The following is a 288,358-nucleotide window of genomic DNA, read 5'->3' as shown; positions in this document are numbered from 1 at the left end:
GGTACCTACTTATAAGTACCTAAATGTACCATAAACCCAAAAGCTCTTCTCAGATCTACCCTACATCTAATCACTCACAATTATTATTTTTCTCTAACTTTTTTCATTAATTTTCATCAAACTACGCTCCCCGGAGCGCTACCCGGATCGCGAACCGGAAGCTAACCGCGCGAAATTTCTTTAAAAAAAAAATTTTCCCCGCACATATGGGCCTCCTCAGCCACCCTCAGAAAACCTAGGGGGTCAAGATACGTCTACCGTGCCCCCTTCTACACATTCTGAACATTATTTGCCCTCCATCTTGTATCTTAATTCGACTGAAACACAAAATGGTGGACTCCCGTAACGCTGCTGGTTCGCGTACTGGGGCGCTTTCCGGAAAGCGCTCCATTAAAAAAGGTGGAAAAGTAATTTACAAAAAAACGACTAGAAACACTTTCACCAAATATAGATTAGCTCATACTACATACCAATCCCTACCATTTTCATAAATTTATTTGGAAATCCATTTAGCCATTTAGCCTGTGGACCTCTGTAAATACCCTGAGGTAAATTACTTCACAAAACACATCTGAAGTGTTGGAATTGACAACCAATGAAAATGTTACTTTCATTTTCATTTTTATTTTTACCTGACATTTGATTGGTTATGTACCTGAATATATATAAAGGAAGAGAAGGAAACACAGCCATTTTGACTACTACTTCCTGGTGTACATTTCAATAGGATTTTCACTAATAACTTCAACTTCTTTTTAAAGGTAAGATGTTATTTTATAAATTTGAAAGGAGAAGTATGTTATGCACTTTAAATTAATATGGAAAAACATTTTCAGATAGTTATATACTGTCCCTCTGTAACAGTTAAACATTGAGAAAGGCTTGTATAATTATGAATTTACTTAGGCTTCTTCACAGGCTCTTTTTAATAGTACTACTTCACGCCTGAAACCATACACTGCCCAAAGATAACTTCTCTGTTATAAACTCACAAGTACCTCTCTGAACTTAAACCCAACAGTGCCCTATCTCTACTGATATAATTATTTTTTATGCAATTTACAGCAAGAAAATGGAAGCCCAACCAAAGGAAAATAATATTTCATTTGAAATAAATATGGATAACAATCCTAAGGAAGAAAAAGATGAAATAGACTTTTTGGTTGACACTGTAGACCAAGAATTAATTAAATGTGTTGATGAAATTGAAGAATGGAATGAAAAGGACGACATACCAGATGAAATAATGTTGCAAATACTTTTAGGTTTTGAGAAATCGGAGCAATAAATTTAAATTTTATAAGTTAAAATTGTTTCAGACATTATTCTTTTTTATTTGAAAATGCTGAAAAAGTACCCAAAAGATATTATATAAAATGAGACTTAAAATATACTGTGCAACTTTTTTGTGTTACAAAGTAAATAAAAAAAATCAACAAAACAAACAATCAATTAACATACAATATTTGAAAAGTCTATCATTCTTTTTTCCTCATAGAACGCTCCCCAGGCCGCTTCCCGGTTCGCGAACCGGGAGCTTCCCACGCAAAAAAAAAAAAAAAAAAATGTTTTGCCCCGCGGGGCCCTTTGTAAAACCTCTACATCAAACCTAGGGGGTCAGGGAGGATCTACTATGCCCCCTTATGGTCATTTCCCCCTTTGTTTTGGCCTCCTCTTGTCTCTCGATCCTACCAAGAGACAAGATGGCGGCCGCTCCGACTGTTTAGAATATTGACAGACACCGGAGAGCCAATCAGCTTCGCTTCGCAAAGCTCCGTTACGCGAAAAGTACGCAAACCGGAGCACTGCCCGGAGCGCTGTTACAGATATATAAATTTTTTAAAATGTTAATTTCTCAAAATCCACAGGAGCACAAATCTTGAGACCTAGCAAAGGCACATCGGGCTAACAGTCCCTACAATTTTGCCAAGTTTCGTGCAAATCCATTCAGCCGTTCGGACTAAAAGTGAGGCCAACCGCCCTATGGAAATGAACATGGGAAAAACACGTTTTGGCACCCCCCTTTTTTCTCAGCGCCCCCTTGACGAACCCCCCCCAAAATTTCAGGAGTTGCTCAGAAACAAAATGTGCCATTTTCATGAAAATTCCAGCCAATACCGTCCACAAACGCCAAAGTTATTAGACATCGAATTTTCAAAAATCCCATAGGGAAAAAATCCTAACTATATATCACTTTCAGCAGGGCTAGGTCACTCAGTGACATGCTGGTCTCGAGTCATCTAGACAAACCAACACCTAAAACTAATTCCTTGAAGCGAATGGCGGGCTTCTTTCCTTGCGGCCACTGCAAGGCTTGTAGTGGTAGCAGACGAGTGCTATCATATGATATACCAGACACCGGTAACAAAGTGCCGATCAAGCACTTTATCACATGCAGCTCCCAGTTTGTAGTTTATTGCTTAGTCTGCCCGTGTGGCTCACGCTAGATAGGCAGTACTATCAAGGAACTCAAACTGAGGATCCTGGAGCACCAACGGGCAATCGAGAAAGTAGACATCTCATATCCGGTTGCCCGGCACTTTGCAGAGGAACATAACAAAGACTGCACAAAATTCCGATTTTTTGGATTGGACATTGTTCCACCAAATATAAGAGGAGGTGACAGGTTAAAGAGACTCCGCAGACTCGAGTCCAGATATATTGTAGATCTTTCCACCAAATATCCGGGAGGACTAAATAGCGGCGAGGAACTAGCATGTCATCTGGGTAAATAAGGCTATAGGATTTAGGAACTCTCTTAGGAGGCCCTGTACAATAACTGCCAGTCCAGCAATAATGTGTACATTTTGTCTATAGTGCTTAAACCGTATTCCTGTAATACTGAATGTCCCAAGTCTTGATTTTGATTTTTATTTTGATTTAGATCTTAATGTTGGAATGAACCATACAATGTAACTGCGTTGATGAACACTTTTTTCATTCTCTCTATCTTTTTCTTGGTTTTGCTGACCATCTCCTCTTCTTCTTTTCTCATCTCTCTCTTTGTTTATTTCTTCCTTATTTCTTTCTTCTCTTTCTTTTCTTTTTCTTTTACCCCTTTGTCCATTCTGACAGGCTACCGGAGGAATGTAAATATGTAGATATGTATATAATAATATGTGTACATACAGAAACAGAATTGGACAACATGGAAGCATGACCTGATACGAAAGGTCTCCTGGGATCTGAATTCCTTATTGTGGGTCTTTAAGCATCACAATGAAATGTACCTCATAGAAGCTGAATTATGATTTATGATGTACTTATTAGCTTCTAGAATCAAATGAAGTCTAAAGTCCTTGGAGTTCCTTTTGGCCAACCTGGCTATACCGTTAATGCATGTCATACCCCGGATGACGCCTTTTTTTTCCTCCCTTTGAATGCTTATTGTTTTGATAGAGTAATCTTCTGTTAGACACTTGAAGGAAATGAATCTTCTCTTTATATTTTGATGAATTTCAATGATGAATTTTGGATTAATTTCATACGAAGCATGATATTACTCTTTCTCTGTGTCTAGTGGTTTGCCTCATGAATTGCACTGTTTGTTTATTTGTAAATATGACATTGTACATTGTATCATAGGACATTAGCTGATCCACGGCTTTATTTCAACGTGAGAATACACGAATGAATTAGATAAGACCCCTGTATGGATAGAACACCTTTCCAATATGGCGCCTACAGAGGCAAAAGGGGTAAAGTCCTATGTTTATGTGAATGTTCATTAACTTTTATACTTAATGGGACGTCTGAAATTGACGAGTGACACACTGATGAAGGCTCACGCCGAAACGCGTCTGTGCTTTTTTGTTCCCCATAATTAAATCGCTGGTTAACTTTGGATTACGAGTGCTGCCTCTTTCGTGTGAGACTGAGAAGAGTCCTGAGCAAAAAAAAAAATGTATATATATGTATATTAACATACTGGCGGTCGCCAGTAGGTATATATAGTTAGGATTTTTTCCCTATGGGATTTTTGAAAATTCGATGTCTAATAACTTTGGCGTTTGTGGACGGAATTGGCTGGAATTTTCATGAAAATGGCACATTTTGTTTCTGAGCAAAATTGTAGGGACTGTTAGCCCGATGTGCCTTTGCTAGGTCTCAAGATTTGTGCTCCTGTGGATTTTGAGAAATTAACATTTTAAAAAATTTATATATCTGTAACAGCGCTCCGGGCAGTGCTCCGGTTTGCGTACTTTTCGCGTAACGGAGCTTTGCGAAGCGAAGCTGATTGGCTCTCCGGTGTCTGTCAATATTCTAAACAGTCGGAGCGGCCGCCATCTTGTCTCTCGGTAGGATCGAGAGACAAGAGGAACCCAAAACAAAGGGGGAAATTACCATAAGGGGGCATAGTAGATCCTCCCTGACCCCCTAGGTTTGATGTAGAGGTTTTACAAAGGGCCCCGCGGAGCAAAACATTTTTTTTTTTTTTTTTTTTTTGCGTGGGAAGCTCCCGGTTCGCGAACCGGGAAGCGGCCTGGGGAGCGTTCTATGAGGAGCGTTCTATGAGGAAAAAAGAATGATAGACTTTTCAAATATTGTATGTTAATTGATTGTTTGTTTTGTTGATTTTTTTTTATTTACTATGTAACACAAAAAAGTTGCACAGTATATTTTAAGTCTCATTTTATATAATATCTTTTGGGTACTTTTTCAGCATTTTCAAATAAAAAAGAATAATGTCTGAAACAATTTTAACTTATAAAATTTAAATTTATTGCTCCGATTTCTCAAAACCTAAAAGTATTTGCAACATTATTTCATCTGGTATGTCGTCCTTTTCATTCCATTCTTCAATTTCATCAACACATTTAATTAATTCTTGGTCTACAGTGTCATCCAAAAAGTCTATTTCATCTTTTTCTTCCTTAGGATTGTTATCCATATTTATTTCAAATGAAATATTATTTTCCTTTGGTTGGGCTTCCATTTTCTTGCTGTAAATTGCATAAAAAATAATTATATCAGTAGAGATAGGGCACTGTTGGGTTTAAGTTCAGAGAGGTACTTGTGAGTTTATAACAGAGAAGTTATCTTTGGGCAGTGTATGGTTTCAGGCGTGAAGTAGTACTATTAAAAAGAGCCTGTGAAGAAGCCTAAGTAAATTCATAATTATACAAGCCTTTCTCAATGTTTAACTGTTACAGAGGGACAGTATATAACTATCTGAAAATGTTTTTCCATATTAATTTAAAGTGCATAACATACTTCTCCTTTCAAATTTATAAAATAACATCTTACCTTTAAAAAGAAGTTGAAGTTATTAGTGAAAATCCTATTGAAATGTACACCAGGAAGTAGTAGTCAAAATGGCTGTGTTTCCTTCTCTTCCTTTATATATATTCAGGTACATAACCAATCAAATGTCAGGTAAAAATAAAAATGAAAATGAAAGTAACATTTTCATTGGTTGTCAATTCCAACACTTCAGATGTGTTTTGTGAAGTAATTTACCTCAGGGTATTTACAGAGGTCCACAGGCTAAATGGCTAAATGGATTTCCAAATAAATTTATGAAAATGGTAGGGATTGGTATGTAGTATGAGCTAATCTATATTTGGTGAAAGTGTTTCTAGTCGTTTTTTTGTAAATTACTTTCCCACCTTTTTTAATGGAGCGCTTTCCGGAAAGCGCCCCAGTACGCGAACCAGCAGCGTTACGGGAGTCCACCATTTTGTGTTTCAGTCGAATTAAGATGCAAGATGGAGGGCAAATAATGTTCAGAATGGGTAGAAGGGGGCACGGTAGACGTATCTTGACCCCCTAGGTTTTCTGAGGGTGGCTGAGGAGGCCCATATGTGCGGGGGAAAAAAAATTTTAAAGAAATTTCGCGCGGTTAGCTTCCGGTTCGCGATCCGGGTAGCGCTCCGGGGAGCGTAGTTTGATGAAAATTAATGAAAAAAGTTAGAGAAAAATAATAATTGTGAGTGATTAGATGTAGGGTAGATCTGAGAAGAGCTTTTGGGTTCATGGTACATTTAGGTACTTATAAGTAGGTACCAATGCACAGTCTTAAATTCAAAATGAAAATTCTGTTGCCCTCATCTGAGAAGTGAACTCCATCTCCTCTGTAGATATCTTGCATGCAAAAACGCAAGTTATTGTTGTACATGGAGCCCATTCCATGGTCTCTCATGTAAGCTGAAACAGATTTGTTTACATGCTTCCTCGACTTCTCAATTTGTGGACAAAATTGGTTCGACCACCTCCATTTCTGTCTTTGGCATATATTTGAATATACCAAGGCAGTTTGAGGAAAAAGTGCCATTAATTGCTCAAAGATGTCCTTTAAAAGCATTTCTAGACCTACCCCAGTCAAAGTGCCCAAATCATTACCTCCACAGTGCACAATTAACAGGTCAGGTTTTGGCAAATGCATAAAGGTTTTCACCAATGGTATCAATTGGTGACATTTTAATCCTCTGTGGCCAAACCACTTAATTTCCACATCTTGTAAATTGAGGTTAGGTAAATTTCTGTTCTCAGCATACCTTTGAGCCCAGTAGATGTAACTATGTCCAACAATCTAGACAGTAAACATGGTGAGAGAAGTTTCTGCTGCAGTCAGATGAAGTGTGGTAATGAAATGGCAGATGAAACAGTAGGAGTTTGTAAAGAAAAAAAAACTGTGGAGTTTCAGTGCTAATGATTCACTAGCAGTGATTGGTGGATTTCCATTTCTGAAAACAGAAAGTTAGGGTGCATGGATGTGTTCTTTGAAAGATGTAATTTGAATGGTCAAGGAAAAAACATTTAATGAAAGATTGCACTGGATACGCAGGTGCACTGAGAGTTCAGAGTTCAATTGAAACATTGTTGTGTGAACTTGCAAACATCAGAGGTCTTTCAGGAGGTGGTTGCTATGCAAAAAAGGCAGTGAGGGCAGAGGGGGGAAGGGTTTTGATTTGAAAAAAGTGAGGGAAGAGTTTTGATTGGCTAACATGAGCGATATGTGTAATGAATATCAGCATTTCTGTGCTTTCTATAGCTGCAGCCTCTGGAGTGCATACTCTTTGTTCTGCTGAAGACAATTTGGTGTATTTCTGAGACTGTTTTGAAACTCATAAAGAATTTGCTAAGTTGAGAAAAGATTTATTTAATTTAGATAGACTATATTATGCTTTAAGGACAAAATTATGAAGAAAGCTGTGTTTTTAAAATGTTGCTTTGTCTAAAGAGTTTTACAAATAGATGTTGTTTCTATGAGAAATTGTAATTGAAAATAATGTGAAGTATTAGCACTGTCAGGGTGTTTTTGTACATAGGAGCTGTGCAGTGTTTTCAAATTATTACTTGAAAATCGTTTTTGAGGAAAAGGAATGCTTTTAAAATTTATCACAAGGAAAAAATGGTGTCTGTTTCTTTATAAGGCATTTGAGTATCTCTGATGTTATTTTTCCCATTTTAAATTAAGAGCTTTCGCCGTGGGGCTTGTTCCTTGTAAATATGCTCCCACCTGTGCTTGGCAAATTTAGATTTTGATTCTCTGAGTTACATAGCCATGTTAAAAGTGTCCCAAAAAATGGTGCAAGGGCAATCAAAAACCCCTTTCATGTGTCTTAAGGACATTTTAAGTCATTTCCTCTTGAATGTAGGTATACAATTGATTCATATGTTGTGTTTAAAAACGTTTTTTTTTTAAATCAATTACATTTCTGGATATGTACTGCTAGAGCTTCATAGGTTGTTTGGAGCATATTTATAAGGCATTTAAGTGTCTCTGATGTTATTTTTCCCATTTTAATTTAAGACCTTTCCCCGTGGTGCACGTTCCTTGTAAATATGCTTCCATCTGTGCTTGGCAAATTTAGATTTTGATTATTTGACTTACATAGCCATGTTAAAAGTGATCCAAAAATGGTGCAAAGGCTTTAAAAAACACTTTCATGAGTCTTAGGGCATTTTAAGTCACTGAGGAAACACAGGTGATGTGATTGTGCAATGAGGAAAAGAAACTCCCATATATATATATATATATATGGGAAGGAATAGAAAACCCAACAAGGAAAACGGGAAATTTAGACTCATTACTCCGTATTACTCCTTCGTCAGTGTGTCACTCGTCAATTTCAGACGTCCCATTAAGTATAAAAGTTAATGAACATATATGAATAATGAATTACCTACTGGCTGTCGCCAGTAGGTATATATAGTTAGGATTTTTTCCCTATGGGATTTTTGAAAATTCTATGTCTAATAACTTTGGCGTTTGTGGATGGAATCGGCTGAAATTTTCAGGAAAATGGCACATTTTATTTGTGAGCAGCCCTTGAAAATTTGGGGGGGTTTCGTCAAGGGGGGGCCGAGAAAAAAGGGGGGTCCCAAAACGCGTTTTTCCCATGTTAATTTCCATAGGGCGGTTGGCCTCACTTTTAGCTCGAACGGCTGAATGGATTTGCACGAAACTTGGCAAAATTGTAGGGACTGTTAGCCTGATGTGCCTTTGCTAGGTCTCAATATATGTGCTTCAGTGGATTTTGAGAAATTAACGTTCAAAAAAAGATATATATCTGTAACAGCGCTCCGGGCTGCGCTCCGGTTCGCGTACTTTTCGCGAAACGGAACTTTGCGATGCGAAGCTGATTGGCTTTCCGGTGTCTGTCAACATTCTAAACAGTCCGGAGTGGCCGCCATCTTATCTCTCGGTAGGATCGAGAGAGAAGAAGAGGTGACAAACGAAGGGGGAATTTAATGAAAGGGGGCAAGGTAGACCCCTCTTGACCCCCTAGGAATGATGTTGGGGTTATTAAAGGGTCCCGTGGGGAAAATAAAAAAAAATTGATTTTTCACGGTAGAAGCGCTTCCCGGGCCGCAAACTGGGCCGCAAACTGGTAGCGAAACAGGAATTTGCCATTTTGTGTTTCGTTTTAATTAAATTACTAGGTATAGGGGGTGCGGGAGACGTATCCTGATCCCTTATGTTTTCTGAGGATGGCTGAGGAGGCTCATATATGTTGATACATGTCTTCCAGCGGCTGTGCGTGAGCGTTTTTTTTTTTTTGCTGCGTGACGTCTGTTAACGTTCGATTCGATGGAAATCAGGAAGTGTTGACCGCCAATTTGTCACTGCGATAAAATATTTTGTTATAAATGAATCCTTATTGATAAACATTGTCTGCGCCATCTTGCCTTTTTTCCAATGCCACAATTTTGTCGTGCACGGCAGCCATTTTAGATGCCTTGACCAGACCCACTCTCTGCACGCCGTCGATTCTCAGCACGGCTCCCCACCCTCGCAATCATCTCCCCCACGCAATGGTCACCCCCGCTCTCTCTCTCATGCATGGGCCATAAACTTCCCCCATCTGCGCTGCTCTTCCCTGAGAATCACACCCTGTTCCCGCCCGACACCTCCCTTTCACTCTATTCACTACCGCACCCTCTGACACTCCTCTTCCTCTGTGTCCGATTGTCCAGGCCGGTCCCAGGCTATCACCTAGCCCTGCGGATGTAGTTTATGGCCCCAGCTGTAGAGAATCCAGACATGCCAACCCTCCCGATTCAGGCGTGAGACTACCGATTTCAGTGCTAGTCTCCCGCCTCCCGATTCCTGCAAGCAAAAACCCGATTCCTCGGGGGATTCAGCTGACAGGGCTTGGTATTGTGTTATGTGCTAATTCTTCCAGGAAACGTCAGAGGGCCGATGCAGGGGCTCTAGAAGGGGTGATAAACCATTTAAGCCTCATTAACAAGCGCATGGTCTTTTAAAGATCTGTGAAGTACTCGGGGCGGCGGTGTGTGTGTGCCCTCTTTCAGGAGCGGGCGGGGGGGGGCACTGCCAGCAACTTTCCAGGCCAGGCAGTGTTCAACACTTGCATCACCCTTTCTCTGCCTGCTATTGCGCTCCATGCTTTGGAAAGGTAAGAAAAAGAACGTGCATTTGAGTTTGAAATGTCCGATCCTGTAGCAGCACACTTCCAAAGCCCACACATGACAATAACCCGATTCAAGGCCCCATTCACCTGATTTTTTAAAAATATATAGCACTCCAAGAAAGTAGTAGGATTATAAAACTTTATTAACTTATAAATATATAGAACGCAACAAAAACTGTAAATACATTTAAACATTTTTTGGAAAAAAGAAGCAACAATGGTCAGTAGCTGTCTTTTGTGCGAATAGTCCCAAGGCAGCACAACGTGCTGAGTTCTGGACGGCACCCAGGTGATGTTACCTGGGTGCCGCACTGGTTTTTGGTTTCCTACAATGCAGCTCAGAAAAACAGCGTGGGGCGCCCCGGGGGGTGCGCGGGGAGGCCTCGTCAGTAGCGGTCTGCTGTGCGAATAGTCCCAAGGCAGCAGAACGCGCTGAGATGTGGATGGCACCCAGGTGATGTCCAGTAACTTGCCGCACTGGTTTTGGTATCCTACAATGCTGCTCCGAAAAAACGGCATGGGGCGCCCCGGGGGGGGGGGGGGGGGGCGTGGGAGAGGCGGCGTGAACGGGCCTCCCCAGGTGGAGGCTCGTCTGCTGTACTGGGGCGCCCCTTTACCGTTTCAGTAGCCATTCCGCCCACTTTTGCTACACTGTGCCTCATCCTCCATTCAGCTGTTTATCGCCCGCTCTTGCGGCTACAGCGTCTCGCTCACCATGTAGTTGAGTTGCGCCCACTCTTGCGGTGCAGCGATAGGCGGCTGCCATAGGACTCTTAAAATGGCGGACGGCTCTTCGGATTTGGGCCTGGTCCACTAAAATGGCCCTGGGACACCTTGGAACTCTGACGCTTGCCTGCTAGGGCTTGGGCTCCATTCTCGAAAGCGTCCCCTCAGCCGTGAAGATTCTACAAAAGTCTTGGGGGCCCTCGACTCCTGCAGGCTTCCGGTGGGGAGCGGCTGCCATGATTGCTCGCGGAATGACCACGACGGAGCCACGAGATGGTGGTGCTTTCATGCTGACGCCAGCTTCAGTCTGAAACATCCAGAAACAAGGTGGGGCTTTCATCGTTTGGGAAAAAAAAATGTTCTAAACCAATGAAAAGTGTTATTTTTAGGTCATATGACCAAGCCTTCCATCATTAGGAAACCAAAAGTAAAATGAACCAATGAAAAGTTTTATAAACAAGTCACATGACCTGTTATGCGGCATAGGGCTACAAAAAGCGTAGAAAATCCGTTGGCACGTGAGGCGGCGTCAGTAGCGGACCGATGTGCGAATAGGCCGAAGGCAGCACAACGCGCCGAGATCCGGATGGCACCAAGTTGGTGTCCAGCAAGTTGCTGCACTGGTGTGGCTATCCTACAATGCTGCGCCGAAAGTCGACGTGGGGCGCCCCGTTGGCCTGTGAGGTCGCGTCAGTCAGTGGGGGCTGTGCGTCTCCCCCAAGATGGAGGCTCCTCGGCTGCAGTGGGGCGCCCCTTAGCGTTTCACTCGCCGTCCAACTGAGTTGCGTCCGCACTTGCGGCTACAGTAGGCCGAAGGCAGCACAGCGCGCCGAGATCTGGATGGCACCGAGGTGGTGTCCAGCAAGTTGCTGCACTGGTGTGGCCATCCTACAATGCTGCGCCGAAAGACGGCGTGTTCAGCTGAGTTCCGGTCACTCTTGCGGTACAGTGACTCGAACGCGCCGAGATCCGGATGGCACCGAGGTGGTGTCCAGCAAGTTGACGCACTGGTGTGGCCATCCTACAATGTTGCGCCAAAAGACGGCGTGTCCAGCTGAGTTCCGGTCACTCTTGCGGTACAGTGACTCGAACGCGCCGAGATCCGGATGGCACCGAGGTGGTGTCCAGCAAGTTGCTGCACTGGTGTGGCCATCCTACAATGCTGCGCCGAAAGTCGGCGTGGGGTGCCCCGTTGGCTTATGAGGTGATGTCAGTAGTGGACCGATGTGTGAATAGGTCGGAACCAGCACAAGGCGCTAAGATCCGGATGGCAAGTCCTGGATGTTGAGTGCCATAGTTGAGAATTCTGAGCAGTGTTTGTAACACTGTCTGAAGCTTATTTGCACCTGCTGCAGCTTCACTATTGCCCTGGTGTGGCCAAAGATCGCCCATGACATAGGCGGCCGGCTCCCGAGGTCCGGCGGAACTTTTTTCCTTTTCCTTTCTGCATCTTGTCTCACAATCCGTTTGACCTGAAGACACGACCAGGTCCCTGAATGTGTGCAGGGGGACGTTATTGATTGAATCAAAATGGCGGCTTCACACAAAGCTGACTCAAGTGTTGCTGTTGATGCTATACAGACAAAAATTGGTTTTCAGTTTGTACATTCTTCAGGATTTTTTTTCCATCCAAGGCTGATTGAGAGTTTGTAGAACAATGGCTTCAGATTTTCAACATACTACTCTTCAACATTCTTCCTAAATGTAACAATGTGAGACTCACTAGGAGAACGGCTGTTTATCTTTCCTTTCAAAATGCTGCCAACAATATTTTCTGAATTGAAGACACCATCTTGTAGCATAAAGGGCCGAAAGGGGTTGTGGTCTGGCAGATGGTTGGTGGAGACATTTTGATTATATTAAGGGTGAAAAAGGTGCCAAAATGCCTCTTTCAGCACCGTGAGTTATAAAAAACGTGAACCCTGTGCTGACTGTGGTTCGCCTAGCCAGGCAAACACCTGACAGTCAGTTTGGTGTGATTGTGAAAATAAAATTGTGAAGTGAGAACGTTCCTGTGAGGGAGTCGGGAAGAGTAAATTATTTTACTGCCGATAGTGATGGGATGCTCTCAAGTGTGAGCTCGCACACGTGTTGGCCAAAAGGGGTTCTGAGGTTGACGTTAACTTTGGCCTTAGGTCTAAGCTTGGATGTGAAGCTTCCAACTATCTACCCTACACCAGAAAGAGCACTCTCTGGGTGGGGTTGTGAGAAGGATAATGCAAACACAGAAGCTGGGAGAGGGGGATTCGGGATTCAGGCAAACAATGGACAAAGGGGCTGGTGGAAGATTGAGGAACAGGTGCAGTGTTAAGGCAGATCTTCCGGCTTAACATAAGGTTCTCAGCCAATATGCACGTATAGTTCCTCATACTCGTTTAAACCAAAAGGGTTTCTTGAATCCAGACGGATGATGTACCGGGATTCCAGGACACGTAGTTGTGTGAGACGGTTACCCCCTCTGGGATTCACTGGAACTCTATCAATGCCAAAACATATACTAACACATATTTACTCTCTTATACAATCCCTGATACATGTTCACAATGATCCATACAGCCACTCACACATTCACTGGCTCTTATGCACAGTTATTTATATATGTCAACTCTCACATGTACTGTGTTTTACATATGTACTTACTTTGACATGTAGCACTGAGATATCCATTCACTCACCAATACACTCATGCACAGTCAACCGCCCATACAGCTGTTTCCACATGCACTTTTGAACCCATACATATAGTGAATCAACTACTCACACATCTATGTACAGGGTCACACACCTCCCAGCCACCCATACACACACACTCAGTTTCCCATACAAATACTTGGACAACCAATGAATAACCCATACAGTTACTCATATAGCTACTGATCAACACATGCAGCAGTTTGTAGAACAACAGATATAATGATGCACAAATTAAGACAGTTTAGTCACTAACCCATGCACTCAGTAAGACACATTTAATCATTCTCTCATACAGTCAGTCATGCACCTACTAAATCCTTCTTCCAGACACTTATACATCCACTCATTCTTCAATATGTAAGACATATTTTAACTTTACAGAAACATACAGTCACTGGATGTTGTCATCAGTGATGTCATCAGTGATGTCATTTGAGATGTCATCAGTGATGTCATCAGTGATGTCACTAACCATGTCATGAATGATGTAATATGTGACATCATCAGCAGTGGATTGCGGGTGCGCGATATATAGTTAGTGCAACTAACTATATATGAAATTTCAATGGTTTTGTGTGAGTAAACTAAGGTTCTGAAAAAGCTAATCCCTAACTATATATGTTCTATAACCAATGGTTTTTTCAGTGATATATATATATATATATATATATATATATATATATATATATATATATATATAAGCAAATGTCCCAATGGTGAGAGGAGCTCCGTAGCTGGTGCCGGCGGCGAGGTTCGGGACACCCTCGCAGGATACCTCTCAGCAAAACCGTTTCAGTAAAGAATATATATATATATATATATATATATATATATATATATATATATATATATCTCTCAGCAAAACCGTTTCAGTAAAGAAACACGCCGCACACTACTCCATAGGTTAATTAATTGGGTTTATTTTCTGTAGGATCCCCACCTACGCGTTTTGTCCGAAACGCGTAGGTGGGGATCCTACAGAAAATAAACCCAATTAATTAACCTATGGAGTAGTGTGCGGCGTGTTTCTTTACTGAAACGGTTTTGCTGAGATATATATATATATATATATATATATATATATATATATATATATATATATATATATATATATATATATATATATATATATATATATATATATATATATATGAGTGAAAGGGCTCCCAAATTGAGTTTTTTCTCCCAGGAACCACAAAAATGACTCGCACACCAGGGTCCGTGTTGGAATTGCGTTTATTGGCAACGCGTTTCGACCAGGCGGTCTTTTTTGATAGCCAGCCACATATGAACACAATCACCATTTTATACATAAAGTAGTGCTCAAGGGTAGTGGTGAAAACTGAGGTAGGACAACAAAATTACCAATGACTACAATTCATGAAAACTACAAATAGGGTAGAAGACAGACTTAGTAGTACGCGGTCTCATATTTAATACATTGCTGGAATCATGATTTTTTAAGTAAATCAATAATTAAATTAAATACATGAACACAATTCACGTGCATTTTAATTTATCATATTTTTGTTTAAGCAGGTCATATTGATTTTTCATTTTTTCAAGGTAACAAAATTAGAATGATACCAGTGATGTTAATGATACACACAATGACCATAATGGTGAAGGCCAAGTGGCCTATGATTCCCAGAATCCTCTCAGAGACCATATGTTACTACCAGATTATGTCCATCCTGTTCTGGTTGACCCCTAAAGTTGGATGGTCAGGGGTGAGATGGGAGGTGAGTTTCGAGTCTCGGCCAAGTGGCCAATTTATCCATCTATTGATTATAAGTAGCTCAATAGTAGTCTAAAGAGAAACTACATGTCCCCTAAACGGGGGGTCCTCCACAGTTTAAATATCGGACTGCTCCCGTGTTTGGAAGAGCCCCTCCAAAGAGATAGTCAAAATAATAGAAATTAAGGGTGAAAAAGGTGCCAAAATGCCTCTTTCAGCACCGTGAGTTATAAAAAACGTGAACCCTGTGCTGACTGTGGTTCGCCTAGCCAGGCAAACACCTGACAGTCAGTTTGGTGTGATTGTGAAAATAAAATTGTGAAGTGAGGACGTTCCTGTGAGGGAGTCGGGAAGAGTAAATTATTTTACTGCCGATAGTGATGGGATGCTCTCAAGTGTGAGCTCGCACACGTGTTGGCCAAAAGGGGTTCTGAGGTTGACGTTAACGTTGGCCTTAGGTCTAAGCTTGGATGTGAAGCTTCCAACTATCTACCCTACACCAGAAAGAGCACTCTCTGGGTGGGGTTGTGAGAAGGATAATGCAAACACAGAAGCTGGGAGAGGGGGATTCAGGATTCAGGCAAACAATGGACAAAGGGGCTGGTGGAAGATTGAGGAACAGGTGCAGTGTTAAGGCAGATCTTCCGGCTTAACATAAGGTTCTCAGCCAATATGCACGTATAGTTCCTCATACTCGTTTAAACCAAAAGGGTTTCTTGAATCCAGACGGATGATGTACCGGGATTCCAGGACACGTAGTTGTTTGAGACGGTTACCCCCTCTGGGATTCACTGGAACTCTATCAATGCCAAAAAAGGAAAATTGGTTAACATCACTGTTGTGGAAACGTAACCAGTGGTGTGCAGTAGCATAAGACATATCAACATTCTTGATTGCCCTCATGTGTTCCAAAATTCGCTTCTTTATTGGGAAGATGGTACTCCCAATATAGAACTTGGCACACGGACAGGCAATCACATATACACAATGGTCAGTGTTACAATTCATGAATTTCCCAATGGGGAGGGGATAGGATTTCACATTCTTACTAGTAGCACAGGCCTTACATTTGCCACACTTGTAAAAACCTTTCTGTTCTTTTAGCCAATTCTTCTTCTTGACTGGACCCTCAAAGTAGCTCTTCACTAGCATGTCTTTTAAAGAGCGTGCTTTTCTGTAGGTAACCTGGGGTTGCCTGTTGATCAATTTTCCTATCGTAGGGTCACTCTTAACAATATGCCAATGTTTTTTTAGGATTCCTCGTACCTTGCCTGCCTCCACACTATACATTGTTATCATCCTGACATTGTTGGATCCTAGGTTATTGGGGTGATTAACTATTTTCTTGCTCAAAAGTGTCTCCCTTTTCCTGGCTTTAGCTTTTTCTTTGGCTACCATCAGTACCTGGTCCGAGTATCCCCTGGCTTTAAACCTCTGGGTCACCGTGGTCTGTTCTTTTTCATAACTGTCATTGGACCTACAGTTGCGTTTGGCTCTCAAAAATTCTCCATATGGAATACTATCCTTAAGGCTGTTAGGGTGGTGACTTTTGGCATGTAAAATTCTGTTCCCGGAGGTGGGTTTCCTATACAAGTTTGTCTGAATAGTCCCTTCTATTATTTAAAACTGTGACATCTAAGAAATCCATTTCTGAGCAATCTACCTTGTTAGTGAATTCAGATTCACATCATTCTTATTGATGTTCAGAAGGAATTTGTTCAGATCAGATCCTGTGCCATCCAAGATCAGAAAGATATCGTCGATGTATCTGGTATAAAATACAATGTGGAGAGTGACATCAACATTATCCTCTGACCATAGGGTTTGCTCTTCCCACCAACCCATCAGCATGCTGGCAAAACTGGGAGCAAAGCAACTCCCCATAGCAGTGCCCACCTCTTGCTTGAACGAGTTTTTCTCAAACAAAAAGAAATTATTCATAAGGCAGAATTCCAGCATTTCAAGTAGCATTTCCGTTTGTTTTAGGTAGAAGATAGACCGGTCTCTCAGAAAATGTCTGCATGCTTTTAAACCATCAACGTGTTTAATACACGTGTACAATGAGACCACGTCTATCGTAACCATGCAGAAACTGTCCTCCCATCTGATGCCCTCAATCTTAGTGATGAAATCTGTGCTGTCTCTACAGTATGATGGAAGGTTTAGTACATACAGGAAAAGAAAAGTGTCCAGAAAAATAGAGGTGCTTTCTAGGAGACTGTCATTTGCCGATACAATGGGCCTCCCAGGTGGATTAGTCTCGTCCTTGTGGACTTTGGGCAACATGTAGAAACATGGGGAGACCGGATGCTGTACACATAAGAATCTAAACTCTGATTCAGCTAGTAGGTTCTTACCTCTCCAGTTTCTAAGTTTGTCATGATAAGTAGAAATACTGGTCAATTACTCCTCCCTGTTAGATCTTCTATAGTTGCCTGATAGTTCCAACTGTTTCCTCGCTTCCTGTCTATACAGATTGATATATTACAACAAAGGGAGAGGTAGGGAGAATCAAGGACACTCTCTCAGTCCCCGGTTAAATGTACTTCAACAAAAACAGAGAGGTCAGGTCAGTCTTAGGACTGCCACAAAACTGGAGCAAAGTTTAGAAGAGTAACACACTCACTCAAGTTGAGTAGGAAGGCCCTCACACACCGACCTAGTCAGTGTCATGCTTCATCACTGGGCCCCACCAAAGCTGAATTTAACCAATCCTAAAACCTTGGCATGTAAATTCAGACACATAAATACTACTCACCTGTGTCTTAGGGATCACTCATTAAAATAATTTTTTTCGATACCCGCATAGGCACTTTTTTTTTTAGTTACTCTCACATCACGCCCTTCTCACACAACCAGCTCCGCAGTCTTTCTGGCGTCGCAGCACACCAAAGAGGCATTCGGACTCTTTGGTGGGGCCCAGTGATGAAGCATGACACTGACTAGGTCGGTGTGTGAGGGCCTTCCTACTCAACTTGAGTGAGTGTGTTACTCTTCTAAACTTTGCTCCAGTTTTGTGGCAGTCCTAAGACTGACCTGACCTCTCTGTGTATACAGATTGATATCCCACAAAACAACATTGCCACCCTTGTCTGAGGGTTTAATTATGCAGCCTGGGTCAGCATTTAGAGTGCTTAGAGCTTTCCTTTGTTCAAATGTGAGGTTGTGAGCGTGTTTGTTCTTGCTCTTCTCCCATAAAGAGAGAAGGTCCCTACTGACAACATCAGGAAATGTCTCTAGGTTATCATGGGGAGTAATGGGATTAAAAGTAGATTTGGGCCTATGACCTGTTGCACTACGTCCTCCTAGTGTCAATCCCATTCTGTCCAATACCTCCAAATCATACAAGCCACTCACATCTTCTCCACACAATTCAAATGCACTTGCTAGGCTGTCAACATCCTGAATCTGCAAAACATTAGACACCTGTGTATTCCAAACTGTATCATTACTCCCTTGCTCAAGCGTACGCTTTTCCTTAAGTAGAAACATTTTCATTAATTTCAATTTCCGGACAAAAAGGAAAACATCAATTCTGGTTTGGCTGTAATCGAAATTGGCTGTAGGGCAGAAAGTCAAGCCCAACTCCAAAACCGATTTCTCAGCCATAGTCAAGGTGTGGGAGGAAATGTTACCTATAGTCAAATTGGGCTCACCCATCATTGTTGCTTGTTCTGTCGTGGTGTCTTCCCATGCGACATTCTCCTCTTGTGTTTCCTCCCCCGCGCCTTGTGGTTTTCCTCTTGTGTTTCCGCCTCTTCCTCTTCCGTATGTACAGTTTGGTGGTCTTGCTCTTAGTGTCATTGTCGACTGTAAAAAATCATATTCTTCCAAAGGTTTGAAAGATAGTGCACTCCTTCCACTTGTATCCAATATCTCTTCAAGATCTGAGTAGGTTTCCGAGCCTGATTCAGAAACAGTGACATTGCGTTGTTGCCCTGCAAGTTGTTTAAACTGTTTGATTGCCACATCATGTTTCTTTCCAAAGGTAAGAATCTGCCCACTGGCATAATCCTGTTTGTCTCTTAGGAACTTGCTCTTCTTCTTTTGCTTGATTTCATCCTCGTATTTATCAAGCCTTTTTTCCATTTGCTCAATGGCTTTAGCTATTTCATCCTTGGCATCATGTTTATCCAGCTCTGCTTTAAGTTTCGCAATGTCTGTGATGACCTGTTCCAATTCCATGCCTGCATACTTTGACAACAGGCCAAGCATGTTCTTACAGGTCCCTGCCATTAATTCAGACCAATCTGAAATCAGTTTTGGATGGGGTTCTGGTATGTGGGGGTGATCATGATTCGAAGACCCCTTGGTACCCACCCAACCTCTATATAGTTATTCAAAGAAGTTACCTCCCACCATCTATTGATTTCTTTCTTCAAGAGTTTCTCATACTGGAACAGCATCTGTTTTAATGTTTTATCTGGCGGTGTCATTGGCATTTCGTTGGTAATCTCTGAGCCTGGGTTTGCAGTTTCAGTCTCACAGAATAACAATCGTGCCTCATCCACTCTGCCTGCACGGTGACTCTTTATTGTTGCACTTGCCATAGTACTGTTGTTTGCACTCGTACTTGTAGTTGTATCATTCCCCGTGATGGTCTTGGGGGTTGTTGATGTAGATGCGGCCGCTGCCGCTTTTTGTGCGCCTCTCGTCATTATGTTATGAGATGACGTCCCGTTTCCTTGTAGGCACCAATGCTTGTTTGGTAGCACGGAAAAATACCCTGCCGCACCGCCCTCCGAGAATGGTGCGGTACCTCTGCCTTGATTCCACTCCTTGAACTCCTTCGGTATCGCGTGTGCCACAACGGTCCACAACCAGGAAGCGTTCGACGCGGTAACCAGCCACTCCCGTAGCTCGTCTCCGCAGCCGCACTCCCCAGTCACGATCTCTGGCAGCAACACAAAATTACCTCAGTTCGGTTTGGTCAGGCGGTCGAAGCAAGTTTATGGCCAAAGGCCGGTTTGTAGGAAAGGTTTCCCGACTTCTCTTGCTCTCGTCCTCTCGAGGTTGGTGCAAGTCCCGGGTGTCGGAAACCCGGAAGTATGAGTGAAAGGGCTCCCAAATTGAGTTTATTCTCCCAGGAACCACAAAAATGACTCGCACACCAGGGTCCGTGTTGGAATTGCGTTTATTGGCGACGCGTTTCGACCAGACGGTCTTTTTCGATAGCCAGCCACATATAAACACAATCACCATTTTATACATAAAGCAGTGCTCAAGGGTAGTGGTAAAAACTGAGGTAGGACCACAAAATTACCAATGACTACAATTCATGAAAACTACAAATAGGGTAGAAGACAGACGTAGTAGTACGCGGTCTCATACTTAATACATTGCTGGAATCATGAATTTTTAAGTAAATCAATAATTAAATTAAATACATGAACACAATTCACGTGCATTTTAATTTATCATATTTTTGTTTAAGCAGGTCATATTGATTTTTCATTTGTTCAATATATATATATTACCTACTGGCGGTCTCCAGTAGGTATATATAGTTATACCTAGTTAGGACCTATATATAGTTAGGACCTAGTTACCATAGGAAATTCCGAACATTCTATTGGGAATAACTTTGGCGCCAATTGAGGGATCTGCCTGTAATTGTCCCTAAATTTGCCTCGTCGCGCTCCGCTCCTTCCCTGAAAGTTTCGGGGGGATTCGTCAAGCGGGGGAAGAGAAAAAAGGGGGTCCCAAAACGTGTTTTTCCCATGTTAATTTCCATAGGGACATTCTGGCTACAGCTCGAACGGCTGAACGGAATAATACCAGATTTGGCAAAATGGTAGGGACTGGTATGCAGCAGTGCCTTTTGTATGTTTGGTGTAAATCCCTCCAGTAGTTCTTGAGAAAATCGAATTTGAAATTTTTCAAATGGCATTTTCTATGGGACCTTAAGACATGGCTACCGCCCGAATGGCTGAACCGAATAACAACAAACTTGGCAAAATGGTAGGGACAGGTATGCAGTAGTGCCTTTTCTATATTTGGTGAAAATCCCTCCAGTAGTTGTTGAAAAAATGAATTTGAGCAAATGATATATCTATATGCGCTCAACATTCTATTGGGAATAACTTTGGCGCCGATTGAGGAATCTGTGTGTAATTTTCCAGAATTGTGTCCAGCTCCGCTCCGCTCCTTCCCTGAAAGTTTCGGGGGGGTTCGTCAAGCGGGGGCCAAAAGGGGGGTCCCAAAACGTGTTTTCCCCATGTTAATTTCCATAGCGACCTTTAGACATGGCTAAAGCCCGAACAGCTGAATGGATTTACACCAAACTTGGCAAAATGGTAGGGCCTGGTATGCAGATGTGCCTTTGCCTTTGCTATGTTTGGTGAAAATCCCTCCAGTAGTTCTTGAGAAAATTTAATTTGAAATTTTTCAAATGGCATTTTCTATGGAACCGTTAGACACGGCTACAGCCCAACCGGCTGAACGGAATTACACCAAACTTGGCAAAATGGTAGGGACAGGTATTGCAGTAGTGCCTTTTCTATATTTGGTGAAAATCCCTGCAGTAGTTGTTGAAAAAATTGAATTTGATCAAATGATATATCTATATGCGCTCACCGTACGCGCACCGTACGTGTCCCTTACGCGTACCGTACGCATATGTGCGCGTACCCTTACGTGCGGGAGCGAGTTTCTGATTGGCTGGCAGTCGACTGTCAACATTCCAAACTGTCCAAACCAGGAAGTGTTGGCCACCATTATGTTTTTCAGGAGGACTGAGGCACAAGAGAGCCCAAAACAAGAGTAGAAAACACAAAAAGGGGGCAGGGTAGAGACCCCCCAACCCTCTAGCCCTTCTCGGGTGGTCCCAAAAGGACCCCCAAGGGCAAACAACAAAAAAAACAAAAAAAAGAATCGCGGGGTACGCGCAACGTACGCCTAGGGTACGCGTCCTGTGCGCGTACCCCACTATTTAAAAAAGAAAATGTTTGCACTTGGTGGTCCTTCTGGGACCCCCTGAGAAGGGCTAGGGGGTCAGGGGGTCTCAACCCTGCCCCCTTTTCACATTTTCCAGTCTTGTTTTGTGCTCTCTTGTGCCTCACTTCTCCTGAGAAACAAGATGGCTGCTCAAGTGGTCCCAGAAGGATAATAACATATATAAACGTTATCCGCTAATGGAATTAGCATTTACAAAACCTTGAAATTTATTGAAAAAAAATATAGGTTTCACGCCTGATATAGTTAGGAATTAACATTTAAAAAAGCTTACAAATTCACTGAAAAAAGCATAGGTTTCAGGCCTTATATAGTTAGGAATTAGCATTTAAAAAACCTTGCAAATTCACTTAAAAAAACATAGGTTTCAGGACTTATATTGTTAGGAATTAGCATTAAAAAAAAACGTGCAAATTTACTTAAAAAACCATAGGTTTCAGGACTTATATAGTTAGGAATTAGAATTTAAAAAACCTTGCACATTCAGTTAAAAACCATAGGTTTCAGGCCTTATATAGTTAGGAATTAGCTTTTCAAAAACCTTGCAAATTCACTTAAAAAAACATAGGCTTCAGGCCTTATATAGTTAGGAATTAGCATTTAAAAAACCATTGAAATTGGTCCTATATAGTTAGTGGTACTAACTATATTTTGCGCACCCGCAATCCACTGCTGATGATGTCACATATTACATCATTCATGACATGGTCAGTGACATCACTGATGACATCTCAAATGACATCCCTGATGACATCACTGATGACATCTCATTTGACATCACTGATCACATCACTGATGATATCATTCATGTGATAATACGATGCACCTCCTCACACTCTAATATAACCTTTGATACACCCAGTGTTAAATACAGACTACCATTCTTGAAACCATTGACACACCAATACCAGTTACAACATGCGCACTCACTGATTCCTAGGTCTACACACACATTCACTTATTCACCCATAGAATCACTCATACATACAGTCACTCATCAATACAACACTATCATATGCACTCATACACCTATACAGACACTCAAACACTGCCACTCATCCATGGAGTTACTCACACACCTAGTCAGTCATGCAAACAATCAATAACACTTCCATTTCCTCAACTATACAGTTATACACTAAACACCTTACTTATTCAAACATATACTAACACATACTTACTCTCTTATACAATCACTGATACAAGTACACAATGATCCATATAGCCACTCGCACATTCACTGGCTCACATGTATAGTCATTTATATATGCCACCTCTCACATGCACTGTGTTTTACATATGTACTTACTTGCACATGTAGCACTGAAATATCCATTCACTCACCAACACACCCATGCACACAGTCAACCGCCCATATAGCTGTTTCCACATGCACTCTTTCAACTGCTCACACATCTATTCACAGAGTAACACTCCTCCCAGCCACCCACACACACACTCAGTCTCCCATTCAAATACTTGGGCAACCAATCAATAACCCATATAGCCACTCATATAGCTACTGATCAACACATGCAGCAGCTTACACAACAACAGACATACTGATGCACACATTCAGACAGTTTAGTCACTAACCCATGCATTTAGTAAGACACATTTAATCACTCACTCATACAGTCAGTCACGCACCTACTAAATCCTTCATCCAGACACTTATACATCCACTCATTCTTCAATATGTAAAACATATTTAAACTTTACAGAAACACACAGTCACTGGATGATGTCATCAGTGATGTCAAATGAGATGTCATCAGTGATGTCATCAGTGATGTCATTTGAGATGTCATCAGTGATGTCCTCAGTGATGTCACTGACCATGTCATGAATGATGTAATATGTGACATCATCAGCAGTGGATTGCGGGTACGCGAAATATAGTTAGTACAACTAACTATATAGGAGCAATTTCAATGGTTTCTTAAATGCTAATTCCTAACTATATAAGGCCTGAAACCTATGGTTTTTTAAGTGAATATATATATATATATACAACAGGTGAGCCTTATTGCTAGGGGGAGGAGCGGATCGCGCCAGCATTTCATCGGAGGCAGCAGGATTGAAACGAAACAGATGAGGGCTCCCGGTGTTGGGTACTGAGGAAGCCACAACGGCGAAATGCATCTACCGCCACTGGGACTGCCTATATACTAAATAAAGCCCGTCTTTCTTGTCCCCCCTGGGCTCCAGCTTCTTTCTTTTTTTTGTAGGAAGGTTTCGTTCATATTGTTTGTGCTTGCCAGTTGCACAATACAGGAGCACTGCCACGTTTTTGGATCCGAACAGCTGCTGGCTTTCGCCTGACGGCGTCCATAGTTTCCTGGGAAGGATAGTCCGGTTCCCGCTTCGCCTGCAGAGGACACAGAGCAGTGAGGCATTTTGCCTCATTTTGGACTTTGTGCACTTCACACTTTTGATCCCTGCATATGTGACTTTCTGCTCGCTGGGCTGTGGCGTAATACGGGGACTTGAGGACTGGCTTGTTAGCTCCATGACAGTGGTCATCGTGTCCTGCTTTGGTGACCGCGGTGAAGATTACTATCACACCCTCCCCACTTCACCAACCCGGACTGCCGAGATCATATGGCCTTCTGGGAGTTGTAGTCCTCTAAGTGAAACGGACTATAACAGGTGAGCCTTATTGCTAGGGGGAGGAGCGGATCACGTCAGCATTTCATCAGAGGCAGCAGGATTGAAACGAAACAGATGAGGGCTCCCAGTGTTGGGTACTGAGGAAGCCACGATGGCGAAATGCATCTACCGCCACTGGGACTGCCTATTTACTAAATAAAGCCAGTCTTTCTTGTCCCCCCTGGGCTCCTGCTTCTTTCTTTTTTTTGGAGGAAGGTTCTGTTCATATTGTTTATGCTTGCCAGTTGCACAATACAGGAGCACCGCCTAGTTTTGGGATCCGAACAGCTGCTGGCTTTCGCCTGACGGCGTCCATAGTTTCCTGGGAAGGATAGTCCGGTTCCCGCTTCGCCTGCAGAGGACACGGAGCAGTGAGGCATCTTGCCTCGTTTTGGACTTTGTGCACTTCGCACTTTTGATCCCTGCATATGTGACTTTCTGCTCCCTGGGCTGTGGAGTCATAAGGGGACTTGAGGACTGGCTTGTTAGCTCCACGACAGTGGTCATTGTGTCCTGCTTTGGTGACCATGGTGAAGATTACTATCACACCCTCCCCACTTCACCAACCCGGACTGCCGAGATCATATGGCCTTCTGGGAGTTGTAGTCCTCTAAGTGAAACGGACTACAACAGGTGAGCCTTATTGCTAGGGGGAGGAGCGAATCGCGCCAGCATTTCATTGGAGGCAGCAGGATTGAAACGAAACAGATGAGGGCTCCCGGTGTTGGGTACTGAGGAAGCCACTATGGCGAAATGCATCTACCGCCACTGGGACTGCCTATTTGCTAAATAAAGCCAGTCTTTCTTGTCCCCCCTGGGCTCCTGCTTCTTTCTTTTTTTTGGAGGAAGGTTTCGTTCATATTGTTTGTGCTTGCCAGTTGCACAATACAGGAGCACCGCCATGTTTTGGGATCCGAACATCTGCTGGCTTTTGCCTGACGGCGTCCATAGTTTCCTGTGAAGGATAGTCCAGTTCCCGCTTCGCCTGCAGAGGACACGGAGCAGTGAGGCATTTTGCCTCGTTTTGGACTTTGTGCACTTCGCACTTTTGATCCCTGCATATGTGACTTTCTGCTCGCTGGGCTGTGGCATCATAAGGGGACTTGAGGACTGGCTTGTTAGCTCCATGACAGTGGTCATCGTGTCCTGCTTTGGTGACTGCGGTGAAGATTACTATCACACCCTCCCCACTTCACCAACCCGGACTGCCGAGATCATATGGCCTTCTGGGAGTTGTAGTCCTCTAAGTGAAACGAACTACAACAGGTGAGCCTTATTGCTAGGGGGAGGAGCGGATCACGCCAGCATTTCATCGGAGGCAGCAGTATTGAAACAAAACAGATGAGGGCTCCCGGTGTTGGGTACTGAGGAAGCCACGACGGCGAAATGCATCTACCACCACTGGGACTGCCTATTTGCTAAATAAAGCCCGTCTTTCTTGTCCCCCCTGGGCTCCAGCTTCTTTCTTTTTTTTGTAGGAAGGTTTCGTTCATATTGTTTGTGCTTGCCAGTTGCACAATACAGGAGCACCGCCATGTTTTGGGATCCGAACAGCTGCTGGCTTTCGCCTGACGGCGTCCATAGTTTCCTGGGAAGGATAGTCCGGTTCCCGCTTCGCCTGCAGAGGACACGGAGCAGTGAGGCATTTTGCCTCGTTTTGGACTTTGTGCACTTTGCACTTTTGATCCCTGCATATGTGACTTTCTGCTCGGTGGGCTGTGGCGTCATAAGGGGACTTGAGGACTGGCTTGGTAGCTCCATGACAGTGGTCATCGTGTCCTGCTTTGGTGACCGCGGTGGACTGGGTAAGAGTGGTCTGCTTAATTCAGACACTCTGTTCATCACCACCCCCTTTTCTGAATCGTTTTTGGCCACTATAGGTGTGGCAGGGTATACTCAGACATGAGTCCCTTTCTCACTGCACCATCAGGATTCAAGCAAGCCGGGCCGAAGACGGCTGAAATGCCAGAAACCGGTCCCCGGTAGCTTGTCTCCTTTCTGGTGAAGAATTGGCTTCGTAGTTTAGTCTGCCCTGTTCCCATGATGCACTGGGCCAGGGACAGACTGATTTGCATATAGCCAGGTTCTAAGCTGGGATGGTGCAGTGAGATAAATATTGGTGATGGATCAAGCCCTGATCTTTGGACTGGGTAAGAGTGGTCTGCTTAATTCAGACACTCTGTTCATCACCACCACCTTTTCTGAATCGTTTTTGGCCACTATAGGTGTGGCAGGGTATACTCAGACATGAGTCCCTTTTTCACTGCACCATCAGGATTCAAGCAATCCGGGCCGAAGACGGCTGAAATGCCAGAAACCGGTCCCCGGTAGCTTGTCTCCTTTCTGGTGAAGAATTGGCTTGGTAGTTTAGTCTGCCCTGTTCCCATGATGCACTGGGCCAGGGACAGACTGATTTGCATATAGCCAGGTTCTGAGCTGGGATGTGCAGTGAGATAAATAATGGTGATGGATCAAGCCCTGATCTTTGGACTGGGTAAGAGTGGTCTGCTTAATTCAGACACTCTGTTCATCACCACCCCCTTTTCTGAATAGCATTTCATCGGAGGCAGCAGGATTGAAACGAAACAGATGAGGGCTCCGGGTGTTGGGTACTGAGGAAGCCACGACGGTGAAATGCATCTACCGCCTCTAAGACTGCCTATTTGCTAAATAAAGCCCGTCTTTCTTGTCCCCCCTGGGCTCCTGCTTCTTTCTTTTTTTTGGAGGAAGGTTTCGTTTATATATATATATATATATATATATATATATATATATATATATATATATATATATATATATATATATATATATATATATATATATATAAATATATATATATATATACATATATATATATATATATATATATTACCTACTGGCGATAGCCAGTAGGTATATATAGTTAGGATTTTTTCTCTATGGAACTTTTGAAAATTCTATGCCTAATAACTTTATTATTTGACTTACATAGCCATGTTAAAAGTGATCCAAAAATGGTGCAAAGGCTTTAAAAAACACTTTCATGAGTCTTAGGGCATTTTAAGTCACTGAGGAAACACAGGTGATGTGATTGTGCAATGAGGAAAAGAAACTCCCATATATATATATATATATATGGGAAGGAATAGAAAACCCAACAAGGAAAACGGGAAATTTAGACTCATTACTCCGTATTACTCCTTCGTCAGTGTGTCACTCGTCAATTTCAGACGTCCCATTAAGTATAAAAGTTAATGAACATATATGAATAATGAATTACCTACTGGCTGTCGCCAGTAGGTATATATAGTTAGGATTTTTTCTCTATGGAACTTTTGAAAATTCTATGCCTAATAACTTTGGGGTTTGTGGACGGAATTGGCTGAAATTTTCAGGAAAATGGCACATTTTGTTTCTGAGCAGCTCCTGGAAATTTGGGGGGGGGTTCGTCAAGGGGGGGCCGAGAAAAAAGGGGGGTCCCAAAACGCGTTTTTCCCATGTTAATTTCCATAGGGCGATTGGCCTCACTTTTAGCCCGAACGGCTGAATGGATTTCCACGAAACTTGGCAAAATTGTAGGGACTGTTAGCCCGATGTGCCTTTGCTAGGTCTCAATATATGTGCTTCAGTGGATTTTGAGAAATTAACGTTTAAAACAAGATATATATCTGTAACAGCGCTCCGGGCTGCGCTCCGGTTCGCGTACTTTTCGCGTATCGGAACTTTGCGAAGCGAAGCTGATTGGCTCTCCGGTGTCTGTCAACATTCTAAACAGTCCGGAGCGGCCGCCATCTTGTCTCTCGGTAGGATCGAGAGACAAGAGGAGGCCAAAACGAAGGGGGAAATGAAGGAAAGGGGGCAAGGTAGACCCCTTCTGACCCCTAGGATTGATGAGGGGGATATTATAGAGCCACGCGGGGCCCCAAAAAAAAATCCGATTTTTTCGCCGTAGAGACGCGTCTTGGTACGCGAACCGGGCAGCTAACCGGGAAGCTAACCGGCAGTGTAACGGGAGTCTGAGGAGTAGCTGATTGGCTGTCAACATTGTAAACAGTCTGGAGCGGCCGCCATCTTGTCTCTCGGTAGGATCGAGAGACAAGAGGAGACCAAAACAAAGGGGGAAATGAAGGAAAGAGGGCGAGGTAGACCCCTTCTGACCCCATAGGATTGATGAGGGGGATATTATAAAGCCACGCGGGGCCCAAAAAAAAAAAAAAATCCGATTTTTTTCGCCGTAGAGACGCTTGGTACGCGAACCGGGCAGCTAACCGGGCAGCTAACCGGGAAGCTAACCGGCAGTGTAACGGGAGTCTGAGGAGTAGCTGATTGGCTGTCAACATTGTAAACAGTCCGGAGCTGCCGCCATCTTGTCTCTCGGTAGGATCGAGAGACAAGAGGTGGAAAAAAAAAAGGTGTAAATGAATGAAAGGGGTAAGGCAGACCCCTCCTGAACCCCTAGGATTGATGAGGGGGCTATTAAAGTTCCCTGAGGGGCATAAGAAAAAAAAATTGCGATTTTTCGCGGTAAAGGTGCTTCCTGGTACGTTAACCGGGCAGCTAACCGGCAGCGTAACGGGAGTCCGACATATTGTGTTTTTTGAACGTTTGTGATATGTGCACGTGTGGATTTTGTCTAATTAAGGTTAAAAAAAAATATATATATCTTTAAGCGTGTTCTGGCGCGCTTACGTTTTGGGTTTGGTTTGCACTGCAGAGACGATACGTCACGGTTATGCGATGCATCATGAGGCGTCTCACGGGCTACGTGATACGTCACTTAATAAAGAATATATTTTACAGCTATAGATATTAGCTTTTAAAAAACCAATGAAATTCACAGAAAAAACCATAGGTTATAGACCATATATAGTTAGGAATTTGCATTTACAAAACCTTGAAAATTCACTGAAAAAACCATAGGTTATAGACCATATATAGTTAGGGATTAGCATTTAAAAAACCTTATTTTATTTGCACAAAACCATTGAAATTCCATATATAGTTAGTTGCACTAACTATATATCGCGGACCCGCAATCCACTGCTAATGATGTCACATATTACATGATTCATGACATGGTCAGTGACATCACTGATGACATCACTGATGACATCTCAAATGACATCACTGATGACATCACTGATGACATCTCAAATGACATCACTGATGACATCACTGACATCTCATTTGACATTACTGATTACATCACTGATGATATCACTTATGTGATAATACATCTTCAGACTCTAATATAACCTTAGATACACTCAGTGTAAACAGGCACTCACAGACTGTCACACATCCATGGAGTTACTCACACACCTAGTCAGTCATGCAAAGAATCAATCACATCTCCATTTCCTCAACTATACAGTTATACACACCTTACTTATTCAAACATATAGTAACACATATTTACTCTCTTATACAATCCTTGATACAAGTTCACAATGATTCATACAGCCACTCACACATTCACTGGCTCTTATGTTCAGTTATTTATATATGTCAACTCTCACATGGAGTGTGTTTTACATATGTACTTACTTTGACATGTAGCACTGAGATATCCATTCACTCACCAATATACTCATGCACACAGTCAACCGCCCATACAGCTGTTTCTACATGCACTTTTGAACCCATACACCTAGGGAATCAACTGCTCACACATCTATGCACAGAGTTATACACCTCCCAGCCACCCACACACATACTCAGTCTCCCATACAAATACTTGGGCAACCATTCAATAACGCATATAGTTACTGATATAGCTACTGATTTAAACATGCAGCAGTTTACAGAACAACATAAATAATGGTTGCCAAATTAAGACACTTTAATCACTAACCCATACACTCAGTGAGACACATTTAATTATTCTCTCATACAGTCAGTCATGCACCTACTAAATCCTTCATCCAGACACTTATACATCCACTCATTCTTCAATATGTAAGACATATTTTAACTTTACAGAAACATACAGTCACTGGGTGTTGTCATCAATGATGTCATCAGTGATGTCATCAGTGATGTCATTTGAGATGTCATCAGTGATGTCATCAGTGATGTCACTGACCATGTCATGAATGATGTAATATGTGACATCATTAGCAATGGATTGCGGGTCCGCGATATATAGTTAGTGCAACTAACTATATATGGAATTTCAATGGTTTTGTGCAAATAAAATAAGGTTTTTTAAATGCTAATCCCTAACTATATATGGTCTATAACCTATGGTTTTTTCAGTGAATATATATATATATATATATATATATATATATATACATATATATATATATATATATATATATCACCAACACCTTCCCAGGAAAGGAAAGTAAGTAGCCGCACACCGCGATGGAGCCTGCATCAATTTATTCAAAGGCAGAACAGTCATCCTAACATGTTTCGCTCGTTCTTCGTGAGCTTTATCAAAGGGTTTAACACCGCTGCCATTCAAACCAGGTATGGCGAGGAACTACATCACTTCTTTTTTTGTTGATTGTTCAGTGGGCGTTTCACTCCCTCGCTCAGTATTGTGGTCAATATAGTGTCTGAAATTATTATTATTTTTTTTTCCCTCCAATGGGTTTGTGTCTCATACCTGATTTGATGCAAAGTCCATCGTGTCCCCGACAATCCATTTCCAAAATTATCCGGGAACCAATACCAGAGGCAGTCTCTGGCGGCACCCGCCTGACCTGTTGCTTGCGCATTCCAAAAAAAAAATATATATATATATATATATATATATATATATATATATATATATATATATATATATATATATATATATATATATATATATATATATATATATATATGTATATATATGTATATATATATATATATATATATTTATTTATGTATATATATATATATATAAAATGTATGTGAACTTTAGACACAGGTACAGCCCAAACTGTCGAATGGAATTACACCAAATTTGTCAGTAGCTGTTGGTACGGAAAGCGCTCTTTTTGTAAATTGGTGTAAATCTGTTAAGTAGTTTTGGAAATATTAACAATTTGTATATATATAGACTCAGATCCTCAGAGGATCCGACAGTCCTCGGTTCTCAAATTTGATTGCTTACCAACACTTCAAACCAGAAAGTGGTGGCAGCTATCTTGGGACTCGGCTTAAGCCAAGTCCAAAAACAAAAAGGTTTTTTTGAAAAAGGGGGCACAGTTTGAATACCCTGACCCCTAAGGCCTCTCGGGGTAGTCCCAGAGGGACCCCGCTAGGCCCCAAAACCTTTTCTTTTTAAAACAATTTTGGCAGGAGTTGCTCTAGAGCCGGTGCTCCCGCTGAAAATCTTTTTTTTATTATTTTTTATTTAAAACCTTTATTTGTCATTTAAAAAAAAAGTTGCGAGCTCCAGAAAATAACATCTCGCAGGGTGCGACAACATTCCCAAACACAGCCATCTGTGAAACAGTGGATAGTGAAATGGCAGCCGGTATGCCGCTCAGGTGATGGTTAGGTGGTACTATGCCAATGAAGTGGCCGCTCCACAGGGCTTGACCAGCAGCCAGGTCCGCAATGGTAGGAGCGGGCTGACGGCCCCAGCACACTGCCACCCTGCGTCTCGCCAGCATTAGGAGCATAGCGATGAGCTGATGTGAGGCGTCTGGACACGGCTTGACAAACGCGAGAAGACATAATAGGGGGTCTGGGCCTACAGCGGCGCCGGAGATCTCCGATATCGTAGTGCATGCCTCTATCCAAAACCCCTGCACCTTCGGACAGAGCCAGGCCAAGTGAGCAAAGTCAGCAGCTGGCGCCGAGCATCGCCTGCAGGAGTCCTCCAGGCTCAGTCTCAAGCGGTGAAGCAACACCGGAGTGCGATAGAACCTGTGCAAGAACTTGAAGTGAATCAAGCAGAGTCTGTAATTCGGGGAGAGCTTAGTGGTCTGATTGCAGCAGTACGACCAGTCAGCGTCAGGGATGTCCATGCCGAGGTCAGCGCTCCACGCATCCTTCACCAGGGTTGACGAAATAGGGGAGGCCTCCACCACAAAAGCATATAATCTGGTGACGAGCTTGCGCAGGTAGTCCGAAGTGTACTTGACGTCCGGTGCCGGGAATGTGGGCGGCGGGTTCGGGAAAGTCGGGTGCAGTTTCCGACAGGTGGCACGCAGTTTGTAGAAAAGAAGTGTATCCATCAAGGAGGGGGAACCAGGAAGGGTGCAAAAGGACTTGTGCGGATAAAGATCCGCAATGGTCTTTAGTCCACAAGATGCAGCATGACGAGACATGCTGGATGACTGCAAGGGCGGGAAAGCCGGATGATCGACGATAGGCACGGCGTTCGCGGATAGAAGAGTAAGACCTGATAGTCGGCAGAGTTGGAGCCATGCCCAGCGTAGTTTTTCGACTGTGTTTATTTTCACCCGAGAACGAACCACAGGAGCGAAGAGCGACGTGTCAAGAGGCCAGGGGGAGGCAACATCAAGTTCCACTGCCACACGAGACTGGTACGGGTTGGGATTAAGCATGGGCGGAAAATCCGTTACGCTCGTGGATTTTGCCGTTTTTCGGTAAATTCGCGATCCGCGAACGCTCGCGAATTTACAGAAAATCCGCAAATTCGCACGCAGCAAATTTTTTTTTCTTGGTGATACAATTTTGCGGCGTGCGGTGTAAGTTCGCAATTGCGAACATGTAGGTGCGGCGGGCAGCAACAATCTTGCACTCGCAAAATTACAAAATTTGCAATTCTGCACAAGAAATTCACTAGCAAGCAGCATAGACCTTCTGAAAATGATGATTTTTATCAGAATAACACCTCAGGTTGACATTTGCCTGCCCTTTTTTGGATTTGAGGCCTTTTGACTTTCTTTGGATCACTTTTGGATTAGAAATAAACTTCACAAGTAAGTTTGTTTGGGGCATTACATTTGCTGTTCTGCAGAAAAACGAGTTTTCTAAACTGAAAGCACTCAGCAGCAGGTGCAAAAGTTCAAATTCATCATTAGTAACCATTCCCTGTAGTGCTTCCTGACTGGGGCCCCTCCAGAGTTCAGTTGCTAGTTGCAACAATTGTATGACCCTGCACTGACCCTCACAGCCGGATCATAGAATAGCTACAAGTAGGCCACAAAGGTCCTGGAAAAAAAAATTGCACTGCAACAGAAAGCAAATTACAGATAAGGAAGCAGGTGCCAGACTGGAATTTTAAAACAGTGACACATTAATAAATCAACCCCAAATTAATGCATGTCAGTTGAAGCAGGGCAGGTGTGCTTGCTTTTTCCCCCCATAATCTACAGTGATGATGATGAACCAGAGGGTGGCATTGATGTACCAGAGGGTGGCATGGGTGAAACAAAGGGTGGCAGTGTTGAAACAGAAGGTGCTGTGAACCTGTGATGATGAACAAGACGTAGAAACAACATATTCACGACCGTTGCGTGCCGACAAGTAAGTTCGCAATCGCGAACTGGTATAAAATCCTCGCAAACTGGCAGAAACCCTTGCGAACACAAAAAAATTAAAATCCGCAAATTCGCGAGAATTCGCGGATTTTGCGGATTGCGAGTTCACAAATTCGCAAAATTTGCGAATGCCAGATTTGCAAAATTCGCCCAAGCTTAATTGGGATGCAGCCAGAAATGGAGGAAACTAGCCTGCGTGCAAAGAGCGTAAAGTTTGAAATCCAGAGCGCTCAGTCCGCCCGCCGACATGGGCAGTGTGAGAACTTCACAGGCAATCCTGGGTTGTCTCCCAGCCCAGATCAGTGACACAATTAGTGACCGAAGAAGGTGAAAGAAATAGGAAGTGAGGGGAATAGGTATGTTGGAAAAGAGGTAAAGAAATTTGGGGAGCACCACCATCTTAGATATAGCAACTCAGCCCACCAGGGAAAGTGGGAGCCGACTCCACTGGGGGACCTTAGTCTCTAGCCAGTACACCGCCGACCAAAATTGGAGCGCCAGAGCTCGTCCAGGTCCCTGCTCAGCCAGATTCCCAGATAACGGGTGGGGCCATCCGCCCATTCAAAAGGGTAGTCCGACGTGAAAGGGTGAGTGGCATCAGTCAGGGGAAAAAGCACCGACTTGTTCCAATTAATCTGGACTTCCGATAGGCCACCGAACCGGATCACCTCCCGCACCAAGGGACTCAGATTATCTTGAGGGTGCCGGACATAAAGAGTAACGTTTTCCGCATACATGGAGACCAGGAGGGATCGAGATGAAAAACGATACCCCTGTGCGTGTGGTGCTGTCGCAACCGGGCATCCAGGGGCTCCATTGCGATGGCAAAGAGCATGGGCGACAGCGGACACCCCTGCCTGGTACCGTGCGAGATGGTGATAGGGTCAGAAATCTGTCCATTTACCCGAAGGCGAGCCGTCGGAGCCGTATAAAGCAGACGGATGTTCTGCAGACAATGGGGACTGAATCCCATTCGGGGTAGGATGTAAAAAAGAAAGGGCCATTCCAGGGTGTTGACCGCTTTCATCGCGTCGAGCAGCACCGCCACAGCCGGAAGTTTTGAGGTTAATTTGGTGCAGTACAGAAAAGGTGGTGCGAAGTTTATGTGAGGTGGCCCTGTCCAGAATAAAGCCAGATTGGTCGGGCAGAGCGATGGTGGGCATCAGTAAAAGAAGACGGAAGACAATCAATTTAGCGAAAATCTTATTGTCAATGTTGATGAGGGAGAGGGGGCGGTAGGAGTTGCAGCGGTCGGCGGGTTTGTCGGGCTTGAGGAGAAGGGTCAACAAGGCTTCGCGCCGCGGAGAGAAGGCGGGAACACCCCAGTGTCAAAGGACTCATTCAACATTGCGGCGAGATGTGGGACCAAAAGAGCGGCGAACGTTTCATAAAAAGCAGCTGGCAGGCCATCTAGGCCGGTGCCTTGTCACTCGGGAGGCTGCTAATCGCTGCTACAATCTCCTCCCTCGAGAAGGGCTCATCGAGAAACTTCCGATGGTAATCCGCCAGCCAGACCAACGCTATAGATTCAAAGTATTGGTCCAAATCCGCGGATGAGGGGGAAGAGCCCGCAGAGTATAGGGTGGAATAAAACTTAGTGAACTGGGTTAAGATTTCCTCCGAGGACGTGGTTCGATCCGGGCCACCATCGCTGAGGGCGGTAATATACGAAGCCGCGCGGGGGGGTCGCAAAAGATTGGCGAGAGTGCGCCCCGGACAATCCCCCTCACCGAAGCGGCGGGCACGGCACTCTCTGCCTAGAAAGGACAGCTCACAACCGCCTCATCAGAGAATTCGGTGTGTTTCTGTCGCAGGTGCGCAAGCGTTTCAGGGCTGGGATTAAGCAGCAAAGCTGCGTCCAAGTCACGGTTCTCACCCTCCAGACGAGCAAGCGCAGAGCGGATGGACCTAAGAACGCCCGATTGCTTGGAAATGCATTCGCCTCGAATGAAGACTTTGAAGCTCTCCCAGAGGGTGGAGGCCAAGTCGACGGATCCCACCTTAAGCTCGAAAAAGGTAGTGATGGAAGACTGAACTTCGTCACAGAATACTGCGTCCTTGAGGGCAGTTGGAGAAAGGCGCCAGGAGAACGGCTGTCGCTGAGAACCAGGTGGCCTGAGGAGGAGCGGGACCGGCGTGTGATCGGACAGGGTACGGGCCATATGAGTGGCATCCACCGTCCAGGACAGTACGTCTGGCGAGGCGACCCAGAGGTCTATCCTCGACCAGCAGCCTCGCGCCCCCGTGATGCTAGTACCCTCCCTGGCGTCCGGGCGCAGATGACGCCAGACATCTGAGAGTGCATTATCGGAGAGGATAGAAGACAAAGCAGTATCAGCCCACGGACTAGCCCAAGAGGTGCCCAACCTGTCCAACGTCGCTGAGAGGGTGACATTGAAGTCCCCACCCCAAATAACAGCAGCCGGACCCAAGAGGAGATCAAGTGCCAGATGTGGGGGAAAAAATCAGGGTCGTCAGAGTTCGGGCCATAAACCGCGGTGATGGTGACCGGCTGCGCTAGCAGGAGGCCGTGGAGGATCACATATGTACCCCCAGGGTCGATGCAGGCTTTAGAGGTCTGCCAAGGAAGGCTGCGGCATAACAGAATGGAGACCCCTCTGGCGTAAGAGGAGTACGTTGAGGAGTGGGTTTCTCCCCAGTAGCGCGCCTGTAGCCTGGACACCAAGCTGGGAAGCAAATGGCTTTCCTGCAGTAGGCAAACATCCACGCAGTGGCGCTGTAAGTGAGCATGGGTCAGACGGGCCTTACGATAGTCGTTCAGGCCTCGGACATTCCACGTCCAGCATTTCAGATTAGCCATTAGGGGGTACAGAAAGGGAAGTGTCCCTAGGGGAGCGTAGCAGAGAGACTAACCAGGCCGCACAGCTGGGGAGCGCAGGATAGACCGGCGATCCACTGAAGGGAGCAAGACAGCTTGCAGCGCTATAGAAAACAAGCCACTCAGGGGGAGGCAAGGACTCACACCTATGAAGGAAAGCGCCTGTGCCGGAGCAGGAGTGCCGGTGTGATGTCGCAGGCAGGCGGAAGGGGTCAAACCATCTCCACGGCGACCGTGCGCCGGACCATATCAGGGAGCCACCTAAGCTCGACAGGAATGAGCAGAATTGCAAGCGCAGCATGGCACATATCAAGGAGCATACATAGCTAATCAAAGGCAACATAGAGACATTTAAACAGTTCGACCATGCCTCCAAGAAACAACACGACCCCCGCCCCCCCCCCCGGCAGCATTGCAATCCCCGCACAATAATGGGATAGCTAACCTTAAACTAGATGTAACAGGAGCATTGGCACATCTGGTAACACAGAGCATCATTAAAAAAACTGTGCAAAAAAGCCTTTTTGCTGCCAAGAAAACTAAACAACAAACCCACCATCCACCAGGCAGAAATAACCCCACATATGGCGTGTCAGGAATGATCAAGCATGCAGGAGCACAGAGCATCAGTAAAAAAACAACACAAGGAAGCCATAAAGGTGGGAAAAGAACGAGACCACCCACCCACCCTCCACAAGTCGCAGACCTAGGTCCGCAAAGAACAGCACAAGCGGAAACATCACCCAAGTCACCCCCCCACCACCCACTCCAACCCCCTAATCAGGTTGAGAAACCCCTCCATCCCACCCCAGGGACCCCAAACTTGGACGGCGTAGCAAAACCAATGAGTAGGGAATCATCCCTGGTAGGGCATGGCAGGGCTTGGCGTACACAGAAGTAAGGCAGGGTGGCCAAGCTAGAGAGGGACAGCAGCCTATTAACAGACAAAGAGCTAACAGTAAGTCCACACTGCCCAAGCGCTACAAACATACACAATGGTAAAAAACTACCTGTGGGAGAGAAGGTCCAGAGAAGAAAAAGGGTCACACACAGCAGCGACGCATTATCCAGGAGAACATCGCACACAATGCAAGATAAGGAGGGGGCGTGGCTTAGGCACCGATGGAGCAGGCGGCGTGAGCCGATAGCTCAGCGCCCGATCCCCTGATTAATCCTGAGAATCGGGGTCAAAGTTGGCCTGGGACCGTGGGATCAGTGTCGGACCGCCGGCGGCACAGCTGGAACCCGGCATCCTGGCTGGAGGAGATCAGACACCGGAGATCTCCTTGCTGCACCGGAGCTGGGGCAGTCCGAGTCGGAGCACCTAAAATGGCTGCGATCCCTTCCTGGTAACCGTGCGGGGAGCGGACCTGTTCTTGGGACCTGCGGCCCACTGAGCGGAGACGAGGCCGGAGAGGGTCGGCGGCTGCCCAGTGAAGAGATCTGCGCTCTACAGGATGCTGCTGCGGGGGGCAGCCGATGCCGCCTGGTGGCTAGCAAGATCGGACCTGCGCATAAAGATGGCGGACGCCGGGCTGGCACTTGGGGAGCAGCGTTGACCCCTAGATGAGGATCGGAGCCCGGCAGAGGCTCAGAGCAGGCCCTGGTTGGTAGTGGCAATTCTCGCGGACCGGCCAGAGCCCACCTGCACCGGCCGCTACTGCGGCGAAGAGCGGACCGTACCTGACCACCGTGGCCCAGGGGTGAGCACGACACATCGCAGGGGACCGGAGGCCCTCGTTGACCTGCAGCGACCCCCCTTGTGATCGCGTGTACCGCCCAGCTGCGCTGAGGAGGGCCGCCGAGTGAGAGGGGTGCCCCTGGTGCGACCGCGGCTTGCCCGGCGATTACCCGGGTTGGACAGGGCCGCCTCTGGAAGATTGAGCTCGCCTGGCGGAGCCCACTCGCGCTGGCGGGGACGGAGAGCCCCGGAGGAGCATTGAGAAACCATGCGGTGCCCACCCGCGTGGCTGAAAAGACCAACCGGCCAGAAGGTGGGCCGACATACGGGACGGCCCGGACGAGAGCTCTTCTGATAGCTGCTGACCTGGAGTGAGGCCCGGGGAGAGGAGTGCCGGCGGGACACCACCACGCCGCATAGAGCCTAGGAAGGACGCAGTGGCGTGTGGGGAACGTTAGCTCCTTCGCAGGCTGACCGACACCCGCATCCGAGCACAAGCGGTGCCCCGACCTTCCTTCACTGCACGGAGTGCATGAACGGTTGTTGCGTGGCCAAGTATTGGGACGGCACATCTAGCTGGTGATCTGTGGTGTGGAGAACCGAGAGGCCCCGGACGCGGGCGGTGCTGCCCAAGGAATTCCGGGACTACTGGATCGTGGAGAGGGCCGCGGGGCCACGGAAGGTGAGGCGATACTGGTGGGGTGCCCAGCCTGGTCGGGGAGATCCTGGGCGAAGAGCCGCCAGCTGGTGGTGGTGGGGGCTAATGGAGGGGTTCGAGGTGTGGGTCCTGGACTGGCTGAGGCGGAGGGGGCCTCTCTCTGGAGCCTTGATTCTCAGCTGGGGTGGAGAGTGGAGATTTTGGGGACCAGCCGGTGCAAGTGCTTGGGGACCTGGGGCAGACTGGCGGACCAAGAGCCGAGTGCGTGCAGGATACTGGTGACCGGTTTGGTGCCCATGCGTCTACCTGGCTCTCGGGGGGGCCTAGGACTATAGTGAAACAGCGGAGGCTGCTTGGATTGTTCTGGGTACAGTGGAGGTGACTGTGGAGGATCCAACTGCGCAACTGCCGGCGAGCACGACCGGAATATAGCGGAGCCCTGCAGGCATCTGAAGCGGAGAGTCACTCCCAAAGGCGCTGATCCACGGACCGGTGTGGTGTGAGGCCGGCGCGATGAAGCCTGGAACTGCAGCAGGAAGTGAGGCACCGCAGACTGTCGCCTCGACGGGTGAAGAGGCGATGTGGGGCTCAGAAGTGGAAATAAGACTGGGCAAGCGCCTAGACCAGATTACTGCAACCAAAGACTCCCTCCATAATGACATAGCACAGGTTGCGACGGGGTTGGGCCTCCTGAAGGCGGATCACTCGAAGCTGGTGGACAGGGTGAAGGACACTGAATCGACAGTGCAAGAACTGAAACCGGCGGTAGTAACTGTGGAGCGGAAGTTGGAAGGAGCTCTGCAACGACTGTCAGCTCTTGAGAAAAGGGCAGAGGATGCAGAAAGTAGGAACAGGCGCAATAATGTGCGTGTGGTCGGCCTGCCAGAAACAATTGAAGGGGCGGACATGATCACATATCCGGAGAACTGGCTAAAGACACAAGTGGCCCCGGAGGGCATCTCCCCCTTCTTCACGCTGGAAAGGGCACACAGAGTCCCGGCCAGGCTGCCGTCGTTGGGGGGCCCTCCTAGGCCGGTGGTGGCCCGCTTACTCCACTACAAGGACAGGGATCTGCTGATCCAGAATGCGCGAACGCTGGGTCCATTCAAAGTGGAGAACAGTTCGGTGACCATCTTCCCGGATTATACCCAGGAAATCCAGAGGGTTAGGGCTTCTTTTCTAGCGATCAAGAAGGAGCTCAGAACCAAAGGGATCCAATATTCTTTACTGTTCCAGGCTAAATTACGGATTATCCTGGATGGCTCGACTCAGTTTTTTACAATGCCTGACGAGGCCTGGACCTGGCTAGAGACCTACAGAGCGGGTACTGATCGCAGGCATAAATCGGAGAGTGACCGGCCTAAGCCGGCGAGGGTGCGACAATCTCAATGGCTCCGGAAAAGGCATAAGACCCGGCAGGCCCAGCTGCTTGCACAGTTGGCGGCGGACAGACAAGGGGCCCTGGAGGCGACGGCGACCATCACAGGATCGAGAAAGGAGATGCTCACAGAAGGTTCTGCATCTGAGGACGGCAAGAGACAGTCTGGGACTGAGATTTCAGATGTTGATAGTAATTTGGGGCCGGAGGTGACTCCCCGATCGGCGGACGATTTGTAACTTGCTCGACCCCCGGAGTGCAGTGCGGGGTACGACCGCCCATGGCAGGCGACGGACTTCATGGTATCCTTCTAGAGCACGGTAAACGGACCCAGGCCACTGGGGAGGGGATCATGGGGCGGAGGGAAGGGGCGAGGGCTGCCGCTTATCGGGCCGCGACCACCCTCCTACTGCCCTTAAGGCAGCCTGCAGTGGCTACTGCAGGGTAGATTTGTTCGTTTGGTGTGGGAGGTTTGGATGGGGCAAATGCGCAGGTGCTGGTTCCTGTCCTGGGGGAATGGGTGTTGGGGGTTTTGGGGGGTGTTTGGGGGGTGGGTACTGTTGTTGCTGGTGTGTGCTGGGGAGCTGAGGCTGAGTCACGGAGTCTGAAGGGTAGCAATGGGGATGATGCCTGAGCTGAAGTGCGTCACATGGAATGTACGGGGACTTCACACCATGTCCCGACGTCACAAAGTGCATGCATACCTGGTGCGCCGTGGAGTTCAGATTGCGATGCTCCAAGAGACTCATCTTACTAAGCTGGAATGTGCGGCGCTCCAGAGGCGATGGAGGGGGCAAGTGTTTGGCACAGCATACTCAGCCTTTGCGAGGGGGGTATTGATTTGGGTGCGGGCGGGGATTCCCTTCCAGGTGACGAGCCAGACAATTGACCCGGAAGGTAGATATGGGGGGTAGCAGGAAGACTCTATGGTAGGGAAGTGGCGCTCTGCTGTATCTACTCCCCGAACTCTGATCAACCCCGCTTTTTTGACTCCATTTCGGGCCTACTGGCTCAGTATCTGGCAGAGCAGGTCATCTTGGGAGGCGATTTTAATTCTGTCACTGATGTCACCCTAGACAGGTCCCACCCCCCACTGATTACATCCCCGGTGCGCAGAGTGGCGAAGCACAGGAGCGATTGGCAGGCTGAATGGGGGCTGATTGATGTGTGGCGGGGACATCACCCTGAGGACAGGGACTACTCCTTCTTCTCGGCTCTTCACGAGTTGCATGTCAGGATTGATACGATCCTCTGTGACCCCACCACTGCCTCTTTAGTAAAGCACACTGAGTACCTAGCTAGGACGATCTATGACCACAACCCCCAGCTGCTCTCCCTCCAATGGCAGAGGGTGAGGACAGCGATTCCCAATTGGCGACTTAACCTGGATGCCTTAGAAGTTCAGGTCTTCCAGTCTGTGGTCCGCGAGGGGGCGGAGTCATACTTTGCGACTAATAAGGGAATGGCCTCTACTAGGGGATTGGAATGGGATGCATTCAAGGTGGTCATGAGAGGCCTATGTATTGGGAAGCATACTGGAGAAAGGAAGGTGGTACTGGAAGAGGTCAGGAAAGCGGAGGATTCCTTAAGGGAGGTGGAGAGGCAGAGACCGGAACGGGGGGCATTGCAGGCACGACTCCTGGAGGCTAAAGAATTAGTGGCCTCGGTGACCGAGAGGCTGAGATGCTATGACTATAGGCAATACATGGCAAGGGTCCACGCAGAGGGCGACAAGGTGGGCACGCTGTTGGCGCGGCTAGCAAACCCAGAGCCACGGGGGTGTGCGATACTGAGTGTGCGGTTGGAGTCGGGGGATACTGTCTATTCACAGGAGGCGATCCTCTCTTGTTTTACTAAGTATTATGAGACCCTGTACCAGAGCCGCTTGGAGTTGGAGGGTACTGACCTCTCCGATTGCCTAGCGGAGGTCGCTTTTCCACAGCTTGATGAAGAGGAAGCTAAGACCCTGGGCGATGTGATCACACTGGCGGAGGTTAGGGGGGCTATTAAGCACATGGCGCGGAGGAAGACGCCGGGGGTAGATGGCCTTCCGGTTGAATTTTATGCCCAATTTGTGGACGTCCTGGCGCCACAGTTACTGGAAGTCTATAATGAGGCGTTGAAACTGGGTCCGCTACCTGGCTCGATGAGGGAAGCGCTGGTTGTGCCTCTGCTGAAACCGGGTAAGGATAGTACGGATGTGACCTCTTATAGGCCGCTATCTATGTTGACGGTAGATTATAAAATCTTGAGCCGTATCCTGGCCACCCGACTGCAGCCGCACATGACATCCTTGGTGCACGGCGACCAGGCTGGTTTTATCCCCACTCGGAACACCTCGGCTAATATCCGCCGGCTTGTGCGAGTACTGGGTGGTGAGATGAACCCGGGCGATTGGCCTGCAGTACTATCCGTTGATATAGAAAAAGCGTTTGATAGTCTGGAATGGAGCTACTTGGACGAGGTATTGGGGAGGTTTGACCTCGGGTCTGGGTTCCGGCGCTGGACGAGGGTGTTGTACTCCTCGGCCACTGCCAGGGTGAGACTGAGCTCGGTGATCTCCTCTGCGTACCCGGTCCAAAGAGGTACGCGACAGGGGTGCTCGCTGTCGCCCTTACTGTTTGCCCTAGCGATAGAACCATTAACGATTCGAGCGCGGTCGGGGCTGATACATGAAGGAGTCGTGTGTCGAGACGAGCGACATCATATCTCGCTTTACGCGGATGATCTCTTGTTGTTCTTGAAGGACGCGGAGGGGGCACTGAGGAGAGCAGTGGATGCGCTCACGGGGTTTGGAGCCCTATCGGGTCTCAAGGTGAATTGGCGTAAAACTTGCCTTTTCCCGGTGAGAGCGGGGACGCCACACCCACCGTACCGGCGGACGTGATTTGGGAAGACTCCTGTTTCACCTATCTGGGAGTTAGGATCTACCACACGGCTGAGGGGGTGCTGGAAGGGAACTTGGGTCGATGCATGAGAGCCCTGCGGGGCTCGATGGCGTTCTGGGCCACGCTTCCGCTGGCGGCGGTGGGGAGAGTGGCACTGCTCAAAATGGTGGCATTGCCTCGCCTCTTGTATTATTTCAGGACCTTGCCTATCTGGGTCCCACCTCGGTTCTTTAAGGACCTGCGGACCCTCACCACTGGATTCATCTGGGGGACTGGGAGAAGACGAGTAGCACTGGACACATTGCATAGACCGAAACTCGATGGAGGGATGGCGGTCCCTGATTTCGAACTTTATTATTTGGCGGCACAGCTACAGATCCTTACGCAACAAGTTGCGAGGGGATTTCGGGGTCCTGACCAACACAGAGGAAAGGGGGTCCCGAGACATGTCCTTTCTTATATTATAATGGACCAGCGGCTGGTTGTTCGGGATCTGACACTCGAGGAAAAAACGTTGCGGTTATGCTGGAACAGAAGCCGAAAACGAGCGGGGTGGTACACCCGTATGCCCCGGAGATACCCCTAGGCATGCTAACGGCACTACCGCATGGAGGGGATTGGACCCCCCTCTCGGAATGGGAAGAGTTGGGACTCCAGGTGACAGGCGACTTGTACGCTGAGGGGGAACTACTACCCTTTCAGGCGGTGCAGGACCAGTTTGGGGTGCCAGCAGGGAATTCTATCACCTAGCGCCATCCCAGGTCGAAGATTTTTGCCGCCCAGCCTCCGGGATGCGGGCTGAATGGCCGTGTGATGCAGGCGGAACGATCGGGGGTGGGTGCAGTGTGAAAACTGGCTGGGAAATGTGTAAGCTGTGTAACTTTGGTGCTGCAATAAAAATTGTTTTAAAAACCCATCAGTCATAGTCACTCAGCTGGTTGGCGGCCTCGCGTGAAGATCCGGCAGGTGAGTGTCTGGATTCCTTGTCCAGGCACTTAGCAAAGGCGAGTCCTTCCCTCGGGTCTGGGAAAGTCAACGTTTTTTGTGCCCTGACGAACCCTCAGTTTGGCCTGATAAGCCAAGGAGTAGGCCACCTCGTGCTTCTGGAGAATCTTCTTAGCTGGTAAGAACTCTCTTCTGGCAGCCTGCACCGACGCGGTGTAGTCAGGGTAGAAAGAAAGAGTGTTGCCCTGGTGGGTGATGGTGCCCCTGTCCCTGGCTGTCCGGAGGATGGCATCACGGTCGTGGAAGTTTAGTATTTTAGCCATGATTGGGCACGGGGGCATGCCAGGACGAGGGCGCGTCCCCAGCAAGCGGTGTGCCCATTCCACTACGAAGAAGGATGAAAGGACATCGCCGAACAGTTCTCTGAGGAGGTCCTCCATGTAGTCCTCCATCTTGGAGATACTTTTGAATTCCGGAAGACCCGTCAGGTTGCTCCGACGGGAGCGTGCTTCAAGGTCCTCGTTTTTCTCTCGAATGACAGCCAAGATTTTGTCCATCTGGAGCAGCTTCTGTCTGTCCTGGGTGGCAGCTACCTCAGCATCTGAGACCCTGGATTCGACGTGAAGAAGTCAATTGTTGTGCGAGTCCACCTTGGCTTTGACTGCGTCGAGATGAGCCGAGAGCTGCTCCAGTTGGGAAGCAATGCCGGTGACCGCTGACTTTCCCTCCAGCATGATTGCCTTGAGATCGTCGTCTCGGCCTGGGGGAACCTCCGAGGCGCCGCCAGAGTCCGCTGACTCGTGGGCCCGCGCCATCCTGGCGGGAGGACCTGAGCAGGTCAAAGGCAATTTTAGGCTGCTTGGGATCTGACTTTCCCATGATGCGGCAAAGCACTGTGGAGCCGGTGAACAGCAGGAGAGGCGTCGGGGCCCAAGCCGCGCCACAAGGAGCTGGAGTGCTCAGGATCACAGCCAGGGGGCCCCAGGGGGGAGTCGAGGCTATCAGGCACCAGCAACCACAGCACCACGAGTCCACGCCGTTGAAGGGGAGCAAAACACACCAGGAATTGCCGATACCACTAGGCCAGCCAACACCAGGGCTCCGGGGCATCTCAGGGGGCACGGGGTGGAAGCACAGAAGAATGCCAAGTTCTGGTCAGCGTCCTCTCCAATCAGCACTGGCACACCACCCGGGACGATAGCTACCAGACCAGGCATGGCACAGCAGGACTTAAGCACCAGGGACTGTCACCATAGCAGGCTGCAGATCCTCAACACTGGGGCCGGTACTGCACCCCACAGCACAGGGGGCCCACCGACCTGCAGACTGCGTGCAGATGTCAAGGAGGAGGCTCACAGGCAGAAGCGAAACCTGTAACAGTTGGATGCCAGAAGGCTGGGGCCCACACGTGGAACTGAGGTGCTGCCTCAATGGGCCCCGTTGTGAGAGCAGTCAGAGGGGTGAAGTGTCAGCCGGCGCCCCCCAGCGCCACTCCTCGCCACTGAGTGGATGCTCTCCGGAGGGTAGGATGGTAGGTCGGGGGGCCTCGACCAGGGAGCCCTGTAGCCGCCAGGACAGCCGCGTCGCCAGAGCCGGGAAGGCGCCAGAGGCCCCAACCACGCTCAAGCCGTGATGGCAGGACACCCAGTCCGGCCTGACTACAGCCCTCAGAGTCCAAAGGCCCGAGCCCCATGGAGGGAGGTGCCGGCCCGGCGGGACCCAGAACTACCGCCGCACCGCCCCCGCAGCTCAGCTAGCCCGGCGTCCAGGCCGGGACCAGGCCGCCAGGCAAGGCCGCAGCGGGCACTAGGCCCTAGCGCCCCAGCGCCCCAAGATCAGAATGGGCAGCAGCTGCCCACAGCCCGCCCCCGGCCTCCCCCCCGGGGAGTGCCACTCACCGGTGGGTGATAGATGTCCCGCCGCAGGCTCGGCACCGCAAGCAGGATGGGGAGACACACGAGGCCCGAAGGCAGCCCCGTTCCAGCAGCCCCGTCCTTAGTCCCAGCACCTCCGGGATCAGCAAGAATGGCAGCAGCCGGTTCCAGACGCCCACGCCAACAGGTATGCAGAGTGGGATAGCAGCAGAGATTGCTCAGGCTGCAGGATTATTGTCGGATGGAAAGATTGGCCGGCAGAGCCCACTCAAGGTGGAAAGCCCCAAAGACATTAGAAACTCACACATTTTTAGGTGCCTCAGAGCCTTTAATCAGTGGATGACATGGAGACATCTCAAATTGGATGCTTCCAAAACGGAAATTCTCCCATGTGGAGATTTGAAAAATTATGACCCACTCACTATCGGGCCTGATGATCTGGGGCCACCCCCTAATATATCTAAGGTAGTAAGAAACCTTGGAATTACCATTGACTAAAAGGCTATCAGTGAATGCTCAACTGGACACAATAGCAAGATCAAACGTCATTTCTATGAAAACTCAGGGGGAGGCAGAGACTCATACCTATGAAGGAGAGCGCTTGTGCCGGAGCAGGAGTGCCGGTGTGATGTCGCAGGCAGTCGGAAGGGGTCAAACCATCTCCACAGTGACTGTGCGCCCGACAATATCAGGGAGCCACTCAAGCTCGACAGGAATGAGCAGAATTGCAAGCGCTGCATGGCACATATCAAGGAGCCTTAGCACTGCGGCGCAGTGAAGGGGTTAAAGAATTAGTTTGGTCTTACTGCCCAACACCACATAGGATTACTGAAAAAAGTCCTTTTGAATTGATGCTTGGAAGGAAAGCTGCAACAGAATTGTATCCCTTTTGGATGGTCACATTTTTTTGCTCAAATGTTGATGCTTGTAAGGGTTGGAAGTCTGCTCAACACAGGTCTGATTTGAAAAACATTGGCAAAAGGAATGTTGGAAGCGAAAAAGTAAACAGGGTGAAAGTAGGAGATTGGGTGTGTGTCAAAAATCCTAATTTTGTGAGTAAATGTTTTTTGAAATTTAGAGAGCCTAGGCTAGTGTTTGAATTGAGGAAAAATTCATTTAAATCGACAGATGGGAATTGGCGGAGTACTGCTTGCATTGCTCTAGATCCCAGCTACCATAGAGATGGTGTTGCATTTAAAAATTTGGCTGGAGGAAGTCTTGGGGGAAACACAAATAGTAATGTAAGAAGAACTAATTGCTATAGGTGTGCTCCCAAGAAACTACAAGATTTTATCTGCAAGTAAACCATGCTAATATATAATGTTGAACTTTTTCCTTATTCTTCTTTTGCGCCATGCCTATGTATATAGTTTTCTTTTTTGACAAAGGACAAGGGTCTTCCAACCTTTTTAGAACATTGTCAGCCATCAATGTGTTGTTTACACTTTAGTTGTAGTAATTGCAATGCTTTAGAAAAGGGGGAGAAATGTGGTGATGTGTATTAAGGAATGTAGCTATGACATTGAATGCAGGTTGTCACCACAGCATTCTACTCAAAGTAGTTGGTATCTGGCCCCTATTGAGAGAGGCATGTCATTCTACTCCTTGAATAAACTTCTTCAACCCTTCACCGGTGTCTGCCTCTACCTCACATCCCATTGTGCCCGATCCAGGTCAATGAAAAATAGACATTTGGGAAATACCAGAACATTGACAAAGTAGTATAGTAGATGTGGAAGTATAACTATTTTTAAAAAGAGATCTCTCCCCGCCAGAGCTACTGGTAAACGCTGCCAAAGCTGCATCAGAGATTTGAGGCACACAGCAGCCTGTTGCAGGTTGCCCTCAAATAGGTCTCGCTGAGTATAATAAAGGCGGACCGCGAGCTATCTAACCTCTACTGGAGAGCAAGTTAGTGCTTCCCCACCTTATCTAACTACCTGTGGTGTAGCATCATAACTAAGTGGGAAAAAGCATGATATCCTCCATTTTCTGTAACCCCGCTCCTTGCTCAAACTCTCCGAATGCCACTGAGATGGTGGCCACATCACTTGTGGTATTACGGCGATAGAGCAGCACATCGTCTGCATATAGGGACACTATGTGACCTATTCATTCAGTGGGGTGCCACAGCTTTGTCGCCCTAATTGCAGTCCTTGCCCTAAAGGCTCCATCGCTAGAGGAATTTGGATAGGTGAAAGAGGGCACCCCTGCTGTGTCTTACGACATATAGAATATACGTTTGAGAATAGCTTCTCAACACACAGTTGTGAAGTAGGGTATGTATGCAATAGCTTTGTATAGGCTACACTACATAGAAAAATCATCTAATATTGTTTGATGTATTACCCCTGGGACAAGTCCATTCTGATCTGAATGGACCAGTATAGGCAGCAATTGCACATAATGCTCTACTAGTACCTTCCAGCTGATTTTAATATCTGCTCCCAATTTACCTACTGGCCTGTATGAAGTAAGTTGAGTGATATATTTATCTGGTTTTAGCAGGGGAACTAGAAGGGTCTCTTGAAGAGAAGTTGGAAGCGAGTCTGTGGTGAGAACCTCATTATACATTTTTACTAATTTGGGGGCTTGGAGGGTGGAAAACTGATCATAGTATTCTAACAGTAATCCATCCAAACCAGGGGTCTTATTTCTGGCCAAATGTTGTATTGCACTCTTCACTTCTTCCACAGTGATCAAGTCATGAGGCTCCTCTTGTACAATATGTCTATGTGGGGTTATTTAAAGAGCACGCTGTTACTCAAAAGAACTGGGAGCTGAAAGGGTAGCAGCAGGGAAGGTAATGTTATGGGCATGAGTAGAGCCAGGTTTTCAGTTTCTTCCGGAACAGAGGTGTTGATTCAACATTTCTTAGATGGAAGGGCATTTTGTTCCAGAGGGCAGGTCCAAGGAAGGAAAGAGCCTTCCCCCCCTGTCCTCAACTTTCTAACTCTGGGGTGTTAGCTAGCAGCTGGTTGGAGGCACGGAGAGTTCTTTGTAGGGCATAAAATGAGATATTGTGTTTTAAGGTACTCTGATCCTGTCCCATAAAGGGCTTTCTGGGTAATGAGCAGGGTCTTAAAGATTACACTTTTCCTTACTGGGAGCAAATGAAGACTCCTCAGATGGTGGGACACATGCACATTCCAGGGGAAGCAAAAAGATGGTACGGGCTGCTGCATTAGGGACAAGCTGAAGCCTGTCCAGCAATTAACTAGGCATGCCTAGATAGAGGCCATTCCTGTAATCCATCCGGGATATAAACAGGTTGTGATTCACCTGTTGTCTGGCAGCTCACGACAGAAAAAAAATACTATTTCCGCAAGAGGCGTAACAGGGTAAAGTAGGTGCCTACCACAGTGTTGACTTGGGCACAGAATAGCAACTGGTTGTCCACTATGAACCCCAGATTTGTCACTACTGTGTTGTTATTAAGTATGGGCGGAAATTCCGTTCCGCTCGCGGATTTTGAGGATTTTCGGTAAATTCGCAATCCGCGAGATTCGCGAATTTCCCGCAAAATCCGCAAATCCGCGAGCAGCGGATTTTATGGCTTGCTCGCACTGTTCGCGTGAGTTCGCGGCTTCCCAGTTCAACTTCGCGCCCCGCGAATAAGCGCTAAATTGCAGAAATACGATCTTAGCAAAACTGAAACTACTTACCAGGTTCAAAAGTTCCAGCTCATCATTAGTAGCCATTTCCTGTAGTGCTTCCTGAGGGGCCCCTCCAGAGTTCAGTTGCCTACTTGCAACTATTATGTGACCCTGCTCTGACCCTCAGAATAGTTACACATATGCCACAAAGGTCCTGAATTACAGCTAAGGGAGACAAGCAGGAGCCAGGCTGGAAGTTCAAATCCAGTGACACATTAATCAGCCCCTAATTCATTATTGTCAGTTGGGGCAGGGCAGGTGTTGTAACTAATTTTGCAACAATGAAAGCACTTAGCAAGTGCAAAAAATCACTAATCAGGAAGCACTAAGGAAGCAGGTGCCAGCTAAAAAAATATTCTGTGACACATTAATCAGCCCCAAATTAATTCAGGTCACTTGAGGCAGGGAAGGTGTGCTTTGCTTTGCCACAATAATGTACACTGGACAACCAGAGGGTGCTGTGATGAAACAGAGGGTGGCATGGGTGAGCCTGAGGGTGGCATGGGTGAACCAGAGAGTGGCAGTGGTGACAGAGGGTGGCAGTGATGAAGAAGAGTGTCCCAAACAGGCTGGACACGTAGAAACAACAAGTTCGCAAAACTTGCGACCCGACAGGTAAGTTCGCGTTTGCGAAATTGTACAAAAACCCTCGCGACCTGGCAGAAACCGGCGCGAACACAAAAAAAAACGCAAATTCGCGAGAATTTCCGGATTTTGCGGATTGCAAGTTCGCAAATCGGCAAAATTCGCGAACGCGAGATTCGCAAAATTCACCCATGCTTAGTTGTTATTAGACGTGGGGGCCGGCGCATCTGCTGGCCAGAAGACCTGCAGTGATGTCTCAGTGCCTTTGCAGAAGAAGAGTAACTATGTCCGTAAAGGGCGGTGAGCAGTGATTAAGCGTTTCCTGATCATTTCCCACCTCTAAGGCAGGGCCTGATGTAACACCTCCCAATAAGGTGGAGGGAGGTATTTTTTCAAGGAAGAATGAGGCGAGTATCTTACACCATTCCTCAGAGGGCAGTTTCTCATTGGAACCTACTTTGGTGCGGAGAAGGACTTTACAATTTTGAAAAATGTTCTCGAGTGATTGCCTTCCCTTAGGTTTGTGGCCTTCAAATAGGCTTCTTTTGCTAGCTTAATTCCTTTATAGTAGCTTCAGAGCACTAATTTATAGTCTGCTTTGGCTGCTGGACAGTAGTTTATCCTTCATCATCTCTCTTTACGTTTACATACTAATTTAGATTTTTTTAGGGACGAGGTGAACAACGGCCTAAGCACATTTGACCGCTTCTGTTTAGTACAACTTTCAGGAGCCAGAGCTAGGCAGGCAGACTCAATCCATCCCTTAACCAGGTCCAAATCCTCGTTAATCATGCCAGTTAGCAAGGGTCTAGTGGCATTGGGCTTGATGCTCATTGAGTCGGATTTGATTTTATTGAGGGCCATAATCGTGGGTGAAAGTTGCTCTCTTTGAAAGGAACGTTATTGAGTTTTGGCCATCTGAACCTAAGCATAAGATGGTCAGACCAGACCAAAGGAGTGGGCGGGTCGGCATCAAGGAGAATCAACATGAATATTTGGTCTAGTGTATGCCAGGCCAAATATGATGGGCCATAATGGTAGGCATAAGGCCCATATGCCTACCATTATGGCCCGTCATATTTGGCCTGGCATACACTAGACCAAATATTCATGTTGATTCTCCATGAGTGTATGGCTGTCCTTTAGCTGTTCACAGTCCATGTGTAAATTAAAATCATCCAACAGGATACAATCACGGTATCTAAGTGTCAGCAGGGATACCGCTTCACAAAGTGCGGATACAAATCCTGCAGACGTGCCGAGGGGTCTGTATAAAAGGCCCTGGAAAGTTATTCTTTAGGAAATAGAGAAAGGGTAAACCCCAGTATCTCTGCGGCCTCCATATTCACCTGGGGCACCAGAGCCAGGGAGTAGCAGTCTTTTTAAAAAAATAATGGAGGAGTCTATGGGCCAGGTCTCAGTTAAGAACAGAGCATCGAAGTCTTCCTCCCCTAGAAGGTCATATATATCAATTGCATGCTTTGGGAGGGAGCGTGCATTAATCAATGCCGCTTTGAATGGAGAGAGCTGCTCAAAGTAAAATCGGGGGCAAGTTTATTAACCTTAAAAGTAAAATTACAAGAGATACATGAGTCTCCAGAGGGACCTTGAGTGTCCAAGTTCAGCGATGTACAACTAGGTGTAATATTAAGAGCATGGAGTTGTGAGGTGCTATAAGGATAACAATGCTTACTGCATGTCCAGTTTAAATGCATGTACTAGTTCGGTAAGCTAGAGCGCAGACTGTCGAAAATGGCCGCTCTAGCAGTGCTGAGTGGAAAAATGGCAACCGTCTGCATGATCAGCTGGTCAGAGAGATTCTAACTGCTCCCCACTAGCAGCAGAGGCAATCACCTCCACAGGTCAAAATAACAGGTAAACGTATTTTTAAAAATTGCTGATTATTAAAACGTATTCAAATTCATGCATAGATCAGGACAGTCAAACAATGTGTAGAAATTGCTAAAAACTGGTAAGGGCAGCTCAGGAGGAAATGTAGTCAGTATATGAGGTAAAAAGGCAATTGCCAGGATTGGAGACCCCCATAGCGTAAAACACCCACCGCTAAACTTTCACAATAGCAGTGATGGATGGTAAGGATAAAGGTTCCAAGAACTGCGTATAGCCGCTGTGGGAGGCACAGGTAATGCCCGATGTAAATTATTGTAGGAGATGCAAAATGCACGCACTATACCTAACTGAGTGTGTTAGACTGGGCCCCTATCCGGTACAATCTCCATGACTGGTGTACTTTGCACCCCTTGGCAGACCAGCCAAGCAAGCAAGCGCCCAGGTTTATCATCTGCTGCATAAGTCTGAGCAGTGTATTCCATATAATTATAGCAGCAGTCACGTTCTAATACTACAGCATAATGTTCGTTTGCATCAGACAATACGTGGCAGGTTGTGTCATCTAAGGGATAGCAATTGTCCTTGTTTGTAACCTCCTCTTCTGCGGCTTTCAAGTCCTGATTCAACTCCTTGCAAACTCCATCTATATTCTGCATACAAAAACCCCTGGTTACCTCCTTGAAGGAGTCCCATTCTATGGCATGTTTGTTTCAGTAGATTGATTCTCTGCAAAGTAGTTGGTAATATGTAGGCACTTTGCATCTCGAACAGCTGCATCATCTAATCATCTATAATTATATGAAGAAGTGTGGCTCAATGGTTAGAGTGGCAGACCCTGATGCAGAGGTCTGGCCTGGGACCAGGGTTCAATTCCCGCCTCGGCGGGTCTTGGGCTCAATTTCCTCGGACCTGATAATTCTCGCCTTGGTGCCTATTCTAATCATGGGTCCCACTCTGCAACTCTGGGCATTAGCTTGCTTTATCTCCATAACGGCCCCAACAGCACTGGGATGCCTGGCTTGGGGGTGCCCAGGAGTGGACATTTCACAGGGAAAAGCTAGGAAGGGTTCCACAGCGGTATGCGTACAGCGCCAGGAAACCCCGGTTGGGTATAAGTGCGCTTTAAAAGTACAAATTCATTTCATCATTTCATGTACCTTGTGAGAGTCGCCAGGAAGAAAAAGGGGGATGTAGCGTGCCCCATCTAATGTCTACAAAGTGGACAGCGTGATCAGGGATCATCCACCCTAGAAATCAGAGTGCACAATCCAAGGATAAGTTCTGAAGAATAGAGGAAACAGTCTAGTCGAACATATAAGTCATGTGTGGCCAAGTAATTTGAACAGAGATACAAGTCTGAATTATGAGATCTCCATGCATCTAAAAGGGACCACTGCTGGGCCCATTGAGTGAACTGTTGTGAATACTGATGGACTGGGGCACAGTGATGGGGAGGGTGCGAGTGATCCAGGAAAAAATTTAAGACGTTATTAATGTCCACCCTCCGAATATCCACCCATTGCACAAGGACTCTGGACAACGTAGTCCAAAAGCCTCCTTGCTCTGAGTTTGGTGCGTCTATACATCCCAAAAGAGCTGATTGGCTATCTAGATGGCCATCTGCAAACACATATATACCTTCCCCGTCAAGCTCCATTCGGGGACACTGAAAGTGCGTTCTTGGATGGATTCATGTTAAGGCTCCCCATGTATAAGAGGAGTATACTGTACCATAACCCTGCCCCCCCCCCCCCCCTAGTGCTTACTGAGCCACTGAAGTTCAGGTCAATGAGATGACAACAAATATCCAATGGCTGCCATTTAATATATGGATATATGGAATATTGATGGTGTGCCGAGTGCATCCCGACACATTTAGGGTCAAAAGTCTAGTTCTATGCAGACGAGCATTGGTGCCATTACCTGTAGAGTAAACAACCCCCCTCTACACCCTCCGTCCCATAAACCCCCTTGTGTTTGTTCATGAGTGTGATTCTGTTTTGGATGTGTCTTATAGGGAACAACTGTGGGATTTATCCAACAGCAATCTAACACAAACCAGAGCCTGGAGATAATAGCTGCATGCCCAAACATGTGTACTAAAAGCCTGCTCTCAAAATTGATGAACTGACAATTCACTGTGTTCACTGTGTAGTGAAGAAACTCAGAGGGGGAGTGGTGACCTGCAGATCTTCAAAGTAAATCATATTACATGCGCATGTGTATGCATTAATACAGTATACCCAACAGGATATGTTATGTAGGCCCATGAAACTTAGGAAATAGAGTATTATAGCTAGTCTTCTGCCATTTACAGTGCAACAATTGGGCCGATCAGAAGCCCCAATGTTCCGTTCCTGCCGAAGTATGTAGTATCCCTGGGCTTATTGTGAGTACCATTTCCTTAGTCCCCACATCAACCACAATGCGGTGTTTGATTGCTAATCCTTGGCGGGCAGCAGCTCCCCCTGAAGGGAGCCTCCATTTAATCTTAAACTGACTCTGGATCCAAAGGAAGTGAATACATTGTATAAATATAATTCGCAAATTCGCCAGGAACCTTAAAGGAAACGTTTAGGTCTTGAAGAAGTCATTTCACTGGGACATAAGAAGAGCGCTGCTGCTGGGTTAACAGTGTATAATCAGGGAAAATAGAGACACAGCTGTTCTCATACTTGATGGGAGCAGCATGTCTAGCCACTTGTAATATTGCATCCCTGTCTTTATAGTAAAGCGTTTTTAAAAAAAAAAATGTTATTGAGAATTCATACGGTATCAAAGAAACAAATATTATACAAGATAATCAATTCATGATACAAGAGGTCTTAAAAATGCTAGCAAATCAGGTTATATAATAATACATTTTATTATAATTACATTCCAAGAGAAGAGAAAAATCCGTACAAGACATAAATGTATAAATAAGCAGCATGTAGGTATACCCATAAATATATATATAAATAACCAGCTAAGATAATTACCGGTGATCAATAAGTTATATCAGGGGGATTTACAGACATAGAAATCAAGTCCCCACGGGGAACATCCTTTAAAACGCGGATGTTACACCGCAGTTCCCTTATGACGCAACTTTTACAACGTAATTTGTAACAACGAATTGCGCTGGGGGCGCTCCAGGATAGTAAATAGTTTAATTTACTATCCAACTCCTTCCCTACTATCCACGGGGACTGGAGTTGGAATAGTAAATTAAACTATTCACTATCCAGCCCCCAACAACGCAAGTCGTGGTAATGACTTGCGTTGTAAAGCATGCGTCGTAAAGTACTGAGATGTAAAACATCACGTTGTAACGACATACATCCAGTCCCCACAGCCCAGCCCTGATTGATTGTTTATTTATAGCTGACCCTCCCTCCACTCTTTCAGGGGAGCCCATATTTTGCAGCCAAAGTCACGCAATTTCCTACCCTTGTGCAAATACAGTGTAGATTCGATGTTATGAATAGCGAGAAGCCTAGTCAGCCACATTTGAAAAGTTGGGGCGATTGAATCTTTCCAGGCAGCTGACAGCAAAATACGTAATACAGCAACAGCCAAGAAAATGAATGCCCCGATTTCTCTACTATTAAGACCCAACTTACTATCGCTTCCAAGAATCATCACTGTCGGGGATAGACTGATCTTAGAGCCTAGCAGCCCCTCCAGGAATTTCTCGATCTCAGTTTTGATCGCACTAAGCTTTTCACAGTAAAAGAACATATGTAGAAGATCCCCCGGGCCTTTCTGGCATCTGGCGCAATTACTATCCGTCCTCATACCCCAGTCAGGCAACTTAGATGGTGTGTAGTACAGATTGAAGAGAGTTTTAAAGTGCTGTACCTTCAAATTTGAGGACCGTAGTACCTGCCTATCCAGATATAAAGCTTTGTCGAGATCTGCATCTGAATCTTGCAATTTAGCTGCCCAGGCAGCCTCATGCTTCTCGAGATCATCGGGCACCATTTCGATTAGTTCCTGATATATAACCCGGATCCTGTTCACACCTTTCAATAGGTATTCCAGTGTGGGGCAACAAGCACCGGGGGCAGCGTCAGAGCTAGCAGCTTTAAGCGTTTGCGAGACCTGGAAATACTTAAAGCTTTGACCAGTCGGCAAACCATACTTCTGCTGTATGGCATTTAAAGTCATGATACTGAGGAGGAGCTACGCTAGCAAACAAGATGACAGCGTAAGCTCCCGGCTCCGCTGACCTCCGAATCCTGTCAGATGATCCTGTCATTTATCCTGATTTTGCGCCCTGCCTCCTTGTGTATGAACCGAACTACAACTTAATGGTGCAATCCCGAGATTTCTACCAGTTTGGTGGACAAAGTTACGTCGTGTGGCAGTTTGCGGCCTAGACCAGCTTGGAAGCCGGGGTCTCGAGTACTGGCCCAGCCGGGTCTCGGTTGAACAACATCGGCTGTGATAGTGAGACAGGGTCCGGTCTACTGAAGTGGAAGTTTTTTGGACCGAAGTTGACGGCGATTGGCTGAGTCGGTAACATCAAAGGAGGGGTGACGACGCACATCTGAAGCGGTGGGCGGGGGTCCCTGGCCCGGTGGCCCGGTCTCGTCCCGCCATTGCTCGCTGGGTTGAGATCTCCGCCTGCGGTAGCTGAGTCCAGATTGATATTGAACCGATCGATAAATCCCCCTCTGCCACTGTCCGTTCCACATTTATCTGTTCCCCCGGGGAGACCGGGCTCTCTGGGGCCGTGAACATGACTGAGACCGACCGAGAAGTGGTGGAGCGGACTGAGAGTGACCCGTCACTACGAACTGTGCTGGCAGCCATTGGGTCTCTTCATGATTATGTTGAAGCCCGCATTCACAAAATTATGGAGCGTTTGTCTGAAGTCGGGCGGAGTGGACCGGACCCTACTCCACTACAAACAATGAAACCACTCGGGACCCCCAAGATGGCCACATTGTTGGAAGAAGCAGACCCCGAACTGTGGGAGGTGTCGGAGCCTCAGACCAATGTTTTGGTTGATGCAAGCGTGCTCGATGCTGTGAATGGATTGTCTGGCCTTCGATCGTTGCCGTTTAAGGAAGGATTGCTAGGTGCTCCCTTTCCGGAGTCTTTTGATGGGAACTGTTGTTGGCTGGAAACCGCGTCTCTCCCCCATATATCGGCACCACTAAGATGGCGGACATAACGAAGCTGGGAGTACATAATGGCGAGGAGAGTTTCTGGACTTGATGGTGTTCTCAGCGCTTTCATCTCTCTGCTACGTCTCGATTTGAACTGTGATACATCTTTCTCACGTTCTGACTATCCTGTGGAGGTGGCAGTTTGTCCGGAAGGGGCTCGCACGTCTGATCGGACGGGTCAAGGATAAGATCGAGTGGCTGGGTTTTGCATCGAGTCCTGCTGGACAAGGGGTTTGCTATCATGATGTGTTTGGGAGGTTGGGCAGTGTTTAAAGTTTCCCATGTTGCGATACATATATGCGGCTTAATAGACTTCTTGACCTTAGTTTGGGGATTCTTGGTTTTGGCAGGGAGGAGGGGGGACCGGGGGCATGTATGAATATGCCCTCCTCCACTTTCTCTTTCTTCTTTTAGAACTTAGTTAGTTGGGGCGACATGCACACTGCTAGTTGGGGTTAGAATAGCCAAATGCAGGGATGCAGGGTGGGGGGATGGGTTTTTTATTTTGTCTCTGGTTCTTGTTTAATGGTTTCTTTTTCTTCACTTTCTCTTCACTTTTCTTTATAAGTATAGTTGGTGAAATATCCTGACTCCGATCGTTTTCTAATATCTGGTGATCATGCTTTAGTTACTATTCTGAATGTTCTGGGTAGATAAGCCCCGGGGACTGGCGCTTAACGTGGATCGTATATTGTACTATTACATATCCTGCTTCCCACACGTAACGTAGGTGTCTCAACTGTTTTTGCATTTGCTTGTATATATCCTGTTTTCTGCCTGTTCACCTCGTTATTGTACCGGAATGTATGGCACTCGATATGTCTATTTCTTTTTTTTTTGTCTACAAAAAAAAAAAGTTATGATACTGCCATTCAGCATTACGTCACCCACTGTCTGGATGCCCTGTTGTTTCCTGCATTTCCAGGCCCCGTCCACGCTGAGATTTGGAAAGAAACCTGATTTCCAAAACGGCATATGCATGTTGATCCTAGGGATCTGTAATAGTTTCTGCAGTGTTTTCCACAGATCCCAGGCGCTTAAAGGAACCTTGTGCCGGGTTTTCGTGAAGAATCTGCGACCAGTTTTCCTCAACAATGCTCATACGACCTCCTTTCCCATCAATAGTTCATATATTGATGGAATAACATACAAGTCGGTCTTGAGTATATTTTCCACTGGGTGTTGGTTCAAATAGGATGGACATCTGTGTCAGCAAGCAGGCCCAATGGGGCTCCTAGACCTCTGCGTTCCTGGGGGAGGGTCATGTATCTTACTGACCACCTAGTCTTGCCATACTGCCACAAAAAGCTGTTAAAAATACTCTAATTTCTTTCTCACCCCCTCCTCAATTAGATAAGGGATGGATCTAAATTGATAAAGGAGTTTGGGCAGCATGGTCATTTTCAACACATTTGTCCTCACTATAAGGGATAGATGTAGTGCATCCATACGCTTCAAATCTGTCTCGATTTTTTTAAGGAGTGGATTAAAATTATCTTGAACAATTGAGCCTGTTGCTGCATTGATTATTACCCCAAGATAGGTCGCAGAATCGACATACCGTTGATCGATTTTAGCTATGTCCTTAGAACACATTACCTGAGTTTTTGCCTCATTCAGGCGATACCCAGAGTAAAATCCAAATTGCTTAGTGATTTCAGCCAAAGTTCGCATGGTCTCGGCAGGTTCTGATGTAATCACTGCCAGATCGTCGGCATACGCTAATATTTTACTCTCAAACCCGCTGGTTATTACTGGCTTAATACTATGATTCCCAAGTATCTGCCTAACCAGCGGATCGATGTATAATGCGAAAAGAATAGGCGAACAGGGACACACCTGACGGGTACCCCTTCCCTTTCATGATCTTATCTGAACTTTGACCCATCATCTGAATTCGCGCCACCGGGTCGCAATACATGGCCCTTATAGCCGTCAGGGTTTTTGGGCCGAAGCCTCTCTCAGCAAGGACGTCCCACAAATACTGCCATCTAACGTGGTTGAACGCTTTTTCCGCGTCGAGGAGGATCATAGCAACCCCCCCCCGCAGCATGGGCCTCATACAACGAGATTGCTCTTCTAATATGGTCCGTTGTTCCTCAACCAGGGAAGAACCCATGCTGCCAGGGGGAGACGAGACCGCCAATGATCCTCCCCAACCGCATGGGCAAGATCTTCGCGTAGTGCTTGTTGTCCGAGTTTATGAGGGAAATCGGCCTATAGAACCCAGGGCTTTCTCTTGGATTTTCCTTTTTATGGAAGACCACTATATTAGTGTCCTTCCATGTTTCAGGGATTTTTCCCGTGCAGATGATTCCATTAAGTAAATCTAATAGCATTGGGGCCACCTCGACCGAAAGACACTTATACAGCTCCAAAGGGATGCTATCAGGACCGGTGGCTTTACCGACAGCCAGATTGAGAAGTGCCTCCTGTACCTCATCGACCGTTACATCACTATCTAGCTTTTCTATCTCGGACGGTAGCAGTTTGGGACCTATGTCCGGGTAGCGGCCATGCAGCCGCGCATCCCCTATTTCTTCCTTGTACAGGGTTTGATAGAAATTTGCAAATACCGAGAGGCTGTCCTGAGGCTCCACAAAATCCCACCCATCCTCATAAATACTGGTTATTACGTTTTTAATGCTGTCTTGCCTAACTCTCATCGCCAATGCCTTCCCGGCCTGCTCCCCTGTCTCGTACATTTTCCTCCTGTACATCCAGTATTCTGTCGCCGCTTTCTCGGCCAGCTGTTTTTGTAGTTCTGCTTTAATAAGACAGATACTGGTTTGACGCTCCCTACCTTCCTTCCCTTGTATCAAAACCAGGCCAGTGCTGTTCTTCTGCCTTAACTAGATCTACTAAGAGCTTATTCTTACCAGCCTGTAATTTTTTCCTAGCCTGGGAAGTATAACTTGTGACCTCCCCCTCAATGCTGCTTTAAATGAGTCTCAAACAGAATTCCTCAATGCGCTATATCGATTAGCGTCGAAAAACTCACAAGCCCATTTCTGTAGATGTTCCACAAACGGAGCATCAGCCAGAAGTTTCCGATTGAATGTCCAGACCCTACCTTTTTTGACTGGCCACTATATCTGTTTTCCAGTGGGCTGTGGTCCGAGAGAATCTTGGGGAGCTTCCTGATGTTAACCTTACTAATTTCTACAGATGAAATTAGAAAATAATCCAATTTAGTATACTTCTGGTGAGGGTATGAAAAATATGTGAACCCAGGATCATCTGGGTGCTTTGTCCCCCAGACATCCATTAAACCATGCAAATGTATCATTGAGAGGAGTGCCCTGGAGACCCTTGGAGACCCTTGGCTTTCTACCAATTTATGGAGTTCTCTCGGTCAAATCAATAGAGATATTAAAGTCGCCGCACACCAAAATGGGTACAGGTTAAGTTGACAATTCCCTCTCCAGTATTTCGAATACTTCTGGGTCATCCTGGTTTGATCCGTAAATCCCACAGATTGTTAAACCACACTCCAGCTCCACCAAGGCCCATCTACCCAATGCACCCGTTTAGCCCCCCCAGGATTGTTTTACCTAGAATCGCTACCCCCTTATTGTTGAAGTCGGAGAGGAGCATGCCAAAACATCGAATCCGCCAACCCTTAGAAGCTGTCTTTTCGCCCAAGGTAAGTGCATTTCCTGCAGACACAGGATATCAATGGGTTCAGATTTAATAAACTCTGCCAGTCTAGCTCTCTTTCTCCAATCGTTCAACCCCCCCTATATTGATTGAATATATACTTAGGCTCGACATCCTTATTTTTTTTACAGTCTCCTCATTCTTGTTACCAGAGATTGAAAAAGGGCAATTTCCATTGCATATACACCATACCTCGCCGATGAAAACAAACTTTGTACCATATATTCTCATTTTTTTATGCTTTTCCCCCACCCCATTCTCCCTCCCCCCCTTCCCCCCCTCTCCCACTGGAAGCGCTCAGACCAAGGTCTGTGCTTGTGATGGATGTGTGCAGCAGTGTGGTGCATGAGTGCAACTACCATTTGAAACAAAATACCACATATACCATACCCTCCCCCCTCCCCCCAGCAGGAATCAAAACAAACCAAAAAAAAAGGAGGAGAAACCCCCAGCACATAGCTAGAAACCATCCACCTGAGCCAAAGGCCAAGTAACGAAGACAAAAACAGCAATATTTAGAATAAGGCAGTTCAGGCAGATAGAGACCGCTAGAAATTTGAACCCTTAAATCTCGAATCGATGATGCCTAAGAGTTCTGGACCAAACCCATCACTTTACTAATCACTCTTGTTTTAGTTCACAGAGAGTCCAGGAGCTCATTTGCCTTCTCTTCAGATGAAAAATATTGGGTCCTGCCATCTCTCACTATCTTAAGCTGTGCTGGATTAACTAAGTAAACCTGCATATGCTTATCCTGGAGAGGCTTGATCAGCTGTCGGAGTCTCCAACGCCTCTCAACCGTTGCGTGGCAAAAATCCTGTCTAACAAAAAAGGACAATCCTTCACTAGATCTTCTTGCATCGGGTCGTGCCTTTTCAGATATAATTTGCCTAAGGATGAAGTTCCCAAGAAAGAAGTTCCCAAGGAAGATTAAGACTGCCCTTGGCTTGTCGCCACTTCCTGCCCCCTGGGCGTACTCTAAACAGGGTGCGATGGGCTCTCTGGATTTCTGATGACCAATTCCAGTCTGAGAGTTCCGGGAATGCAGTCTTAAAAAGATTGATCATAAAGTCCCTGATATCTGACCCCTCGACCCCTTCCGGGACCCCCAGTACCCGTAGGTTATTACGCCTTAACCTATTCTCCATGTCCTCTAGTTTCCACTGGATATCAACAACCTGGGTGGCCTGGGAGTCAACTTTAAGTGAGGCCATGTCGGCTTCTGATTCGGTTGCCACAATCCGTTCCTCCAGGTTGGTAACCCTATCCCCCACATTAGCGTATGCCTTAGACAGTTTTCTGATGACACCTTTCATCTTACGCATTGCTGCCTGTGATTTCTGGGTGTCCAGTCTTGCTTCTTCCCTATGCGTGAGGATAGTCTGGTAGATAACGTCCTGCAGGGGGGCTTTCCCTGAAGTGGCATAGCTGAGGAATAGCCCCAGGCCAGATCCCGGTAAGATTGTGCGTGAGCATTGTCCTGGGCGGCTGGTCTTTTGGCCTTACTGGGGGGGCTCTGTTCCAGGTCGCTATCAGACTCCAAGTTGCTCCCCTCCTGAGAGGAGCTCCTCTCGTCATCAGACCATTCTGCTGCTTCAGACAGAGAGTAGAAGCATTCACTACTCACCTTCTCCTTTTCCTGCTCCTCTCCCTACAGTCCATTAGAGTCATCTGGGCAAGGGGGGGAGATAGTAGTGCAATGTCTTTCTCCTTGCCATCGTCTTCTATCACTGACTCCTGTCCTGTAGCCGTCTCTAATCGCTTAGCGTTTACCAAAATGGGTATGCGTGCGGATTAGAGTATGACTTCGCTGATAGCATCATTACTGGTTATAGTCCCGCTAGCTTGCTCATCCGTCCCTATGGGCTCTGGGGACCCCTGGACTACCACTTGCCCAATGCATCAATCGAGCCTACAGCCAGCCCAGCAGTCTGACCAATGTATCTTCCATACCTTCTACATCCTCTGGCAAAGGGGTGCATGCAGTGCTTGTACCTGAATCATTAGCCCCCTGCAGCGCGGCCTCCTGGGCTGGTGAGTGGGATACCGCCGCAGCCACGTTCTTGTGTCTGCCTAAGGCGCGTCGCCATTTGTTTGCCCTTTTTCGTTGGTTCGGGTGATTCTGCCAATTCCCCGGCAGGTGGCCCCCCCCGCAGAGGGAACAATCTCCGGTAAATCTTCCTGTATCTGCCCCATAGCTGGAACCGCCTGAGCAGCCTGTGCTGCCTGGGCTTTCTTTTTTGCAGCTGCCGCTTCTTTTGCCGACACTCCTGATACCGTTTTAGGGGCCAGAGCTGCCGCAATCAAGTTCAGGTGCCGTCTCCACCGCTCAGATCTGTTCCGGGAAGCCGCTACCCCTGCATCCTCCTCAGCCCGCTTCAGCGAGCTACTCCACCCACAGTGCTGCCGACGCCGGGCCCAGAACGCCAACACGGCAGCCAGCAGTCTCAAGATCCCGACTGCTCCAGCGGACTGCCTTCGTCTGCAGGCTGCGGCAATACCTGCTATCTCGCTCCGCCAGCAGTGATCCAGCATTAGGGTGAATCAGCCCTTCAACAGCCCTTCAACAGGTAATCCAGATTGATTAACCGCTACTCCTGCTGGGGGGTCTATGGAGCTGCGTTGCACCGCATCCCCGCTGCTGCTCCGTGGCTCCTCTCACACAGCCGCCATCTTGCTTCCTCCTGCAAGAATCGCTCGAGATATAGTAAAGCGTTTTAGTGAGTATTGGACGCGGAAGTGCCCCTGGTCGGGGACTGAGTGCAGGTACTCTGTGTGTAGAAAACTAAGGTGAAAGAGTCAGTGCTAGAGTAAAAGTCTTCACCCATTCTTCCAGAAAAACAATCATATTACGAGTTCCTTCTGAAGACTACGGCATGCCCACTACTCTGATGTTGTTTTAGCGGGCTCTTCCTTCGGCATCCTCCGCTCGGTACTCCAGTGGTTGTATTCTATCCTGCAGGTCATGAGTGATCTTAACTTGGTCTGCTAGACCGGGCACTATGCCTGAGATATTACGTTCAGATTCTGTGACCCTACAAGCTAACTTTCATTGACCTTCTTGAAGGGGGCCAAATGACATCCGTGAGGTCTCTACAGTTTGCAATATTACATCCAACTTATCAGTAGATTCTTGCATTGACTGGCCTTCCGCAGATCCTTTTTTTGCATTGTCTGGTAAATGTAACCTAATGCTGGGGATGAAGGGGCAGGACTGGCACCTATGTGCTTTAATTCTATCAATGGTGTTTGATTTTTAGATGTTGCCTATTTGGAAACTGACCCTTCAATAATGCCAGAGTTATCAACTTTTAATAACAGCTGGTCACTTGTGCTGATCTACGGTTATGTATTTATGTGCTACAGGACTTTGTGCACGATCTTGTGTAATTATTACTATGAAATGAAGTGGTATGCTCCTCCTACTGGACGATCCTGGTAGATCTGTATATGGAGTAATACTGTGCTCACTACAGGCAGGAGAAAATGTCCTCCTTTCGGAAAAAGACCCTCACATAACCAGTCAATTTTAGAACATAGAAACCTTCTCAGGGGTCTCACTGATACACCTGGTCCTCTTAAACTAAGAAAGAAGAGATTAGCACAGAAGCTGTAATATAAAATACATATTTTAATAACCTCAGATGAGGGAGACTATGTCACACAGTACCCTCAGGAACTGTAGGAGGCATTGTAAGGAGTACAGAAAACAGAGACCTTACATATGCTTAGGTTACATTAGTCAGCATAAAACCAAGGGGAGGTCCTGGTCACATGTAAACATGCAAAATGACTAATATGGGTATACAAGATTTGTTTGCTCAACAAAGTGGGAAGAGAGTTACTTCTCCTTACATCAGCAAGAATAGCCTGACAGTTCTATACCATGACCCGTGCAATCTCCTAGCTAGGCCTCTCTGAGCATGTGCAAGACTCTGGAAGAGGGAAACAGCACATGGCGAGCACATGGCTACCTAAAATGGCTGCCAAGTACAAAATGGCTTTCAGCTCATGCTCACAAATCCCTGCAATCTTCATCAGATAGTCCTTTTATCATGAGATGAAGACATACCTATGATCCAGTAGGAACACAGAAAATATTTGCACATTAATTTTAGTACATTTATCAATATCCTAATTCATTACTAGGTGGGCATTTTTAAATCTAAACATTTCATTAAGTGGGTATATATGAGGTATAAGCAGGAATACAAAGGGAACGGAGCATTCGGTCATAATTAACATACAGATAGCAGGAGAGAGTAATGACTATTATCACACACAGAATTATATATATTTTTTCCTAAGCAAAAAGCAAATCCTGGAACCATCTAGTAAAAACATTTTCAGGGCTCCTATGCATTTCAGTGTCCATTCATTTCAATTTCAGAATAGCCAACAGCACATATCTAATAACACATTTTCACTAGACTTTTCCAGTGTTCCCTTTATGAGGGCTACAAAATCAATCTATTACATTCAAGGAAAGGGCAAAGTCACATTTTTCAATTGCTCCGAAAAACTTTTTTCGTGCACAATGAACAAAACTAATGCGAATATTAAAGCAACTAAACAGATTATTACAAAAACAATCCTGGCTCCAAGGAACCAGGAGGAACACACAGGGTCATAGGAATTAGGACGAAGAGCTGCAAATGGCTACTCCTCCTTAAAAACAGGATGACCAAAGGGGTACATTATTGACGAAAAAGAAGTCCTTGGGGAAATTGAAGCCGCTGTACAACCAGCCAGAGGGGAGTCTTCTCCCTGTGTCCGTTTGAGCCTCACAGGCAGGCTCTTGTTCTTTCCACGGTGGAGCTGCACAACTCGCAACTCAAGAATCACAGCCCAGTTTCAAGGGAAACATTTCTTCTTTTAGGATAGGGCAATCACCCCCCAGAGCAAATGCTTTCAGCGATCCTGTCCAGTGTCTCAGGCAGTTCACCAGTTGTCTTCACTTCAATCTAACAGGCACCAGAGACACAGCACCTGTACCCTAAACTCAAGTCCTTCCCTAACTCCTATATTTCTCTGCTGGCGCACTGCTCATTCGTTGGGGTCACACATTGCATCCAGTGTGCCCAGGCACCTCTTGATCAACAAACAAAGGTCGGTCTGTGACTCTCAGCTGGGCATCAAAAACTTGATCCACGATCTCTCCTTTCCGATTTGTGACCTCGTCTTTCACCCAAAACAGTGGCAGGGGTATACAATTCATCCCAGGGCCTCCACCTTCACTGAGGTCCTAGTTGCCAGCAGCACCTGTGCTGGTTACCTTCACTTTGGCTTTAAGCTGGACTGGTGCTGATTCCCAAAGCTGAATCTGATGTCCATGCCCCTCTGGCAATGTTTGTAAGGCAGCAAATATCCATTGGTGGACAGAACAAAAGGTCTTTAGACAAGGCACAGAAACAGTCTATCAACAGAAAGGATAGTCTCAGAATACTTCCTAGTCTTGGGACGCCCCATATATTAGCAAAGCACCCAAGAAGCACTTCCATCTATGTGAGAGTAAAACAGCCTGGTCCTATTGGCAAGTATAAAGGAACTCTTTGGTGAACTGACAAAAGTAATACATCACCCAATCCCAAGCAGCCAAGGAAGTCTGTGTTCATTTACTAAATTCTGAGGAAAAGAGAAAAACAACACAGACATACCCTAAATCCTTACATTGGTGTATTCCTGTGTACTAATCTGAAAACCCTCAAGAAAAAAGGAAATGTTCTACACTTTTACTCATAGATTTTATACTACTTGTACAGGACTGCAGACACTTCTAAAATGATTCTTCTTAATAAAAGCACCTACATTGTACCCTTAGGACCATGCTCTCATGTTATAGGAGCAACAGGAAAATCTAAAACTGCTACTTTAACAGGGATTATATTTTCTCCAGCAGAACATGCTATGACTAACAAACTCCTACAAAACAATATTTTCTTCAAGTATCACATGGGCATCTTCCCTGCATTCTACTTTTCATGATCCAAACTATGCAACATCATCTCTTATAAGGACTGTCAGTTTATTTACACAGACTAGCTAATAAAAACTAGCAATGCCCTTGCAAAACTATGTAGCATGAGAATAACATACAATAATGGTGTTATCACCTAAAGAATGTTAGAACAAAAACTACTCACATCTAGTTCCCCTTAACCCCTTCCATGCTCCTGTCGGCCAACTCCCTCCCCAGTGCTGCCGACGGCCAACAGCCGACGCAGTCCCGCCAACTCATCAGAACGCCCGCACAGCAGGGGGATTGCCGCCGGGGTTAAGGCGTTAAAGTTCAAATAAGGGAACAGCAATCTAGACTGCTCATCCTTTCATAATTTCATCAAACAGGATGGGCAGTAACATAACATATATACTTATTAATTTTAATAATGCTAACAATGTTTAAAACAGTATTACTGAATAGCCAATTAAATGTCTGATTGCTATTTTACAGACAACTTGGACAGGCTAAAAAAAAAATTGAGAAAAAGAGAGAGAAAACATAAATTTGCCTAACCTTAATTTGTAGAGGAGACAGCCTCCTTCCCCCATTTTGACAGTAGGAAACCTGAAACAGGTGTCACTTCTGTCAACACTATCAACCCCTATTTGTAGCAACTGGACATAAACAAACTTATAGGAGGTAAATAGCACATTTGAGCGAGCTAAAGAACACAAATAACCAAACCAACCACCAATCCTTTTAGCAAGTATACTAGTTGTAACATGAGGGCACATGAATTCAAACTAAATTTCATTGCCTCAGCTTTTGTACAGAAATCTTCAAACTAAAAGCATCAGTGCTGTATATATGGCAAAGATATCTGTTAATCAAAGTTCACATATACCATTATATTGTCGTTTATTCATTTGTGTGCCCTGTGCTGACATCTTATCTTTCAAAATGTTTGAGAGGTCAAAATGTCAAAGCAAACCTTGCAGTGAGCCCTGCTAGGCTTCTAAATGTGGAACTCAACCTTTAACCCATTATCAGCTTTCTCATTTTGTGTGCAAGGGTTTTCATGTGATTCTCCTAATTCAAATTCACCCTGGAGACAGAGAGCTAGCTGGACAGCAAACCTATTCCCCTGTTTGCCAGTTTAGAGGTAAGAGAATAACTTCTGCTGTTTTTTTAATATTTATTTTCAATTATAAGCAGTGTGCAGTATACTTTTCTAGCAGTATAGAGGTCAGCTATTTGCGTTACAGTTAAATGTATGCATTTACTGAATCCTAAGGCAACTTAAAAGCTGTTCTGAGTGGCAGAATTGCTTTTAAATAGTGAATTTTACCCAATTTTGACTTTGATATTTAGGGCACCTAAAAATGAATATCCTACAATGTTTTTGCATAATAGTCATCCCCAGAATGTTTTCTAGATAGCCCAGGAATGGGAAATCAGAAAGGTACAAGGTATACCCTTATAAAAATGAGTTTTGTACGCCTGCGCAGAGTGACATTTCACATGCAAGTTTCCTCATTATGCGGTACAACACTGCTTAAATTTAATTTTAATGCTAGGAGGTCACAGTATGATTATTAAGTTTTATAAAGATTAAAAAACAAATTTAATGCACATCTTTTTTAATACTTTGTTTTTCCTATACATTTTTTTTTTTAATAAAACCAATCACTTTGATAATGCCACATAGGAAAAGCAAGCTTCATTCGCCTATCATATTTAGACGCATTCATTCATGAGCCTAAGCACAGAAGCCTAACTTGAAATCTGAAAATTCTGTGCCACTTTTTTATAACACAGTCATTATTTAACATCAGAACCATGGATTTGCTTATGTAAAAAGGCATTAAGAATGGAAAAATCACTACTGTCAATCTGTTCTCAGTTATCCAAAATAATGAAACTGATATGTTTGTACCTTTTTAAAATCATGCAAGCCTCTATACCAGTTTGACACTGACTTAAAATCCTAGCTGATTTAGCATCCCTTTCTCTCCGTGGCCTACAGTCAAAAAGACAGCTGCTTCTCAGTGAAACCTAAAACACAGCTGTTCGAAAGCTTCTTTTTTACTGTTGAAATGTAAGCACTGTGACAGTCTATTTAAAATTGAGGCATTTCAATGTATTGATCTATAATGTGTCTTTAGTTCAGCAACAACCAATTTACTTAGATGATGTGAAATGCCTTTTAATATCTAATACAATGTATCTAAGGAAAATGCTGTAACATTTTATATGTTAGTCATAATTATTACAAAATACACAATTTCGTTTTTGAGGCCTATTATATTCCTATGCAATGTGAATTCTAATTTAATCTTTAGCAATGTGCACACATGTATCTTGCCTTACTCCGTCAATTTAATAGAAACATATAGCTATATAACATATGGTATATAATTTAATTCTGGATTTTTATTTAATAAAAATTAAATGACATTTTGCATAACAGAATGATGATAGCAAAAACAACACACACAAACACATTGAGCTCATTCCAGACATATACAGAAGGGGGTCACACACTTAGAACACATAATACAGCACATTTTAGGCTAGCCATTCTTACACAAAGAGCGCAATTGCTATTTACTCACAAAAGTACCACTAATGTGAAAAGACAAACCACATAGACATTTAAACACACATTTAACCCACAGATCAACACTTAGGACAGAAACTACGGACAGACCACAGACTGCACTTAAACCAAACCATTTGTAAGTATTAGTTGTAAGTCATATTTACAAAAGAGCTTCTCATTAGCAGCCCAAAAAGACTGCACAAAGAAACGGCCTGTTCCATTTGGAAGAAGCTAAAATACACCAAATTCACTCGTTTTGGCTGGCAGAACACCAAACAAATCGCTCTGCATATCTCCATTTATAAAGGTGCGCAAAACAGAATCCTTTTACATATTTTAATTCCATGAGGTACTTTGTCACCAAGAAAGAAATACGTTTTTTATACCTAAACCTATTTCGGTACCCCTCTAGGGGAGCCAGCTAATTCAATTCACATCAGATTATGGTACCTTCAAAAAGCAACACATTCTCTGATGTGTGCTTGAAACAGGCATGCCAAAAATATTGTAAAATATACAATACTATACGCAAAGTAGCACTTACGTAATGTGCCATTTAAAATTTTATAAAAAGTAGAGAAAAGTCTCCTCATTACCTGCCTACACAAATTGCAATTTATATATTTCCATATTCCAAATATTGGTCAATTTCCCAAACAAATCACATGTCGACGACCTTTCCAAAGCACAAATCTCCAAAGCGCAAATCTCTTAAAGCACAAATCTCTAACCTCTCACTGAAATCTCCAAAGCACAAATCTCCAACCTCTCACTGCCAAGTTCTGAAGAGTTCTTCCTTAGTAGAGTCCTGTACTGTCCTCCTCAGTAGATTCCTGTCTCTTGTCAAGATCACTCCCTTGGATAGCCACTTCTCTGATGAGGTCCACGTTGGAGCTCCATTTGTAGAACATAGAAACCTTTCTCAGGGGTCTCACTGATACACTTGGTCCTTTTAAAATAACAAAGAAGAGATTGGCACCGAAGCTGTAATAAAATATATACTTTAGTAACCTCAGATGAGGGAGACTACGTCACACAGTACCCTCAGGAACTGTAGGAGGCATTCTAAGGACAGAAAACTGGGACCTTATTTATGCTTAGGTTTCATTAGTCAGCATAAAACCAAGGGAAGTTCCTGGCACATGTAAGCATGCAAAATGACTAATGTGGGTGTACAAGATTTGCTTGCTCAACAAAGTGGGAGGAGAGTTATGTCTCTTTACATCAGCAAGAATACCCTGACAGTTCTATACTAGGAGCAGGTGCATTCTACTAGCTAGACCTCTCTGAGCATGTGCAACGCTCTGGAAGATGAAAACAGCACATGGCGAGCACATGGCTACCTAAAATGGCTGCCAAGTACAAAATGGCTTTCATCTCATGCTAACAAATCCCTGCAATCTTCAACTCAGGTAGGTGTCTTTCGTTATCATTGGGTCTGCTCCTCAATGGGTCGGCGCTCCAAAACCCGATCGGCGCCCATGATGGGGCCTTTTAGTGTGAAGTTAAAACAGGAAGTAGAGTTCCACTCAGAACAATTTAATGAATGTGGCCCCTCGCCTGATTAAAAAAAAGTTGTGCGCACCCCTACTATAAGGTTACAGGGTACTGCGCTGTGCAGTCAGACCAACATGTTTCTTGCCATTAAGTCATATAGACGGCAATTCTTCAGGACCGATGTAAGATCTATCTACACTTTTTGGTGGTGGTCCAAAGTATTGTCAAGTGAGTGGCCAACCTTACACTAAAAAGTGGTACCTGCAGATCTAGAACATCAACCTGTAAAAAGAAAGGGTCATAAAGTTTAATGTGTTATTGTAAAACAGTATCTCCTATACTAAAATCATTAATAGTACAATACTTCAAAAGTGGCATGCATCACTCCAACATATCTGCGACCATGCATCTGGTGATTGAATACACAACAACAGCAACCGAGAGATCATTGTGTACTGCACACATGTGTGAACTCACCCCATTTGGGTCAAACTATGCGGTATCGTGTTCCAGCAGGTGTTTGACACTGAATAGTCCAGTGTCCTAGAAAATGGAAATGTGTAAATCTTTGGACACTGGAAATCAACACTTATAAGGCAGTACGTTTCCAGTAGCTAGGGATCGGGCGGTACAGACCCTTTAAAATCAATAACAACAAGCGGCAAAATGGAGTATAGATAGGCGTGATGACTGTGCTCTCTCGCCTATTCGGTCCATGTAGGTTTCATGCAGTCCGTAAGTACTAGCTGATCTGTCAGTTATTAGGTAGTCCTGTATTAGACTGTGAGAATGTCCACTTCTCCATTGAATTCTCCCCCACTCTTACTTTCTCAGGCATCCTCATATACCGGCTCCCTGGAGCCCTGAATAATTTCTCTCAGTCATTAATAGAATAAGTTATCACCATCGCTAGCAGTTCAGCTAACTTCACCATACTCAGAGACCTTAATCTCCATTTTGACATCCGGCTGGATCGACATGCAACTGACCTAGCTTAGATCTTGTGTCCTGCCAGCTATCCCAGAAGGTCCCACTAGCTACACATACTAAAGGACATCTTCTCAACCCGTTTTTCTCAAATCTTGTGCACCAAAAAGGGACCCACCTCTCCCCCTTCCATGGTCTGACCACCTCCTAGCCCCCTTTCTCTGATACCCCAAAAATGGCTCCCCCCTCCCTTACACTGCCAATACTCACTAAAATCCGCCCCTGGTCGAAACTCTCTGTAGAAGAATAGACCCTCTGACCCAATAAACACGAATAGTTCACTCCCGAACTCCGCCTTTTGAAACAGAACACAAAAAAACTATGGAGGAAAGACTTTGTCCCCAAGAAAAAAGCGGACTATAGGTCAGCTATAGCAATGTATAAGGCAAAAATAAAAACTGCCCAGGCCACCTACTATCAACAAAAACTATCTTGATCAGCTATCTCCTCCAGAGATTTGTTCCTCATCATCAAACAGGTACTCAAACTCCCAGACCCCAGGCAGTGCCTGATCCTTCGGGACAACATTGCAACAAACTAGCAGATTTTTTCCAGTCCAAAATTCAAAACATCCTGAGGCACATCCCTCCCCCAGATATTCTACCCCCACTTCAATCTAGGGACTCGGTATATAATAAGAACAACCCCTGCCTAGAAATGTTCACCCCTCTCACCCACGAATCCCTCCTTCCCATTCTGTACACTGTTAAAAGCGGGTCACCTCTTTACCCCGCGCCACTCAATATTCTCAAGAGAGTACTACCCACTATCATCTCCCCCATCACTCACTTAATTAAGACATCCTTAGCAACCGGATTAGTCCCCTCAGAATGGAAAAATGCCATGGTCAAAGCACTTCTAAAAAAAAACACCTAGAACCAGCGGAACTGGGCAACTATCATCCCATATTGCATCTCCCAGGCATCAGCAAGCTGGCGCAAAAACATGTCATCAACTCTTTGTCGGCATTTCTGGAATCCCATGGCCATCTTTATTCCTCCTGTAGTGTAGTTCCTATATTCCCAATAGGCTCTGCGCATTGGAATAATATATTCAGCAGTGTCGACGTAGGACTGAGGTCAACTAAGTTTCTACTGACTATATTAGACTTAAGGTTTGCCAGCTAGCTCAGAGGTCACTAGAAACTTTCTCGAATAAACGAGGAGGAGTTTAACCTCTCTGGATAGACAAGAAGGGATTAGCTTCCGACAACCATACAACATGACAACTTTGCTCCCTCAGAATAAGAGTGAATCTCTAGAGTCGTGTGAAAACAATAGACAGCTATTTCACTCAGTCAAATGTGCGTACTTAGTTTCACCTGAGTGCAGAGAAAAGAGAGACGGGCGTTTTCAATAAAAAGGTGTAATTTATTCAGCAGTCTTCTTTCTCATGCAAGAGAAATGAATTGCCATAATTGCAATACTTAATATAAAGTAAAGTGCGTACAGTAAAAAGAGTATTATGAAATAATACTGTATAAGCATTGATATGGTTTCTTAGCCACAAGATACTTTAAAATGGATAAAATATATACATACATATATACATTGACTAACGTACTCAACTGGTGCTTCTAAATACGCCTGCCCCGGTGTACCTGACCTAAGCCTAATACGTGGGAAGGGGTAAGTAAGTAGCAGTTTAAGTTAAGTTGGTTTTGCCAAGAATCTGACTCAACAATTCTCTTTAAGGATTTAGTCAGCTCCGTACCTGGGTAATAGAATGCAGGAGGTCTGGTATCTCTCTTTCAGGACTCAATATCCCAGCAGCCCGCGAAGGAGGCTCAGAACACCGGAGCTGGATTTCTCGGCAGGAGAAAAGACAGCGTCTCTCTCAGTGCATCAAAGAGGAGGGGCAGTGTCCATGGGCTCTCGCATCAGCTGGGCTCTCGGGCAAGTAGATAGCTGCTCGGCTCCAAAACCACCACCGTGTGTTTGCTTAAGGCAACGTTGGTATATTTATACCTGAAAGGTGCCGAGTTTGACGTAAGGTTTGGACATAAGACGTCAATAAAGATGTCACTCACTAAGAACTGACTGTTCCTTTAGTGTTCGCAGGAGTTTAATGACAAATCAAAACAAAAGCAAGTGGGGATTTCCCAGGTTGCTGGAGGTTTGGTGTGTCGAAAGAACTCGTTGTGCTTTCTAGGAATCCAAGGAAGTAGCTTCTGCCGTGTTTTGGACTGCAAGGGCTATTTACTTAAATATGGATCTGATTCTTATGCCATTATAGGGATATTATTGATTATAGCCGTACAAGGGCAAAAAATAGCAATATTGATTCGGTTCCTAGATAAAAACACAATACTCCCAAACTGGCTTTCGGCCCCACCAAGGCACCGAAACAACTCTACTCTCGGTGGTGGAGACCTCAAGAAAAATCCTCGACCAGGGAGGGTCCTCCGCCATAATACTCCTCGACCTCAGCGCAGCCTTCAACACTATTCGATATTTTGGTCCACCGCCTCAAGAAGGTGGGAGTGTCAGGAACAGCCTTGGCATGGCTCCAGTCATTCTTAGAAAACAGACACTTTTAAGTATACGAAGGAGACACCCTATCCAAATCCCTCCCTCTGCAGTGTGGAGTTTCGCAGGGTTCCTCTTTTTAATGTGTATATGGCCCCGCTGGTGGATATTGTATCCCCTTTCAGGGTCCATATTGTCACATACGAGGATGACACTCAGCGGGTCGTCAAACTAAATCTGGCCAAGCAGTCACCCATTGATCTCCACTCCTGCCTCAAGGAAGTCATCAACTGGATGTGTTTTTCCCATCTGAAGCTCAATGGTGACAAAACTGAACTGATGGTGCTAGGCAACCAGCTGAGCCTAAAATCAAGCACCATGTGGCCAGCTTGCATGGGTCCAGCCCCCATTCCCAAAACTGAAATAAAGAGCTTGGGAATCTGGCTTGACCAAGAACTCTCATTTAAGAAACAAGCACGAAAGACCGCTGCGGTGTGGGATGGCATTCTCAGACCGACCCGAAAAATCCTCCCCCTGCTCCCCAGTCAAGCCAAAAAACTCCTGATTCAGGCCCTGATCCTGTCCAGGTTAGATTTTGGCAACTCCCTCTATCTGGGTCCCCCCATCTCAGTTATCGCCAAGCTACAGGTTGTGCTGAACTTGGCAGTGCGATTACTCACTGGAATGAGCCGCTGCTGCTCGGCCAAACCCGCTCTCCGATCCCTCCACTGGCTTCCGGTACAGGTTAGAAACCACTTCAAGGCTCAGTGTATTGCCCACAAACCCTTGAAGGGTAATGGTCCGCCCCTCATCAAGGCCCTAGTCAGACCCTATAAGGCCTTGAGAAGGCATCGCTCGGACGATCTTCATCTGGCAGCTGTCCCTAGAATCAGAAGGTCCTGATCGGGGGGCTGCCTTTTCTCATATAACTCATCTAAGCTCTGGAATTCCCTTCCCCTTGCTCTTAGGAAAGAACCCAACCACCTGGCCTTCCAGACACAGCTGAAGACCTGGCTCTTCCTCCGCGTGCCCTCCCTCTCCCTTTCACAGTCCTGTTGCAGTGCTGGGATGCCCCCGGGTAGCCATGCGCTATACAAAAAAAAACAGTCATCCCCTGACCCGATCTCTCGCACCAAAAGCAGGATGTCTAATCCGGCCACAGAGTGGCGCTGCAGATCCCTCCTGGTTCCGGCAATTACTCAATGCACATCAGACACACCGCATGCGAGCATCGTTAATGGGCATTCAGGTACTTATTGGTCAAAGCAGGTCTACAGCTGTCCCTACCCGACAGCCATTGTGCATATCACTATGGCAATTGCTTAGGGCGTGCTGGTCGTGGGGGCCAAGTCAGGAATAGTGTATCCCGCCAAATGCCAATGTGTCATGCTTGGGCACACAATTCACACACCCACGCCCCATGCATTCACAAGCTGGAGGTGTTTAGTTACGTTCCCACCACCTTGGTTGCTCATGGATCCTGCGTCTTGTACTCACGTGTCTTCACCGTTTTGGAAGCGGTAGACCTACCCCTCATTCTACAGGTCCGGACGATACTAGCCAGCCTGGATGTGGTGTAGTTATACTTCCAGTGAGTGTCAGGAAGGAGCGAGTTTCACCAGACCCAGTGAAGAGAACGCTGGTGCCCTAACCTAATACCATACAGGGTGCCATGTTAGAGCTAACGAGGAAAATGTAAAGCTCATATTTATAAGAAGATCAATGTGCTGAGGTTCCGTGACGATTTGAAACCGTGTTTTCAATATTGTCGGAAATACATAATATTGGTATCAGCGAACCGCAAATGATCCTTTTAGCATATCCTGGTGTTTTCGCTACGCTACGAGCAAGAGTACTACTGTTACGAACATTTTTCCGATCTACCCATGGCATCCATCTTAGATCATGGCAGCCATTTTGTGTTTCTTGCCCTCACATACGCAATAACCTTTGATTACTTCATTTCGATTAAGGACACGTAGCCTTAGCCGGCGATTCACCTTTCCAGTGACACGTGCACCTTGGAACAGAACACGCTGTAGCTGCATGACTCGACAAAGGCTGCCTCCTCTGCCCGAGGCCAGTCCTGCTATACTGGTTCTTGTGGTCGTTGGCCTGATCATGATTAGGCGGCCGAAGCCGGTAGCCTTGCCCATTTACAACCCACAAACATCCCTTATCCTGCTTTTCTATCTTCTGCACCTGGCTCTGCTCCTTTCCTTCTGGGCCTTTATTAGGGGGAGGTAACGAAATTTACGATGAGGCGGTCCGGGTCTTGAATGAAAAGTTGACATGAGATTATGATGGAAAAATGGGAACCCCTCGTTCGTAATGTTTTGGCATCAGATATTGTCGACGATTCCTGTGCAACGCCAAATATTTATTGTTTAAGACACAAAGGTTTGAGAATGTACTAACATGTGAAGAATTTGCCTGAAGCCCAATTTTTAGTATATATAGGAGCAACCCTCTTTGTACAAATCGAACAGGCTCCTAGACACTGCCCATGTGTAGTTTCTGTGACTTCTGTGTCCCTGCAGTAATAAACCTTTGGTCCTTGACGCCACCATCGAGAAGCCCGTGTTTCTGTTTATTTGTGCACCAAGACAGGTGGAACTCCGGGGTCTTCGGGTGTTGTTCCCTGACACCTCTGGACGGAACCAAAAAGTCCAGAACTCCAGTGCTGCCTGAGATGTTGACTCTTAATCCACCCTGTCTGTCACTGAAAACTCGGATACAGACGTTGAGCGCTGATATGTGATGTAAGAATCCACTCCAGCATTCAGCTGCATATGTGTGGTTATGGGCGCCATATTTGACAGGTCAAGTATGCCCTAATAATTCATATTGAAGCCCACACACAGGTTTTTTATCAATACGGTGATGATTTTAGCTATAGAATTCCAGTGGCAAAACCGATTTAATAGACATGTCAGGTCAATCAAAACAAATTTAAATTGAGCCCAACCACAAGTTGGCTGGCAACCTGGTGATGACATCAGCCACAGTGATGAGTATACTAGGTAGACTTATGCTGGGGTCAGGGCATTGTTTTTCATATAGTTAATAAACCCCAAGGAATGTACTCATTCAATCCCTCCTTATCTGAGGCTACTTCCAACACCCATCTTTGTTTAATACAGAACAGTGTCTTTTTGTTCATGCCGGGGTGTGCTTCTAGAACGACCCAGCGTGGAGAGTCAGTGGAAAAGTTTTGTGGTGCTCAAAATGTGTAATTTTAGAGTTTGTTTTGTGGCACCAAAAGTTTCAACGGTGTTCCGTGATCCGGGTTCTCACTGCTCTAGTGGTCATCCCTACATACAGGAGTCCACACGGACAGATCAGCACATAGATACTTTTTGTAGTGTTGCAATTAGTATGTCTCTTGAATTTCCACTTGAACTCGTTCGTGAATGTTATCTCTTTTGTGACCTTTGTGAATGGGCAGACTGAGCAGGATCCACAAGGGTTGTGTCACACAACTGGTGATAGGTCCCACAAGGATCTCTGTACATTAGTATGCTGAATTCTAGGTTCGGTATATATGAGCATGTCCTTCAGATTGCTTGTACGTTTGAAAGCAAATCTGAGAGTGAGGAGATTAGGAGTACCAGTATTTAGAATGCCCCAGTGTTTCTTCAAGACATTTTTCACCCAATTAGAGTCAAGGGTAAAGGTGGTTACAAATGTGAGCGAGTCACAGGGATCGTTTATGTCTATTTTCCAGAAGGGTTTCTTGGTTGTTATTCCTAACCCTTTTCAGAGAGAGTGAGAATGTTGCGTTTGGGGTATTCTATTCTATGTATATCTGCTGCTAGGGTATTGGACTCCTTTTGGAAATCCACCACCAAGCTGGAGTTCCTTCTAATACGGAGGAACTGTCTGAAAGGGAAGTTTTGTTTCAAGGCTTTTGGGTGGTAGCTACTAAATAACAACAGGCTGTTCCTATCAGTCGGTTTTCGATACAGAGTGGTGGTGATGTGTCCTCTCTCTAACCTCACCAATAGGTCTAGGAAAGGTATGTTGGTTTCTAAGATGGTACTCGTGAATTTCAAACAGGGGTTCAAGGTGTTAATCCACTCAAAGAACTCATCACACCTTACACGATCCTGTTTCCATAGAATGAAGATGTCATTTATGAATCGTTTCCAAAGAAGCTCATTCGCAAGGTAGGGGTTATTAGGATTCTGAATCTCCCTTTCCTTGAACTCTGACATGTACCTACATGCCACGCTCGGTGGGAAGGTGCTGCCCTGTGTTTGATGGTAGAGTTGTGCATTATACTCGAAAAAGTTCTCTGTCAACGCCAAGGTGGCACACTCGAGTATGAAAGCTACTGGAGTTGGTGAGTCCCATTCTATCTGGCTTAGAGCATCCTCTATCACCTCTAAATTCGCTCTCTGTGGGATATTGGTGTAGTGGGTCTCAACATCCAGGGTTACTAGAAGATTAACTTCCTCTGGATGTTGAACCCCCTCTACTAACTTGAGGACATCAGTAGTATCTTTCACAAATGATGGGGTGGCCCTAACCAAAGGTTGAAGAAAATGGTTGCAAAACCTCGACAGTTATTCGAGGATAGACCCGATCCCTGAAACAAAAGGTCTACTGGGGACCGGGGTCACCCCTTTTTGAATTTTAGGCAAGGTGTAAAAGTATGGGGTCTTAGGATCTTTCGTAATGAGGAAATATCCTTCCTTTCTGGTGATCCAACCTTCAGTCTCAGCAGAAAAAACCATGGTGAACATATTCGTGGTGAGTCGCGGAGTAGGGTCATCTCTTATGGGTGGTAATACCTCCGTTTGCTCAATTGTTGTAGGCACTCCACATCATAGTCAACAGTAGACATAATGACTGTCGCCTCACCCTTATCTGCCTGCTTAATGGTGATTGTTGGGTCAAACGCCATAGCCCTGACGGCTGACATTTCGTTCAAGGATAGATTGTGGACTTTTGCTGGTGTGGTCTTACTGTTTATTTTATTTATTTATTTTATTTTCAAAGTTTTATATAGCGTGAACAAGATCCTTACAGATATCAGAGCACTTTACATAAATATGAAATGAGGACGAAAACAAAAAGAGAACTTAACAAGGCAAATTGTGCAAATAGCGAACAGTGCAAGGTAACAAAAAGAGAGTGGGTGGTCGATTCAGACAATGTAATACAAGGGAGAGATAAATAGTCAACAGTATTTCCACTGATTAAGTTCAAGTGAATTTAGCCAAGGGGATCGATTTTACTTCCTTTTTGAAGGACGCAGTGGATGAGATAAGTCTAGTTTCTGGAGGGAGGGTATTCCAGATCCTGGGAGCCATCTCTGAGAAGGAGCGTTTATATGTTTTTTTCTTGTGGAATCTTTGTGGTTTAAGAAGGAGAGTTTCCGCGCTTCTAGTGGCTCTTGAGCCTCCTGAAATTGTCCATTTCTGAGCCATGTAACTGGGTGAATTATGGTGTAAGGCCTTATGAGTAATGCACACGATTTTCAGGTGTATTCTGGCTTCGTAAGGTAGCCAATTAAGAGATTTTAAATCAGAAGAAATGTGTGACCGTTTTTTGATCCATTGATGAGCCTCGCTGCAGCATTGATAGAGGCTCTTAATAGAGCTATTGTAGATAGAGGGAGGCCGCAGAGGGAGACACTCCCATAATCAATCCGAGGGATAACTAGCGCTTGGACTGCAGTCTTAAAGTCATTGTCTGGAAGGAAGGGTTTCAGCTTCCTCAAGGTATTGATTTGGAAAGTAGCTCCCTTCGTTGCATTGCTGATATGCTGTTGCATATTGAGATTGGACTCGAGGGTTATACCTAAGGATTTTGCTGAGTCTACAATGATAGGTTTATTTATTTATTTATTTATTTATTGTTATTTGTAAAGCGCAGCGTTTACCCGTAGGCGTCTTGGCGCCTGATGTTTGCAGTAATCTAGATGATAATCAGTTCTCTACGATTAATCCTTGTTGAGTTATTGAGTAAGCAGCCATGTTTTGAGTCTCCTACGAAATTGAAGCAGCGTTGGACAGGTTCTGATGTCCAGCGGAAGGGTGTTCCACAATTTTGGTGCGGCGACTGTAAAGCGACGGTCGCCCCAGGGAACTGTTTTCACGCGAGGAATCACTAAAAGATTGTTATTAGAGGACCTCAGTTGACGGGAAGGCTGATATGGTCTCAGTTGCTCTCTCAATGAGTGTGGGCCTTGTCCATTAAGTGTCTTATAGACAATGCATAATGATTTAAATTTGATCCGGTTCTGGATCGTCAGCCAGTGAAGTCGCGTCATTGCATCTGAAGTGGAAACATATTTGGGAATTCCAAAAACCAGGCGGGCTGCGGCATTTTGCACTGATTGTAATTTTCTTAGGACTCTGATTTGTGTATTCAGAAATAAACCGTTGCAATAATCCAGTGACGATAAGACCAAAGAACTAACTAAGGTCTTAATAGCCGCCACTGGAAGGTAAGGACTGATTTTTTTAATCATGCGGAGTTTATAGTGGGCTGTGGAAGCCACTTTATTTGCATGGTCCATGAAATTGAGGCCATCATCAAAGATGACACCCAAATTTCTAACCTTGGAGACAGGTTTGGGAATGGCTCCAAAACTGGCTGGCCACCATTCGGCTGACCAGCTCGGAGAAAGAGGGCCAAATATTACTACTTCAGTCTTTTCTGAATTAAGTTTTAAACAGTTGGTATTCATCCAATCTCCTATCTCCGTCATTCCCCTCTGTAGGCGTTTGGCCACTTCTGGTCCATCTCCCCTTATGGCCATGACCAATTGCGTGTCATCCGCATATGAGGTGAGGCCCATCCCATGTGCCTTGATGATATTGGCAAGGTCCGACACATAGATGTTAAATAGTGTCGGACTGAGGGATAAGCCTTGAGGTACCCCACATGGCAGCGACAGCTTGGCAGATTGGTAAGGTCCTAGAGTGACTGCTTGAGTTCTCTCAGAAAGGAAAGTGGCCAGAAGTTCCTTGGCTGTTTGGCAAATGCCCATCTTCTCGACACGGTCGACCAGAATCTTATGGTCGACCGTGTCGAACGCTGCTGAGAGATCAAGCAGTATCAAAACTGCAGTTCCGCCAAGATCTCTAATTCGGCGCACATCGTCAGCGGCTTTGATTAGGGCCGTTTCAGTCCCATGATATTTCCGAAACCCAAATTGGGTGTCGTCCAGTAGACTGTGCCTCTCAATGTAATCTGACAATTGAGTATTCATGGCCTTCTCTACCACTTTGGCCAGAAAAGGCAAACTGGCAATTGGCCGATAGTTTTTTAATTCGGTCTTGTCTGCTCCTGGTTTCTTTAAGAGAGGTTTGAGCAGCGTAGTTTTTAAGAACTGAGGATATTTTCCTGAGCACAGTATGGAGTTACATACCTGTGTCAAGACAGGTATTATTGAATCCATCACTTGGGGGAGGACCGAAAATGGGCAAGGATCAAGTGTGGATCCTGACTTAATAGTTGAGACAATGCTCAATGTTTGGTCATTGGTTATAGGTTTGAAATTGGGGAAGATTGGAGTTTGGTGTTTTGTCAGGATAGAAGGCTCTGTTTGGATATGTGAAGTTTCAGTTGATTTGCAGGAAAATGCCTGGTAAATGTCATCTACTTTGGAAAAGAAGAAATTTGCCAGTGCATCACACATGATTTGGGATGGTGGTGGTGTTAAATCTTGGATATGGCCTGAGAGGGATTTAGTTATTTCATAAAGCTTTCGGCTAGAATTTTTAGCTTGGACGTTGAATGCAGTGAGGTGTTTAAGCCAATCCTGAGCTATAGGGATTTTGGAGGGGGGTGCTATAAGGAGGAATTCAGTTTTTAGAGCATTACGTTTGAGATGGTTCTCAGCCAGCCATGTCTGTGTGTCTTTAAGTTTTGAGTTGAGATGTTTGATGTCTTCAGGGGATTGTAGTTTGAGGTAGAGTTGGGTATCGTCTGCATACATGTGGAATGGCACATTAGAGGCATGAATCAGTGCGGTGAGTGGCTCTATGACTAGATTGAACATGGTTGGGATGTTATGTTATGTTATGTTAAGTGTTGCTTATAAAGCGCACTGACACCGGAGCTTCCTGGCGCTGCTAGACAGAACAGAGTGAGGAGGAGGTAGAGGTAACAGAATCTACGTGGGGGTAGGGAAAAGATAAGTTTTTAGCATTTTCCTAAAGTTGAGAAAAGAAGAGCAGGATTTGATAGAAAGAGGGAGGGTGTTCCAGAGTCCAGGGGCCAACTGGGAGAACCGGCGTCCGCCGAATCTCTTAGTTTTGCTCCTGGGGATGATCAACAAGTCAAGGTGGGCGGATCGAAGATGGCGTGTAGGACAGTAAGGGTGGATGGTAGATTTCAGGAAAGCAGGGGAAGGGCAGTGAAGTGCCTTGAAGGTAAGACAAGCTACCTTGAAGGCAGCCCTTCGCTCGACCGGGAGCCAGTGCAAATTCGTAAGCAAAGGTTTAGCTGATTGCCATCTGGGTGTTCCATGGATCAGGCGGGCAGCCTGGTTCTGGACGATTTGGAGGCGTTGAGTCAGGTATTGTGGTAGACCGTGATAGATGGCGTTGGAAAAATCCAGACGGGAGAGTACCAGCGAAATAACAGTTTGGGTGAGTGCTGCCGGGGGAAGAAAGTGGCGGATTTTGCGGATCCTCCGAAGTTGAAACATACAGGAGGAAACCACCGCTCCCACCTGAGCCCTGAGAGAAAGCTCGGTGTCAATGATGACACCTAGACTTTTTACTGTTTTTGCAGGGACGGGGGGGGAGCCAAACTCTGGAGGCCAGAACTGTGGACCCCAGTAGGTGGAACTGAGTCCAGGAAGTAGGAGCTCAGTTTTACCGGGGTTCAACTTCAATTGGTTCTGGTTCATCCAGAGTTGGATATGAGTCATGGCTCCATGAAAAGTTTTGATGGCATTTGGTGAGTTGAGGGGGAAGATGATCTGGAGATCATCAGCGTAGTTATAAGTGACGATGTCCCATTTCAGAAGTGATTGAATAAGTGGTCGGAGGTAAAGATTAAAGAGGAGCGGGGAAAGGGAAGAACCTTGGGGAACACCACAGGATGTGAGAGTTTTTTTAGCAGTGTAGGGGCCAAGGCGGACCGCCTGTGTTCTCCCCGTAAGGAAGGACCTGACCCACTCAAAAGCAACGCCCTGGATGCCCGCCTGCCCGACACGGTGGAGAAGGATGTCATGATCCACCGTGTCGAACGCGGCCGACAGATCCAGTAAGACGAGGGCTTGGGGTTTTCCCGCGTCCGCGTTGCCTCTGAGTGTGTCAAGGACTGCCAGGATAACGGCTTCTGTAGAATGGGCGGGTCTGAAGCCGGCCTGGGTTGGTACAAGGTAGCCAGAGGATTCTATAAACCTGGACAGGCAGCGAGTGACGTGAGCCTCCATAAGTTTAGAAAAATAAGGGAGAAGGGAAATGGGGCGGTAGTTCGATGGCTCCAACATGTCGGCGCCAGGTTTTTTTAGTAAGGGTACCAGAATGGCTTCCTTGAAGGAAGTGGGGCAGATGCCGCTACTGAGGGAGCTATTAAGTAGATGTAGGATACTGTCAGGTAAATTGAGACATATGCTCCGCAAAACGGACGGTGGGCAGCAGTCATTTGGGGAGCCGGATTTTACACGAGTGGCTAGTTCCGCCAGAGAAGAAGAGTCTAGAGCCGGGAAAGAAGTGAAGGACAGGGGGTTATTAAGGGATGTATCCGGTAGTGACAGTTGGGGGAGTGAAGGAATGGATTTTTTAATTGTGGAAATTTTTTCTAAGAAGAACGAGTTCAGGGTGTCACAGGCCTCCTGAGTAGGGGTCTGGGCTGGTAGGGTCCTGTCGTCTGTGGTTAACTCGTTCAAAACTCTGAACACCTCCTTAGATTTGTTAGCTGCCAGAGAGATCCTACTGGCGAAGTGTTCGGTTTTTGCTGAACGGATAGCTGTCTTAAATTCTTTGCGGGCAGTCAGGTAAGATTGTTTGGCTAGGTCAGAATAATCATGTCTCCAGATGCGTTCCAACTGGCGAGTTTTGAGTTTCCGGGCTTTGAGGTCGTCGGAAAACCACCTGTGAGAGTTCCTGTGTCTGGTACAGGGGAATTTGACCAAGGGGGCAAACAGATCGCTGGCCGACTCAAGCCAGGTGGCCACGTTATGTTCTAGCCTATCCGTATCAATAGGGTCAGAGATCGCCGGGCAGGAGTCAGCCAGGGCAGTAAGAAATCCCTGGGAGTCATATGAGCTCCATTTGCGGGCAAGGCCGCCGGCCATCAAGGGAGCAGGGGCCTGAACAGCAGCCGTGATGATGGTGTCTACCAAGTGATGGTCAGACCAGGCACACGGACGTATGACTGGTGGGGACAACTCCAGGTTGCAGGTCCAGATCTGGTCCAAAACATGTCCCTTGATGTGAGTGGGTTCGGAGACATGTTGGACAAGGTTCAGACTTTTAAGCGTCTCAAAAAGCTCAGTAGCATGAGGGCCGGCGTGACTGTTGCCAAACCAGTAATTCAGATCGCCAAAAATGGCGAGGTGGGAGTGCGATATAAGAAGGGAAGACAGTTGTTCACTAAGAATGGTGGGAAAAGATGGCATGGGGTGTGGGGGCCGATAAAGTAGAAGGAAAGTGAGGGGACCAACGTCCGTTTGCACGCTGATAATTAGGTTCTCCACCTCAGGTAACGGAAGGGAGTAAGAGGATAAGGATATCAGACGCTTGGCGATAATGGCCGCTACTCCACCCCCAGGCCGGTCGCCAGGGCGGTCGGCGCGAAGGATGTAGTAATCGGGGGGGAGGGCTGCCAGAATATCCGGCATGGACTCTGAGGTAAGCCATGTTTCTGTCAGTAAAAGCATGTCGGGGTTCAAGCTGGTTAGCAGGATAAAAATATCCTCAGAGTGCTTCACCAGTGAGCGGGTGTTAAGATAGGATACCCTGAGGGATGTAGTGTTCACTGGTGGCAATGCTAAGGGTATACGGCCCTTGGGGAGGAGTTGGTTAGGGCGCGAAAGGCCTGCTGACGTAATGCGATGCAAAGTCGTAGGGGATGGTAGAGTGACGGTGTGCTGAAAGTCTCTGAGTGCTTGGGGGGAATATGTAATAGGCTGGGCGGCATGGCATGCCCTCAGGCCCGTCCTGGCGCGGACGGGCGCAGACGGGCTTGCCTTTGGCGCGCCTTCGGCGCGCTGCCGGCGCGCCCGCTGCGCCCGTCCGCTGCGCGGCCGTGGAAGGCACATGGTTTATGTAGGTGGAAAACAGGAAGGGGCGTGGCCCGTGATGAAGGGGGCGTGGCCTCACCAGGCTTCCCCGGAATGACGTGGCAAGAAATGGCGGCCCGCGACAGCGTTCAGATCAGCTGTGCGGGGAAGGGGTAATAGCGAGAATGTTGCCAAAAGTAAGTTTCTTTAAAAGTGCGCAAGCACACAAAATAGTACACAGATTATACACAGTAAAATCAATTTTTCAAAGGGTTCGCTCGTTGCTCCCGGCTTCCGCCTCAGGAGTTCAGTCTATCTGCTGGCGCCTGCAATTTGGCGCGTTTTAAAGCGGGGGGGCGTGGCCCGTGATGAAGGGGGCGTGGCCTCACCAGGCTTCCCCGGAATGACGTGGCAAGAAATGGCGGCCCGCGACAGCGTTCAGATCAGCTGTGCGGGGAAGGGGTAATAGCGAGAATGTTGCCAAAAGTAAGTTTCTTTAAAAGTGCGCAAGCACACAAAATAGTACACAGATTATACACAGTAAAATCAATTTTTCAAAGGGTTCGCTCGTTGCTCCCGGCTTCCGCCTCAGGAGTTCAGTCTATCTGCTGGCGCCTGCAATTTGGCGCGTTTTAAAGCGGGGGGGCGTGGCCCGTGATGAAGGGGGCGTGGCCTCACCAGGCTTCCCCGGAATGACGTGGCAAGAAATGGCGGCCCGCGACAGCGTTCAGATCAGCTGTGCGGGGAAGGGGTAATAGCGAGAATGTTGCCAAAAGTAAGTTTCTTTAAAAGTGCGCAAGCACACAAAATAGTACACAGATTATACACAGTAAAATCAATTTTTCAAAGGGTTCGCTCGTTGCTCCCGGCTTCCGCCTCAGGAGTTCAGTCTATCTGCTGGCGCCTGCAATTTGGCGCGTTTTAAAGCGGGGGGGCGTGGCCCGTGATGAAGGGGGCGTGGCCTCACCAGGCTTCCCCGGAATGACGTGGCAAGAAATGGCGGCCCGCGACAGCGTTCAGATCAGCTGTGCGGGGAAGGGGTAATAGCGAGAATGTTGCCAAAAGTAAGTTTCTTTAAAAGTGCGCAAGCACACAAAATAGTACACAGATTATACACAGTAAAATCAATTTTTCAAAGGGTTCGCTCGTTGCTCCCGGCTTCCGCCTCAGGAGTTCAGTCTATCTGCTGGCGCCTGCAATTTGGCGCGTTTTAAAGCGGGGGGGCGTGGCCCGTGATGAAGGGGGCGTGGCCTCACCAGGCTTCCCCGGAATGACGTGGCAAGAAATGGCGGCCCGCGACAGCGTTCAGATCAGCTGTGCGGGGAAGGGGTAATAGCGAGAATGTTGCCAAAAGTAAGTTTCTTTAAAAGTGCGCAAGCACACAAAATAGTACACAGATTATACACAGTAAAATCAATTTTTCAAAGGGTTCGCTCGTTGCTCCCGGCTTCCGCCTCAGGAGTTCAGTCTATCTGCTGGCGCCTGCAATTTGGCGCGTTTTAAAGCGGGGGGGCATGGCCCGTGATGAAGGGGGCGTGGCCTCACCAGGCTTCCCCGGAATGACGTGGCAAGAAATGGCGGCCCGCGACAGCGTTCAGATCAGCTGTGCGGGGAAGGGGTAATAGCGAGAATGTTGCCAAAAGTAAGTTTCTTTAAAAGTGCGCAAGCACACAAAATTGTACACAGATTATACACAGTAAAATCAATTTTTCAAAGGGTTCGCTCGTTGCTCCCGGCTTCCGCCTCAAGAGTTCAGTCTATCTGCTGGCGCCTGCAATTTGGCGCGTTTTAAAGCGGGGGGGCGTGGCCCGTGATGAAGGGGGCGTGGCCTCACCAGTGTCCCCGGAATGACGTGGCAAGAAATGGCGGCCCGCGACAGCGTTCAGATCAGCTGTGCGGGGAAGGGGTAATAGCGAGAATGTTGCCAAAAGTAAGTTTCTTTAAAAGTGCGCAAGCACACAAAATAGTACACAGATTATACACAGTAAAATCAATTTTTCAAAGGGTTCGCTCATTGCTCCCGGCTTCCGCCTCAGGAGTTCAGTCTATCTGCTGGCGCCTGCAATTTGGCGCGTTTTAAAGCGGGGGGGCGTGGCCCGTGATGAAGGGGGCGTGGCCTCACCAGGCTTCCCCGGAATGACGTGGCAAGAAATGGCGGCCCGCGACAGCGTTCAGATCAGCTGTGCGGGGAAGGGGTAATAGCGAGAATGTTGCCAAAAGTAAGTTTCTTTAAAAGTGCGCAAGCACACAAAATAGTACACAGATTATACACAGTAAAATCAATTTTTCAAAGGATAAGGAGTATCCTTGCAGGACACCTAGTGTTACTGGAACGGGTGTGAACATAGTGTTGTTACTTTTGAATTTCTGAGTCCGGTTATGAAGGAAGGAGTTGAACCATTTGAAGACTGTCCCTGAAAGACCCATTCTGATATTCAACAATTCAAGTAAGTTCTCGTGTTTGACCGCGTCGAATGCTGATGAAAGGTCGAGTAGGATGAGGAGGCAGGTACCGTTTTAGTTAAGAATTTGAAGCACGTCATCAATTATGTGTGTCATGGCTGATTCTGTGCTGTGGCCTGCACGGAAGCCGGATTGGTGTAGGTTGAGGAGGTCAAAATATTCGATATGTTTTGTCAATTGGAGGTGAACACATTTTTCTAACAGTTTTGCTAAGGTAGGGATATTGGAGATAGGGCAATAGTTATTAAAGTCAGAAGGGTCAGCTGTGAGTTTCTTTAGTTGTGGCGTTCTAATCTAGGATCCTGATCGATACTGTGACCTAATGCCCCTATTCGGCTATAAATCCATTTATTCCCTATATTGGCATAACCCTTCAAGTGCAATATTCAGTAACTCATCTCTGGCCTCACACGAACAGAGCCACATTCCAGAATAGCTTTCTCTGCCACTTCCTTTGCAACCAATTAGTGCAATGACAGAGCAGAAGTCACTATCTGAGATTCCTAGATTAACACTCTGAGTTCTTCAACAAGATAAAAACTCAGCAAACCTGGAAATCCCCGCTTGCTGTGTTTTGATTACTAATAGAACTCTAATGAGCACTGATAGACGATCACTTCCTAGTGACATCTTATTGACGTCTTATGTCCAGCAAACTTATGTCAAACAAGGCACCTTTCAGGTATAAATACTACCAACGTGGCCTTAAGCAAGTCCCCTGTTGCCCGTCGCCTGAAGCTGCTGTTATGCTGAAGATATCATAGCTGCTATCGCTACTGCTATCGCTGCTAACTAGCGAACGATGGTGTGGTGAACCTAGGAGCTGAACAGCCGTCCGCCTGCAAGAGACCAGCAGATGCAAGCTGCCTGCGGACGCTGTCCCCCCTCCTTCTCCTCCTCGATGCGCTGAAGAAGAGACGCTGCCTTTCTCCTGCAGAGAAATCCAGCTCCAGCGTTTCTGGTCTACCCTTGCGGGTGACTGGGATATCGAGCCCTGAGGGAGATACCAGACCTCCATAATTCTATTCCAGAGGTATGGTGTTGACTAAACCCTTGAGAGAGAATTCTTGAAGCAAACCTTGGCAAAACCAACTTAACTTAAAGCTACTTACTTACTCCCCTCCCACGTAGTAGGCTTAGTTCAGGTACACTGGGGTAGGCGTAGTTAGAAGCACCAGTTGAGTATTTTAGCCTAATGTATATATGAATGTATATATGTTTTATTACTTTTAAACCATTGTATGGCTAAGAAACCATATCAATGCTTTTACAGTATTATTTCGCAATACTTATCTTACTGTATGTACTTTTTATCATAACAAGTCTTGCAATTGTGGCAATACATTTCTCTTGTACGAGAAGAAAGACTGTTCAATAAATGTTAACCTTTTATTGACAAACGCCCGTCTCTCTATTCTCTACATATTGTGAAAGTATACTGCACCAACCTGACTGAGTAAAATAACTGTCTATTGTTTCACACGACCCTAGAGATTGACTCTTGATCTGAGGAGCAAAGTTGTCATGTTGCACGGTTGTTGGAAAACTGAATCCCTTCTTGTCTGTACCAGGGAAGCTGATCACTTCCTATTTCAGTCAAGAAAGTTTCCAGTGACCTCTGAGCTAGTTGGTAATAAACCCAATTAAGTTTAGCATAGTCAGTGGAGGCCTGGAAGATCCGCACTTCTACGTCGATACTACTGTTTATGTTATTCCAATGCGCAGGGCCTATTGGGAAAATAGGAACTACGCTACATACTATGAGCGATACGTGTCCCACTTTGAGGGAGTCCGGGATGCATCCTTGTTGAAGAGAACTATTAATGATTTTGGTCCAGAGAAGGGAGAAGCCAAGGGATAAATTCCTTTACAGCGTTTGCATGTAGAGGGTCCGAGAGTTGATTGGAGAGCGTCAAGGTACTAAGGATCTTGTCTTTAGATTCTTCTGTGTAAGTATCAAAGGATGACCATGTAGCATTGTTTTTTTAGTTTGATGGGTGCTTTGCTGAGAGGGCTGGAGTATAGGTTTAGATCAATGAGGAGATCATTCTTGATGTTATCTGTTTTTAGATTGAAGAAGGCAGAAAATTCTTCACAGGACAGTAGAGTGCTGGTTGTGTTAAGTAATCGTTGTGGTACATCCTTGGATTGAGTTTTGATTAAGGCAAATAGTTATTTTTGGTCACTTTTTTGCTTGGTTTAGTTGATGGCTAAAGAAGTAAGCTTTCGATCGTTTGATTTTTCTAAAGTAGGTGTTTCTTTTTTACTTTAGTGTTTTGAGGTGTATAGCTGACGGGGTAGATCTCCAATTACGTTCAGCTAGTCCCATAGCTCGTCTATCATCGATAAGCATACCGTCGCACCATGGTCTTGAGTTTTTGAAGGAGACTCTCTTTAACTGAAGGGGGCAACTTCGCTGACTATCGTGGTCATTGAGTTGAGGTAGTGATCGGTGAGAGCCTGAACATCGTTGTTGCTGGTAGGGGGTAGGAGAAGGTTGTAGCTGGGAGAGGGTGACACGTTGGGATTGAGTTTCTTCAGGTCTCTTTTCCAGGCCTTGGATTTGGTGGATTGAGCTGGGCAAAGTTTCAAATATTCATTGATGAAGAATGTGATAATGTGGTGGTCAGACCAGTCACAGGGTTGGATTGAGTATAGTTGGGTGGCGTCACCTTTGGAAATGATGAGGTCTAGGATAGCACCTTTGTCGTGAGTGGGGCTGTTGCAGATTTGGGTGAGGTCTAGGGTGTGGAGGAAGTTTTTGAGACTATTGACCACAGTGTCATTTTGATCATTCCAGTGAAGGTTGAAATCACCAAGGAAAATGTGTGTATTTTGTCGACCAGAGTTCGTTGTGATCATGTCCATGAGGTGTTCAGTGAAGGTGAGATTGTCTTGTGGAGGGTGGTAAATAATATGTAGAGAGCATACTGGATTACACTCACTGTTGACGTTGAGGCAGTTGTGTTCACAAGAGGAGAATATAGGGGAGACGGCTCTAGTTACTGAGAGGTTACTCCAGTGAATACATGCTATTCCACCTCCTGTCTTGCCGGTCCTGTCTAATCTGATGATGTGATCGTTATGTGGAACTAGAATGTCAATGAGGGGGGAGGAGGAATCTGATAACCAGGTTTCTGTGAGTATGGTAAAGTCTAGGTCAAGTGCGATAATGAGGTCGGCTATGTCAGATGCATGTCTGGGGGCAGATCTGCAGTTAAGTAGTGTGCATTTGAACCGTGGGGTGATGAGGGAGGCGGAGGGATCCAGAGTGAGGGTGATTTTTATTTTAGATTATTGGAGATGGTGCCTCTGTTATTTTGAGTAGGGGGCCTGTGAGGGTTGGAATGGATAGTAGGGATGTGAAGGTGCGTGGTGGCTGTGTGGTCCATGGGAGCGTTATCGTAATAGTGTAGGATGGCACGTATGCCATACAGTGTCTGTGGATTGATGCATCGGATAGGGCGGGTGGAAGAATTATGGGTAGGAATAAAAGTCCAGTGAGGATGGTTGTGTTTATGTGAGCATGTAAGAAGGGTGGGGGGCTTGCGGGATAAGAGGGTACTAGGTAGAGAGGGGTGTCTAAGTTGATTAGAGAACAGTTCTTTGAAAATTTGAAGCTCGTCTTTGATTTGACAAAGGGTGGACATAATCTTGTCCAGAGTGGAATTAGGAACTGTAGTGGTGGAAAGAGTATAGGAGGATGGGAAACTGTAAGTGGTATAGGAGGAGGAGGAAACTAGGGTAGGTGGAGGAGGAAGAGGGGGTGGGGTAGGAATTTCAGTAGTGGGTACGTGGGTGACTACCGTGATAAAGTGCGGGGGAGTGACAGGGCAGAGGGTGGTTGTATAGGAGGAGGGCAGACTACAAGTGGTATAGGAGGAGGGGGAAGTTAGGGTAGGTGGTGGAGGATGAGGAGGTGAGGTAGGAGTTTCAGTAGTGGGTACATGGGTGACTACAGTGATAGGGTGCGGGGCAGTGCCAGGGTAGGGGGGGGTGGTATAGGGGTTGGGGGGCTTGAAGTGGTATAGGAGGAGGGGGGACTAGAAGTGATGAACGGTGGGGTAGTAATAAAGAGGGGGCTAAGTGTGAGAGGAGGGGGGTGGAGATGTTAGAGGAGGAGGGGGAGTAGGTGTGAGAAAAGTGGAAGTGTGAGGGAGGAGGGCAAACTAGGTGGAAGGGTGATGATGAAGGAGGGGGCTAGATAGGAGAGGCGGCGGGGTGGTGGTGTGAGAGCAGGAGGGGGTTAGGTGTGGGAGGGGGCGGGGTGGAGATGTGGCAGGAGGAGGGTGGGCTCGATGTAAGAGGAGGAAGAGTGGTGATAGAGGAGGGGGGCTAGAAGTGAGAGGCGGCGGGTGGTGATGGCGGAGGGTGGGGCTATATGAGAGAGGGGGCGGGGTGGAGAAGTGAGAGGAAGAGGGGGGGCAAGACGTGGGAGGGGGCGGGGTGGTGATGGAGGAGGGGTAGCTAGATGTAGGAGGGGGCAGAGTTGTGATGGAGTAGGAGGGACTGGGTGTGAGGTGGGGGTGAAGTGGAAAGGGGTAGGTGAGTGAGACTTTGGTGGCAGGAGGAGAAGTGTGTTGTAGTGTGGGGGAGAAGGGTTGAGGGAAGCGTGCGGCTCTGGGCATCTAGAAGTCAAAAGGGTTGGGGGTGGGAGGGTGGGGTACTGAGTAGGAGAAGGAAAGGATTTGGTGTTAGGAGTGGGGGTAGGTTGGAAATGAGTCAGAGGATTTGAAACCTGCTCTTTAATAATGGGAAAAATGTTATCGAATAGGTTAAGGCTATGATCCGTGGACTGAGTGAGAATAGTACCGTTATTGTAGATAGTGATGGTTGCTGTCGCTTGGAAGAGTTGTGATGGTGTAATAGACATCATAACACCATGTGTGGACTTCCTCGTGGAGGAAATCGTGAGTAAGGTTAGGAAGGCTTTCCTCCATTGTGCTCTACGTTTAGTGTAGAAGATGATGTCAGTGGTCGTGATTCCATTTTGAGGTGAAAAATAAGGGTCAGCTAAAGGGGTTTCAGGGTAGGATGTCAGAAAGTTGTGTTTGAAAGTTTTGGCAGATTTTTTGTGAGCTTGGGGGGTAAATGATTTTGTATGTGTGAGTGCCTGTGAGTTCCATGGTGGGAAATGTGGTGTAAGTGAGGTGAGGTGAGGTGAGTGTGTAGTACTGTAGAGCGAGGTGCTGATCTGATGCGTGAAGGAGGGGAAAGAGCAGCTGAAGAGAATGTGATTGGGATGCCTGCGGTGGGACTAGTCTAAGACTAGTCAAGACTAGTCTAAGATGGCCGACACTTTAGGGAAGAAAGAGAATGGCTAAATAGGGAAATAGCAGCTGGGGAAGAAGTGATTGGGATGCCTGCAGTGGGACTAGTCTAAGTCAAGTCTGAGACTAGTCTAAGGTGGCCGACACCTTAGGGAAGAAAGATAGTGGCTGTATAGTCCTTTGTCTGTTTCCATGACAAGAGTGAGGAGGAGTTGTCCTGTCTTACTTTCACTATCTTTCATGGGATGAGGAGATAAGTCCTGTTTCCATTCTGAAGAATTGGGTAGGAGTGTGAGAGGGGGCGAGTAGTCCTGTTACAGTTTCTTAGTCCAGTTTCAGTTTCAGTGGATTTGGGGGATCAAGTCCTCTAACAGTTTTGATGATCCAGTAAGACAGTGTTTTTAACAGGGCTACGTGATGGTAAGTGGAAGGGGGAGGTGAATAGTTAGATGAAGTTTATGATCACAGCCATTTTGGAATACAGAGGCAAATAAGTCATGTTACTAGTGGGGATGGTTAATAAACACTATTGGGGTTTGTTACCTTGTTGGAAGAAGGGCGGAGGCCCCTGATGGTACATCGGGTATTGCCAAAATTGGGACCCCGGGTATGGTGGCATGTTATAAGTGGGATACATTGGATGTGTGTTATATCTCAAGTTTTTGCAGTTCCATCTCCCATCGCTCGAGTCGCTATTAGATGAGGAACCTCTTCTTGATGGGTTAGAGCTCTCATCAGATGAGTAGCTTGCACCTTGTGCGGTATAGTCTGCCTTTCAAATAGTGGTAAGCCTTCTCCTTGTCGAACTTTTGTATTTTATGGAGTTTGGAGATTTTCTGATTTATCAGGTACTCCCTATTATCCGCAATCTCTCCATTAATTTCTGCTAGTTTGGTCTTGAACGCAGTCACTTTAATTGCCCCTTCTGCAGTCTGAATTCTTATCAACAAGGCGTCTGCAATCCTTTTAGCAGTATTAATGATGAGGATGAGCCAGTCCCTACTGCATTTCCATGCTACTAGGCACCACTCTTTCTTTAAAAACTTGAACAGTCCCCCAGGGTTCCATACTATCTTTTGTGCTCTTCAACCTCTATATCGAGTCTCTTGGTTGTCTCTAACGGATGTATAACACACGAAACACAGGGGGTCGAACAGCCAAATTGAGAGGCTACACTGTCGATACTGAGTCAACAAGATCTCAAAATATCTCCCAAGTCTCAGATGGGAGCTTGATGTACTGACGGAAAGTGCGGGGCCTCTTAGTACCTGAGCAGTGTCCAGGTGAGGTGAGGTCTATTGCCCTACCACAAAGGAATTCACAGTAACCATTGTGAATCAGAGGGTTAATGTCCATGGTTGTTACAGGTTGTACAGTTTCTAACCAGTTTTTCTACAATTTGTTTTGGTGATGGTGGTGAATTCTATATTTCATTATTAGGAGTGCAACTATTATATGAGCAGAGGCCCTGACGAATGCCAAGGGATTAAATACCCGTTAGGCAGAAACATGTTGGCCCTTGCGTAGACAGATAATTGTCACTGTCTTCTCTTGCACTGTTCTATTTTTTAATTAGGAGGCATGTCCAGTCCACAGAATAAAGTATTTAAAAGGAGGACATTCCATCCTATTTTAAATCACTTTCTTGTTGGTTGCACTATTTCTTCTTACTTTACCATCAAAAGATCAGTCATCATGGACGGTTTGTGTATTTGGTGGACCAAATCCTGATACAACAATAAGGTGCGGAGCTGAGTGTCCCACTGATCAGGGGGCCAGCCTCATTTGCACATTGGTTTGGCCAAATAGTAGGACTGATCATTGAGTCTAATTTGATGGAAACCCTTTACAATCTGTTGTGGATTAATCAGCCATTTTGCGAATAATCGATGATGTACCGGTCTCCTCTATGCATGTAGTGTTAGCCTTTTTTCCTTCTCTATCCTTATTAATACGCTATGTGTGTGCGCGATCAAGATATTTTGAGATCTTGTTGACTCAGTATCGAAAGTGTAGCCTCTAAATTTGGCTGTTAGACCCCCTGTGTTTCGTGTGTTATACATTCAGTTGGTGCTGGGGATAAAATCAGGTGTGGGTCTTTAAAATATATATCCCTTGGACCCTATTTTAAATGGTTTTGTTTAATATGTCTCTAACGGATAACAGCATCAATATTCACCAATATGCCATAGAAACACAGCTCTAACTGAACACTCCTGTGCTTCAGACATCTTACCCCTCAAAGGCTGCCTGCACTAAAAATAGGCATTAGAAATTCTGAACCATCATGCCATTCGGGGCTATATTAGCCTGTAGATACTCGGTCAGCATGGCACCATATAGTCTGCCTTCAAATAGGGGTAAACCTTCTCCATGTCAAACTTTTGTATATCTTTCTGGAGCTTGGAGATTTTCAGTTTTTTAGACAGTCACTTTAATTGCTCCTTATGCTGTCTAAATTCTTATCAGCAAGGCTTCTACAATCCTTTTAGCAGTATTAATGACGAGAATGAGCCAGTCCCTAGTGCATTTCCATGCTACTAGGCCCAAGCTTTCTTAAAAAATAGCATCCTCTAAAAATGGGCGTGAGAAATTGTGAACCATCAAGCCATTCGGGGCTATATTAGCCCGTAGATACTCGGACTAATATAGCATTGGTTCCACTGGCTCCTGGGAGCTGGAACAGCAAAAACTTGAGATATAACACGTGTCCAATGTATTCAACTTATAACATGCCACCATACCAGGAGCCAATTTTGGCAATACCCGATGCACCATCAGGGGCCTCCGCCATTCTTACAACAAGGTAACAAACCCCCTTTTTTAGACAGAGGTTGGGACAGAGGAAAAGGGCGCAGAAGAGGTCATCAAAAGAGAGTATAGAGGCAGGAACAACCAACACACTCAGTGGAGACGAGGAGCCAGACAAGAGGGAAGAGAAATTGATCATCAATATCTCCTCAAGGATTTTGACATCATGGAAGAGAGTGTATTACAGAAGAAGCTGGGCTATGTTTACACCCCAAAGACTGACAAATTTCACGACTGCTGTAAGATCCAAGGATTTGTCCGCAAAATACACCTAAAAGCGTTTATACAAGAAAAAGCGACTATACCCGAGGGAGACTCTGGACTACACAAACGTTCCACTTTTACACCCAATAGTGGGATGGTACCACACAAGGTTCTGACCTTTGAGCAGGCTGTGCTAATGGATCTTAACAGTAAGACCACTCCTGCATCTTTCCACAATCTATCCTTAAACAAACTGACAGCCGCCCGGGCTCTGGCAGATGACTCAACATTCACCATTAAGCAGGCTGATAAGGGTGAGGCGACAGTCATTATGCCTACTGTTGACTATGATGTGGAGTGCCTACGACAATTGAGCAACCTGAGGTATTACACACCCATAAGAGATGTCCCTACTATGCGACTCACCACCATTTTTTCCACCATGGTTTTTTCTGCTGAGACTGAAGGTTGGATCACCAGAAAGGAGGCAGATTTCCTTATTACGAAAGATCCTAAGACCCCATACTTTTACACCTTGCCTAAAATTCATAAGGGAGTTACCCCGGTCCTTCTTCAACCTTTGTGAAAGATACTACTGATGTCCTCAAGTTACTCAAGGGGGTTCAACATCCAGAGGAAGATAATCTTCTTGTAACCCTGGAAGTTGAGCCCCTCTACACCAATATCCCACAGAGAACGACTTTAGAGGTGATAGAGGATGTCCTAAGCCGGATAGAGTGGGACTCAGCCATTCCAGTAGCTTTCATACTTGAGTGTGCCACCTTGGGGTTGACAGAGAACATTTTTGAGTATAATAAACAGCTCTACTATCAAACACAGGGCACCACTATGGGCTGCACCTTCGCGCAGAGCGTGGCATTTATGTACATGTCATCGTTCGAGGAAAGGGAGATTCAGAATCGTGATAACCCCTACCTGACGAATGTGCTTCTTTGGAAAAGGTTCATTGATGACATCTTGATTCTATGGAAAGTTGATTGTGTAAGGTGTGAGGAGTTGTGTGAGTTGATTAACACCTTAAACCCTTAATTGAAATTCACGAGTACCATCTCAGAAACCAACATACCTTTCCTAGACCTATCGGTGAGGATAGAGAGAGGACACTTCGCCACTACTCTGTATCAAAAACGGACTGATAGGAACAGCCACCACCCAAGACCTTGAAACAAAACTTTCCTTTCAGAGAGTTCCTCTGTATTAAAAGGAACTGAAGCTCGGTGGTGGATTTCCAAAAGGAGTCTACCACCTTAGCAGTAGATTTACGTAGAAGAGAATACCCAAAACACATCTTGCTCTCTCCGTAAAGGGCTAGTAAAAAAAAAACGAGAAACTCTTCTGAAGAATAGACAAAAAGATCCCTGTGGCTCGCTCATATATGTAACCACCTTTAGCCCTGACTCTAATCTGGTGAAAAGTGTCATCAAGAAACACTGGGGCATTGTAAATACTGGTACTCTTGATCTACCCGCTCCCAGGTTTGCTCTGAAGGACATTCTCATATATACCAGACCTAGAATTCAGCAAACAAATGCACAAAGATCCTTCTGGGACCTACCACTAAGTCTGTCCATTCACAAAGGTCACAAAAGAGATAACATTCACTAACCGGTTCAAGTGGAAATTCAAGAGACATACTAAGTGCAACACTACAAACTGTATCTATGTGTTGACCTGCCCGTGTGGACTCCTGTATGAAGGGATGACCACTGGTCCAGTGAGAACCCGGATCACGGAACACCATAGCAACTTTAAGTGGCACAAAACAAACACGAAAATGACAACACATTTTGAGCACCGCAAGCATTCCCCTGACTCTCTACGCTGGGTCATTCTAGAAGCACATCCTGGCATGAACAAAAGGATGAGTTTGGAGAGTAGCCACAGATAAGGAGGGATTGAATGAGGACATTCGTTGGGGTTTGTTAACTATATGAACAACAATGCCCTGACCCCAGTATAAGTCTACCTAGTATACTCATCACAGTGGCTTATGTCATCACCAGGTTGGCAGCCAACTTGTGGTTTGGCCCAATTTTGATTTGTTTTGATTGTTCTGACATGTTTATTAAATCGATCTTGCTACTGGAACTACATAGCTAAAATCCTCACTATATTGATCAAAAAAACCTGTGTGTGGGCTTCAATCTGAATTATTAGGGCATACTTGACCTGTCAAATATGGCACCCATTACAACACATATACAGCTGAATGCTACATTACATATCAAGGCTCAGCGTCTCTACCCGAGTTTTCAGTGACAGACTGGGTGGATTCAGCCCAGCCAACATCTCTGGCAGTACATTGATCTTCTTATAAATACAAGCATAATATTTTGCTCACTAGCTCTAGCATTGCGCCCAGTATAGTATTAGGTTAGCGCACCAGCGTTCTCTTCACTGGAGCTGGTGGAACCCGCCCCTTCTTGACACTCACCAGAAGTATAACCACACCGCATCCAGGCTGGCAGAGTGAGGGGTAGGTCTACCAGCACCAGAACAGTGAAGACACGTGAGTACAAGACACAGGATCCATTCACAACCATGGCGGTGGGATCATAAATAAAAACCTAACTAAACACCTCCAGCTTGTGAATGCATGGGGCGCGAGTGTGTGTACTCGGCACCCGAGCAAGACACATTGGAATTCGGCGGTGTGAGAAGTTGGCCTGGTATATAATGCTCACTAATTCTAGTGATCACTTTGTACCATGCCAAGCAACCCTTATGATGATTGGTTGTAAGTCAACCTTATAGACCAGTTATCCTAGTGGTAACGTGGACAAAGCAGTCTTAGGCTAAACTCTGAAAGGCATGTGAAGCCAGCTGTATTACCATACACAACCCCCTTGAATACCAAATGAAAGGACACCACACGATATATATTGAAAATATATATTGATTTATTAACTAAAAGTATCCCCTGGACTCTTTATGAGCACAGAAGCACAAGCGTTATACACAAGACAGTTTAAAATACACAAAAGTTGCACAATATGGATGAGCCCTAGGGGCCACCTAAACCATATACTAAGGAAGTGGTATAAGAGATACCAATCAGAAAGGAAACAGGCCTAGGGCCTTGGGAATCGCTGGAGCTATTCGAGACTAGCAGTGACTAAGTCAGGAAAGGCCCGCGGGACTCGGGTGCAGTGTTTAAAGTGCACGCACTCACCAATGCAAAGTCTATGGTGCGTAAAAAGTACAAAGTTAGTTAGTTCGGAACCTTCCGAGTGACCTAGAAAGCTGAAACTTGAGACACAGGCCCTAGAGGTGTGTACCAGTGTAGGAACATGCGGAGCTGAGTTACCTCACCCACAGGAAGCGGGTACACAGGGTCGAAGTAGTGTCGGGTTTCGTCACGCTGGCCGATGGTGCTTGGAGCTGAAGATGCTGCAGGCGGCTCGATGTGCAGAGTTCCGGTGGATCCAAGGGTGGATCTGAAGTTGTGAAGACCTGAAAGCAGAGGGGACAATGTTCAAAGTCACTAGCCAGTGACTACCGTGGAACCAGATTGGAACCAGGCGATGTCGGGTGCAAACAGGCTTTGAGGTGTAGCTTCTCTCTGCAGCCACGTGGACACCGGGGGTCGAGGACATCAAGGAGTTGGTTCACAAGCTGTCCCACGCAGGCTTCTCGCTGTGGGGGGTGTCGGCAACTTGATTGTAGCAAACAGGCCTTGGCTAATGCAAGCCACGCAGGAATCAAGAAAGGCTTGTTACTCTGACCAGCAGGGTCAGAGCAGGGGCTCCTTCTTACAGGAGCGAGGGAAAGTCTGGAGCAACCAGACCCACAGTGTAGTTTGTAGTTGTAGTCGCCAAGATGGCCGCTGACCACGTGCAAAAGGGCCCCACGCAGATCGTGGAGATGCTGGGGGGCTGAACTTCGGTGCAAGGGCTGCTCGGTGGTGGGGGTTCTCAGTCCCCAAATCACAACGTCGAGGATGCCTCTGGTGCTGCGCTGTCAGCTCTTCGGGTGTCTTCCAAGATGTCCGGTCCCACGTCTCTTGGTGCCTCCACAGGTCCCTTCTTTGCAGGGACTGTGGATCGGGTGGTGAGAAGTCTGGGAGTCTGAATCTTGTCAGGCTCTGTGCTCGGGCTCCGGCGGGAGGCGGCGGCAAAACAGACGTTGATTCGCTGTTTGGTGCCTGTGTACACAGGGTGGCCACTCCTAGGCCACAAGGGAGATTCTCTTCAGTCTTCTGTGCAGCAGAATGTCGAAGTCCAGCCTTCTTCTTCGTGTGAAGTTGATTCAGGATGATCTGCCGTGCAATGGCACTGCTCCCACTCTTATTCCCAATCTGAGGGGTGGATCACCTACTAGGTCCCTCCTCTGGGAGGAACCAGGAAGGGGGGCGGTTACACCCCCTTTCCTTTGTCCAGCTCCTCGCCAGGCCTGGGTCTGGAAAGTCCCAGGACCGGTTTGGACTGGCTTATGCACGGGGACACCTTGTGTGCCCCGGGCATGTCTCAATCTATTCAGCCCTGTCCTACCCAATACACAAAACCCTGTCTGGGGTGGTGCTCGCACCTCCCAAGGCAGGAAACCCTTTGTCCAAGCCTCCCTCGCTGGAAGGACTCCCAGCAGCAGGAGGTCAGACTTGTGTCTGCGGTGGCAGCATCCATTTTGTGATGCTGAGGCTCTGGTTAACTTTAACCGGGGTTAAGGCTGCGCACATGTCATGTCCCTCTAGAAGGGTGGAATGCTATCCCCGTCGACAGAACTGTCGAGGGGATAGTATTCCAATTCGTATGACACCTTACTCGACATGTTTTGATAAAGCCAAACCAAAGATAGCATATAACCACGAGGATTATAATGCACTTAAGAGTATATGGTATGGCAATATCCCGGAACAGCTTAGGGAGTGGTTCCCGACAGCTGCAGACAGGATCAGCTCATGCTAGAGCACCATCTCACATATTTCCAAGCACTCTGCCTCCAGGATTGAAGAGGCCTTCCATAGGAGTGGCTGATAGGAACATATGTGTCCAGTTTAAGGGTAGATATAGGGATACTATATCTAAGTAGGAGGTGATTACACCAACTTACCCCAGCTGAGTGATCAGCCAGTTGTGTCAAATATGGAGGCCAGGCCAGGGGTGGCACAATACATGCTGCAGTCCCTGGTAGGCCTTGGATGCACCTATGCCCTGGGTACCCAGGGTACTCTGTTACAGGGGCCAACAAGGTGAACCAGTTCCAATTCGTAATGCACCTAGAGTGCATTGGCAGTAATTTAGAGAGAGAACAGCAGGCTGTGGGTCGGATTAGCAGGCCCACAGCCACATTAAGTCATAAACCAGTGAAGCAAAAAGCAACAATTTGGGGTGACCATAGGATAGCAGACCCTACTCTCCTACACAACCCCCCCCAAACGCAGGGACATTAGACTAACCTTGACCAGTTGTGTCTTCATGTTCTAAGTGGAAGTACCGGGAGAGACCATCTGCGTTGCCATGGTCAGTCCCTGGGCGGTGCTCCACTGTAAAGTCCATCCCCTGTAGGGAAATAGACCACCTGAGTAGTTTGGGGTTTTCACCCTTCATCTGATTAAGCCATAAGAGGGGCTTATGGTCGGTCTGAATCTTGAAGTGAGTGCCAAATAACTATGGTCTCAACTTCTTCAGGGCCCACACCACAGAAAAGGCCTCCCTCTCAATAGCTGACCAACGTTTCTCTCTGGGGGTCAACCTTCTGCTAATAAAAGCAATGGGCTGGTCCTGGCCATCTACATTAAGCTGTGAAAGCACTGCTCCCACTCCCAACTCAGAAGCATCTGTTTGGACAATGAACTCTCTTGAGTAGTCAGGACTCTTCCGGATAGGTGCAGAGCACATGGCCTTCTTCAGGTCATCAAATGCCTTTTGACAGATTTCTGTCCACTGAACCTTTTTGGGCATCTTCTTAGATGTCAGATCATTAAGAGGAGTCACAATGGACCCATAGTTCTTAACAAACTTCCTGTAGTACCCAGTCAGGCCCAAGAAAGCTCTGACCTGAGTCTGGGTAGTTGGAGGTGACCAGTCCATTATGGTCTGGATCTTACTCTCCAGTGGTTGAACTTGGCCTCCACCTACAAGATGGCCCAGGTATACAACCTTGCTCTGCCCTATCTGGCACTTGGTTGCCTTGATAGTGAGGCCTGCCTTCTGCAGAGCCTCAAGCACTTCCTTCAGGTGCACCAGGTGATCTTCCCAGGTGGAGCTAAAGAGAGCAATATCATCCAGATATGCTGCACAAAAGTCATCCAACCCAGTAAGGACTTGATTCACCAACCTTTGGAAGGTGGCAGGTGCATTTTTCAAACCAAAGGGCATCACCACAAATTGATAATGCCCACTAGGGGTAGAAAATGCTGTCTTGGCTTTAGACTCCTCAGCTAACCTGATTTGCCAGTAGCCAGCTGTCAAGTCAAATTTGGTCAAATATTTGGCAGAAGCCAACTTGTCAATGAGCTCATCTGCCCTTGGAATAGAGTGTGAATCTGTCCTGGTGACAGCATTGAGTCCTCTGTAGTCCACACAGAACCTCATCTCTCTCTTGCCATCTTTGGTGTGAGGTTTGGGGACCAGAACCACTGGGCTAGCCCAGGGGCTCTCTGAAGGCTCAATGACACCTAATTCCAGCCTCTTTTGCACCTCAGTCCCTGACATGATCAGGTTGCCTGTAAATCTTGCTCTTTACAGGAAGACCGTCACCAGTGTCCACCACATGGGTACACCAGTTAGTCTGACTGGGTGTCAATGAGAACATATGCCTGTATGCCTGCAGAACTTGTCTACAGTCATTTTGCTGATGTTCAGTGAGGCTGCCATCTAAGGCCACACCATCAACTGAGCCATCCTCAGGGTTCTGAGTGAGCAGGTCTGGGAGAGGGTCACTCTCTTCCTCCTGTCCCTCATCTGTAGCCATGAGCAAGCCCATGTCTGCCCTGCCGACATATGCCTTTAGTCTGTTGACATGGAGCACCCTGTGGGGGCTCCTGGGAGTTCCTAGGTCCACCAAGTAGGTAAACTCTCCCTTCTTTTCCAGAATTGTATGGGGTCCAGACCATTTGTCCTGGAGTGCTGCTGGGGCCACTGGCTCCAACACCCATACCTACTGTCCAGGCTGAAACTCAACCAGGACAGCCTTTTGGTCATGCCAAGCTTTCTGTAATTCTTGGCTAGCCTCAAGGTTTTTGGATGCCTTTTCCATGTACTCTGCCATCCTGGAGCGGAGACCAAGTACATAGTCCACTATGTCTTGCTTAGGCTTTTTGAGAGGTAACTCCCATCCTTTCTTCACCAGACACAGGGGTCCTCTTACAGGGTGCCCAAACAACAATTCAAAGGGGCTGAAGCCAACCCCCTTTTGAGGGACCTCTCTGTAAGCAAACAAAAGGCAGGGTAGAAGGATGTCCCTTCTCCGCCTGAGCTTTTCTGGTAATCCTTTGATCATACCCTTTAGGGTCTTGTTAAACCTTTCAACAAGCCCATTACATTGTGGATGATAAGGAGTAGTGAACTTGTAGTTGACACCACATTCCTTCCACATAGCTGTCAAATATTGTGACATGAAGTTGGCCCCTCTGTCAGATATTACCTCCTTAGAAAACCCCACTCTGGAGAAAACTCCAAGTAAGGCCCTGGCAACAACAGGAGCTGTTGTGGTCCTAAGTGGAATTGCCTCTGGGTACCTGGTGGCATGGTCCACCACCACCAGTATGAATATATGCCCAGATGCTGTAGGGGGATCCATTGGACCTACAATATCAATCCCCACTCTTTCAAAGGGAACCCCCACCACAGGTAGTGGTATCAGGGGGGCCTTTGTGGTTCCACCTGCTTTACCACTGGCTTGGCAGGTTTCACAGGAGTGACAAAACTCCTTGGTGTCTTCAGACATGTGAGGCCAGTGAAAGTGAGGGACAAGCCTGTCCCAGGTCTTATTCTGGCCTAAGTGTCTTGCTAAAGGAATATCATGGGCCAAGGTGAGAAGGAAACCCCTAAATTGCAGAGGTATAACCAACCTCCTGGTTGCACCAGGCTTGGGGTCTCTACCCTCTGAGTAAAGGAGTCCTTCATCCCAATAAACTTTATGGGCACCTTGAGCATTCCCAGCAGCCTCAGCAGCAGCCTGCTGTCTGAGGGGTTCAAGAGAAGGACAGGTTAACTGAGCCTGCCCCAAGTCTGCCCTAGAAGGTCCCCCTGTCCCCAGAAACTCAACCTGATCAGGTTCAAGTTCTTCCGAGACAGTTCCTTCAGGGGTCTCAAGACCAGCTTCCTGTGAAGCTTGATCCTCACTTGTAGGCAGTTGGGAAGGCACAGCCTTAACCCTCCTGTTCTTCTTCTTGGAAGGTGCTTGGTCCATTGTTCCAGGATCCAAGACCTGAGGTACAGAGAGGCACTTTTTGGCCTGTGACCTGGTCACAGCAAGGACATGTGATGATATCCCTAACATCTCTGCATGAGTCCTGTACTCAACTTCTGACCATAGAGAGTTCTCCAGGTCATTGCCCAACAAACATTCAACTGGGAGATCAGCACTAACCACAACTCTTTTTAGGCCAGTTACCCCTCCCCAGGAAAAGTTAACAAGTGCCACACTATGTGTAGTAGTGACATTGCTGGCATTGGTCGCCAGGTAATTATCACCTGGCATGTATTGTCCAGGGTCCACAAAGTTAGGTGTCACCATGGTGACACTAGCCCATGTGTCCCTGTAAGCTTGAGCCACTCTGTCTGTATTTGCCCAGGTTACTGGGACTTATGTCAGGGGTCAAATCTATGTCCCCTTCACAAATCAGAACAGCCTGTGTAAGGGTTCTGACTAGGTCAGAATCTCCTTCAGTTCCCAAGGTGATACCCACTACCCCCTTGGTTTGTGGACCAGCACTGCTAGCTGTACTAGTGGGTGCAGGTGCCTTAGGGGCTGCAGTGCTGGGGGCTCCACCCTTTTTATACTCACTTGTCCAGTGAGAGGTGTTTTTACAAGTTTTACACCAGGGTTTCTTCTGACCTTCTTTCTTATTTTTCTTGGAAGTTTGGGACCCACCCTCTGTTTCAGTTTGGGGCCCTGTTGAAGACTTCTGGTCTTTAGTTTTCTGTTCCCCACCCTTCTGGTCTGTTTTCTTCTGGTCACCACCCTGGTTCTGGTTCTGGTTCTTTTGCTGAACTCTGGTTCTAACCCATTTATCTGCCCTCTTTCCCAATTCTTGGGGAGAGGTCAAATCTGAGTCAACCAAATGTTGATGCAACTGCTGGTTCTGACAATTATTTAAAATTTGTTCTCTCTTCAGCAAATTATACAATCCTTCATAGTCTGTAACCTTGCTTCCCAGCAACCATCCCTCCAGAGCCTTAGTGGCACACTCAACAAATTCAGACCAGTCCTGAGTCTGTGTCTTCTGGGTATCTCTGAACATTAACCTGTACTGTTCAGTGGTTAAGCCTAACCGATCAATCAGAGCACTCTTCAGGACCAGGTAGTTTCTAGAATCCCCATCACTAACTGTGAGGAGTCTGTCTCGCCTCTACCTTCAAAGGAGAGCCACAAGATTGCTGCCCACTGCTCCTGAGGGATCTGCTGTACTCTGCAGGCTCTCTCCATTGCAGTTATCTATTTATGGATAACATCCCCAGCTTTGTAGGGGGGCACAATCTTACTCATGTTTCTGTTATCAAAAGACCTGTCTTTATCCTTGTGGATATTGCTGCCACCAGTAGGTTCTATTACCCCACTCTCTCTAGGCTGTCTTGCTCTAGCAAGTTTCTCTTGGGCCAGGGCAACCTCCAAATCTTGTCTCTGGATCCTCAATTCAGCCTCTCTCATTTTGGCCTCATGTTCCCTTCTTTGAGGGCTAGTTATCTCCCTTCTGGAGTGACCATGAGAACCTCTAGAAGCATGGGAGTTGTTAGAGTCACCTGAGTGAGTCCTTCTCCTCCTAGGCTTCTGGTTAAGTCCACCTGGAGGTCTGAATGGGTTGTTACCAGATTCAGTCCCAAATAGGCTTAAGTTAGCCTGGTTCAGTCTACTGACCAGCACCTGACTATTTCTGTCATCATCTGACTCACTGCTCCCCCCTTCTGTCTCTTCTTCCTCTTCCTCCTCCTCATCTACCTGAGGAGCTCCAGTGATGGGGGCTTCCTCATCTACCAGGATGATAGGGACAGGGGTTTCTACAGTGTCATCCTCAGAAGGATGGCCTCCTTCAGCATTCCCTGTGGGGTCTGCCTTAGAGGTCTTTAGAGTCTCAGACTGGTCCAAGATCTCTCTAAGGTGGTCTGTGGTAGGGGAAGGCCCTGTCCTCAGACCCCTTAAGACACAAAGCTGTCTTAATTCCTTAAAGGAAAAAATAGCAAATTTGGATAGTGCCCTTGGATGGTCACTCTCAACAGGGATGTTCCCAGTGGAACCCTCTGCTCCAGACATTGCTCTAGTGTGGGTGGGTGTATTGCAATCTACCTACACTGGTGTTTACCTACTAAACCTATCTAGTAGTTGTAGTCAGGGTGTGCTACTCCCTTTGCTCTACAACAACTAAGTTCAGTAGAACTTAAGTATACTAGTCTTGTTTTATATGTACCTAGCAGGTACCTGTATGATCTTTCAAATGATAATCTCAAAGATTTTAATGGTAAAACAACAGCAAGCTCAGATCCCAATCCGCTGCTCACCAATGTGAGAAGTTGGCCTGGTATATAATGCTCACTAATTCTAGTGATCACTTTGTACCATGCCAAGCAACCCTTATTATGATTGGTTGTAAGTCAACCTTATAGACCAGTTATCGTAGTGGTAACGTGGACAAAGCAGTCTTAGGCTAAACTCTGAAAGGCATGTGAAGCCAGCTGTATTACCATACACAACCCCCTTGAATACCAAATGAAAGGACACCACACAGATATATATTGAAAATATATATTGATTTATTAACTAAAAGTATCCCCTGGACTCTTTATGAGCACAGAAGCACAAGCGTTATACACAAGACAGTTTAAAATACACAAAAGTTGCACAATATGGATGAGCCCTAGGGGCCACCTAAACCATATACTAAGAAAGTGGTATAAGAGATACCAATCGGAAAGGAAACAGGCCTAGGGCCTTGGGAATCGCTGGAGCTATTCGAGACTAGCAGTGACTAAGTCGGGAAAGGCCCGCGGGACTCGGGTGCAGTGTTTAAAGTCCACTCACTCACCAATGCAAAGTCTATGGTGCGTAAAAAGTACAAAGTTAGTTAGTTCGGAACCTTCCGAGTGACCTAGAAAGCTGAAACTTGAGACACAGGCCCTAGAGGTGTGTACCAGTGTAGGAACACCGGCGGAGCTGAGTTACCTCACCCACAGGAAGTGGGTGCACAGGGTCGAATTAGTGTCGGGTTTCGTCACGCTGGTCGATGGTGCTTGGAGCTGAAGATGCTGCAGGCGGCTCGATGTGAAGAGTTCTGGTGGATCCAAGGGTGGATCTGAAGTTGTGAAGACCTGAAAGCAGAGGGGACAATGTTCAAAGTCACTAGTCAGTGACTACCGTGGAACCAGATTGGAACCAGGCGATGTCGGGTGCTAACAGGCGTTGAGGTGTAGCTTCTCTCTGCAGCCACGTGGACACCCGGGGTCAAGGACGTCCAGGAGTCAATTCATGAGCTGTCCCACGCAGGCTTCTCGCTGTTGGCGGTGTCGGCAACTTGATTGTAGCAAACATGCCTTGGCTAATGCAAGCCACGCAGGAATCGAGAAAGGCTTGTTACTCGGACCAGCAAGGTCAGAGCAGGGGCTCCTTTTTACAGGAGCGAGGGCAAGTCTGGAGCAACCAGACCCGCGGTGTAGTTTGTAGTTGTAGTCGCCAAGATGGCTGCTGACCATGTGGCTAGTGGCCGGGATGGCGCGTCGAGTGGCACAATGCAAAAGGGCCCCAACCAGATCGTGGAGATGCTGGGGGGCTGATCTTCGGTGCAAGGGCTGCTCCGTGGTGGGGGTTCTCAGTCCCCAAAGCACAACGTCGAGGATGCCTCTGGTGCTGCGCTGTCAGCTCTTCGGGTGTCTTCCATGATGTCCGGTTCCACGTCTCTCGGTGCCTCCACGGGTCCCTTCTTTGCAGGGACTGTGGATCGGGCGGTGAGAAGTCTGGGAGTCTGGATCTTGTCAGGCTCTGTGCTCGGGCTCCGGCGGGAGGCGGCGGCAAAGCAGACGTCGATTCGCTGGTTGGTGCCTGTGTTCACAGGGTGGCCACTCCTAGGCCACAAGGGAGATTCTCTTCAGTCTTCTGTGCAGCAGAATGTCGAAGTCCAGTCTTCTTCTTCGTGTAAAGTTGATTCAGGATGATCTGCCGTGCAATGGCACTGCTCCCACTCTTATTCCCAATCTGAGGGGTGGATCACCTACTAGGTCCCTCCTCTGGGAGGAACCAGGAAGGGGGGCGGTTACACCCCCTTTCCTTTGCCCAGCTCCTCACCAGGCCTGGGTCTGGAAAGTCCCAGGACCGGTTTGGACTGGCTTTGCACGGGGACACCTTGTGTGCCCCGGGATGTCTCAATCTATTCAGCCCTGTCCTACCCAATACACAAAACCCTGTCTGGGGTGGTGCTCGCACCTCCCAAGGCAGGAAACCCTTTGTCCAAGCCTCCCTCGCTGGAAGGACTCCCAGCAGCAGGAGGTCAGACTTGTGTCTGCAGTGGCAGCATCCATTTTGTGATGCTGAGGCTCTGGTTAACTTTAACCGGGGTTAAGGCTACGCACATGTCGTGTCCCTCTAGAAGGGTGGAATGCTATCCCCGTCGACAGAACTGTCGAGGGGATAGTATTCCAATTCGTATGACACCTTACTCGACATGTTTTGATAAAGCCAAACCAAAGATAGCATATAACCGCGAGGATTAAAATGCACTTAAGAGTATATGGTATGGCAATATCCCGGAACAGCTTAGGGAGTGGTTCCCGACAGCTGCAGACAGGCTCAGCTCATGCTAGAGCACCATCTCACATATTTCCAAGCACTCTGCCTCCAGGATTGAAGAGGCCTTCCATAGGAGTGGCTGATAGGAACATATGGGTCCAGTGTAAGGGTAGATATAGGGATACTATATCTAAGTAAGAGGTGATTACACCAACTTACCCCAGCTGAGTGATCAGCCAGTTGTGTCAAATATGGAGGCTAGGCCAGGGGTGGCACAATACATGCTGCAGCCCCTGGTGGGCCTTGGATGCCCCTATGCCCTGGGTACCCAGGGTACTCTGTTACAGGGGCCAACAAGGTGAACCAGTTCCAATTTGTAATGCACCTAGAATGCATTGGCAGTAATTTAGAGAGAGAACAGCAGGCTGTGGGTCTGATTAGCAGGCCCACAGCCACATTAAGTCATAAACCAGTGAAGCAAAAAGCAAAAATTTGGGGTGACCATAGGATAGCAGACCCTACTCTCCTACAGGCGGGATACGCTATTACTGACCTAGGCAATCGCTGTATTGAGATGCACAACTTCTGTCGGGTAGGGACAGCTGAAGACCTGCTTTGACCAATAAGTACCTGAGCGCCCATTAGCGATGCTCGCATGCGGTATGACTGATGCGCATGGAGTAATTGACCGCAACCAGGAGGGATCTGCAGCACCCCTTTGTGGCCCGATTAGATAAGCGTGGGCGTAAAATCCGTTTCGCTGATGAATTCGCAAATTTTTAACAATTTCGCGATCTGCGAATCGCTCGAATTTACCAAATAATCAGCAAATTTGCAAGCTACGAATTATTTTGCATGGTCGCGCTTGAAAAATACAATATCGCGCGTGCAGCGTTGTCTTACCGTGATTCTGAGTCCGCCGAGTTGTTTTTCTTCAGGTTTTGCATGTGTGGCGCCATTTTCGATCTTGCTGCGTGATCGTGAGAGAGTTTTTCAAATGCAATTACGTTATCGCGGCTTGCCATCTTGCACGACGAGAGTTTGACAACGCGAGTACGTCATAAAAGCCCGCGACGGCATGCAGCTGACTTCCGGCGGGAGATTCTAACAGCTCGCGTTCCCGAAATTGCAAAAATTGCAATTCTGCACAAGAAATCCACCGCAGAAAGCATGAACCTTGTGAAAATGATGATTTTGATCAGAATAACTCCTCAGATTAATATTTGACTGCACTTTTTGGTGCAGGAGTCCTTTTTTGGGGTGGGGTGGGAAGGAAGTGCCTCAGAGTCTCCAACTTCCTGCTCCTGTCCAGCAGGATCCTCCCAGTGCTTTGTGCATGTACTGGTCACTTTTCATTTGGCTGTTGAGCTGGAAGGATTACTTTCTGTGACTGCTGCTGGATTTGTATTTGAGGACTTTTTGGACTTTGGAGTTTGGATCACTTTTGGACTTGAGATTTTACAAGTAAGTTGGTGTTGTTTGTTTGGGGCATTGCAGTTGAGGCAACTACAGTTCTAAAACTGTTTTCACAACTTTAACAAAATATTTATTGTGGCGGGTAGCCACAGTATCCAGTAGGCCCAGGGTTAGTCATGGGTGCATTATACAACTGTTTCTGTGATTTGTTTTTTAACTTAATTCTCATTTATGTCATGGAATTTTAGCTCACTGCTATATGTTGATTTTTAAAAAAAGTTTGGGGTGCCTGTAAAGCCTCACTAGCCAGTAGGCCCAGGTGTAGTGAGTGGTGCATGGGCCTAGTCTTTCTGTGGGGTGTCTTGAATTTAAACATCATTAAGGGCATGGATGGCATGAGATTGTGGTGATTTGTGAGTGTTTTTCGACTTTTTGGGGTGGTGTTGGGGCCTGGCCATGTGGGTGGGGGACATTTGGAGGCCTGGGACAGGCAGGGCCTGGCCATGTGGTCGGGTCAAGTGGCCATTTTTAAGCCAGGCAGTGTGCACAGGCCTGCACCCAGTTTGTCTTGCTTTAAACCATTATGCCCAGGGGTACTCAGTGGTGCATGGGCCTAGTCTTTCTCTGGGGTGTCTTGATTTTAAACATCATTGAGGGCATGGATGGCATAGGATTGTGGTGATTTTTGAGTTTTTTTCGACTTTTTGGGGTGTTGTTGGGGCCTGGTCATGTGGGTGGGGGCCATTTTGAGGCCTGGGACAGGCAGGGCATGGCAATGTGGTGGGGGTCAAGGGGCCTTTTTGAAGCCAGGCAGTGTGCTCAGGCCTGCACCCACTTTGCCTTGCTTTCAACCATTATGCTCAGGGGTACTAAGTGGTGCATGGGCCTAGTCTTTCTCTGGGGTGTCTTGAATTTAAACATCATTGAGGGCATGGATGGCATGGGATTGTTGGGATTGTTGAGTGTTTTTCGACTTTTTGGGGTGTTGTTGGGGCCTGGCCATGTGGGTGGGGTCATTTTGAGGCCTGGAACAGGCAGGGCCTGGCCATGCGGTGGGGGTCCAGGGGCCATTTTGAAGCCAGGCAGTGTGCTCAGGCCTGCACCCACTTTGCCTTTCTTTCAACCATTATGCCCAGGGGTACTCAGTGGTGCATGGGCCTAGTCTTTCTCTGGGGCATCTTGAATTTAAACATCATTGAGGGCATGGATGGCATGGGATTGTGGTGATTTGTGAGTGTTTTTCGACTTTTTGGGGTGGTGTTGGGGCCTGGCCATGGGGGTGGGGCGCGTTTTGAGGCCTGGGACAGGCAGGTCCTGGCCATGTGGTGGGGCTTAAGGGGCCATTGTAAAGCCATGCAGTGTGCTCAGGCCTGCACCCACTTTGCCTTGCTTTCAACCATTATGCCCAGGTGTAGTGAGTGGTGCATTGGCCTAGTCTTTCTGTGGGGCATCATGAATTTAAACATCATTGAGGGCATGGATGGCATGGGATTGTGGTGATCTTTGAATGTTTTTCGACATTTTGGGGTGGTGTTGGGGCTTGTCCATGTGTTTGGAGGCCATTTTGAGGCCTGGTACAGGCAGGGCCTGGCCATGTGGTGGGGGTCAAGGGGCCATTTTGAAGTCATACAGTGTGCTCAGGCCTGCATCCACTTTGCCTTGCTTTCAACCATTATGCCCAGGGGTACTCAGTGGTGCATGGGCCTAGTCTTTTCTCTGGGGTGTCTTGAATTGAAACATCATTGAGGGCATGGATGGCATAGGATTGTGGTGATTTTTGAGTATGTTTCGACTTTTTGGGGTGTGTTTGGGCCTGGCCATGTTGGTGGGGACCATTTTGAGGCCTGGTACGGTCAGGGCATGGCCATGTGGTGGGGGTCAAGGGGCAATTTTGAAGCCAGGCAGTGTGCTCAGGCCTGCACCCACTTTGCCTTGCTTTCAACCATTATGCCCAGGGGTACTCAGTGGTGCATGGGCCTAGTCTTACTCTGGGGTGTCTTGAATTTAAACATCATTTAGGGCATGGATGGCATGGGATTGTGGTGATTTTTGAGTGTTTTTCGACTTTTTGGGGTGGTGTTGGGACCTGGCCATGTGGGTGGGGGCCATTTTGAGGCCTGGTACAGGCAGGGCCTGGCCATGTGGTGGGGGTCAAGGGGCAATTTTGAAGCCAGGCAGTGTGCTCAGGCCTGCACCCACTTTGCCTTGCTTTCAACCATTATGCCCAGGGGTACTCAGTGGTGCACGGGCCTAGTCTTTCTCTGGGGTGTCTTGAATTTAAACACCATTGAGGGCATGGATGGCATGGGATTGTGGTGATTTGTGAGTGTTTTTTGACTATTTGGGGTGGTGTTGGGACCTGGCCATGTGGGTGGGGGCCATTTTGAGGCCTGGTACAGGCAGGGCCTGGCCATGTGGTGGGGGTCAAGGGGCCATTTTGAAGCCAGGCAGTGTGCTCAGGCCTGCACCCACTTTGTCTTGCTTTCCACCATTATGCCCACGGGTACTCAGTGGTGCATGGGCCTAGTCTTTCTCTGGGGTGTCTTGAATTTAAACATCATTGAGGGCATGGATGGCATGGGATTGTGGTGATTTGTGAGTGTTTTTCGACTTTTTGGGGTGGTGTTGGGGCCTGGCCATGTGGGTGGGGGCGATTTTGAGGCCTGGTACAATCAGGGCCTGGTCATGTGGTGGGGGTCAAGGGGCCCTTTTGAAGCCTGGCCTGCACCCACTTTGCCTTGCTTTCAACCATTATGCCCAGGGGTACTCAGTGGTGATTTTTGAGTGTTTTTCGACTTTTTGGGGTGGGGTGTATAACTGATGTTCCTCTGGCTTCCATTGCTTTTAGGTGCACAAGAGAACCACCAGTGCCAGGAGAATGTCCCCCAGCGGTGTGTGCAGCACGTCATGTGACGTCACGTGTGTCCACAGACAAGACAACTCTGCAACTTGTGCAACTGCGGCCTGCTGTTCTGACATCTCCAGAAGATGGCCCCAAAGAAAGTTGGCCTTAGCGCCTCAGTGAAAAATGTCGCCAGTGCCACTGCCAGTAAGAAGGTGCAGAAGAAGCAAGTGGCACCACCTACCAAGGAGACTGGTGTGCCCACCGACACTTTTTTGGTGAAAAAAAACTACGCCTGCAGCAGCAGCGGTGTCCGCCGGGGACCAAGGTGGAAGCAGCACCTCCGCTTCATTGGGCTCAGTGCCACCATGCCAAGTTAGGTCCAAGACCACCATGAGTGCTGCTGCGGCAGCCACTTTGGTTGTTGAATCACCATCGACCAGTGATCTTGGCTCATCACAAGAAAGTACCATCCATTCAACGCTGGGTGTGACTCAGCTGACGAGTGTTCAACAACCACATCCGCAACAACAACCACAGGTGCAGCTAGTACAAGCGCAAATACATGGGCAAGGAGAGGCGCAAGGAGAGGCGCATGAAGAGGCGCAAGGAGAGGCGCAAGGAGAGGCGCAACTAGAGCCGCAAGTAGAGCCGCAAGGAGAGGCGCAAGTAGAGCCGCAACGAGAGGCGCATGGACAGGTGCATGGAAAGGGGCAACTAGAGGTTCATGGAGCGGGACAACTGCCTACAAAGCTTGTTCCTCCAGAAGTAGGGGCACATCAGGAAATTGCTATTCAAGAGGAGATATCCGAGGAAGCCACTCCTCCTGATGATGATTATCCATTGTCTTTCAGATCCCCAGCAAGAAAAAGGTCAAGAAGGGATACTAGAAGTTCTTCTTCAAGCCCCCTTCCTTCTGATGATGCTGAAGTTGATTGGAACCCACCAATGCAGTCTGAGAGTGAGTCACCCCATGATGAGCCGACAAAGGTAGCTAGGCCTAAAAGGAAGGCTCCCGCAAAGCTTCCACTAATGGGTGATGATGACGAACAAGAAGTGGTATCTTTTGCTGCTGATGAACAGTCTGACGATGACACAGTCATCACAGTCATCACTCCAGCCCCAGCAGGCATGCAGCAGACAGACATTTTAACCCTAGCCTGAATGGCTGATTAGCGGGATATGGGCGGTGTGGCACTGGTACCACCAGCGTTAACTACAACACCAACACGACCTACAGCTTCCATCTTTTTTAGTCAGAAGGGCCGGCATGGACCTCCATCCAGCTCGACCTCAAGTAGTGGTGCTGTAAGTGATCAACAGAAACGAATTTAGCCACGCCCATCCTCCACTTCATCTGGCATTGAAAGTCAAAGTAGCACCTCCACCTTCAGCAGACATCACCTGTCCCCAGTTTGGGACTTCTTTACTGTTAGCGCAAAGGCGGAAAACATGGTTGTTTGCTCGAGTTGTAAAGCATCCGTTAGTCGGGGTAAGCTTGGTACCAACTATGGTACCGGAGGCCAGAGAGGTCATCTCAAGCAACACCACACTATCATTTGGGAAACACACATGAGGAAGATCGAGGAAGGCAAAAAAAAAACAAATCCAAATGTATCCATTGATATTGAATCTCATGATGACGAGAATCTGATTGTGCAGGGCGGAAGTGAAGAAGCGACAGACTTTTTTTCTGGTACACCCAGTACCCCTGGCAGCAGCACTGCAGTGGTATCGCCCACACCCTCTACCCCTGAAACATCTGTGAGTCACACTATGAGTGTTGGAGAGACACCAATGCGAAAAACTACATCAATGGGCCTAACTGGTTTGAAAAGGTCATTATCATTATCATCATCATGTAAAATGATCCAGCCCACCATTAGCGGAATCTTCTGGTCGGATGCGCCATTTGAACGCAACCACCCAACGGTACATCTGTATAACGCAAAGCTGGCTAAAATGCTAGCACTGGACCTTCTCCCTTTTTCTTTCGTGGAAGGGGTAGGGTTCCTAGAATTAGTGGCAACAGTCCACCCTAAAATGAAGGTTCCTAGCCGGTCCTATTTTGCCAGCGTTGCGGTTCCAGCACTCCATCAAGATGTGCTGGAGTTGATTGGGGCAGCTTTGCAGAAGAATGCTGTTCAAACTATCCACTTGACAACAGACATGTGGACCAGTTGCCAAGCCCTTGATTACATGTGCATCACTGCACACTGGGTCTGTTTTGCAGGGTCTTTTGCAGGGGTTAGAGACAAGTCAAGTGCAGTTGTTGACCTGGACACAGTTTTTCTAGCTTCTCGGAAACATGCAACATTAGCCATGTTTGCCACGGAGAAAAGTCATTCTGCAAAAAACATTTTGGATGAGTTTAAAAGTAAGGTCTCTGAATGGCTGCAACTAAGAAATCGCATAGTTGGTTATGTTTCCACGGATAATGGCAGTAATATAGTTAGGGCCATGCAGGACGGTGACTATTTCAGAGTGCTGTGTTTGGCCCACTGTATAAACTTGGTTGTTCAAGATTTCTTGAAAACTGAACCCCAAGTCAAGAAGATACTGTCCATGTGCCGAAGAATCTGCACACATTTCAGCCATTCTTTTAAGGCCCGGAAGCAGCTGAGGAGCATTCAACATGTACGTAAAGTGCCAGTCAAATGACTCATCCAGGAGGTGGCAACACGTTGGAACTCAACCTTTTACATGCTTGAGCGTCTGTATGAGCAGTGCATGGTAATCAATGACTATATCTTTACAGTAGGTTCTCTTGACCTGAGGCTAGAGTTGGAGGAATGGCAGCTAGTTAAAAGCCTGACAGACATGCTTCGTCCTTTTGAGGTCTTCACGCGTGAAGTCAGCAGGGAGGACTGTTCTTTGAGCAAAGCTATCCCATTGTTGCGCATGCTAGAGCACCAACTGAAGGCGGTGTCTTCAACTTTGAGAGATGATCGTGAAAAGCAAGCTGCATATCTGTTGGTGGAGAACTTATTAAGCCGCCTAGTTGCCAATGAAAGGCTTCAAAAGATACAAACAGAACAAGATTACATTTGTGCCACTATTCTGAAGCCACGGTACAACAAGGCAGTGGCCAGCAAAGCATTCATTCCTTTTGATGAGACAGATGTTTCAAAGTACAAACATTGGATAGCTGTGTCAGCCAGACGGTTCGAAATGATCGGCAGAGATTTCAAGGAGCCGGCAGCAGTCCAACTGAATCAGCAGGCGATCCAGCGTCAAGTTCCACTTCTGAATCTGTGGCCGAAGGAAGTCACTTTTCCTCACAGCCATTAACGACACCAGCAGCAACCCTATCATCATCCTCACCTGCACCAGGCCCAGCCATAATATTGTCGGAAGCGGATTGGCTAACTCATCAAGGGTTGTTCGTTCCAGTGCTGAGAATGCCACAGATGGTACGTAAAGTGGAGCAACCGTGGAGAACCTTGAGTTGATGGTGCAGGCCTATCTGGAAGAGCCAACACAGGTCTTTGTTCATACAAACCCATTGCTGTATTGGTACAGGAAAATGGCTCTATGGCCACTGATCGGCAACCTGGCTCTAAATTATTTGTCTTGCCCACTCGCAAGTGTGTCTTCTGAACGTGTTTTCAGTGCTGCTGGTACCATTGTAAACTTCAAAAAGGTCCCGCCTCTCGGCCAAAAATGTGGAGACGTTAAAACTGATCAAGATGAATCAGCACTTGATACCACCAGATTACAAAGTACGTGAATGCACGCAGGAAGAAGAGGACACCGACTTCTTCTCTCTTACCTGACCTACTCCAGTCTCAAATCATGGAGTTGGAGGACGAGCTCTACTTCCCTGACACCGAGCCTTGAAAATGACTTCCTTTTTTTCGTCCTCATTCACTTTTATTCCTGTGTGTTTTTCTTTGTTTTGCAACTTTTACCACAGCAAAACTCTAATCACCTAATCACAACAAGTCCATCAGCAGCACTATCTTCATCTTATATTTCTTATTGATTTGAAGGTGCCTCAGTCTGCATTCCTGAAGTTCACAAGTTCACAACTCAATCATGCTCCTTTATACTCCTCCTCCAGACTCCCCCTATCCATTTCCCTCGTGTTTAGGCCCTGTTCTGTCCCTGTCCTCAGCTGCCCAGCAAGTAGTGGGCAGCTGCTACATTTAGGTTTTGGTGCAGTGCCGCAACCTGGACTTTGATGTAAGTTCTGTGCTAAGGTAATTTCTGCGAATTCTCCTTTACTGCACCTCTGAATGTGTTTTGATGCATCATGTGCCTTGTTCTTACACCTCTGAATGTGTTGTTTATGCATCATGTGTTCTCCTGTGGTGCACCTCTAAATGTGTTTTATGCATCATGTGCCTTGTTCTTACACCGCTGAATGTATGTTTATCCTTCATGTGTTTTGTGCCCAGGCATATACCCCTAAATGTACCGTGATATTTAGTTGGTTGTTTTCTCCTAGTACAGGTGTTCCCTGTGAGGTCCTGGTTCTCTGCATAATATTCTCCTAAGGTGGTTAGGGTTGCGTAGGTGGTACTTACCAGTTACCAGTAGTTACTGGTTGTGTGCTAAAGTGATTTATACTCTATGTTCTAAGTGCGTAATATTCTCCTAAGGTGGTTAGGGTCGCGTAGGTGGTACTTACCGGTTACCAGTAGTTACTGGTTGTGTGCTAAAGTGATTTATACTCTATGTTCTAAGTGCTAATTCTAACAGTATTTCTAGTTATAAAAGTGATGATTCCTGACAGTGGTACAGGTGGCCCTGTCTTGTACATATCCCCTGTAAATTCTGCCCATGCCTGTTGGCACATTGTGAAGTGTGAGTTTTTATCTAATGTGTTTTGGTGTAATACAAAGGCTATTTTATACATAACCTTGTGTGGAGTTACCTTTGTGGTGGGCCTTGGGTGTTGTTGCTGGGGGTGCATGCGCAAATACTTAACTCACATTGCCTCCGAATTTAGCCTTACTGCTCGTGCTACGTTACCAAGGGGGTGAGCAGGGGTTATCTTGGCGTGTAACTCCCTTGCCCTGACGTGGAAGTGGTGGTCTCTGACTGACTTTGGCGCAAGCCCTGGTTGGCCAGGGATCCCATTTCTAACATTGGCTTGTTAATAATGATGTTGCCAATGTTTTAGGGGGGTTTGGTGTTCTTTGGTCCAGAATTGGCAGAATTTTGGCCTTTTTGGGTGTTTTGCAGGCGCGTGTGTTTGGGTGAAAACTAATTGAAAACTAGCCGTAGACCTTCCTTCTTCTTCTTCTTCTTCTTCAAAGAGTGCAGTGGTTCGATTGTGTTCTGCCTTGCTGAGATTCTTGTGAATTGCTGGAACAAGTGACTGTCCATATGAGTTTCAAGAGGATCGAAGTAGTCGAAGTGCTGAAAACAGCAATGTTTTGTGAACAGCGCTATTTGCCATGTTTTGAATATACCAGTATTGCATGGTTTTGGGGGGCTGTTTGGGGGGCTTCTAGGTTTCTGTGAGTGGGTTTTGGGGTCTGGGAGCACTGCTGGCACAGTCTAATGTTGATTGCATTAATTTTTCAGAAAATCCATGGTGGAAAAGGGGAGTTAGGGCCTAGCTGCAGAGCGTATTTGGACTGAATTGAAGGTAGGCCCATTTTTGCTTTTTTCCTGTTTGGGGGTGTTCTGCTTTTGGGCGGGTGGCTCCAGGGGTCTGGGGGTATAGCTCGGAAGGTCTAATATCGGAATCAAGTGTTTTGGACCAAATCGGAGGTGAAAACTTTTTTGCGTTTTTGCTCACTTGCCTGTCTTTGGGGTGCTGTTTGGGGGGCTTCTAGGTTTTTGTGGGTGGGTTTTGGGGTCTGGGAGCACTGCTGGCACAGTCTAATGTTGATTGCATTTGTTTTTCAGGAAATCCATGGTAGACAAGGGGAGAAAGGGCCTAGCTGCAGAGCGTATTTGGACTGAATTGAAGGTAGGCCCATTTTTACTTTTCGCCTGTTTGGGGGTGTTCTGCTTTTGGGCGGGTGGCTGCAGGGGTCTGGGGGCCTAGCTCGGAAGGTCTAATATCGGATTAAAGTGTTTCGGATAAAATCCCTGGTGAAAATGTTTTTCTATTTTCAGGCATTTCGCTCACTTTAGCGTTTTTGGGGGCCTGCTTGGGGGGTTTTCTGGTGTTTAGGGGGTGGTTGGGGGGTCTTGGAGCAAAGCTGGGTATGGATACTTTTGATTGCAAGTGGTTTGGAGAAAATCCATGATGGCAAAGGGGAATTAGGGCCTAGCTGCAGAGCGCGCATGGAGTGATTTTGGTTTGAGAGCTAAATAATTCTGTGTCACTTTTTGTGGTTTTGCTTTTTGGCTGTTTGGGGGTGTTAAACGTGTTTCTGCCTGGGCTGACAGGTCTGGGGGCATTGCTGTGATGGTCTAATACCGGATAAAAGTGGTTTTGATAAAATCGGAGGTGAAAAAGTTTTTCCATTTTCAGGAATTTCGCTCATTTTAGCGTTTTCGGGGGCTGTTTGGGGGGGGGTTCCTGGTGTTTTTGGGTGGGGTTTGGGGTCTTGGAGCAACGCTGGGTATGGATACTTTTGATTGCAAGTGGTTTGGAGAAAATCCATGGTGGCAAAGGGGAGTTAGGGCCTAGCTGCAGAGCGCGCACGGAGTGATGTGGGAAATATGCAGAAATTTGTCTGTGACCATTTTTCCGTTTTTGCTTTTTGGCTGTTTGGGGGGGTTAAACTTGTTTCCATCTGGGTTGACGGGTCTGGGGGCATTGCTGTCAAGGTCTAATACCGGATAAAAGTGGTTTGGATAAAATCGGAGGTGAAAAAGTTTTTCCATTTTCAGGAATTTCGGTCACATTAGCGTTTTGGGGGGGCTGTTTGGGGGTGTTCCTGGTGTTTGTGGGTGGGTTTTGGGGTCTTGGAGCAACGCTGGGTATGGATACTTTTGATTACAAGTGGTTTGGAGAAAATCCATGGTGGCAAAGGGGAGTTAGGGTCTAGCTGCAGAGCGTACCGGAGTGATGTGGGAATATGCAGAAATTTGTCTGTGACCATTTTTTTAGTTTTTGCTTTATTGCTGTTTGGGGGGGGGTTAAACTTGTTTCCGCCTGGGTTGACGGGTCTGGGGGCATTGCTTTCAAGGTCTAATACCGGATAAAAGTGGTTTGGATAAAATCGGAGGTGAAAACGTTTTTCCATTTTCAGGAATTTCGCTAACTTTAGCGTTTTCGGGGGGTTGTTTGGGGGGGTTCCTGGTGTTTGTGAGTGGGTTTTGGGGTCTTGGAGCAACGCTGGGTATGGATACTTTTGATTGCAAGAGGTTTGACTGAAATCCATGGTGGCAAAGGGGAGTTAGGGCCTAGCTGCAGAGGGCGCACGGAGTGATTTTGGAAGTAGGGCAAAATATTTCTAAGTTCCCGTATTTGTACTTTTGCTTTTTGCCTGTTTGGGGGTGTTAAACTTGTTTCCGCCTGGTTTGACGGGTCATGGGGCATTGCTGTGCAGGTCTAATACCGGATAAAAGCGGTTTGGAGAAAATCGAAGGTGAAAAAGTTTTTCCATTTTCAGGCATTTTGCTCACTTTAGCGTTGCCGGGGGGCTGTTTGGGGGGGTTCCTGGTGTTTGTGGGTCGGTTTTGGGGTCGTGGACCAACGCTGGGTATGGATACTTTTGATTGCAAGAGGTTTGAAGAAAATCCATGGTGGCAAAGTGGAGGTAGGGCCTATTAGAAGAAAGTCTTTGACACTCTTTTTAACTTTGGGCTCGTTAGGGTTAGCAGTATTGCATGTATTTGGGGAGTTCGAGATTTTGGCAACTGGGTTCTGGGGTATACTCTTTGAGCACTTGTCGAGAAATGTCTACATTTGGTTGCAAGTGGTTTGAAGAAAATCCATGGTGGGAAAGGGATTTGGGCCTACTTTACTTTCAGAGTACGTTTTGTCATCATTTTCCACTAGGCCTCAGACAGGTAGCAGTATCGCACGTTGTTTGTGGTCTGATTGGGGGTAATCTACATTTTAGCGTCGGTGTTTAAGGGTCTGGGAGCACTGCTGGGAAGGTCTAATTTTGTTCTAAAATCGTAGTTTACACTACACCTAGCTTGAGGGGAAAGATCCGCAAAATTCGCCCATACCTATTTATCCTTTAAAAAGAGACTCAGAGTACGCCCTTTCAAAACTATTGTACTGTCGATTCTGAAACTGAAAGTGTGACTTTTTGCACTACACAGCGTACGTACCTTATATTTTTTCTCAGTGGTGTTTTAATATCACTTCCTGTTTTTGCATCAACATTTACAGGGCGGCTTTTACCCTGTGCAATGGAAAAAAGGATGAAGTCAGGCTTCACATTAGCGACACGCAATTCAGCATCCGCTAGGCAGGCAGTGGACAGGGTGTCTTCTGGTGGTCACCAACATGGATCGACGGAGCGTCAGATGGAATGGAGGAGTACCGCAAATAAGAGGAATTGCTTGATGCATGCAACTTCCCAAATTCAACAGGACAATTACAACAACATACAGTAACAGTATCCATTCATTTCTACTTATCTTTTAAGTAATGTTATTGCTGTGCACTTCTATGAGTGTGAATCTGCATTTCTTTTCTCTCTGCTTCTAAATTTGCTATTTCTTGCTATGTTTAACAGTAATTTAATGTTCTAAGTGTTTATACTCTCTGAGGGCAGAAAGGCAATTGAAATTGCATAACGACTGCAGCCCAGTACTCTCAACTTGTTTCTTCGTAGTTCAAATCCAAAAATGTGTTTCTCTTCATTTGTTGTTTGACTCCCCATGCTGTGTTTTTTTTCCTCTCTACCAAACTTTCCCAAAAAACCCCATTCCCATCCAATTTTCAAACCGTAACCCTCTTCCCCCGGGCTGTGTGGTATTTCATGGTGGTGTGACTGACAACAACAATAAATTCCACACACTTGCTGGGGAAGATAAGGTCAAAGCAGCCAAAATCATTAGAATCAGAAGTTGATGTGCGCCATCGTTGATTGATAAGAACATCCTCCTCCCACACAACGTGAACAATCAAATGCTTGATGCTTTTGTTACGTTGATGACGTGTCCTTTGCCTTAATTTCTTATAGCAGTCCAACTCCATGCAACTACTTCTTATTTTTACATTAATTTAACAGTGCTTAGGCTACAATTTAGGGCGCTGTTCTCTACCGTACTATCTAATGTACTGTTTCTAATGCTATGCTTAGCCCACTCAATGTTTCATTTCCTTTTTTTTCATATGGTGATACTGCCAGTGTGTACCACTTCTGCTGCCAGCACAACAATGATATTGCATCAGTCGAGGATTCAAGTCAACAACCAACCTTAGTCACCAACCGTGATTCACAAATCACAGGTAAGATAAGCATATTGGAGAGGTAGTAGAATAATGGAGAAGTGTGGCTCACTGGTTAGAGGAGGCAGACCTGGAAGCAGAGGTCAGCCCGGGACCAGGGTTCAATTCCCGGCTCGGCGGGGTCTTGAGTCCTAAAATGTCCATGGACCCGACAATTCTCGCTCCGATGCCTACTCAATTCACGGGTTCACACTCTGCGACTCTGGGCAATAGGTTGCTTAATCTCCACAATGGCCCCTCGCGGCGGGATGCCTGGCTTTCACCTTGCGGATACCCTGCTGGGGTTATCTCACAGGGGAATACCAGGACGGGTTCCCTAAGCAAGCGCTTAGAAACCGCTCGGTGATTTGCACTATATAAATTCCTGTACATTTACATTTACATTTACAATGGGCTAGGACTAAGTTGGGAGGAGAGCAGAGACTGACAGTACTACTAGTAAAGTACAGTAATAGGGCTACTGAATTGACTAAGTCGGTTACTTGCATTTTGGTACATTTCAGGACAAGATGCTTCATTCATGCTGGTAAGTTTGAAAAACCAAACGTCCAGTAACCACCGCCAATCCCCACACAAAATAATATGAGCGCGTACACTGTGTTTTGGTATGAAAAATATCATTATTAAGAAATATAAATTATGGATGTTGTTGTCACAAAAATAAAATAAATTACCCCAACTCACCCCCCCTCCCCAACCAAACCAATGTCCAAAAATCAAAAAGTCCCCTTTCCCAAAAACCCAATTCCCACCCCCCACCAACAGTCTTTAAAAAAGGGGCAAGGGACAGTCACTTGCTCCGGTGGGGTGGTGTGGACAGCTGTTGCTGCACGTCTCGCAGCTCTTTGCGGAGGTCCCGGAGCTGGCGCTGATGTTTTTCACCCAACCGCTCCAGGTAGTCCACTCGCTTTGGGAGGCGACGCACATGTGCCATCCAGGCTCTAGGGGGAGCAGCTGTTGTTTTTGCTGCTGTGCGGCAGCGGTGGGAGGCTATCGGGCCACGGCTCTGTTAGGCTGGAGGCTTGGGGCTGGTGGACCCGGGGGCAGCGGAGGAGGATGTACTGGTTGTTGTAGTATCCTCATGCTCCCAAGCCCACAACCGGCGATACTCAGCACAAATAGCCTACAGCTTACGTGCCCTGGCCCGGACAGCCATCTCCTTACGGGTGAGCTTTTTTTGGAGTAGCATCTATGAAGAAACAAAAAAATACTGTAGCCAATAGTCTTTTACATAAAGGCAAAATAATTCAACAGAAAGTTGACACTCAGTAACACCAGCATCAGTAACACCAGCAAGTAGCAAACACAGTATAACATTTTTAAGATAACGGACCAGGTTTTTTTGGATTGTCGATCCACAATTGGCGCCTCCCGTGTGTGACGTTATTATTATCAGCCAGAACCTCCATAGTACCCTGTAGCTGGTTCGGAATTAGAACCGGCTGAGAGCACATAGCCAATGTGGCAATAGCTTTGGAACCGCTGCCCGCGGGAGCCCTGATGAAGTCGTGGGCTACTAGCCCTGACGAAACACGTGTTGGCTGGGCATGGTGGATAACATCTGAATTGAAGAAAAACTTCTATCAAGACTACTTCCAGATTGTTTGTCTATTGGTTGTGTTGTTTGATTACCTACAGCATTTACTCTGTAAAAGGCGACGTGTGCACAGATACCTGTTGTAACAGTATAACATTTTGGCATGTATCTTTCCGCCATCTTTGTAAGCCTGTGACATTACTGGGAGTTTCAGGAATTCCACTAGCAGCACTATGGGTGGACTCACTACTACATAAATAGTCAGAGAGTACTAAAAACAGTCCTTTTTTCCTTTTTTTCTCTTGTGTTGCAAAAGAAATTACTGGTATGTAAACTTGTGGTAGCCGCCATAATGGCAGCTCACTCAGCTTTCACCCAAGAAATACAGACACAGGCCATGATGATGCAGACTTGCAGTACTTTAAGCAGTACATGCAAGTGGGGATATGAATGTCTTACTTTTCTATAGGGGTGGCACTGCCACTGGCCATACTTCATCTACTCAGCGTCTGCTCTACTACATCATACACCTCTGCTATCGATGAGGATAAAGAAGATAACATCCAGGCTTCCAAAGTACATCTATGATTCTTCTTAATGTCTCAAATGTACCAACATTTATTTTTGTCAACAACCAACTAACACCCGTTTCATTATATTTTGGAAACCGCCGTCTTCTTATCTTGAATTGCATTCAACAAAAGCATTCTTTACAGTCATAAATATTAAGACTCGCTCGTCATTCGTTTCACCCTTCTTTAACTTTTCGTTCTTCACATCCCTAAACTACATCTGATATGACTTGGCTTCACAATAAAAATTTGCCAGCTGAGTTGAAGTGAAATAGAGGGGGCCATTGGTTACCCAAGAAGTACCGCAGCTAATGCTATTACAAGTCAAGGTTGACTGTCTTCTCCGTGACAGTAGCCCAAAAAGTAGTTCTAAATTAGTAACTTTTCTTAACAGTACAGTCTACTTATACTAGTGTACTAGATTCACCAACTACTAGTAAGTCATCACCAGCAGTACTTTAAGTACTTTAAAGAAGGTGGGGGCTCCAGCACAGTTATTCTAATCATTTCATGTGTCTGCTAACTATTATTAAGTTTGAGTCATAGTAATTTAATTCATGGCAATGTTGTTTAAACTTTAACGTCGTCTTCATCCATTACCATTGCTCGCAAAGAATACTACGCTATTATAAATAAAGAAATACTGTTTTCATTTCTTAATTGAAAATAAAACTTTAAAACTAACAAACACTGTGTGGTTTTTGTTCACGAGTGAATGAGCGGAAGGGTTTGAACTACTGCACTTGGCAGTCATGTTTCAGTGACTCAGATAGGCCGGGACTCGGCGGTAGTCTTCTTCTGTTCTTCTGGGTCGTAAAATCATTGGTCAGACACACTAGATAGTCGGTCAGGGGATTGGGGGTTCAACTTCTGTTCGGACTGAGCTATGTCGAAAGTCGAACTGCACCTATCATCAACAATGTCCTATTTGTCTTGTCCATACTTCTTTGTGTGCAGAATAGTCCCTGAAACACTAGTGGTATGGGATGTGCTCCTCTCAAATCAAAAAGGCAACTGCTACCTTTTACTTGGTGTAAACCATGACATTTTGTTGTTGGAAATTGTCAAAGCACTTACATTAAGAAGACTGGAATAGACAGCAAGGGCAACCCGGAGGACTGCACTCAGTGCCTAGAGCTATTGCTGGATCAGAGTTTTGTTTCACACCGTTTGCCGACTGGGCAAGCTTAGCTACCTACACAGACCGACTCATAATCGTAAATAGTAGTAGCACAGAGAGTGATGGTAGAGGCAGGAGAAGAATGTAAAAAGTAGTTTACATTAGAAAAAGATCAAAGACTAGTTTGTAAAACATAGAATTATTAGGAAACAGTTTGTAATGAATAGGAGCTGTAAAAGTTAGGGAAGTATAAGTATTGATATAACAATAGAACAACTTACTGGGGCCAGCAGAAGAGCCTGCAAGGGACTGATCCTGTCCACCTTCTTCCACCAGAGTCTCAGTCGCCGTCGCTGCCTTGCCTCTGGGAGCTTCTGGTGAACATGAAATAAAGAATCACAACATGGATGATTGTTTTTTGGGAAATATTTGATTTCTTTGAACACAATCTAAAATTATGTCGGGTAAACAAATTAACAACAATTGCATCTGATCGGGTCAACTAGGAGGATAGTAGGACAGTATTGCAGGATTCGCAGACCGTCTAATAGGAAAGTTATGTAATTCACTAACTACACCAACAACAAAAAGGTTCTAGTACTCAGCAGCATGGGACGTCGCATGACAGACACAGTCCGTCATCATGATTGCAGACCAGTAACAATTGTCCTATAACAAGTAATAAATAATATACTCAATATATCAATCCACCCCTATCTCTTCAAAGTGGCAGCAGCAGGAGTACAAAGACGGACTAGACTTGAGTCTACTGTCTCTACCATTACGCAGTAATGCTCTCAAATCAGTAAAAAGTAGGGGTGGGCGTAGTTCGCAAAGTAGCGCTACGCGAAGCTACACGAAGTGCACTTCGCACTACGCAAACTTTACGTAGCACTACGCGAGCTGCGTAGTAGCATGTTCGCACTGTGCAATATGCGTTTTCAATGACTGCACAGTGCGGACAAGCCTCCGGCACTGTGCAATCATTGAAAACGGCATCTTGCACAGTGCGAGCTGTAGTTTTCTGCTGCTCGAGTAGATCATTACTCGAGCGGCAGCGTTCTCAATGCCAACTGATAATTTCTCATTGAGAGCGGTCGCGAACATGCACAGCCACTCACAATGAGAAACCTGACCTCCCTGCATTGAGAATCTCACCGGGATGTCATTTTACTTGCTCGCGGTCACGAACATGACGTTGAGGACCGCGAACAAGCAAAAAATTACTGCTGCACTACGCTACGCTGCACTGCGTGTGTTCGCACTGTGCTACATGCAGCTTGCGTAGTGCGATGTTGCGCAAACTTCGCAAACTACGCGAGCGTAGCGTAGTGCTTTGCCCAGGGTTAGTAAAAAGTTGCAAACAAGTAAGCATAGTAGCAACGCCAATAACCAGGCGAGCACCTGCAATGACAGAAGTTATTTAAAGATTAATTTACCTGCAATGTAATCGAAACAGCAGCATTCGTACTCTTCAGGAAATAAATAGATCAGCAATATAACAGAGCAAAAGAAAATAAGCAGTTATTAAATAGCTACTTACCAAGGCCAGGGATCTCCAATCCTAGCAGGTCGAGCATGTCATGCTCCCGGTCCAGGATGTCACTCCACCGGTGTGTCGCTTACTGGTAGGTGCGCCGGACGCCAGACTCCTTCCGCATGTGCCGGCACACCTTCTCCCACAACTGGCGACGCTCCCGGAGGCCGTAGCCGGAAGGAATCCACCCACCTGCTGCCACGGTCTTAGGGAGGTGGACTTGTACAAAAACCAGCAAGGTGGCCACCTCCACCGCAGAGAAGATCTCCATGGCCTGGACTAGCTCCCCCCTCAAACGCCTGCAAGGGAGCTGGGTATGGGGTGCTGGGCCCTTCCCCATGCCCTCGTCGGCTCCCTTTGCCATGGTCCTGGGCACAAAAAAAAGGAAAGAAGAATAGGTGTGAAAAAGAATTAGAGAGAGCGAAAGAAATAAAGTAGGTAATAAAGTAACAAAAAGTTTAAAAAAACACAAAATATAGATGTAGGAAATTGTGGAGATAGATATTAAGCAAAAAAAAACAAAAAAAGTTCAGAAAAACAGAGGATTACAAAGATGCAAGATGGATAGAAAGGTAGCATGCCCAAAAGCCATAGCAATGAATGAAGAACAAGATAGCCGCACCTATAGAGGTCCGCGTGGGTAAGTTTGCGCGATATTTTCCCAGCGAGCACGCAAAAACACAGGCGAACTCGTAATAGTGCACTCTATCCAACGCGAGATTGCCAATAGCGCCCGCGACCGGAAATACGCAACGCGCACAAGATGGCCGGGCCCATGTACGACCACATGCTTAACTTCGCAGTCGGTGCGCTGCAAGCGGCTTGCGAAGACGCAAAAAAAACAGCGAACATGCAAAAAAAAAATCCGCTATTTTGCACGAATTCGCGGATTGCTAGTTCGATTCAGCGCAAATTCGCACCCCGCGAATCTCGGGAAATTGCAGAAAAACGTATTTTGCAAAACTGAAAGCACTTAGCAGGTGCAAAAGTTCAAGCTAATTTAAACCATTGTTACAATGTTAGTCCTCAGGATCGGTTTGTAGAATGGTAAGCCCACCTCTAAATCGAGTCAATGTCTGAAAAGCCGTGATGGCACAGAGCGTTGACAAGATTAAGTGAGGGGATAATAAACAAGACCAGGGAAGGAAAGGAAGGGGACAGCTGGGAGGGAGATCTGAAAGACAGGAACAAAACACAAGCATAAGACCAGGATATGTGAACCGTAACTAACAAATTGTATGACAAGTGACTATAACTATCTATACCTGTAAAGGAAGAAAAATGCCTTGTGGATGTGTAGAGGCGACGTAGGGGTTGATATGGTGTAACTAAGTAAAGGTATAAAGACAAGACAGCAATGATATTACTGGCAAGGAAGAGCAGCGTTCATATGCAATACATAATACACATGATAATGTAACATACCCTAGCAATGAATCCAATAAACATCACAGGGGAAGACCAGCAGTGTAGTTTTGATGGATCATCGTCACAGAGACCACTAGCCAACGCGCAAGCGACCGGACAATGCATCAAGCAGGAAAAGTGCAAAAGGGCCCCACGCAGCACTCGGTGAGTGTGGAGGGGTGATCTTTGGAGCACAGGCTGCTCGGGGATGGGGCTTCTCAAACCCCAAAGCACAGCATCGAGGGTGCCTCGGGAGCTGCACAGGTTGCACTTTGTTAACTTTTCAAAATGGCCAGTCCCACGTCTCTCGTCACCTTCACGGGTCTCAGCTTTGCCAGGACTGTGGATCGGGCTGTTGGATGTCTGGGAGTCAGGGTCTTGTTGATCTCTGTCATTCGAGCTCCGGCAGGAGCAACGGCAAAGAAAGTCTTGATGCGCTGATGGTGCCTGCTTGCAGAGGGTGGCCGCTCCTTGACCACAAAGGAGATTCTTCAGTCTTCCACGTCCAGTGGGATGTCCCTGGGTCCAGAGTTTCATTTCAAAGTTTCAGTCACGATGATCTGGTTTGCATTGGCACAGCTCCTACCTTTATTCCAAATCTAGGGGCTGAATCTCCTGCTAGGTCCCTCCTATCGGTGAGACCCAGGAAGGGGGTGGTTACACCCCTTTCCCTTTGTCCAGTTTCGCCCCAGAGCTGGGGCTGGAGAGCCCCGGCAACGGTTTGAACTGGACTTTGCATGGGACACCTTGTGTGCCCCAGGCAGTGTCTAGTTTCATTCAGCCCTCCCTGCCCCAATCCACTATCTCCTGTCTGGGGAGGTGTAACACCTCCCTGCTACAGGAAACCTATTGTCCAGGCCTCCCCTGCCGGAGTTTCGGTCAGCAACAGGAGGCCAGACTTGTGTCTGTGGCAGCAGCATCCATTTTGTGATGCTGAGGCTCTGGTTAGATTTAACCGTGTTTGAGCAAACTAACATGTCTTCTCCCTCTAGAAGGGTGGAATGCTACCCCTGTGGCCAGAACTGGCGAGGGGTTAGTATTCCAAAGCATATGACACCTTACACGACATGTTTCGATAAAGTCAAACCAAAGTTAGGAAGTAACCGCAAGGATTATAATGCACTTAAGAGTATATGGTATCGCAATATCCCAGAACAACTAAAGGACATGGTTCCGAAAGCTGCAGAAAGGCTCAGCTCATGCTAGAGCACCATCTCACATAAAACCAAGCACTCTGTCTCCAGGATTGTTAAGGCCTGCCATAGGAGTGACTTATAGGTGCATATGTGTCCAGATATAGCTTTAGATATAGGTATACTATTATATCTAAGCAAGGTGTGATTATTACACCATATTGCCCCAGCTGAGTGATAAGCCAGTAGTGTCAGTTTGAAGAGCCAGCCAGGGGTGGCAAAAGATATGCTGCAGCCCCTGGTAGGCCTTGGATGCACCTATGCCCTGGGTACCTATAGTACTCTGTACAGGGGCTGATAAGGTGATCCAATCCCAATTGGTAATGCACCTAAAGTACATGGATATGAATTGTACAGAGAGAGCAGATGGCCTGGGGCCCTGATTGGCAGGATACCAGGCCAACTAAGTCAAAAACCAGCTAAACACTAGGCAAAAAATTCTGGGGTAACCAAAGTCAGGTATCCACCTTCCTACACTGTGATGAACCAGAGGATGGCAGTGATGAACCAGAGGGTGGCAGTGGCAAACCAGAGGGTGGCAGTGATGAACCAGAGGGTGGCAGTAATGAACCAGAGGGTGGCAGTGATGAACCAGAGGGTGGCAGTGGCGAACCACAAGGTGATGAACCAGAGGATAGCAGTGATGAACCAGAGGGTGGCAGTGGTGAACCAGAGGGTGGCAGTGATGACCCAGAGGGTGTCAGTGATGAACCAGAGGGTGGCACTGGTGAACCAGAGGGTGGCAGTGATGATCCAGATGGTGGCAGTGGCAAACCAGAGGGTGGCAGTGATGAACCAGAGGGTGGCAGTGATGATCCAGAGGGTGGCAGTGGAGAACCAGAGGGTGGCAGTAATGAACCAGAGGGTGGCAGTGATGCACCAGAGGGTGGCAGTGATGAGCCAGAGGGTGGCAGTGGTGAACCAGAGGGTGGCGATGATGAACCAGAGGGTGGCAGTGATGAACCAGAGGGTGGCACCGGCGAATCAGAGGGCGCTGTGATGAACCAGAGGGGGACAGTGATGATCCAGAGGGTGGCAGTGGCAAACCAGAGGGTGGCAGTAATGAACCAGAGGGTGGCAGTGATGAACCAGAGGGTGGCAGTGGTGAACCACAAGGTGATGAACCAGAGAATAACAGTGATGAACCAGAGGGTGGCAGTGGTGAACCAGAGGGTGGCAGTGATGATCCAGAGGATGGCAGTGGCAAACAGAGGGTGGCATTGGTGAACCAGAGGGTGGCAGTGATGAACTGGAGGGTGGCCGCGATGCACCACAGGGTTGCAAACAGGTTGGACACGTATAAACAACATGGTCGCGACCGTTGCGACCACACAAGTAAGTTCACATTCCCGAACTTGTACAAAACCCTCGCGAACTGGCAAAAACAGCAAATTCGTAAATTTGCACGAATTCGCAAATTTTGCGAATTGCGAGTTTGCTTTCGCACGAATTCGCGGATCGCGAATTCGCAAATTTCGCCCATACTTACAACTTACAATTAGACATCCTACCTTTGGTGCCAGAGATAGGGTCAAGGGATGACTGCATGAAACCTATATGGACCGACAAGGCGAGAGCGCACAATCATCACGCTTATCTATACTTCATTTTGCATCTTGTTGTTTTTGTTTTTAAGGGACTGTACCACCCAGTCCCTAGCTAATGGAAACTTACTTCCTAATAAGTGTTGATTTCCAGTGTACAAACTTTTACACATTTCCATTTTCTAGGACACTGCACTATTCAGTGTCAAACACCTGCCGGAACACGTTGCTGCACAGTTTGACCCAAATGGGGTGAGTTCACACATGTGTGCAGTGCACATTGATCTCTTGGTTGCTGTTGTTGTGTATTCAATGGCCAGATGCAGGGTCACAGACACTTTTGTGTGATGCATGCCACTTTTGAAGTATTGTACTATCAATGATTTTACTATAAGAGATGCTGTTTTACAATAACACAGTAAACTCTAAGATTCTTTCTTTTTACAAGTTGATGTTCTAGATCTGCAGGTACCATATTTTAGGGTGCTTTAAGGGTGGCGGCTCACTTTTCACTACTTTGGACAACCATCAAAAAGTGTAGATAGATCGGTCCTGAAGAACTGCTGTCTTCATGACTTAATGGCAAGAAGCATTTTGGCTTGACTTCACAGCGTGGTACCCTGTAACCTTATAGCAGGGGTGCGCACAACTTTTGTTTTAATTAGGATAGTGGTCACATTCATTAAATTGTTCTGAGTGGACCTCTACTTCCTGTTTTAACTCCACAATTTGTTTTACATCCACTCTCAGTAGGGCCCTCATATGCACTGCACCCAAAGGTCAGGAAAAAAGATCTCCGCTAAAAGACCCCATCATGGGCGCCAATCGGGTATTGAAGCTAACTGGGTGTGTGAGGGTCTTTTTCCAAAAGGAGGACATTTTCTCCGACCTGTAGTGGGCACAGTATTTCTCCATATACACATCTACCTTTACCGTCCAGTAGGAACAGCATACCACTTTATTTGATATGTATGCTGGACCTAGTTAAAATAAGCCCTTGGTCCCTCCCTTCTTGTAGACATAATTTTTAATATGCACACTCCTTTGTTATACAAATAGCTGTATGTATATGGACTTTCAAACAGCAGGGCTGCTTTATTATCCCAGCAGCTATCTGTCCATTTCAACTATAGTACTTTTCTTATGCATACTTCTGTTTCACATTCTCTCTGCTTCTAAACCAGCGATATTTCACTTTGTTGCTTTCGCCATACACAGAAATGCTATAGCTGTTGATTTTATTACCAGTTACACAACAAATAGTCCTGCGCACATTTTCAATAACAGATACACAACAGGGAGTCCTGCACACCTGTTCACCTTTCTTACATATGCGTTATATTAACTTCTTGAACCGTGCGTGTGAAACACTTTCTTCTCCGTGCCTAATAACATAACACAGTTTTATTTCTTGTGCCTGAATGCCTAGCTTTGCATGTGCTTCTATATTTTGACGTGCCTTTACCCAGCCACCTCCATCATATGCTGCTTTGAATCCTCTACTGATAGTTGCTGCCTGGCTGTCGAACCCACTGCCTCCAAAATCTGCCACACGTATGCTGTTAAAGATACACTGAATTCAGCACATTGCTTAGGCGAAGTTAAGGATGCACAGATTCAGCACTAAGCATTATAGACGGCAACTTAGGTGATGTTGTATGTGTGCAGATTCACCACCGTGACACCATCTGCCTATATTATGCTTAAACGCCTTATTAACTGTAGATCTCTTCATGCGATTGACACAATATACTTCTTGCCAAGGCTGTCAGCTACATAAATTCTTCGTGTTCCATCCAGCAACAGACTCGCCGTTTTATGGCTGACAAGGTGATAAGTTTCCTCATCAAAACACTAGGGGCCTTATTTATGAAGGCCTTGCGCCACCGGTGCGTCACTTTTTCCCATGTTGAAAGTGACGCACCGGCGGCGCAAGGCCTTCATAAATAAGGCCCTAGGGTCTTTTAAGCTTAGCTATGAATTCACAGATGGGCCCATCAGGGCAGTTAAGCTCATAGTATACGGTTCACATGTGCTTAAGACCATTAAGCACACATTGAGGGGTCTGAGAAGGGATCTCAGCTTCTTGTCCGCTTTAAATTGGTATGCTACATTTAGAGAGTTTACCATTTTAAGAAAGAGGAGCAGTCTCCAAGCAGCCATTAGGCCCACATTATACTACTTCCACAAAATTGCTGCAGTCGCTTCGTATTCTCCGTGCCCATATGCAGGGCCTCTCTTGCTTGCAGAATGACGTCGTCAGGCTGCACACACTGAAGGGGCTGCTCCAAATACATCTTACTTCCTGTCAGGAATGGTGACGGTGCATAGGCCAATCCATGAGGCATAGATTCACCCCGGAGCCTTGATATAGAGCGGTCGGTCTCCGAAGTGATCCATATCTAGGGGCAAGTTCAACGCTGGTCCTCCTCACAGGGTTGTTGCTAAAGCCCCAGAGAGAACTTTCACTGCATTCACAGGCCTGAATTGAAGATTGTATGCTGACAATGGGCAGGGCAGCAGGGAGGGGGGGTGTTTGGGGGCAATGTTTGTTACTCATGTTTATAGTTTTGTAGTTCACATCAGCACCACATATTGGCTTTTTATTCGACTGGTGGGGGTAGGCATGCAGTTTTGGGTATGCGATGGGAGGGAGCGAAATAAAAGTATGGAGTTGGAATGTAAACAGGTTGGGGATAAGATCAAGCGGAGTGTTGTCCTCCAGTTTCTTAAACGTCAGGCACCGGATGTGGTTTTGATTCAGGAGACTCATTTAATTGGCAAATCATGTAATGCTCTGCATAGAATGGGATATAAATTGATTGCACATTCAGAGATTACCTCAGGCTCTAGAGGGGTCGGAATTCTGGTCCGCAATGCGTTTCCGCTAGCGGTGGCCTCGACCTGGGAGGACGAGAGGGGCAGATATATTGGAGTCACAGGCTCTTGGGAAGGTCATTGTGTTACCTTTCTTTCCGTTTATGTCCCCAGCGGACTGCAGGGCACGACCTTGATGTATTTGGGGTCGAAGGATTATTACTCATGGGGGTTGACTTTAATGCCGTTGTTTCTGGGACTCCCCTAGAGAATTGGCTTGTTCGCTGCTATGGCTGCAGGACATTATGGAGGCAATGGGTCTTGTGGACTGCTGGAGACTATTTCATCCTAATTGGAGGCAATTTACTTTTCACTCTGGTGTGCATGATAGTCTCTCTCAACTAGATTATTGTTTGGTCCCCGCTGCTCAGGTTTCGTGGGTAGCGGGGGTCGTCCACTTGGCTAGAGGTATATCGGACCCCTCTCCACTGTGGATCCATGTAGTAATGGGCCGTGGCTTGGCGGGCCGAGTTGCCCCGATAAACCCCTGGTATCTCCGCAATCCCAAGATTAGAAAGGACCTTATTGCAAAGTTAGAGGAATACTTTGTCACTAATGTGGGGTCAATTTCCTCTCCAGTTTCTCTCTGGGAGGCCTTTAAAATGGTCATTAGAGGCCAAGCCATATCACAGATAGCGGGTTCCAAGAAGGAAAGGCAGAGGGAGGCGTGACTTTGGAAACTGAAATCCGGGAGTTGGAGGGAGACTTGGAGCGAGATGTGACTCCGGATAAGCTCCACCAGCTGCGCTTGAAACAGCATGAATATAAGACTCTGGTCACTGACAGGGCCAAAGAACTTGGTAGGGAGCAGCAGGGTAGGCTGTACGATTTGGGATTAAGGCTGGTAAACTTATTGCTTGGCTGGACAAGAAGGAATGGGCCTCCAGATTGGTCCCTGAGCTCCTGATGGAGGAAGAGGAAACACTTACTGACCCTCAAGATATTGAAAATTCATTCACTGAATCCTTCCAAACCGTCTATACCTCAGTCTCATCTTGCTTGGAAGCTGATTCTTGTTTGATGCTCCGAGACATACAACTTCCACGTCTTTCCAATGAAGATGCCAAGTTTATGGATAGTGAGCTGACGTCAGACGAGATTGCCGTTGCTATCCGCTCCTTAAACTCTGGCAAGGCATTGGGCCCCAACGGATTCCCTGTAGAATTGTATAAGCTTAGATCAGACCGTGTTGCTCCTTATTTAAAGGAAATGTTTTTGGAATCCAGAGAGAAAGGATTGCTCCCCAGAGACCAGAGAGTTGCGTCAATAGTTGTTATACACAAAGAGGGTAAGATTAAAACCGATTGAGCCTCATACAGACCTATCCCTTTGCTTAATGCAAGCCCAAAATTCTGGCCAAACTTCTGGCAAATAGGTTAATTAAAGTCATTACTGACTTAATACACCCAGACCAGTCGGGCTTTATGCCCCATAGAAATATGGCATTGAATCTTCGTAGACTGCACAGTGTACTGGCCAGGTCTCAGACATTGCAGGAACCAGCTATTATTGCATCAGTTGATGCAACAATGGCGATTGAATGGCAGTATTTATGGGTGGTTCTGGCTAAGTTTGGGTTTGGCCCTGGATTTATTGGCTAGATACGTCTGTTATAATCGGAGCCGCTCGCCCAAGTTGTAGTAAACAACAGAGTCTCTACCTCCTTTGTGTTGGGGCGGGGTACCCGACAGGGATGCCCGCTGTCCCACCTTCTCTTCTCTCTGGCTATAGAGCCCCTTGCGGCTTGGTTGCGTTGGAAGCCTTCGATCAGGGGTCTGCGGTGGTCTCAGGCTTGGGAAGACCGCATCTCTTTATATGTGGATTATATTTGCTTTACTTGGCCTCTCCCCGCAAGTCACTAATAGTGTTTTTTGATGTCCAGGCATCCTTTGGCAGGAACTCCGGGCTTTCAATTAACTGGAAGAAGTCGGTCCAGTTTGTACTAAAGGGCGACCCCCCGGTGCCTCCTAGAAACTGTCCTATATAGGTTAGTGCTGAAGTGTTTAGATACCTTGGAATTTTCGTGTCCCTAGAATCCTCCGTCAGATATTCTCGAAATCTTCTACCCCCTCTTGGGCGGCTTCGGAGTGACGTTGCCAACTGGAAGAGGCTTCCTCATTCGCTGCTGGGTAGGGCTGCCCTCTTTAAAATGATGCTCTGCAAACTACCTTGGATGTAGTCCCAGCAAGTTACTTCCGTGAAATTGAGGGCCTACAGCGTGACTTGTTGTGGGGGGAGTAGACCACAAATTCAACTACATAAATTGACCCTCTCTTGGTATGATGGAGGCATTTCTCTCCTGGATATTAAGAGATATTATTGGGCGTCCCACCTTGCAGCGATTAACCACTGCACCTATGGCCGAGTTGATGACCCGGACTATGCCATGGATGAATGGCTTCTTCCGGGCGTCAATTACAACAGAGCCTTATATTCCCGCCCAAGTAAGATTCTACTATCGGGTCCCACTAAACACTCTACGCATATTTGGCATGTGGTCACAAACTCCTTAGACTGGAAAAATAGAGTGACCATGGCAACCCCTTTATGGGATTCCGTAAAGCTTGGTTATTTATGGAAGACGAAGGGCTTTGATGTGTGGGAACTCATTGGTATCTCCAGAGCTGGAGATATCTGTGGAAAGGGAAGATTAAATCATTTGAGGAACTGCAGAAAGAATATAAACTTGCACATTCAGAGTACTTTCGGTATGGACAAATCAGGCATTCTCTCCGCTCGGCCCTACCTGGTGAGGCGGTACCCTCGGGGGCCTCCCCTCTGGAGGATAGAATATTAGATGGGCACCTTCCTCATAACACAATTTCATTAATCTACAGGAAACTGACCAATCACAGAACGGACTCCCTACAAGCTTTACGAGATAAGTGGGTGCAGGACGGCTTAGAACTGGCTGAGGAAGACTGGCAGACAGCTGTGTTCTCACCCAGGTAGGTTGCAATTCCAGCTCACCTCCGACTGGTGCAACTCAAGAATTTGCATAGAGTTTACCTTACGGGACCCAGAATGGTACACATGGGGCTTTCAGATGAGGGGCTATGTAAAAAGGCAGTGTGGTCTGGTTTGTACCTTCATGCACATTATTTGGGAGTGTGAGCGGGTAGCCACCTACTGGAGGAGCATACATAATGTCATACATGAAGTACTTGGAGTCTCCCTGTATCCCAAGGCAAGGAGGTGTTTGCTTAACGTATGGGAATCCACTGACTTAAACACTTCACAGACACAATGGGTCACTCTATGCTATATGATTGCCAAGCGAAATATTGCCCAATTGTGGGGAGCAGAGCAGCCCCCTTCCGTGGAGGGGTGGGAATGCGATTTGGATTGGTCTATGTTTAGGGAAAAGACCACATACCTGGCTAGGGGATGCCCTCGGAAGTGGTCATTGGTTTAGGGGCCTTGGAACAGTTACATGGGAGAGATTTGTACACCGCCCTGGATTGCTGTACCGGAGGATTTCCCTTCCCCATGAGGTTCCAATGTAACTACGTGTTGTATCTCCTTTATCCCACTACGTATGCTCAGCTGCTGTGATTGACCCTCTGTAATGTATAATATTACTGGTGTTTGTGTTAATAAAAAGAAATATTTTTTTTTAAAAAAGATCGTATGCTGAGGCTCCTGGCCGGAGCTGACCTAACCTGCGGCCACCACCTTCAGTGGCTTGGGAGTGGGTGTCTGCACCTAGGTTTGATATATGTTAAGATTTATCATATCATGTGCCAAGAAAATACCCATCATCAAAGTCTCCTCCAGATAGAGGGATGTTAATCACACTGTGTGTAAATATGTAGGATTCATGTGTGCCGCTTGGGAAATGTGCAGCAAGGTATATGATAATAGAGGATGCACCACCTCAAAATGTATTTTTGATGAGCAAGTATTTTTGTGATTGGGAAACACATGCTCATGCAGATTGTGGGCGCATTGCTACAAGAGACCCATCTCCACAGCCAATTATATGTGGGAAATGTGCAATACATTAACAAGCACTGGCGTTGCCAATAGGTCTCGCAGTAGGAAAGTTGGAGCTATTGGTTTTGTAAATGACAAAGCCCTTTATGTTTTTAAAATGAAAAGAAAAATAAAAGGCATTGTTATTTGCAATTGTAATAGCTCCAACTTTCCTACTGCGAGACCTATTGGCAATGACAGTGCTTGTTTTATGCCACATACATTTGGCACAGGAGACAATTTACCCCGATACCAGCAGAAGCCATTCTCTTACTACCAATAGAATTAAAACCTTTGTTTCGTTAGTTGTCACTTAGTAAACACCGTAGCCATGCGAGGCAGAGCTGTGTGCAGAGGTATGACCATAAGATCTAGAGACGTCAGTCTGTGCAATAACCTACCCAGACGGAACTGCTGATAATCTTCAAGCAGGAGGAAGCCCACCCTTTAAAGCAATCATATCAGAATTGATACTTAATCCATTCTCATTTACAAGAGCTGCATTTGCAACAAACTATTGAGAAGTGAACTGCATGTGGCTGCACGAAATACAAATACCAACAGATACCAGAAAGAACATACAAACTAGATGGTATTTCGTTAAACTGAGCTGGATTTACATCTGTGGTGTAAATTAGTACTTTATTGCTTAATGTGTGAAGAATGTAAAAGGAGAAGAGGCAACTGCAATAGAAGATCAGACCAAAAAACAACAGCAGCCTCATTCATAAATTCTAGTGTTTAGTCGGGCTAAAAGGCGATTTTGTCTGATTCCAATATTTAAACTGTGCGTAAATTTCACAATGACCCATGGCTTTCCATCGCATACATTTGTTCTAGTAATAACAAAAAAAGAAAAGGTTGACATTGGGAAACATGGACAGTTTTCACGTGCTGGAAAAGGGTTCCCACGGGTTATTGATCACTATGACCTGGAGAACTTGAATCAGGAGGAAAAACTGACTAGGAGCACATATGCAGGGTGTGCTATCAGTACTCTCATTGGCTGGTACTCACATATCAATCTCAAAGATGATCAAAGTGGAAGTTTGCGCTCAATAGAAAAGGTTCATATGCTGGGCTATAATGGTGCAAGGGGGGTGGAACAGTAGTAGTGGTATCCCCCGTTTACTGCAAAATTCAATGATAAAAGAGGCCCTTCTAAAAAAAAAACAAGCATTGATATAGCCAATAGATCTTGCCTTTGGGACCTTATAAGTGTTTAGTCAGAGATATTGGAAATGTTTTTAAGGGCTGTTGTAGTCCAATGTAGCTACTGTGTTCAGTACTGTTAAGTTTGTGTGCAAGTTGTGCTTTGTGTAGTGACGTTAAGGGCAGTGGCATGGTGCGGGATGTAGTGGCGAGTTGTGATATGATGTGTGTTGGTGGGATGTATGTGTGGAGTGTGTTTTGCTGGTGTGTATGTTGGTGGTATATTTCCTGGTGAGCTGGTTGAAGCTGACACCTACTGACATCCTGTTCTACTTCCATACGGCGCTGAGGAGCAATGCTGCCCCTTCCCGTGTTGCTGTGATGAAGAAAGAGAGGGGAACAGACGAGTGCAGCACCAATGCCAGGTGCTGCTGGGGGCGAGTCACAGCTCTATAGTGACACACAAGCTGCGAGGAGATGTGAGAAAACACGGACATTTTCTCAAGGACAAATTGCAGCTAAATACACATCAAAAATGAGATTCGGTGGGCTACATTTACACAGGGCGTGTGGCGGCTGAAGCTACGGGGGGGAGAAGAGGGGAGGGGCTAACAAGGAACATTTCGAAATATGTTTGTTCGGAAGGGCGGTGAAAGTATAATAAGGCACCTAGTAGCGGAGGAGGTAACACAAAAACATAGGAAAATAATACAAACAAACGATAAGAGTGGTCTATAACAGAAAGAAAGGAACAGCGCTGGACTTACGGACCACTAAAACCGGACACCTTGCGAGCTTTGTCCTGGTGGGCTAGGGCAGTTGACTCCTACTGACATCACGTTCTACTACCATAAGGCGCTGAGGAGCAACGCTGCCCCTTCCCATGCTGCTGTAATGAAGAAGGGGCGGGGTCTGGACGAGTGCAGCACCAATCCCCGGCGCTGCTGGGGGCGAGTCACAGCTCTGTAGTAACACACACAAGCTGCGAGGAGATGTGAGAAACAATGGACATCTCACCAGGACAAATTGCAGCTAAATAAACATCAGAAACACGCCTAACATAAAGAACAGCGTACCGCGAGTGGTGGCGCGCTGTAAGGAAGTAAAAAACAATGAGGAAAGCAGCTGCCACCTGCGTACATCAATCAATCAATCAATCAATCAACGACATTTATAGAGCGCACTACCTACCCGTAGGGTCTCAAGGCGCTTGGGGGGGGGGGGTGCCGTTACTGCTCAAACAGCCAGGTCTTGAGCTTCTTCCTGAAGGAGAGGTGGTCTTGGGTCAGGCGCAGGTCGGCCGGGAGGGAGTTACAGGTCGTGGCGGCCAGGTAGGAGAAGGACCTTCCTCCTGTAGTGGCTCTACGGATGCGTGGGACGGCGGCGAGGGCGTGGCTGGCAGATCGGAGGTGGCGTTTGGGAGCGTAGAAGTTGATTCGGTTGTTGAGGTAGCTCGGGCCTTGATCGTGTAGGGCTTTGTGTGCGTGGGTGAGGAGCCGGAAGGTGATTCTTTTGTTGACGGGGAGCCAGTGCAGGTCTCTCAGGTGTCCGGAGATGTGGCTGTTCCGTGGGATGTCGAGGATGAGTCTGGCTGAGGCGTTCTGGATCCGCTGGAGTCTCTTCCGGATCTTGGTGGTGGTTCCGGCATAGAGTGCGTTGCCGTAGTCCAGTCGGCTGGTGACGAGGGCCTGGGTGACGGTCTTCCTGGTCTCCGTGGGGATCCACCAGAAGATCTTCCGAAGCATGCACAGGATGTTGAAGCATGACGAGGAGACGGCGTTGACTTGCCTGGTCATGGAGAGGGAGGAGTCCAGGATGAAGCCCAGGTTGCGTGCGTGGTTCGTCGGTTTGGGTGCGGTGCCCAGGGCGGGGGGCCACCAGGAGTCGTCCCAGGCGGAGGGCGAGGAGCCCAGGATCAGGACCTCCGTCTTGTCTGAGTTCAGTTTCATGCGGCTCGTCGTCATCCATTCGGCTACCTCTTTCATCCCTTCGTGCAGGTTGGCTCTGGCGGCGGCGGGGTCGTTGGTAAGGGAGAGGATCAGCTGGGTGTCGTCGGCGTAGGAGATTATGTTGAGGTTGTGTTGGCGTGCGATGGCCGCGAGGGGGCTCATGTAGACGTTGAAGAGTGTAGGGCTCAGCGAGGATCCTTGAGGGATGCCGCAGATGACTTCGGTGGCCTCTGACTTGTACGGTGGTAGGCGGACTCTCTGTGTTCTTCCGTCGAGGAAGGAGACGATCCATTCCAGTGCCTTCTCCTGGATTCCGACGTTGCTGAGGCGCTGCACTAGGGTGCGGTGGCAGACCGTGTCGAAAGCCGCAGAGAGGTCTAGGAGGATGAGGGCCGCTGTTTCTCCGTTGTCCATCAGGGCTCGGATGTCGTCGGTGGCGGCGATGAGGGCGGTCTCGGTGCTGTGGTTGGCGCGGAATCCGGACTGCGATGGGTCGAGGGATCCATTCGTCTCGAGGAAGGCGGCCAGCTGTTTGTTGACGGTCTTCTCGATGACTTTGGCTGGAAACGGGAGTAGAGAGATGGGGCGGTAATTCTTGAGTTCGGTGGGGTCTGCTGTAGGTTTCTTGAGTAGAGCGCTGAGTTTGGCGTGCTTCTAGCTCTCGGGGAAGGTGGTGGTGTCGAATGAGGTGTTGATAATGTCCCGCAGGTGGGGTGCGATGACAGCGTTGGCTTTGTTGAAGACGTGGTGAGGGCAGGGGTCGGTCGGAGATCCGGAGTGGACGGAGTTCATCATGCGGATGGTGTCTTCAGTGTTGACCGGAGTCCAGACGCGGAGGGTGTTGGTGGGCGGCGTTGCTGCGGTCGTGGCGTGCGTCGGTTGAGTGCTGAAGCTGTTGTGTATGTCCGCGATCTTGTTGTGGAAGTAGGAGGTGAGGGAGTTGCAGAGGTCTTGCGATGGGGTGATGTCGTTGTTTCCGGCGTTGGGGTTGGAGAGCTCTTTCACGATGTTGAAGAGTTCCTTGCAGTTGTGTGCGTTGTTGTCCAGTCGGTTCTTGAAAGCCGTTTTCTTGGTGGTGCGGATCAGTTGGTGGTGTTTCCGGGTGGCGAGCTTGAGGGTGGTCCTGTTGTCCGGTGTGGGTTCCTTTCTCCAGGCTTTCTCGAGGGCTCTGCAGTTCTTCTTGGAGCTCTTGAGTTCGTCGGTGAACCAGGGGGCTCTCTTACTGCCGGGTCTGCTGGGCAGGATCCTCAGAGGGGCGAGTTCGTCTGCGCATTTGCTGATCCACTTCGAGAGGTTGTCGGCGGCCTGGCTGGGGTTCGCTGAGCTTGCCGGAGGGTGCTGGCTCAGGGAAGCGGCGAGCTGGTCGGCTGTGATCTTGTTCCAGCTTCTTCGGGCAACCTGTTGCTGGTGGTGGTGGATCGTCGTTCTTCTGAAGGTGAAGTGGATGCATCTGTGGTCCATCCAGCGGAGTTCTGTGGCGTGGCTGAAGGCGATGTCTTTGCTGGATGAGAAGATGGCGTCGAGTGTGTGTCCAGCGAGGTGGGTGGGGGTGGGCACCAGCTGCTTGAGTCCAAGGTTGGCGAGGTTGTCGAGCAGGGTGCTGGTGTTGCAGTCGTTGTTGTTCTCCAGGTGGAAGTTGAAGTCCCCCAGGAGGATGTAGTCAGCGGAGGGGAGGGCATGCGGGCTGACGAAGTCGGCGATGTCCTCGCAGAATTGAGTGCGTGGTCCCGGAGGTTGGTAGATCAGGGTGCCTCTGAGGGTGGTCTTTGGGTCGGTGTGTATCTGGAAGGGCAGGTGTTTGGCGGAGGGAGGGGTGTTGTCGGTGCTGGTCGTGATGCGGATGGTGTTCCTGTGGATGATGGCGATGCCTCCTCCCACCTGGTTGGCGTTGCGGTCCCTCCGGGTGATCTTGTAGCCTTCTGGGATGGCGATGGCGATGTCGGGCGCTGAGGAGGCGTTCATCCAGGTCTCCGTGATGAAGGCAACGTCAGGGGCTGTGGCGTCTAGGAGGTTCCAGAGTTCGATGGCGTGTCTGTGGACGGAGCGGGTGTTGAGCAGGATGCACTTGAGGTGGTTGCTGCTGGTGTTCGGCTTGGCAGGTGCAGGTGTTGGGCAGGTCCGGATGCAGGTGAACTTGCAGGTGTTGCAGCTGAAGGGTCCGTGGACGCGACATGGGGTGGCTCGGTAGCATCCCGGGACTCGGCCGGTGTTGAGTGCGATGAGGGTGGCGGCGGTGTACGTCAGGCGGGTCGGTCGGGGTCCTCGTGGGCCAGGGGTCCTGGCACTGGGCGGGGTCCAGGTGTGGACGGGCGTAGACGGGCTTACCTTTGGCGCGCCTTCGGCGCACAATCGACGCACCCGCTGCGCGCGACCGCTGCGCGTTCGCACGGTCGCCATATATGGCGAAGTGCGCGGGTGGGCGGAGCAGCTGGGAGGCGGGAGCGGGGAGGGTACAGAAGGAAAAAAGGGGCGGGGTCAGCGGTGGTGGCGGGAAGCGGGGAGGGAAGACGGAGGGCGGCTACTGGCAGAGAAAAACAGGCAATACAGAGGGAAAAAACAACAATCAGAACAATAAAAAACAATTCTAAACAGCAAATACACCAGGGGCACAGGGGGAGAAGCGCCGAGCACGGACCACGCCGCTCGAAAGTCATGTATAGTGACAGAGGAAGCGAGACACGGACAGTAAGAAAGGGACAGGCATAGAAGGTATGCAAGCATAGACAGGGATAGACAGAGATAGAGCGAGACAAGGGGAGCGAGACAGGCTATACAGATAAGCGAACATAGACAGTGAGAGGTGGACATATAGACAGAGACAAAGCAACAGAGACACAGTGAAAGACAGACAGACGCTGAGGAGGAACATGGCAAGAGACAGATAAACATACAATGTCATAGAAACCACGAGACTGAGGTGCGGACTCAGAAAGACACAGGGACAAGCAGAGGCCCCTGGAGAGAGAGGCCTTGACAGAGGGTGCTGGGAGTCACACCGACAGGCACAGCGGCTAGAGGCGGCAGGCGTAAGGAGAGCCCTTCTCCACACCGTGTGCAGAGAGCAGCCCCCGCTCTAATCTTGCAGATAACCTCCAATGTTAACATCGCATTATCCCCAGATATACAGGATCACCGGTGTCTTTGTATCTCAAGAGCACCTTTCTCCGAGTCGGCCCGTGTAATTCGTTGCATTATTACACGGATTCTAAAATAGGTGAGGTGATGGGAAAAGGCAAAAGGAGGAGTGCTGCTACGGCCTGGGGGAAGCTTGCTGGGGAGGGGGAGAAGAAATGAAAGGAAAGGCTGTGTTTGCGGGGAGACAGAGGGGAGGTGCTGGTGTGGGAGGAGTGCTGCTACGGCCTGTGGAAAGCTGGCTGGGGAGGGGGAGGAGAAATGAAAGGAAAGGCTGTCTTTGCGGGGAGAGAGAGGGGAGGTGCTGGTGTGGGAGGAGTGCTGCTACCGCCTGGGGGAAGCTGGCTGGGGAGGGGGAGGAGAAATGCAAGTTTATGGCCCAAAAGCGCGTGCCTGTGGCCACGTGAACTTAATGAAAACCGCAGCAAAAAGCCCGTGTTTTCACGAGGTTTTGAGCACTTGAATTCTCGCTCCCTCAATGCGCTTGCGCGCATTGTAGGTCACGAGACATAAAAAACTTTCAGACAAGGCAGGTTGTGAAACATCTTCTGCCATATCAATTACACACTGTTAACTACCAGAACTTAACAGGTGATTGGAACAGAGTACTTGCACATGAGCAAGTATGGTATTGTTTCTGTTAGTATTTCTTTCTGGAATGTATTTTACATCAGTTTTAGGTCTGAAATAACCTGACAACTAATTTTATTTGTTCAAAAAAGTTAATCCTGACCTAAAATGTTCTTTCATGTCTCCTTCTTCGTGCAGACCTGCCAGTTTCACTTCCTCTGTGTCTTTCCATGCAAAGTAGCTATTGTGAAATGGTATTATGCATTCTGGGACTGCTTATATAGGTTGCACCTGATTTCATTTGGTGTTAAATTGCACATGCAAATCATCATTCTGTGACTATTTGCAATTTTGGGAAACATTCATACACACAAATAACAAATCCATATTGAACCCTGTAAATAAATGGGCTTATAAACTAATTGTGTGATGCTATCCTCTTAAATCAGCAGGCAGCCCAATACCCTCCTTGCTTTTTTGCAGGCGACACACTGCTTATATTGAAAACGCCAATGGGTAACCAGAATGTGCTCACAAAATTTGCAAAAGCATATAAAGATAGGGCCCTAGAAATAAACTGCTCCAAAACGAAATGTATAGCTTTTAACCCATACAATCTACCAAGGGTAAAGTGAGGATAGGCTGCCAACTTTTAGAACAGGTTAAGGTTTTCGATTATTTGGGTGTCTGAAAAAGTGACAGCTTAGCATGGGCACCCCAAATAGAGAAGAGTGTATTATCTCTTCAACATGTAAACTGTGCAATAGCAAGGAGGGTACAAGGTTCTGTTTTTCGCCCCATTTCGATGATCTTAGAATTACATCGAGCAAAAGGACTAGATGCCGCCCTATATGGGGAAGAAGTGTGGGGGCTTGATTGCCTAAAACAACTAGACCTCGCTGAGAATAAATTTCTAAGGGCGATACCTAACCTCCCATTGAACACGCCCCTATTGCCGCTACGCCTTGACTTTGGTCTTAAACTCATTAGCTATTTTGCTATTATTAAGGTACTTTTGTTTTGGGTAAGATTATGGACTAGTAGTACTCAGATTCCTGTAAAGGACACAATGGAAGAATTATTAATTCTACAAAAACAATCAGGGCGTCTGGTTTGGTTGAATAAGGTTAAGGATTAGTTCACCAAACTTGGGTTGAGATTTATGTGGGAGGAACCAAGGTCTATTACAAACAAAATTGTACTTCTTCTAAAAACATAGGTACTGGGAGTGCGTTGATTCACTATGCACTGACGTTAAGGCACTTGGCACGTTAACCTCCAGCTTCATGAAGGTCAATGCTGTGTTATTTTTCATTCATATATGGATGATGTCGTACCCCCACAGGCACGTGCACTTTATATTCAATTTAGGTATGGGGTTCTCTCTTTAAATTTTATGAAAAGTACTTGGGTAAATGCCTCTTTCACATCCCTGTGTCCGTCCTGCCAATCTACCCCAGAGACTCTAGAACACTCCATCTTTTTTTGCCCTGTCTATTCTAATCTTAGGAAAACCTGGATTATTCCTGCTTGTCGCTTTCTTCGTACTCAAGCACCCCTGATGCCCTTCGTATATTCAGGTCCGACACTACAAGATGGCTTACATTTACAATCTCAAGATACCTGCTTTATGCTTGGTTGTTGAGATCAAAAGTGGCAAAAGAATATCCTGTGGAAGTTAATTGAACATGTTAGCAAGCAGGTCTTTAACTTACTATTGGAATACAGCGATACTGAAAGGTTTATATTGATTCATCTGTGATTTAAGGTAAAACTGGAATTCCCCTTTCTTAACATTTTATGAAATTATGAATTTTACAATTTTCTTTTAATTGATGTATAGGCACGTGGAAATTGATTTTACTGTAAGTTTATGTGCTTTTATGTCATGATGAATTATTGTATGTCTTGTGATTTTATTGATGTGAATGATGCATGTTATTGATCAAATAAACTATATATAATAATTATAAATCACTATAAAGAACACCCTAATAATGGTTCAAGATTTGGAATCTTGTTAATACAGAAAAAGCTGACATCAATATGAATAAGGATACATTCAGGTATAAAAAAGAAATTGCATCATTATTGACAAATACGCCCATTATAAGCCCTATGTAAACCTGGACCTATACGTAATCAGGCAGGCTCTGAGACCCAGACCTGAGGTCACTGATTGACAAGTAACAGGTGGGGCGGCTCGTAGCTGGCGGACTAAAACACATGGCCGGAGGGGTACACGTGTTCCCAAAACACCATAAAGTCAGATGCTACATGAAGTTAGGAGCGCATAGCCAATTAGGACACAGTGCACACAGTACATGGAGTAATCATGCGCTCCCCATTCCGGGACATCTGGTCACGTTTCCCGCTGGCCGCATTTGTGCACACAAAGTCGAGGTTCACCTGGATTCCTCATTAAATACATTCATTTATGGCTCCAAAGACAGTGATTCACATTCCTTACAAAAAAAGAATTGCCAGAACTGTTTATGACAGTCAATGAATTGTATGAAGACCCATATCAGATCAATTGTAAGTTGAGACAGTGCTCAGACTCTATGCCTGTAACTGTTCTCCTGGCTGCGCTGTTTAATTAAACAAACTCTTACTATTTTGCCTAATCCCTCTTGACTCTTCTGTTTTTCTAGATAATTCATGTTAAAACAACATTTTGGCGAGCCACCATGTGAGCTGATTGGTACCTTGAACCGGACTGCATCCGAAGGAAGGAGATCCCGCTGGGCGAGGTCTGTCCTGAAGCAGCCGTCACAGACCATAAGAGACTACATTAGAACCTTAATAAAGCATCTGGTGAATGGCAAACTAGGGAGAAGTGTAAAATGCCCTGTCACTGTTATATTACTTATTTTACATGTCCTAGCTGAGTAGTCATAAGACAGCCTTGGAGGCGATCCAGCGGACGTCACGTTTTTTCAATAGTCAGCACACTGGAAAAGGTGAATATTTACGAGAATAATTATTGTACAGCCCTTTATGGCTCCTGGTACTCTATTCTTGTTTAAAACTATCATGATTGGGTAGAGCTGGCACCTCAATCTTATTTTTTTGTCTAAAAGGGTTTCTCCGTGCCACTGGCTTCTTAACACCATTGGCATCTAAAAGAAGTTAGAGCTATTGTTTCTTTGGAACGCTGAGCATGATACAGATGGTACACTTGGTCCCTGGGTGTGATACAGTAAGTAAGTACGTAAGTAAAAGGTTTATAAAGTGCCCGACTGCCGAGGCATCTTGGTGCCGGGGTTAGCAGAGAAATTAGATGAAAATCAGGAAAGTTCAGGTCATTACTGAGTTGGGAATAGCCAGGTTTTCAATAAGCCCCAGAATTGTGAAAGGACAGGTTGGAACCTAATGTTCAGAGACAGTTTGCTCCAAAGCATCTGCCTCACCATCTTGCCTTCTTGATTTTAGGGACGTTAACCAGTGCTTGATTGGCTGATCCCAGTGAGCATCCAGGTGTGTACCATTGGAATAGTTTGTGATAGTCCATTGGTCTGTCTCAATACAGTGTTTTATGAACCAGACATAATGCCTTGAATTCAATTAAGCATGGGCGAATTTTGCGAATTGGCAATTCGCGAATTTGCGAATTGGCAATCTGCAAAATTTGCAAATTCGTGGATTTTTTTTTGCGTGTTCGCGAGGCGCTTTGAGTGTTCGCGGGTGTTCGCAAGGCGCTTTGCAATTTCGCAGGTTTTTTTTGCCTGCTTAATCACTGCCACCCTCTCATTTTTTATGCCCATCTGCCCTCTGTACTATTTGTTTCTGTGCCCTTCTGCCCTCTGCCCCACTTATTTTTTGTCCCCTTCTGCCCTCTGTCCCACTTTTGTGCCCTTCTGCCCTCAGCCCCACTTAGAATGGCACCAGCAAGCTGCCAGCGCCATTCTAAAATAGCTAGAAATAGCTTCAACAGGAAGCACTAATAGATAAAGTAAAGCAGGTGATCCAGTTGAAGGTCAAATTAAGTTACACAATCATTAATCACCCCAAGTTTGGGGTGATTAATGATTGTGTAACTGAATTTGACCAGCACCTGCTTTACTTTATCTATTAGAGCTTCCCGTTGAAGCTGACTTTTGTAACTATTTTAGAATGGCTCTGGCAGCTTGCCAGCGCCATTCTAAAAGAGTTACAAAAGTCAGCTTGAACTTTTGACCCAATCCGTTCCGTTTGCGGATTTTCGTTCGCGGATTTTGCGGTAAATTTGCGAATCTCGCGGATTGCGAATTTACCGTAAATCCGCGAAATCCGAGAGCGGAACGGATTTTCCGCTTATGCTTAAATTCAATCCACTCCTTAACTGGGAGCCACTGGAGATTCCTAATAGCCCTAGATCTATGATTATATTTAGGGATATTCAGCAAGGTTTGGGTTGCAGAGTTCTGCAAGGACTGCAGTTTGGTAAATTGCCGTTTGTCAACCCCTAGTTAAAGAGCGTTGCCGTAGTCATACGAGATAGAATGAGTGCTACCAGACCGTTTTCCTCAACTTCAGCAGGAGAAAAGGTAAAATCTTCTGCAGTATATTTAAAGTGAAATAGCAGTTTGAGGTTACCTGGTTTATCTGCCCACCAAAGCTGAGGATCACATACAACGCCTTGGTTTCTCATTTTGGCCCCTTGTAACGAACAGAATCATGCCACTGCCGACCACGATGCAGAGTTCCAGATGGGAGGACCAATGCCAAACTCCATAACCTCCTTCTTCTCAATATTTAATTTTAGATAGTTATGGTGCTTCCATTTCATGATGTGCTCATGACAGCCGTGGAATCTGGCTGATAGCGTATCTTCCGTGGATGACATGGAAATTATAATTTGTGTATCGTCGGCGTACGATACAAACGAGGAACCGTGGTCTTTGACTAGTTTAGCCAAATGAGTCACATATCCGTTGAACAATGTGCACGACCCTGTGGGACTACACAGGGAGGTAAAATTTGTCTGATTGAAGGTTATCCCAGCCCACACGGTGTTCGCTGCCTGTCGAAAAAAGAGGTAAGGAGGACAAGCACGGTGTCCCGAATCCCAATTGCCTTCAGCCGTTGTGTAAGTACTGAGTGATTAACCATGTCGAACGCAGCTGATAGGTCAAGTAGGATAAGGATAGCTGGCTCTGCCGCCCCTGTCAATTTGCCATCGGATTTCCTCCGTGGCCATGACTAATGCAGACTCAGTGGAATGGCGAAAGCAAAAGGCATGTTGAGTGCTGTCAGGTGTATTATTGGAGGCCAGGTAATCGCTAAGTTCTGAGTTTATAGCTTTCTCCAGAACCTCAGCAGCCAGAGGCAGAGATGAAATAGGTTGGTAACCTAATACGTCACACGGGTCCAGAGAGGGTTACTTTAGAAAAGGTCTAATGCAAGCTTTCTTCCAAGCTAACAGGAAGACTCCTTACCTCATAATAATGTTTAAGAGGGGGGCAAAGTAGCAAGCTGATTTGATTTGAGATAGCATGGATGATGTCGACGGGCATGGATCATCCGGGGAGCTTGACTTGATGGTCAGTAGGAGATCATTCACTGAGTCCTCTATTTGGGTGCTCTTTGTACATTTAGGGGATAAGATTTGGACCTGGGAGATTGGGGGTAACTTGGGCTTGGCCAAGGGGGAGCTGTGGTTTTTGAGGTATTCACTTTTGTCTGCAAACCATTGTTATTTTCTTTTGTTCCGGAGCCAATGTTGACACACTATAAGGCCCACTTAGTCCCATGTACCCCGAGTCCCATGTACCTCAGAGAGCTTCCCCTGGTCACTGGATAGCATGTGCTAGGAGCAGGCTAAGGGATTTTTGACAAAGTCATAATTTTCCTTCTGTCTGGACTCCCAGACTTTCTACCCTCTGTCTGTCGCATCCAGCACATAGAACCCCAGTGGCACGTAGAACACACACTCTCACTGGTTCAGACAAACACACATGAGTGACAGGGAAATTTGTGGTGGTTCTAGACAGTGATATAGCTAGCCGGAGTGAGGAAGGGGGCCTCAGTCCCTCGGGATCCAGCGGTGAGTGTAGAGCTACAGAATTTGCTCACATAGCCATGGGAACAACTGAGAGTGTATTGAGTGCAAAGTCCACCTGATGAGAACAGCGCATAGCTCAGAGCAAAAGCGGCAATCTAGACAGGATGTGGAAGAAAGACATGATCTAAGGAGGGAGGAAAAAAAGAGCTTGCACCCAGGAAGGACAGTGAGAAAACAGAGTAGTGCGCCCCACACCTGAGGAGAGTGGGATTAGTACAGGGCACTGATCGGGGAAGAATGAGAGGTAGAAGTAGATGAGAGGCTTGTGGCTGGGATTTGCACCTCAACACGTTTTCAATGTAAGAGAGGGCTGACCAGGAAATAACAGACCAAGATAGCCAGATAGCCTGTTTCTGACCTAACCAAGACGTAGGAAAAAAAAGAAGGCACCTTTGTGCGCACACACGGGGAGCAGCGACGAAGACGTACACTGCTTCACCCAAATGCATGGGATAGATAGGCTGACAGCAAGGGAGATAGTGGCCAGAGAGGAAGGTGAGATCTTTTCACAGGCATTCTGCCACCTGCTAGCCTGCTGGACCGAGGAAAAGGAGCATAATGATAGACCTTGGCCAGAGGAGGGATCTTTTGAACCATAGGAGCGGAAGATTGCATCTGAAATGGAGCAGAAGATCTCACGTTGAATTTCTGCTACATGCCTAAGAATAAGGGAACGCCATGTTAGGGAGAAACCGGTAGAGCTACACAAAGTGAGAATGTGCCCGCTACTACAGAATGGCACTTCAGGGACCATCTATGTGCCATGGGCTTAGATGGATAAAGAAGTGCTAAGGCATAAGTTACTGCTATTGATGGATGAAGCAGGAAAATGGATCTCATGTTTTGAAAAGAACACAGTGTAAATCAACCTACCAGTAGGCCATATCAAAAATCTTCTAAGTAGTCTTATCAGAGAGCAGACTAACATGTTGTTCGCCCAAGCTCACATCCCAGCAATAGAGATCAATGGGCCAGGGCCAGCAACTACAAAATCCTCATCCACATCAGGGAAACATCCAGCTGCAGAGAGGTAAGTCACCGCAACAGGGATCAGGTAGTTGGACAATCACATGGCAACAGCAACAACAGACATGGAACTCGTCCAACAGGGACCAGGGCCACAGCCCCAGCAGGTAGAGTAACTGGGAAGGTAATTCCCTCACACAAACTCAGAGCCCAAATGTGCAATAAGATAAACCCCCACAGTAAATACCACTCATTCACCCACATTCCCATAAAATTAACTGTGCAAAAAAGAAGGACCAATGAGACAACGCTGGGAATACAAACTTTTACTTGCATCTGGGGATTCAGGTCTGCTGAATGTGTTATTTCAATCAGGTATTCTCACTAAAGATCACCATTAAGGGCACCTTCTGGAACCAAGGCCCCACTCTACTGCTGATACCCCAGGGTGGAGTTGGCTGGTCACACCCCAGGTGGATGGCAGCCTGACATGGGTGTGGGGTGGCTCCATGACAAAGTATTTAAAAACAGTCAACCTGGTCCCTGCATCCAAAATCAAATCAAAAGGGGTTCCAATAACCAAATCGAAAGGCCCCCATTCTTGGGCATCCAGCCTGGGTCCTACATTTCTTCATGTCCTGTAGTCTTTAGTCCCTACACCACCCCCAAAAACTAGAAGGCTCCGACCCAAACAAGGCCCCCTTTCAGTTCTAAAACAAAGCTGCCCTGAAGTGATGGGCGGCAGGATTCCTGCGAGCTTGGGATAGTGAAGGCTTCACAACCTCCACTGCACACTCACAACAACCAATAAGTTGCAAGGTGCCTGTATTGTGTCGAACCAGACAGGAAGTTTGCCAGACATCCCAGAATTGCGAAGCAGACCCGGTCCGGTCATCATCACTAGGAAACGTTAGACCAGGGTTCTAGGCCTTGGCTCCCCATCTTCCTATGATTCCAACTGAGCTGTCTTTTCTTTCCTTCTGGTTTTTCAAATCCTCAAAGTCTGGTCACCGTGCCATGCCTCTCGAAAATAGTGACTAGCGCATGGCTGCAAGTTAGAAGTCCACAGCCTCAAGCCATGAACAGCAGATCCAAATTCAGTGTAAGATGTGATCCGAGGGAGAGGGGGAGTACGCAAATTCCATCACAGCACCAGGTGAGAGAGGGATGCAAAATGCGCTTACCCTCATATCAGGCCTAGCAATTAACCATTGCACCAGACCTCACATACTCCATCCAGAGAAAGCAGTAAGCCCTGACCTGGAAGACCACAAGATGGAATGATGAGGGGTACATGGTGGCCATGAACAACTTTCGGACCCCCTTCGCCTCATGATAAGTGAAATAGCAGATCATCCGAGATCTTGGGAAGCAGCCAGAAACCAGTAAAAAGAGCCCAAATGAACTGCATCATGAACTTTTTGATTGAAATGTTAAATGAGAAAACCCAGTCATTAGAGGATCAGAGACACCTCCCCTGGATCCATATCCAAGATCTGCAATGTCCAATAACAAGTTATGTATCATTGCACTTTTATGAACCCTCACTTGTGCACCGATCACTTCCATTTCACTTACAATTACACCTACCCAAACACTAGCATTTCACATGCACCACAGAGCGCTCTTTTACGCAACACATTGTTTCAGCACATGACCACAATTGGCTCTAAGACATCAGCCAGATCGTGTTAGGTCTGTTCACTGATACCACATGCAGTAGACACAGACAGACTTTTCTTGTCCCAAGAGATGGCCCCCCAAAAAGCAAAATGCCTTTTCCACTTATACCATAGGACAATTGGTGTAAATGATGTAAAAAATACTAAAGTTAATCAATATACAACATTTTGAAGCCGTCCTACCTTTCCTACCATTTTGTAAGATTCCACATGCTATAAATCGTTTATAAGTGGAGTGATGAGTGCTGGTCAGCTATTTGCAAACCATGTATTTCAAACATTTCCAAAGTAAGAAAAGAGTTTTATTTGGCACAACAAAGCTTCTTCAAATAGGTGTAGATCGGGGACTATTTCAGAAATAATGAAAATTTAAATATATATGTCTAGATGGGCCTGATCTGTTATTGGTTATATATTAGAATAATATTAAAATTTCTGTTCTAGAATTTATGGTGTACTGTCCACGGCAAGATGGTCAGCAACGCTCGGGACAACTATTAATTCATATGAAGTTGAACAAGCATTTACGACGGCTTGCTGACAGCTAATATCGGCTAGACTTAAATTTTAAAATGTAAAACTGTTTGTATGTTACATTATATGCCCGATAAGCTATCCAAGTGCCCGTGGTGGGGGACGGAGAATGCAGACATCATAAGTAAGTTTGCTAGCTGCCCAATGATGTATGAATATTGGTCGGAAGGTGCTGTTTGCTTATATCAAAGGTTTAATATCGCTGTTGAGCCCAAGGTCTACAACATTATGCTGAGTACTAAACAGAGTGAGCCTCACTGATATGCACGCATCGTTTTTATTGATATTGTCAAATCCAGACTATGTTTTGCCAGAGAGTGAATAAGTCCATTTACACCTTCGATGAGCATTTGGTGAGCCCTTATGTGCCAGGAACTGCGAAACTGAATCTGTAATTTTAAGGGTTAAAAGTAAAAAGGGCCAAAAATATTGTCTGAAACATGGGAGCAAATATTTTGGGTATATACAGTGGCGTAGTGTTAGACCTGACACCTTGGCGTGAGTCTCCCTTCCACTTTTTGCTGATGTGCCTTAGATGTTTTTGCTGGTGTTCGAAGCTCAGGACACTGCACCATGGCCAACCCGTGCCGCAGTGCAAGTGCTCCCTATATAAAATGTATCCGTAATTGATTTCCATGATTGGCCTATTTGGTTTACTGTCAGTCCCCACTAACGTGCACCAGGAGTGCCGGGGCTTGTAGATACAAATGCCGCTAGTGGGCCTGCAGCGCTGGTTGCGCCACCCACCGAAGCGGCCTCGTAAAAGATGTCTCGGGTCCGCCATTGCAGACCCTGCGTAGAGTCTGGTACTGTCACGCTGACTGTGCAAGTGCCCACACTTGCCAGTCCCTAACCTTCATATCAGTCACCCCTATGGTAGGCCCACGGGCAGGGTGCATTGTAAGCATAAGGTAGGACAAGCCCTGATGTGTGTGGCATGTCCAAGAAGTGAATTACCGCCCTTTTTCGTTCTTCACTATTGAAGGGCTGCCTGTTCTCTTAGGCCAAGGTGAGTGGCTGGAACTATTACACGCTATAGTCCCGGCCGGCTCAGGGAACACGGTGGCATGTCGAATTTGGTATGTCTGAACTCAGAATAATAAAATACTTCCTTTAGCAAGGTTTATTTTAATATCCTGTGTTTGCAACTGCTACTTTTAGAAAGTTAGCATTAGCTCGCCTGACTATTTCAGCCCGCCTCTGCCAGGATGTGTATCTGCTGTCTGGGTTTGTGTGAGTGACAGGGCTGGGCAATTCCCGGGGACAGTCGGGGTGACCAGGTGGTGAATAGAGTGCTTACACCAGGATGGGTGGGCGGAGTAGTCCTTGACTCTGAATAGGGTTGTGCTCCACCACCACAATGCGGGCTCCACCTCCTGTGGGGCCTCTGATGTCCCTGCCCTGCACCCTGAAAGAAGACACCAGCATCCTGTCAACATTGTACTCCAAAACCGGGTTGAACCAGGCTCAGGCCCCCTGGTCTGCCAAGACAAAAGAAACTGAGTATAAAGATAGGAGCCCTGCTCCTAAGAAATTAGATCCAGTTTTGACCACGACGAACCTCTGCTCGACTAGAAGGACCAAGAGAAGCTGAGGAGAAGGAATCCTGCAGTGGTGCCTTGCTGAGGACGGAGAGGAAAAGACCAGGAAGGACTTTAAAAACTTGTGCCTGAAACTATCTCCAAGGGCTTGATAATGAGCTTGCCCCGTGAACGGAACCCCAGGACCATTCGTTTCTATTCTGCCTGTGCCCGTTTGCTGTTGGGCCTTTAGTTCTTATTCCCTCGCTAGAGTTGTGACTCTGGTGCCTTCGCCCTCCAAGGTCGTGACAGCTCGGAGCCTTGTCGCCCCGCCGCAGAGAGCCCCTGCTCAAGCTTGAGTCGCTCTCCGCATCAGTGCCGGGCCGCCCGCTCTCCTGACAACTCGCCTGCTACGGAGCACGCTGTGCACCTTTCATCTTCTCCCGCCGGAATCTGCACGGAGCGCATCTGATAGCTTCGACGGTCCGTACGTCGTAACGTACCCGACTGTCTCGCTTTGCCCTCCTGCATACCAAGGCCGTGCCGCACCTCAAGAAAGGCCTTCCGTACTGTGGTACCGAAGGCCCAGTGCTGCACCCGTCTGCCCGAGAATGCGACACCCCACACAGATCCACAGGTACGAACTGGTGTGCTAAGAAGTAGTATGCTCCGCAGGCCTGAATGGCGCCTCGCCACGTGAGCTGTATCAGATCCCGGATCGCCACAACCCTCCACACCATCCCGCTCACCCGCCTCGCACCTCGAGGGGGCTCCGAGCCGGATAGATCCTTTGGAGAACCATTGGCCTCGCCCAGTAGCCGCGCCTGAAACGCCTCGGACACTCATCGCAAGGTACATTGGAACTCTATCCCGAGTTCACATTGGATCCAGGGTCCTTAACATTTGTTTTCCCTGTCATCGTACCTTGCCGACCAAGAACACTTAAGAACAATTGCCTATTTAAATCTGGTGGCCTTCATTTGCTAAACTTTATATGGTCTTGTGATAATTCTGCATATATTTTTACATAAAGTCTATGTATTTTTGATGCAATCCTACGACTGGTGTCCGTTTGTGGTGGGTCAGTGGGTTTTCTGTATGTGATCATAAATGCTTAACTAACTATCGCCCTGAAGATTAGCCCTGTCTGCTCACGCCACACTACCTAGAGGGTGAGCAAGGGTTATTTCTAAAGGAGTAGTTCTCTTACCCTGACTAGAGGAGTGGGTCCCTGTTTGTCACAATTGCATACCTGTGCCAACAAGAGACCCCCGAGTCTAACACGTAGCTAGAGCTTAAACCGCCCAGGGCTGTCCCTGAGTTTGCTGCCCAGTGACAGCCAGTGCAGGTAAGAGCAGGGGAGGGAGTTGACAGACGATGACGAGGGAGAATAAAACATTTTAAAAAAGAAAACCACTTACCTTGCACTTGTCAAAATAGCTCACCTCATCTGCCGCCCCCCAAAAAGTGATGCCTGGGACGGACCGCCCCCTTGCTACTCCACGAATATACATAAGTAGTCTATTATTGGTTTATAATATTACCAGTTGTCATAAAGTTGTGTGCCTTATGTGATTTATAGATTATGAAAATTTATGTAATGTATGTATTCACAAACTTTATAATGCTAAACTTTCCCAAAACATAAAAAGAGTTATTCCCCCAATCACCAATTAAAGTGTGACTAGTTGACACCTAATATCTTTAATTGCACAAAATGCCCCACTGCCTTCTCATGGGCGGCCACCCGAAATCTTGCCTTTTTCTACTTTTCATTGCTCTCATACCAATGTATGTGTAGACCCATAAATTCTATTCTCAAAGCCATTGGAACTACCAATAGAGCTTGCCTTGTGAATGTGTCCACCTCAATGGAAAATCCCTATGCCGCATGCAAAAACGTTCCTTCCTTCTTCCTCACCACCCTCCTAAACTTGATTTCAACACTTCTAATACTCGTCATAACCTTGCGTAAGACTTCATCTTCCGGTATATCTGATTATCATCCATTTTCCAAAAAAAGGAGCCACTGGACTCATCACATACTCTTTACTTTCCCCTTCTCCTCATACAAACCCATGACATATTAAATCAACAGTAATTTCTACAGATAATATGCACAGCTCGTTGAACTTTGAACTGACATGTAGCTACCTTGGTTTGTCACTTTAGCAGCAATTCTCCTAGTAATCACTGCGATTAATGACCAGTGGTTTGTCTGTGGTTTGCCATTCCCCAAAGAGTAGACCTAATAGATGCACACCTGACTAGCATGCTTAAGCATCACTCATTAATAGAGTTTGGGACCTCTGTGCCCCACAAAGCTCTATGTGCACATACTTCTGCTTTCTAATTGCTGCTCTGCATAACTACTGCCCTCAAAACACATACGCTAACACTCTTCATTACACGCAAATCTTGCATTCTTTTTCATAAGCTCCCCAAAGAAAGGGCACTACCAGGTAACTGTGGAAGAAATTTGGTATGACTTTCAGCTATTCCCAGAAAATAACTTAGGGGTCCATTAGGACGGCGGGCGGACTTAGTCCGTCCGCCATCCTATCAGAGATGGGGACCGCCCACCATAAGGGCGGGGGTCCTGTGGGGGGTATTAGGATGAGCCCGCCATTGTGTTGGGCGCATCCTGCATTTTTAGCATTGTGGCGCACCGCCCGCCACAATGCTAAAAATGCATGTGACGCATTTGCATAAACAACGCAAATGCTGGGGGGTTCCGGAGGTACCCCCATGTGCACCCCCCACCTCTCCTTCACTCTGGGGGCTCGCAGGAGGCCCCCAAAGTGAAGACCGCATGCCTGCCACCACTACCATATAAGACCTTTTCCACCCCGGTCGCAAGGTGACCGGGGCAGAAAAGCGGCGGACGGTCTTTCCGTCTGCTGCGGTCCACCCCGCCATACTAATATGGCGGGGAGTAATTTAGGTGTGGATGGCGGTCGAATTGCCCCCGCCAGGCCGGCGGTGGCTACCACCAGCCTAGCGGGGGCAATCCAACCGCCATCCTAATGGGCCCCTTAATGTTTCTGTGGATTGGGAGCCTCTCCTATGCCCTTCACCTAAATCTCATTCTGTGTTATTGCTTCTCTTGAAAAAGGCTGACTTGGACAATCTAAAACTCATACTTTTGCCCTTCAGAGTCATTCATTTTGCTTTCAAGATCATCAAAAAACTCTGCAATCTCTCATCTTGAAACATTCTGTTCTTGACATACACTAATACCTCATGTTGAAAACATGTTACTCCTTATCCTCATGTAAATAGGGTATCTGTCATTTTTTTGAAAATGGTTAAAGCTAGGTTAGATAAAATGGTATTCTTCTGAACCAGTAGGATCCTTTCAGAGTGATAAAATATATCAGGTGACATTAATCGTTATGCAAGACACTTTTGGGGTACGCAAATACCATATCTAAGGTGGGATTCACCCCTGTTTCCTAAAGTAACAAAACTTCCCTGATATGTTTAGCATTAAATGTTGATACTAAGGTCATGGAGGTCAGCACACATCCAGAGTGTTCAGTTGTTTTTATTTGGTCGAACCATTGGCTCTATCCATTTTGAACTTTTTATCTTTTCTGTTAGGTCTTTCTTGCATAAATTCTCCTTCAACTCATTCCTCACGCACTCTAAGCACTAAATGGCCACTTGGGTGAGCAAACGTTTTAAGCATTATCTTGTGGACTTCAAGTTCTACTAAACTATCAATGGAAACAATTCAGGAAATAACTCCAGGCAATCTGTTTATTTGAGGCCTCACTATTGATTATTCCCAATAGTTTCATAGCATAGATTTACATCATCATCTAGTGCATAGGCATCAGTTTTGGTCTGAACACACATTCTTGAGCACCACTGTTGATAGTTTCACCTACAGTCTACAGAGGAGACACTAATAATGAGCCATTTACATCTAAGGTGCTCTCTATATAAACTGCAACAAACTGCAGTCTGTTTGCAAACACGTACTAGGTAATAGAAGTTCATCTTCCAAGAAAGATACACGCATATATGAATTTTAAACGTCCACTGGTATTTTATTGGCACTGCACATTGCGTTTTTATATAAAAGGTCAAATACAAACGGTGAAGACTGCCCAGAGTGTGTGTGCACTTCACCGGTTGTCAGCGCATGAAGATGGAGATATGAATTAATTCATTGCTGGGTGATATAGAGTGGATCATGTATAAAACAGAAAACACATCACTAAATTACTCATAAGTAAATGTAGGGGTCTATGAACATAACTAGAGACTGTCTAGACCACCCCCAAATGATTTAAAGCTGCAAGGATGTGACGTTATTCTTTATCCACAGTGGATTGGTGCATCTGCGCTCACAATAATCTCAGCCACCTGCACCCCGATATATTCCCCCTTGACATCTTGGACATTTATTGTGTCATCCTCAAAGATAGTTCTCATTTTTCCTGTCCAGGGTATGTCAGCAGTGTAGCGCGTTCCCGTGACAAAGTATTCCACAGAGTACTTAGGCCTAGCTTCAAGTTTGGCATTAATACTGTCAGTCCTTGATTCCATTCGCCTACCTGCGGTACCCACAGTAAAAGTGGTGGTGACAGAAGTGGAAACAGACATATCTCCAAGACCTGGGATGCCTGCACTTACCTCAACGCTAACTCCTATCTCAATGGAGGATTCAAAGCTCCAGCTAGATTCTGTTTCAATAGTAAAGGACAACTGCCTTTCAGCATAAACAGGTGGGCTATCTTCGGGAGCAGCACAGTTCTGCACTTTGGTTCGGGCACTCAATTGTAAGGGCTCCGTTCTCAATATTTTCTTATCATTGAAGTTATATTTAATATCATAAAGGACTACTTTTTTGGTGGGCTTGCTATTATGGACTAAAACGTACTTGCTCTTCAGCACGTATGCTGGGATATCCATGTCCCCGTGCCTTTTAATACCAGACATAGCATTGAGGGTTTGACCTTCTGGATTTATTGGAGATGCTTTCCAGATGCTGACATCATCCCTTGCCCCACTTCCAGCATCATTCCAAACCCAGGTCCACTGTGCCGGAGTTACATACTCTGCTTTAACACAGCGGAAGTCATCAGCAGAAGGAGCTGCATAGTTCCCTGTAGCTGCGTAGCCAGGGGCTACATAACCGGGTGGACACACAGGACGCCATATGGCACCATCCCTATTAGCTCCCGAACCCCTATCTGTCCAAACCTGGACAAAAGAGGTAGGCTTCACCAGAGTCCCTTCCTTAATCTCCTTTGCAAATACTCCAGATGGCTTATTGTAATTATCAACGGCGATGTGGCCCAGGCTGCAGCAGTGGTCAGCTTTCCAGAAGGAGACATCTCGCGCTGCTCCGCTCCCTAGAAAACAAGACAAATACACTTGAGTCCAAAGCTCATACATCCATACTCATACTGCAAACATGTCCTTTATGTAAGTCCTGGCTGTTTTAAGAAGCTTCTCTTCCATATTTCAAGGCTTCCAAACCTTTTAATTACCGTTAAAGATCACATAATTCCTCCTTCATTGTGTAATTTTGACAGTATGTCAACAAGGATTGTAAGCAATAGGAACTCACAATAGGGGTACGACTTGTGAACCTCAAATTTAGGAGTTGATCTTTATTTTTATTTTTTTAATGAAATGGTAAAAAAGGGTTAAGAGGTATGGGGTAAGAAACGCTCCGAGTGTGCATACATAGTAGACCATAACTGTCAAATACAGTTGCTCATTATTTGTGTCAAACCACAAGTTTGTAAAAGCCTCACTTGACACATTTATCTTCATTCCACCTTTGGACCTGTGTTGTTTTTTGTTTTCCCTTTGTCTAAACAGTGAATTATCCTCTCTTGGTGGAAGCAAACTTGCAGATGGCCTAGAGGCCCGCAGCATATCTTCTAATTTAAATTTCACATATTTAGAATAAAGTAATGCATAAACAACCCTCATTCAGACCTAATACATGAGAACCTTGCCCAACTTGTCTGTGCACCCAAACATAGCTCCTCTGAAGTGAGCATACATTCTCGTCCCAGGATATAAAAATATGCAATACTATTCTCATCAGACTATCTTACTGATGTGTTAGAATTTTTTCTTTTCCATCTAATGTTTGCATAATTCTTAATTTGTTTACGTGCCTTCAGCCTTTTTGTTTTGTATTCTCTTTAATCTATTAAAACGGGCTCTCTTCTTGGGATGAGAAGGCTCTTTGAAATATGTGTTAACAATCATTCATCCTTGGGTTAGTGAGAATTTTATGATTTGCTCTGATGTGCCTTTCCTGCTCTACAGCCCAACGCACAATTCATGCCCCAGATGGGAGCCATTTTTAAACATAGACTGTCTCGCAGTGCAGCTAGAAGTAGCCTAGGGAGCAAGCATTGTCAAATCAAGATAATGGTAGCACCAACTCCAGGAGGCTTGTGTGGGCTGAAGCAGATCCATAAACTTGAATTTGACATAGTTATCCCTTCATCTAATTGACAGGTGAAATGAAAATGGTCTAAAGTACTGAACCACAACAGTATAAATAAAATGAAAGTAGTGGGAGGTTGTGCCCACCTCTGAAGGTGTTAGTTACAAGATGGCAGATCCCACTGAAATTCACAAGGGCAACTTATCTTGGAAGATTTGCTTTATGGAGACATGCTGGAGAGTTAGTAGATATGCATATTGAATATGTGAGTGGACTAACTTGGAACCTTGGGGAAGTGGGACGGTATGCACTCATAAAGATATTTAACATCAGTAAACACTCTTAAAAGAGCTTCAATGTTCACTATAGAAGAGAGAATCAGCTTCATCAATGTCTGCTGTGAGACAAATACTGCATCAATATCTTAAAACACACACAAACACGCTGATACTTACACTTATTCATATAGGATAGACTGCTTGACTAGATGCTAGTTACAGAGTGCAGTTTTAAGCGAATAATAGGGCCACCAAACGAATCAAAGGGAAAAACTTCTGGCCAAACTGATGCCCCTGAAAAGGACTAGGAGCACATTATTCATGTATCAAAATTTTCTACACGTGACTGGCTCTTCACTAACCATAGGAGGCAATCGGGGTCAGCAGAACTTCAGAAAATTCCCAACGTCCCTATATGCAAGCCCTCATCGGCTGTACTTAATCTGTGCAATGACCAAGAATTTATTGTGACCTTAAACACCTGCTTCTTACCTTTATCATCCCAAATGTGGACCATTTCTTGTGTCTGATAAAGAACCAGAGCAATGTCTGCAGAGTCGCCTTGTGAAGGGAGTGTTATTTTATCAGATTTCAGGATGTACGGAGTATCCGACGGTCTGTTATAGTTGCTTACGGATAAGAAAGACTCAGAAGTTAAACCTTTAAATGGAAAACATAGACAATGCAGGTTAATTTCTAATCGTTCAACTTTGTCCCCAAAATGCTGAAAGTTAAAGAACATTACTTATTTGCCAATAATAGGCAAAATGTTATTGTGCGGGCCAACTTTGAAGCAAAGGAAAGACACTGAAGTCATTATGGGAAGAATACTACTTTATCACCCACAAACTTTGTAAGTGCTATACCAGTTCTGAATGGCTGGTGGGCTGACTGTCACTGTTTGTGACTAAAACCTGGTCTCGACTGGCAGGAATATATGACTACTTTTACTTTGCAGAAGCGCTGTGGATTGGGGAGATGTCTGGCTAACAGGGCTGTACTGGGAACCAAAAAAAAACTCTGGTAAGTATGATCAAATCATACTAGACTGCACAAAGCAAGTAAACGAATATAGATTTCTAAGTACCATTCTACAGAAATGGCATAGAAAGAATATCAGCAAAAGGAATATCCAGAAAGTTAGTAAATACAGCTAAATATAGGTTGACTATTCTTTAAAAAAAATGACAAACTATTAGAGGTTTTCATTTCAAAGCAAGCAACATAAGGTACACAATCAAGGTTAATATTTCTCTGCCAGGAAATCACATGTACTGTCAATATTCATGGCCATTACCGGTCCCATTCTCCACTACTGTTCTCCTTTACATAGAAGACACATTTTCATTAGATCTTGTCGGCTGTCCGATCGCCCGGTTCACAGTCCAAAGACCATGGCTCCCAAAGTACAAATCCAGGAAGCTACCCCAATATTGATAACATTACTTCCGGGTCTTTTTAGATTTGATATATTTTACTTCACATATATGTATCTTCCCCATCCCTGTCCAAGTCTATTTCTCTAAAATTGGAGCTGTATCACTGACAAGGACAGGAGCACCGCTTTCAAAACCCACTGACCCGAACACACACAGTACCCAAAAGCCATCAAGAGTTGCAATAATTGGATTAGGTCCTTTGTTGACTCCCTGCCCCAACCCCAACACAGCAATACAACACGATCTAGATCCCGATCCCAGGCTAGTTGTTACACGGAGTAAGGAACTTAGACTGATGAAAATCCACAACATACAACTGAAGCACAAATGGATAATGAGCCAGGATAATGTAGACAGGAGCATGTTCTGATGTGCCATGAGAAGCTACTAACAAATGATAAGGACCACAAAATGCACAGCTCTAGCATATCGCATTAATGCCAACACCAACAGAAGCAATAATACCTTTGTCATGGTGAAGAATTTCACCTCACCAGTGGCCTCTTCCATCTCGATTACATTCTTGCAGGACCTCTGCTACAATATTCCTCAATTCTTTAGCAGCAAATTCACTGCCATTTACTGCAACTTAAACCCACAACTGGACACAACACACCTTGCTAAATGCCCCCTGATCTTATGCAGAAAACCTGCGCTAACCACATTGCCCATTATCACCCCAGAAAAAACTGCTGTCACCATGAAGTCCAGCAACTCAGGGGCCCAGTTAGACTGCTACCCTCACCACATCTACTACAGAGAACTGAAACCCATTGGCACCAGGATAACGTTCATTCTGTATGCCTTCACCGCTTCGGCAACCTTCCCAGATGCTTGGAAATTTGCAGCTGTACTCCCATTGCTGAAAAGACCCTCAGAGGACCCTTCAATGTACACCAACAATAGACTGATCTTACTGCAACTATTGCTGGCCAAGATCTTAGAGAAAATCGTCAACAGACACATCACCGAATATCTCAGTGGCCACTAACACCTCAATACCACTCAGTCTGTTTTCAGACCTTAATACAGAATAGACATTGCCCTCATCACTGCCAGGGTAACATCCGCATGAGTGGAGAACTCTGTCCTGCTGTCCTGCTCGCCATTGAACTGGTTGGGAGCCAACGCTTACCTGGGGAAACATCGTTTGGCAGTCCGGCCGCAGTGGAGGTGAGAGGCGCAGGCGAGCGGGACTGCGAGGACCAGCATTCCATCGGACATCGCCAGCTGGTTCCTCTTCCCGCCGCGCCGCGCCCCCTCCCAGTGCCGCGCCCCCTTTTCATATTTAGGTAAACCTGCCCACGCGCATCGCGGGACGGGCGCGGGGCGGCCACCGGGGCGAAGACCGGGCAAAGAGCGGGCCGTTCTAGGCCGTTAGAGCACGGCAGAGACCGGACCGGGCCACCCCTCTGACGCTCCCGGCCCTGTAGCTCCCCCTACATACTCCATAATGGCGACCAGAACTTCACGAAGTAAGTCCGCCCAACAAGGTACAAGCACTCTGGAAAAATTCTTCCCAAAGACGAGTAACCTAGCTAGTAAATGCTCGTCAATCCCAGAGGTGCAACTCGAGATGGGTCCGGAAAGTGTGATTTTGGATCAGGGGGATACTTTTTCCACAGACGCTAGTACACCGATTCCACTGGACGCCACCCATATGTCACTAATGGACAGTATTGATCAGACGATCGAGTCGGTCCTTCAGCAGTTAAGAACTCCCTTGACGCAGAGGGACAGGAACTCCTCCCGGCTATCTGGGATCTCTGACCATCCTGCCATTCCGGAAAGTAGGGGATCAGTCTTGCAAGACGCAGGCCAGGCTGACTTGCTTACAGACTCTGTAGGCAGCAGAGTGGAACAGCCTCCTAAAAGGAAAAGGTCCAGGAAAGCGAAGAAGGCTAAGAGGGCCAAAGTCGACACAATAGAGCCAAACCAGACTGACAGCATAGACATTTCTGCCTCTCCTGATCTCAACCTATCAGGGTCCAGGTCGAATCACATGGGCTCACCAGCTCCCGCCTCCCTATCCTTGCACCCGGGCCCTTTTATTTTTGGTGGGGCAACTTCTACTAGCACTGACTCATTAGTTAACTCACTCACAGACATCATGAAGAATTTGCTAATCCCCATCGCAGCTAAATTGGACGCCATAGAGTCCAGACTGAAGGCTTTGGAAAGTAGTCATCTAAGGAAAAGCCCTGGGACAGCCATAAATGTGATAAATGCCCCTCCAGTCCCCCGGGCTTCTTCGGGGAATAGTCTGCTGTCCGCTGCACCGTCTCAGGGCGCCAATATGGTGCTGCCAGGTACAGACGGTGCGCCTGTTCCCCAGACGCACCCTCTGTTACCTTCGGCACCCAGGCCCCCTGTCCCGGCACCAAGGAGATCTAAGCAAATTCCTGCGCCACAGACAGGGGGAGTAGTGAACCCTACTAATGGTCCTACCGATGGTCCCGCTCCCCATTTTGACAGGCGCAGGGTGGTTAATCTGCCCCCAGAAGCAGTTCCATACACGGTAATCATGGTGGGAGTACCTGAGTTAACTGGTGATATGAGGGAGCCTCAAGACTCGTTACGTAATAAGGTGATAAGCTGGCTTAGTATCAACAGGCCGCTGCCTCCTAACCTGAAAGGCGAGGTTCTGATGGTCAGGAGGATCCCTTGGATTGGTCATACCCCAAAGAATAGGGCAGGGGATTGCATCATCATAAGTTTCAAAAGCCCCCACGTAGCTAACTACATCTCCAACTGGCTTGTAAGGCCTGACAAGTCCAATATTGAACTAGTCCCCCTCTCATACTTCTACCCAAATGTAAGCAGCATAGAGGCAGGGGGGGAGAAGGGGTGGACTAGAGTAGGCTTTGCTGTGGATGGCTCACGCTATAGACCAAGGCACCACCTACCACATGCCCAGGCAAACTTCTTACATCATAATAGATTTTCCTGCCTAGACCAGGTCGACTGACCACAAACCAGGGAGACCTCTTTTAGCCCTGGGAAGATGGTGGATGACGTTCAAAGTCGGGTGGGAGAGAGTATAGCCCCTGTAACTGAACTTGGCCCGCAGGATAATGCTAAAGTCGAGGTGCAAAATCGGGTGGGAATGGCTGCAGCCCATGCAACTGAACACGGCCCGCAGGATAACGCCAAAGATCGACCACTTAACAGTGGTGACAGTCTGGGCTTACAGGGGTCTTTTCACAACATCGGGACTGACCATATCCTGCAACCCGGGGGGCGGAGTTGGCTGGTCCAGCCGCCATCGCGGAGTGCACTACTGCTCTGCCAGGAATTCATCCACCCACAGTCCTTGCGCAATCCCCTACTGTAGGTCAAGGCCCTCTACCAACAGATCAGGGCTTGAGAATTGTTTCATGGAATGTAGCGGGCATTGCAAATAAGGAAGGCACACCGGAGTGGGACCATTTAGTGGGCAGTAGCGACATCCTCCTTCTCCAGGAAACGTGGGCGAGGGACACCGCAACCAGGAGCGGGTTTGAAGTATTTGAAATCCCTGCCAAATGGGGTGGGAGGGGGAGGCCGTCAGGTGGTCTGGCAATCTGGATCGCGAGCCACACTGGGTGCCAGGCGGAACAGGTGCACACTTTCTCGCAGGACATCCAGTGTGTTCGGCTCACATGGCCTGGTAAACCATCATGGGCTATTGTGAATGTCTACTCGCGACCGGTTGCCGCGCCAAACGAATCTCCAACCCTAAACAACTTGTCCTCCTTCCTGGGGCAACTCCCGGGAGATCTCAAGGTGGTGCTTGGAGGAGACTTCAACTGCCACTTTGAACCTCTTGAGGGCATGTCGGAGGGTGCCCTCACGGACGAGGATGACTATTGGGGGTCCCACCCTCGTCTTCCCCCTATCCCAAAGCCTGGTCCCCCCTTGCAATACAACTTATGTCCCTTACCCTGAACCACGCACTGAGGGCTTGTAATGGTCGCACCCCTTCCGATACTCCCTCAGTGTGTACTTTCAATAGGAGGGGTCACGAGTCGAGGCTAGATTACATCATGTTAGACATTACACTCTGGCCCAAAGTCCTCGACTTTAGGGTAATAAACAGGTCAGATAGTGACCATAATGCCCTTTGTTTAAATATTCAGTGGCCCCTCCGTTTAGCGGGCAAAGTGGTAGAAAACCCAGGGGGAGACACGGGGGAATTGGTCCTCACAACCAACAGGCGCCGGGTTAAGTGGGGAAAGCTTGTGAGCTCAGAAGAGACCATTAGCAAGCTATACGAGTTGGCACTCCCAAGGTTTATGGAGGTGGACGCACTTCTAAACGCACCAAGAACCCCGGAATACAATGAGAAACTGGGTGACATCCACCAGGATCTTGTAAGAGGCTTGGCTGAGGTATTCTACCCAGTGGTGCCCAATAGAAAGAAAAAGACCCATGTTCCCACCTGGTATACCTCCTCTTGTAGGGCAGCAAAGACTGAGCTCATTGCTGCAATAAAAGAGGGGTCAAATAAGGCCAAGGTACGTGACCATAGGAAATACTATAAAGCTGTGATGGCGACTGCCAGGACCGAGTGGGACTGGAATCACTGGCAAGATCTTCATGATGCCCTAAAAGTCAGGGACTCCCTCAAATTCTGGGCCCTTGTTAATAATGGTATAGGGGAACTCAAAAAAGCAGTGGAACCCAATATTGCCCCCGAGGTTTGGGAGGCCCATTTTGGGGAGCTCTATCAAGACACCAACCCCTGCCCTGACACAGCCCTGTTTGCGCCCTGTGGCGCACAGGACTGTGAAATGGAACTATCCCTGGGGGAAGTGGAGGCAGCCCTGAAGCACTTATCATCGGGGAAGGCGCCAGGTCTGGATAGGCTACCTGGGGATTTGTTTAGGCATCACACGGACATCTGGGGCCCATACCTTCTTATTCTTTTCAATGCCATCCTAGGAGGTATGTCAATCCCCGGGTCGTGGCTGGGGGCAGAGATTGTTCCGATCCACAAGAAGGGATCTACTCTGCTCCCCGCCAACTACAGGCCTATTAGCCTAATAGATGTACCCCAAAAGCTCTTTGCGCACCTCATCCTTAATCACCTCCTGGACTGGGTGGAGGACAATGACATCATGAGCCCCCTTCAGGCTGGCTTCAGAAAGAACACGTCGACCATGGACCAGATCTTCCGCCTTCTCCTCCTATATTGGAAGACTGTAACTATAGAGGGAGGAAGACTGTACATGGTCTTCGTGGATCTGAGGTCAGCCTTTGACCTAGTTCCTAGAGGGAAACTTTGGGAGGTTCTGCAGAAGCTAGGAGTGCCCCCCCACCTCCTCAGTATTATCATCAGGCTGCACGAGAACAACTATGCACAAGTGAGGTGTGGGAGGGATGGTAAGCTCTCGGGCAAATTTCCGGTCCGCCGAGGAGTCAGACAGGGCTGTGTCTTGGCGCCGACCCTGTTCTGTCTCTTCATTAACAGTGTCATTCAACATCTTGACACTGTTGAGGACAATGATGCCCCGGTTTTGGCAGGCAGGAGGGTTCCGGCAATCATGTTCGCTGACGATACCCTCCTGCTTTCCAAATCCCCCATGGGGATCCAGAGGATTGTGAATGGTTTTGGCCTGTTCTGTCGTCAACATGGGTTGGAGGTCAACACAGAAAAAACTAAGTTTATGATCTTCAATCCCCCTACCAAAACCAGACCCAACCCAAAACTGGGGGAAGTTAGTCTTGAGAGGGTCTCGACCTTTATATATCTGGGGGTAACACTACAAGAAAACTTAGCTTGGGACTGCCAGATAGCGAGATCAAGGCTGAAACTATCCCAGCTAGCGGGCGCACTTCTGAAGGTGGTAAATAAGTCCACCTTTAAGCCTGTAAGCCCGGCCCTTGAAACATATAGATCCCAAGCGAAGGCAGCAGCCATGTATGGTAGCGAGTTGTGGGGTCACAAAGCAGGGAAGGCACTGGCAGCGGTGGAAAATAGTTTTCTGAGACGCCTACTTGCTCTCCCGCAAGGTACGCCACTCCTCCCCCTAAGATTGGATTTGGGGTTACACTCCATTGCTGAAGATCTCCTATCGAAACCCGTGAAGTTTTGGCACCGGATATGGACTACCGAGGAACTGTACCATTATAGGCAGGACCTTATCCATGTACTGAGGCTGAATGGTAGCAACAAAATCCCCTGGCTGGCCTATATTAAGTCAGAATTGTTCAGTTTGAACTTGCCAGACCTATGGGATGATCCAGCTCAGGGTTGCCAAAGGATCACGCGTAAAACTCTTGCCCAGCTCTACAAAAACAAAAATCTGGCTGACATGGATAATGCTCATAGCAGCGGCACCTTGACGGGACGTTTTATGGAATCCAAAAATTCTTACCTTTTTGAACATTTTATGGACTTTATTTTTCCTCTTTTGGCGAGGAAATTGTTCCTGCAATGGAGGTTTGGCACACTCCCCACCAAAGTATTCACCCATAAATGGACTGTAGGGGGTGATAAACTCTGTCCGTGTTGTAAAACCAAGGATGAAGATGATTTGCACATAATGTTTGTTTGTCACGCATACCAGAGTCCCAGGAAGCGCTGGATAGCACCGATGTGCCGAAACCTGGGTTTTCGGGAGTACCTACAAGCATACAGGGTCATTAAAACCAATACCCTGGGACATATTGTCTTTGCTGTTTCAAAATTCCTAATGGCAGCTTGGATAATAAGGAAGAAAATGTCCCCCTGAACTGGTACTACCGTGCATTCCTTACCCCATGCAGACCCTCCAGATTTTTTATATGTAAATACTGAGTATTATATGTACTGCATTTTTATTGTGTAATATATGTACTGTATTTTATTGCATCTTTTATGGCCTATGTGGCCGAAATAAAGAATTTTTGGAATTGGAATTGGTAACATCCGCATGACTCTGGATAGAGGAGACACAGAAGCCCTCCTCTTTCTGGACCTCACTGTCTCCCACCCTATCCTCATCCAACGCCTACACGGCATCGTAATCGAAGGACACACACTCTGATGGATCTGCTCCTTCCTGACTGGAAAAAGCCAGTCAATCAGCCTGGCACCGTACACCTCAGACACTAGCGACCTCTTCTATGAGGTTCCGCAAGGATCCTACATAATCCAGACCCTCATCAACACATACATGATCCCTCTAGTCAGCATCATCCAATCTCACAACATTAAGTCCTCGCCTACACCAATGACTCACAACTCATTCTCGCCCTCCCAGACAAGACACCCAGTACCCAGATCAAGTTCAATGCCTGCATAAGTGCTACACACATGAGCCTCCTCAGTTCTTGAATTCCACAAATAGTAGAAGATCTGTTTTTTTAAGGAGCTCCACTAGCCATAACTTTGCCTCAAATATGTTCAGCACCAGGATGCCTTACCAGGCAATAGTGTGTTCTGCACAACTGTATACCATAACATAAGATACATTGACAATATAAATATATCTAAGGTATGTAGGTGTGAACTAAAGATAAGTAAGTATTTATATACCCATTTATTCTTATTTTCATAGTGGTTGATATTCTGACATACAAACTTCCAACTTCAAGGAAAGTTTTGAAAATGTGCAGCTGATCAATGCATGTTACAACACACATTTTTAACACAATATTAAAAGAGCATTTTGCAACAATTCTAGAGGGAAACTAAGTGATCAACTCCAAAGGAAAAGACAGTAAAATATGAATATTCCTTTAAGGAATTTCTGAGCATGACAACAACATGTTTCCTCTCCTCCATTTGACATGCAGCTTGTAAGTGGGGAACTGCATGGGCACAAGAAGGAGCTCTCTCTCTCTCTGCCCAAAGTGCCAAGGGAGCTCTTATTAATTTCTTTAAAAAATATAAGATTGCATCAAATGTAGTTCCATGAAAGAATGCCTCTATGTTAAAAAATGAAATAGCTTAATTGCACCTAAGGTACTGGTAATTTTTTGTTGATATACATTTTTATTAGCACTTGTTTTCACCCGCACAACTAGTACAGACTTCTGTGTGGTAAGAATGTTTTTGAAAACCTTGGAAAGAAAAAAATAAACTATCCCTTCCCCTGCACTCAAACACTCACCTTATGATGTGCCTCCTGTCCAAGCAGCAAGTCTTTTGAGTTCATGACTGCACAGCCCTATGTTGTCAAATCATAGAAAAATAACTATCTAATTTGGAGCCATCCAAAATGTTCAGGGCTTTTAGGCTCTTGAGGCACGTGTGTTTTTTACAGTCATTACTAAAGATGTATAGCAAGCATCCCTATTGTTTGGAAAAGTCTCTTTCCATTCCCCTTGTTGCTGTGGGGAGCAACTCCATGCCCAGATTCAAACATAGTTACTCCAGACATTTATGCTCCAAAGGTAGTTGTTGTGGCCCCCATAAAAACCAGGATCGACTGTTTGGCTGCTGTGCTCTCGCGGCTGATGGGAGTGCAGGGCTGGACATTGGTAGACTTGTTTATACTGGGTCTGTCCACCTTACTCAAAAAGAGTAAAGTGATGCATCGCTTTGACAGACTTTCACTGCTCCTAGCCAAATGATTCATTATGCAGCACTAGGAATCTCCATGGGCTCCTAGAGTAGGGCCTTGGGGGAGGAGTTGCTGGTGGTGGGGCACAGTTGAAGGTGAAGCACTGTTGAAGGTGAAGCACTTAGGCAGGTGGAGAATAGGGGCCTCCCATAAGAAGCTAATCTCTTTTTTTATTGGAATGTCCTACTCAAACAGTTTTGATTACAAGTATCTTAGAAATCATGGGGATAGAGTAAACTCTACTAGTCCACTGGCATCAATAAGGTTCGCATGGTAAATCTTAGAACTAAGGGTGATGCTGATAGACACATATGAGATCGCGACAAGTGCTGTCGTTTCAGTGCTGTGTCCATATCCCTATAGGGGATTACCCTCCCATTCCTGATATTGAACTATCCCTGCATATATTAGTTGGGAGGCACTTACTCAGACATGCTGACACCTTCTGGGTTACATTGGACCCCTTAAGCGCCATGTTGCTTAATTATTGGTCAACATCAGGACCACCCAAACTTGTTTGGGGGTGGTTAAGGGAGTTTTGGGATTGTTATATATTCCCCTCTCTTTCGTCATTATCATCATATCCCTATGATTGCTGTTTTGTACAAGACTTAAGATGCTTTCCTTTTTCCACTTATCCATACCTGCAACCAAATCTGTATCACCAGAATGACTTGTATAATGACAAATACTAATTATTGCTGTAAATTGTGTTACACAGTAAAATCAATGAAAATGTTTTAAAAATAAATTATAAATAAGAGATAGGAAATAAGGCGACCTCAGTTAGAATTCTGATGCTGGATGTGCTAGATGTCTCAGTGATATCACTTCGGGGCATTTGGCTAGAGCAGATCCAATGAAAGCCACCACATTTGTTAATACCATAGCACAAAAGTTTGTCAATCTGGGACAAGACTAGAGCACATCAGTTAGTGATCCCTCTTCCCCACATCCCTTCCAGAATGCCGGGATCTTCCCACTTCCCATTTTCGCCAATCACATCGGAGTATAATGTGATGCATTAAGTATGTTCAGTAGGGTTTCCCTGCCCCCTGCTTCAGAGGCAAAATTGTTAGCTTGTTCCAATATTTCCCCTCATTGCTTCTGGTCTAATGATATACACTGTGCCTTTTCCCAAGAGCGTTGGGATGGGAATGTATCTTTCCCTGCTTTAACAATCATGTTAGAAATGGGGTCTCTAGTTGGTAGAGGTATGCACCCTGTCCAAGTAGGGACCACCACTCAAGTGAGGGTAAATCAGATACACATCCTATATTAACTTGCGCTTACCCTCTGGAAGCTTGGCACAAAGCAGCAAAGCTTAACTTAAGAGGCAATGTGTAAAGTATTTGTGCACACTTTGATTTCAGTAATGCAGTGAAAACATCACACATAGACTCCATATAAGTTTAACAAAATAGAGAATATTAATCTCATTAAAACAAAACCAAAACAAAAAAATCCAATAAGTAGAAGTCGAGATATTAATTTTTAAAGATTAAAAGCAAAAACAGTTCTTAAAAGCCACTAATGGTCAAAAGGTTACTTGAGGTTGCAAGGGTCCTATGCAAATCCAAAGTTCGGCCCAACAGAAATGGAAGGCAGGCCGGCTACAGAAGCCATGCAGGGTGTGCTGAAGAAGTAGCTTGTATGGTTCAAAGCCTCCACATCGACAGCATGACACGCTGAGCTTTTCTACACAGTCAGGTCACTGTGTCACCACCAGACTCCGTTGATGCAGCAATGCGTTGTCGTTGTGCTGCCCAGAGCATCATTGTCGAGCCACACCGACAATGTTGAAGGATTGGCCCTGTGTCATCATCAAACCTCACAGTTGGGACCTGCCCCGTCATCAAGTTGGCACTGCGTCAAAGTTGGATTTCTCCCACAATAGGGATGATGCCCCAGTTTTGAAGCAAAACAGCTGCAGAGCCCACTTCTGAGGCCTATGACTGGAGGGAGACACATCAGGCAAGGGTAGGACTAACAGATGGCTGTGTCCAGCAGCACCAGCTGAGTATCAAGAAGTCTCTAGTGTCCCTGAGACTTATGAAAATATGAGGCAAGCCAGCAAGTCCTTGGAGAATCTTGGGTTCAAGGATGTAGAGAACAGGTCTAGTCCTTCTCACACCCAGGCAAGAGGCAGCCGGCAGCAGGAAAACACAGCAGTGCAAGATGCAAAGTGTCAGTTCCTCCTGTAGCATAGCAGGCAGCATGCCAACACAGCAGAGCAAGTAGCTAAGTGGCAGTCCTTCCTACATCAGAGCAGCTCTTCTTCCAAGCAGAATGTCCTTGGGTCCAGTAGAGTTCTGACTTGGTGGTGTCAGGGGGCAATACTTATACCCAAATGTGCCTTTGAAGTAGGGGAGAAAACAAAGAGGCATTTGAAGATCAGAAGGACCCTATCTTTCCTGCCCTGGTTCCAGACACACCACAGGGGGTTATGTAGCTCTTTGTGTGGGGACATGAACAGCCCTTTTCAGGTGCAAGTGTCCGCTCTTCCCTCCCACTCTACCTCAGGAAGGCCCTTCAGCCTGGTGATGGGTCATCAGGATGCAAATGTCACCCCCCAGCTCCCTTTGTGGGACTGTCTGGAAGGTCTTCACAAAACCCAGCTGTAACCCTAGCCCAAATGTTTATTCAGAGAAAGGCAGAGGCACAGTATGGCTCACATAAGAAAATGTAAACTTTTTAAAAGTGTCATTTTCAGACTTACAATCTGAAATCCAATTTCACCATCAGTTGTGATCTCAAATTGTGAGTCCAGAGACACCAAACCCTAAATTTCTATCTCCAGCCAATTGGAAATTATCCATAAAAGATGTTTAAGGCAATTCCAATGTTAACCTAGGGGTGAGATAGGCCCTGCAGTAGTGACAAATGAACTTATCAGTCTTTCACTACCAGGACATGTAAACGTTAAATGTGCATGTCCTACCTTTTAAATACACTGCACCCTGCCCATGGGGCTGCCTAGGGCCTACTATACAGGTGACATAAATGTAATAAAATGGATGGTTTGGGCCTCAGTGCTGCAGACTCACTAGTAGCATTTAATTTGCAGGCCCTGGGCACATATAGTGCACTTTACCTGGGATGTATAAGTAAATTAAATACACCAATTGTGGATAAACCAATGTTGCCATGTTTAGAGTACAGATTATATTCACTTTAGCACTCAATCCCGAGCCAACTGACTCAACGCACACAAACCTGCGATTATTGCGTATTTTCGAACAAGCTGGAAAAACCTTTAATTGCAAAAGTCTAAATTAACTTTAACCTCCATGATTAGTTTTAACATAGGTATTATTGCATTCACTATTTAAAACTACTGTGTTTTTTAGTTTTATTAACGTGGTTTTATAAATTTGGGATAGATACTATGCCATATGTTGTCTAAAATCACTGAGTTATTTTTAGATTTATTAACATGGTTTTATGAAGTTGTGGATTTCTTTTAGTATGATTGTAACTTAGCAATGGTTTAAGTAATCAGGCAAATAAATAATACATACATTTAATATTTATTAGCACTGGTTGGCAGTGATAAAGTGCACAGAATCCTAAAGCCAGCAAAAATGAAGTCAGAAAAACTGGAGGTCAGGAGGCAAAAAGTCTGGGGAAACCATGTCAAGGATGCCAGGTCTCACAATTCAAAATAGCAAATATTCGTGAAGTAGCATAGCATGTCTCTACCCCATTCAATATAATTTTTGAAGGGGTTAAAAGTTCCAGTGGTGCCCATTTAATTTTCTTGGTGAGGAGCCAGGTCACAGTTGCATATAACAAAAGTGTTCTGACTCTGGAAGTACATATTCCTTGTTTAATTACTCTAATGTTTTTATAGTGTCATGGTCAAATAGATCTCTAAGGGTTTTGCCCCTGCCCTCCAACCACATCTGATAGGGGACCCTGGTCAATCCTGAAGTGAACTCTGAGTTGCCCCAGAGGAGAGGGAAGGGGGATGGAAAGGAAGTAAGAAACCTTCTAACAGCAATCCTAGGCCCAGACTGCCAGCATTGCCCTTGTAGCTAGGGATTTCTAGAGTTGCCTGGGCACCTCCCAAAGGGGCATCGCGTCCATAGTGTGGTTCATATATCCCTTACAAGCTCCTCTGTGCCCAGTGCATCAGATCGTGAAGGTGAGCTACCACATAGTAATGAGCCAGGTGAGAGATCCCCAATTCCCCCCGCAGGCTCAGTAATTGTAATTGTAATTGTAATTGTAACGGTATTTGTTGAGCGCTATTGCTGCCCATGGGCGTCCAAGCGCTGAGATGACCAGAAAGTGACGGAAGGGGTGCTAGGGTACAGAGGATTTGACAAACAGCCATGTTTTTAGGTTTTTACGGAATGAAAGAAGATCTGAGTTGGACCGGAGTGAGAGGGGAAGGTCATTCCAGAGCCTGGCGGTATTCAGCGAGAACAGTCTTCCCCCGGCTCTGGCTCGCTTTACTCTGGGAACAACGGCAAGGAAGGCCTCCCTTGATCGCAGGTTCCTATTGGGATGGTAGGGGGTGACAAGATTTCTGTTGATCGCTGGGCTTGTATTCCAAAAGGTGCGATGCGCCAGGCACAGTGCTTTGAAGGCCACTCTCTGCCTCACTGGCAGCCAGTGGAGACTTTTTAGAGCAGGTTTGGCAGACTGAGTGCGCGGGATTTAAATATTACTCTTGCAAGCCAGTCTTTTCTGCCTGCCCAAACATATGAATTACACATCAAATTGAGGTCCCAATGTAGTCTCTAGGTATGAGGAGGGCCAGCGTTTGAAAGATGTAAAGAATTTTAGGTAGGAAGGACATTTTATAAGTGGTAATGAACGTGTCTTGAATCTCTAGCTAGGAAGTTAAGTGTTTAACCCTCTTTTTCCTTGCTGGAGGTTAATTTCTTTTGTCTTGGGTAGTGTGGGTGTGAGATAGTTCAATCAATCAATCAATCAATCAATCAATCTATCAGTAATCTTATAGAGCGCAACTACTCACCCGTGGGGATCTCAAGGTGCTGAGCTTGTGGGGGGGGGGGGCTGCGGTTCAGTTGAAGAGCCAGGTCTTGAGTTCCTTCCTGAATTTCGGCAGTGATGGTGATTGCCTGAAGTGCAGAGTCAGGGGGTTCCAGGTCTTTTCAGTGAGGTAGGAGATGATTTTTCCTCCAGTCATTGTCTTGCGGATCTAAGGGATGGTGGCCAGGGCCAATTCGGCACAGCGGAGCGTAGCTGTCTGGTGGGAGTGTAGAAGGAGTGGCGGTGGTTGAGGTATGTAGGTCTGGCATTGCAGAGGGCTTTGTAGGCATGCGTGAGAAGCTTGAACGTGATTTTAGTTGATAGGTAGCCAGTGAAGGTCTCTCAGGTGGCTGATGATGAGGTTGCAGCGTGGGAGGTTCAGGATGCATCTGGCAGAGGCGTTCTAGATGATCTGCAGTTTATGAAGGAGTTACTGTGTGGTGCCAGTGTGCAGGGCGTTGCGTAGTGGAGCATGCTTCTGACGAGTGTATGAGTGATCGATTTCTTCGACTCTGTGGGGATCCACTTGAGGATCTTACGAAGGAAGTGGAGCGTGTGGAAGCAGAATGTCAAAACAGCACTGATTTGGCAGGTCATTGAGTGCGAGGAGTCCATGAGTTAATGTGTGGTCTGTGAGTGTGGGGGGCATTTGAACGCTGCGGGCCACTACGCGTTATCCCACCTGGAGGGGGAGGGGCACAGGATAAGGACTTCAGTCTTGTCTGAGTTAGGCTTGAGGCAGCTGTCCTTCATCCAGGTGGCGACTTCCTTCATCTCGTTGTCGAAGTTGCTCTTTGCGGCTGTGGGTTTGTCTGTGAGGAAGAGAATCATCTGGGTGTCTTTGGCGTAGGAGATGATGTTGATTCTGTGGCTTCTGAAGATGGCAACATGTGGGGCCATGTAAATGTTGAAAAGGGTGGGACTCTGCAGCTGATCTCTGTGGGTTCTGAGTTGAACTGTTGAAATCTAACTCTCTCCCTTCTGCCGGTGAGAAAGGGGTGTATCCATTCCAGGGCTTTGTCCTGGATGCTGGAGTTGTGGAGTCCTGTGCAGAGGGTGTGGTGGGAAACAGTGTGGAAGGCAGCTGAGAGGTCCAGCAGGATGAGTGAAGCAGTCTCGCCTTGGTCAAGGAGGGCATGGATGTCCTCTGTAGCAGCGAGGAGTGCGGTCTTGGTGCTGTTGTTGCTTCTGAGGCCCAATTCGGAGAGTTCGATGACTTGGAGCTGGGAAAGGGAGCTGGGAGATGGGTCTGTAGAGCTTGAGGTCTGTTGGTTCTACAGAAAGATTCTTCAGCACGGGGTTGATCTCTGCATGCTACCAGTCATCCGGGAAGATTGTGGACTTGATGGAACAGTTGATGGTGTGGCAGAGTTCAGGTGCAATGGAGATGCCGGTTTTATTGAAGATATGGTGAGAGCAGGGATCCGAGGGGGATCCGGAGTGGATGCATTTTATGATTCTGAGGGTGTCGTCAGAGGTGAGGGTAGTCCAGTTGGTCAAGGTCTGCTTGGTTCTGGAGCCATTGGATGCGATGCCTTTGGGTGGGGGACTCTTGGATTATGAAGCTGCCGTAGATCTCCTTGATCCTGCAGTGGGAGAAGGTGGTGAGGTTGTCCCATAGGTTTTGATCCAGGGGTATGTCTGCTGTCTCTGAGCTGGGTTTAGCAATTCTTTGACCACGGTGAAGAGTTCTTTGCTGTTGTGTTCATTGGTGTTGATGCATTTCTCAATGTCTCCTTTCTTGTTTTGATGAGGCTGTGGTATGGGGTGAAGAGAGAATTTGAAAGTTGCGTGGTCTGCCATGATCTTGCTGCTCCTTCATCTTTTCTCGAGTCTTCTGCAGGTGCGCCTGGACTCTTGGATGGCGAAAGAGAGCCAGTTGGCTTTATTGGAGGTCTGCTTGCCTGAGGGTTTCTTGAGTTGGGCCAGAGTATTGGTGCAGTCAAGATATCCACGGGTAGATGTTGCTTGCTGAGGTGTTACCTTCTGTGGATGTCTGTGTTGCGGTTTTGCTGAGGGGAGTGGTGAGCTGGTCTTCTATGACCTTGTTCCAGCTTCTGAAAGGATTGTGGTGGGTTTGGTCAGGGAGAAGTGGACGCAGTAGTGATAGGTCCAGTGTGGCTTGTAGGTGTGGCTGACAGAGATGTTAAATACGGCGAAGATGGGGTAATCGAGTGTGTGTCCTACTTAGTGGGTTGGTGTTGTGACCAGTTAATGTGGCCAACTGCTGATGTGAATGTAGTTAACTGCTGTAGTTCCTTGACTACCGCTTTGGGCGTTGAGATACTTAGAGTATCTAAGTTTTTCATGACAGCAGGGAGAGAGCCCTTGGGGTGTATGATGGAAAAGAGGATGTCATCTACAAACATAGCCAGTTTAATTTCCTGGGTGCCAAATGTCATGTCTGTAATGTTGGGTTTGGCTCCTATGCACTAGGTTCCAGCGTCAGAGCAAAGAGGAGGGGAAACAGTGGGCACCCCTGCCTCATACCTTGAACAATTATCACTGACTGTGGATGGAGCCCTTTAACATGTATCCTGGCCATGGGCTCCCGGTACTCTGCCAGACATCATTTGGTGAAGCCTTACAGCAGACCCATCATTCTCAATGTGCCAGCCATATGCTCCCAGTCTACCCTGTGGATGCTTGTTCCGAGTCCAGGGTGACCAAGAGTGACAACCTAGTCCCAGTTGACCTAATATCCAGAAAGTGTAAGGCCTTTTAGGTATTGTCCCCCACCTGTCAGTCGAGAACAAAGGTCGACTTGTCATGATGAACCAGTTTCCTCATCAGCACCTGCAAATGCATCTCTGTGAAATATTTTACATCGACTTTGATCCCAATTCCTTAGATTCTTTATCTGGCTTAAGGATCAAAGAGGTGGTAGACTCCACCATAGAGGGAGTCAACTGGCCCTCTCTGATCGTTTCTTGTTAGGCCTAATTTATTGTCCCCATACAATCCTATTAATAACTAATAATCAAATTGCAAAGCCCTAATCTGGCCCTGCACTATACACATTTTGCTCCAGAGTTTTTGAGAATGGGTGTCCTTATTAAGTCTGTTCCAGCACTGAGCACATCGATAAGCTTTATTATCAGTGCCATGTGTAGTTTGCTTAAGCAGACCCCTTCAGGAAAAACATAATACCGGTATTTTCAAATATGATACTCTTGGTCCTTTTTTATCTCTTTAAATGTTCCTAAAGACAGGTTGTAAAATCTCTGAAACATGAGGCGCCTAACAAAATGTACTCTCAAAGGATACAGCTCTAGAAAGGCTTGCTTGGTAGTATAAGGTCCAGTCTCTGCATGATTTCTAACTTTATACAAAATACACCATGCCAGATTTGACTTAATCACACACTTCCCTTGTCCTTTCAACATGTCTTGGTTTCATGTATGCGTTACCAAACCACAACACATATAAAACACTATTTTCCGATTTACAGCAGTAGCCTTCTATATTAGAAGAGCAGTGAATGCTTCTACTCCACTAGCATGGTGCCATCAACTGCTTCATTTTAATTCAGTTATCCTTACCAAATGCAGCAACAAAGTTCCAACGTTCGTCTTGATAGTGTGCCCATTTCTACAACCACTTAGACCACCCACCCAAAAATCACTGTGGGTTATGGTCTGTGACCAGCATTGTGCTGGAAACTAAAGACGAAGCAGATGAGCTCAATCATTGGATCATATCTGACCAGGTGGTACTTTCTCGCTTCTACCATATGCCTTAGACTACTATACATCAATATATAATCTACAAATACTGTTTTCGCGTTTCCTGCAGGAATATATCAATTTTTGTCCTTCTCAAATGTTGAATATGCACCACACTGTTCAAATGAAGAAAGCACTTAAAAAATGGGATCCTGACAAGTCTAAATTCCAGTTGACTAATTACAAATGTTATCTACTGCTTGCAGTTTCAGTATATGGGTTTTAGACATTCTCTCTACAGCTGCTTTGCCGGCGTTGGCTTTTTGCCCAGCTTTGATCAGTTATTAGTCTTGAACAGCGACTATAGGGTTTAGCTATTATTTATATTAAACATAATATTTCTAAAACTTTTCTGTCAAATTTATATACGAATAGCTGAAAGTCCAAAACACAATATAGTGCCACAAAGTTTCCGTTTTTCACCCTAGGTCTGCAGTGAAGATTTATTTACCACGAAATGTAGCTGGGAAGTGAAGAAACCTGTTTAAGAATCTCACTGGCAACAAAGCTGATTTTGTGGTGAAAACACTACAACACAACATTCAAATTGTGCAAAAGGCCACTTTATTGGGAGTAAACTAAGCTAACCCACAGAACCAGCGACTGAGATGCACAAGCTATCATGTCCTAAACATCATCCTAACATTTTATTCTTAATTTTATTTACTCCATTGATTTTATCGATATTTTCACCAGACACTCCCTCTACTTGTTGGTCTTGCTCATTTCCTATTGCAGATTTAAAGCATATCCTATGTGATTGTCCCCCTATACTTCAGTTTGGTCTCAAATTCAAAAGATTTTTCAATTTCGAATCCCTTTCTCCATTACTCACATCTTTCTAGGTTCTCTTTCTCCTATTTATCCTCAACCTTCAAAACATTACATACTCATTGACCTTTTGATAGCTATTGCCTTTCATCTCATCACTTCCAGTTGGAAACAGGCTAATAATGTTACATTTCGCTCTTGGCGGAATTCGGTTTGCTTTCATCACCGTCTTGACACTAATTATGTTTCTCCCATCTCCCTTGCAATCAAAAGAGATCTCCTTTGGCTACCTTTGGTAAATTACTTATCCTTAATTGCCCCCTCAATCACCACCTCTCATACCAGATCAAATGAAGTACAGAAACCACCTTGATTCCCCCAATGCCTTTTTATTAATTTGTCTAAATGATTATCATTTACTTTTTATTTGTTATATTGTATATTTTCTTCATTTTTCAGATATTGTTATGCTTACGCTGTTCTTTCTATATGCATAATTTGATTATATTTCTCACTTATTCTTATATGCTTTGTGTTTCTTATCATTTCTTTTTTCATTTTATAATTTGTATGGCTTTATCATCTTGACTGTTTTTTTCACTTTTTTGTTCTTTAATAAACTCAAACATTTTACTCCTGACCATTCCCTCTCACATAACAGTTTTCCACCCAGACATACTGATCACCTGTTTCCCCCGAACAATTCTGACTTGTAACATCCCAGATCTGTTTTTATACATTTTTTTTGCTTTGCATTACAAATCCTGAAAAGGCAACGCATCACTTCGAGAGCCATCGATACCTTACTCTGTCCAGCCCTGATACAGGCATGTCCTTCAATTTGAGAGCTAAACAGGATATACATGGCTATACCCCCACAAATACTGGTTCTGGACAAGTCCTCCCGAGCCGACTAAGTCACGGAGAATGAGGGTTATAGTACAGTAAGTGCATCGTCTCATCAGCATGTGTTACAGAGTCTCTTCCATTCTTGCCTCAGATTCAATTGAACAGTTGTTATGGTTAGAACTAACAAAAATAAACAAACCATGGCAGCATTAACCGGCATCAGTGTAATCATCCCGTCCCATGCCTCCCACCACCCTCAGTGTCCCATCTCCTGACATCAGCTTTATAAAATGTTCCCCTCTATTAGCTGTGGCTATGCCCACCACGGGCATTACGTGGAGTGCGTACAAGTATCTAATGGCACTACCAACTATTGGTGGGATGCTAAGTCTCCAGTGCACAGTCTTATCAGCTGTCCTCCAGCTGCCCCCCAGACTATCCCCCCCGGTCTGTCACAGGGTCTGGAGTAGTCCCCCCACTGGATGGCTATGGGCTCTTTTCTCAGTCCCTCCCTCACTATAGTAAGTTCCTCCGCTGTGGCCCAAGCAAAAAGTGAGTATCACCATGCGTGTATGTGTGGCGGATCCCGTGCTTTCCACTGCTTCGTAAGTAGGCACTTGGCAACCACCAGTCCCAGGTCAAGGAACCTAGATGTAACTTTTGTGGTCGGGTCCTATGGAACTGATGTAAGAGGTAAGTGGGCCATTCAAAGGGGATGTTGCACCCTGTGCATGTATGCAACCTCTCACTGACTGCCCCCCAGTTGGTGTGCAGCTCGGGACAGTCCCAGAGCATATGTATCAATCCCGCACCCAGCAACGTGGACATACTGCATCATCACAGTGGAAGTATCTGTTAATCAGCTCAGGGGTAAGATATGATCTGTGGACTTTTAACAGCTGTATATGTCTAAAACGCACATTTCTGGGTACGCGGACTGGGTTCTTCAACACTTTTTCCCACTCCCTGTCTCCCAGCTGGTGCCCCAGATCTGTCTCCCACTTGCGGTGGAGTGGGTCGAGGCTGATCGCTGCGTGTGTTTGGAGTGGCACAGCAAACCAGCGCATTAAATGCCAGCCTTGTCCCATAACGTGGAGGTACTGTATGGTGAGGTGCTGGCTCGGTTTCATAGTCAAGTCCCCCCATTTGGCAGTTAGCGTTGCGATCAGCGATTTATGTCTCAAGAAGTGCTCCAGTGGCAGCCCTGTGTTCTCAGTGAGGGATTCAAATGGTAGGATTTCTCCGTCCTGATATAGATCTCCCAATGTCTGCACGTCCGCTCCGTGCCAGTCCCGGAGCTCCGCGTGTGTTAGTACTCCAGGTCCGACGGGGGATCCCTCTATAGGTATTGCTGGCGCATAGGGGGTGTGCGTTCTGGTGAGGTAGAGGCTGCGACGGTAGCATTTATATGCGACCGCTAAAAAGAGTTGCCTCAGCCCAGTGACCTTAGTGGCTGGGTGGAAAAGCCTAGTGATTTGCTCCTGCGAGTAGGGAGTGAGCATAGTCGCTGTGTCGTCTCTGTCCCTGTCTGCAAGCCAGCAGGAGACCCACTGTAATTGTGCGGCCAAGTAGTAGTGCTCAAAACAGGGCGCAGCAAGACCCCCCTGGTCCGTCGGCAGGTACAATTTCGCCAATGCTAGTCTATGTCTGGTGTTCCCCCAAAGGAAATCCCTGAGCAACCCAGCAAGTGTGGTGAAAAAATATGCTGGGATATGTAGAGGGAGATTAGCAAAATAATACAGGAGGCGAGGTAAGATCACCATCTTGGATAGTGCCACTCTACCAGCAACCGACAATGGGAGCGTATTCCAGAAGAGTACCTGCACCTTGATTGCCATCAAGGCCCGTCCCAGATTCCCGTCAAATAGATCTGTCCGTTGACGGTATATCTGGATGCCCAGGTAGCGGAAGGTGCCCTCTCTCCACTCCACCCTCGTGCCATAAAACGTGCACCCAGGGTCTCCACTTCTCTCCCCAAAGGCGAAGGTGCACGACTTGCCAGCATTCACTCGGCGTCCCGAAATAGCCTCGAACTTGTGCAGGGTATCCGCCAGCTGTACCGGTATTTTCTCTATGTCTTTTACGAAGATCAAGAGATCGTCCGCATATAGAGACACTTGGTGCACCGCGTCACCCAGGGGTATTCCATCCCCCAGCGTCGCAAGTAGCGCTGCTGCTAAGGGCTCAATTGCCAGGGCGAACAGTAGGGGCGATAGCGGACACCCCTGTCTGGTGCCCCTGCGTATTGGAATGGCATCAGAGATGTAGGGCCCCAACTGAACTCTGACAGTTGGATTCTTGTACAGGAGGCCAACCATCTGTAGGAATCCGGGACCCAACTCATATCTTGCTAGTACTGCAGCTAGGTAGCTCCATTCGAGACAATCAAAGGCCTTTTCTATGTCCAGAACAAGGCACCCCGCTCTAGGCCATGTCCCCACACTATCCGATGCTACCCTAAAAAACCTTTGCAGATTTAGCGATGTGCTGCGTTTTGGTACAAACCCATTTTGGTCACTGTGAACCAGCTCGGGGACCACCAACGCCGGCCGGTCTGCCAACACCTTGGTGAATATCTTATAGTCTGTGTTGAGTAACGCCAGAGGTCTATAGGATCCCAGGGTTGTGGGGTCCCTATCACCATAGACTGAATCGCCTCTCCAAGCTCGTCTAGGGTAAGAGGACCGTTGAGTGACTCCTGGTCTGCTGAAGATGCTGTGGGCAGCCGGACAGGCTCCAGGAATCTTTCCAGCTCTGGGCCTTGGCAACGTCTCCTCGAGCGGTATAATTGTGCAAAGTGCTCCACCATCAAGCCATGAATCTTGCGTTGTGTGTACACCAGATTCCCTCCTGGCGTACGAATGGCTCCAATTGGGGCGTGTCGACCTTCCTGCTTCAGCAACCAAGCTAAGAGGTGGCCCGCTCTATCTGCTGTAGCATGCGTTCGAGCAGTGTGAGCGGCATAGTTGAGGTGGCGCAACTGCTCCATAAGCTCCGCGTGCTGGGCCCGAAGGTATTCCAGGTGGTCTGAGTGTTTGCCCCCTCCCTCGCCCTCACACTTGTATTGGAGTAGCTGCGATTCTAATCGGGTGAGTGACAGAGACAGACGCCTGCGGATGTTCCAAGTGGTCCCCAAACAGTGACCTCTAGTCGCTACTTTATGGGCATCCCATTCCACCAGAGCATTGCTCGCCGTACCTTCATTAAGTTCAAAGTATGTGAGGATACTGTTTTCGCGTTTCCTGCAGGAATATATCAATTTTTGTCCTTCTCAAATGTTGAATATGCACCACACTGTTCAAATGAAGAAAGCACTTAAAAAATGGGATCCTGACACGTCTAAATTCCAGTTGACTAATTACAAATGTTATCTACTGCTTGCAGTTTCAGTATATGGGTTTTAGACATTCTCTCTACAGCTGCTTTGCCGGCGTTGGCTTTTTGCCCAGCTTTGATCAGTTATTAGTCTTGAACAGCGACTATAGGGTTTAGCTATTATTTATATTAAACATAATATTTCTAAAACTTTTCTGTCAAATTTATATACGAATAGCTGAAAGTCCAAAACACAATATAGTGCCACAAAGTTTCCGTTTTTCACCCTAGGTCTGCAGTGAAGATTTATTTACCACGAAATGTAGCTGGGAAGTGAAGAAACCTGTTTAAGAATCTCACTGGCAACAAAGCTGATTTTGTGGTGAAAACACTACAACACAACATTCAAATTGTGCAAAAGGCCACTTTATTGGGAGTAAACTAAGCTAACCCACAGAACCAGCGACTGAGATGCACAAGCTATCATGTCCTAAACATCATCCTAACATTTTATTCTTAATTTTATTTACTCCATTGATTTTATCGATATTTTCACCAGACACTCCCTCTACTTGTTGGTCTTGCTCATTTCCTATTGCAGATTTAAAGCATATCCTATGTGATTGTCCCCCTATACTTCAGTTTGGTCTCAAATTCAAAAGATTTTTCAATTTCGAATCCCTTTCTCCATTACTCACATCTTTCTAGGTTCTCTTTCTCCTATTTATCCTCAACCTTCAAAACATTACATACTCATTGACCTTTTGATAGCTATTGCCTTTCATCTCATCACTTCCAGTTGGAAACAGGCTAATAATGTTACATTTCGCTCTTGGCGGAATTCGGTTTGCTTTCATCACCGTCTTGACACTAATTATGTTTCTCCCATCTCCCTTGCAATCAAAAGAGATCTCCTTTGGCTACCTTTGGTAAATTACTTATCCTTAATTGCCCCCTCAATCACCACCTCTCATACCAGATCAAATGAAGTACAGAAACCACCTTGATTCCCCCAATGCCTTTTTATTAATTTGTCTAAATGATTATCATTTACTTTTTATTTGTTATATTGTATATTTTCTTCATTTTTCAGATATTGTTATGCTTACGCTGTTCTTTCTATATGCATAATTTGATTATATTTCTCACTTATTCTTATATGCTTTGTGTTTCTTATCATTTCTTTTTTCATTTTATAATTTGTATGGCTTTATCATCTTGACTGTTTTTTTCACTTTTTTGTTCTTTAATAAACTCAAACATTTTACTCCTGACCATTCCCTCTCACATAACAGTTTTCCACCCAGACATACTGATCACCTGTTTCCCCCGAACAATTCTGACTTGTAACATCCCAGATCTGTTTTTATACATTTTTTTTGCTTTGCATTACAAATCCTGAAAAGGCAACGCATCACTTCGAGAGCCATCGATACCTTACTCTGTCCAGCCCTGATACAGGCATGTCCTTCAATTTGAGAGCTAAACAGGATATACATGGCTATACCCCCACAAATACTGGTTCTGGACAAGTCCTCCCGAGCCGACTAAGTCACGGAGAATGAGGGTTATAGTACAGTAAGTGCATCGTCTCATCAGCATGTGTTACAGAGTCTCTTCCATTCTTGCCTCAGATTCAATTGAACAGTTGTTATGGTTAGAACTAACAAAAATAAACAAACCATGGCAGCATTAACCGGCATCAGTGTAATCATCCCGTCCCATGCCTCCCACCACCCTCAGTGTCCCATCTCCTGACATCAGCTTTATAAAATTTTCCCCTCTATTAGCTGTGGCTATGCCCACCACGGGCATTACGTGGAGTGCGTACAAGTATCTAATGGCACTACCAACTATTGGTGGGATGCTAAGTCTCCAGTGCACAGTCTTATCAGCTGTCCTCCAGCTGCCCCCCAGACTATCCCCCCCGGTCTGTCACAGGGTCTGGAGTAGTCCCCCCACTGGATGGCTATGGGCTCTTTTCTCAGTCCCTCCCTCACTATAGTAAGTTCCTCCGCTGTGGCCCAAGCAAAAAGTGAGTATCACCATGCGTGTATGTGTGGCGGATCCCGTGCTTTCCACTGCTTCGTAAGTAGGCACTTGGCAACCACCAGTCCCAGGTCAAGGAACCTAGATGTAACTTTTGTGGTCGGGTCCTATGGAACTGATGTAAGAGGTAAGTGGGCCATTCAAAGGGGATGTTGCACCCTGTGCATGTATGCAACCTCTCACTGACTGCCCCCCAGTTGGTGTGCAGCTCGGGACAGTCCCAGAGCATATGTATCAATCCCGCACCCAGCAACGTGGACATACTGCATCATCACAGTGGAAGTATCTGTTAATCAGCTCAGGGGTAAGATATGATCTGTGGACTTTTAACAGTTGTATATGTCTAAAACGCACATTTCTGGGTACGCGGACTGGGTTCTTCAACACTTTTTCCCACTCCCTGTCTCCCAGCTGGTGCCCCAGATCTGTCTCCCACTTGCGGTGGAGTGGGTCGAGGCTGATCGCTGCGTGTGTTTGGAGTGGCACAGCAAACCAGCGCATTAAATGCCAGCCTTGTCCCATAACGTGGAGGTACTGTATGGTGAGGTGCTGGCTCGGTTTCATAGTCAAGTCCCCCCATTTGGCAGTTAGCGTTGCGATCAGCGATTTATGTCTCAAGAAGTGCTCCAGTGGCAGCCCTGTGTTCTCAGTGAGGGATTCAAATGGTAGGATTTCTCCGTCCTGATATAGATCTCCCAATGTCTGCACGTCCGCTCCGTGCCAGTCCCGGAGCTCCGCGTGTGTTAGTACTCCAGGTCCGACGGGGGATCCCTCTATAGGTATTGCTGGCGCATAGGGGGTGTGCGTTCTGGTGAGGTAGAGGCTGCGACGGTAGCATTTATATGCGACCACTAAAAAGAGTTGCCTCAGCCCAGTGACCTTAGTGGCTGGGTGGAAAAGCCTAGTGATTTGCTCCTGCGAGTAGGGAGTGAGCATAGTCGCTGTGTCGTCTCTGTCCCTGTCTGCAAGCCAGCAGGAGACCCACTGTAATTGTGCGGCCAAGTAGTAGTGCTCAAAACAGGGCGCAGCAAGACCCCCCTGGTCCGTCGGCAGGTACAATTTCGCCAATGCTAGTCTATGTCTGGTGTTCCCCCAAAGGAAATCCCTGAGCAACCCAGCAAGTGTGGTGAAAAAATATGCTGGGATATATAGAGGGAGATTAGCAAAATAATACAGGAGGCGAGGTAAGATCACCATCTTGGATAGTGCCACTCTACCAGCAACCGACAATGGGAGCGTATTCCAGAAGAGTACCTGCACCTTGATTGCCATCAAGGCCCGTCCCAGATTCCCGTCAAATAGATCTGTCCGTTGACGGTATATCTGGATGCCCAGGTAGCGGAAGGTGCCCTCTCTCCACTCCACCCTCGTGCCATAAAACGTGCACCCAGGGTCTCCACTTCTCTCCCCAAAGGCGAAGGTGCACGACTTGCCAGCATTCACTCGGCGTCCCGAAATAGCCTCGAACTTGTGCAGGGTATCCGCCAGCTGTACCGGTATTTTCTCTATGTCTTTTACGAAGATCAAGAGATCGTCCGCATATAGAGACACTTGGTGCACCGCGTCACCCAGGGGTATTCCATCCCCCAGCGTCGCAAGTAGCGCTGCTGCTAAGGGCTCAATTGCCAGGGCGAACAGTAGGGGCGATAGCGGACACCCCTGTCTGGTGCCCCTGCGTATTGGAATGGCATCAGAGATGTAGGGCCCCAACTGAACTCTGACAGTTGGATTCTTGTACAGGAGGCCAACCATCTGTAGGAATCCGGGACCCAACTCATATCTTGCTAGTACTGCAGCTAGGTAGCTCCATTCGAGACAATCAAAGGCCTTTTCTATGTCCAGAACAAGGCACCCCGCTCTAGGCCATGTCCCCACACTATCCGATGCTACCCTAAAAAACCTTTGCAGATTTAGCGATGTGCTGCGTTTTGGTACAAACCCATTTTGGTCACTGTGAACCAGCTCGGGGACCACCAACGCCGGCCGGTCTGCCAACACCTTGGTGAATATCTTATAGTCTGTGTTGAGTAACGCCAGAGGTCTATAGGATCCCAGGGTTGTGGGGTCCCTATCACCATAGACTGAATCGCCTCTCCGAGCTCGTCTAGGGTAAGAGGACCGTTGAGTGACTCCTGGTCTGCTGAAGATGCTGTGGGCAGCCGGACAGGCTCCAGGAATCTTTCCAGCTCTGGGCCTTGGCAACGTCTCCTCGAGCGGTATAATTGTGCAAAGTGCTCCACCATCAAGCCATGAATCTTGCGTTGTGTGTACACCAGATTCCCTCCTGGCGTACGAATGGCTCCAATTGGGGCGTGTCGACCTTCCTGCTTCAGCAACCAAGCTAAGAGGTGGCCCGCTCTATCTGCTGTAGCATGCGTTCGAGCAGTGTGAGCGGCATAGTTGAGGTGGCGCAACTGCTCCATAAGCTCCGCGTGCTGGGCCCGAAGGTATTCCAGGTGGTCTGAGTGTTTGCCCCCTCCCTCGCCCTCACACTTGTATTGGAGTAGCTGCGATTCTAATCGGGTGAGTGACAGAGACAGACGCCTGCGGATGTTCCAAGTGGTCCCCAAACAGTGACCTCTAGTCGCTACTTTATGGGCATCCCATTCCACCAGAGCATTGCTCGCCGTACCTTCATTAAGTTCAAAGTATGTGAGGACAGCCGTTCTGAGAGATGCATGGAATTCTTGATCCTCTAGCATGGCAGGCTGTAGGCATCATGTGGAGAAGGGGAGGACGACCAGCTTCCCAGGTGAGCTGAATGTGCAAGGGGTTATGGTCGGAGTGCGTCCGGCCTAGATAGTCCGACATTTCTACCAGGTGCAAAAGAGAGTGTTAGCCCACTACCCTGTCCAAGCGTACATGCAGTTCGTGCAGGGCAGAGTAGTAGGAGTAGATACGTTCGTGGGGTGGAGGGTGCGCCAGATATCTATCAGTGGCCAGTGTGATAGCCAGTCCATGAGCGTCCGCGTATTTGACACAGCTGGTGTCCTTGAACGGGGGAAGGATCTGTGAATATTGATGTCGAGTACCGAGTTAAAGTCTCCACCCAGCAGCCAGGGGAGTCCCGTGTGAGGTGTCAACACCAAGGACAACTGGAAATGACGGCTGTTCGATGTTTGGGGCATATATTGACCCTAGTAATATTGCCAGGCTGTTCGGGGTCCCCTTTACCAGAGTGTATCTGCCATCGGGGTCTGTCATCACGTCCTCACAGACAAATGGAAGGCCTGCCCTCACCCAAACAATCATGCCTCGCGCATTCGCGGAGTGCACCGTACCATACACCTGTCCCCTCCAACGCCTGCGCAGCCTGTCAAGTTCCTGTTGTGTTGTGTGCGTTTCCTGTAGTAAGGCGATTCCAGCAGAGTGCCTCTGGAGGTAAGCAAATATGGAGTAACGCTGCGCTGGTGTGTACATGCCGGGGTTGTTCCATGTAACTACATTAGCCCATGTCATTGCTGTTGCATTTGATCTCTAGGGTCGTAATGGGTGGAGTGCTCTGTGGTGTACGGGGGCTCCGGATTGCTGCAACCAAAACAGTGATTTAACGGGGAACGACATAACAATTAGGGCGAACACTGCGGACTGCGGAGCGGTCGTCCAAAATTCTGTTACAACTATAAAATACAGGCTAAGTCAGCACGTTGCCTAAGGGGTCACATGCACAGTTAGTGTGTTGCTGCAACTATATCCCTCCATGTCCTCGTATTTTACGGGCCATCTAGGTAAACGCTCAGTGAAGTGTGCAAGTCCGGCCAGCCCAAGGCGTGGTGACCTCCCATGCATGCCCTCCCCTTACAACAAAACAAAGAATTTGGCCGGGTATGTGTGTAACAACAACCGCACTGTCACCCAGGAGGGCAGGTGTCATCAGCGATACTGCTGGCCCTCCCATCTCTGCAACCCAAGGTAGGACACACCACTGTTCAGTAATGAGTCTACTTGCATAAGCCATTGGCAGTTTGCGACATCACCACTGGTAGATCTGGGTCGTTGGATATCCCAGTTGACGGTGAGGAGGAGCCACTGACCACCGGGGTGTCTCTCGTACACATGTCTAATTTCTCCTTGGCACAAGAAGATCCAATGGTAGCGACCGCTGCCAGGATGTCTCTTCGCTCCCTCCTCATGTCTTCCAGGCTCGGGGTTGCCTTCTCCGAATTCACGTTATGTTGTGGACCTTGGCGTCCCCGACGTCTGTTCCTCCTGCCCTTTGGATAACTGCTGTCCGGGTCCCCGGGTCTCGCTCCCATCCAACGCCCAGTCTCTTCCAGCCAGAACCAGACCTCGGCGAGGGAGTCGAAGAAGTGGGTCCCCTCCTTTACCACCACTCTCAGACGAGCAGGGAACAGCAGTGAGTATGCCAAGTCTAGCGCCCTGAGCTGGCGCTTCACTGCCGTATAGGTACTTCTGCGGCATTGCACCAGGGCGGTGTAGTCCAAAAAAAGCATAACTTGGCAGCCACTCACTCGGAGATCATTCATTTTTCGTGTTTTTCTCGTAGCACCTTGTCCCCATCTCTATAGTTGAGTATCCTGAAGATGAACAGGCGCTGCCTGGCCCCTGGCTGGGGCTTCTGTGCCAGCACACGGTGTGCTCTCTCCACCATGAACTGTGGTGACAGTGTGCCTTGGGGCAGTAGGTTGCGAAGCCAATGCTCCCTGTATTGTTCTGGGTTCTCGCCTTCCTCACCCTCTGGCAGGCCCACCACGCGGATGTTGTTGCAGCGGGAGTGCCCATCCGCATCCTCTGCTCGATCTTCCAGGGCATGTATGCTGTTTATCATGTCTTCCAGGACAGCTGCATGATTTCGAGTGATGGGCTGTAGATCTCTGAACATGTGGCCCTGTTCCGTGACCTTCTCAGCCAGTTTACGGTGGTCCGCATGCAGCAGTGTGAAGTCTGTGGTGACTTTATCTATTCGGGTCTCCTGAGAGGTTCTGGTGTGTTCCAAAGCACTGAGTACATCTTGGCTGCCCGGGTTGTGGTTGCGGGCTCCATCTCATCCTCTACTTCTGTGTGCACCGGGTCCAGGATACTTGCACGTTGAGATCCTTGCTGCATTTTGGCGCGCATTTGGCCCATCACTAATTTGTGCGCCGTGGGCATTCGCAGGGGACTTGTAACGTTGTATGTCTCCCAGCGCCAGCTGTGCTATCAACAGTCAACTGTTCTCTAGGGTGGCGGGTTCACAAGTCTGTATGTGTCTGGGTTCGCCTCACAGAGCCAGGCGTCAATGCTTGCAGCAGGGCAGCAGCTCGCAACTCCTGTCAGTGACCAAGTTCCTTTGCTGGGTCTTCCCTCGCAAATACCCCGTCACCGCCAGTGGGTCGTGCACGTCAGCGCCAACTATGCTGTTCTATGCATCCACGCATGGGCCTCGGCCGCGACTCCGTCTGCAGCAACACCCGACAGGGTGACGCGAATACTGCTCATTCTGTGCATTGCACCTTCCTCGTTAGTGTGTCACCCCCGCGCTCCCCAGGCCTCAGCCATAGGAGCTGTGCACATGTAGCAGAATGTCTCCGTTGGGCCTCTCATCCCAGACTCCACCCATAGGCCTGCACAACTTTCTGCGCCTCTGTGGCCGGGCCAGTTCCAGCAGGCTTCCTTTGCCTCCTCCAATGTGTCAGGCATGGTATGTTTTGTGCTGCATCCTACAAACACCTAACAACCCTGATTGGGGAGCCGTCTCCTCCACACGGGCTCTGGGCTCGCCACAGCACCTGGCCGCTCGGCTTTCACTGTATGTTGGTGGGGTTTTTCTCCGTTCCGAGGGCCTTTACTCTGTCATTACACTGTGTGCCCACTCTCTACATGCACTGCTCAGTTCATATGGTGATCGCTGTAGGGCCACGCTTCTGATCACCGGTCCCAACAGGGTCACACTGCCTGCTCCTCACTGCACCTCACTATTGCCAGACCGCAGCCTGCATGAAATGGTGCCGATTGTAAAATGGATTCCAGTTCGGTAGGACCTCCACTGTCAGGCTCCCATGCAGCTCATGCCTCAGCTGCCACCTAGTTTAACCCGTGGTGCAGAACCTCGGATGCCACACTTCTTCTTAAAGGGCCTCCCGCTCACTCGGAATGTTTGCAATATAGAGTTCTCCAAGCGTATGCACAGGCTCCCATGCCGAGGCCTGCCTCTCGCAGCAGGGTCTCGGCAGGATGCAGCACATCTCTGCTAGCGGTAGGGCAACACACCAGTAACTGCATATTTCGGCTTGGGGCCACCACAGGCCGCAGCTCTCACCAGTTGAGCTCCTCACCCCAGCTCCGCCACGTGGCAGGCAGGACCGAACGACGCTCTGCACTCCAACCAGCTCCCAGGCATCTTCAGTCAGCCCCGGGGGGTCAGTGTGTCACCTCCGTCTCCCGGGGGCCCATCGGCACCTCCGCAGGCAGTCCGCAACCCCGCAGGGACTCACCGCCAGCTGCGACCGTAGTGCGTAGCGAGTCCGGCCGCTCCCCGGTTTCAGCCCTGCAGTGGCCTCCTCTGCACAGCTCCTGCCCGGTCCCATGCCCGTCCTGGGCCGCACTTCGTCTCTCGACACCAGCCGCACTTCTACCTGGTGAGTTGGCGCTTCGCCGGTTGTATCAGCTGCCTTTAATGAACTGTGCTCCGGTCCAGCTTATTTTGGGCGTTGATGGCACCGTGTCAGGATCAGTAGGGCGGATAATTAGGAGTGTCGGCCAGGGCTCTGAAGAGTCGCGTCCGCCATGGCAGCTGGCTGGCCACGCCCCACACTTGTAACACCCCTTTTGATTTAACTTTCTCATGTGCTCTCCTTTCCATTGCCTGCCAATTTATCAATAGCCTAGCCTGGAATCTCCTGGTCTAGACCTTCGCTTTTGTTTTCGTTTCTTCCTCCCTCTTTTCCTCCTTTCTCTGTCACCCTTTTTCTTGCTTCGCAATCTCTCCATTCTTTGAGCCATCTCTACAACCAGACAATCCCTCTCCAGAGGTGTTCCTTGTGTCTCTCCCACACCTAACACCTACTCCTTTCCTGCCATCCATTCCCCTGTCTTCTCCATCAGTTTTTAAGGTGCAATCTGCAGCTGCTGAGCAGTGAAAAATGTACTCCATCATGAGAAACAAAACCGGGAAACAATCTCACAATGTCAGATAACCCTTTTGCCTTTAAAAATTCTGACATTTCTCTGTCAATCTTCTGATAGCTTTGTCTATTGCAGATGTTTCCTTGCCTCTCACTTTGAGACCACAGCTGTATCCAACAATATTCTGTACCAATACACCTCTAGTTTGGAAAACAGCAAACCGTCTTCATCATTTTAATCAATTCTATCCGTGTTGACTGAACCAAATCCTTCTCACCAAGGTGCAAGGTACACCTCCAATGGACACTTTGCTTGATAATCGCACCACTGTCATTTCCAATACATATCATACCTCCTACACTTAATGCATTATGAATATTTCCTTTGTCCAGGTCACCAGGTCTGTCTGGAGCCGCAGTGTGAGGCTGTGGGACTGTTCCAAGAACATTAACCACTTCTGTAAACGTTGCCTTACCTTTCCTGTCACTCTTACACTGTGATGGGTTTTTGTTTCACCCTTCATGGCAAAGGCTAGCTGTCTGTAGAACACTCTGCCAAGGGCTATCACTTCTGCACAAAAAACTCAGATGTCTGAGCAGCTGCTGCATTTTCCACAGCTCACACTTGTCTTTCCCAAACACCTCCTGCAACATCCTACTCCATAGCCTCAACTTGCCATTGGGTATTCTTCACACCATTACAACTGAATCTGGTCCAATCCCTAACAATGTCAAAAAGGTCATGGGCCCTAGCTCTTCTCTACAGGCAATAGTATGCCAAACTGGCTAGCCACTCATTCCACTGTTTCCATTAACCTTCCACAATCACCCCATGCAACCGCTCTGCCCGCCATGAAGATGTTGTGTAAATAGTGTGTCGGAGTCAAAATACAGGGGCCTTGCCAGCTTCTGTCTTGACCCTCACACAGAGTGGTACCGTCAGCATGGTTTTTGTAACAGAAGAAAGGGCGAGAGGTTTTTAGAAACTTCTCCTCAGGTTGAGTAAAAGGTATTAAAGATGGCAATTTTGGGCACTAAATCAGAAGCTTCCCCATGGGTGAACATATCGTCACAGGGAATCTGAGGTAGTTCCCGATTAAGACTTCTGGCTGACTGTCAAGGGCTTCTCCTTTGAGCTGGCCAGAATGATGAGTGAATCTCGCTTGGTGACGTGTTCTCTTTATTAAAACATCCATGTATTTCAGTAGTGTTATGCCACGCTCTGGAAATTCCTCACAGACGATACTGGCATATATCGTAACGGTTGGGGTCCAAGTATCAATATTCACTGATACCTTGGGTCATTTGGCCTGTACTCTCACTTTAGAACCCTCCTTTCACTCAGTCGCTCTGTGCAATAGTTTGAATATGTCAATGTATTCATTTACCCAAATATTTTCTTTGGTGCTCAACAAAAGATGCCATCCTAACGTGTCCGCACCACCAAGTATGGAAGCTCCTGCACTCCTTCATGCTTCACCTATTTCTGTACCTACTTTGCTTGTCTTTCCGAAGCTGTCAACGATTGCTCTGTTACTCTTTGGAGGCCAGGAAGCCCACTTCCCATGTACTTATGTTTGCTTCTCCGTCCCTCAAAGTTGCATCATTCCATTCATCCCTGCTTAAAACTCAGACCCATGGTTGCTTCCCTTCATCTGCACACAACTCTATGTGATCCTTTGTTTCTGTGCCAAAAAGCACCATACTCTCTGCATCCCTGTAAAACCCCACTGACTTCAACTTACTCTGCCAACATTACCCCTACTTGCACTCACTCTGTCATGGGTCTCTCTCCAGGAACCACAGTTCTCCCCAAACTTCCAATCAATTTCCCACCACAATCACATTCCATTTCCTACTCTACTCTAGTCTTCAGCTATTTGATCTCCTAGGCCATTAACATCTTTCTGGCCTCACATCTTCCATCCTTCCAAATGAGCTTTGTGTCTTTTCCATCTGCCAAATATGTCTTTCTGGCTTAGTGACTCCATAACGCCCCCCTTTCTCACCTGGCATTTTTTAGGTCAAGCCTAGGAAGCGCTCATGCTCTGTCTGCAAGACCTGTTGTCTTCAGTAAAGGACTTAGCTCCCGCCTGCTGCTTGACACTACAGGCAACACTGGGAGAAACGCACATTGTGCACTGCATGTACCATGATGCTAACGAGCAAACCTTTCTGGGATATAATGTAGCATCTGGTCACACCCTTTTCCCTGCCCAAACTGATTTTCGTGACTTCCTCTACTATTTATCACACATTCCTAATGTTTCCTTTTGTTAAAGTTGCATTCTGGCCCATTGATTACACTTCATCCGGCCTGAACCAGAGAGTATAGCCTGAGCCACAGAGTACGGCCCGAGCCGGAGAGAATGGCCCGGTGCAGAGAGTACGGCCTGGGTGCAAAGAATATGGCCCGGGTGCGGTGAAGATGGCCAGGTGCGGAGGTTCTGGCCTGACTGTGACCATAAAGATATGACTCGCCAATAATCTCTGTGAATACCAAAAGATGTAAAGTTTGACTTTTGTCTCAGATTACCTTTGTGAATTGGAACCAGAATATTTCCTTTATATTTTTTTAAGCCTGAACTTAGCAGAGTTTTCAGATTCCTTTGTATTACTCTGCTCACTCTATTGAAACTGTCATGGAATTCAAGGAGAAAGAAAAGTGTGTGTGTACTTGGTCCTGAATCACTAGACCAAAGAGTCATGACAAGTTAAAATTCTTTCAATGAAATACATTTTTGTGCTGGTTATTTACTTTATGGTGAAGGATTGAGGACCAAATTGGTAGCTGGAGTCTGGTCTCTTTGGGGCACCAGCTTTACAAGAGGTTGAGCATTCATTTGGTGTGGAAACATCAGGTCCAGTTTGACTAGGAGTTGATCTGTGAATGTTGCCCAGAGGTTGAGTAAAAATGTTATGGAGTAAACCAGTGATTTACTGGAAAGGTACAATTTCTTCAGATGTAAACAAAACCAAGAGGAAACTATGGAAGGGTATATTTTGGCATTGGTAAATTTGTTTTCAAATTGTAATTTTGGTTTGCCCCATATATTGTCACAAGAGACCAATTTGTCCAGACTTGCTCATCAAAAAAGATACAAGAGCTGTTTCTTAGCTGCAGAGAACCATCTTGGAGTAAAGTAGTGTACATAGCAAAAGGCATTGAACGTGATATTGTTTCAAACAAATGATTTGCTAGTGAAACACCTAATCTCACCTCAGTTAATTTGTTACAGGATACTATGTCAATCAATGCAGTCTCTTTTAACCTCTTGGCTGCTGGGCTGTTACCCCCACTGTGCTCGGGGTGGGGGGGCACGCACAGCGCCCCCATGCTCATGACTAGGTCAGCTCGTCATGAGCAACAGTGCTCATGTGCTCATGACCTCGTCATGACCACACCCGCTTGTGTAGAACGCTCGCAAGGCAGGGGAATTAGCCCAGCGTGCGAGCGTTCCAACGGTCATGATGAGCTCAGCTCGTCATGAGCACACAAGCTCCTTGGCTCATGATGAGCTGACCTCGTCATGAGCATAGGAGGGGTTAAAGAAAGGTCTACCAAGCCTTTTCAGAGCAAGAATAACACTGCATGTCTCATGTGTGGCTCCTGATCACACCTGAGCAATAGTCCTACAAGCCATGCAATTGGGAAAAGGTGTAATAAATGTTGCAAATTAGGACATTTTAAAAGTGTGTGTAGAGGAAAGAATGTGAATCAAGTGAAATAATGTTCATGAAGATGAGGATTGTGTGCATGATTGTATATCTGCGGTCAACAATATGATACTTTCTGTGGAAGTAGATTCTTATGCTACTAAAAAAGTTAAAGGCCCATTTAGTGAAGTAAGGATTGGCAATTTAACACTGATCATGATGGCAGATTCTGGTACACATGTTATTATTATTTTGGATGTCTTATATACACAGAATTGGGCAAATGAAACACCTCTACAACCCACTGATATTCTTCCCAAAGCATATGGGGACCAAGAAATTGACATGCTGGATTCCTTTTTGGAAGGTGATCTGTTTTGGTAGGCATGTAAAACTAAGCTGTGAAACGTAAAAATATAGTAGTATGGCAAGATCTAGCAAAGATTGGCTTATAACTGGTTCCTGGGTCAGACAATCTGGTACAGCTGAATGCCATATGTAGCTCTTATTAATGATGAATATAATGACGGTTTAGACACAATTTTAGAATGTTAACCTGAGATTTTCAACACAAAAGTGGAAATAATAACAAGTTCAAACATTTAATTAAACTCAAACAATCCGCCATCCCAGTGAACACAAAGTTAGACATATCCTACTCAGTGTGAGAGATGACCATAAGAATTTGCTAAACAAATTAGTGGAAGAAGGGGTAATTGTCTCTATAGATTTTTCAAAGTGGATTAGCCCCATTGTAATATTCTGGAAAAAGGTGGAAGATATTTGCCTATTGGATGAAATATAGTCTTTGACTGCCATTTACTCCCCAACATACAAGACCTCCTAGCCAATATCGAAGCTGCAGAAATTGTCAGTCTTTTAGACTTAAGTTCGGCCTATCACCAAATTCCTTTGGCCCCAGATGATCTCACCAGCTTTGTGACACAGTTTTAGCAGTGGCGTAGCTAGTCATATTCCAGGGACGGTCCATGACTTTCCCACCCGGAAGCAGCTAAGAGCAGGGGCGAGTATGGACGTTCGGCAAATGACTTGCTCTCGGGGGATGTAGGGGGGAATTTGCCGGTCAACAAGTGATTTGTTATGGGGGGGGGGGGTCGGATGACAAATTTTGTTCTGGGGGGGGGGGTTGGACTTGGTCATCTCCATGGCCCCAAAAAAGATTGCCACTCAGGGCGGAATGCAACCCCCCTTTTCACCCTCCCCAGTTACACAACTGCGTTTGGGGCACATACATTTCTGAGATTACCGGTTGGTTTGGCAAGCGTATTCCAGAAACTTATGAACACAAGACTGGCAGTAATTAGTGGTGTTAAAGTCTACCAGGATGATATTTGGATATTTTCTAAATCAGCGATTGGACACAAAACAATCTTAAAGAAGGTTTTGGATATTTTTGAAGAGGTTAGAAACATGCTGAAACGTGATACATGTCAACTCCTATCTAGTAATCTTGATTACTTGCGTCAATGTTGCACCTTGGGGCATTAAACACAAATTTCCTCTTATAGAATCCCTTTCTGAGGTCACACCACCTAAAGACAAGGATGCCTTAAGATCATATCTAGATATGAGTGAGTATTGCTTTAGATGTATCTCTGGTTATGCCTAAGTAGTTCAACTACTATCGAATCTTTTAAAAAATTGAATGACATTTCAATGAGATACCATCACCAATAAAGCTTTAACAAAAAAAGTCAAGCAGTTGACTGTTAATTCACCTGCTCTTTCACATTTTTCATCTGTTCAGAAGTGTCCTGTCATGTTGGATGCTAGCCAATACGGCTTGGATGTGAATTTATCCAAATAGATATCTCGTAAAGAAAATCTCATTGCTTTTGCATCAGTAAGTTTGAAACACGCTGGAGTTGACTACAGCATGTGAGGAGACCCGAAAGAGTATACAAACATCTATGCTCTCCCTTTGGGGTATTTTTATAGACCGAATGGGGACGAAATACGTAGGAACTCTGACAATTTTTTCCCTCTTCATACTTTTACTAGATTCCAAGACTTATCTCTCTTGGAAGCGGTTGATTGACTGTATCCAGTAACAGCCCAAGGAGAAGTAATAGAAATAGAGACAAAAGAGACAAATGTCCCATTAGTCACTGTACCATGGATATATGTCTCGGTGCCGGAAAAGGAAGATATGGTAGAAGGGGTCCCGGCGAAACAAAAACTTTCCCTGATCTCGGGTGGAGAAGCAGTGCTTTCAGGAGCAAATGTATGCACAAGTGATACTATGTTAGATGGTCCTCTTTTAGCTAGAAGTGACTGCAATTCCCCAATGTGTAGGAATGTTTTCATGAATAGTGAAGACAAATTTTATAGGACTCTCTTGAAGTTGCCAAAAAGTACACCATTAATACCCTTAATACTAGATTTAAACATGAAGCGCACAGATCACTATGCCATCTTGAGACCATTATCACTATGGGTGAGACTCTGGTGTACACCAGAGCTAGTAGATTACAGAAATGGACTCCAGGAAATAATGAGACTAGATTAGAATAATTCAAATATCTGGCTAAAACACGTGCGATCATGGTTAAATAGAATTGGGTTGCCACAGTTTTGGGAAGATCCTTTCAGCCTGACGCAAAACTCGAAAAAACTGCTGAAAACGACGTTTTTGGTATATGTGGTTCATAGCTTGTCAAATGACCAAGTAGGTGGAACCTTGATATGCAATTTTCTTGTTTTTAAGGATATTCTTTGTTTTGAACAATTTTTAGATGAGGTTCAACCACACCTGGCCAAAACCTTATATATGAAATTCAGGTATGGAATGTTGAAAACTAACACAACCATAGCCAGGTGGACAAGCACTTGTAAAACAAAGACTAGTGAGCTATGTACTTTGTGCCAAAGTAATACAAAAGAAGATGAGTCGCATATCCTCTTTTTTTGCCCAGCCCAGATTATGAGGCGGCTAGAAAAAGATGGATCAAGCCTCTCTGCCTTACCCTAGGAGTGTGCTCATACAAGGAAGCGAACAGGATTATTAAGACTGAAACTAGGCAGTTGATTGTTTTTGGTGTTAGTAGATTTTTATTTGCAATAAACTTTGTACGCAATAAGTTGGGCCTGAAGCTATAAATGGAACTGTGATGTCAACTCTTTTTTGTAGTTGAACTTAATGCTGCTGCTATTTTGTGCTCATTAACCTGCCTATATATATTCACAAATGTTAAAGCTATTAGCAATTTTGAAACTGTGAGAATAACTTAAGCAATGTTTCTATGTACTTTTTATAAAATTGATGCCTGTTTTACTAATTTATAAAGATTTTATTGTACTGATTTCCTAACTGTATCCATGCTATCTCTAAAATCATTTATTCTTCTATGCAGACTCTGTACTATGTAATGATTATTTTTATGCATCTTTTATGGCTCTATTGGGCCGAAATAAAGATTATAAATGAAATAAAATGACTATAGCATGATAGAAAGGGAAGCCCTTCCTATTCCTGGGTTGTAGAAAAATGTAAGACCTTCCTATGGGGGATCAATTTTGAGAGCTTTACCAATCATAAACCTCTTTTACATCTACTCAATAGTAATGGAACTGGCAAGGCCTCAGCAAGGCTAGTGAGACATTTATCCAGATTGCAGGAATTTAACATTACCATTAAGTGCATTTCAAGAGGACGGAATATCAGAGCGGATTGCCTATCAAGGTTGCCTATTTAAACACAATCTCAGGATGAAGCATTTGATGATGTGGAGTGTGTGGTAACCATTGCGGAAGATATGATAGAATCATTTGGTGTAGTGCAATATAGAGAATGGTTAGCTGCCATGGAGAAAGATGAGGTGTTGCTGGCAGCCATGGATTTAGTAAGAAAGGGTTGGCCTAAGGATAGATCTTTACCCATGCCTCTCTAATAATATGCCCTGGTGGCCAATGAGCTGTCCATTGTTGAAGGCATTGTGATGCGTGCTGATGTTTTCATACCCCAGTATCTCTTCACAACAAGCTTATCAAAGCTTCTCCTGAAGTTCATTTAGGAGTGGCTGGAACCTATAAAAAATTAAAATACCATTTTTGTGGCCTTTAATAGACAGTCAGGTATCTAAATGGATGAACAACTGCAGCACTTGTCTTTCCTCCGACAAACATAGGAAGACAAGTCAGACTCCTTTGCATGTTGGACAAATACCAGTTGATGCTTGGTGTAAGGTGACTTTAGATTTCGTAGGATCTTTTGAATTATCACCAGTTGACAGAAAATAACTAATTGTACTAGGTGATTACTATTCTAAATATGTTAATTTTAAGTTTACTTCGGCACCCTCTACAACGGTGGTCAGAAAAATGTTAAGTAACATTTTTAATTTGAGGGCAAAACCAAACAATGGCACACACTTCATGTATGTACAAATGAAAGATTTGATTTTGTCTCATCACAGAAAACATCTAAGAATAGCACTTTTTTGTGACATTTTCCAATTCTCTTGTAGAAAGGATAAACAAGTTCTTGAAAGAAGGGATTCAGACGGCCTTGTCTACACAAACTCTAGAAGTGTTTTTGAAACTAAAACTGTGTTTATACCTTTTCCCACCTTATAGAACCACAGGAATTTCTCTATTTACCCTGTTATGAAAAAAAGACCCCAGGTCCAATATATTTTCTGATTGGCTTAAGGTATTATATTCAAGGACTGATTGTTGTGCCTGTGAAGATAAAATGAGACTGGTAGCCACTACATTACATCAACAGTCTCTATAGAAGAAGTATTTTCATAACGCACATGATTTTAGTTATCAGGGGGCATATTAGCAACAAAATGAGATCATTATCGCAAAATGCGCTTTGCGCATTTTTTTTTATCGCCGCCTATCGCCGGATATTATTGCAGAGATAACGTCCTATTAGCAATGTTTATCTCTAAATATCCGGATAGCGGCTCAATGCATGAATATCGCTGGAAATCCAGCAATATTCAGGCATTATCGCTAATGGGAACCTAACCTGAATATTCACCTCCCTTTGGATATACAGGTTAAGTCATGGTCTGAGCAGGCGTTAGGTTCTGTTGATATTCGCGCTTAGCGCACATTTTTTAAGCGCTTCGCCTGCCTTGCTAATAGGCGATAGCTGTGTTAGCGACTGCTTTCAGTCGCTAACAGGTTGGGTATGCCCACTTTGCATGTCATTAGCGATAAATATCGCTGACATACACAGCAGGCCCCAAACCTGTAGCTATCGCCTATAATCTGTTGCTAACTGCTGTTAGCGACAGCTTGCTAATAGGGCGATAAAAATATCGCCGCTTTAGCGGGAAAAAGTCCTGCTAAAGCGGCGATATCACCTTGCCCCAGGACTTTAATATTGAAGACTAGGTAATGATCCAAAGCCCAGTTAAAGTAAAAAAAAAGGAACTTCTTCCCAAATAATTATGCAATACAAAAATGTACAAGATAATGAATTACTTGATATTTCACATTACTTTATAGCAAACTCAACCAGTGATGTATCAAGGCCTCCTCTTGTTGAGAGGAGTGCTAGATCAGGTATGCTTAGGAAAGAGACCTCGTTTTCTTGTACCTCTAACTCCCACACAGCTTTGAAAACAATACATTCTAATGAGTCACAAGGGATTCTTGTGGAATGCGTACCAGGTCTTGAGCATGCAATGCAAAATGAGATAAACTCTAAAATCAGAAGTTCTCTCAAAGTTTTATTGCCTGTTAAATATAAAGACTTTGTTCTACACTAGGTATGTTGATGTGTACCTAGTTTTTGTTCTTTATTAAGCGGGAGTAAATGTAATTATGGGTACACCTGATTCCGCCGCGCTTGGTGAGAGCAGCGCGAGCAAGGCGCTGGGCGGTGTGTGAGAGTAACGTGCATATTTTTAAACTGTTTTAGGATCATTTTATCGCTGCTAAAGCGTGCTACTAATTTTTAAACTTATTGCTGGTGGGATTAGGGGGATGCAGACATTGATGGGCTGATTCTACTAACCCCTTGCAGTGTCCCGGTCCGTCCCCGGTCCGCCACGGCTTTTGGGTGCCGATTGAGCGGAGGGACGCGACTCCTCCCCCAGCTAGCATCACTTCCGGGCCAGACCCCTACTAGAGGCGATGAGCATCCGGCCGCGCAGCGGACGAGCGCAGCGGGCGCGACGATGGCGCGCCGAAGTCGCGCCTAAGTCCAGCCCGTCTGCGCCCGTCCGCGGCCGGACTGCGGCCAAGGCCAAGCATGCTGCCCCAGCGGGATCGGAACCCGACAGGACTGTCTGGTCGAGGCAAGATCTATTGGCCATTAATCGAAGGGGGCTTTGCAAAACACACTCCCTTATGGAAGCCACGCTCCCACTTACTTGTTCAGAATGCGGGATTGCGTGGATCAAGGCTGACTCTCCTCCTAGGTTAACTCCAGGGGCTGCTTCAGCCCAAGTAACTAGAGGTCTCAGAGCGGGACTTGTGAACTGTAGATCATTGCCTCAACACAGCATGGACATTTGGCTGCTCTTGGAGAGCCAGGACTGGGATGTATTGTTTTTAACTGAAACTTGGCTAAATGAGCAGAATGTGACAGCCATTAGCATAGCTGTGCCGGCGGGTTTTTCCATGTGCACCTCGAATCGCGAGGATGGCAGACGCGGAGGTGGGGTGGCAGTAATTTTTAAAGACTGCTTCTCCATATCGTCCGCAGTATCAGTTGCAATCCCTGGTATGGAACGCTTATACTTTTGCCTTCTCCTAAACCCCCAACTAGCCATTGCTGGGATGGTGGTTTATCGCCCCCCGGACTGTGCTGAGAGTAGTACAGCTCGTCTTATAGACGCGATTACACTGAACGCGCTGAAGCACGAGCACTTCCTGGTTGTGGGTGATTTTAATGTCCACATTGATAGGGATGGCAATACAGCGGCAGAGCACCTGATGGCAGCATTGAGTGCTGTAAACCTGATGCTCCATAATAAAGGTCCCACACATAGATCTGGACACACGCTGGATTTAATCTTCTCCACATTAGAAAGCATAGTAGTGGATGATGCACTCCCAGTAGTATGGTCAGATCATTGGCTTATACCATTCACACTAGTATTAAATAGTGTAGAATCTAGAAAAAGCAAGCACTCTTATATGAAGAGGCAATGGAAAAATCTTACTCCGGCCATCATGAACCCAATTCTGTCCCATGATCCGCCCAAGCGTACCATGAATGCCAGCGTGGATGCCCAGGCATTACATTTCTGGATTAGCAACATGGTAGAGACGGTAGCACCAGCAAAAAGGGTGACAGCGCAGAGAACTTCTCCCACGGCCCCATGGTTCTCTGATGATTTAAGAGCGGAAAAAAGAGCCTGTAAGAAACTTGAAAGACAATGGAGATTAAACTACTGCCCTCTAGCAAAAATACAATTTAAAGAGTCCACCAAGCTGTTTCACAAGCATATCAGGAAAGAAAAAAAGAGTTACTATGCCTCCGTTATTCAACAGGCAGAGAACCCCAGTAAAGAAGTGTTCAAACTGGTTGAATCCTTTCTGAAGCCCCACTGTATTGAAAGGGATATCCCCCCATCCATAGCACTCTGTGATAAGATCTCTATCTACTTTGACAATAAAATACAGATGGTCTATGACTCCTTTGGCCCGCATAAACCTACGGCCAAGGAGGATAGAGAGAATGGGGGCCGGCCCCCAGCCTCCTTGAGGAAATTCCAACCTATCCCGCTAGAGGAGGCAAGCCAAGAGATAACCCGGTGTAAGTCTGGCTCCCCAGAGGACCCTTGTCCGCCTAAATTGTGGGCACCTCTAGCGGACGCTACTGCACCTATGCTTCAACATATCTGGAATATTTCCATAGACACTGGGGAATTTCCGGAGAGTTGGAAGCATGCGACGCTTCTTCCACTGAAAAAGAAGCCAAACGGGGATGCGGAGGATTTAACTAACCTCCGTCCTATCTCTCTGCTGGCAGCTCCCGGGAAAATGCTGGAAAAACTAATTCATCGCCAGCTGAATGCTCATGTTGAATCTAATAACATCCTGCATGAGACTCAGTCCGGGTTTAGACCCGGCTTCAGCACGGAGACGGCGTTGATTGAGGTGGCTGATTCTCTGAGCTGGTCGTTAGATTCAGGGGACTCAGCTCTGCTGATGTTCCTGGATCTCTCGGCCGCGTTTGATACGGTGGACCATGCTAGGATGATCCAACGTTTGGCAGACATTGGCCTACAAGATCAGGCACTCGGTTGGATGCAGTCCTACCTGTCAAACCGAACGCAGAGGGTCACTCTAGGCACTTGTGACTCAAAACGTAAGCCACTGCGATGTGGGGTCCCGCAAGGATCTGCCCTTAGCCCCCTTTTGTTTAACGTTTATCTTGCCCCTCTTTTCTCCCTCATTGCCAACTGGGGAGTCACCGCAATATCTTATGCTGATGACACCCAGTTGGTTTTTCCCTACTCTGAGGTGACAGAGGCGGCATTTACAAACTTTAAGGGGTGCCTTCAGGATGTGGCCTCCTGGATGAATACGAATAAGCTGAAACTGAATCCGGGAAAAACGGAAGTGATCTTCTTTGGTAAAGGCAGTCACCCTCCAGCTGAGCTCTGGTGGCCAACTGAGATGGGTACTCCACATTCCCCATCCCAGTGGGATGATAATCTCTCCTTTGCGCCCCAGATCCATCAGGTCACAGGTTGCTGCCTGAGCAAAATGAGGAATCTCCGCCCAGTCCTGAAGCTTTTGCCCGAGTCTTGCCGGAAAACCGTGATCCATGCTACCATCACTTCGAGATTGGACTATGCTAATGGCCTGTATAGCGGCCTCCCGAAATACTTGGTTCAAAGGCTGCAGACGGTGCAAAATGCGGCAGCCAGGTTGCTTAAACATATTCCCTTTAAAGAGCACATTTCTCCCCATCTTCGGGCCTTACACTGGCTCCCGATTGCCAGTAGAATAAAATTTAAAACTCTTACTCTGGCCTATAGGTCCCTCTACGGCACCTGTCCTAATTATTTGAGAGCCCGTCTGCCTAGATATACACAGTCCCGCTCCCTTCGTTCAAATGATCAGGTGCTACTGAGTGTGCCGCGAGTCAAAAGGGCCAGATTGGGTGGCCGGACCTTTTCAGCCAACGTGACCCGTCTCTGGAATTCCCTACCTCCTGAGCTGCGAAAGGCCCAATCAGAAACAAGTTTCAGGAGACAGCTTAAGTCGTGGCTGTTCTCGGAGCATCTATAAGTTGCAGACTCCTAGCTAGCTTTCTTGTCGAGCCCTCACAGCGCCGGGACGCCTCCTAGTTGAGGCAGCTGTTCGCGCTTTATAAATACTAGTATTATTATTATTATTATTATTATATATGTATATTAGTCCTACGTTCATTTCCTGTCGTAATTGTCAACTTACAAGCAGGCAATAGAATTGTTATTACTTAACATGTATTGAATTGCTTATGCTTAATCTCTTGGCCCACGGTCATCCATTCACCCTGTGATTCCAAAGGCTTCTGTCAGGCAGCTGGTGCTGGAAGTCACGGGATGAGGGTGCTACGGATGTGGGTTTGTGCATCTTACTAAATAAACCAGATTCGAAAAACACATTTTGGTGCCCACCTGCTTCTTCACAGGCCCCCAACCAATACTAAGGGGTAAACTAAATTTGAAGCGTTCCTCCAGCTTCGCAGGAGTAATCACTGCCATCTGACAACATCGCCACATTTTGATCCACCATGGCCCGCTTCCCATTTGCTACCTGCTTAAAGTAGGTGGTAAATGAAAATGTAAAAAAGCCTTTCATTGGCCAGAAATAGGGATATGTCTGTGGATATTGAACCAGTTATACTGGGACCACATGTTGTTCCACCTTTCAGGCCGAACAAGTCATTATGCCCAGAGTTTGTAGAAAGATACTGGGCAGAATGGGTAATTCAAGCCCCAATATCTCCTTGTGCAAACTCTTGGTATCTCGCAATGGAGGCCTGTGACAACAAAAATCATGTGTTTTACAAAATTTTAGATTAGTTAATTTCTATTTAAACAAAAATGAATACCTCCAGGCTGGACAGGATCATTCTCTACTCTCCAAAGACCAACATCTGCAGCAGCACCTGATCCTCTGTCGTTCCAGATAGGAAAAAGGAAACCAGTTTGAACCAGATCTGACCGGATACACCTATGAAACATTGAAAGTTGGAGTTACAATTCTGCATGGTTTTTCTAAATTAATTTTTCACATTCATAGGACCCAAAAAATTATTTCAACCAATAAACATATCCGGAGAAAAGAGAGATTAAATAATAATCTAAATTCACATACAATAGTGGACAAACAGGGTAATTCAACCCAGTAAAGGAATGTTTTACCGACAGAACTATGCATCCCAACCAGCAACCATTGCACAAATCAGGTGCAGCATCAAAGCATTCATTTCTGCAAGCTTATAATTCAATAACACAATATAAGCAGACCTCACCAGACCATTGCCTTCTTCATTGATAGTTGAGTTCGTTTTTGATGAGGCGGGCTGACAGATCTCAATTTGACTGCAATGTTAACCTTATACTTGCGGAGCCAGAGAAGGAGATTTGGGGGCTATAGGTACCTATTGTATATGGCAGTGATGGCAGTTAGACATGCTCCTTTCAGTAGCTGCCTCCTCTTTGCATGGTCCAAGCCAACACTCATGCCCATATTGAATCAGAATCTCTTGGATATTAAGCAGGAAACAGCTGCTGTCTTGGAAGTTCAAAGGTGCAAAAATCCAAAGCCCGCAAAGGAGTAAACATAGAAAGACAAAGCCAACCTCATCCCAAAAAAATGAAAAGCTAAAAACGCCATGAACTACACTCCCTTACTCTTGGCATAGCCAAGTATTTAGCATCCTTCGCCCTAGAGGTGGGTCCCAAAATAATGAAGTTCTGGCTAGATGTCAAGTGAAAGTGCAGTTACTTCCTGGCAAACTTGAGGCACTCTTTAATCATAAATCTGTGATTTCATACATAGGATCCAATTTAATTATTGGCATTTGGCCAGTTTTTCCACCAAGGCGATAGAGTAAATTACTCCATCACCTTGACGGAGTTGCCACCCACCAAATTTACAAATGTCAGCTGGCCCAGCGGACATTTTTAGCATTGGCAGAAACCACTGTCATGGCAGTTCCTATAATGCATTGTTAATTTGAGGGACTGCTCCTTCAACATTACACATCCGTATGGCAAACTAACAATGTTTTTCTTTTTCTTAAACAAAAGGGGATTTTCTCTTTGAAAATTAAAAACAATGCCCACCTCGGCATGGGAGTTTTTTCCCAAGGTGAAGGGGGCATTGAGCATTTTGTAATGCCCTTTCCCAGCTTTTTGTGCAATCATACAGCCAAATCTCTGACGGCCCATATTCCGTCGGGCCATCAGTTCAAGTTCAAGTTCGTGCATTTGTATAGCGCACTACTCACCCAGAGGGTCTCAAGGCGCTAGGGAAGGGGTATATTATTTGTCGAATAACCAGGTTTTCAGTTCTTTTCTGAAGGAGATGTGGTTCTGAGTAAGGCGAAGGCGGGTGGGGAGTGAGTTCCAGGTCTTGGCAGCCAGGAAGGAGAAGGATCTGCCACCCATGGTGGATTTCCGGAAGCGCGGGACTGCGGCGAGGGCTTGATTGGACGATCTTAATTGGCAGGTGGGTTTGTAGAAGGACAGTCGAGTGTTCTGCGTGGTCAACAAACCTATGTTCTTACCAATTCTAAATTGGGCAGGAAGACATTAATGGTTAGGGAGGGTGAACTTTGTTGCTGTTATTACAGAGTTCACTCTCCGCCAACATTTAAATCAGGTCCTAAATGTAAGAAACATTGAAAAAGTTGGTCTCCGTTCAAACTTTGAAGATTACAGAATAATATTTAAAAGTACGCAACACTACATAGTTTCAGCTGGTGAACAACCATCCTCCTTCTGAATACTTGTATTCTGAACACTGAGTTATTTGAAAATCAGATATGTGATGCCAAGGAGAATTGACAGTATAGTTTGTTGAAGTGTCCGAAATAAAACCTGTGCGTTTCCAAAATATTCTAGTTTGAACTGCATATTTTACACTGCAAGTGAGTGCAATCTGTATTCCATATTTAGTTTTAGGAATACAACATGAGAGTTAATGGTGATTAATTATGATAAAAATCCAGAAAGAGATCCATCAGCTTAACTTCAATACAGTTGTATCAAAGGGTGCATTTTTTCATTTTGATTTTAAGTGGTTCATATGTCTCACCTAGCATTTCTGATTAAATTAGCATTAGTAGATCAAGATATATTCTTGATATATATTTGTATTAATCTTTCAGCATAAAGATCATCAGTTCAACCAAGATGATTTTCACTGAAATGTAAAGTTTAGGCAATACACAGATACTGTAGTATCTGCGTGCACTTGTAAAATACCGATATAAATCCCATTTGTTCTCTTAAGATGTAGAAGATTGGTGCCATAAGGGTGGTGCAAGCCTGACGAACAGCACACTTGAACGCGAGTTTATGCTTGGTGGCGATTCAAGAATCTATGATCTGACACAAACCCAGATGCTGAAGTATATTACTTCAGGTACAGTTGTTTATTTATGTCTTTTCTTTTCCTTCCTCAACCACATACTACATTAAAGAAACAACACATCATTGAGTAAGGTTAGGATAGACAGAGGGTAGGACCAATCCTGATGAAAGCTTTGGGCCTAGATAAGGCAAGGAGCAACAGGGCAGAAACACATCTTCTATGGACAAAAGGAGATCTATTTACCAAATTGCCATGCATGTACTGAAGCAGGCAAAAAAGCTGTGCTACGTTGCGTGAGAAGGAGAGGGCAGGAGAGAGCCATATTTACAGAAATATAGCACGCTCCTCCCCTCTACTGAGTGACAATGCTAAAATTAGCTGCCATGCGTCACACACACCTTTGCACCATAGTGCAAGGGTGTCTGTGTGAGTCTAGCATAGGTTTTGACTGGAAGGATAGCCTTCCATTTCCAAATACTATGCTCAGACTAACTTTAAACCGTTTCCCACTTTATATGTATGCTGTACAGTGCAGCACATATACAGTCGGAAAAAGAAGGAGAAATAAAGTATTTCTCTTTCTTAGACCCTACAAGAAATTTGTGCTATTTTCTGACGCTAAACCCTGTCTTCTTTTTTGTGAATGCCCATGCGCCACCCATGGTACCGCCCCTTGGCTCTATGTAATGTAAAGCAGCACCATGCACTGCTTTGTGTTACTTTCAAGTGATTTTCCAGCACTGAACAAGTTTAGCCCTGGAAGGTAACTAGCTAAAAATGATTTTGCATAGACACGGCATAAAATCTTGGTAATAGACCCCTAGGTTTGTATTGTACAGGCACTTCAGTACACTATTTTCATTTATGCTTTAGGGAGGCTAATGAATAAAGGGCTCCCTCACACATTTTTAATCTGCATAGATCTCAATCAGCACACTACTTGCAATAGCGTTTAATCTCTAGAACCCCTTTGAAGAACTCTATGATAGACCTCTCCTTGGTGACCTCTTTGAAACTACAGTGAGGCAGGGCCTTAGGGTAAAACATGCAACTTTGATGGGTAAAAGCCACCTTCCTTGTTGATGAAAGACTTCCAGCATAGAGCATTTGGTAGAGGGAACGACTCCCTTTACTTCTTATCCTCTCTTATTATATAAGTGATTCAGGTACATCTTGTGTGTGTGTGTCATGGTATCTATGTGACGGATGTGGTTTTTGGGAGGATATACCAGTGATACCTACAAATATCTTGTGGTATCTGGCCATGGCTCATGCTCCAGGTTCTATGCCTGTGGCTCATGTTCTGGGTTCCATGTTTTATGGTATTGACGGTTGAAGCTGACGAGGAAAACATTGGTTGTTGGAGGCAGAATTCTATTCCTTTGAAGAAAACCCACTTACTGTCACAACTTCAAGGAAGACTTGATCCCTTATTCCTGGATTAACACACCACAAATTGGCAATGAAGGCAGAACTCTTTAGTACTTTTGGACTTCAACTCCAGAAGTTTTTATTTAGCATACTAATTGTTGTACACTTTGGGCTATATGGTTAACTTCTAGAAGAAAGGTGTGCTGTGCCTTCCATCACAATCTTCTCTATTGTGGAGTGATTCATTTTTCCTTGTATTTCCTATTACTTTGGAATATTCTCTATGGGGTTGAGTGAATATTTTCTGCTTGCCTGGGATTTACTCTCATCACAAAGAGGAGTAATTATATGTTGACTCTGATATTCTTCTTCCTTCCCATGGATTATTTTTGGGGGAGATTTAAAGAAAAGAAAATAACAACAAGGAAAAAGTTTACAGTTGCACACTGGTGATCGTTAGGGCAATCTTGTGCATCCAAACTTATCTTCTTCATGAGTTCATGCTTTGGTGCTCGCCTACCTTGCCACAAGCATCTTCCTATGAGTACAACTACACGCACTGCCTCTGATGCACCCAAGTTCAGATGCTCTGCTCCCAGCGCCTTCTAATGATAATGGGTACACACTAATTCTTGTCTGCATTCTGGTTAACATATGGAACGCTGGAGTTTCTGGCTCTCCACCTGGGTTTTGTCAGGAGCGGCTCCTCCATTAGACTGGAGGAGTGTAGCCCTACTACCAAAAATGCCCCCAGAAAAACTCAAGAGAGGAGAAATAAAATGATACAAATGTTAATTTATTACCAATTTATTTTTCACCAATCTGAGTCTGAACTGAGTTTCAGGTTGTTGGGGCCATTACTACAGCAGGAAGGATTACTGGCTGTTTCAAGTGCGCATGTCTCTCTGGCCAGCTGTCTTGCGATGGCCAACCAGACATGTGCATTTTAAACCTTTGTAGACCAGTTGTCATAGACAGCTGGGTTAGAGAAAGAACAGGCCTCCAATGCAATTGACAGCGCTGAGAGAGGCCGCTTTCTTCAAACCTGACGCTTCTTTCATGCTGGTTACCAGCAAGAGAGCAGCACCAGGATTGGTTAGGGGAGTTGGTTGGAGATTGCGCTGGAGACTGGAGAAAGAGAAGAAGAACACGGACAGGAGCGAGGGAGACGTCATACATGTCATGCAGCAACTCACAAGCAAGGTAAGTGAATATTTGTTTTTAGAGGAGGACACGCCCCCATTTCTCCTGGCTGGAGGAAGGTTGGCGGCTGCTGCACGTTAATGTGAAAAACATTGGCATTGAAATCATTTCATTGCCATTTTATTTTTCAAGATTAGTACTGCTGCAGTGGGAGGGGAGCGATGCTCCCCACCCTCATGAGGAAACCGCTGCTGGGAGAAATGCTTAAAGACTGAAGAATTAATAGCTAGTAATCAATCTGTTTGATGGTGAGGTGTGAGGTTCTACAGGTAAAATACCTGTTGTTTTCTAGAGTACTCATCTGCATCTTACAAGTTACAACAATCGCATTACAACATGGCAACCAACAACATAAATTAGCAAAGTAGTGCTAGGAAATGTTATCCTATTGCAACAAGAAGCCACATTTGTCTGAACAGACATGCTGAGTTTTTAGTCAAATTCCTTTGCCTTCCTGCCCAGTTAATTCATCCTAAAGCTTAGAGTGACAGTGCTTGGAAGTGGTGAGTCGTCACAAAAAAAGCTATGTGACAAAGTATTGACACACTCTCTAATTTTTTCTTTTTTGTGTAAAACTATTTTTTTTCTAAACAATACGCACCCAAAGACAGTGACAATCATCGGCATAAGCTTATAAAAGACATGTTGTATACATTTCAGGACATTCACTTTTCGACTTGTGATATACAAACAAATGTAACTTCTTACTTTAACAAACCCCTCCCCCAATCGCAAGAACTCAACACAGTATTAGTATGTTCTCTCTGATGTATCTTCGGATAGGCAGGTATTCCTAACCGGCAGACAGAGCATCTCTCTACTCTCGTTCCATCTCCCCCAGATCTTTGTCCATTTGTGCGGGCACCATTTACTCTCGTAAACCACCCTCTCACACACTCCAATTTGAATCTCAGTTTCACCATTTTACAAGATGAGCTATTTACCTGAGTTGCTTGGTTTCCATTATCCATTGTGCTCTTGTCCCACATCAAGCCTGAATTCTGGAGGCCAGCATATTGGTTTCACCCTTCACATCGGCTTACCTGTAGGCATTGGCGTTAGGCAGTTGGTTGTAGTTGCCAACGGCTACATTCCCCAAGCAGACGTATCCAGAGGGTGGTATCATCTGATAAATGGTGACATCTTTTGCTGCTCCACTCCCTGTATCTTTCCATATAACTCTGAAAAAAGCAAAAGCAATAACGTGAAAATAAATTGCAAACTTTTTTTAGTGGTGTGCTTAGAAGTGGATCTTAAAGATAAGGAGTTTGTGATATAGAATTTCAGTTCCAAGATTTCATCAATTTGGTTAAAGGACATTTTACACAATCCAAATAGAGACTGCTCAGTGTCAGGGGCTTCATGATTTTGTTGTAAATATCTTTATTGCATTTTGTCACATTAACACAAGGAAACAAGCAAACAAGCCTCAGGCAACAGCTAACCGTGAGGACATAGCACAGGGCAGCAAAAAAGGATTAACAGTTCTGTACAGGGAGCAACAATGACACATGTCAGCAGTATTCACCGGTTCCAGCCATACAAATTTAAGCCTCAATGTCAGTGTGACACAGATCACAGCATTTGATATCCAGACCCTGGTATTCAATACACTACCACAAGCTCGACAACACACCACACTTTCCAGTACCCTGTGACAGTCCCTATTGCCAAAAGCACAACCAGTAGAAAAGGCTTCCAGCCTATGGTAGCCGGTCATCAGACTTATTCTCCAATATGCAATGTTAGATATGGGGTCTCTAGTGTGCAGAGCTATTCATGCTCTGCAAGTAGGGTCCACCACTCCACTCAGGGTAAGTCAGATACACACTTTAACTTATCCTGTGCTCACCCTCTGGTAGCTTGGCACAGAGCAGGCAGGCTTAACTTAAGAGGCAATGTGTAATGAATTTGTCAACACACACACAGTAACACAATGAAAACACCACAAAAAGACTTCACATAAGTTTTGAAAAATAGAGAATATTTATCTGAGCATTTTCTATTTTTTATTGGGAGGGCGGAGGGAAGTTTCACTGAGTTTTTTGTTTTACTCCGTGGAACTCCGCGGAGGCCACTATGCGTACTCCGCCCAGGGTTAGTCTTGCGCTTGCAGAGTCTGAGCCATGGGGTTAATTATGCCAAATCTGAGGCGTGCTAGAAGAGTTTGAGGCCTGGGCACGCTGTATGCATACTGAAGCTTTCTACACACAAACATCCCTCCTCATGTAGGCAGAGTCTGGGAGAGGAGACCTGAGGCATGCTATTTAAGATCTGCAGTCACAAGTCTGTCTGCAGTCTGTAAAGTTGTGTTACTAAATTAATTTACTTTTAGATGAGCGTGAGGGTGTAATTCTTGATACTTCTATGTTTCCCTTGTCTTCATTGCTTGATTTTGCTTGCGAGAAAGTGTCACTCATAGTCGTGGAAATGTCACTCATAATTACACTGAAGTTATGAAGATGTCACACATAACAATCTGAAACCTTGGTAGCTATGTGGATAATCCACGCTCACAGTGAGGAGTTCCACTGGGTCGTAGGCTACAGGATGTTAATTGTTCCAGGGCTCTAGTCAGGCCAGACTCAGCCTGCAGTGCCTCAAGTCCTGCAGGCTTCCCTAACAAACTATGCCCCCAGGTGCCTGTGGCCACCAGAAATTGGTACCTGGCCCAGCCTGCCCTCCCTGTGATGTTAATTAATGTAAATTAAATGTAATATTATAGCGTGTGACTCACCCCTATGGATTTCTCGGCGCTTCAAGTATTTAACAATCCCGGTCCGGCTGAGTCAGAATTGTAAAAGCAGCCCTCTACCAATCCTGCCCCAGAAATCGGCACGTGGACACATGGAAGTGCCAGCCTCCTGCCCATAGCAGTACACCATTACTCCTGAATGAGGTCCCGAGCAGACCAAGGTCATCAAACGGACACAATCAGAGAGAGCAGCTTAGCGTGGTGGCCGTGAGTGTCAGTGCATCAACGAGGCAAGCCAACTCTCTCAACAGCACAGACACAGCCAGTCTACAGCACTACTACCTGCAGTTTGAGTGACCCTCTTTCCAACAACTTGGCTAAAGACTCTCTCTGGACCACCCTGGCACTGCAGGAGGACACGTCATGGTGGCACAGGTGAGAGGCAACAGTACACTAAAGTAGTGCAATGGGATGTCTGTGAGTGGCGGAGCGGGGGCAACATATTCTGTATTGTTCAGTAGCACATATCTGGGATTTATGGGCCTTGGAAACCAGGTCGGATAGGGGAGTCTGGCATTGGGCCAGTAGATGAGGCCCAGCTGTTAGTCGGAGTGTGTTTACCCTCAGTGCCTCGTCTGTAAACCACCTGCCAGGAACACCTCATAAAAACCAAAGCTGCCATAGCCTTAGAAAGCTGTCAGCCTGCACTGGCCACTCTCATGCACAGAACGACAATGGACCGTCCTGGTTGTGCATCCTCTGGAGATGCCTGGAGCGACTCTATGTTTGAGGAGGTGAGGGGGGTAGGAGGCGAGGTGGAATAAGCAGTTCTGTTGCACCTGTGCCCTAGGTGCTACTAACGTTAATTGGACAGTTAGGAGCATCACACCAGCTTCTTGGGTTTCAAGCAGCCCATAGGGGTGTAAAGGCTGAGGCCAAAGGTTTATGTGGGACAGTAGTACCAGTTAAAAACAGTAAAGCCCCTCCTATATTTATCTCCTTAATGTTGGTAGTAAAACACTTTTCAACAGTATGTACAAGAATTCTAAAAGTAATGAAAGTCAGCCATGCAGTCCCATTTACATTTTACTCGTTGACTTCATGTTAGATGGAATATCCAGTCCTGTTTCCTAAGAGTATTTTATTTTCCTAGATGTGCTTTATCAATTTATTTTGCCATGCAGCTTGATTCTTGTGCAGCGCATCATGTGAGTTGCTCCTAAGCATCAGGGGTGAGGGGGTCTGACTGTGCACCAGTTGATGTTCAGGTGCATTACAACAAACCATATTTTGTGTCAAGGGAAGGTTACACAACCGAGCATGTGCAAAAAAAAAAAATAATAATATGCAAAACTGGAAAAAAGAGCTTGGATTTAAAAGCATCACTCTTGTCTGAACAGCTCACACTGAGTGGGGAAAGAAATGTAGCACATACATACTCGTTGACATGAGTTATCTCTTCTGCCTTGGGGTGCAAAATACAGCTCCATCGAGGTCAGGGTGCATTATCCATTTATGGGGGATGCAGTAAGTGCAGGTCTGCATTCGAGAAAAGTGCATCAGGCCAAGACCTGCTCATACAGAGAGTTCAGGAAACACAAATCCGCACATCAGCTCTGGGCAATGTCCCAGAAGAATGATTCTGTCAGTCTGGAGGATGCAGGAAGCACACTCTGGTCACTGAGGACAGTGCAAGAGGCACCGTCATGTCAGGAGGGAAGGCTGCGGAAAGAAACCGGTCTACTTGGTGCCAGTGGGTGTAGAGCACAGCTTTCAAACTGTGTGGCGCGACACATTACTGTGTCGCGCCCAGCCGTAGGTGTTGCGGGAAGAGATGCCTTCTGTCGGCAATCGGCAGAGTCGAGCTGCAGGGGCTCTTAGAAGGGGCGAAACAACAACAAAGCCCCATTAACATGCACAAGGTCTTTAACGACCTGTGAAGTGCTCGGCTATGAGCGGGCCCGGGATGCCACACACGAGGGGGGAGGGAGGGGATTTAGTGGGGGCTGAAGCCCTGTGATGCCAATGGGGGGGGGGGGATTGCATCATCTGCATTATTTGTCGATCCTGCATATCTTCGTATAACAAGCATTTACAATGCAAGGCGAAACCGTTGCATTGTAAATGCTTGTTCTCAAATGTTGGTGTCAGTGGAGTCATAGTACACAACTGTTATTGCCAAACCTAAAAAACGAGGTAATGTGTGTTTTTACAGTCATTGAATGGAACTGGTATCTGTCCAAAATAAAGTGCGCTCTTTACTTCGTTAAACAAACATTCACATGTGTTTTGAAGGATATTTAGACACTCCTAGTAGCAAAAGTGCACATTGCCTCGCCACCAAACTTGGACAAATGGCCAAAAAATGTCTTTTTCGAAATAACAGACAACGAAATACGTGAAAGGCACATGCAGTCATTGTCATGCCCTCGTCGTGACAGTTGTGGCTTTTAAGCAGGACATATGCTTCTAAACTGGAAAACAGCACAAGGAAGCCAACACAATGCATAAATCACGCACTAAAGGAAACTTGTCTGTAATTTCTTTGTACACACGGGAACGCATACTCCAAAACGTATTGGGCAGTTCTGTTTCTTCTCAGGGTGGCATGTCGGGGCTCTTGCACAAGGGGTGCCAGTGCTTCTGGGGTCTGACCCCTGCCATGGCAGTAGGCCCCTGGGTAGCATGCCTGCGAGGCTGCTCTTAATTCTCAACTACTTATGAAAATGTGCTGTTTGTGTGTGCCCATTCCCATTCTTCAGGTCGGCCAGACACTGGCACATTCCACACAGTCAATAAAAACCTTCCGTGCCTTCAGACATCTTAACGTAGGTACCCAGGACACCTTTGCAAATAGGTCCAATTTAAAGAAATCAGGTAGGTACCAGAAATATAGCGAATACATATGTAACTTGCACCAGAGGAATCTAGAAATGCACAATGTTCTTTGTGAGCCAGGGGTATTGTCACAGGTAACAGTGAGAAGCTAACCCGGCAATCAACATCATTGGCACAGCACTAATCAGCTTTTACAACAACCAAACTGCCACAACCTGGGAAATAGGTGTGGGTGGGGTGTGGGTGTGTGTGGGTGTGTGTGGGGTGTGTGTGTATGTGGGGTGTGTTTGTGTGTGTGTGGGGTGTGTGTGTGTGTGGGGTTGTGTGTTGGGTTGTGTGTGGGGTGTGTGTGGGGGGTTGTGTGTGGGGTGTGTGTGGGGCAGTTGTGAGGGGTGGGTGTGGGGGGTGTGGGGTGGGTGTGGGGGTGTGTGGGGTGTGTGTGTGGGGGGATGTGTGGGGTTGTGTGGGTGGGTGTGTGTGGGGTTGTGTGTGGGGGGTGTGGGAGGTGTGTGTGTGTGGGGTGTGTGTGTGTGGTGTATGTGTGTGGGGTGTGTGTGTGTGGGGTGTGTGTGTGTGGGGTGGTACGTCTGTGGGCTGGTGTGTCTGTGGGGTGGTTTGTGTTGGGTTGTGTGTGGGGTGTGTGTGGGGGGATGTGTGGGTGGGGTGTGTGGTGTGTGTGGTGTTGTGTGTGTTGGGTTGTGGGGTGTGTGTGGGGTTGTGTGTGTTGGGTTGTGTGTGTGGGGGGTTGTGTGGGGTGGGGTGTGGGTGGTGTGTGGGTGTGTGTGTGGGTGTGTATGGGGTTGTGTGTGTGGGGTGTGTAGGGGGTTGTGTGTGTGTGGGGGGGTGTGTCTGTGGGGGTGTGTCTGTGTCTATGGGGGGGTGTCTGTGGGGTGGTGTGTCTATGTGGTGGTGTGTGTTGGGTTGTGTGTGGGGTTGTGTGTGTGGGGGGGTGTGGGGGGGGGTTGTGTGGGGTGTGTGTGTGGGGTGGTGTGTCTTTGGGGGTTGTGTGTGGGGTTGTGTGTGGGGTGTGTGTGGGGTGGGGTGTGGGGCCTGAACCCACCATAGGTTGTTCTGGTTCGCTCTCTGTGCTTCCTCACGTTACAGTGTCCCTGAATTTTTTTTTCACAAAAAGGTGTGTCACCAACATGAAAAGTTTGGAAAGCTATGGTGTAGAGGGAGAATGACGGTGGAGAAGGGGCAGACTAAAGTCTTGTGTAATATCTGTATTTATATATATATATACTACTTTATTTAGCTTTATTCAGTAAATTGGCAGTTGGTATTTACCAGCTGTTTCCCCCCACCTTTGTATTATAGTTCCCTGCCCCATGGAACTTCTAGAACCCAAGGGAGCGCAGGTTAGAATGTTGTGGGTCTTGTGAGGAGTTGATACTGTGTAGTTGAGTTGTTGGTAACCCCTGTTTATGATAATACATCTTCTTACCAACTTCATATCATGGAGTTCTTTGGAGTTCTTTGGATTTCATTTCAACATGAACATATCAATGTTCAAAACCACTGGTGATGCATGTTCATTACCGCGTCCCCTATACTAAGAAGAATCCAAGTTTTCACTCTAACCATGTGTTTTTACGTTTGGGATTTTGCAATGTGCTATCCAGTGTTCGACTATACAACCTATTGAAACTGGTGCAGGTTTTCCTCAATAAATAACAGCCAAACGACTGTATTATACAGCATACATGGAACATTCTCAGACTGTAATCTAGGTATCACCTTTCCAAAGTGTAAGCACTTACGAAAGAAAATTGTTACATGCAGTCTGTGCGGCGGTAAAACGTGATTTCTCCTGTCAATATGTCAATGTTGATGTACTGTAGTAATAAGCTCAAATTTGAACTTTGAAAATACAAGTGTGAACGTGTATTTATTAGTACAGTAGCTCCAAATAATGTGTAATTGGGACACATTTATTTTTACTGCTAAAGCACAAACAAGGTTACTTCCATGTTGTGCTCATATTGAGTTTATATTTAGTGGTTGGCATTATGCTGGAGAGCAAAGCACTTGCCGTACACATTCTGCTGTAGCATTTTACCCCTTGTAAAGAAATATCCGAGATTGTATATAAACTGAACACGTTGATTTCGGTCCAACCGTATTGTCATCTAACAAATCTAGTTTGTTTCCTTTGCACGCTACATTAACCCCTTAAGTGCTGATGACGGAACCGCTCCGTCATCAGCTACGGGTGAGCTGTGCTGATGACGGAGCGGTTCCGTCATGGCCCGCTCGGCGCGCCTGCGTGGCGCGAATTTCGCGCCTGCGCTGACGTTCTATTGAGCGGGGCGGGCCATGACGGAACCGCTCCGTCACAAGCACAGGTCAACCGACGCTGATAACGGAGCGGGTCCGTCACCAGCATGCGGCCGCCGCGCACCCGCCCCGCCCCCTTAGCACTGCGGCGGAATAGCCGCCCCAGTGAAGGGGTTAACATATAACACTTCAGAATAGCTTCCTTTGTAGCTGCGCCTGGACACTAATGTTTTACAAACATCCGAATTATCAAACACTTGCACAAGAAGAAATCTGAAGGAACCATTGCACTTCTGTGCAAATTGACCCTAGTGGATACATGGATATGTATGTTATTCCCGTGACCGAGAGACCTCATCAAGATTCTATTGGTAGGATCAATAAAAGAACTGACATATAGTGATGTGCCATGCATTCCAGTATAAAAGATAGGCCTCTTGATGTATTGGAGTAAATTCACAATGCAACTAACAATACTGAGTTTGACGTAGTAAATTAATGTGGGTTTTCAGCATCTTTATACTGATCCAAAAAACTGTAAACTAAACAATTCAGGCAGATCTCAGAGACTTGTGTGCATCGTGGTTACTGATAAAATAGAGCAAGAAATCCATTATTAAGAAGATAATGTTAAAAATAAGGCAAGAACCACATGTAAAGCTGATTTGTTCTGGTTTTAAACTACATAGTAGTAGACAACATTGGCTTGCAAACTGACAGTTCCAAGCTGTTTGTTTCACAGAGGTCTACCTAGCAACATATTGACCTTGCTAGCCCTGCGTTAGACCTGAACGCCTTCGGATGGTCTTCCCTCAAACTTTTTGCCTTCTCCCTCCACTTTTCTGACTTTGGTTTTGCTGGTATTAAGGCTCTGTGCACTCTACTACTCATAAACAGTGCTCAAGTGCTTTTGCTTTCTCACCTAAACATGGTATTATTGGCCCATACCAAAGTGGCATATTTAATATACTTATAAACAGTGCTTGATTTGTAAAAAACATAAGTGCTAGGGCTCTAGCCAGGAGGACCCTGCAGCTTGCGCCACATACTGCCCCTGCCATGCTGCCAATGATAGTAACAACACAACTGCTAACCATCACACTCCTACAAGTGTAACAATTCAGACCCCAAAGCTATAGGAATGGCTTTGATGGCAGGTAATTGTAATTTTTAATGTATATTGAATTAATAATTCGCTGTTGTTGTGGTTTTCTCTTAATTAGCCAGAAAGCGCCGCCTTGTGGCAGACAGTTAAAAGCACTGGTGGCAAACACTGGTAACCACCTGCTCAAATTAAGCCATGCTTATAAATCCCTAGTAAAGTGCACTACATTTGCCCAGGAACTATAAAGTAAATGCTACATGTGGGCCTACAGCACAGCTTATGCCCTCCACTTAAATAGCACTTGAACCATCTCTCGGGCCTGCCATTGCTGAGCCTGTGTGTGCATTATCCAGTTCCACTTCTACCAGGCACAATATACATTTGACCAGGCCCAAACCTTCCCTTCTTATGCATATAAGTCACCCCTAAAGTAGGCCCTGCACAACTGATAGGGCAGAGTGCACTGTATTTAAAAGGCAGGCCATGTACTTTTACGTTTTACATATCCTGGTAGGTGAAAACCCTCAAATTCATTTACCATTACTGTAAGGCCAATCTCTCATATGATAACATTAGAATAACATTATCACATTTTATAAGTTTGATTTCCGATTGGGAAAAGATAGATCATTCACATCTTGTGAACCTGAAATCACAATCCAAAATCGGAACTTACGGTGAAGTCAAATTTGAATTGTAATTCTGAAAAGACCACTTCTAGAAAATTTCTAGCCGGCTATTTTGAACGCCTCCACTAATTTAAGCAAACTCTGACCAAGCTAACTAATAAGATGGTCAACATCATTTATCCTAACTTTTCTATTTCTGTCTGTTGCGATTGACGGGTACAATCTGCATAACTGATTGCAAATTGATTATGGCTCAATAATTTGCTTTGATTTCATATTATTTGTGAAGTGTTTTTATTTCTGTCATTCAAATATTTATGAAAATATGAAAAAATTAAGAATAATCATGAATAAATGATGTTGACCATCGTATTAGATTGCTTGGTCAGAGTCTCCTTAAATTAGTGGCAGCGTTCGAAATAGCCGGCTAGAAACCTGTGTTTGTTAAGTAGTTACCGGTCCATTCTAGCCGAGTGAAGGGCCTAACCCTTGTTTATATAACTTCTAGAAAGTTGGCATTTTCTCAATTTAGCCATTTGGTGCCTGTAGCCTGCCTCTGCTCACATGACTGGGTGCAATTGGCAATTGGCAGTTGGGCTTTGTGTATTCCTCCTAGACAGCCACACACATTGGGAGCTTAGGTGTGCCACAATGGACCACCTCTGGCATGATGGGATGTAGGATCCAGGTACAGCCTCACTTGCACTGGAATAGGCTGTGTTCTGTCCACGCACAAAGGGCTGCATACCCCCTGTCGTAAGCCAGGGCTGGAAGGGAGGACCTCTGTGCACTTCAAAGGCATGTATTTAAAGCCTTCCCCATTTCAAGGTCTCCACTTGTTATAAGTACTGGACCTCAGACACCACCACTTCAGAACACGTCTGGACCTGTGGAAACTCTGCCAGGAAGAAGAGTTGTTGTATTGTGGAAAGACTGCAACTCTGCTGGAGTGCACTCTGCTGGACTCCTGCTCTGCTGTACTGATCTGGTGCCTGCTACCCTCTTCCCCGGGTGGGAAGTACTGGACCTGCATCTTTTGATCCAATAACCCAGAAGAGCTCCAAAGGCTAGTTGGCTGGCCTCCTTATCAGAAGCCTCAGGGACATAACAGGCTTCAAATACCTGCACCCGGACTCTTCCAGCTGTGAGTCTACCCTGCCAGGTGGTGTCTCCCCAGAAGTCCAAGACCCTTGGAAGTGCGCTTAAGGTGCCTGCCAGTGGAACTGTGCATCTTCCCTACTGAGTTGCACATCTCCGAGTAGAACTGATGCATCTCCTCAGCTGAGTGTCACATCCCTGAGCAGAACCGATGCATCGCTGATGCTGCGTGGATTGACCCTTCGCAAAAGACCTTGCATCGCTGCCACCACCTGCATCTTGGAACCCACACATTGCCTTTGGAACTACTGCTGCGCAACACTTTCATCAGTGCAAGCTCCTTGCATCTCTCATGACGGCAGCCTTGATGATGATGCTGAAAACGTGCATCGCAGCTTCACCGCTCATTGGAACTGACGCATGACCTCTGCTGTGTCTCGCATTCTCAACACTGTACTTTGCATCGTAAGCCCTCTCAACATGATCCTTGGCATCAAGGCAGCCGGACTTCGCACCGCAGCCATGTTGCATTTCAGAACCATCGCCTCAGTTGCACGACGCATGTTCAACGCAGACCCATGCAAAGCTCCGCAACCAGAATTTGGGATACTATGTTCTGCTGGCCTTACTTGGTCCTTGTGGCCAGTCCGCAATGCATTGCAGTCAGCCTGAACATATGACTTTGTCCTAGTCTGATGCAACCAGATATCCCAAATAGCACTTTGTGCTTTTTGGTGCTATTTTTCACCATAAATTTTAAAAATCAGCATAAATCGGTTCTACTAATTGGATTATTGTAATTTTGGTCTTGTTTTGTTTAACAAAATAAAATCTGAGCTTTTATTTCTAACCTGCTGTGGAATTATTTTGTGTGGTGTTTTTACTGTTTTAATGTTTAAAGAGTTGCACAAATACTGTACACACAGCCTCTAAGTTAAGCTTGACTGCTCTGTGCCAAGCTACCAGAAGGGGAGCACAGGTTAATTTAGGGTTTGGCTGACATGTACCCTGACTAGGACTGTGTTTGTTGCTTGGTTAGGGCTTACACCCCAGTTAACCAACAACCAGATTTCTAACACCACTTGTTGAAAGATGGAGGATGGCATGTATCCATGAAGAAATGATCTGCAGAGACAAACGTCACCATTCTTCGTGCTTGCCTTTGCCTCTTTATGCAGGTGGTTGCAGATGTTGGACGCTGGGACACTTTTTCAAACCGGGGCGTCATGGTCATCATCAGAATTTGAGCAAGAGCTTGAGAGGGGAAAGAGAATGAATGACGAAATGAGGAGAAAGAGAAAGATAAGAAAACTGGCAATTGGAGAAAGAAGGGATGAACATGTGGGATTAGAGGCATTAAGTGAATGGCGTTGGAAGAAAGAGCCATGAGCCGGTTCAAGACAAGCAGCCTTGGTATTCAGCAACCTTGGCTTTCGTAAAGCAACATCTGCTGATGGCGCTTTGGAACCTCACTTATTTCTGGTTTCACAACTTAAGTGCGGGTGCACACTTGATAACATCTATGTTTTTTAGGGACCAAAGATCACTGCATGTACAGTCTAATTTTTGCTATTCTGAAGGAAAAAAGGGGTAATACCTGAAACTGGAAGGTGGTGTGACCATCCCATTCCCAACATCCTTCACTATGACGGCAGCGTTTGGAGGAGGAGAATAGTTGTCCACTGCAGTGTCACCAACTGGATAGAAACCTAGAACGTGGTAAAAACAGGAGGGATATGGTTAGCGGAAGCAAACATTACTAGACTGAGTTTAAGCTCAGAACGAGGTATGGTAAAACTATTATATTAGCATTGTACTTGTAAAATAAGGAATACCCTGGATCCGAGAGCTTGTGAAGACCATTCTCTGACTCTGAGTAAAGAAGGGCATCACAGATCTTCAAAAAACACGAGGATGCTTCTCTTTAGGAAATGTTACAGCATTTAATGAATCTCGAGACCTGTTTTGTATCTCACCTCTTGGTTGTATCTGACTATTTATATTGTCAACATTTATATTTACTGTTTTTATTCCTTTGCTCGAACCTATATCTGGGACATTTGGTCCACGTGAGCTGTGACATGCTTATTGGGCAGCACTGGAGCCACACAAATCGATGGATACACATATAAATCGTTGCACATAATCGAGTTTCCACAGATTCAGATAAAATAACCTTTCATCTTCCATCCACCCTGTGATCCTAGCAATTGGCTGGGACTATTTGGAGAGTTTCTCTGAGGCAGGAGCATGCTGTTGAGGAGGGCTGTGAAGAGAGGACGATTGTAATAAAGCAAGCTGTAACTAAAACCAAAGGGGTGTGGCTTCTAAAACACATAGATAAGCGTGTATTAGTAAGATGCTGTAATTTCCCTAGGGCAAGTGAATCACTGGCCTGATATGCAGTTCCTAATTTGTAAAATATGAAATGCAGGTGTTCAAATATTTTTTGGAGGCTACACCTACTTTTCTCCGGCTCCACCCATTTCCTCCACTGGCTCTACCCAGTTACTCTATTAGCTCTACCCACATCCTCAACTGGCACCGCTAAAAGTCAGATCTAATACGAGGAAAAAACACCTTTTAGTAATAATTCAGGGAAAGGGTGAAAACAGTAACATGACTATTGCAAAAAATAAACCTGTGTGCACTGGAGTGAGTAGTGATGCCGAAGCATATACATGCATTAAGTAGAGGGGATGCTGTAGTAATATATAATATTACACTAAGAGTAAGCATGGGCGAATTTTGCGAATCTCGCGTTCGCGAATTTTGCAGATTTGCGAACTCGCAATCCGCAAAATCCGCGAATTCTCGCGAATTTGCGGTTTTTTTTTTTTTTGTGTTTGCGCGGGTTTCTGCCAGTTCGCGAGGGTTTTGTACAATTTCGCAAATTGCGAACTTACCTGTCGGGTCGCAAGTTTCGCGAACTTGTTATTTCTACGTGTCCAGCCTGTTTGGGACACTCTTCTTCATCACTGCCACTCTCTGTCACCACTGCCACTCTCTGACTACTCATGCCACCCTCTGGCCCACCCATGCCACCCTCTGTTTCATCACAGCACCCTCTGGTTGTCCAGTCAGTGTACATTATTGTGGCAACGCAAGCACACCTTCCCTGCCTCAAGTGACCTGAATTAATTTGAGGCTGATTAATGTGTCACAGAATATTTTTTTAGCTGGCACCTGCTTCCTTAGTGCTTCCTGATTAGTGATCTTTTGCACTTGCTAAGTGCTTTCATTGTTGCAAAATTAGTTACAACACCTGCCCTGCCCCAACTGACAATAATGAATTAGGGGCTGATTAATGGATTTGAACTTCCAGCCTGGCTCCTGCTTGTCTCCCTTAGCTGTAATTCAGGACCTTTGTGGCATATGTGTAACTATTCTGAGGTTCAGAGCAGGGTCACATAATAGTTGCAACTGGCAACTGAACTCTGGAGGGGCCCCTCAGGAAGCACTACAGGAAATGGCTACTAATGATGAGCCTGATTTTTTGAACCTGGTAAGTAGTTTCAGTTTTGCTAAGATCGTATTTCTGCAATTTTGCACTTATTCGCGGGGCGCGAAGTTGTACTGGGAAGCCGCGAACTCACGCGAACAGTGCGAGCAGTGCGAGCAAAATCCGCTGCTCGCGGATTTGCAGATTTTGCGGGAGATTCGCGAATCTCGCGGATTGCGAATTTACCGAAAATCCGCAAAATCCGCGAGCGAAACGGATTTTCCGCCCATGCTTAACTAAGATGCATCGGGTGAAGTGCAACAAACAGGAAATAAGGACATGCTAACAACTGTGGACCAACAGCACTACTGAAACGTACCGGAAGATTAAGCAGACTGTCTCGAGAGTACAGTAACCATTACTTCCCCATCCCAAGTTTCACATCAGACCGTCCCTCCCCCACCCAGACAAATGAGTAGCTAACTAATGCGTTAATGATCGGCAAATTGCTGCTCTCCATGTACAATGTAGCCTGTGTCTCCCTCTGACCCCCACTCCCAGCACACATCCTGTCCCGGGACTGTCATCTGAAAGCAATTGTACTTCACTGTCCTCTGCTCCCGAGGGCTGAGCAGACTCGGACGCAGCTGCGGCTTGCCCCGGTGCTGCATAATGGAATGCAGATGGCCGGGAATGAGGTGCATCGGCAGAGCTATTATTTGGACTCAAGACGGGAATATCCAGAGCAAGGCACCAGGATTTCATGGTTAAGGCGAATAGGCAGAGCACTGTATGTGGAATCTAGTAAAGGAATAAACTGAGGGTCTCTGGGAAATTGGTGGGTCTAAGCTTGGACACTAAGATGATGTGGCTGAGCAGACAAGAAGTGGGGTGCACCGGCAGGTCTGTGCGTAGTTTCCAGATTAGAAAAGAGTGCTTTGGGGCAAAGACTGAGGTGCATTGAAGCGCATTGTTTGGCCGTCAGTGGCAATTTAACGGTGAAAGGAGTCTGCGAGCACCGTGTGTGTAGCCAGTACTGATTTAGAGGGGGTAGGGTGCGGAAGAAGGTCGCTGTAAATATGACTGTCTGAGGTACTCTGTTACCCGAGCGTAGATCCAGTGCGCTAGTAGGAAGGAGTGCTGTTATCGGTGATTGGTAGAAATGTGTATGAATACAGTTCTGGAATGAAGATGCTGAAGGCTACAAAGAGGTACTCCGGCAGTTGTGCATGACCTTCAGAAAAAAAAATCAGGTGGGAAAGGGGGATGTTTGGGTGCACTTATAGAAAGAACTAGGGGTGGGTATCAAGAGGAATGGCACGCCAGTCACTTCTGAGGTGAAGGCGAATTGTTTAACTAGTCCATAAATTGTCAAGAGTGGTGGGATATGTGCATAGGATCCAACATTGCATGTTTGGGGCAGCTTAAAGGCTACCTGTAGGAGTTTGCTGTAAAAACTCCTTTGGAGCTGCTGTATGCCATGCAACACGTGCGGGGACATCTCTGCATCATCATACCCTGCCCACATAAATAAGTTGTCTGATTGCATGGGGGCTGGTGTAGCCATGTCCCTGCAGCCCTGGTGGTGCAGGAGGGACACGCACTTCAACCAAAAGCCTATGGATGCTGAGTTAGCCGGGCATCAAGAGCCCGCGGGATGTCAGGGTGTCCTAGCCTTAGGGTATTAGGGCTCAGCCCTCCAGCGGTTGCTTCCACTTCTTTTGTCCCTGGGCTCCCTCTGCCCAAGTCCTTGCCTCTCTCCCAGCCCCCGGGTTGAGGGTCTCTTCCTGCTTCAAGGGTCTCTCGCTCAGTCCCCCAGGGGCTATCGCCTACAACTGCAGCTGCTCCCGGTGTACTCCTCTTGTTTTGAGGGCTCTGCCGAGCCTTCTTGTAGATTAAATCTCTCTACCGCAGGTCTCCTTCAACCCTCCTTGTCCCGGTGAGACTCAAACGGCCGCAGCCAGCCTGATTCAGGGCTCTCTCGCAACACTCTTGTCCACAGGGCTGGGTCCTGACCCCTATGGCGGCAGACTGCCTTTTATTTCTGATTAGGGCTGGTGCTGCTTGCTACCACAGTGCTGGCTGATCGATGCCTGCCCTCAACGTCATCGTCGGGTTGGGCTGACTTGAAAGACGAGGACTCGTGGTTGTGCTGGGGCGTGGCAATCTGAAAAAAATCTGCACACATCCCCTACCACCGCAGAACCAAAATCCAGCCCAAATCAGTGTGTCCCGTGGCACGCCTACCGGCAAGTGGCAACACTGACTGAACTATGGGCCGCGGCCACCTTCAACATATTATATTTAATAATTCATATCAATGTCGGGGCGTGGCCATGCAAGAGACCAAGATGGCTGCTTGTTGCTGAAGCTCCGTCTGCCGGACCAGCTTGTAGATATTATCCCCGAAGCTGCATACATCAAATGCCTCATACTCGACAGCGCCAGAGAGCTGAAGCTGATCGGAACACAGCGTGCTGACTCTGGGGCCGAGGAGTGCATCCACAGCAGCGATATGACGCGGGCAAACTGAGGAGAGGGGAGGAAGCATGCAGGACCCTGAGCGCTTCAGGCTGATTAGTGCCGTGGGATGAGGAACCGAACATCAGGAGCAGGGGGTGAGTTGAGGCCCACTGCTGCGGTGGGGAGGCGGATTGCAGAGAAGCAGTGGAGATCTCCCCTGCTCGCTACGGCACGATATTTGAACGGAGTGTGGTCGTGCCTGATCGCGGCAGGCCTGCAGGTGAATGCCCATCACTCGCTGAGACCTCGGGGGGACAGTGCCCGCGGTGAGCCTGCGAGACACCCATCCAGCGGCAGCATTGCGTGAGAGATGGGGGTTGCCGAACCGCTAGCTGCCCACCGAGTGACGCGACCGACCTCCATGCGACACAGCCTCTTCCCCTAACAGCCGGGACACTTGCAAACTAGCAGGCGCAGAGACGCCCCTGGCTCCCTGAGCAGTTCGGGGACTGCAGTTGCCCGCTGCTGGTACTCAGGCACCAGTGACGTTGCATACATCCACTTGGGCCATACCCTCTGGCTGCACCTGCCCCACCTACTGAAGCTGGGCTCCTGTGCATCTCCTGCAAGGGCACACATCCTCCCTACACTAGCACCAGATTAGAGTGCTGCCTGGCCCCTGGAAGCGGGCCTTCCATTTGCAAGGGCAGAAACATAAACTTGGGATTCGGGCACTCCTGAAAAATGGCTTCCCACCGCTTGACCTCAGGTGATGACACTGTGATCTAGGGAGACGCCCAGGCTACCATGAGGGGCCTGCTTTCGATTTTAATCCCTTGGCTACTCTGCTCCTGGAGCCTAGCACCCTCCTGCACACACTGCCCAGGAGCTGCCACCAACCACGCTGAGAGCGCCTCGGGTTCGGCGCTTCCTTGCTCCTTGCTGGTTTTTCCCCCAGAGCCCAATTCAACAAATGTATAGTACCTAGCGGTACTGGACCGCTCCACGGTTCACCTGAGCTGCGGCCCCGCGGAATGGGCCGAAAAGATCCTAAACAGAAGACCCTGTCTTTTGAGAAAATTGCAGACAGGGCCACTGACAAAGGCGCTGGAATGGCGAAGGGCGCGCAGGGTACGGAGCCCACAGAAGAAATCCCAGCACTATCTTTGGCAATGCTTCAGGAGATGAGGGATGGTTCAAGGCCCTAGATGGGCAGTTCAACACATTGTACTGGAGTCTGGCAAACTTGGGGACCAAAATCCAAGTCCACGACTGGTGCCTTGATGTGGCGGAGGCATGCATCTCGGATATCGAAGATAGCACCGCTCAGTCCTCGAAGCGCCTGGAGCACATCGAACGTATTTTAAAAGAGGTGGCAGTAAAGAGGAAGACCAAGAGGCGTTCAGCAGGCGCAATAACATTCGCATTTTGGGAGTCCCTGAGTCCGCAACCACTGGTCGACTGGATGTTTTTGTCGAGACTCTGCTGTCAGGCCTGTTTGGAAGGGAGTCTTTCACCCCGGGGTTTGTGATAAAAAGGGCACACCGGTCCCTGGGTTCCCGGTCCAATGCAGGCTGCCCTCCCAGACCCATCATTGCGTATGTTATGAACTTCAGAGACCGTGACACAGCATTGCGCCTCACCACGGAACGTGGGGACAACACCTGGCAGGGTTCTAAACTATCTCTTTATCCAGACTTCACTGTAATGGCGCAGGAGGCCCGCCGGAAGTACAATGGGGTGAAGGCAGCCCTCAGGAACCCAGGTTTAAAATATGGCCTGTTATACCCCGCCAGGTTGAAGGTAGATGTGTGCGGCAGAGCCCGCATATTGACACTCCTACTGAGGCCCAAGAATTCTGTCATATGTATAAACAAAATAATAATCGGTCGGGGCTGAGGGGTGCCTTCTCCGCCACACAGCGGTCCAGATGTAAGTGTCAAACTTTTCTCTAGTTCTGGTACTGGATAACTTTTGCAGTGATGGTCATACATAACTTATATGCAAATGAACGGGGATAATGTACTGTAATGTCAACAGGCTAAGGGACTAAGGCCCAGATGTAGGTCGCCAAATACCGGTCGGTAACGGCCGATTTCAGCAGTTACCGACCGGTATTTGGGATTTGACATGTAGGTGGCCTTATATTTACAGAATCAGTATATTTACAGATTCAGTAAATTTGCCGATTCTGTAAAATACCGAATCGGTAAATTTACCGAATCGGTAAATCCAGATGTAGGTGGCAGTTCAAACAGTGCCACAGGCCATTACCGATTCGTTATTTACCATGTAATACTATTGCATGGTAAATAACGAATTCCTGTGTACATGCGCATCTGTGCATGTACACCTGTGGCACACATACATGCCCTAAGGGCATGTACGTGTGTCACATGGCACACAAGCCAAAATCAGGGGTGCAACAGGGTGTCAAAGTGACACCCTGTCCCCCTTGTAAATTCGGTAATTTTACCGAATCGGTATTTACCGATTCAGTAATTGACATTGGTTCATATGGGCCTCAAGGCCCATTGGAATCAATGGCAATTACCAAATCGGTAAATACCGATTCGGTAATTACGGAATGTTACAGATTCGGTAAAAAAAATCTGTAAAAATGCCTACATAGCATTTACTGATCTGTAAATACCGAATCGGTAAAATTCGGTATTTACGAATCAGTAAATGCCATTTAGCTACATCTGGCCTTAGGTCTCACAGCCGCAACACTGTTAACGGCTATGAATCACTCAGGAAACGAAAACAACAAGCTGTGGCTGCACCTAGTCCAGTAGTAAGGTAAATTAAAAAATACATCAATATCATCAATGCAAATGTAACATGCCGAGCAGATGCGTGTAGACCCAGCCCTGAAAAGTAAGTGCTGGTGCTAAGCACTGGAAAAAACCAGCACAAATTAGGCACTGCTGATCATTTTTTTTGCACCTGTGCAAAATTATTTGTAGAAGTAAAACTGCAGGGGGCAGGTGTCTAGGTTGGAGTTGTGTTTTCCCGGTTCAAAATAAGTGCCAAAAAGAACCAAAACGTTTAGCACCAGTACCAAGTAAGACAGATTCATATTAAATGAAAGACCACCTCAACTTTACAGTTTAAACAAACAACAAACAATGCAGAGCTGGCAGAAAACAATTCAGTCCCTAGAGTTAAAGAGCATCCAGAAGCCATTAATTATCAGAAAGCAAAAATATGTGCTGAAGAACCACACATTATACACCTCAGCGGCGTTTGTGAATCTGTGATCTTCACCTCAACAAAATAATTATCCTGTTGAAGTGTTAGCCCTCTGAAATATGGTTATATTTTCAAGCCAAGTATCGCATCTTTTAATATAGATCAGTGGGTGTGAGGCACAATAAGTGGAAAGTACACGAATGAGAAGATTTATTTGTGGCAATAACAATAAGACTGATCACGTGTCTACTGAAAAGTACAGAATGACAAGTCCTAAAAACATCGGAGATATGCACATGAAGGACAAATCATGTTCAAAAAGCGCTGGCAAAGCCAATAGGTCTCACCTTTTGCAGCTATAGGCATTGCCAATGCTGTGTGCTGATGTTCAGCAGCATTAGCTGATGGTGGTATTGGTGATGGTATTGATGGTGGTGGTATTGGTGGTGGTGGGATTGGTGGTGGGATTGATGGTGGTGGTAATGGTGGTGGTGGTATTGTGGTAGTTGTGTTGTTGTTAATAAAACAGGCGTTTGAAAACAACCCCTCAGGTGGCTTTAGTGCAGATGACATGTAAAACAGATGTGCTGTTGTCAGCTTCAGCCCATTAGCACAGGATTTTTTACCACCTGGAATTCACATGACTTAATTCTCTAATCATTTCTGAATCCAATTCACTTGGGGGGTTGAAACAGACCAAAGATAATGCTGGGTTAAAGTGATTGGAAGCGGCGCTCGTGTTTCGACGGCGGCTGTGCTGCTTAAAAAACACAAGCAGTTTCAGCTGAAGCAGCGCATGTACAGCCTGCAGTAAGAGAAACTCAATAAAGTAAGTAGTGCTTACAGACTAAATAACAGGTCCCGTGTAACAAATGAAGTAAAAGTGCCAGCCGCCATGTGAGGGTACAAATTAAGACAAGGTCGTACTAAGATGGGGCAAGCCTATAAACAAATCCGAAGGCAGCATTTATGGAAAGACAATGACACAAGCCAATAAAAAATATGGGAGGAGAGTGGGTGTGGCTTCTCTCCTGTACTCTACTACAGCAGTCTCGAAGAGTGAGCAGCTCAAGCGTGCTGCCGCTAGGCTCGACCTAAAAAACACATGCAGTCTCATAGAGTGCTGAAAAAAAAGTAGATCCCTAAATGTGAACATTGCAAGGATGCAAGTCATCCAGTGAATAAGATTGCAAAGAGGCTGTGGCCCAGGGGAAGGATAAACAGAAAAAAGTGAGAGACAAACACAAGATTGATATGGAAAATCATTGAATAAAAGTATGTAAACAAGTGTACCAACAAAGGCTGCCAATGGTAAGCATTGGGTTGGCCAAAAGCCCACTGTAGATTTTTGGTATAGTACTCAATAATCTTTCTCCTACTAGACAGCTAAAAGCTGACTGGTAGACGGAACCTAGAAAAGGATATTCATTTTCTGGGCAGAACATGGAAGGATTAATGGTTGGAATGGAAGAAGAGAAATGCAGGGCAAACACAAAAGTTTGCAGCAGGGAAATAGGAGAGACTGAGGTTTTTGTAGTTAAGATGAATATGCATTCAGAAATGGGCAGCTGAAAGAGAAAGAAACAAAGGACAATGTTATTCTGAGGAGACGGATTAAACTGAGACATTTATCTTTTGAGTTATGTGTGTTTATTTGGGTGAAATTAAGACACTAAAGTCTGTTAGAAGGCAAAGGGCGTGCTGAAAAGAAACTGAGGTAGTATGCAATCCAGAATGACTCCATCGAGTAGTGGAAGTTAGGGACAGGGTTCCCCAGTCCTGAAAAGAAGAATGGCAGATAGGTAAGAGTAAGGGTAAGAAGGAACAGAGACCAACATTATCCTAGCAGGAGGAGTAGGAGAAGAATCTGTTGGCCCTCTTTTTCAGGGAGTTTGCCCTTAAGAGCAAATAGGCTACCTGCATTATACTGTGCTGTGCATAAGAATTAACATTGGGTTGGAGCAAATACAACATTCTAAAAGTATGACCTAGGTCTCTTAAACACTATGGGGCATATTTACAAGGGGATTGCGCCACTGGAGGGTCACTTTTTTGCAATGCTCGGTGGTGCTGTGCTCTGCTGAATAATTACAAAGCGGCGTCAAGCCACGTTGAATGGCTTAATGTCGCCTTGTAAATATGGTCCACTTCGACACAGTTTTCTGTGGCAAGGGGGCGTACAATAGGTGTTGCTTTGGGCGTTCCCATGCAACACCCATTGTTTTTTTATACTGCTCCAGGTTTACAAGGATCTGTAAATCTAGGGTAGTGGCAAAAATGTCTTGTGACTAATCGGTAATCTTCATTACCCCCTCGTCCCAGTCCTAACAAAGTGAGGCAGTCCTGCCTCCAACCAGCCAATCAAAACGCTTTAAACTTTAAGGCAAAGGTCAGATAAGCCCCTCCCACCCAACGGCATGCCTGTCATCATCAAGTCCTAGACACAAACACAGCAGGTGGGATGGAGAGAAGAGGACTGGGACGAGGAGGACTCTAATGGGGGTAAAAAACAACAGTGTTGAAAAGGCCAACAGAAAACTGTCAACAGAGGCATGTAAAACATCAAGGCGATAATGCCGAACAAACGTGTGGTGGGACTGCCAAGTTGCCGCTCTACAAATCTCCTGAATAGAGACCCCTGCCGCCTCAGCCCAGGAAGCGGACACAGAACAGGTTAAACGACCCTGCACCTGAGACGGGGGAGGCAGACCCACAGACTTATAGGACTGGCAGACCGTCAAAAGCACCCATTGACTGATTGTAGAAGTAGAAACCTTCTTTCCTTTAGCCACACCCCCACAGGAGACAAACAGGGTAGGAGAAAGCCAAAACCCCAGAGAATGCTGCTGGTAAATCTGAAGAGCCCTGCGAACATCAAAAGAAGAAGGAACAATGGAATTCCCCTCGGTAGGCAAATCAGAAAGGATCACCTCCTGCTGTAAATGGAACTTGGAGGATACCTTAGGTAGAAAAGCTGGGTCAAGTCTCAAAACAACCTTATCCTGCAGGAACTGCAAATAAGGGAAGGAGATCAGCAAAGCACCAAATTCCACCAACCGCTGAGCGGTGGTGATAGCCAATAAAAAGGCCACCTTAGCGGACAATCATAACAAGTCCGCCTCCAACAAGGGCTCAAAAGAACGCAACTGCAGACCCCACAAAACAGTAGGCAAATCCCAAGAAGGCACAATCACAAGAGAGACCGGACGATGATGCTGAAAGCTCAGAAGAAGCCGACTCAACAAAGGGGCAACAACCTCCAAGGAAGCCCCCGGACCCCGACAAGCACAAACCGCAGTCCATTGAGCCGACAATGTGGAAGGGGAAAGGGTTTTCAAAAATCCATCCCAGAGAAAGTGAAGAACAGAAGCTGGATCCCCAAGCACAGGATCCACACCATGCGAAGAGCACAAAGAGAAAAAAGAGCCCCAATGTCTACCATAGCACTTAAGGGTCGAAGGGCGACGCGTAAGCTGTATATCACAGGCCACCTCAGAAGAACAGCCCAAAGACTCCAACATCAGCCGCTCAAGAGCCAGGCCGTCAGATGCAAGCGACGAAGACAGGGCAGAGACAGGAGCAGATACGGAAGCGGAGTCGGGACTTAGGGAAGCAGGGCAAACCTGTCCACGCCAACTGCATCAGGAGAGGAAACCAAAGGCGGTGAGGCCAAAAAGGAGCAATCAATAGCACAGACACCATCTCCCCCCGAATCTTCTGCAGCACCCTCAGGAGGAGGGGAATAGGAGGGAAGACATACAGAAGGCCTGAAGGCCAGGGAATTGAAAGAGCATCCACCGACCAAGTCGGAGGACACACCACCTCTGAACAAAATCTAGGGAGAAGTGTGGCTCAATGATTAGAGCGGCAGAACCTGATGCAGAGGTCTAGTCCGGGACCAGGGTTCAATTCCCTGCCTCGGAGGGTCTTGGGCTCAAAATTCCACGGACCTGATAAATCCCGCCTTGGTGCCTATTCCAATCATGGAGTCCCACTCTGCAACTCTGGGCAATAGCTTGCTTAATCTCCACAACGGCCCCCACAACGCTAAGGATGCCTGGCCTCCACCTTGGAGTTGCCCAGGAGTGGACGCCTCTCAGGGAAAGCCAGGATGGGTTCCACAGCGGTATTCGTACAAGCACCTTGAGACCCTTGCGGGTGAGTAGAGCGCTGTACAAGTATCAATTTACATTTTACATAGGGAGAAGAGCATTGTGAGGGGAGGCAAAGAGATCAATCTAGGGAGTCCCGAACCAAAGACAAAGGTCCCGGAACATAGGAACAGAGAGATGGTACAGAACAGAGGACGGAAGGTTGCAGCTCAACGCGTCCGCATGAGAATTCAGATGCCCCAGAATGTAAACAACCCTCAAGGCCAACAGGTGAGATTCCGCCCAGACACAAATCATGGAAGCCAGAAAAGTCAGAGACGTGCACCTCGTCCGCCCCTGGTGGTTCAAGTAACACTGAGCCACCTGATTGTCGGTACAAACCAACAGATTCACCCCGCGGAGAGGAACCTGAAAGAAACACACATCCTCCCAAATGGCAACCAAATCCTGCCATTTGATTTTGCATTGAAAAAAATCCTAACTATAACTACCTACTTGCGACCTCCAGTAGGTAATATATATATATGTATATATATATATTTATTTATATATATATATATATATATATATATATATATATATATATATATATATATATATTTCCTCCAAAGTGATCCTCACGACTCCGAGCGCTCTGTTGTGGGTGCTCTGCATAGGGGCCGGACCCTGGCCCGACATTCAATTTTCACACACGAGATGCGGCACACAAAGTTCTGGGTTATTCACGAGGGTTTATTACTCAAGCTCAGACCTGGGCTGGAGTAATAAACCCTAGTGAATAACCCACAACTTTGTGTGCCGCATCTCTTGTGCGAAAAAAATAATATATATATATATATATATATATATATATATATATATCAGTGCTCCAAAGGTTGCCCTAGCTTTGAGGAGCACGCCACACAGAACAAAGGTGAAACCTTTTATTCACAGGTACGGAAAAGATCACGGCTGCCAGTTCAATCAAACAGCTGCTCCGTCCATGAAACCTGACGCGTTTCAAAGGTCTTGCCTTCTTCCTCAGAGGTACAGTGACGGCAGTTCCGCTCTCCATTCACAGTTCTCAAAATGAAATACCACGGCCAACATAGGCTCCTCCTTTAAGTGGGGCATTATGGGAATGGAAGTCCACGGACATTTCTGGCATGTATTGCTGCACCTTAGCTGTGTCCCAATGATTTTAAAAGCTCGTGGATGAGCCCCAGCAGTCAATGTCCTTTCCTCAATCCTATTGCAACTTCTGTGTTCCACAAATTCGGCATGGTGGATACCAAAACGAGTGGCCCCCCATGGGGGGGGTGGTGCTCACTCGACGGCGAGGCTGCCGCCAAGTATCAGTGCTCCAAAGGTTGCCCTAGCTTTGAGGAGCACGCCACACAGAACAAAGGTGAAACCTTTTATTCACAGGTACGGAAAAGATCACGGCTGCCAGTTCAATCAAACAGCTGCTCCGTCCATGAAACCTGACGCGTTTCGAAGGTCTTGCCTTCTTCCTCAGAGGTACAGTGACGGCAGTTCCGCTCTCCATTCACAGTTCTCAAAATGCAATACCACGGCCATAGGAGGAGCCTATGTTGGCCGTGGTATTGCATTTTGAGAACTGTGAATGGAGAGTGGAACTGCCATCACTGTACCTCTGAGAAAGAAGGCAAGGCCTTCGAAACGCCTCAGGTTTCATGGACGGAGCAGCTGTTTGATTGAACTGGCAGCTGTGATCTTTTCCGTACCTGTGAATAAAAGGTTTCACCTTTGTTCTGTGTGGCGTGCTCCTTTAAGCTAGGGCAACCTTTGGAGCACTGATATTTGGCGGCAGCCTCGCCGTCGAGTGAGCACCACCACCCCGTGGGGGGCCACTCGGCTTGGTATCCACCATGCCGAATTTGTGGAACACAGAAGTTGCAATAGGATTGAGGAAAGGACATTGACTGCTGGGGCTCATCCACGAGCTTTTAAAATCATTGGGACACAGCTAAGGTGCAGCAATACATGCCAGAAATGTCCGTGGACTTCCATTCCCATAATGCCCCACTTAAAGGAGGAGCCTATGTTGGCCGTGGTATTGCATTTTGAGAACTGTGAATGGAGAGCGGAACTGCCGTCACTGTACCTCTGAGGAAGAAGGCAAGGCCTTCGAAACGCATCAGGTTTCATGGACGGAGCAGCTGTTTGATTGAACTGGCAGCCGTGATCTTTTCCGTACCTGTGAATAAAAGGTTTCACCTTTGTTCTGTGTGGCGTGCTCCTTTAAGCTAGGGCAACCTTTGGAGCACTGATATTTGGCGGCAGCCTCGCCGTCGAGTGAGCACCACCACCCCGTGGGGGGCCACTCGGCTTGGTGTCCACCATGCCGAATTTGTGGAACACAGAAGTTGCAATAGGATTGAGGAAAGGACATTGACTGCTGGGGCTCATCCACGAGCTTTTAAAATCATTGGGACACAGCTAAGGTGCAGCAATACATGCCAGAAATGTCCGTGGACTTCCATTCCCATAATGCCCCACTTAAAGGAGGAGCCTATGTTGGCCGTGGTATTGCATTTTGAGAACTGTGAATGGAGAGCGGAACTGCCGTCACTGTACCTCTGAGGAAGAAGGCAAGACCTTCGAAACGCGTCAGGTTTCATGGACGGAGCAGCTGTTTGATTGAACTGGCAGCCGTGATCTTTTCCGTACCTGTGAATAAAAGGTTTCACCTTTGTTCTGTGTGGCGTGCTCCTCTAGGCTAGGGCAACCTTTGGAGCACTGATATTTGGCGGCAGCCTCGCCGTCGAGTGAGCACCACCCCCCCGTGGGGGGCCACTCGGCTTGGTATCCACCATGCCGAATTTGTGGAACACAGAAGTTGCAATAGGATTGAGGAAAGGACATTGACTGCTGGGGCACATCCACAAGCTTTTAAAATCATTGGGACACAGCTAAGGTGCAGCAATACATGCCAGAAATGTCCGTGGACTTCCATTCCCATAATTCCCCACTTAAAGGAGGAGCCTATGTTGGCCGTGGTATTGCATTTTGAGAACTGTGAATGGAGAGCGGAACTGCCGTCACTGTACCTCTGAGGAAGAAGGCAAGACCTTCGAAACGCGTCAGGTTTCATGGACGGAGCAGCTGTTTGATTGAACTGGCAGCCGTGATCTTTTCCGTACCTGTGAATAAAAGGTTTCACCTTTGTTCTGTGTGGCGTGCTCCTCTAAGCTAGGGCAACCTTTGGAGCACTGATATTTGGCGGCAGCCTCGCCGTCGAGTGAGCACCACCCCCCCCGTGGGGGGCCACTCGGCTTGGTATCCACCATGCCGAATTTGTGGAACACAGAAGTTGCAATAGGATTGAGGAAAGGACATTGACTGCTGGGGCTCATCCACGAGCTTTTAAAATCATTGGGACACAGCTAAGGTGCAGCAATACATGCCAGAAATGTCCGTGAACTTCCATTCCCATAATGCCCCACTTAAAGGAGGAGCCTATGTTGGCCGTGGTATTGCATTTGGAGAACTGTGAATGGAGAGCGGAACTGCCGTCACTGTACCTCTGAGGAAGAAGGCAAGACCTTCGAAACGCGTCAGGTTTCATGGACGGAGCAGCTGTTTGATTGAACTGGCAGCCGTGATCTTTTCCGTACCTGTGAATAAAAGGTTTCATCTTTGTTCTGTGTGGCGTGCTCCTCTAAGCTAGGGCAACCTTTGGAGCACTGATATTTGGAGGCAGCCTCGCCGTCGAGTGAGCACCACCCCCCCCGTGGGGGGCCACTCGGCTTGGTATCCACCATGCCGAATTTGTGGAACACAGAAGTTGCAATAGGATTGAGGAAAGGACATTGACTGCTGGGGCTCATCCACGAGCTTTTAAAATCATTGGGACACAGCTAAGGTTCAGCAATACATGCCAGAAATGTCCGTGGACTTCCATTCCCATAATGCCCCACTTAAAGGAGGAGCCTATGTTGGCCGTGGTATTGCATTTTGAGAACTGTGAATGGAGAGCGGAACTGCCGTCACTGTACCTCTGAGGAAGAAGGCAAGACCTTCGAAACGCGTCAGGTTTCATGGACGGAGCAGCTGTTTGATTGAACTGGCAGCCGTGATCTTTTCCGTACCTGTGAATAAAAGGTTTCACCTTTGTTCTGTGTGGCGTGCTCCTCTAAGCTAGGGCAACCTTTGGAGCACTGATATTTGGCGGCAGCCTCGCCGTCGAGTGAGCACCACCCCCCCGTGGGGGGCCACTCGGCTTGGTATCCACCATGCCGAATTTGTGGAACACAGAAGTTGCAATAGGATTGAGGAAAGGACATTGACTGCTGGGGCTCATCCACAAGCTTTTAAAATCATTGGGACACAGCTAAGGTGCAGCAATACATGCCAGAAATGTCCGTGGACTTCCATTCCCATAATGCCCCACTTAAAGGAGGAGCCTATGTTGGCCGTGGTATTGCATTTTGAGAACTGTGAATGGAGAGCGGAACTGCCGCCACTGTACCTCTGAGGAAGAAGGCAAGACCTTCGAAACGCGTCAGGTTTCATGGACGGAGCAGCTGTTTGATTGAACTGGCAGCCGTGATCTTTTCCGTACCTGTGAATAAAAGGTTTCACCTTTGTTCTTTGTGGCGTGCTCCTCTAAGCTAGGGCAACCTTTGGAGCACTGATATTTGGCGGCAGCCTCGCCGTCGAGTGAGCACCACCCCCCGTGGGGGGCCACTCGGCTTGGTATCCACCATGCCGAATTTGTGGAACACAGAAGTTGCAATAGGATTGAGGAAAGAACATTGACTGCTGGGGCTCATCCACGAGCTTTTAAAATCATTGGGACACAGCTAAGGTGCAGCAATACATGCCAGAAATGTCCGTGGACTTCCACTCCCATAATGCCCCACTTAAAGGAGGAGCCTATGTTGGCCGTGGTATTGCATTTTGAGAACTGTGAATGGAGAGCGGAACTGCTGTCACTGTATCTCTGAGGAATAAGGCAAGACCTTCGAAACGCGTCAGGTTTCATGGACGGAGCAGCTGTTTGATTGAACTGGCAGCCGTGATCTTTTCCGTACCTGTGAATAAAAGGATTCACCTTTGTTCTGTGTGGCGTGCTCCTCTAAGCTAGGGCAACATTTGGAGCACTGATATTTGGCGGCAGCCTCGCCGTCGAGTGAGCACCACCCGCCCGTGGGGGGCCACTCGGCTTGGTATCCACCATGCCGAATTTGTGGAACACAGAAGTTGCAATAGGATTGAGGAAAGGACATTGACTGCTGGGGCTCATCCACGAGCTTTTAAAATCATTGGGACACAGCTAAGGTGCAGCAATACATGCCAGAAATGTCCGTGGACTTCCATTCCCATAATGCCCCACTTAAAGGAGGAGCCTATGTTGGCCGTGGTATTGCATTTTGAGAACTGTGAATGGAGACCGGAACTGCCGTCACTGTACCTCTGAGGAAGATGGCAAGACCTTCGAAACGCGTCAGGTTTCATGGACGGAGCAGCTGTTTGATTGAACTGGCAGCCGTGATCTTTTCCGTACCTGTGAATAAAAGGTTTCACCTTTGTTCTGTGTGGCGTGCTCCTCTAAGCTAGGGCAACCTTTGGAGCACTGATATTTGGCGGCAGCCTCGCCATCGAGTGAGCACCACCCCCCCGTGGGGGGCCACTCAGCTTGGTATCCACCATGCCGAATTTGTGGAACACAGAAGTTGCAATAGGATTGAGGAAAGGACATTGACTGCTGGGGCTCATCCACGAGCTTTTAAAATCATTGGGACACAGCTAAGGTGCAGCAATACATGCCAGAAATGTCCATGGACTTCCATTCCCATAATGCCCCACTTAAAGGAGGAGCCTATGTTGGCCGTGGTATTGCATTTTGAGAACTGTGAATGGAGAGCGGAACTGCCGTCACTGTACCTCTGAGGAAGAAGGCAAGACCTTCGAAATGCGTCAGGTTTCATGGACGGAGCAGCTGTTTGATTGAACTGGCAGCCGTGATCTTTTCCGTACCTGTGAATAAAAGGTTTCACCTTTGTTCTGTGTGGCGTGCTCCTCTAAGCTAGGGCAACATTTGGAGCACTGATATTTGGCGGCAGCCTCGCCGTCGAGTGAGCACCACCCGCCCGTGGGGGGCCACTCGGCTTGGTATCCACCATGCCGAATTTGTGGAACACAGAAGTTGCAATAGGATTGAGGAAAGGACATTGACTGCTGGGGCTCATCCACGAGCTTTTAAAATCATTGGGACACAGCTAAGGTGCAACAATACATGCCAGAAATGTCCGTGGACTTCCATTCCCATAATGCCCCACTTAAAGGAGGAGCCTATGTTGGCCGTGGTATTGCATTTTGAGAACTGTGAATGGAGAGCGGAACTGCCGTCACTGTACCTCTGAGGAAGAAGGCAAGACCTTCGAAACGCGTCAGGTTTCATGGACGGAGCAGCTGTTTGATTGAACTGGCAGCCGTGATCTTTTCCGTACCTGTGAATAAAAGGTTTCACCTTTGTTCTGTGTGGCGTGCTCCTCTAAGCTAGGGCAACCTTTGGAGCACTGATATATATATATATATATATATATATATATATATATATATATATATATATATATATATATATATATATATATATATATATATATATATATATATATATATATATATATATATATATATATATATATATATATATATATATATATATATATATATATATATATATATATATATATATATACAGCATTCACATCAAAAGCAAGACCTCTAAAGGAGTGGTTGTCTCGTTGTCTCAACACGTGTCATTTTTATCTCACACACAATACATGGCAGACCAGTGTGACTTTCATACATACACATATTTATACAAGGGAGTTCTGGCACACACCTAAACAAAGCAGTCAGGCCCTCATATACATACACACCTAAGTGGTGATCTCTACACATATACACATGAGATTAGTACAAGCTTGACATGGTACCTCCTACAGACGTAAACATACGCAGCAGTCCCAGCGCAGATGCACACCTGGTCACGACACATTTTGTACTAAGTACAGCAGTGCCTGTAAAAGTCTCTCTCTAACACGTACGCATGCTTATATGTATACCGTACACACACAAGAGCATGTGTATGACAGCCTCTACAATCACATAACAGTCCATATACAAACATAGGTAACATATGTATGAATGCTTTCCCACACACCTATATGTCAGTTCACACACATACACGACAGCTTTATCCACTACACCTGTACTCTATAGTCTATGAACGCGTTCGCACAACTATGTCTATACATGACATTCCATTCTCAAACAAACTCCTATACATGACCGCCCCTAAACACACACACCATGCAATTGGCAGGCAATGCTTACACATCCACAGGTACCTATGTATGACAGTCCAACGCAACCAATCTAAACATGACAACCGAGCAAACAGATATCCACAAGTCACCCATATTTGAAAGTGCGAGTGGAGGGGGTAGATGTAGCAGTACTCACGATGGGCGCATACCTACCTGAAGCCCCTGTTCTCCCCACTGCAGCCTACTAATTGCCTCTGCAGTCTCCAGCTCTCCCCTTTGCAGGCCTCCCTTCCCTGCTGGTGCATTCAGCTCTCTCAATGGTTGAATTGTGTATCTGTTTCACTATTTTCATAATGCTGGTTACTATGCTCTGCTTTTTTTTTACTCATAACTGCGGCACAGATATTTTATACAACAATCCAATTGTTTCAATTAATGTTTAAAATGCCAAATTGTGTATTTCCTGTGTCTCCTTTCGGGCATGCCTGAGTTAACAATGAAAGGGTAAATCTATGTCTACAGTTTCTTTTGGAGACTCATGGTTGTCAATTTCTCAGGCTGCAGACACCATTCGGTTACTTGCAAGCTTCAGTGGTCCAGATGGCACATTGTGAGCTAGCCAGCAACTAGTTCAACATACTCTGATGGTATTAGTGGTCCCAGTCCCCAACAGTTTTTACGCTTGTGCTGCCCAAACGTACGCTCTTACTGAATTATAAGGAACTGTACAACACATCCATCTCATGTTCCTAACTGTGACTCCCAGGTTCCTTCACTGCCCTACCCCGGAGGCAGACTTCTATAACATGGTGTGGTCCTACTCCAGTATAGAATGCTTATGGGTGATGATAGTGGAGATGTTGTTGAAGACAGTGGAGCCCCCAATTCCCATTGACCCTTTAATGTGCCTCCTGGGGATTTTCACACACTGGTCATGACTGGTGGGAGGCTCCACAGTGATGGGCAGTTTCTGCCCAAAGAAAGAGTAGACCATATGTCTGGACGTCCTTACTCTTTTGTCTTTGGCCTGCTAGTTGGCCAAACAAAGTATTACACGGACTGCCTTGCTTGATTTTACTCTTTACCTTGAAACTAGTCTTTAGGATAACGTAATGTAACAACCCCTATATGCAGTTATGTATTTTAAATATGTAATGCCACCCATTATATTAAACTAGAAGTATATAAATTAACTGTATAAAAGAATAACAATAATTCAACAACAGTTAAAGTTTGATACATTTCTACCGTAGTTCTTTTCGGTAGGCTTTCATGTTTGTGACACAAGTAACTGCTACACAAATTGTAACAGGAAACACCTAAAGGGGGATTATCGCCTCATCACTCCATCCTGAAATGTCAGAAGCTCTCAAACATACAATAGATTGTCCTGGATGACACTTCTGTACAGGATCTTCACACCCTATATTGGGGTGGGAGTCTGCACATCATAGGTTTTCTTCAGAGTCATGTTGTATTAACATTCAAGGGGAAATAAGATATAGGCATGTAGGATCCTACTTTGCCACCCCCCCCAGGCATCCTTAAAGAATACCATTGTCAACACTTTGGCCACCTTCTTTATATGTCTCATTAATCTCCTGAAATTGTAGCCCTTGCTAGGCCTACGTTCATGTACAACAGTGGAAATCCTCAGAAGAACTTTTCAGGTCAAATGAAAGAGTTGGCTGGTCATCTGATTTGAACTTTCACACATTTTAGAAATATAACATTTGGGAGCACATGTAAATGTATTTGAGCTTATATAGCGCACAGCTACCCACAAAGGGTTTCCCAGCGCTTGCTTAGGGAACCCGTCCTGGTATTCCCCTGTGAGATAACCCCGGCAGGGTATCCACAAGGTGAAAGCCAGGCATCCCGCCGCGAGGGGCCATTGTGGAGATTAAGCAAGCTATTGCCCAGAGTCGCAGAGTGTGAACCCCTGAGTTGAGAAGGCACCGGAGCGAGAATTATCGAGTCCGTAGAATTTTTTAGCCCAAGACCCGCCGAGGCAGGGAATTGAACCCTGGTCCAGGGCCGATCTCAGCTTCCGGGTCTGCCGCCTCTAACCCCTGAGCCACACTTCTCCACTGCATGCATGAAAAGTAGAAATTGCGAGTCCTTAATAACGATTATTAAGGAACTGCTATTAAGGAGTCACAATTACCTTTGCATGTAGGTTTTGCAAAAAAAATTGTGATTCCTACATATTCCTTAATAGCGAATCGCAAATTGTGATACGCTATTAAGGAATTGCTTCTCATTCATTCCTATGAGCCCATAGGAATGAATAGGATTGCATTAGCAATTTGTGAGTACCAAGTAGGTACTCACAAATTGCACATGTAATTTCAAGGGTGCAAGGAGGCCAAAAGGCCACCCTAATGCACCCTCAAAAAAGGTAAGTATGCACATGTAGTGCACACACATGCCCTAAGGGCATGTGTATGCACCAGAATGCACTTTGAAAAATGCATTTTTTGCATTTTTCAAAGTAATTGTAAATTACCATCAACTTGAAGTTGATGGTAATTTGCGTGTCCAAATTGCGAAAACGCAGTTTGCGAATGCATAATTCGTCACATTTAGGGAATTGCTATTTGCGATTGCCTAACTGCATTCGCAAAATAAGTAATCACAAAACTTGCGATTACCTATTTTACAAATTGATTTTGGGTTGATGCATCCCAAATGGCAAAATACTGGTTGCAAAGGGGCCGATTCTGCAAATTGGCCCGTTTGCAACCTGTTTTTTTCTTGAAACATGTGGCCCATGGTGCTTAATATAAATTGCAAATCCATATGAATACATATTCACAATGCATCATTGGGAAAACTAAGCATTAGGTGACTATGGATAGGAATGCCCTAAAAAATTCAATTAAAACATTGTTCTGCAATGTCAATAAGAAACACCATACTAAGAAGAAATTTAATGTCCCAACAGTATTACAAATCTGAACACGAACAAAGTGTCTATGGACTTCTCAATACATAGCTTTTATAGGGTAGCTCCTGCCCTGATTTAGAATTTGGGGCGGTATTGCTTCGACACAAACATGACGGATAGCCCGTCCACCCTAGTACCATTCCATGATATTATATGGATAAGTAACCCATCTGCAAAACTCGAAACCAGGCCCTCAGTCTATTTTCATAGCTAAAATGTATTTTTTCTAAGAATTTATCAAATTTAAGTTCCGAGTTGTGCTAGTTGTATTCATGCCACTTACCCTGTCATTTAAATAACTGTTTTTGCGAGTTGATCTGGACTTGCACAGAGCAAGCAGTTTTATTGTTGACAGATTTCCAATAAGATTGTACCCAGATGGACACATTAGATTTTATCTGATGTTGCCAGTTTCGTTGACCTCTAATTAAAAGGGAGTAATTGATGCACTTCATGTACAACTGGGGGGGGGGGAATTTGGGGGAATGAGCGCTTTGGATGATTGGGCTAGAGAAAGGTGTGTTTTTACCTTGGAAAGAAGACAATTTGCCAGCCGGTTGCCAGCGTTTATTCACTTTGGAGGGGATATCAAAGTTTCCATGTAAACAGTTTTCTGCCCACTTGAGTCTCGGCTGTACCTAGTGAGTATAAATATCTCTTGTTAAGCTGTATCTTTCTTACCTGCTTGAAAGGGCACTGGTCTCCAAATGGACACGTCATCCTTTGCACCACTATCTTTGTCATTCCAGATCGCCTCAAATTCAGTGGTGTAGGCATAGATCAGTTTATCTGCATCATAAAGACAAAAAAGGAATCTATCAGAAAGAGATTCCATAAATAGATTCCATCCACCAATCCACACATACCCTAAAGAGTTCAAGAGAGTGTTAACAAAAGACTGCAATGTTTCAAATTCTGCTGTCCAGAGTGGTTGTCCGCCACTTTCAGTGGACACAGTCAGGAAATGAGAAAGAGAGAATTCAATGACAATGTAAACCAACCTTCCCAGCAGTGTTCTACATTTGTGTATTTTGTTTCTCCAGATCCAGCTTGTGGACAGAGGTAACCATCCACCTTGTCCAGGGGCAGTTCACTAGTGAATGGTATGGCGGAATTGATCCATGCCTCCCTCATGTAGTGTATGAGAACGCAATTACAGATCATTGACCCTTTTCCTGATGCGGTGATGGTCCACCAAGCTAGGAACTGATGTGAAAGGCACCCCTTTGCTGTGACTATAATAAAAGGTCACAGGCTGATCACCTTTATCAAGTAGCATCCTCCTACATTGCCATAAGGGACTTTTCCAAAGGCTGTGACTTCACATTGATAATTAACTATTCTGTCAGATAGGTTCGAACAATGGAGCATGGTCACTGGAAAGGTGATAAATGAAAATGCAAAGGAGAACATTTTACTATTTTGTGCTGCAACAAAGGGTTTAGAAATCTGCCTTCTTGTTTGGAGCATGACAAATTGTTTTTAACCCATAGGTTTATCACCTTTTGCAAGATTTTTATTTACTCAAAGTCAGATACCTGTAGAGTGGGGGGGGGGGGGGGGCGGCCTTTTACTTTTTATATTTTATTTAGAAAAGACAGGATGTAGGGCCGAATGTCGCTGGCAGCTGCTCTACTTGACTTATATGAGCTGCGAACATAGAGATCTGCGAAATCATTCCTGAGAACAGGCCATAGCAGAGCTGAAGGTAAGAGACAGCTTTTGGTTTAATGTTAGCCTTGGGGGAAGGACTAGTGGAAGGGTAAAAGCAAGAATGGTAGGATTAGGGTAAAGGCTACTAGGCTACCACTAGATTAAAGTTTGAGGGACAGGATTATAGATACATTTAGGTTCAGGGTTAGATTGAGGAAAGACGTAGGCCCTCATTATGAGTGGGGTGATATACTCTGATTTGTGTGGTAACTCCTGGATAGTCTGAATAAAATGTTTGAGGACTGGAGACATGCTCTAATCAGTGAATGCCAATGGGGTAGCTGTGCATACGCATGAGATAATGCAGAAGAATTGTGAGAATAATACTGAAAATGACGGATACAGGTCTTTTTATGAGCACTCCAAGTTGCGGAGGTTTGAGTTGATGCAGTTGTAATTTATTGAAGTCCACATCGCAGCCATCCACCCCAACCCCCACAGCCCACCCAACAAACACACTCACACCCACAGCACCCCTTCCAACCCCATTCACACCTGCCCCAAACCACACAAGAGGCCAGATCTCACTGCATGCATCTACACCTATAACACATCCCCACACCCCACTCGTACCCGCACAAAACCCCAGACTTGATGAGATCATGATCTTGTTAAATCAGATCAAAGAAGAACTCCAAGCACTCAATGATCTGATTTCGAGACAATCAGGGGGAACAGCCAGCAAGTATAATCTCTGACTCCGAAGAAACTAGCAAACTACCTGAGTGTAGCCCTAGGGGACACTTAGTGGGGAGACCCTTATTGGGGAAGTTAGCTAACAGGGTTGGTATCTAATATGCAGCTTCATCTGTATTATACCAAACATCTTTCATGTCATGGAACATCGCAGGGCTTAGACCTAATACCGTTTACGAGAACTGGAATAACTTCACAGAACAGCATGATATGGCCAGTTACTACAGTTTTTTGTCCAGGATATTAAAATGTGTATGCCACTGCTCTCACTGGAAGCAAAGAACGCCCTTCAAGTGGGTTAAAGACCTGGATTCACCAAGGTATCGGTCTTTCAGTTTGGGAGCTCCCACCAGGAATCCCTGACATCCTTGTCATTCGACTGATGTACAGTCCCTTTGGCAACATTGATATTTATAATATTTATCCAAGAGGGTTTAAAGGCGGGAGAAAATCAGATACTGTAGAGGCATTTGATGATCTACTGGGCATAAAAGCAGGCGAATCTTCAGTCATAATAGCAGGGGACTTTAACCTTACCTTTGAGTCACTGTATAAAAGATAGTGACTTTTCAGCGGATGAAGATGCCACTTGGGATATACCCAACTTGAAGTGAGCCCCTGTAAAACGATGGACAGAAGCAGGTGCCCAACTGAAGGCATTCTGTATAGAAAAAGGATATGGGATGGCTAATGGCAGAACTCCGTCCAATAGAAAAGGGGCTAGCACATTTAATAATGGGCACCACACAATTCACATTGAGTACCTCCTCATTGACTTAAATCTATGGCACCCCCTTATTGACATGGCCGTCATAGATCGAGTTGAGAGGGACCACAATCCACTCTCTTCTACCTTCCGCCTCTCGTTATTTGAAAAACAAGTCAATCCTGATGATTTAACATCTACCAGAGATTTACTGGTCAGCAATGACATGAAGAGGCTTAAATTGTCTAAAATAATCAGTGATCCCAAATCGTTATTCACCATCAGTAGGGATGTGGATGATGCGGTCGCCTCATTGGAGGCCCTCCGTGCTACTACCCAACCAGTAGGCCTGATAACTACTATTCACATTTCTTTATTTGATAAAGTAGGGTCTCACTTTCAGAGACCTTGCAGTAGAAAAGGCCCTTTCAATCATACAAGACAGAAATGGTACAATAAAGAATGTAGCCTAGCTCATAAATCCCTCAGGGGAGCCATCAGAACAAAAATCCGAACGCTATAAGGGATGCCAGGAAGGCTAACAAAACGGCGCAGGAAAAATCTATAAGTGAATGGCATGAGGGAAGGTGGCAGGAACTGAAGACAGCATGTGTAAGTAGTAACATACACCATTTCTGAGTTCTTGTAAAATGGGGCAGGGGTGCACATCCCCCTCCCCAGAAAATCATATTGCCCGTGAAACTTGGGTAAAACATTTCTCACTTCAGTATTGTATTGATGCTACTGAGGTCTGTGAACCCCTAGTAAATGCCCCCAGCCAGTCATTAGGCCTGGTATTCGAACCAGAAGATGTAATGGTCGCCCTAAATGCAATCACGCGGGGAAGAGCCCGGGGCATTGATAGCATTCCGGTAAATGTCTTCATACACGATAGGGAGAAATGTGTTGGTATATAACCCTGCTAGCAAATGTCCTTGCGCAGGGCGCCCCCATCCCTGACTCGTGGAAGGGGGAAGAGATCATACCAGTTTATGAAAAGGGGGAAAGGTCACAGCCAGATAATTACCGGCCGATTAGTCTCATCAATTCCATCCAAAAGGTGATGGCACGCCTTGCCTTGGGAATGGTACAGGTAGTCTTCAACTACGCAGATGATACCCAGCTACTGGCTCAGCTGGAAGACACCATTGAGGCCCAGGAATCAATGAGGAATCTGCTTAGCTTCACGGTCAACTGGATGACCAACAATCTGTTGAAAGTGAATGCCGAAAAAACAGAGGTGCTGGTCCTCAGTAACCTAGGGAACCCCTGGAGCGACCTATACTGGCCCCCAGAGCTAGGTTCTACTCCCCCTTCTGGTAGGGTGGTAAAAAGTCTGGGTTTGAGGATTGGTGCAGACCTCTCGATGGCTTCCCAAGTCGCAGCCGTGGTTAGCTCTTAGACGGGTGTATTGAGGCAATTGCGGAAATTGGAACCCATCCTATCAGCCTCTACCATGCAATCGATTGTATCTGCCACAGTTATTTCAAGACTTGATTACGGCAATGCACTATACCTCGGCTTGCCACAGAAGCTGTTGAGGAAGCTGCAGGTAGTACAGAACGATGCCGCAAGGCTGATCCACTCCCTGCCTAGAAACTCTCACGCCACCCCCTTACTCCAAAAGTTGCACTGGCTACCGGTCATGTACAGAGTACAATTCAAATGTCTCTGTGTGGCCCACAAGGCTCTCTTTGGTAAAGCACCAGAGTACATAAAACAACGTCTCATGAGATACGTCCCCGGTAGACCTCTGCGCTCAGGGAAGACCTCTAATCTGATTCAACCCAGATTCAAGTTAAAAACCAGAGGAGGCAGAGCTCTGTCTGTTCTTCTCCCACAGTTGTGGAATGCACTTCCGACTACTTTGAAGGAAGAATCTCAGTTACTGCCCTTCAGAAAGAAATTAAAAACCCATTTATTTAAAAGGGCAATGACTCCAGCATAGTCGATGGGTAGCCTGAGGGACTTGGGTTAACAGTGTGTTGTGTTGTTCTGTTTCTAAGCGCTTAGAGACCGGCGGTGATAGGCGCTATACAAATAAGCAATAACATAACATAACATAACAACATAACAGATGAAAATAACATTCTATTCGCATATTAGCACAATAGATCAGGGCCTAGGTGTATCAAGCCTTTTGCGATTCGTTAAGGCCGAAATTCGCAGAATTTCGGCCTTAACGAATCGCAAACGGACATTTTGCATCTTGTGGGATGTATGAGAAATTAGCAAAATAAGGAATCGCAAAAAATTGCGATTCCTTATTTTGCTTAAGCATTTAAGGAATCGCAATTTTGCGATTCCTTAAATGCCATGTATGAAGCAATTTCAATTTGCGAATTCAGGTTAAGAAATCGCAAATTAACACCAATTTGAGGTTGGTGTTAATTTGTGAATTCCATTCAAAATTCACAGTTAAGCAATTTTGAAGGTGGCATGTGGCACACATACATGCCCATAGGGCATGTATGTGCGCCATATGCACACACATGTAAGTTTCAGGGGTGCAGCAGGGTGTCCATGAGACACCCCTACACCCTTGCAATAATTCTCAAATTGCGATTAGCAAATTGCGAATTCGCAATTTGAGAATTATTTCACTATCATTCCTATGGGCCTCCTGGCCCATAGGAATGAATGGGAAATTATTACTTATTTGCGAATTCACAACTTGCGAATTCGCAAATTAGGAATAATAAGGAATCGCAAAAAAAAAGCGAATTTAAACATACATCCCGTTTTGCGATTTCTTAATAGCGATTCGGTAAAAATCGCTATTAAGAAATCGCAAATGGGAACGATGATACATCTAGGCCCAGGTCTTTAGATGCATCCTGATATATTGGCGATCAGTTGTCCTTGGAGAAGGCAGCATGTATGCAGTGTTTGTCGACCTAAAATAGGCTTTTGACCTAGTGTCCCGCAATAAATTATGGGTGGTGTTGCGGGACCTTGATATGTCGGCAGACCTGCTAACTTTCCTGGTGTGTCTTCACGAGAACAAGATTGCCCATATACGCTGCGGCACACAAAGTGAAATCACTGACCCATTCCCGGTCGAAAAGGGAGTGTGTCAAGGTCACCCACATTGTTCTCCCTTTTTATAAATGAAGCCGCTAATTTGTATTCCTCACACCCACTCATGCCCCTATCATTGCAGGCTCCCAGGTCTCTATCTTAATGTTTGCCGACGACACGCATATTATTTCTAAGACTCCAAGTGGATTACAGCATGTGTTGGTTTTGTTTGAAGACTTTTGCAAGCTTGGAGGGCTAAAAAGAAATGCTGATGAAAGAAAACTCATGATTTTTAACAAACATTGATCATATAGGGGAAAAATTACTAAGGAGGGTGTTCCATTAGAGGAAGTAGATGTCTTTATGGAGAAAAAGAAGAAATGGAGACCCCACATTGAAAAAATGGCACTAAAACTCAGACAACTAGCTGGAGCATTTAGAAATAATTTAGTCTATCTCTGATTAAAACTGTAAGCCCCGTATTACATATTTACAATGCTAAGGTGGTTAGCTCAGTCCTCTACAGCTCAGAGCACTTGGAGTATGGAATTTTAGCACAGCTAAACTCCGCTGAAAGTACGTTTTTACGTGCAATCACTAACCTCCCCAAAAGTACCCCATCTCTCCCACAGCTTAATGATAAGGGGTGGCATTCATTGAAGGATCTAGCGAGGCTTCGTACCATATTATATTGGCGCAGAATATGGGTTACCCCAGAGCTATCAACCTATGCAAGTGGTCTTAGGGATGCTATAGGAGCTGTCCGCTAGCACAAAATAGGCCTCAAGAGGACGCTGATTACAATGGGCCTGACCCATTTGTTTGGAGAATTCGTCTGAATTGCTGTCTCTACCTAAAGTTGCATTGAAGGAACGATATTGGGAAATGGTGGGGCTAAACAGCAATAGAACGAGCAATAGTAGCATGTTGACTGGGAAGTTTTGGCAGGTTAAACTTCGACCCCCATTTTGTATCTTAGTGGGAGATAATATCACAGCCCCTTAACCGCAAACTCTATTTCCAATTTAGAGTTGGTACCCTGCCCCTAAAATTTTTCACTGCAAAATGGTCATCATCTGGAGACAATAAGTGCATACACTGTGCTGACAAGCTGAAACATACCCACATATTTTCTTTGTGTGTCCTGCTTATGTTACTCCTTGAAAGACCTGGTTAGTGCCAATGTGTAAGAACCTGGGTACCAGGCAAAGCTGTGAAATCTAAGAATCTTGAGGACCGAACCCCTTGCCTTGCTATGCTATTCCTCTAGCTAAATTCTTTAAGTGAATGTGGTGCATCAGATCAAAATCTGTAAAAATTTAAAACAATTTTGCTCCTTTGCTAGCTGGTTTCTCCTCCAATGAAACATCGATCTGATCTTTTTATTGGGTGCTATTTAAATCCTACTATATAGAGTTCCTGTCTGTTTGCATTTTTAAACATGTTTTATCAGCGATTTAACTTTCTAACTTTTTACCAACGATTACTTTTTTACTGTATGTCTGATTTTACTTATTTTATTTGATCCGCTACAGCAATAATATGGATAATTATGTATCTCAAGGTTTTTCACCCTCTGAGTTGTGGCTTTTTAAAAATTGCAAACTATGTTATTATTGTATATAGTGTATTCGATGTGATTTACTGGTGCCATCATTGATAAGATTTTCGATTTTTAAACTTTGATGAAATGAGAATTGTTTATATCCTTCTGAATATAGTAATTTGATAGATTAACTCTTCTGATGAAATGTGTACTTTATGCTGTACTTGCTTTTATGACAACATTGTCGAAATAAAGCTTTTGATAAAAGCTTAACGCCTTTGAAAAGGAGGCATTAATGTGGTTCATCAAGGAGAAATACTTTTATTTCTCCGAGTTTATTGCTCGGTCTGTGTGTGGTGAATTCTGAGGCACAAATAAAAGGAGCAAAACACCACCCTGGCGCATGAGTGTCTGAGTTGGTGCACTGCTGCTGTTTGGCACCAGCGCAAGGGAGAGCGCAGGGGTGCACCGTATTCTTGTAAATATAGCGCATCCCTGCTCTTTTTGAATGACACAGCTCGGTGCAGCACAATTGCTTGCTGGCTCCCGCTGCCTCTACTTACTGTCACTCGTTCACAGTAAGTTTACCTTTGACCCTGTACAGCTCTCCGATGCATTACGGCTCGGTTTGTGCTATATATACACCACATACATACATACATCTTACCTGCGCCGGATGCTGAGTGAATGAAAAGGATGCCGAGAAACATCAGTGGCAGCACAGAGGAGCCCCCCATCCTGGCCAACGGGTTACTCTGAAGATGTGTCTAGAAAAGAAGGAATGGATTTAAAGGGGACTTTTAAAGGACAAAAGGAACTGAAAAGTGTATCTGATTCATGAAATCAAAGAATGACAGCTCGGCGTGGAATGATCAGGATTGAGGAGTGAAGAGAAGTAGGGCAAATGAGGGCCTAGGAAACAGGAAGGAAGGGGGGAAGGGTGTAAAGAAAGTGTGGGTCGAGTAGGGTGAGTGGAAGAAAACAGGAAGAGAGAGGAGATGAATGAAAGCATGACGACAAAGGGGGAAATGTATGGAGGGCAGAATTGATGAAAAGATGAATATGTGAGGTAAGGAAAAGCAGAGGAGTGAAAAAGGGTTGTATTGAAGGAAGGGAATATTTGTTTTATACAGTAGAACCAATACAAGCTGCTTTACCAAGATCTTATATGCATATTCAGAAACATACTCAGAATGCTTGTGCAATTCACACCAATATCACTTGATGCACATGGGGTCTTTCCTGTTTTTGATTTAGAGACATATAAGTGAATTTAGCCCTTTTGAGTAGATAAATCCATCATTAGGTCTGCCTTTATTTCATTGCCGTGTAATGCCCCAGACGGGCATAAAGAGAAAGAGTGAACTATGGAGGCAGAGAAGAAGACGAGAAAGATTCAGGTCCGCAGTCACAAAGGCAAAGAGGGAAAAGTTGGCCATTTGCTCCCATAGGATTACCCACACATTTTGGGCACATTTTGGAAAACTATGATGACATAAATCATTTTTCTAGGCGTACTTTCTAACTTCAGGCGTCTTCCCCAACAGCCTAAGGACCCCTGGCATCAAGCTGATAAAACAAAAAAACTCTCCATAATCCAGCAAACCCAGACAGCTGCCCACTGAGCTCCATTCAGCAGTCCCTTGGAACTCTGATTGAAAGAGCTCCCTGGCTAAAAAGCAGAAAAGTGCGAGTGACGTTGTCAGTTGCATCTTATCCAATCATCTGGAAAGGAAAGACAGACTGAAACAGGAACCACATATTTTTATGTCCCCATACCAATCTGTGGGAGTGAAAAGGTCTTTAGCGAGGGAGCAAAGGGAGACATTTTGTCACAGTTTTCATGTTGGAGGGTGAGAAAATGCTTGTACTGAACTCACCCATTTATTCGCCCTATTAAGTTACTCATTCATCCATCTCACTTTGGACTAACACCTTGCAGGACCTTTCCTGTACTACTGCAGGGTGCAGTTGACATACACATTGATTCATTTTCAAGCTCTCTCACTCAGATATATTCCCACAAATACAGACACACGCTCACTTGCCAAGCAATGGAGAAGGGTAGGGTGCTGAAATATCGATTACAAAAACATAGTTGACATAAATATAGTTGTAAAAATATCATTTACAAAAATATCGACACCCTATACTTAAACAGGTTAGTACATAAATATCTACTCAAAAATATTGTTGTAATAAATATAGATGTAAAAAATATCGACTTTTTAAATTAATTTAAATTACATTAATTAATAAATAAATATAAGTACTATTAACTAAATACATTACATTACTTTTATTTTGTAACTATTGAAAACAAATTAACTACACTTTTTCATTATAAACTTAATAAATGTGTACATATACATATATTTAACACATTACTTTATATAACAACAATAATACATACATGTAAATAAAATATACAATATATTATTAGTTAAAACATTTGATAGCGTAGGTGTAAAAATTACTATTCCCACTCCAAAGGGTGCAACAGTAGGGAAAGCGTTGGATAGCGTAGGGGTGAAAATTACTATTCCCACTCCAGAGGGTGCAACAGTAGGGAAAGGGTTGGATAGCGTAGGGGTAAAAATTACTATTCCCACTCCAGAGGGTGCAACAGTAGGGAAAGCGTAGGGGTAAAAATTACTATTCCCACTCCAGAGGGTGCAACAGTAAGGAAAGCGTTGGATAGCATAGGGGTAAAAATTACTATTCCCACTCCAGAGGGTGCACCAGTAGGGAAAGCGTTGGATAGCGTAGGAGTAAAAATTACTATTCCCACCCCAGAGGGTGCAACAGTAGGGAAAGCGTTGGATAGCGTAGGGGTAAAAATTACTATTCCCACTCCAGAGGGTGCAACAGTAGGGAAAGCGTTGGATAGCGTAGGGGTAAAAATTACTATTCCCACTCCAGAGGGTGTAACAGTAGGGAAAGCGTTGGATAGCGTAGGGGTAAAAATTACTATTCCCACTCCAGAGGATGTAACAGTAGGGAAAGCATTGGATAGCGTAGGGGTAAAAATTACTATTCCCACTCCAGAGGGTGCAACAGTAGGGAAAGCGTAGGATAACGTAGGGGTAAAAATTACTATTCCCACTCCAGAGGGTGCAACAGTAGGGAAAGCGTTGGATTGCGTAGGGGTAAAAATTACTATTCCCACTCCACAGGGTGCAACAGTAGGGAAAGCGTTGGATAGCGTAGGGGTAAAAATTACTATTCCCACTCCAGAAGGTGCAACAGTAGGGAAAGCGTTGGATAGTGTAGGTTTAAAAATTACTAAATGTATTTACTCATTTATAAAATAACAAATCTTTATTTTTATTTAATTATTGATTAATTAAATATTTATTCAATTAAAATGTAATTAATTCACTACATTTTCAATAAAAAATTCCAGTACAGACACCTAAAATTAATTAAACAATTAACATAATTAATTACATAATTATTAATCAATTAACTAATTGAAATTAATTAATTATTATTTATTACACTATTTATAATCATTTAAAACATTAAATAATCTATTATTTTATTATATTTAAATTACTTTCTACCCTACTCCCCTATAAACCCACAACCTGCTATGGAACTATTAACACTAAATTCAACATAAAATACATTATTAACTAATAAAATACTACAAAAAATACTACTTTGATAACAAATACTCATTAAAAACACTACATTACTTATAATTATTTAAAAAACGATATTTTTGTAAACTATGTTTTTGTAAACGATATTTATTACAACTATATTAATGTTATCGATATTACTTACCTGTCTGTCGATATTCTGGTCAAACTATATTTTTGTCATCGATATTTCTTCCTGTAGATATTTTTGCGGCGATATTTAGGTTAGTCGATATTTTTACGACGATATTCCCGTTCTGTACCATGGAGGGGTACTATCATTTGTATAAGAGCCAAACCCATTAAAAGGATCAAGCTTGGCTAAGGGCCTGATCACAACTTTGGCGAGACCACCGTAGCCGAAGTAGTTGTCCAACGGGCCGACCCCGGCGGTCTGACCGCCGTATTACGAGATTTTCAAATTGCTGTCGGAAAGACTGCCGGCAAACCGCTGACACCGCCAGCCAGCCATAGGGGGCTACAGAGGACCACGCAGCCATCCATATTAAGAGTAGGATTTTCGAAGAGCTGACCATGGCGGTCGGACCGCCTGCTTTGAATCAGCAGAACTGAAGGATTTGAGGCGTATAGTCACTCAATTCCTGTTCTTCCCATCAGACTCCAATGTGGGCCCTTCCTCCAGGTTTACCCTTCACAGCAGCACCTTCATCCCAAATATCAAGACCTTGTTTGCCCCGACAAACAGGTAAGTCTGTTTGTACCATATACCCATTGACTGGACTGGCCACGTATGGGCCAAACTTCAGCAATGGGTAGGTGGTATTGTTACACAAGTATCATGCATATAGGTACATTCGAGACGTGTAGTTGTAATGTACACATATGCATCAATCAATATGGAAATACATAGACCGCTGCCAGGAACACTACCGTTGACCTATCAAAACCTCGTAATACAGCGGACGGGAGACAGCCGGTGCTGTGGTCTTCCAGAGACTGCAGCTGTGGCAGTGGGGCCATCGGACCACCAAACTCGTAATGTGGCCCTTAGTTTTACTTTTAATGTCTACAGGCATTTCGTATCACATAACAGCAGTATTAACTTTGGCACACATCTGTTTATGTGAAAAATCCAAAACTGCTGACAAATTCACAGGGAAAACTGTTTATGTGACACAATGAAAAGCAAAGAAGAGCATTAAAGCAACGCAGCGTTGTATCTGTGCTGGGAAACACCAATGACATCGAGGGAAATACATCACGGTGCTATTGCACCGCGACGTTTACATCGCATTGTCATTGCTTTGCTGCGATGGCTACAACGGAACGATGGCATTCACATCGCATGCAATTACAACGCATGCGATGTAAAAATGCCATTACTCCGCGTTGTAATGTAAGGCAAGTTAAATGGAACTTGCAAATGTAAATAAACGGAAACGATATGAACGCCGTAAATAAATGGATACAGCAAGTAAAATGAAATGAAAGAGGAGTTTGTTTATCATGTACAACGGTTACGGAAACTGAACGTTAGGTCAAATTGGAAAAAAAATTATAAAAATGCAGAATACATTCTTTGGCGAAATAGGACAGACAAATATACCTTAAAATGGTCGCTTTGACAATTAGACGATGTGGCCTAGCGGGTAGGTGTGCCGACTTAGGTGTGGTCAACAAGGGTTGCAGCCTCCTATCAACCAAGCGAGATGAAATTGCCAGCGCTAAATTACAATGTTATTACTGGATGCTCGGCGACATTAATTTGCCAGCGCTAAATTACATATTTATTACTGCTTTACTTGATGCATGCATGGATGCCTGTAAGGATGGATGCATGGATGGGTGGATGGATGCATGGCGGATAGATGGATGCACGGGTGTATGCATGGGCAAGTGGGTGCATGCATAGGTGGGTGTATGGATGGGTGCATGGATGGATGGGTGTGCATGGGCGGGTGATGGGTGGGTGTGAATGGATGGGTGTATGGATGGGTGCATGGATGGGTGGATGGATGCATGGGTGGATGGATGGGTGGATGGATGGATGCAAGGATGGATGCATGGATGGGTGGGCGAAATGAAATTGCCAGCGCTAAATTACAATTTTATTACTGGAGTACTGGATTCTCGGCGACATTAAATTGCCAGCGCTAAATTACATATTTATTACTACTTTACTTGATGCATGCATGGATGCCTGTAAGGATGGATGCATGGATGGGTGGCTGGATGGACGCATGCATGGCGGATAGATGGATGCACGGGTGTATGCATGGGTGACGGATCGTCATACATCCTTGTATGGGAAACACCAATGACTTGATTACTGATTCACACTTTTGAAGTGGCACTTAAAATACTCTCTTTCCAAATTGTGAATTGGTATCCATTTGCAGTCCCATTTTTGGTGCTGGTTTAAGTTTACTGATGTGCAATATGTAATTAGTAAATGGCAAAAAGCATATTTTGCAGTCTCAAAGGCACATCTTTCGCGAATCTATTTGCAAGCTTCAGGCCTGTAGTATGTTGAGATTGTTGTTAGGTATTTTAAAGTCATGCAGATGCATCAAGGGGAGGCCCTTTACACAAAAGGAGGAGAAACGAGGGTTAATTTACTGATATGTCTATATCATGAATCAACACAACATTTTAAGGCAATTGAAAGAGTTAATTGTCTTTTCGTATGTCAAGTTTTATGACAATCCACCAAGAGGTGGTGCAAAGTTGAAGAAGGTGGTTAATAACAGTTTTACTTACTTTGGCAAACTTTGGCTCTGTTTGATTAATCTGTTTCAAATGAGGCTGGCCATTGGCATTTTGCACGCGGTGCAATGATTTCTTTTGTGACGGTCTGACGGAGAGCGGAAAGGTTAAAGAGGGGTCAACAATATTTTTATGACGGTTGCCAAGCGAAAAAATAATTCTGTTTAGTGCACAACCATTAGTTCATGAGGAATTTGTAGGGAATGGTCCGAGGCACACAGAGGGCAGAAGGCCACGAAAACGAGGGGGAAACGATTAAAACTCAGGGCAGGCAGAGGGCAGAAGGCCACAAAAACGAGGGGGAAACAATTGAAAATGAGGGCAGGAGGGCACAAAACACGAGGCACACAGAGGGCAGAAGGCCACGAAAACGAGGGGGAAACGATTAAAACTCAGGGCAGGCAGAGGGCAGAAGGCCACGAAAACGAGGGGGGGGAAATTGTAAATGAGGGCAGAAGGCCACAAAAACGAGGGGGAAACAATTGAAAATGAGGGCAGGAGGGCACAAAACACGAGGCACACAGAGGGCAGAAGGCCACGAAAACGAGGGGGAAACGATTACAACTCAGGGCAGGCAGAGGGCAGAAGGCCACAAAAACGAGGGGGGAAAAATTGTAAATGAGGGCAGGAGGGCACACAACACGAGGCACACAGAGGGCAGAAGGCCACGAAAACGAGGGGGAAACGATTACACCGCAGGGCAGGCAGAGGGCAGAAGGCCACAAAAACGAGGGGGGAAAAATTGTAAATGAGGGCAGGAGGGCACAAAACACGAGGCACACAGAGGGCAGAAGGCCACGAAAATGAGGGGGAAACGATTAAAACTCAGGGCAAGCAGAGGGCAGAAGGTCACAAAAACAAGGGGGAAAAAATTGAAAATGAGGGCACAAAACACGAGCCAGACAGAGGGCAGAAGGCCACAAAAACGAGGGGGAAACGATTAAAACTCAGGGCAGGCAGAGGGCAGAAGGCCACAAAAACGAGGGGGGAAAAATTGTAAATGAGGGCAGGAGGGCACAAAACACGAGGCACACAGAGGGCAAAAGGCCACGAAAACGAGGGGGAAACGATTAAAACTCAGGGCAGGCAGAGGGCAGAAGGCCACACAAACGAGGGGGAAACAATTGAAAATGAGGGCAGGAGGGCACAAAACACGAGCCAGACAGAGGGCAGAAGGACCAAAAAACGAGGGTAACAGAGGGCAAATTACACACTTACTGATTCCAAAGTCTTAAACGGGGTCACGACACAGCCACAAATGGCTGCAGACGCGGTGGGAAATACAATATATACCCCCACCCCCCACAAACCCATTGGCCGCAATTTTTTTTACTGTGTGGCCTCAAACGTCGCATTGTCACGTCGCGCGATGTTAAATTGGCGATGTGACACGCGCTCCAATGACATTGCCGCATTTGCAGCGCAACTACTTGCGATGCCATAATGCCCGCGACGGCCGATGCGATGGAAAGCCCGCGATGTGAAATGCCGCGAGGACTTTCACTTCGACGGATCGTCATACATCCATCTGTGCTAGGGTGGAGGTAGCAGGAGGGTGATGCCGCAGTAGTATGTTGCAGCCAATAACTTTCTTTCAAATCTGATTGAAAGGATGACAGGATAGCATGGATTTTTTCTTTGGGCTGCCCGGCCTGGGAGAGCTTTTTTTGGTTTCGAATTGGTATTCATGAAGTGGTGCACAGAATGAGGGCGCTAGGGAGGAATAGCAGCATCAGGAGTTTACTTGCTTTTAAGGGCAGAGCTATAAGGGGAAGCGCTCAAGATGTAAAGCACAATTTATCATTATTGATTGGGGAAACTGTGTGGGCTGTGTTTTACAACATCAAGTCATTTTGTTTACTTTTGATTGGGTGGGACCAGAGGTAGTTTGTGCTGGGAGAATGAATACAGCAGATGTAGGTCAGTGGTTACAAGCAACACAACGTGGATTATACGTAGGTCAACATGACATCCACGCTTAAGAACTACATGGCCTGTCCATGGAAGTGGCAGTTAAAGGAATTGATAAGGAAAGGGAATACAATCTTGGGAGTCTTGATTCCTTAACATTCTAAGACCAGTATTTGTAATGTGCTTCCGTGATTGGCTATTTAACAAGCTAAATAAGAATGTGTGGTGGTTAGCCAGATGTCCACAGCACCACCAATGATAAGCCAATTTTAGGAATTAAGTGGTCAGATAAATAGTGAAATACAGACTAGGTCAAAACGAATCACTGGTCACCATTAGGTGTATGAGACTTACTGCAAAGTTGTGAAGGTGTGTCTATTGCAGACTGTCCAAGTTTACCTGATTGAATATCAAATTACTGGCCACACAGTTTTGGTACTTAAGTTTCTTAAAAACAGGTACTCTTACATCAGAACCCTCTGAAATATTTTCAGATTACTGCAAATAATTCTAAGACTTTCAAAACACACTCTAACATGAAATGAAAGAGAATGAAGACTGCGTTGTCCATTATTATAACAGTTGCCATCTGGTAAATGTATACCCCCTTCATCATACACTGGAACATAAATCACCAAATACCCTTTGGTATTCCCTCTCTGGTATGCAGTGGAAATCAACCATAGAATGTTCCTGTGCTGTACCCCCCCCCCGGTCTGCCCAAGGTCATCTCTCCAAGAATGGTCCTTTAATATCCAATCTCTTACCTGCACTGGACTCCCACCCATACAGTGCCACTTTGAGCTGCCTTCTCTTTTCTGCATTCAATCATCCCCCTAGAATGCCCACTTACCCATCACCCGTAGAATGTCGCCCTGGTGTGTCCTCTGTCGTAAGCCTCAGACCATCATCCCAGAATACCCATTAATAAGTCTGCCCCTCTGGTGACCCTCTCTCTTCCGCTCGCAACAGTCACCCACAGAATGCTCCTCTGCTGTACTCTCTCGGCCTCTCTGGACCATCACCCCCAGAAGGTCTGTTTCGTGCCCAGGTTGGAACTCACAGATCCATTACCCACTGGATGTCTCTATGGAATGCCTGCTCTGGTCGGCACTGGCGCATCACTTCTAGAACTGCCACGTTTGTGTGTCTTCTATGCTCTACTATCGATCACCACCCCTAGAATGCCCCTCGAGGTTGCCCTATCTCGTCTTCACTGGACCATCACCCATATGACGCCTCGCTGGTGTACCCTGTCTGGTCTTTATGGGACCAACACTCCTAGAATACCCCTAAGGCATGTTTTTCTGGTCTGCACTGGACACTCGACCGTCCAATGTCACCCTGATGTGCCCTCTCTGGTTTGCACTCAACCTTCACCCATAAAATGTCCCCCTGGTGTGCCCTCCCTGGACTCCACTGGGCCATCACCCTTAGAATAACCCTCTGGTGGTGTCCCCTCTCCAGTGCACACCCCTCTGCTGGATACTCACGCCTGTCACTGGAGATCTGGTAGAAGCTCTCCACGTTCGGCTGTCTCTGCTGAGGTGCAGTGATGCTGTAGAGGTGTGTGACTGGAGAAGGGTCTAGGCGCACCTGCACTCAGGGACGCAGGGGCACCAGCTCTCAGCTCAGCACCAGCAGCGGCAGCGGCCTATTTATGGAGAACAGTGAAGCGGCAAAATGCAGAAATTCCCGTTTTGGCACTTTGATTCTAATTTCGTGTCTTTTCTTGGGAACTGGGTGTGGCCATCGGTGCAGACACAGAATGATGGATTGACCGGCTCCAGTGTCACAAAAATTATATGTTTACACTATTTGCCTAGAGGCTGAATTTATGTTCGTGACAGATACCTTCTCACCTCTCGTAGGCGTGAAAACATAAAATATAAGGGGACAAGGTCATGACTACCCCGTCTCTTTGTAAAACCAATGCTTGTCTCTTAGGGCTAATTCCAGATGTTATTACTATTCAACCCAATCTCCCTTATTCAAACGAGATTAAGAACCAGCGGCAACCCTCCGAGTAACTCCCACACATTTGGAAGATGCATTAACCTATTGAGCTACCTTACCTGCTCAGCTGATGGGGTCCCCAGTACCTACCCTGCAGACTCATTGCAAAAGTCTGTGGCAGGATTATGCCGTTTTCAATGTGTATATGACGAATTAGAAATGTATTTAGATGATAATTGCATTGTGTTGCATAGTATGATTGTTGGTTGCAGTGTTTTTTGGTTTTTAATCAAAGTCTAAGTTATTCTACAAAAAATGTTACTTGAAGAGCTACTTAGGGAGCATGCATGACTTTATTGTTTTAGTGCTGGGGAAACGCTGAGTTCTAGCACAGGAAGACCGGAAGGATCGTGTAGATTAACAGTACCAGACAGTCCAGAGTCGGACTGGAAAAGAAAATAGACCCGGCACCGAAATAAATTTGGCCCTCATTAGTGAATTAGATAGCTAAAAAATTGACCCATGTAAGCAAATTGGGGCATTTTTGAACTTGTAAAAAGACACAGGGCCATATTTATGAAAGGGTTGCATCGCTTTTGTACCACGCATCGGGGTGCATGCTCGACGCAACCAGTAAATGTTATTTATCAAGACACTCAAAGCCACCTTGCGTGAGTTGATAAATACAGAATAATGAAAACACAGTGCAAATCGCTGTGTTTCTTTTCTTTTCCCCAAGAAGGTGTTCCATGGGTGGTGCATTGGTGGTCCCATGCAACACTAATGGGTTTCAATGCAGTCCCAGGTTTACCACGTGGTAGAACTGGGAATGTGCCAAAACTGCTACGCCTCCCCAGGTGAGGAGTGAAATGGAGAATTATGTTTGTTTTACCTTGTTCTTCCTCTTTCTATGTGTGCTGCATTTTGAAGCACAAATAGAATGAGGAAAATGCCTCAGAGAATTGTTTTTGTGCAGGAAGGGGCGCCTTCATCTACAAAAACATACCTGCTTACAATGCAGGCACACTTGCACAATGATGTAAGAGTGCATTCATTGGAGCTAGGCAGCACATTGTGCACCAGCGTTGGGAAAAGGCAGGAATGTGCCGTATTATGTTAAATATAGCACATCCCTGCCCTTTCTCTGACTTGCTGTGCTGCACTACATGATATATTGGTAGATATGCCAGTATTTCACAAGGAATGGCAAACTGCATGGATTTCAGCTTGCTGGAGGCAATGTATTATTTAATATCAAGGAAATTAACAGTAAAAACGTTCCCACTAGACAATGAAACAGGCCCACAAACAGCCAAAAATAGCCCACACACTGACCTATCAGATCAACCCACTGGGCACTGTTTGATTGCCAGTTCGACCATGGCTGCCACTTGACAAGGGCTCTGAAAGACTTCGGGGCATATGTATCAATATCCCGTTTTGCGAATCTCAAATTGCGAGAAATTGTGATTCGCAGTTTCAGATTCGCAAAACGGGATGTATATAAAAAAATCGCTAAAGTTTTGCGATTTCATAAATGTTGCAAAAAATCTAAGAATATTGTTTTGCGATTCCTTAATAGCGAAATTCGCAAATATAGAAATCGCAAAACCGGGAATCTGCAATACAGGTGCAGCTTGATGACATCACAACCAGGAAGTGGGCGTGATTAGCTTCATCTGTTTGCCTGAGCCACAGTTAGGGGCAGTTTGGAGTGTGTTTGGAGGCTGCATAGCACATCAAGTCCCCCAATGGAGTCTCAGAGGCCACAGGAGGGCATGGATGTGAGAAGAGGAAAAGGAATCACACATTTTCAGAGAAAGAGCAGGAGTTCCTCATAGAGGAGATGGTCTGCAGCCATGAGCTCCTGTTTGGTAAGAAAGCCCTGAAAGTACCAGAGGCAAGAAAAAGGAAGATATGGCTGCAAATACAGGAGAAGGTGAATGCTGTGGGTGTGACCAATCGTACCATCGAAGAACTGCGCAAGAGGTGGTACGATATGCGCCAAAGGTCCAAGGAAAGGGTGGCAGCCAGATTGAAGGAGTCACCGAAGACCGGGGGAGGAACATCCACAGCAGGACAGCCAACACCCCATGAAGAGCTGGTGGAGTCTACTCTCCTGCCTGAGAGTGTAAGTGGTGTGGCTGACATTGACAGCTCTGACCCTGTATCAAGCAGTTAAGGTAAGATGCATGGCAAAAAATGTTTGCACACCTCTCCATGGCATGCACAATGTGTAGAATGTGTAACATAAAGACAACACTTGTCACTCCGGTCCACTCCTTACAACACACACAGCAATGCATCATGGGAGTTGTAGTTGAATGTAGGTTAGTTTGTGAATGAGACATAGGAAATAATACCTAAAATGTGGGTCTCAGTTAAGGCAAAATGACAGTGTCAGGAGTCAGGCAACTTAAAAGTTTTAAACTTTATTGAGTCCAAAATGCAGACAAAACACAAACTCATATGTCCCCCTTTACCTCCACAGCACAATCCAGGGCACCTGAGGACAATGCAGAGGGAGAAGACATCCCAATTAATTTGGAGCACTCCGATGATGGGGACACAAGTGATGACTTTCATCAGACAACCATTATGCTCAGGAAGCGCACATATGTGCCCACACTGGCTCCATTGGAGGACGACTTAGACGCCACAGGGGAGGCAAGTGAGGATAGAGTGGAAAGGCAGGGAGTGTCTGACAGTCGTGGACATGAAAGACCACAAAAAAGTGTTGAAGCAAATGAAGCACGGAGGTCAAGACCCAGGAGCCGCACTGGCAGTGAACGGGAACATACTCTTTTTGCTGGACTTGAGCAGAACATGCTTGAAGTTCAGCGCCTGCAACACAAAGCATTACATTCGATTAACAGGCAGCTGAGCACCCTCAACAAAAATCAGCGGAGCATGGGGGAGGGCATCATGGCCATGGGAGGTGCCATACAAAACTTATGGGCCACACTGCAATGTAATGAAATTGCTAGGGACAGGGATGCCCAACGTGCCAATGCACAATTGCACAATTATACAAAGGCAGTGAACCGCCTCTGCACGACCACCAGCAACTTTACACGGCGCAGCATTACTATGCAGCTGCAAATGACAGACTGCTGCCAGGACATTGCCAGAGGGCTGGAACAGGTAACAAACGCAATGGAACAAATGCAAACTGCAAACTCTGGAGGCAGCACACTTGTGGTCTCTGGGGAGAGTGAAGAGGCCTCCAGTAGAAGCAGCATCACTCCCACATTGCCTGATGCACGACGTCACAGTGGCAGACAAGGTGCTGCAGCTAGGCAGACAACGGAGGGCACTCAGGCAGAACACCGGCCTGCACCAAACAGTTCCCGGAGGAAGTGAACTAAACATTGAAACTTTTGTGAAAAGGGGTGAAGTAACCCACCTAAACATATTATTGCACTTTATTGATCAGTACCTTCACTGTGTACAAAATATGTGTTGGGTACTGCTAAAATTATTGATTGTGAAGTGTGAATAAACACATCACATGTAACAAAAAGTATTTTGTGTCAGCACCTTTATGTCTTACCTAAAAGTAGTTTTGTGTAATCTCAGACCGTCTTTGACTTCCAGCAGCTGCTCCGACTCCTGCTGCTGCCCTGCCAGGGGGAGGTGGGCAAACATTATCCGATGTGTCTGTGTCGCTCACATCAATTGCGGTGCCTTTCCTCATAGCCATGTTGTGGAGCATTGCGCAGCTTATCGCGATTTTACAGCTTGTCTCAGGGCTGTATTGCAGTGCCCCTTCACTTTTATATAGGCATCTGAACCGCTCTTTAGTATTACAAAGGTAGGTTCTATGACGCTGCGCGTTGATCTGTGTGCCCTGTTATACCTCCTCTCCCTTGCATTTGCTGGATCCAGGTACGGTGTTAGGATAAAGTGTCGCACTGCGAAGGCACTATCACCTGCATGGATACAAATAATAGGTTAGTCAATTTCCCCCCCCCCCCAAAAGAAGTAGTGGATGGATGGATGTGTGCTATTGATTTACCTAGCAGGTATCCCTCTCCAAAGTCTCCAGTACTCAGACGTCTGTGTATCTCACTATGTCTGAAGATGAAAGAATAGTGTGTGCTGCCAGGGTATTTTGCTACAATGTCATTGATTATGTACTTAGCATTGCACACAATCTGTATATTCAGGGAATGGTAGCATTTTCGGTTCCTGTACACATATTCTGTTGCTGCTGGGGTGTGAAGGCCACATGGGTCCCATCAATGCAGCCAATGGAAACATGCAATTTGATAAAAGTCAAGTTTGGTTTGCTGTAATGCCTGTTGGGTGCTGGGGAAGTATATATGATGTGCTAGCCTCTGCAGCATTGCATCCAAAAAGGCATGGAAAAAGCGAGATAGTGCACTCTGTGACACCCCGCCAACCTCTGCTATGACTCCTTGAAAATTCCCTGAGGCCAGGAGGTGCAGTGAGCACAGAACCAGCACATGGGTGGGAATTGTTTGTGTCCTGCGTGTTGGATGTTCCAAAAAGGGTTTCAGCTCCTCAATCAGGTCCAAGATGGTCTGTGGGTGCAGCCTGTACTTCTCATGGATGTCCTCTTAAGTCTGCTGGAACAGCGTGATGCGCAGCCTGAAAATACGCTCCTGTCTCAGTCTCCTCTGTGCAAGGGCACATACGTGATAGCCTCCTGGCTATCACGTATAGTGCTGCCATTGTGGAAGTTTCAGTTGCATTGTGGGCTGCTTTTTATACCTTGCCCCTGGTTACCACCTGCATTCACTTGGTGGTAACTGCGATTTCTTAATTTGCGATTTTCTCTTATTCGCAATTTGCGATTTTTTGTTACATTTCATTTTGATTTTTTATTTTGCGATATCCAGTTTGCGAATTTTGCAAACAGAGGAAATTGCAAATTGAGAATTCGCTAGAAAATTCACAGATTTCATGGTATCGCAACATAAGAAATCGCAACCGTTGAGATTTCTTATTTTGTAATGTGATTGTGCCTCATACATCTGTAATAGCGAATTTTTAATCGCAAACACTGTTTTCTGCGATTCGCAGCGTTTGCAACTAAACATTTGGTTGATACATATGCCCCTTGGTGAGTTTTGCCCTCAAGTGCTCATTTGAATGGCACTGGCAGTGGCTGAAGGGAAGTTTTAAGAACACATCGCTGTTGGCCACGTCTCCCATAGAATGATATAGAGGGTACAGCAACCTCAGTGCTTCTCCTTTGCTGGTAATTATTGAGCAATTTTGTCTGTAAGGGATTTCTTAGAGAAAGAAGGGTAGTCCCCTCCCTAATATTACCTCATATGGTATAGGCTGTAGTCAAGAAGGTGACATAAGCGACGAGCAGGTATGGTTGGACCTATTTTGCCATTTTAATTTTGTTTGGCGTTTAGCTTTGGTGGTTTTGAGGACTTAATAAGCAACAGCAGATTCAGTCTGGTGTAAGGGGCTTTTGTGGTGAACCTAAGATTTGAAAATAATTCCCTAGCAGACTGTTACTAGGGGTCATGGGTAGGCAGAGCACAGGTGCCAGATGAGTTTCTGCCATTACCCCACCTTCTGCCTTACTCAGGAATCTTACCAAGTTAAGGAATAGTGGATCTTCATTCCCTTTAGACTCCTGATGAGGTTCTAAATATTCCCAGAGGTACTTTTCCCTCATGCTGTCCAACAGCAGGCTAGGTACTAGTCTTGGCCAACCACCAACACCCATTTCTGCCCTGTGGTCACGAGCAAAGACACCTAAATGACGCCAATCACTCCCTCCAACTTACACCCCAGCATCCTTGACCACTGGACAACTCAAGACCTGGCATGCATTATGTGCATTGCTTACCATAAGTATCAAGTTTCAGTGGATTTCTGTATTTGAGCCAGAACCTTAACTTAGTTTTTAACCAGGTTTTCAGATATATATATGTATATATATATATATATATTCACTGAAAAAACCACAGGTTTCAGCGTGCAAGTTATAGTTAGCTGAACTAACTATAACGGTTTTGTATGAGTGAAATTTCCAGCTAACTATAACATGCGTGAAACCTATGGTTTTTTCAATTAATTTCTAAGGTTTTTTAAATGCTAATTCCTAACTATAACGTGGCTGAAACCTATGGTTTTTTTCAGTGAATTTCAAAGGTTTTGTAAATGATAATTTTTAAATGTATTCATTGTTATATTTTTTATACTAATGTACTACATTGTTTAAAGTATTTTTTTTTAGATATTTTATTTTTTAAATTACATTACATATTTTTAATATAAATTGAATGTTTTTTTTAAAAATATTAACATTGTAATATTTTTTTTATTTTATGTTTTTTTATTTATATATATTTTATATGGCAGGCAATGATATCCTATGGAAGGAAATTCAAGTTACTGGTAAATACAGTTAAATTTACTTTTCAGGAACAGTAGTGAGCTGAAAGATGCAGCACTGAGGTCTCTCCAGATAACAGATGAGTAAATCGGAATTTGTAGTTCGGCTGATTTTAGAGGAATTTTTTTAAATTCCAAAACTCCACACTTAGAAGAATTTCCAAGTGAAGCCAGTCAATGTTAGCCTATGGAAGGAAATTCAAGTTACTGTAACTACAATTAGAATTACATTTCAGGATCAGTAGTGGGCGGAAGGATGCAGCACTGAGGTATCTCCTGATAACAGGTGAGTAAATCGGAATTCAGTAGTTTGGCTAATTTTTGAAGAATTTTTTAAACTTCCAAAACTCGACACTTAGAAAAATTTCCAAGTGAAGCCAATCAATGTTAGCCTATAGAAGGAAATTCAAGTTACTGTAACTACGATTAGAATTACTTTTCAGGATCAGTATTGGACTGAAAGATGCAGCACTGAGGTCTCTCCTGATAACAGGTGAATAAATCGGAATTCGTAGTTTGGCTGATTTAAGAGGAATTTTGTAAAGTTCCAAAACTCCACACTCAAGAATTTCCAAGTAAAACATGTCAATGTTAACCTATGAATGGAAATTCAAGTTCCTGTATCTACAATTAGAATTACTTTTCAGGATCAATAGTGGGCTGAAAGATGCAGCACTGAGGTCTCTCCTGATAACAGGTGAGTAAATCGGAATTCGTAGTTCTGCTGATTTTTGAGGAATTTTTTAGACTTCCAAAACTCCACACTTAGAAAATTTTCCAAGGGAAACCAGTCAATTTTAGCCTATGGAAGGAAATTCAAGTTACTGTAAGTATGGTTAGATTTACTTTTCAGGGTCCGTACTGGGCTCAAAGATGCAGCACTGACGTCTCGTGATAACAGGTGAGTAAATCGGAATTCATAGTTTGGCTAATTTTAGAGGAATATTTCACTCAATAGTGAAGGAAGGGGGTGGGCCTGAGGTGACATGTGTGCAAACACGCCCTGTGGTGCGTTTTAGGTTGGGGAATTAATTCCTCTTCAATCATGAGGTCCCCTGTGAGCCAACTATCCCACCAGATACCTCCAGTATGCTCCAGGGAGCTGCGTTGCAGAGAGATGTTCAGAGGGCACGCCCCCTTTTAAGGTCGCACCTGCGATTGCAGGGGCGAAAGCCTTTGCTGTCGCAAAGCGATCTATTGTAATCATTTCAGTCGTTTTCCCGTTCAAGGACTAGGCAGAGACAACAGACTGTCACGCGCACGCAGCCGGCCAGAATCGGATCAGGTCACGCGCTCCGATCCCGGCCGGCTGTTCACAACACATGCACACATGCACACGCAGGCACAGGCAGGCACACACACAGGCAGGCACACACGCAGGCACAGGCAGGCACACACGCAGGCAGGCACACACGCAGGCACAGGCAGGCACACACGCAGGCACAGGCAGGCAGACACACAGACAGATGCACGCACACCCCCCCCCAACTCACCGGGCTCTTTTAGCATGTTCCGTTTCCGGTGCGGGGGGGCCCTCACGCTCCAGGGGCCCCTAAGCAGAAGAAGACGGCTGCCGCTGCAAGCAAGGCAGCAAGCCTAAATTAATCAGTGTGCTCGCACGCCGCAACAGACGGTGACGTGATCTATTTAAACATTAAATTACAGGGGGTAATAATACAGACCCCCTCAGGGGGCCCCCACGCTCCAGCCTCCAGGGGCCCCGTCGCTCACTCTCGGACCGGTAGAGGAAGACAGCAAACCCTTTACCAGGCCTATTAAAACCGTTCACGCACGGTACGCCAGGGACGGTGACGTGACGGTCATGGGCAATTTAACTATTATCTAATTTAGGGGCGTATTAACATAGGCCCCCCGCAGGGGCCCGCCACGCCCCTCGGCAGGGCCCCCTCACTCTCACCAGAGGACTAAGGAAGATGCAGTAAGCTGCTGCTGAAGGCTGAAGCAAGCAAGCAAGCAGGCAAGCCTATATTATAATAGTTACAGTGCGAAGCAGCCGTGCACGGACGGACGGTAACGGGCCTCCGCCTATAAATATTAAATTATGGTGCAGTGGGTGGGTGGTGCGCACGCCCTGCCGGCCTGGCCTGTCTGAGCCTTTTTTAAATTAATTAAATAGTTGGTAGGGGTACGCACTGCGCAGTACGCCCAGGAGGCGGGCAGGGTGTTCATAATTAAAATGGTGCGTGGGAGTGGCGGCGCGCAGAGTAGTGCTATTTTTATTTTGTATAGGGTACATTTTCCTGCAGTTTTGGCTCTTTTAGACTACTGTAAATAAAATGCGCTTTTATCAGCCAACGTAATGGTGTTCAATGCATTGGTCTTGTTAAGATGACACGCTAAAATACTAGATTGTTATTCCATCATGTTTTAAATGTATAGCATCACATGCTTACTTTCGTGAGCTTTCTATGTACTTATGACATATGCATCATCGTTATAGTTTCTTAATTCAAGGAAAAAATGTGTGGCTCTCCCTCAGATGTTTGGTGATTAGCAGATGTCCTAAGCAGGCATTACAAAAGGAAACTTACATTAATAATCCAGTATGTTTGCACTCCCGAATTTTTCAAACTAGCTCAGTTGGTTGATGCACCTGTTGCAGTGATACACCTGTAACCTAATGGCCACTAGTTTGGAATCAGAGCAAGTTCGGCTCAGCATTTCATCCTTTTCATGCTGATAAGATGAGCACCGCGCCTCAAAATTGTTAGAACGCCTTCCGGGGCCCAATCCATTTTTAAAATAAAACGTGTTCTAGCGTCACTTCGTAATGGACATACACAGTTGAAATTCATGTGGCTCCTTGCTCGTAGTGGGGCAAAGAATCAGGCCAAGCCCCTCCCCTGTGATAACAAAAACAACACTTGCAGGCGACAAAATACACGTAAATGAGTGAGCTGGACCAAAAGCAGCAGAGTGCGGATCATCCTTCTCTTGCTCTGCCACGGTAAACTGCTGTCTGCTGAGCTACAAATGGGATCACATCTAAAAAGAGCCCACCCGAGAAAGGAAGTGTAAACAAACACAGCGCGGTGTAATTTAGATTGATTGTTGCAGTGGATTCTCGTGGATCGAGGCGCTCTTTTGTAGTGGGCTCAGGTGCACCAATTATCCCTGGACACCTGCGACTGACCTCTGTCTTTTGAGGTCATGAGACGATGAGAGAGAGGCAATGTGACCTGTCATCACTCAAAGATCTCTAAGCAGTTGCAAGACCTGGCATCCTTGACGTGTTTATTTGCTCTACCGCCTGTATTTTTTATGTTATGCTGGACTTCTATTTTGCTGTTTTATGTACTCTGTGCACTTTACCACTGCTAATCAGTGCTCAAGTGCAAATGTTACATCCGTAATTTTTAATTCTGCTGGGTTCTCCATAAGTTGCATTTTTGATTTACTGGTCCCTAGTAAAGTGCACTGCGTGTGCCCAAGGTCTGTAAATCAAATGCATCTAAGGCGCGTACAGCAGTGATTGTGCCAACCATATAAGCACCCCTGTAAACATGTCTCCAGCCTCCAGCCTACCATTGCAGTGCCTTTGAGCACAATTTTAAACTGCCAAGTCGACCTGGCAAGTGCAGCCTCTTGCCAGGCCCTAACCCTCCCTTTTACTACATGTTAGACACCCCTAAGGTAGGCCCAAGACACTCCCAGGGGAAGGGTGCAATATATGTTAAAGGCAGGACATGTGCAGGCATGTATTACATGTCATGATCATGCAATACTGCCAATTTCGTTCTTCACTATTGCCAGGACTAGCTCGCCAATAGGATATTATTGGAGCTGCCTTGTATCATTTTGCAAGTGTAACTTTCAATTGGGAGCAGCTGGAGATTTGGAGTTTGGGCTCTCTAAGCTCAGAAGTTAATAACACATCTTTTAGTGGCGGTGGATTTAAAATTGTATGTTTGAAAATGCCACTTTTAGAAAGTGTTTCTGGGGCATCGCAGTTGTTACGTATTGTTCCAGTATTATGCCGGTTTCTGGATTTCACTATAGTGAGTTGATCGTACTGGTTTCTCTTTGGGGGATCGCGTAACTCTGCTTGTTTGTTCACTCATTCACCGACCAGCGCTGTGTGTTTTCTATAACAGATTGATATGTTGTAGTGATTCCAAGGACCTCTTTTCTTTCACTTTACAATCGTTTTTAGCTAGCCGTGTTGTTTGGAGGGATTTGATTAGCAGTAGGGGTTTGTTGGTCACTTGGGTCATCTCCCAGTTAATATACAAATGCAGCTCAGCATGTTTTCTAGTGTAGAAATGATGTCCATCACTCCATTGAACCAGCTGCTGGTCTTCGTGACACTCTGGCTCCCTTTCGTATACTTATGATGCCCGTGTATCACTTTCTCAACACTTTGGTTTCTGATTGTTCACCTCAGGTGCTTGTGCATCTCTATTCTCACAGTTTCTGGTGTGTTTCACATTTCACCTTTGTTTGGATTATTTTAAAACTTTGGAGGTCACGGCTCCAGGTATCGACTTTCGCTTTCATTGCACACAGTGACGTACCATTTTCATGTGTTCAGCCTCATGTATGTCCTGCTCACTTAGAGACTGTTTTTTGAAGAAACAATAACACCCATTGATGTTGTGATATTGATTGAAGATTTTTTCATTTGTAGATTCCCATGACAAAGGGCGACTCTGAATGCCCAAAATGCATTGGGATTAGCTACATTGTCAGCTGTTTTTTATGTTGAATTTGAATTTCTCTCCATGAAGAATGTTTCTTTTCATGACTCACTTTATTTGAATATTAAATAAACCTGAGCAAGATAAGCCTACAATCTTTTTATTTCCTCAATGGACACTTTGTTTAAATATCGATCATATACATACTTTAACTTGTTGTTTCAACCGTTGAATTCATCACTTTGTAGTGTTCAAATTGTTTCCACTATTGCAGTGGACCATAGTAGTGCACTCCGTGTATAGGACGCAAATCTTAGGTATCATTTTCACTTTTAAAAAATGTGGGCATTTTTCTTATTTAACCATCCTGTGCCTATGCCTGCCTGTGGAATCAACATCTGGTTTAGACATACAGGGGCCTGTATGTGTATTCATTCTAGACAGTCACGCAAATGGAGTTGAGGTGCACCCCGCATATCCTGATAGCCCAACTGATGGGCCTTCCTGAGCTAAAGTAGTGGGAGGAGCTGTCACCTGCACCTGACTAGCAGGGGGTAACACAGGCTGCCGCAAGCCCCCAGGAGGCAGGGGGTCCAAAGTTCCAGGGGGCCCCCTCAGCACAGCATTTTGGCCGGAGAGTTCCTGATAGAGTCCAGAGGGGGCCCCTCCACTTACCTTGCAGGGGGGCCCCCTGAAGTTTCGTTACGCCACTGCCTCCGCAGCGCTGGTCTTCACCCGGGCCCCCTCCTGGGACCCGGGACTTCAGATGCCGAACTCAGCTTTGGCGCCGGGGCTCGGATCTCGCATGCGCGGGCAGCCCCCGCCCTCACTCTCAGCCCGGGCTGCTTTCGGTTTCGTAGGTGAGTGATGTCATCGCTTTTCCTATGTAGTGTTTGTCGTAAATCTTTTAAAGAGAACGCAAAAGTCACATAAACTCAGGGGGACGAGTGGCCCAAGAGCTCATATTACAGAATGAGGAATGCAGCATGCCAATCGCAAACAATTCACAAGCTCATTGCGTGGTCCAGGCTTCCTCCGGAATGCAAACACATACAGGTTTATCACGAATGTGGTTTGGTTGTACCAATAGCAGCAACGTTTCCCAAACACAGAGTAGTGTTTGTGTGCCAATGTAAAAACACAAAAAAACACACTCAGCCTTGCCCTACGCCCCACAGCTTTGCAGTTGCAGATTCAGAGTGCAGATTCAGAGTGCAGATTCAGAGTGCAGATTGTGAGTGCAGATTGTGAGTGCAGAGTGCAGATTGTGAGTGCAGAGTGCAGATTGTGAGTGCAGAGTGCAGAGTGCAGATTCAGAATGCAGAGTGCAGATTCAGAGTGCAGATTCAGAGTGCAGATTCAGAGTGCAGATTCAGAGTGCAGAGTGCAGATTCAGAGTGCAGAGTGCAGATTCAGAGTGCAGATTGTGAGTGCAGATTGTGAGTGCAGATTGTGAGTGCAGATTCAGAGTGCAGATTGTGAGTGCAGATTCAGAGTGCAGATTGTGAGTGCAGATTGTGAGTGCAGAGTGCAGATTGCGAGTGCAGAGTGCAGATTGTGAGTGCCGAGTGCAGATTGCGAGTGTAGAGTGCAGATTGCGAATGCAGAGTGCAGATTGTGAGTGCAGATTGTGAGTGCAGATTCAGAGTGCAGATTGTGAGTGCAGATTCAGAGTGCAGATTGTGAGTGCAGATTCAGAGTGCAGATTCAGAGTGCAGATTCGGAGTGCAGATTGTGAGTGCAGATTCAGAGTGCAGACTGCAGATTTAGAGTGCAGATTCAGAGTGCAGAGTGCAGATTCAGAGTGCGGATTCAGAGTGCAGATTCAGAGTTCAGATTCAGAGTGCAGATTCAGAGTGCAGAGTGCAGATTCAGAGTGCAGATTCAGAGTGCAGAGTCCAGATTCAGAGTGCGGATTCAGAGTGCAGATTCAGAGTGCAGATTCAGAGTGCAGAGTCCAGATTCAGAGTGCGGATTCAGAGTGCAGATTCAGAGTTCAGAGTGCAGATTCAGAGTGCAGAGTGCAGATTCTGAGTGCAGAGTGAAGATTCAGAGTGCAGATTCAGAGTGCAGAGTGCAGATTCAGAGTGCAGATTCAGAGTGCAGATTCAGAGTGCAGAGTGCAGATTCAGAGTGCAGATTCAGAGTGCAGATTCAGAGTGCAGAGTGCAGATTCAAGATTCAGAGTGCAGATTCAGAGTGCAGAGTGCAGATTCAAGATTTAGAGTGCAGATGCAGAGTGCAGTTAAAATGTTGCTAGGCTAGGGCTTTAAAGACACCCCAAACGTGGAAAAGACTGCTGTTTTTCTTTGGTTTTGTCCAATCTTGTCCAGACGGTCACGCCTAGTATATTTTTGCAACTATCTTTTCTCCTAAAACATTAATATGCAGGATTGCTGAGGGGTCTCCCCTGTCAGTCCTCGTGGTTGTTTTTTGTGAAGCCCCTGCAAGAAATGGCCATAAAACAATTGGCTGTTTCAGTTGTCTAGAAACACCACAGATTCTGCTTGACCCGGGCGTGCTCCATGACTTGCAAGTGGAAGTTCACAGACAACTACATAAAAAAAAGCATTTGCAATGCAATTGGTCTCGCATTTGCGAGAGTTTAACCTATTGGCATTGTAAATGACAATGCCTTTTATTTATGTTTTAAAAACCAACACATAAATAAAAGACATTGCCATTTACAATGCCAATAGCTCAAACTCTAACAACTGCGAGACCTATTGCATTGTAAATGCTTGTTACAACACTCTGCAATGCAGCTCCGTGGCGCTTACTGGAGGTAACTGTTGGACTAGTTGGCCCCTAGGGGACCTCTGGATTGAAAAATAATTAATTCCCCAACTTAAAACGCGGCACAGGGCATGTTTGCACACATATCACCTCTAGCCCCGCCCCTATCTTCACCACTCAGCAAACACGCCCGTTAGCACGTTCTAAGTTGGGGGATTAAGTCCCCTTGCATATTGGGGGTCCATGGGGGCCAACTAGCCCACCAGGAACCTCCAGTATGCGCCAGGGAGCTGCGTTGCAGAGAGGTGTAAAAAGGGGAGTGGCCTCATTACACCTCTCTGCAACGCAGCCCCCTGGCGCATTTGCAGAGGGGGAACTAAGTCGCCTTGCATACTGGGGGTCCCTGGGGGCTAACTAGCCCACCAGGAACCTCCAGTATGCACCAGGGGGCTGCAATGCAGAGAGGTGTTCTGAGGCCACGCCCCTTTTTACACCTCTCTACAATGCTGCCCCCTGGCACTTACTGGAGGTTCCAGGTGGGCTAGTTGGCCCCCAGGGACCCCCAGTATGCAAGGGGAATTAGTTCCCCTCTGCAAACGCGCCAGAGGGGGCGTGGCCTACTCCCGATCCCATTTTTTTCTTTACTTTTAAGAACGGGGGCTGTGTAGTCCCCCTTCTTTTTCTTTTTTTGGCCCTGGGGACCCCATCCCCCAGGGCCTGCCCCTAATTTGTATTTTTTTTTGTAAAAAAAAAAATCAGGAAGGGGCTGCGTGGCCCCCCTCCCAGGGCCATACTCTGTCCCAGGAACCCCATCCCCAGGGGCATGGGCCTTATTTTATTTTATTTTTTTAATTAGGAGGGGGGCTGCTTTGCCCCCCTCCTGTGGCCACCTTTGGCCCCAGGGACCCCATCACTTGGGGCAGGCCATTTTTTTGGGGGAGGGGGGTGGCTACTTCTGGCCCCAGGGACCCCATCCCCCGGGGCTGGCCCTCCTCGTTGGAGGCCGTGGGGGGACCCCAAGCCCCCCACGGTCCCTGCCAGCTCCCCGCATCCTGCGGGATGCCGGCATTGCTTTTCTGCATGGGGAGCAGCTAACATGCTGCTACCCATGCAGAAAATCAATCCGCTTTGGTTTTTGAAAGAGAGAGCAGGTTTCCTACTCTCTCTTTCAAAAACCATAGCAAACAGCAGTGTCCCTGGGGTAGGCACCATGGGACACTGCAGGAGCCGGTCCTGGGGGGTGGCAGTCTCGAGGGCCATCAAGGGCTCCAGGAGGGGGGCTTCGCAGCCCCCCTCCCAACAATTGTAAAGCCCCAGGGGGTGGTGGTCCCCGGGGCTGGGGGGTCCATCATGGACCGCCCTATTTTAAATGTTAGTGCCCCATGGAGGTGGCGGTCCCCGGGGCTGCGGGGGGCCATGAGCCCCCCGCATACTTTTTAATAAAGCCCCGGGTGTGGTGGTCCCCGGGGCTCGGGGGGCCTTAGAGGCCCCCCATAATTCATATCGAAGGCCCAGGGGGGGGCAGTGTGCACCCCACTATTATATTACTTTGCCATGGGGGGTGGTGGTCCCCGGGGCAGTGTGGGGGGGGGGATTTGCCCCCCCCAGATTTTTTTTAATATGCCCCTGGATTCCAGCCCCCCTGGCGGCTAATTACAAAAAAATCAGACCGGGTTTTTTTTTTCAAGGGGTACACGTACCTACATGTATCCCGTGATTTAAAAAAGAATAATAATAATTTTTTTGGGCCTTGGGGGTCCTTGTGGGACCCCTGAGCAGGCCTAGGGGGTCAAGGTGTTTCTACCCTGCCTCCTTTGCGTGTTTTGCACGTTTGTTTCACTGCTTTCTTGTGCCTCTGTTCTACCGAGGCACAAGATGGCTGCCAACACTTCCTAGTTTGAGAGTGTTGACAGCCAATTAGCATAAATCTCATGCTCGGGAAGGTACAGAGTTCAGTACAGAGTACGGTACTTCATCTATAGATATATCTATGAATTTACTTTTGATTTTCTCAGGAACTACTGAACGGATTTACACCATTTGAAAAAAAGCGTAATCTGCGAACCGAACTCTACCTTTTTGCCAAATTTGGTGTAATTCCGTTCAGTAGTTTGGGCTGTAGCCTCACTTAAAAGTCCCTATGGAAAATTGCATGGGGAAAACACGTTTTGGGACCCCTTTTTTTTCTCTGCTCCGCTTGACGAATCACCCCCAAACTTTCAGGGAAGGAGCGGAGCAGGCCATTTTTTGGGAGAATCTCACGAAGATTCGTCGACTGGCGCCACAGTTATTCCAAGTAGAATGTTGCGGATTTCCTATGGAAACTAGGTCCTAACTATAACTACCTACTGGCGACTACCAGTAGGTAGGAAGTGAATTGAGAGAGCCCGTGGCTCTCGCTCTATGAGGCGTCCGCAACCCGTTCCGAGGGGAGTGAAGGTGATTATCTGTGACCGCAACCCGAGCACGCTGACTCGATAGAGACCCCCCCTGACAGCATGAGCAAGAAGCTTGCATTCAGGCAAAGCACCTGATGAGGAGAGGGGGGAAGTGGCGACAAGAGCGGGGGCCCGGCATGCTACGTTTTGACACCCATTGAGATGTTGCAGGGAGCATCTGCACTTGGGGCATAGGGTACAACAGGACCGGGGTTCCCCAGCGCACCTGTACGAGTAAGAAAGCCCCAAGCAGCCTGCCTTGACTTCAAAATAGAGGCCGCTTGGACAAATACAGGCATCAATACCTCAACGAGTGCCAGAGACAGTGTTGAGGCACGGTTGTGATCTTTTAAACACACACTTTTTGCACTGATCACCACTTTCACACATACCTGCTCCACTGCACTCGCAGGCGTGGTAGCACACAGGAGGGGATAGTCAGCCCCACTGTGAACAAACCCAATGATGAAGCATGTCACCTCTAGGGTGAGTGAGGGTTCTTTTAGAAAATAATTAATTTTCCCCTTTTTTCCTTTTATATAAATTAATTGACCATTCACTTTTAGGGTAGTTTATTCACCTTCTTTTCATTGAAAAATAGGGCTTTTCACGGGTGTTCCTTATGGCGCTCTTTTGTTGATAACAGTACTTTCTACCATGCAAGGTTTATTTTCGCAGGCGCTCTACACATACGCGTTTCAGCGTGCTGCCTTCGTCAGAGTGGGTAACAACAATTCATACATCATAGTAGATTAAATAAGACATTTTCTCTTTCTTTTGTCATGAAAACAGACAGAGGACAACCCCACCGTGGTCACTCTAGGCGCCATCTTGGAATGTTACATATGCAACCCTAAGATGATAACTGGTTGTGCAATTAAGCCCATAGATGGGCAAATCCATACAAAAATGGTGGGTATATATAATATATCAAATGTTTAAGATATAAACAAACAGAAAATAAAGCCGTGGATCGGCTAAGGTCCTCTATCCAAAATTACCAATAATAATCCACTTGTGTCTACATATATACAACCATTCATGTAACTATATATACAAAAAACTGTACACCCCGAGTTCTCTTATTGGTTCATCAACATGCTCATCCGGGCAGAAATTCAAGATCCCTTGAACACATCTTTCTCATATTCCCTAGCATGTGTTGATTCTGAGTACAGGATAATTTCAGAGTATTAGTCATAATGCCCTGAAAAAAGCGTTAGGCAACAGTCAAGTAACCTTGCAGATTATGCAGATACAGTAAGACAAAATGTATGCATTTGATAAAAATTCATGCCTAACAGTTCCATAAGAAACAAATACTATAACTCAAGTCATATTCTACATCACATCACAAATTTCAGATTTATATGATCACATATAAACTGTTTGGTCTGGTCACCATAACCCATACGAAAGTAATTCTGTTATGATCAGAAATGGGCTCTTTAGATACAGTGTGACCCCGATGATACTGATTTATTTCCCCAAATGGAACTCCATCTCCTCCCCGCTGTTTAAACCTCTGGGGTGCTTCGTAGAGAGATCTATAATGAATCTGGATTCTAATCTACGAAGTCGTCTTAGGCGGTCTCCACCCCACACGTTGGGAGGTATGGTGTCGAGACCGTAATATTGTAGTAGCTTACGGTCCCGTCCATGTATTACCGCGAAATGGCGGGCCACTGGGTAGCTGGGATCGACTTTGTCGATGGCCCTGAGGTGTTCCATTATCCTTAGTTTTAATTCTTTAATTGTACTGCCTATGTAGCGAAGGCCACATGGACAGTGCAAACAGTAAACAGCATATTGCGTGCTACAAGTAATGAACTTCCTAATGGGCATGTTCCTTCCTGTGTCCGATATTGTATATGAGAGGACCCTCTTACTGCTTGCACAGGCTTTGCACCTACCACAGGGGTAAAACCCCTTTTGATCCCTTGAAGTGTTCGTCCTGGGAAGTGGTTTTTCTAAATGACTGGTGACGAGCATGTCTCCTACGGACCTGGCTTTACTGAATGTTACTAATGGATTGGGGGTAAGTCATCCTTTAATACAGTATCGGTTTGTAGAATGTGCCAGTTTTTCTTGAACATTCTTCTCAAGACATTCGCCCCAGAAGAGTAGGGGGTGATCATCCTAAATGTATTAATGTTAGTGGTTTTATCCTTATCACGGCCAGCTACATCAGATTTGGCAGTGAGTAAGGTGCCTCTTGGGATCTTTTTGACTCTTTTCAGCGTATTATGCAGTAGATCTTCGCCATATCCCCTTATCTTGAAGCGGGATATACATTCCGAGGCGTCCGCCTCGAAATCAGAGTCTCTGGAACAATTTTTTCGGAGTCTCAAGAGCTCTCCGTAAGGAATACTGTTGATGAGTTGTGGTGGGTGGCTACTGCTGGCAAAGAGTGTAGAATTGCCAGCAGTTTCTTTCCTAAATAAACTCGTGTGCAGCTGTCCCTCATCAACAAACACCTTCAGGTCTAAATACTCTGCTGCCACCGAACTAATAGAACCTGAAAAGTGCAGGTTGAGATTGTTGTTGTTTAGTATCTTGATATACTCCATGGCAGTTGCAACATTGCCGTTCCAAACGATGAAAAGATCATCGATGTAACGATGCCAACACACAGTGGTGCCCACCTCCTGCCCAACCCTGCAGCTCCTGGGCACCTGCTCCTCCCACCAGCCCACGAAAAGGTTCGCGTAGCTGGGGGCGAAGCAGGTACCCATCGCCGTCCCTGACTTCTGTAAGTACAGTTGTTCCTCAAACAAGAATACATTATGGGTTAAGCAGAATTCAACAAATTCCAATATCATCGTGTTGTGTCTGGCAAATCGCATTTGACGCTGTTCGAGAGCATGTCTTATTGCCTTCAGGCCATGTTGATGTTCGATACATGTGTATAAGCTTGTAATGTCCAGCACCAGAAGCAAATACCCTGTGTCCCACTGTAGATCTTGTATTTTCATCAAGAAATCCTTAGTATCTCTGATGTAAGATTTCAGATTCAACACCAGAGGAAAAAGGATATTGTCTACAAAACGCGACATATTCTCTGTCAAGCTGCCAATTGAAGAGATAATAGGGCGTCCGGGTGGACTGTCTTTACTTTTGTGCAGCTTTGGGAGGTGGTAAAAGGTGGGAATCATTGGACAGTTGTTACGTAGGAATAGGGGTTCATCTTTACCCAGCATCTGAAGGTCGTACCATTTTTTGATAGAATATCATATTCTTTAATGCTCCGTTGATACATGTCGCTATATATGAACAGAAACTCCTGACCGCCAAGGGTAGCGGCTACAGCAGGCGTAGACCTCACTCCAAGAATAGGTGCTTGTAATTGATCTAGCAAACACCAAAAAGCCACATCACACACTTCTGTGCCAGCAATCCATTTTATTTCAGCAAAGTGAAAAGAGCCAGTGCCCTCCCTGACGCGTTTCGCTCCGCAAGCGGAGCTTGATCACATGACGCGTCAGGAGTAGGCAGTGCATTAAATTGAAATTAAAAGCCCAAGCGCCTAAAGAAACATGACGCAAGGGTTGCAACAAAGCAAATGGTCAACAAGTTCATAATGAAACCAAAAAGTTCAAAACATTGATGTTTGGTAAATGAACAAAAGAGACACAATTAGAGCATAGTGCTCAAATAAAAAATAGAGATAGCATCATTTAAACAAGCCAGCAAAACAATTTAGGGCAGGTAAATCAACTGAAATCAATTGATTGTGTAAATCTCATCTGAGTTAATAAATATCAACCAAAAAATAAAATGAATCCTGTGTTTCAACTTTACAAACATAGTTTTAAGTATAGCAAGAACTCTGGAAATCTAATGCTAGTGCATAGACACATTTTGAATATATATATATATATATATATATATATAATTCAGTGAAAAAACCATAGGTTTCACAAACGTTATAGTTAGGAATCAGCTTTTAAAAAACCTTTCAAATTCACTGAAAAAAACATAGGTTTCACACCAGTTATAGTTAGCAGAAAATTTTTCTCATACAAAACCATTGAAATTCCCACGTTATAGTTAGTTGGACTCACTATAACTCGCGCGCCCGCAATCCACTGCTGATGATGTCACATATTACATCATTCATGATATGGTCAGTGACATCACTGATGACATCACTGATGACATCTCAAATGACATCACTGATGACATCACTGATGATATCATTCATGTGGTAATACGATGCACCTCCTCACACTCTAATCTAACCTTTGATACACCCAGTGTTAAATACAAACTACCATTCCTGAAATTATTGACACACCAATACCAGTAACTACATACGCACTCACTGAGGTCTACACACACATCCACTCATTCACCCATACAATCACTCATACATACAGTCACTCATCAATAGAACACTATCATATCCACTCATACACCTATAAAGACACTTACACACTGACACTCATCCACGGAGTTACTCACACACCTAGTCAGTTATGCAAAGAATCAATCACACTCCCATTTTCCTCATCTAAACAGTTATACACACTAAACCTTACTTATTCAAACATATACTAACACATACTTACTCTCTTTTACAATCACTGATACAAGTGCACATTGATCCATACAGCCACTTACGCAATCACAGGCTCCCATGTATAGTCATTTACATATGCCAACTCTCCCAAGCACTATGTTTTACATATGTACTTACTTGGACATGTAGCACTGAGATATCCATTCACTCACCAACACAACCATGCACATAGTCAACCGCCCATACAGCTATTTCCACATGCACTCATAAACCCATTCACCAAGTGAATCAACTGCTCACACATCTATGTACAGAGTCACACACCTCCCAGGCACCCACACACACACTCAGCCTCACATACAACTATTTGGGCAACCAATCAATAACCCATATAGCCATTCTTATAGCTACTGATCAACACATGCAGCAGCTTTTACAACAACAGACGTACTGATGCACACATTCAGACAGTTTAGTCACTAACCCATGCATTCAGTAAGACACATTTAATCACTCACTCATACAGTCAGTCACGCACCTTCTAAATCCTTATTTTATTTTATTTTATTTTATTATAAAGTTTTGTATAGCGCGAACAAGACCCGTGGGTATCAGAGCGCTTAACATGAAATAAGAAAAGGAAACAAGGTTAACATATGTATAAGCAGTTAGCAAGCAATCGCAGTGAGGTAGATGACATATATATTCGTAGCACATGTGACGTTAGTATAGGTAAATATGCTATGATTAAATAATAACAAAACATGTATATATAACAAATATGAGGTAGCACGGTGTAGGTTCATGTATGAGGTAGCACGATATAAGTTCATGAAAGATGCTGTTCTCCTGTTCAATCAAATCTCCATTCCTATTGGCCTTTGGGTTGTTCCCATATCATAGGATACGTATTCCATTATAGTAT

At 46.1% G+C, this 288,358-nt stretch overlaps 1 protein-coding gene across 1 annotated transcript; it reads right to left on the bottom strand.

Annotated features, from left to right (window-relative positions):
* Positions 1–160,507: 160,507 nt before the first annotated feature.
* Positions 160,508–266,368, bottom strand: LOC147712440 (uncharacterized). The gene is made up of 8 exons (XM_086923114.1): positions 266,233–266,368; positions 257,122–257,221; positions 249,454–249,561; positions 226,925–227,036; positions 215,729–215,866; positions 209,620–209,741; positions 163,672–163,839; positions 160,508–161,843 (listed from the first exon to the last, which is right to left on the bottom strand). Exons 2-8 carry the CDS (start codon positions 257,189–257,191, stop codon positions 160,804–160,806), a joined length of 1,758 nt encoding a protein of 585 aa, XP_086779240.1. The 5' UTR covers positions 257,192–257,221; positions 266,233–266,368; the 3' UTR covers positions 160,508–160,803.
* Positions 266,369–288,358: the final 21,990 nt, after the last annotated feature.

The sequence above is a fragment of the Lissotriton vulgaris genome, chromosome 5 (assembly GCF_964263255.1).
Source record: "Lissotriton vulgaris chromosome 5, aLisVul1.2, whole genome shotgun sequence".
Classification (NCBI taxonomy): domain Eukaryota; kingdom Metazoa; phylum Chordata; class Amphibia; order Caudata; family Salamandridae; genus Lissotriton; species Lissotriton vulgaris.
Note: the sequence above shows the minus strand (reverse complement) of the source record. Positions and strands in the feature narration are given on the sequence as shown.

Bases quoted from the DNA above. Each gene is read 5' to 3' on its own strand.
- LOC147712440 (XM_086923114.1), bottom strand. From the start codon at position 257,191: ATGGGGGGCTCCTCTGTGCTGCCACTGATGTTTCTCGGCATCCTTTTC. The intron at 163,840-209,619 runs GTATTCATTTTT...TTCCATTTAAAG, and splicing joins TGATCCTGTCCAGCCTGGAG to GTTTAACTTCTGAGTCTTTC. The intron at 161,844-163,671 runs GTAAGAAGCAGG...CTTGTTTTCTAG, and splicing joins CCACATTTGGGATGATAAAG to GGAGCGGAGCAGCGCGAGAT.